Genomic DNA, 281,584 nt, shown 5'->3' on the forward strand with positions numbered 1-281,584 from the left:
GGAGGGTTCCTGCCCAAATGGCTGTGGAAACCAGTATGGGATGCAGGGGAAGAGGATTTAGGGATTGCACAGAACTTGTGGTATGACCCAGGGAACTACAGGCCAGTCAGTCTCACCTCTGTGCCTGGCAAGATCATGGAACAGATGCACTTGGAAACTATGCTAAGGCACGTGGAAATTAAGCACGTAACTGGTGACAGCCAAAATGGCTTCGTTAAGGGCAAATTGTGCCTGACAAATTTAGTGGCCTTCTACAAGGTTACAGCGTTGGTGGGTAAGGGAAGAGGAACAGATCTCATCTACCTGGACTTGTGCAAAGCATTTGACACTGTCCGACATGACATCCTTGTCTCTAAATTGGAGAGATACGGATATGACGGATGGACCACTCAGTGGATAAGGAATTGGCTGGATGGCTGCACTCAAGAGTTTTGGTCAACGGCTCGATGTCCAAGTGTAGACGAGCGACAACTGGTATTCCTCTGGAGTCAGTATTGGGGCTGGAGCTGTTTAACACCTTTGTTGGCAACATGGACAGTGGGATTGAGTGCACCCTCAGCAAGTTTGCAGATGACACCAAGCTGTGTGGTGTTGTGGACACGCTGGAGGGAAGGGATGCCATCCAGAGGGACCTTGGCAGGCTGGAAAGGTGGGCCTGTGAGAACCTCATGAAGTTCAACAAAGCCAAGTGCAAGGTCCTGCACGTGGGTTGGGGCAATCCCAAGCACAAGTACAGGCTGGGCGGAGAATGGATGGAGAGCAGCCCTGAGGAGAAGGACTTGGGAGTGCTGGTGGATGAGAAGCTCAACATGAGCCAGCACTGTGTGCTGGCAGCCCAGAAAGCCAACTGTGTCCTGGGCTCTATCAAAAGAAACGTGGCCAGCAGGTCGAGGGAAGGGATTCTCCCTCTCTATTCTTTTCAGACCCCACCTGGAATACTGTGTTCAGCTCTGGAGTCCCCAACACAAGAAGGACATGGAGCTGTTGGAATGAGTCCAGAGGAGGCCACGAAGATGATCCGAGGGCTGGAGCACCTCTGCTATGAAGACGGGCTGAGAGAGTTGGGGCTGTTCAGCCTGGAGAAGAGGAGGCTCCAGGGAGACCTTCCAGTAGCCTTCCAGTACCTGAAAGGGCTACAGAAAAGCCGGAGAGGGACTTTTACCAGGGCATGTAGTGATATAACAAGGGGCAATGGCTTTAAACTGAAAGAGGGGAGATTTAGACTAGATATAAGGAAGAAATTTTTTACAATGAGGGTGGTGAAACACTGGAACAGGTTGCCTGGAGAGGTGGTAGATGCCCCATCCCTGAAAACATTCAAGGTCAGTTTGATTAGGACTCTGAGCAACCTGGTATAGTGGAAGGTGTCCCTGCCTATGGCAGGGGGGCTGGACTAGATGACCTTTAGGGGTCTCTTCCAACCCAGACTATTCTATGATTAACAACAAATGTATTATTTTAACTTTACCAGTATGGTATAATCTCTTTGTTTCAGCTTTGCTTCTGATAACACTTCCTACTAGGATCAGTCTAGTTTGTATAAATACAGAGTTGTTGTAACCTTGGAAAGCTCTACATCAATAAAGCAGTAAGCGTATTGGAGCTGGCAGGTAACAGCTGGTTGTCAATTGCCCTTCCCTGCCAGCTATGCTTAAAAATTCCCAGAAACTGTTTTTCCATGAACCTATAGAACTTGTGCTAGCAGACCCTGCTGCCAGATTCCCACCAAGAAATCTCTCTAATGAGAGCATAGCATTGTATGGAGGGAAAGAAAACAAAGATTCCAGAGTTTAGAATGGTAAACAGTGTATACCTGTACCTGCGGTGCCTACCAGGAAAATAAGTATTAGACACAAATACTTCAGTTCTGAGCTGAATCAAGACAGATTCTTTTTATTACTTTCCCTCCTGGGAACTTTCTTTACTCAGAATTTTCCTAGGAGGCATCTGGACTGTGTCTTTGTGATGTAATTAATACGCATTTGCTGTGCATCCATATGGGTGGGCTGTAAGCATAGTCTCACATTAGAGTGGTGAAATGAAATGTCCTGCTATTAACCATCACACATTTGTTAGTAAAATGTATTTCATTAAAACCCAAACATCCAACACTAGATTGATGAAGTTTCATGCAGTAGAGATTTCCCTGGCGTCCTGACTGCAGCAGATACCTGTCTACACAAAGTGAACAGAACACGCTTTTGGAGAGCAGTAAGTATTCTAGATGCTAATACTGTCAGAGCTAATACTCTGAGCTTAAAATCTAAGCTCTCAACAGGCACATCTAAAGAATCTGGAGGAAAAGAAAGTGCTATCTGGTTCCTTCAGCTTCAGGAAGTCACAGTGGCAGATGGCCAAATGTGCAGTCAGTTGGATACCAGACCTTCAAGTCGTAAGACCAACAGCTACTGCAGGAAGACAGACATACATACAACAGAGGAAGCTGTTCCCAGATAGAAGACTTCATGCATGGTTCCATGCAAGTTTCTTTATGCTGTTCCTTTACTTTTAACTCCATTACAAGGGATTCCAAACCCTCTGTTTCTGAAGGTCTCATTCATTCGGGCTGCTGCTTCTCTGGTATTTCATCCGCGTCTCTTGCATAAAATTTCTGAAGGCTGGTTCTTCGTGACTCTCCTCAGTAACTGGGGGAAAAAAAATCCACAGTTCAGCACTTGTTCCACTTGTGTTACTGAAGAAAGCTAGAGTCAGGCCAGCCAGAGCAACACGTAAAGTCTATTTGATCTTCAACTTTATTACAACACAAAAGAAATAAGTGATCCTAAAAAACAATGGAACAGGGAAAGAATGAAGATTAAGTCTGTGAGCTATATAAGAGAAAAATCCCACACTGTGAGAACTTAGAAGATTGCTCCAATACCAGGAGTCACAGGAAAAGGGAAGAGAGCCAGGGGCAGAAACAAAGAGATGATGAAACGTAACTGTGTGTTAATCAGGTTCAGAGGCCACTACATGCTCCAAGCAAAACAAGTTGTCTGGTTTATGCATATTATATACCTATTAAAATAATTACTCCAATAGAGAATTTACAATTGAACTTCCACAAATGTTAGAGAGTGGTATCACTGGACTAAGCATTGCAGCTGGGCTTCTGCTACACATTCAGACACCTGTATTTAGGTGACTGAATGTTTGCTTGCTTTCTAGGCTCTCATTACAGTCAATCCAGTTAACGAAATATAGAGGATATTTCCTGAGTAGACAGGCAGCTTTTATACCAGATCAGATCCCTCATTCCCTTACCTTCATGGTCAATGTCATCAGTATCACTCTCCCTCTCTTCTTCTTCATCAAGAGTTCCTCGTGTTAGAATCAGCTCAGAGGGACCCATTGCAGAAGCATCATCAGCCCCTTGAAGGGAACAGAAATGACTATACACAAACCAGCACGCTAACAAGTGCCCTGACAACTTCTATTTGCACATAAACACGGCCATTAATACCTACTCTAAAGGGATTCCAAAGACATGGGACAGACTACATCAGCACCCAACTCAAACTCATACAAGGCAACAGTTCAACCAACAGCAGAGCTTTCTCATAATTTGGCTGTTTCACCTTTTCTAAAGTATTTAATTACTTCTACTACATCCACTCCTTTATATGCACAGCAGGGTTTCTTCTTCTCACGTCTGTGACTGATCCATGGAAGAGCTAAGTCTGAACCATCCCACAGGAATTAAAGCCCCTCTCCTCTTTACTAACATGAAGCTGCTTTCACGCTTTTGCTATGAAGACAGAAAAGCACTATGTGCTTATTTTTCTTATTTTTCTATGTGACTTCTCAAGGTAGACCCTTCAGACAACTTCTGCAGTAAACAATCTTCCTAGTAAGGTACCTGCAAGAGTGTTGCCCTGCACACACACGCTGCCCATGTCCTTCCACAAGTGTTCCAGCTGCTCTCTCTTTTGTTTATTTTGAGCTTTCTCCTGTAGGTACAAAGTTACACGTGGATTCTGAGCACATTTACAACATCAGCAGAAGAGTAATCTCACCCAATACTAGCAGTCTGTCCTCCAGTCAGAAAGCAGAAGTCAATAAGCAGGTCTTACATTACAACTAACGTCACACATAACTTTTGGATAAAGTCTTTGGACTTCAGGAACGTTTTCAGTAGCATCAGGAAGACGAACTCAGTTGTGCCTGCAGAGAACTGTCCTTTGGACAGCCAGAACTCAAGGTGACCAGAGGTACTAATTTTGGTACTGCAATTCAGTCTTCGTTATTAACTGTCTGAGTCAAAACAGCACGCTTCACTGGTGCAGAAAGATACAGTGATATTCTCAACAAATTGCTTTGGAAAGCTATTTTTTAAAAAGTCTCTATACTTCTGAACAGAAGATGTAACAGATGGTGAGCTTCAGGACAGGAGTTTTCCACACTGAGTATGATTAGTGAAGGAAATGTCAGACCTTCCCAACACAGAGGCAATTGCATGCATAAAAGTGACCCCAAGACACACTGGATATACGGTGTACAACACAGAGTGCACAGTACATTATGTACAGGTGTACAACAGTAAAAAATACTTACCAGTGTTTTTCTCAGGCGCTCATATTCTGGACGATATTCTCTGAAAAAATAAATAAAGTGCATTCGGTCTGAACTAATACATGATTTATATTAAGTAAAGATCATCTTGGAGGCTTGTTTTTATCCCAAAGAAGTTTCCTCTAGGCTTTCATGTTTGAGAGACATTTCAGAAAGATTAACAGTACCTTTTACCCAGATTCGGGTAAACCTTCACAGGTTAGGGACCCTGACAGGCTGGAGAGATGGGCCTGTCTGAACCTCATGAGGTTCAACAAAGCCAAGTGCAAGGTCCTGCACGTGGGTTGGGGCAATCCCAAGCACAAGTACAGGCTGGGCGGAGAATGGATGGAGAGCAGCCCTGAGGAAAAGGACTTGGGGGTGTTGGTGGATGAGAAGCTCAACATGAGCCAGCACCGTGCGCTGGCAGCCCAGAAAGCCAACCGTGTCCTGGGCTGCATCCAAAGCAGCGTGGGCAGCAGGGCGAGGGAGGGGATTCTGCCCCTCTGCTCTGCTCTCATGAGACCCCCCTGCAGTGCTGCATTCAGCTCTGGGGTCTCCAACACAAGAAGGACATGGAGCTGCTGGAGTGAGTCCAGAGGAGGCCACGAAGATGATCCGAGGGCTGGAGCACCTCTGCTATGGAGACAGGCTGAGAGAGTTGGGGCTGTTCAGCCTGGAGAAGAGAAGGCTCTGAGGAGATCTTATAGCAACCTTCTAGTACCTAAAGGGGCTACAGGAAAGCTGGAGAGGGGCTTTGGACACGGGCGTGTAGTGACAGAACATGGGGCAATGGCTTTAAACCGAAAGAGGGCAGATTTAGATTAGATACAAGGAAGAAATTTTTAATTCAGAGGGTGGTGAGGCACTGGAACAGGTTGCCCAGAGAAGCTGTGGATGCCCCATCCCTGGAAGTGTTCAAGGCCACGCTGGATGAGGCTTTGGGCAACCTGGTGTAGTGGAGGGTGTCCCTGCCCATGGCAGGGGGGTTGGAACTGGATGATCTTGAAGATCCCTTCCAACACAAACCATTCTATGATTTGGATTCTGAAACCAACTGATGCAAAATAAGTGAACAACCTTCATTAAAATAGCAAGCCTTTCTCACACTGTCTTGTTGGATAAGAAAATAAACAAGCTTGACTGAGGGAGTCATTTCAGTGCTATACCTATCAGCAGATCTAACAGTTTCCTCTAATCACAGACATGACTTTCACTGTCAGTACTTGCGCCTCCTAAGACAGTTCAATAGGATCTTATACAGGAAGACTGTTCACAGACTTCCAAATTATTGTACCACTATGGAACCTCTGAAATATTTCTTTACTGAAATAAGGATAAAGTGGATGTGGATACCCTCTTCTTAGAATCACAGAACAGTTTGGGTTGGAAGGGACCAACATAACTGATCTGTTAGCTTCCTGTGGACAATTCAAACCTTGATCATCGTATGGAATCATAGGAAACAAAATGACTTCACGGATTTGCTGGCAAAGATCACTTTTACTTTTTCACTTCACAGTCAGCACAAAAATTCACCTCTGAATAGCTCCTTTTGACTGCTGCTTTTTTCTACTGACTCTTGCACTTAAGTCTATTAGAAACTCTAGACTACCGTGGCTGTGAATGCTGAACAGTCTTTCAAATCGAAGGAGTGAGCTCACGAATCAGTAACTTCTGCAAGGATTCAACGGGCCAGGGACCAAAGGTTATCTACTTACCTCTCATATTCATCTACTGCTTTGGAAAGCTGAACAAAAAAATCATCCAGTCCTGTGCCCAGCACGGCAGAAACACCAACCACCTATAAAAGGAAACCACATACCAGAACTGAAGAGTAACTGAACCAAGTTTTTAGGTAACTAATGGATGATCAGAGCTGGAAAGACTAAGCAGTACCTTTAAAACAAACAAACAAACAAACCAAAGAAAAACTAAACTTAAAAAACCAGGAATCTAATGATACTCATTTAATCATCGCAGTGGCACAAAAGTATGCAGTACTACTTCTGCTTCCGTCATTCCTGCTTTCAACCTCTTTCTCCACCTGCTGTTGATGTTTGCTACCTCTGGTTTGATGGTTTTTGTTGTTGGTGGTGGTTGGGTTGTTTTTTTTTCTTTCTTTCTCTCTCACATTTAACTCAGGAACCTGGGTTTTCTCGTCTGTTTCACAAATTTTACCACGGGGCAGGGGGGGAAAAGCAACAGTTAAAAAAAAAAAAGAAAACCTTGTACCTCCAATCTCAATACCCCAGAAAAAGCATAGTTAAGACAAAACAATGCCTAAATATAACGAACAACGTAGGGCAATTCAAAAGAAAGATCAAATCCTTCTTCTCTTTACTTGGTTACTGTTCATACTCCAAGTTCTTATCCTGAACCTAGTATTCTAAGCAGTTAGTGTGACTGCTGCACTATCAGTGTACCACAATTAAAGTGTAAAATAGACCACAAGAACTGACCTTTTGCCTGTGAAGTTCTGCCTCATACTTTGTATTTAGCTGAAGCACATTTTAAGAAGTACCCAACCCAACCTCCAGAACAGCAAGAGATGGAGAATTTAATCAGTTACTATGGCAACGCATTCAAAATGCACATCGGTTGTCTAATTTGAACTTGTCTGTCATTACACTTCTGGCCTTTGTTCTGCTTTTATTAAATCAATTATCTAAAAATACCTTTAATTAAGACTATTACTAGCCAGTACTTGGTGACCCTTAAGAATCTTACAACCTCTAATGAAAATTCTCCCTCTTTTTCGTAAGAAAAACAGTCTTAACTGCTCACTTTCAAATGTAAGCCTTTTTCCAACACAGCCCTGCATTTTATCAACAGTACAGTAAAAATGCAGACAATCAAGCATTCCACAGGATTTTAAGCCTTAATCCTGTGCCAATACATATTAATATTTACAGTTTCACTGCACTTAAGTACAAGCTGCCTTCTACTCTATAATCCTCTGCAGATGTCCAGCTCTCCAGTCTACTATTCCAATAGAGATGACATGCATACAAACAGTGATTAGCAAATAAGGACTAGGAAGAACTTTACTCCTGTACATGGCACCACTACAATCCGGTTTGAAATACTGTATATTGTTCCACATAGGGCACTTAATTTTATTTCTTTTTGCTAAATCATGATTATCTATATAAGTGGAATCACTTATTTATTTTCATTGCTTTTCCTGTAACACCCATAAAGCCATTTGCTTGTCTTTTATTAAGTAAAAGCTACACAACTAGCTGAACCCTTTAAGCACAGACTATGGAATCATTAACATCCTCCAATGAATAGTGTTTTCAGAGAAACTGTACAGATTGGTCCTCTCAAAACCTGCTAAGCAGAAAAAAACACTTTTTCTTGTGTCAGCAAATATACAGGATTTTTTTCCGTTTTGTTTTTGAGATTCTTTCCTTTCTTCCTACATAGTAAATTGCCCAGCTGTACTTGACACTTTCAGAACAAGGAAAATTATCTCAGATGGGAGACACTGCAACACAGTACATCACCTCTTACCAGCCTATCTTAGCTTTCTTCTGATGATTAATCACAAGTCAGTATTAAATGATCCACTCAGCATGACAAGCAACTAAAGTTACTTCATGTTCAAACCAGCAAATCCTCATCCCCAACGCAAGGCTCTTCGACAGATTCCAGTTCAAAAGGGCAGTGCAAAGCCCTTTTACAGAAGGACAGGGTGGCTGAGGTTGGAAGATACCTCTGGAGATCATCTAGTTCAACCTCTCCTGCTTAAAAATCAGGATTAACTAGAACAGGTTGCTGAAGATGTTGTCTGAGCATGTTTTGAGTATCTCCAAGGGTGGAGATTCCACAGTTTCTCCGTTTCAGTGCTCGATCAGTAAAACTACAGCAATTCTTTTTTCCTCTTCTGTTTAAACATAGTTTTCTCTATTTCACTTGATGTCTATTGCCTCTTGTCCTTTCACTGGGCACCAATGGAAGAAGCCTGCCTCTGCCTTCCTTACATCATCCCATCAGGTATTCATACACAACAATAACACCCTCCTTGAGCTTTCTCTTCTCCAGGCTTTTATGAGAGGTGGCAAAAAAAGGAAGAGTCTTACCTTCAGCGAACTGTAAAATTCATCCAACACTAAACTCATAGAACGAGTCAGATTACTGACATAGGATGTTTCTTGATTCAGGGCATCCTGAAAAGTCTCAAAGTCCTGCATCCATTCTACTGCAAAACTGTGGTCAATTATGTCAGTCTGGAAGAAGAAGAGAACATTTTCAGAAGTAATAATGGTGCATTCTTAGCATTAGGTAGTTAAGTGGACAAATAAAAAAATTCCATTTTAAACTTACTTTCAAAATGCTGATCTTGTAAAAAATATTCAGCCCTGGTCTGAAGTTTTCCAAGCTCTGTTTTTATCAAATCAACTACTTGAATACAGGAAGAAAAGACAACCAACCACTATCCCAGTTTTAAAAAGGCATATTTAAGGAAACAATTGCAAGTCTAGAAGCTTCTATGGTTTACTGGAAAGGGGCATCCAAAAATTGCATACTGTGCAAGAAAGTTGCAAATATTAAATTGTATGATTGAGGCCAGACAAGAACAGTCTTCACTGAAGAAACCATCCTTTCACGATTGGCTTGGGGGTTGGGGGGGGCGGGGAACGGAGCCATTTCCATGTTGGGTAACAACAGCCTACAGGATCCTTAGAATCCAGCTGTGCTCCAACCAGAAGAATCACAGAATCATGGAATGCTTTGCGTTGGAAGGGACCTTAAAGATCACCTAATTCCAACCCCTCTGCCACGGGCAGGGACACCTTCCACTACACCAGGTTGCTCAAAGCCTAATCCAAACTGGTCTTGAACACTTCCACGGCACCCACAGCTTCTCTAGGCAACCTGTGCCAGTGCCTCACCACCCTCAGAGTGAAGAATTTCTTCCTTGTATCCAATCTAAATCTCCCCTCTTTCAGTTTCAAGCCATTGCCCCTTGTCCTATCACTACATGTCCGTGTAAGAGTCCCTCTCCAGCTTTCTAGCAGGCCTCCTTGTAGGTCCCTTTTAGGTACTGGAAGGCTGCTACAAGATCTGTCCGGAGCCTTCTCTTCTCCAGGCTGAACAACCCTAACTCTCTGAGCCCATCTTCATAGGAGAGGTGCTCCAGCCCTCAGATCATTTTTGTGGCCTCCTCTGGACACGCTCCAACAGGTACATGTCCTTCTTATGTTGAAAAGCCATTCCTCACTGGTCTACACTCAGACATTGAGCTGTTGACCAAAACTTTTTGAGCATAACTATCCAGCCAATTCTTATCCATGGAGTGGCCCATCCGTCAACTCCATGTCTCTCCAATTTAGAGACAGGGATGTCATGTCAGCCAGCGTCAAATGCTTTGCATAAGTCCAGGCAGACGACCAAAGAATCATAGAATTGTTTGGTTTAGAAGGGACCTTAAAGATCATCTAGTTCCAACCCCCCTGCCATGGGCAGGGACACCTTCTACTAGATCAGGTTGCTCAAAACCTCATCCAACCTGGCCTTGCACGCCTCCAGGGATGGGGCAGCCACAACTTCTCTGGGCAATCTGGTCCAGTGCCTCACCACCCTCATTGTATAAAATTTCTTCCTTGTATCTAATCTAAATCTGCCCTCTTTCAGTTTAAAGCCATTGTCCCTTGTCCTGTCACTACATGCCCTTGCAAAAAGTCCCTCTCCAGCTTTCTTGTACGCCCTCTTTAAGTATTGGAAGGCTGCTATAAGATCGCCCTGGAGCCTTCTCCTCTCCAGGCTGAACAACCCCAGTTCACTCAGCCATAATGTCAGTTGCTCTTCCCTTATCCACCAATGCTGTAACCCTGTTGTAGAAGGCCACCAATTTGTCAGGCACTATTTGCCCTTAGTGAAGTCATGTTGGCTGTCACCAGTCACCACCTCATTTTCCATGTGCCTCCTCATAGTTGCCAGGAGCTTCTGCTCCATGATATTGCCGGGCACAGAGGTGAGACTGACTGGCCTGTAGTTCCCTGGGTCTTCCTGATTTCCCCTTTTTAAAAATGAGGGTTATGTTTCCCCTTTTCCAGTTGGTGGGAACTTCACCAGACTGCCACAACTTCTCAAAATGATGAATAGTGGTTTAGCAACTTCATCTGCCAGTTCCCTCAGGACCCACGGATGCACCTCATCAGGTCCCATGGACTTGTCCACCTTCAGGTTCCTTAGATGGTCTTGAACCTGATCTTCTCCTGCAGTCGGTGGTTCTTCATTCTCCCACTCCCTGCCTTTGCCTTCTGTGACTTGGACAGTGAGCTGGAGCTCTTGCCAGTGAAGACTGAGGCAAAGAAGTCATTGAGAACCTCAGCCTTCTCCATATCCTGGGTGGCCAGGTCAACAGGTTTCCCATTTCCTTCTGGAAAGGGCCTATGTTTTCCCTAGTCCTCCTTTTATCACCGATGTACCTATAGCAGCTTTTCTTGTTGCCCTTGATGTCCCTGGCCAGGTTTAACTCTATCGGGGCTTTAGCTTTCCTAAACTGATCCCTGGTTGCTCGGATAATTTCTCTGTATTCTTCCCAAGCTACCTGTCCTTGCTTCCACCCTCTGCAGGCTTCCTTTTTGTGTTTTAGTTGATCCAGGAGCTCCCTGTTCATCCATGCAGTCCTCCTGGTGTTTTTGCCTGACTTCCTCTTTGTTGGGATGTACCACTCCTGAGCTTGGAGGAGGTGATCCTTGAATATTAGCCAGCTTTCTTGTGCCCCTCTTCCCTCCAGGACTTTATCCCATCATACTCTACCAAGCAGATCCCTGAGGAGGCCAAAGTCTGCTCTCCTGAGATCCAGGGCAGTGAGCCTGCTGTGCACCCTCCTCACTGCCCTAAGGATCTTGAACTCCATCAGTTATAAACTAAACTCAGTCCAAGACTATGGACACAAACAGGTGAGATGGTTCCATAATTTTACATGGACTGGTATCCAAAAATTTGATTAAAGAGTTTTATAAACATATCTTACCACATGTATATCCACTATTATCACAATATAGAGGTGTCTAAAACTCTGCTATATTTCATTTCCCAGCACGAATAGGAAGGAGGAAGAAACAATTATCTAGCATTTCTCAAGAAATTCCAGACAGAACTGAATCCATCAAGGGCCAAAGCCTGACTCTTTAGAGTTAGTTTAAATTCTATAAATAAAATTAAATTAACTCTACAAATTACTATTTTTTCCCCCTACAAATCTTAACATTCCTTAAATCTACGTGTTTGTCACTGCACATATATCAGTTCCTTGGTGTTTTCCATTACCATTATCAAGAGCCGATTTTAAAATGCTTGTCAAAAATTCTTCGAATGCTGTTGGCTTTAGTTGTTACCAAAGGCTAAACATCAGATCAAAATGAAGTGTAAAGTTATGAATCCTAAGCCTTGGGCCTTCCTTTCCTTACACACACTGATGAAGTCCCATTTCTATCAGTCTTTCAAAAAATGTATTTTCCTAAGAGAGAATGGTTTTCCTACCTCATGGCTTTTTCTACAGAAACGCTTAACAGCTTGTTCTAAAATTACTGTCTAGAGTTAGAAAGAAACAGTGTACAAAAACTTGCTAAGTGAGCAAGCAGATACCAAAAACATGCACGGTTTGGGTCACTGGGAAGATGTGTGTAGTCGGAATAGATCAGACACCAATCCTGCTCGGCTGGCGTGCGGTAAAATTTCACAGTCAAAGCATGAGTGTTCTAGAGGAGGCGTACCGGATACACATGCATGCACACACAGGGCTTGCTATGCTGGGGAGCAATTCCTTGAATGCAAAACATGTCTGTGGGAAAAAGGAAGAGTACTCCCACCAAAAATCTCATGGGATTCTTTTAGTATGTGAAATTGTCACTTTAAAGAGTTGGCTAGCTGTTAAGTTCAAAAGCATCCTTTGAGGCTACAAGCACCTTACACAACAGTGCAGGTACAGGCTAGTAAGTATCTACTTTCTGGCAAACACTGGCATGTTTTTAGTGTCACTGGTCAGGACTGAACACCTTTTGTTAATTTTTGCCTGCTACAATACATGAGAGTCCTCCCTCAAAACAGGCAGGTGTTACACAACTCCCACTCTAAGTCATCAGCCTGCTGCCAAGCAGAAATAATTAAGATAATTGTTCTGAGGAAGCAGGGGACTGTAAGAGCGGATTCAGTAATGAACTTACCCTTCTGCTACAAAGTTAAGTTTCCTTACAGCATAAGGTGCAAAACGTTTTTCAAATTATCAGTGTCATCTCTCACTTGAATGTTTGGAGGTAACTGTCCATCCCTGATTCTTCCTGTGCATTTGTGTACCAGATTAAAGACCCTTTTTAGATTCAGCTTTCAGCCTGCACCTCCCTCCCAGCCCTTCTTTTCTAGAAAATCTATTATTGCAGTCAGACAAAGGCACTACAGCAAAGCAAGCTGAACAGAGCAATGTTCCACTAGGACACAGAAATGATAGCTTTAACTTACTTTGTTCATGACAACAATGAAAGGTAGCTTTGTCTTGTACAGGATACTGGTGTGTGTGGGAACAAGAACAAACAAACAAAACCATTAAAAATTATTTAAATCTCACTAGAATGGAAAACAGGTTAAGCATAAGGCAGACAAGACTTGCACAAAACTAAATACATCTGACTTCAAAAGATAATTCTTTTCCTCCACATCAATTAGAATGTAATTTTCACCCTGCTTACCATGGCTGAACCAAATATGCTGCCCCAACACGTAAGCGCATGTCTATGAGACAGAAAACCTCCTTCTACACACCCAGATGATTTTGATTATTATTTTCTCTGACTCTTAGATCCCAATATTTAAGTCTCTTTGCATTTTCTAACTATTTTGACTCAAACCTTAGGTTCTGAGATATTATTTGTGAACTAAGCAATTAATTAAAATAACTCAAAACACCTATAAAGCAAAACTACCTTGAAACGTGAGCTTACATATTCATTTCACTGTACATATTCTAGCACCTTTTGCTCATTTTGTCAGAAAATGCAGCATGTAATAAGACATGCTTTGCATACTCCTATCACAGTGACACAGTTTTTGACCTTGGTACAAGGACTGACAGGTTTTTTCAAGATCTTTTACCAAAATTTACCATAAATTATGACAGCTTTAAATATGTTAATCTTCACATAGGTATTTAGTCCCTGGTTTAACATGAAAGAAAACAGCTAAATCCATCTACGAGGAGGAAGTCATTAAATCAAGAACAACCTGCTACGCTGAGCTCCAAATGAATCTTGAAGAATCACTGAAAATATCAATAATATTATAAAAATAGAATAAAATATTATGCATTTACTAGAAGGAGCTGAAACTAGGCTATCTTGATACATCTTAGAAAAATGATTTTATAAGCAACAGACAATGTGTTAAATCTGACGTAACTAGCTTTCATCACACTAAGGTCTCATGGATTATTTAACACTTTCAGTGGGAGTTTTGACCCAATGACCTCCAGATGTCCATTGGCACCTAAATTATTTTGCTTATCCAATGGGAAAACCACTAAGACAGAGAATAACCAAAACAGCAGATTAAATGAATTTGAGGCATTAATGCGCGCTGGCAGCCCACAAAGCCAACAGTATCCTGGGCTGCATCAGTGCACCCTCAGCAAGTTTGCAGATGACATCAAGTTGTGTGGTGTTGTGGACACGCTGGAGGGAAGGGATGCCATCCAGAGGGACCTTGGCAGGCTGGAGAAGTGAACCGTTGCAAACCTCATGAAGTTCAACAAGGCCAAGTGCAAGGTCCTGCACGTGTGTTGGGGCAATCCCAAGCACAAGTACAGGCTGGGCGGAGAATGGATGGAGAGCAGCCCTGAGGAAAAGGACTTTGGGGTGTTGGTGGGTGAGAAGCTCAACATGAGCCGGCAATGTGCGCTGGCAGCCCAGAAAGCCAACCGTGTCCTGGGCTGCATCCAAAGCAGCGTGGGCAGCAGGGCGAGGGAGGGGATTCTGCCCCTCTGCTCTGCTCTCATGAGACCCCACCTGGAATACTGTGTTCAGCTCTGGAGTCCCCAGCACAAGAAGGACATGGAGCTACTGGAGCGGGTCCAGAGGAGGGCCATGAAGATGATCTAAGGGCTGGAACATCTCTGCTATGGAGACAGGCTGACAGAGTTTGGGCTGTTCAGCCTGGAGAAGAGAAGGCTCCGGGGAGACCTTCCAGTACCTAAAGGGGCTACAGGAAAGCTGGAGAGGGACTTTTACCAGGGCATGTAGTGATATAACAAGGGGCAATGGCTTTAAACTGAAAGAGGGCAGATTTAGATTAGATACAAGGAAGAAATTTTTCATTCAGAGGGTGGTGAGGCACTGGAACAGGTTGCCCAGAGAAGTTGCGTGTGCCCTGTCCCTGGAAGTGTTCAAGGCCAGGTTGGACAGGGTTTTGAGCAACCTGATCCAGTGAAAAATGTCCCTGCCCACAGAAGGGGGAGTGGACTAGGTGATCTTGAAAGGTCCCTTCCAATCAAACCATTCTATGATTCCCCTCCAATGTAACTATCAAAGAGCAATCAAAGCAGATGGACTGCATTTTCAGCTTTTCTTACCTGCAGGCATACAGCATGTTGGACATAAACGTGATGGGGTTAATACTGCGAGAGGTGTCCATCACATAAACAACAACTGAAGGAAAAGAGGAAGCCTGGAAACATAGAGTAAAAGATATTTTAATTAGAGGTACCTGCTTTTCAACAGCCTCTTCTTTCACACAGCCCCACTGTTAAGTCACTGGGAAAACACTTACCAAGGCCTCAGTTATGATGGTTCCTGATGCTGACCAGGTGAATACCTCAATTTGCCCTGGTGTGTCAATAATAACATACCTGGTAAGAAGTCACCCCCGACAAACAATAAGGGAAAATTAGTTCAGCACAAGGTCCTATTCTTACTAGATTACCGCAAGCACATACTGCAAGTCACATGATTATTCTATTACAGATAGAATCACAGAATGGTTTGGGTTGGAAGGGACCTCAAAGATCATCCAGTTCCAACCCCCCTGCCATGGGCAGGGACACCCTCCACTACACCAGGTTGCCCAAAGCCTCATCCAACCTGGCCTTGAACACTTCCAGGGATGGGGCATCCACAACTTCTCTGGGCAACCTGTTCCACTGCCTCACCACCCTCTGAGTGAAAAATTTCTTCCTTATATCCAATCTAAATCTCTCCTCTTTCAGTTTAAAGCCATTGCCCCTTGTCCTGTCACTACATGCCCTTGTAAAAAGTCCCTCTCCAGCTTTCCTGTAGCCCCCTTTAAGTACTGGAAGGCTGCAATAAGATCAACCCGGAGCCTTCTCTTCTCCAAGCTGAAGAGCCCCAATTCTCTCAGCCTGAGATCAGAAAAGCTTCTCCCAGTGTCAAGATTTATGGGCATGCCTGAAAATTTCCTGTGTGAATTCTGCAACTAAGAAGCTCATACTCTCTTCAGATTCTATAAAAGTTGAAGGCATCAACCTGACAGACACTTAGTACTGCAAACTCTTCAGAAGAAGAATTAACTGATGCCTGTTTGAACAGTGTGTGAGAAAAAATGACAGTCTAGTGGAAGACAAGAAAAGCAGAAGTGGAATCAGCAGACAATTCTTCAACATATCTGAAGTCTAGTTTATCTGTTCTAATTCTACACCCTTTTCCACATAAAATTTATATCTAGTGTGAAAAACAACTAGAAAACACGCAGAGAACCTTTTTAGGATTTCCCATGGTTTTCCCACACAGATATCAGAGAAGTAGAAGTTGGTAGAATGTACTCACTTGGATGCGTTTTGTCTTTTTTCAATGAACTTCATCACCTGATTGAAAAAGGAGCATACTTGGTATTTAGGCTCACACCAGGAAACACTCATAATCATTTCAGAACAGAAACTACATTAACTTGCACAGCTGCATATATGTAACAAAAGAAGATTAAAGTCTTGAGCTTTTCCATGTGTGAAAATGCTCAGACGCTGCATGGGTCAAAAGCAACCTTGATTTTGTCTGTGTTCTAGTACCTGGCTAAAGAAATGGTACAACAAATACAGTCATTCCCCACCTTTTTACTAAGAGATTGCGCACTGTCTCAGTATCTCGTGTGAGTTCCCACCCAGCGCTGACCCAGCGTTATGGCTGAAGAGAGCAGTCAATTATCGAATAATCCTACGCAAACTTAACGCGTCTCCAGAAGTCGGCTTCCCTACTTCCCTACTGAAATCTCTCAAATGAAAGCTGTTGCGCTCTGTATAATACATGGCTCTGTATGGAGAATACTCGAAGACTTTAATTCTAAAGAAATAATTTTAATTCTGAAGACATATCAGCAGGGTAACCAAACACAGTGCTCTCTGAGATTCCAAACACGCAAAAAATCCCACGGTCTCCCAGCGCGGTATTCGTACCACAGTGTTGCACAGGAACAACCTCGTACCTGATCAAATCTTGTAGCAAAGAGATTGAGAGAGGTCACTATTCCACCATTTGGGCCCAGCCCATATCTGGACGCTTCATTTAGGAAAGCAGATGATTATGCAGACCTCAGAGGGCTTCTTTTTAAATTCTGGTAATAGTTGGCCATGTACAATGCAGACTGGATACCTTGCAGCAACAGGCAATACCTCTAATAAACAACTAAGTCTTCTAAGTGATGCAGCAGCATAACAAACATAAAGTGGTCTGTCTCTTGCCCAGACACACGTGATTGCCAAAAGGAAAAGGAGCTACGTCATGGCTTTCCCTTGCCATTATTCAAGCATTATCATTCTGGACAAAGAGAAAATGCATACATCAAAGCCATCTTTGTCTTTCCAAAAAGATTTACAACACAGTCAGTAATGCAGAATTCAATAATGCCCTGAATGCACTAAATTTAAAGAATTTATACTTCAAAAGATAATTAAAAGATTTCTTTCACAAATATACTTTTAGCAGAAATGACAATAGGAATGAACGTTATAAAGATACTCGAAGCGTCAACTTAAAGATGCAGATTTCAAAGTCTTTTTCCATGCATACAGATCTGTATACTAATTGTGCTCAAAGAAACAAAGAATTTTATTTTTTTTTAACTGCAGAAGAACCAGCACTGATTCATCAGTACATACTGTCTTCTAGGGCCACTACTGTTAATCTCCAAAGATGAGGCCAGGGACCCTCAAGCACTATTTAATGAGATGCTTCAACTCCAGTAGTGGCTCACAGACACAGTAAACCAAACATTGCACCTACATACCAAACTGAAGCTTATACTTCAATGTTTTGGTGGTAACTCCAAATCAAACAAGAGCCAAAATCAAGAATGCTATCCCCCCCACCATCTTTATCCTTTTCTAAAACAATATATTTAAGAGTCACACTAGCAAGCCAAATCCAAACACTGTATATTATCCCACCTGCGCAAACTATTACTTCATGCAACATTCCGCATTGCTGCAATTCCAGACACCTTCTGACCTCTTCATCATACTGTGCAGAAGTGACAAACAATTTTCATAAAACCTGAGATTTTTAATATCATGATTTAGTAAAAAAAAAGGATACTGTTTCATGACTTCTTTGTACTTCACAGTGTCCCTGATATCTAGAGGAGGAAGATGTACAAATAGCTTTAGGACATCACTTTTTAAATAGCCATCTTTATCAATTTGCTGATAGGTACCCTTCTTTTTCTAGCAAGTCTCCTTTTGTCTCAATAATAGATCTAGCACCGACAGGAAAAACCCCCAAACAGAATACATAAAACCTAACAGATTAGCTGTGCTCTCAACATACGTATGAAACCAAACATAATTCATGTGAAACACCACCGTCTGAGGTATAGAGCAGTAACTGCTTGAGCTGAATTTTGTTCTCAGCTGCTCAAAATCAGTTAACAAAGTGCAGATATCTGTGTTATTGGAGATCCAGCACCAGAACAGATACTCTGACAACTCATCTGATATCAATAAAACAGTTTTGGGATCCACACTGCCTTTCTTACCCTCTGCAGAGGCTGGCTAACAAACTCTGGAAAGTTTGACAGACAGGACCCTCACAAACCTAACGACTGGTAAGCCCTTTAGAATGGCTAAACAGAATTGTTTATTGTTAAGGTATTTTCCATTAAATTCATGTCTTCCAAAGCGTTTTGAAGAAGTTATTTGGTAGCACACATGGCTACCACTGCTTTGGATACAGGGCAGCAGATCGAATCTGCTCGTAGTACGCTCATCGCTGACGCAGAAAAAAAATCCACAAGAACCCAAACACATCAAATCGTACCAGATGATGTAAAAAAAAAAAAAAAAAGTATAAACGCGATGGAAGAACGCCTTTTGTCCCCAAAATTCACGTTAAAGATTAATAGGAGAAAAGAGTTACAATAAATTAAAAAAAAAACAAACCCACAAACAAAACAAAACACAACAAAAAAACCCCACAAGACAAACAACCCTTTGGGTTAAACATGCCGGCTTCCTTCTGGCGGACCCACGAGCACGCCGTGCCTCCGGGCCGGGCCCGCCCCTCCCGCCCCGCGGCGGCGGCGCTCACCGATGTTGGCGGGGAAGGGCAGGTCGCGCACGGCGGGGTCCAGGTTGATCACGTAGGGCGGGCAGCGCTGCCCGTGGAGGTGGGCCGCCAGTCGCTAGGGGACACAAGGGGGGGTCAGGCCCCGCTGGACGCGGGGGCAGCGCTGGGGGGAACCGGCGGCTCCCCGCAGCGCCCCGGCCGCCTCTCACCTGCACGAAGGTGGTCTTCCCGGAGCCAGCCATGCCCAGCACCAGCAAGCACACCGGAGCAGCCGGCGCCGCCGCCATCTTCCCAGCACCCACTTGTCCTTCCGGGGCGCGGCGAGGACGGCGGGGGGCGGCCCGCGGCACTCCGCCGTAACGCGCGGGACCCGGCTGTCGCCCTGCCGGCGCTGGAGGGGTACGCAGCGCGCCGGGCGGTCCGGTCGGGGCCCGGGGGCAGCTGGCAGCATTTCCCCGCCGGGGCTCGAGGCCGGCTGCCGCCGTGAGGAGGCGGCCGGAAGCAGGCGGGCGGGGCCTCGCGGCCGCGCGCGGGCGCGGACGGGGCGCGCGCTGACGTGGCGGCACCATGCGGGGCGGCGGCGGCGGCTCGGTGAGTGCGCGGGGTCCGCGCCGCCGGTGCTGCCGACGCGCTGTCCCGGGGGCGGGGGAGAGGGGCGCGCGGGGCCGGAAGCCGCCGCGAGGTGGGCTCCGCCGTCGGAATGGCGGGAGCGCGTCGGCGCCACCGGAGCAGCCGCGGTAGGACTTCTGCTGCGCGCCGAGGGTCGCGCCGGGCTCCGGGCTGGAAGGAGCAGGGGCCCAGCCCGGTAACGGCGTGCGCGGGCCGCGCGGCCTCGGCTCGCTGAGCAGCCCCGCTCTGTGCCGCCGCCCGTGGGCCGGGCCCCGTCCCCGAGCGGACGGGCGGCGAGCGGGACCCGCGCTGGGCAGCCCGGAGCGCTGCCAGCAGCGGCGGGAACGGCTGCTTCTCGTCTGGGAGCGGTGGGCCCGGCTCCCCTCGGCGGAGGGCCGGGCGGGGAACCGGAACCTTTGTCCGAGGAGCCTGCGTTGCGAGCGGCGTGAGGTGCGCGGGCAGAAGCGGAACGGCGGGGCTGAAGGGGGGAGTTCCGCGGGGCCGCTGAGCCGTCCCGCTGGCGCCCGGTCCCGGGGAAGGGAAGGGGCAGACCCGGCCCTGCGGGACGGCTGGCGGGTGCTGCCACTGGCGCGCTGGCAGTTTGCGCCTCGCTGCCCTGACCGCGGGCGTTTCTGCGCGGTGCTCAGTGCCGGTTTCGCAGGCGCCTGGTTTGGAGCAGCCCGTCTCCAGCGGCGGCACGTGCGCCGGGTCACAGGGCCGTCCCGCAGCCGCCGGGGAGGCCGAAACGGCCCCGTTGCAAGTGAAGTTTCTTTGTCCTGCCAGGCACTAGGCCGCTGTGTCTCTTTCTAACCTGTGCGAGGAAGTTGCCTTTCTGGCTTTCCATGTGTCCAGCTGTCCTGCCTGGTTTCGGCTGGGACAGTCGGTGTTTCTCTTTGGTGGCTGGAACGGCGCTGTGTGTCCGGTTTAGTACGGGCTTTGTTACGGGGGGAGCGCTGGTGTTTGTAGTTGTGGCTGGAACATCAGGGACTGTCCAGCGTCCCGTGTTTTGCCAGTGCCCGGGGGGGAGCACGGCTGGAACAAAGGACGCGCAACTCCTAGCTTGGGATCTGAGCTCAGATTCAGGATCGCGGTCCACCTTGGCCCATGGAATATCATGCAACATCATGCCCAGTTGTGTAGATGAGGGTTGACTGGGAATTTTGATTCTCAGGTTCTATATCTCTCTGGTTCTTTTTTTTGATTTGATTTTTTTTTCAGGCCTCTTATTCTTCCAGGATTGCGGTTTTGGGACTTGTCTATTTTAGAATAACTAGTCCGGATGGGACAGGTGTTGGTCAGTGGGTGGTGAGCAATTACACTGTGCATTGCTTGTTTGTATATATTATTATCATTTTATATATTATCATATATTATGTCCTGGTTTCAGCTGGGACAGAGTTAGTTTTCTTTTTAGCTGCTAGAAGAGCTCCGTGTTTGGGTTTCAGTCTGGGATTCGTTAGGAGAAGAATGTTGCCAACGCACTGATGTTTGTAGTTGGCACTGAGACAGCAAGCACCTTTCAGCTGCCATGTTCTTGCCAGTGTGCAGGAGCACAACGGGCTGGGGGGGAGCATGGCTGGGATAGAGGGCCCACAACTCTCCTTGTGATTTGAATTTAGATTTAGGATTGAGGGCCAAATTCCCCAACGGAGTATTCCACATCATGCTACATGAGGCTTGGTATATAGATGAGGTCTGATCGGGAGCTTTGGAATTCTCTTCTGAGGGCTCTCTTGGTCTCTTGGAGTTCTGTCTCTCACTCTCTTTTTGGGCCTCTCACTCATCTGGGATTGCAGTGTCAGGACTTAACTGCTTTGGGATCATTATCCCGGATGGGACAGGTGTTAGTCACCGGGTGATGGGCAATTACATGGTGCATCACTTGTTTGCATCTATTATTATCTATCTTTTTATATATATAATAATTGATTATTATTATCGTTATTACTACGACTAAATTGTTTTTATCTCAACCCATAAGTCTCCTTCCCTTTCCCTCTTTAATTCTTTTCCCCAGGGGTGGGAGAGGGTGAGTGGTGTTTAGTGGCTGGCTGGGTTAAACCATGACACCTGGTCTTGGGCATTCCAGCCTACCTTAGGTCTCTGTGTTCTGCGTGGGAAGTACACTGTATAAATAAAAAACGTTCAAAACTTACACACCAGTTTCTCTAGACGTTTTCTTCACGGTTGCTGCTATCAACTTCTCAGAAAGGAAGACTGGACAGATCATCTGTACTTTCCTTTTTTTAATTGCAGATCCTTAACTGTGACCTAAATTCTTCGTATTAATCTTCGCTTTTATGCAAAATCTTTTAGTTCTAAAAAAAAAGTAATCTTAAAACATTTGCCATGTATGTCAGTTATCTAGGTTCTTCTAATGGTAGGTTAGGCCAACTAATTGCAGCAGACTGTGCCTGCCTGTTTGTTCATTTTTATTGTTATAACTTAACAGGCCTAATTTTTTTCTAGCTGCTCCTCAGTGAGGTTTCTCTGTGTTTCTGATGCAGGAGTTTCCCCAGCACTGCTGTTTGTACTGCTAGATGCGTGTAAACATGCCAAAGTAATACGAACACAAACGTTCAATTGACTTTTCTTGCAAAGAAGACAAGATATGAGTGAAGTCATTGACCAATCAGTTGTGAATTTCTCTCCTGCTGCTTCCCTCACCTTTCTATGGGAGGCAGTTCTGGGGCTGGAGGCCCAGGGAGAGTCTGACATTCCATAGTAACAGTTTAAGGATTCATCTAGCTGATGTCAGTGCCCACTACTGAATTTCTTACCTGGTGGGTAGTGTCTTTCACCAACTGTGGTCCTGGGAATAGTGAAGTACTGCTTGTTCCTATGCATAGATTAGAAGGCAAGCATGTGAAACACAGATGAAATCTATTTTTTTTCTAGTGCATTTCATTTGCCTTTAAGCTGCCTATTCCCTAGTTTTGATACAGCACCTGAACCTCCTCAGCATCTCCTCCTGACAAGTCATCACATCTTTAACGACTTCTTCAAATTCTATCATATTACTGTTCCGTTTTCCCCAGATAATGTGTAGCGTTTATTTCTAATAAAACATTTCATAGCATGATCCAGGTGATAAAGTGCGTTACATTTTTGTGTAAAAAAGATAGGTAATTTATCCAAATCTTTCTTTTTTTCTTTTCCAGTTTCTTAGCCAGTTCCTGTACATGGCAAAATACTATCTCTGTTCCTAGGTTACAGTTTTGGTGTTTCATATACTTCTACTGGGCAATGATTTTTGTTTTCTAGTCCATGCAGCCAAGATTATTGTCCTGGGTTTCCCAATGAAAAACAACATTGAGTCATTATTAGTATTTGGAAGAAGGTGGTAAATGATTGTCTGCACGCCAGGAACAATGTACAGCATCTTAATAGGAGCATAAGAGGCAATAAGTGACAAAAAAAATCTTTGTTAAATGAGAGTAAGGATTCTGTGATATGGATAAAGTGAACATCTGGGCAGCTGAGAGAGTATGACAAAATAATTGAGATTAAAAAAAAAAAAAAAAAACGAAAAGAGGGTATAGAAGAAACTAGAGGCAACATTCTTGGCATGGTAAATGCAAGAATTATTTCATTAAGGAAAAAATAAGTACTATGTAAGAACTAGTAAAAAAAAGAAATAAAAATATTTGTCATCGTGTGATTAAAATCTAGGCAGAAGGCAGGTACCACTGATGAATTGGAGACAAGGAACGCTCCCTCATGCCCCAGTGCAAGGGGAATGATTTGCTTTCGTATGGGGAGTGTAGAGAGGCTCATCCCTGTTTCGATTCCAGTTCTAATTCAGCTGGTGTTGAAAACGTTAAACGTTTCCTTGTTGTGGAAAACAGTGGTTTCCTTTTCAAAGGGTGGTGTGCACATCCTCAAAGTGCAGGTGATTGTGTTTAACTGAAAAGTGAAACATGCAAAAAGAAGAAAAATTATGCTGCTAATGTGAATCGTTCTACTTTATTAGGACACCAGGCCTGGACATCACAGACAACAGAAGATCAAGAGGTCTCTGGGAAACAAAAAGTATGTGAATGTTTCCTTACTAGTTTGACTGAGGGCAAGAAAAGAGCTGAGAGATTCCTATTGGAAAACCATATCTGATCCTTACATAATAATCTGAATTTTAAGAGCTGCAATGGTTTTGGCTTGTGTGATGAGAGTCTCAACTGACTTTGCTTATTAGTTTGTAGGAAAAATGCTTTTCTGACACTCGAAGGGGTATTGACTTTCATTTACTGTTTTTAAAATTATTTTAACACTGGACAGATAAATATTTCATGTTCAAGACCAGATGGTGTTCCAAAATCTATGTATTTTGAGTGCGATTGCAACTGAAAGGCTTTAATTTGAGAATTCCTCTCCCCATACTTCTGCAGTACCTCCTTAAATATAGTATGTTCTGATCTGACCTGGTACCATTAGTGTCCCCCACTTATTAATTTATGAACTGATGAATTGATGTGTTAAAACCTGTGAGCTCCACAGCTCAGAGTGAGGGATGGCCAGCACGCTTGCCATTCAATTGATCTACTTATTTCAGTTTGTGAATTGTGGTAGCAGTGGGATATGTTGGAAAGCGTTTCTGTTCTTTCCTCTTAAATTAATGTTATTTTCCCAGAGATTAGATACTCTGTGTTTCTTTGACACCTAATGTACACACTGTCGTGTACAGTAGTGTAAATGTCCAGACGTGTCAGGGCTGTGAGAAATATTTGGCAATAGCGAAGCGTCCTCTGATCTCTAGGAAGAAAAATCAGCGCTGCTGGCTGCTCTAAATTAGACTAATGTAGTGAGATTTGTAGGGTATGCTGTAAGGCTGTCTTTGTTGCTGAAAGCCTTGCTGGTTAAAATTCTTACTAGCCTTGAGTCTTTCAGTTGCGTAGTGTCGGCTTTGGCTCTCGGAATAAAAAGATCTTGCCAGTCGTGGGACAGATAATATCTCTCTTGTAATGATGGGCTGCAGAAGAATTCTTACATCTCACGTTGGTTGCTTAAGGATAAATATATATTTTTAAATTGAGGTTAAGAAGCAGGCACAAGATAAGTTGACAATTCGAGGTGGGATTAATATTTTTTTCTGTTCCTCTCGAGTACCTTTCTAATGTCATTCTCCAAAAGATGTACTGAAAAGTAACATTTAGGACATTTTATCTTGCTGGCACTTTTCAGTTCACAAAACTCGGGAGATTCAATAAACTGTGAGATGAATTTTTGGGAAGTACTTGGGAAGATGAAAGGGATGTTGTCTGTCAAGTTATTGTGGTTGTGTGTATATGTGCGCATACATATACATAGGATTTCAAGTTGATGTTTTCCAGGTCTAAGCAATTTGAGGAGGTGGAAACTGCTGTCCTGGGACTGAGCAGTGACTGTGATGAGACAGTCAGCAACGTTTCTTCTGCCTCGCCAAAGAGTCGAGTGAATGGAAGTGCAGAGTCCAGAAGCAAGCGGACCATTCGCAGGCCTGCTTACTGGTTGGAAATGAGAGGAATAAAAACCAGCGTTAATAAATCTTCAGAAAAAAAAGGTACTCATCACTCTTGGCTCAATGCAAAGTTGGTTTTCTCTCTGGTTCTTTTTTGAGAGATTAGATGACTTCTGACATGATGCAGTTCAGCCACAAGTTACAAGCCTGGTAATGCTGCTCATGTATTAGGAGAAGTAAACTTCCTCCACTGCAGAAACATAGCTGAAATTTTCTGATGTTACACGGTTCCTTTTGAGTAATTTGTCTATTAAAATTAATGATTCTGTGACTGAACTCAGTTTTATCGGTAGAAGAGATAGGTGTAAGGATTCTACAAGTCATGTCAGGAATATGCTTTGAGATCTTTAAAAATAGAACAAACAACACTAAAGATAGGGAAAAGGGGATCATTCACCAGTATTCTGATTAGACGCAGCTTTTGTTGGTGGTGGATTACGGAATTTTTTAAGGATATTTTTATTTATTTTATTTTCTCGCCTCTGTCACTTATGATTTTCTGATTTGGAGTGGTTTGGGTCATAGGTGTTTGTAGGAACATTCAGATTTGCTGGCCTAGGAGCTGTTTTCCAAACTTCTTGTGTGGCGGAGAGCCAAAACTTTGCTCTTCTTTAATGCTCGTTTTCCTTATCTCTAAATAATACTGAATCCGTATTCAGTCCTGTTGTGGGGAGAGCCGATCTGGTAGCTTGATAGAAACTAGATAGCTGCAGCTCCACACCCCAGGGTCCAACCAGTAGCGAGGCTCAGCATGTGCTCCTGCAGGTATAAACACATGTATGTGACATGTATGTGACTCAACGGAAATAGACTCTGCAACTCGGAAAGTTGTAAAGTAGGTGTGTTTATTACGTGTAGGTGCACGGGGGATCGCTCCACCACAAACGTGCACACCCTATGGCAAAGCAAGAACCAGTTGATAATGCAAAGGCAGACATGACTTGTCACCGGATGGTCGTTAACAGTTCCCACTATCTTATGGTCGTTAACAGTTCCCACTATCTTATCTGCTCCTTCTAAGGTCATTACCCTCAGACAATAGGGTTCTGGTAACAGTTCCTGTTACCTTTATGGCTTTAGATGGCTACTTATCTATAGGATTCTTGCTCGTGACACAGCTTCAGTGTTTTGCTAAACTATTTACTGTGTTGCAATGCCCGACCAAGTGTTATTTTCCATCTCATACACAGCCAGCCATACCGATCAGCACGAAGAGAGGTGCTCAGCACTAACGGCCTTCATCCTGGTTGCCTCTCTGGCTGGTCAGGATGAAGATGTGTTAGCGAGAGAAGAGAAGCATACATAAAAAGTATACATCAAATAAGGACATGTATGTGTATGTGTGTGCACGCAGATGTGCAATGTGGATCTCTCCTGCAGCTGGACTTAAACACTCTACTCAGTATCTGGCCTTTGGATCTTGGTCTCCTCAGTTGCTGGCGCACAGGTGTGCGAGCCCCCACGGCCCCCGGAGCTGTGCTGGTTGCTGATGTAGACCTTACAGACAGGCTCAAGCTCACAGACACTACTCTCTGCTGCTCCCTCTGGTTTGGTGTCAGGCGTGACCAGACTTATACACTGGCCAACACCTGTTTACAAGCAAGTGGCCCTTTTTTTCCTCTTACACCTCTATTTTCCCACACCTGATCCTCCCCAAATCCACTAATTCTGTCCCTTTGTCTTCCTTTGATACTGCTCAGAAACATCCCAGTCCTGTGTAATCCTTAATTGTTCTTCACTAGCATGCCACGAGTCACACAACCCTGGGCACTAACACCACACTCTCCCTTCGCACTGCTCCCTCCCTTCCCCCTTCCAAAGGGTGCTCCAGAGAGTGGCTCCTGTTGGCTCATCCCGATGGGTCTCCTGGGACAGACTTGGGAGGAAGGTGTGTTTTTTTTTTGTGTCCTGGTTTTGACTGGGATATAATTAGTTTTAGAATCATAGAATCATAGAATGGTTAGGGTTGGAAGGGACCTTAAAGATCATCTAGTTCCAACCCCCCTGCCATGGGCAGAGAAATTCTCCACTACACCAGGTTGCCCAAAGCCTCATCCAACCTGGCCTTGAACACTTCCAGGGATGGGGCATCCACAATTTCTCTGGGCAGCCTGTTACAGTGCCTCACCACCCTCAATGTAAAAAATTTCTTCCTTATATCCAATCTAAATCCACCCTCTTTCAGTTTAAAGCCATTGCCCCTTGTCCTGTCACTACACACCCTTGTAAAAAGTCCCTTTCCAGCTTTCCTGTAGGCCCTCTTTAGGTGCTGGAAAGCTGCTATAAGATCACCCCGGAGCCTTCTCTTCTCCAGGCTGAACAGCCCCAACTCTCTCAGCCTGTCTCCATAGCAGAGGTGCTCCAGCCCTCTAATCATCTTCATGGCCCTCCTCTGGACTCGCTCCAGCAGCTCCATGTCCTTCTTGTGCTGGGGACTCCAGAGCTGAACACAGTACTCTAGGTGGGGTCATCTGCAAACTTGCTGAGGGTGCACTCGATCCCACTGTCCGTGTCACCAACAAAGATGTTAAATAGCACTTGTCCCTGTACTGACTCCTGAGGAACACCACTCGTCACTGGCCTCCACTTGGACATTGAACCGTTGACCACAACTCTTTGAGAGCCACCATCCAGCCAATTCCTTATCCACCGAGTGGTCCATCCATCAAAACCATGTCTTTCCAGTTTAGAGACAAGGATGTCGTGTGGGACAGTATCAAATGCTTTGGATAAGTCCAGGTAGACAATGTCAGTTGCTCTTCCCCTATCCATCAATGCTGTAACCTCATCATAGAAGGCCACCAAATTAGTCAGGCAGGATTTGAGAGTATACAAAGAGAGTGTATAGATCATGGGAGGAGGGGCAGACTACTTGGGAGGAATATAGGTCTGCTGTCAGAGGATGTAGGGAGGCAATTAGGAAAGCTAAGACCTCCTTGGAATTCAACCTTGCAAGAAAGGTCAAGGATAACAGAAAGGGCTTCTTCAAATACATTGCAGATAAAACTAACACTAGAGGCAATGTAGGCTCACTGGTGAATGAGGAGAGTGCCCTGGTGACAGAGGATAAGAAGGCGGCAGTTAGTGAATGCCACCTTTGCCTCAGTCTATACTGCTGGAGGCTATCCTGATGAGTCTCGGAACCTTGAGGCTCCTGAGGAAGTCTGGATAGAGGAGGAGTCTACCCTTGTTGACGACGACTTGGTTATGGACCAATTAAGCAACCTGACCATCCATAAATCCATGGGTCCTGATGGGATGCATCCGCGGGTGCTGAGGGAGCTGGCGGATGTCATTGCCAGACCACTCGCCATCATCTTTGCTAAATTGTGGGCAACGGGAGAGGTGCCTGAGGACTGGAGGAAAGCAAATGTCACTCCGGTCTTCAAAAAAGGCAAGAAGGAAGACCCAGGTAACTATAGACCGGTCAGTCTCACCTCCATCCCGGGAAAGATAATGGAACAACTTATCCTTGGTGCTATCTCTAGGCATATCAAGGATAAGAGGGTCATTAGGGGCAGTCAACATGGCTTCACTAAGGGGAAGTTGTGCTTGACAAACCTGATAGCCTTTTATGAGGATGTCACCCAGTGGGTGGATGATGGTAGAGCAGTGGATTTGGTCTACCTTGATTTCAGTAAAGCATTTGACACAGTCTCCCACGGCATCCTCACAGCTAAACTGAGGAAATGTGGTCTGGATGATCAGGTAGTGAGGTGGCTTGTGAACTGACTGAAGGATAGAAGCCAGAGAGTAGTGGTTAATGGGACAGAGTCCAGTTGGAGGCCTGTATCCAGTGGAGTCCCTCAAGGGTCAGTACTGGGACCTGTATTGTTCAACATATTCATCAGTGACTTGGATGAGGGACTAGAGTGCATGGTCAGCAAGTTTGCTGATAACACTAAACTGGGAGGAGTGGCTGACACACTTGAGGGCTGTGCTGCCATTCAGAGAGACCTGGACAGGCTGGAGAGTTGGGCGGGGAGAAATTTAATGAAATACAGCAAGGGCAAGTGTAGAGTCTGGCACCTGGGCAAGAACAACCCCATGTACCAGTACGAGTTGGGCACTGAACTGTTGGGGAGCAGCCCAGGGGAAAGGGACCTGGGGGTGCTGGTGTACAGCAGGATGCCCATGAGCCAGCCATGTGCCCTTGTGGCCAAGAAGGCCAATGGCATCCTGGAGTGTATTAGAAGGGGTGTGGTGAGTAGGTCGAGAGAGGTTCTCCTCCCCCTCTACTCTGCCCTGGTGAGGCTGCATCTGGAATATTGTGTCCAGTTCTGGGCCCCTCAGTTCAAGGACAAGGAACTGCTTGAGAGAGTCCAGGGCAGGGCCACAAAGATGATGAAGGGAGTGGAGCATCTCCCTTATGAGGAAAGGCTGAGTGAGCTGGGTCACTTTAGCTTGGAGAAGAGGAGACTGAGGGGGGGCCTCATTCATGTTTATAAATATGGAAAGGGTGACTGTCACAAGGATGGAGCCAGGCTCTTCTCAGTGGCACCCAATGATAGGACAAGGGGAAATGGATGTAAGCTAGAACATAGGAGGTTCCACTTAAACATGAGGAAGAACTTCTTTCCAGGAAGGGTACCAGAACACTGGAACAGGCTGCCCAGAGAGGTTGTGGAGTCTCCTTCTCTGGAGATGTTCGAAACCCACCTGGACGCGTTCTTGTGTGATCTGATGTAGGTGGTCCTGCTGCGGCAGGGGGATTGGACTAGATGATCCTTTGAGGTCCCTTCCAATCCCTGACGTTCTGTGATTCTGTGATTTGCCCTTAGTGAAGCCATGTTGGCTGTCACCAATCACCTCCATATTTTCTATGTGCCTTAGCATAGTCGTCAGGAGGATCTGCTCCATGATCTTGCCAGGCACAGAGGTGAGACTGACTGGCCTGTAGTTCCCTGGGTCTTCTTTTTTTCCGTTTTTAAAGATGGGGGCTGTTTCCCCTTTTCCAGTCATTGGGAACTTCACTGGATTGCCACGACTTCTGAAATACGGATAGTGGCTTAGCAACTTCATCTGCCAGTTCCCTTAGGACCCACGGACGCACCTCATCAGGTCCCATGGACTTGTCCACCTTCAGGTTCTTTAGATGGTCTCGAACCTGATCTTCTCCTACAGCGGGTGGTTCTTCATTCTCCAAGTCCCTGCCTTTGCCTTCTGTGACTTGGGCTGTGCAGCTGGAGCTTGTGCCAGTGAAGACTGAGGCAAAGAAGTCATTGAGAACCTCAGCCTTCTCCATATCCTGGGTGGCCAGGTCCCCCCGTTTCCTTCTGGAGAGGGCCTACGTTTTCCCTAGATCTCTTTTTATCACTGACATATCTATAGAAATTTTTCTTGTTGCCCTTGATGTCCCTGGCCAGATTTAACTCTATCAGGGCTTTGGCTTTCCTAACCTGATCTCTGGTTGCTCAGACAATTTCTGTGTATTCTTCCTAGGCTACCTGTCCTTGCTTCCACCCCCTATACGCTTTCTTTTTGTGCCTGAGTTGGTCCAGGAGCTCCTTATTCATCCATGCAGGCCTCCTGGTGTTCCTACCTGACTTTCTCTTTGTTGGGATGCACCGCTTCTGAGCTTGGAGGAGGTGATCCTTCAATATTAACCAGCTTTCTTGTGCCCCTCTTCCCTCCAGGGCCTCATCCCATTGTACTCCAGCAAGGAGATCCTTGAAGAGGCCAAAGTCTGCTTTCCTGAAATCCAGGGTAGTGAGCCTGCTATGCACCCTCCTTGCTTCCCTAAGTATCTTGAATTCCACCATTACATGATCGCTGCAGCCAAGGCTGTCCTTGAGCGTCACGTTCCCCACCAGCCCTTCATTGTTGGGTTGACCTTGTTGAGAACAAGGTCCAGCAAAACACCTCTCCTCGTTGGTTCCTCTACCACTTTTCTTCTTAGTAGCTACAATAGCACTGTGTTTTGGTTTCAGTATGTGATTTGATGTGAGAAGAATGCTGATAATACGCTGGTGGTTTATTTTATTTCAATTATTAAATTGTTCTTATCTCAAGTCTCCTTGCCCTTACCCCTGCCATTCTTTACCCCATCCCCTGGGGGTGGGGAAGGGTGAGCAAACAGCTGCATGGTGTTTGGTTACTGGCTGGGCTAAAACCCTGATGCTTTCAGTCCGAAATTTGTGTTCCCCTACCTGCTGTTGTGCTTCTGTATTCATGGAGTTAAGTCTTTGATAAGCCAGGAAATAGTAAGGGGAGGCAGGATATTATTTGAGTTTCCCTACCTGCCGTTGTTTCTCTGTGCTCCTTTTTGTGTGCGTGCAGATGAGGTTTTTGTGACATAACCTAGCACCTTCTGGCTCTCTTTCTGAGGAATATTATTTTCCCAGACCATGCTGCAGCACTGTTTATTCTATATCTTCTGTGTCAGAGCATTGCAGGCTGTGGAGTGCCTAAATGTTACAGTCAGTCTAGCTCACTGGTGTCCAGCTGCCTTACAAAAACTACTACTTTTTGGTTTTTTAAGTATTAAATACAGGGATGAGCTGAAGCAGCAGCACACTCAAAGCTGTTATCCAGACTGAATAACGAGACTGAAGCGTTTCTATTCTTACTCACTAGCAGGAGAAGTACTACTGAAAGGCAAGAGGAAATCTGAACAAGAGGAAGGCGAAGATGTTAAAGACTCTCCCAAGAAGAAGCAGAAGATTTCAGGTAATGCAAATAACTTGTAATTCCTAGTTACAAGTCTTCCAGGTACTTCAGACTTCCTCCCTGCCCAAATGCTATCCTCTGCTGTCTTCCAACTCTATTTCTGATTCTGGGTATGTTGTTATAGGAGACTGTTTACTAGTTTCTGTTTTATGGTGGGAGATGATTGTTCTAATTTCAGTCTCTCTTCAAAGTCCAACGAAGGGAGGGAGGAAAGGAAGTAAGAGAAATACAGACTAGTCTGCTTCATTTCAGTTTCCCAAAAGATTCTGAACTAAATAATCACACAAATTACTTGTAAACATCTGGAGATTAATGAGTAGATGATAACAGCAATATGGGTTTGTTAAGGTGCAATCTAACTCAACCACTTCAATTTTCTGAAAGTAGTAGCAGGTGACACAGGAGAAGTATACATTTGCTGTCTAATCTTGCTAGGATGAGGTTAGGAAAGCCAAGGCCAAGCTGGAGTTGAATCTAGGAAGGGATGTGAAAGACAACAAGAAAGGATTCTACAAATACATGAGCAGCAAAGGGAAGACTAGGAAAAGTGTGAGTGCACTGCTGAACAGGGCAGGGGAACTGGTGACAAATGACATGGAAAAGGCTGAGGTACTCAATGCTTCCTGTGCCTCAGTCTTTTATCAGTTAAAGGAATCCTTCAGGAATACCAGGTGCCTGAGACCAGAGGGAAAGTCTGGAGCAAGGAAGCCTTACATTCAGTGAAGGAGGATGAGCACTTAAACAAACTGGACGTACCTAATCATTTATCAGCAGTCCTGGCTAATCAGGGAGGTTCCAGTTGACTGGAGGTTAGCAAATGTGATGCCCCTCTACAAGAGGGGCTAAAAGGAGGATCCAGGGAACTACAGGCCTGTCAGTCTGACCTTGATGCTGGGGAAGGTTGTGGAACAAATGGATCATCTTGAGTACCATCACGTGACACGTACAGGACAACCAGGTGATCACGCCCAGTCAGCACGGGTTTATGAAAGGCAGATCCTGCTTGGCTAACCTGGTCTCCTATGACAAGGTGACCCGCTTAGGGAGTGAGGAAAAGGCTGTGGATGTTGTCTACCTAGACTTCAGTAAAGCCTTGGACACCGTTCCCCACAGCATTCTCCTGGAGAAAGTGGCTGCTCATGGCTGGGAGGGGTGTATGCTTTGCTGGGTGAAAAACTGACTGGTTGACTGGGGCGAAAGAGTTGTTAAATCCAGTTGGGGACTGGTCGCAAGTGGTGATCCCCAGAATCATTGAACATTTCTGAATGAGTAGCTTTGAAACAGCAGACTAAATAGCGTTCTAGAAAAAAATCTGCTTTTTCGTAACAAGGCTCGTGGAATTAAGTCTTCTGGTCTTTCTTGTTTATGTTGTAACAGGAAAAAAGCAGCAAGCAGGAACACAACAAAACTCCAAAACGAAGGGCCATTGTGTTCAGAAAGAACCAGAAACCTATGGCACAGGTAAGAGGCAGCAGCAATTGCTTGGAATTGTTTATAAAGCAGCTAAATGTGAATCCAGGATTTAAAGTGGAGCAACAGCTATATTTCTGGTGTTTCCATTTTGTTGTTCACTTTACTATTGACAAGGAAGAGCTGGCTGCTGTCCTTCTGGCACTGTGTCAGTACTGCAGAACCAGGTTGGATGGACTGCATACTGCCTAAAAGTGTAGTTCCACCTGGTTGTGCCACTGCATAATGGAACAGTGAAGGGGAGATCACTTTCTGAACTGAGCAAAAGCCTGTTAAAATAGCTTCACTATAAAACTATAAAAATATTTATATTTTTTTACTTGACAGAATATGTCAAACACAAAAGGGAAGCCTACAGAGAGTGGAAGCAAGGACAGGTACAAAGAAATTGTCCGAGCAGCCAGGGGTCAGGTTAGGAAAGCTAAAGCCCTGACAGAACTTTACAATGAAGACGGTGAAGCACTGTAACAGGCTGCCCAGAGAAGCTGTGGCTGCCCCATCCCTGGAATTGTTCAAGGCCAGGTTGGATGAGGCTTTGGGCAACCTGATCTAGTGGAAAGTGTCGCTGCCCATGGCAGGGCAGTTGGAACTGGATGATCTTGAAGGTCCCTTCCAACCCAAACCATTCTGCGATTCTGCCTTTGCTGGAAAAACTTTGTAGCAGTTGCTGCCAGATCAACTCTTCCAGTAACCTGGCAGCCAGAGACCCAAGCAGTCCATTCTAGAAAAATAACCTTAGCTTTGACTCAGCGAGTGGAATGACTTGGTACCTGTTGTTCACAGCACTCGTTAAATAACTCAATTTTCTGCCAAGTGCTGTTTGATTCACAGATTTTTCCTTCAGCCACCTGGGGTGGGACAACCCCTGCCTGTTAACTACTGGGCAAAGAGAAAAGCCTTTAGATCTTTTTATGATAAGAATTCAAGCAGATGACTACTAAGCCACTTTCTTCCCAGAACCTGTTTCAGTAATTTATAGTCCTTGTGAATTATGCCAAAATTTTGCTTGGCATTTCAGAAAGAGGCCAGGAACTGGAAACCATGCCACACAGGGCACTCTTCCCTGGCAGCTGAGTAACTTGGCCTGGTGGTGCAGCTCCATTCACTTTCTGTGCCAAAACTACTGGCTAACACAAGTGGAATTCTAAAGGCTTGGCTAGTAGAACTGAGCCATGGACTTTGTCTGAACTGTTCAGTCACATCTGTGACTACTTTTACTGTGAAAACACTGAAAAGAAGAAGTTTAGTCTGCATGCTTAAGTAATTGTATAATAAAAATGAATGAGGGACCATTCTCTACTGAACAAGTAGAAGAGCACTCCTCGCAAGGGCATGGTGGGATTAAAGAGTTTTTATAAAGGGATCTCCCGAAAGGAGCGATACGTGCCTTGTCACGTGACACGTTTGAAGCTGCAAATGAGCTAAGCCTGTTGAAGCGTGGCTGGGCACGAGTTTGGTAGCATGTCACCTGTTTCCTTCTATGATTAATTGTGCACATTGAAGGAAAAAAAGATACTATGTTTGCAGTTATATTCCAAACCTTTTGTTTTGACAGGTAGTATGGAAGAGCAATGGTCTTTGGAAATACAGGACAAAGGCCGAGTTACCTGTCCAACGTGCCGGGCTGTGGTGAGAAAGACTGTAGAAGGTCTGAAGAAACATATGGTAAATTGCAGGCAGGTAAGAACACGAGAGATGAGCAATGTTTTCTTTACTCCTCTTGAACTTACTGGTAGAAATGCTTGCACAGTTTTGTGTTGCATTTAAAACCAGTTTCATCTCATCATCATGTCTCTAAGCAAGAGTCCTTCATGCATCTGTAAGAGGTTACGCTTGGTGCTTCCTGCTTAGCCTTCTGCTGGAGGTTTGGGATAGTGAACAAAGATGCAGCTATTTCATTTTTTTCCCTAAATTTTAGGCTCCATAAAATCTCTTTTGTTCTTAATGGGCAGTTACCAGGCCCAAATAAAATGTTCTGCTCTCCTGCTCCTTTCCCTCAAAGAGTTTCCCACTGCTTTGGTTAATTTACAGTTACATGCACCACGTCCTTGTTTAATTCTAGGAAATGTTCACATGCCATCACTGTGGGAAGCAGCTGAAGTCTTTAGGAGGGATGAAATACCATGTCATGGCAGACCATAACAATCAGGTAACAACTGCTGTGCATCTAAAAATCCTACAGGCCAGAGTCTTTTGTTCCTTCCCTGGCGCTCACAGAAACAGAACGTGGTGTGCTTTTTCAAGTGTTGTAGGTGTTCAGATCTTGTCTACCTATTATTTTTCTGGTGAGATTTGACATCTGAAAGAACAGTAGAGTGTTACCAGAGGTGGTAGGCGTGCTACATCTTAGAAAGGGGATGAATTTCTGTTTAGGCTAGCTATATGTCACATTGAAAAGGCATTCTCAATCAGAAAAAAAAATGATTGCTCATTAGGCTGTAATTTCCAGTCCTTTGCTAGAAAGTAGGAGTTTTTCTACATCCAGAGCAGACTAGATTTCAGTTCTTTACAAGTTCAAAGGTAAAAAAGCAGCAGCAGCTGTTTAGTTCTTGCCTCTGTTTATTGTAAAGACACTAATGCTACAATCTGCTTTTCCTCTTTGCTGTTACTTCAAAGAAGGCAATATCTCCTGTTGTAGTTGTGAAGAATTAGAACTTTTGAAAAGGTCATTCAGAAGTTCGGTAAGGTTTAGACAATTTGTTACTGTTATTTTTTGCATCATTCCCAGTACTGTGGTTTCTGAACCTACAGCTATACTAGTAAATGAAATAGGCCAGGGATAATATTGTGGCCCTGAGGAATAGGTCTATCGCTCAGTTCTAACTTTCCATTCAGTCTAGGTGTAATATTAAAATAAGATACTATAGAAAAATAATATGCAATGACTGTCGGAGGAAGAACAAAGAAGAACTTGAGCTGTAGTTTAGCATAGATGAATAACTGTTACAGGCAGTTAGTCTGCTTATAGAATCATAGAATGGCGTAGGTTAGAAGGCACCTTAAAGATCATCCAGTTCCAACCTCTCTGCCACAGGCAGGGACACCCTTCACTAAACCAGGTTGCTCAAAGCCTCATCCAACCTGGCCTGGAACACCTCCAGGGATGAGGCAGCCACAACTTCTTTGGGCAACTTGTTCCAGTGACTCACCACCCTCTGAGTGAAAAATTTCATCCTTATATCTAATTGAAATCTCCCCTCTTTCAGTTTAAAGCCATTGCCCCTTGTCCTATCACTACAGACTCTTGTAAAAAGTCCCTCTCCAGCTTTCTTGTAGCCCCTTTAGGTACAAGAAGCATACCCTTTGGAAGGCTGCTAGAAGGTCTCCCCGGAGCCTTCTCTTCTCCAGGCTGAACAACTCCAGCGCTCTCAGCCTGTCTCCATAGCAGAGGTGTTCCAGCTGTGTGATCATTTTTGTGGCCCTCCTCTTCTGGAGCCATTTCAACACCTCCATGTCCTTCTTGTGCTGGGGACTCCAGAGCTGAGCGCAGTACTCCAGGTGGGATCTCAGGAGATCAGAGCAGAGGGGCAGGATCCCCTCCCTTGACCTGCTGCCCACGCTGCTTTGGATGCAGCCCAGGACACGGTTGGCTTTCTGGGCTGCCAGCGCACGGTGCTGGCTCGTGTTGAGCTTCTCATCCACCAACACTCCCAAGTCCTTTTCCTCAGGGCTGCTCTCAATCCATTCTCCGCCCAGCCTGTACTTGTGCTTGGGATTGCCCCAACCCATGTGCAGGACCTTGCACTTGATCCTGTTGAACTTCTTGAGGTTCAGACAGGCCCACCTCTCCAGCCTGCCAAGGTCCCTCTGGATGGCATCCCTTCCCTCTTGCATGTTGACCACACCACACAGCTTGGTGTCGTGTTAAAAGTTATATCTGCAAAGTGATTTTCAAGTAGTTTGCTCCTTTTAAAGATAATTCAATTGTTCTGGGATATAGACAGTGATGATTGTATTAGATACACTTCTGCAAAATTTTAAGTTGCAGAAATTTAATTATTTTAGAAGCTTTTCTTTAGTAGTGTGTTAAGTAATGAATTCCCTATGAGAAGAACTGTAAATACCAAGCACCCTGTGTTTTTCTTTCATCTTTCTGCTATGCTTTAGCCAGTTGTGAAGGAGGGAGGAGAACTGGATGAGCAGCTTGAGCGAGACCGCCTTCGGAAGGTTTTGAAGCGTATGGGAAAACTAAAATGTACGAGGGAGGTAAGTTGCATTGTGCTGAATATCCTGAATTAAACAGCAGCGGATGCATGAACATAAAATATTACGAGAGTTCTGCTGGGTATGCTTTGATGCTGGCCAAAGCTGAATTTGTTTCAAGATCCTAGCTATGCATTTAAGACAGAGTACCAATGAATCATAGCGTAGTTTGGGTTGGAAGGGATCTTTAAAGATCATCTAGTCCAACCCTCCTGCAATGAGCAACTTCAACTAGATCAGGTTGCTCAGAGCCCTATCCAGCCCTATCTCTTCCATGATCTTCCCAGGCACAGAGGTAGGGCTGGCAGGCCAGTAGTTCTCAGAGTCCTTCTTTCTACTCTTTTTAAAAGTGGATGCGATGTTTCCCATTTTCCAGTTGGTGGGAACTTTACCTGGCTGCCGTGATTTTTCAAGTATCATGGAGAGTAGCTTGGCAACTACATCAGCCAATTCCCTCAGGACTCTAGGATGAATCTCATCAGGTGCCATAGGCTTCTTTATATTCAGGTTCCTCAGATGGTCTCAAACCTGATCTTCTCTTACAGTGGGAGAGACTTTGCTGTCCCAGTCCTTGCCTTAAGGTCCATCCACTCAGGAGGTGTGGGAAGAGAGACTTCTAGGGAAGACTATGGCAAAGAAGTTGTTGAGTACCTCAGCCTTCTCCTTGTCTGTTGTTACCAGTTTGCCAGTCATGTTCATCAGAGGGGTACTCTTTCTTTGACCTTTCCTGGCTGACATACTGTCCTGGTTCCAGCTGGGACAGAGTCAGCTCTTCTTTTTAGCAGCCAGAAGAACTCTGTGTTTTGGCTTTAGTCTAGGACTTGCTCTGAGCAGAACGCTGACAGCCACTGATGTTTTTAGTTGGCACTGAGGCTTCAAGGACTTTTCAGCTGCCGTGTTCTTGCCAGCGTGCAGGAGCACAACGGGATAGGGGGAGCATGGCCGGGACAGAGGGTCCACGACTCTCCTTATGATTTGTACTTGGACTTAGGATTGAGGGCCAAATTGGCCAGTTAGTTTTCCATATCGTGCAGCGTCATGCCCAGTATAAAATGAGGGTCAGCCGGAAAGAAGAGCCTTTTGCTCTTCTGGGATTCTCACTTCCGGACTCTGAGGTGCTATCTCTCTCTCTGGGCCTCTCACTCGTCTGGGATTGCGGTGTCGGGACTTATCTGTTTCGGGATCGTTAGTCTGGGACAAGACAGGCCTTGGTCAAGGGGTGGTGAGCAATCACAATGTGCATTGCTTGTTTATATATGTTTATCATTGTACGTATATATATATATTTATATATTAGTAGCAGTAGTATTAAAATGCTCTTATCTCAACCCATGGGTCTCCCTGTCTCTTTTCTCCTTTAATTCCATTCCTCATCCTCGGGGGGTGGGGGAAGGTGAGTGAGTGGCTGTGTGGAGTTTAGTTGCTGGAGCAGCCTAAACCACGACACATACCAATAGTAGCCCTTCTTACTATTCTTTGTGTTGCTTGCCAAGCTCCAGCCATGCCTTGTCCTTCTTGACCCTATCTCTACACAACCAGGCAGCATCCCTATACTCTTGCCAGGATACCTGTCTGTGCTTCCACTGCCTGTGCATTTCCTTCTTCCCCTTTAGTTTGGCCAGCAGCTCTTGACTCAGCCGTGCCAGTCTCTTGCCTTCCTTTCCTGATTTTTTTATGCATGGGGATCAAGAGCTCTTGCGCTCTATGGAAATCATCCTTAAAGACCTGCCAGCTCTGTTCTGCTCCCTTGTCCCTGAGGGCAGTTTCCCAGGGGGCCTGTTGATAGTCCTTGAACAGCTGCAAGCTTGCTTTCCTAAAATTCAGAGTCCTGACTTTACTCTTCGCCTGTCCCATATCTCTCAGGACCGTGAACTCCACCAGTGCATGATCACTGCAACCCAGCTGTCTCCAATCGTGATGTATCTGATTTAACTCGCTTGCTTTGGTGACCAGCAGGTCCAGTAATGCATCCATTCTGGTAGGGCTGTCTGTTTCCTGGTTTAAGAAGTTATCCTCAATTCACTCCAGGAGTCTCCTGGATTACCTACAACTTGCCATGCTACTTCTCCAGCAGACGTCGGGGTAGTTAACGTTCCCCAGCGGGACAAGAGCCAGCGAGTGCCATGCCTCCTGTAGCTGGAGTAAGAAGGCTTCGTCAATAGGCTCCCCTTGATCCTGCAGCCTGTAGTGAACACTGACCACAAAGTTCCCTTGTTGTCTTGATCTCTAATTCTTATCGATAAGCTTTCAACCTGCTTGTGGCTATTCTTCAGACACAGCTCTTCCCAATCTATCCATTTTTTGACATAGAGGACAACCTCTCCACCCCTCCTTCCTCACTTGTCCCTTCTGAACAGCTTGTAGCTATTGATAGCAGTGCTCCAGTCATGGGATTTGTCCCACCAAGTTTCAGTAATGGCAACTAGGTCATAACTTTCTCACAGCATGGTGGCTTCCAGCTCCTCCTGTTTGTTACCCATGCTGCGTGCATTGGTGTAGAGGCATTTCAGCTGGGCTGTCAGCCATGTCATTTTTTTAGAGGAACACACCTTAATTCCTTTGAGATATTTCACTGGTGTTTCCCTGTTGGGTCCTATTACCTCAGGAGCCCCTGACAGCTCTGTAAGACTTCAAACGTGCTCCAGTGTATCCAGCACATCTCAGAGCAACGGGCAGAGGGCCCTTGCTGGCACCCTGTCCCTCAAGCCTTGGTGTGTCGTCCCATGGCTTGTCACAGGCAAGCCTGATGTTATCCCTTTCCTCCTTCAAGTCTAGTAGTCTCTTGAGGGACTTTGGTGGGATGGTGTGTTACCCAGAAAGCAGCAGGATGCCTGGAGAATATCCTCTAAAGGCTTGTGAAGCACTGAGCATGGAGAGTGAATTTCGAGATGACTGATACTTGGTTAGAACCTCGTAACTAAACAAAGTAAGAGTCTGCTGAACACTATGTAGGTCAACTAAGAAGTTTTAGGGCTTCACACGTGACTTGTTAGGTGACATTCTCTTGCTTACACTAGAAAGGAGCTCACCTTCAGTTACTGTCCGATCCCCATTCAAACTCTTTAGAGAGGATAACTAGGGTGGTTAAAATAGAGGGGTTTTTTTGATTACAGTTTTTGTAACTATAGATTCAACAGAGGTATGACTGTAAATGCATTCAGTGGAAGATGTCAGGGAGAGAGAAGTTAAAGGATAACTGTCTTACCTTGCAACAGTATTATAAACACACAATTACACAGTTGTTAAGGCTGGAAGGGAACTTCTGAGCTCATCTAGTTCCACCCCTGTGCTCAAGCAGGGTCAGGTAGACGTCTTTGAATATTTGATGTTTTGCTTTCTTCAAGGGGAATCAAGAGGACACTGGATTGTTTCTTCTATGCATCAAAAGTATTCTATTAATACGTACGTCTGCTCTTTCATTAATTGTTTGTGATAGCTGGAAAGATGTTTTTATGCATAATTAACTGTGTGAGCTTGTCTGTGATTTCGAAAATACCAAGATTGGCCACAGCTAGAGAAGAGGATGGAGAGCAAATGGATACATCTAAGAACATTAAAAACTTGCTGATGCATGTTTGAGTGGTCCATCCTTCAAATCTGCATCTCTCCAGTTTAGAGACAAGGATGTTGTATGGGACGGTGTCAGATGCTTTGCATAAGTCCAGGTAGATGACATCTGTTGCTCTTCCCTTATCCACCAATGCTGTAACGCCGTCGTAGAAGGCCACCAAATTTGTAAGGCACTATTTGCCCTTAGTGAAGCCATGTTGGCTGTCAACAGGCACCTCCTTATTTTCCATGTGCCTAAGCATGGTTTCCAGGAGGATCTGCTGTTTCCCTTTTTCCAGTTGGTGGAAACTTCACTGGACTGTCCTGACTTCTCAAATATGATGAATAGTGGTTTAGTAACTTCATCTGCCAGTTTCCTCAGGGCTCACAGATGCATCTCATCAGGTCCCGTGAACTTGTGCACCTTTAGGTTCCTCACATGGTCTCGAACCTGATCTTCTCCAGTGGGTTGTTCTTTGTTCTCCCACTCCCTGCCTTTGCTTCTGTGACTTGGGTGGTGTGGCTAGAGCACTTGCCAGTGAAGACTGAGGCAAAAAAGTAATTGAGAACCTCAGCCTTCTCCATATCCTGGCTAACCAGGTTTCCTTCTGGAGAGGGCCCACGTTTTCCCTAGTCCTCCTTTTATCACTGACATACCTATAGCAGCTTTTCTTGTTGCCCTTGATGTCCCTGGCCAGGTTTAATTCTTTTGGGGCTTTAGCTTTCCTAACCTGACCCCTAGTTGGTCGGACAATTTCTCTATATTCCTCCCAGGCCACCTGTCCTTGCTTCCACCCTCTGCAGTCTTCTTTTTTTTTTGAGTTGGTCCAGGAGCTCCATGTTCATCCATGCAGTCCTCCTGGTGTTTTTGCCTGACTGTGTCTTTGTTGGAATGCACCATTCCTGAGCTTGGAGGAGATTATCCTTGAATATTAGCCACCTTTCTTGGGCCCCTCTTCCCTCCAGATCCCTGAGGAGGCCGAAGTCTGCTCTCCTGAAACCCAGGGTAGTGAGCTTGCTGTGCGCCCTTCTCACCACCCTAATGATCTTGAACTCCACCATTTCATGGTCACTGCAGCCGAGGCTGTCCTTGAGCTTCACATATTTCACCAGCTCCTCCTTGTTGGTGAGAAAAAAGGCCAGCATGGCACCTCTCCTCCTTGGTTCCTCTGTCACTTGGAGAAGGAAGTTATCATCAGTGAATTCCAGGAACCTCCTGGATTGCTTGTGCCCTGCTGTGTTGTTCCTCCAACAGATATCGGAGTGGTTGGAATCCCTCAGGAGGACTAAGGCTCATGAACGTGAGGCTACTCCTATCTGTCTGTAGAGGGCCTCATCTACACATCTTCCTGGTCAGGCGGCCTGTAGCTGACCCCCACTACAATGTCAGCTATCCCTGCCCTTCCTTTAACCCTGACTCACAGGCTCTCATTTGGCTCCTCATCCATCCCCAGGTGCAGCTCCGTGCACTCCAGCTGCTCTTTGACATAGAGGGCAAAACCTTCTCCTCATCTCCCCTGCCTGTGCTTCCTGAAGAGCCTGTATCCTTCCATTCTGACACTCCAGTCGTACGATTCATCCCACCACATCTCCATGATGCCAATAAGATCATATCCCTGCAGGCATGTGCACACCTCGAACTGCTCTTGTTCCTTCCCCATGCTGTGTGGTTTGCATAGAGGCATTTACATTGGGCCTCACATGAATCTGACTTACTGGCTGGAGTGGCTGGAATTCCTCTCTGCTGCTCTTCAGGTGCTCTCAGCTTGTCTTGATCAAAGCTGATACTATCCCCCTCCCCCTTCAAGTTTTTGTTGTCGTCCGCTGCAGCTTGAGACATTAGCTGTATTCTAGGAGTAGCTGAAAGTTTTATTTACCATCACCCTAATGTTGCTGCATTCTAGGCAGTTTGACCTGCCGAGCAAGTATAAAACCTTCCTCTTTTTCTGCCCAAGTCCTCCATTTGTATTTGAAAATCTTTGTTTTGTGCATCCTTATTTAGCATCTTGCTTCTTCGTTCCGTATATTGAAATTTTCTGTTGGCCACTACCTACAAACAGTTTCTCTGAGTTGCAGCCAGTTTTTTGTCCCAGGTTTTGTCTATCTGAATTGACTAATATTAAAGTTCACTACCTGATTGTCTCTGGTCTGGCAGGAGAAGTGATAGTACTTTGGTCAGCAAACTGTAGATTCTCTGCACAGTGGTCTTATGATGTGGAGAGCATTTTTCTTCCATGCATTTTTCTTCTGCATTGACAGGGCTGCACAGGCAGCTTCACTAGCATAATGGGATATCTGTATCATGTTAAAAAATGTGGGAAGGCTGCTTCTGAGCTGGAGAAAATGGCTATGAAGTGCCATCACTGTGGAAAAGCATACAAATCAAAGGCAGGACTCGTCTACCATCTCCGATCTAAGCATGGGCCGGTAAGTGCAAATTGCCATCGTTATCAAGATAGTGGGGTGGTGCTTCAACCACTGGGATGTGGGACACGTAGGTTTTTGTCTCTTACTTGGGTGGGTAATTAGAAAGAGCAAAGCTTTGCATTTTTCTGTCTCTATAGAGTATTCTGGCCTTGATACTTTCCTCTAGCAGCAGCTGTTGCTGTTCTTTGACTAAGATTAAGTTTTTAGTAGTAAATCACCATGGCAGCAGTAAACTTCCCCCATCCTGACTTTTGCTTCATGGAAGAATGATGCTGTCATGTATCGTTTGAGATACTTTTCTTTGGTCTTAAAAGACCCAACATTGGAGCAGGACAGGCAGTACTGTGCTTGTTGTCCCTCAGGGTTTTACAGCGAATGATGTCATATCCTTTCAAGACCAGTGGCTGCGTGAAACTCTCTGCCTGAGCCTTACTGCTGTGACCTTAGGAAAAAATAGGAAAAAATTTTTTCCTAATATCCAACCTGAACCTACCTCCCTCTATTTTAAAACCATTACCCCTTGTCCTATCATAACTGGCCCTCCTGAACAGCCTCTACAGGAAAGATGGGGAGAGGCTGTTCAGGAGGGCCAGTTATGATAGGACAAGGGGTAATGGTTTTAAAATAGAGGGAGGTAGGTTCAGGTTGGATATTAGGAAAAATTTTTTACTATGAGAGTGGTAGAACACTGGAACAGGTTGCCCAGAGAGGTGGTGGATGCTCCATCCCTGGAGACGTTCAAGGCCAGGTTGGACAAGGCCCTGAGCAACCTGATCTAGTTGGAGATATCCCTGTTCCTTGCAGGGGGGTTGGACTAGATGACCTTCGAAGGTCCCTTCCAGCCCTAACCATTCTATGATTCTATGATTCTATGACCTCCCTGAGCAGATCTGGGCATCTGTCTAACTAGCAGGGTGCATGTCTGTCCTGTGTCTGTGACAGTGAACCACAGCTGCAGCAGCATTTTTGGGGGGGATTTGGCAGAATATTTATTCACAGTATTTAGTGTAACTGAAACAGGAATAGTGAAGGAGGCCTGCCATTTTTGGCCTTCATTGCAGGTCACTTTCCTCCATGAAGAGAGAAGAACAGAGAGCCTGAAGGAAATAAAACGGGAGCAAAACAACACAGGCAGAGTTCAGAGGAGGTCTGCAAAAGTGGCAATCTACTATCTGCATGAGCTAGCTGGAGAAGAACTGGCCAAAGAGTGGCCCAAGAGAAAAGTTCTGCAGGACTTGATTCCAGACGACCGGAAGGTACAAGACCTTAAAAATGCTATATAGAGTTTGAGTCTTGCGCTGGCATCTACCCAGCGTTGCCAGTGCTTGGTGGCCCATGGAAATCAATAATGAAGAAGTAGTATCTTGTGGGAGGGATCAGGTTGTGCTCTCTCTGGTCTTAGGTGACGGTATTGCTGCAGTAGCAATTGCTGTGGTATAAGTATTTTATCCAGAAAGGCTATAACCATTTTCAAGCCCTATAGTTGTAATTTTCAGTGGGCACAAGTAACGAAGGCAATTATAGGCAATATGTTGCTTGCAAGTTATAGGCTACAGATCACTGCTGCCATGCAGTGATGTTTCAGTCGTTGAGGCTTCAGAGTTTCCAGGAGCATCTTTTAGGCTGGAAGGGAGACCCAATGGAAAAGGATAATTTAGGATTTTAATGGGGTAAGTACGTTTAGAGGAATTGTTGTAGTCAGAGTTCTGGGAAGTTTTGGATTCTGGTATTATGGGGGTTTTCCAGATTCAGTTATGTTTGTAGAGAGTCAGTGAGATGCAAACAGATTGGTTATTGAGAGTTTGGCTCTTAGAGTAGGAGAAGAAATAGCACTTCTGTCTCACAACCTGGAAGAGAAAGAGATGTGCTTGGCACTATGTGTAACCAACATTGCTTCCAGCTTTCAATTCCATGTCTTTATCTAGCTGAAATATACTCGCCCTGGACTACCCACGTTTAGTCAAGATGTGCTGTGCAAATGGAAAACGGAGATAAAGATGTACCGAAGAGTCCACTGCCCAAATGAGGTAATCCTTAAGTGTTTCTGAAGCCTCAGAGGGGACAGATTTCAGGTCTGTATGAGCCAACAGCTTTCCACAACCTTGAAACTGCAGTTTATCTCTCTGTGGGAGACAAATTCTGCTCCATCTCAGTATGGTTGGTTAGTGTAACCAAGACCCTCTTTGGACTGTTGCCCTAGGGTGATCCCTCTGGGGATGTGTTTGTCCACTTCAGACCCAGTAACTCGGTGTCAGACTGGCACAACTTTCTCATCCAACTGGGATGCTGGTCCATTTGGAGATTTTAGCAGTGGAAAAATGACAGGCCCCTGCCTGTCTAGCAGGTGTACTAAATCTAATTATCAAAGGAGGAGTAGAGGTAAATGTAACAGTAGAGGGACTTTGTCTGGAACAGCACTTAAGATTTTGTAGATTCATAGATTTCTAGGTTGGAAAAGACCTTAGAGATCATCGAGTCCAACCGTCCCTAATGCCCATTAAACCATATCCCGAAGTAGTTCATCCACCCTATTCTTAACCACATCCAGGGATGGGGACTCAACCACCTCCCTGGGCAGCCTGTTCCAGTGGCTGACAACCCTTTCAGAGAAGAAATACTTCCTAACATCCAACCTGAATCTCCCCTGACTAAGCTTATACCCATTTCCTCTTGTCCTATCACCCGTCACTAATGTAAAGAGCCCTTCCCCCACCTCCCCACCATCCCTTCTCAAGTATTTATAGGCTGTAATCAGGTCTCCCCTCAGCCTCCTCTTCTCCAGGCTAAACAGCCCCAACTCCCTCAGCCGCTCCTCATAAGTTTTATTTTCCAGCTCCTTGACCAGTTTAGTCACCCTTCTCTGGACCCGCTCCAGGAGCTCAATATCTCTCTTAAAGCGAGGGGCCCAAAACTGGGCACAATATTCCAGGTGCGGCCTCACCAGTGCCGAGTACAGGGGCAGGATCACTTCCCTGTTCCTGCTGGTCACACTATTCTTGATACACGCCAGTATCCCATTGGCCTTTTTGGCCACCTGGGCACACTGCTGGCTCATATCAAGCCGGTAGTCAACCAACACCCCCAGGTCCTTCTCCGCCAGGCAGCTCTCCAGCCACTCTTCCCCGAGCCTGTAGCGATGCTTGGGGTTTTTATACCCCAAGTGAAGGACTCTGCACTTGGCCTTATTAAAGCTCATGCCATTGGCCTCAGCCCAACGATCCAGTCTGTTCAAATCCCTCTGAAGGGCCTCCCTACCCTCGAGCAGATCGACACAGCCTCCCAGCTTGGTGTCGTCCGCAAATTTACTGAGGGTACATTCCATCCCCTCATCCAGGTCATTGATAAAGATGTTAAACAGAACCGGACCCAGCACTGAGCCCTGGGGAACCCCACTGGTGACCGGCCTCCAGGTGGACTTAGCCCCATTTACCACCACTCTTTGGGCCCGGCCATCCAGCCAGTTTTTAACCCAAAGGAGGGTGTGCCTATCCAGGCCAGCAGTTACCAGTTTCTCCACCAGAACACTATGAGAAACTGTATCAAAGGCTTTACTGAGGTCCAGGAAAACTACATCCACAGCCCTTCCCTCGTCAACCAGGCGGGTCACCCTGTCATAGAAGGTGATCAGGTTTGATTGGCAAGACCTGCCTTTCATAAACCCATGTTGACTGGGCCTGATCACCCGGTTAACCTGTTTGTGCTCATTAATAGCACTCAAGATAACCTGTTCCATGACTTTGCCCGTCACCGAGGTCAGACTGACAGGCCTGTAGTTCCCCGGATCCTCCTTCCGCCCTTTTTTGTAAATGGGGGTAACATCTGCCAGCCCCAGTCCAGCAGAACTTCCCCAGTGAGCCAAGACTGCCCAAAGATAATGGACAGGGGTTTGGCAAAACCCCTTTTTCTTTTGAAAAGAAAAAAAAAACCTTATTTCTTTTGAAAGCTGGAAGTGGGTTACATGCATGGCACTGCTGTCCTGATCCAGGGATGCTTATGCATGTGCACTTAGTTTCTTACAATCCCACACAGCAGTCACCAGTCAGATGAGTAAGAAGAAATGACCTCATTGGTGGAAACGATGGTGGATGTGATGCACCCTGCCAGATAGCCCAGGGCCAGTGGGTTTGGTGTAGAGGCGATGCCTTCCCCCCACCCCACCGCCAGCACTCTCTCCCTGATTTTCAGGCGTGCATCATTTCCAAGTGTAAGAATTGCAGCATAAGTTTTTATATGGAGCTGTCCCTAGAAAGCGGCTGTCTTATTTCACCAACCAGGGACCCAGAAGTGTGTCTCGTGCCTGCCTCCTGTGTCAGGGTCTAGGCTGTTGGCTGAGCACAGTGTAGCATCTCAAGACTGATGCCTAAAGCTCCCATGGAGTAAGCCTGTAAAGCTGCCCTTTAACTGAGCCCGTTGATGCTGGATGCAGTGCACGAGTAGGGCAGGAGAGATTGAAGTGTCTTCTGTTTGCCCCCATGCCCTGTTTGAAATGAATCTCTGCTGCACTTCAGGAAAAATGCAAACTCTGTCGTTTTACTGAGGCTTTTGATAGAGAGTGAATAAAACTGTGACAGGAATCTCTTTATTATGTCTAAATGTGCTCAGAAACAGAAAATCTTTAACTTACTGAAACCTTAAGTCTCTTTTAATGGTCTTTTTACCAGAGGTTTTTTGGCTTCATGGGATTCGGTATCTCCCTCCCTCTACCTCTCATCCCTTTAGGAATTGTCTTCCAGTGAATAAGACTTTCTTGTGCAGGAAGAAGTGATTTCTTCCTAGAGTTTTGCTGACACGTGCTTTTTTTACTGTTTCAGGGTTGCGAGTCTGTATATGGCAGTGTCTCAGGACTCAAATCTCACCTCGGCACATGCACCTTGGTTAGTAGCCTTCCTGTACTCACTGTCTTTCATACCAAGAGCCTGACTGTCCCTGTCACTCAGGTGTCTCCTTGTTCAAGCTGTTGTCCTGCCATCTGCTAATCTGAGTTCCTCACGTTTGAGTGCTTTCCTGTATGCCGTGGCGTTGCCATTGCAAACACTGCTTGAGGCAAGGAGGAAGCATCTCAATGGCATGCATTTTGGTGAAACTGCAGTCCTACCTGTAGACTCACAGCAACAAGAGCATTTTTTTTCCAGGTACAGTGCTGGTCCCACAGAGCAGTCCTATGCTTTGTGGGCATAACATCAATAACGTGAGTGCTTCTGTAGCTAAAGCATTGTCTGGTGTGAATAAGAGTTTCTGCTTCTTACTGCTGGGTTATATGTGAGCAAGATTCAAATACAATATATAGGTGTATCAGCCTTCTGGGCAGCAATTGGTGATGGATTTTTTTGTTTTGGTGCCAGGGAGACTTTGTGGCCGGTAAATACAAGTGTCTGCTCTGTGAGAAGGAGTTCATTTCAGAGAGTGGGGTCAAGTATCACATCAACTCTGTGCATGCTGAGGTAAGGCAGGCAGAATGGAAGTCCTCAAACCTCAGGTTGTTGGAGGTGGGGAGGGTGTCTTGGGAAGGAAATGCTGGATGCTTGCCCTGTTTTGTTCTTTCCTTGCTCACTGTTGGGGACAGGGTCCTAGTCTCAAGTGGCCTTCGATTTGCTTAAACATAGCTGGTCTTATGTGTTTTCTGGGGAGCACGTGTTGTGTCATGTCACATAGCTTGTCCCAGGCTGCTGCTGCTGCTGAATTCAGCTCTTCAGCATTTCCCATGCCTTTAGCCAGGCAATTGCCATATCAATTATGAATCCTCTGAGACAGTGTGACACCTGAGGAGGAACATCAAACAACAGAGCTTTGTTAGGCAGCTGCCTTTCCAGATCTCACATTTCAGCAAACCCTTGTCCCACAAGGGTTATTATAAGCTTTATTATAAGCCCTGGTAGGCTTTATATAGTATTTCCACCATCAGTACCAATCTGTTGCCTTCTAAACCCTCCAGGACTGGTTTGATGTGAACACAACTACCACCAAAAGCTTTGAGAAGCTAATGAAAATCCGCCAAAGAGAAGAGCAGAGGAAGCAACGGAAGAAACGTCCTTTGACCCGGGGCAAAAAGAAGAGATCTGGGACCCTGGCTGCCAAGAAGCTCCCCGCTGCTGCAGTTGAAAAAATGAGGAGAAGTAAGAGAAGTCGTCCACAGCGGGTGGACAATGAGAGCGCAAGTAGTGAAGAGGGGGAGCCCCAAGTTACACAGAGAGCTGAATTTCCAAAAACCAGTCGCAAGCGAGGCCGGAAGTAAATGGATAGAAGAGAAGGAGTAATCCTGAAGCTTTTCAGTTACAAGCCCCACTTCTGTCAGACTCATAACCCACAGCACTAATATAAGCAACTGAATGTCTTTGGGACTGTGACTCCATTCTACTGAGTGACCTTGATTTTGAAACTGTTGCTTTTGGTCAGTTGTGAGAGACTTCAAACCAAAGCTGTGGTACAGAAGCTGCCTCTCCTGGTGTAGTTCCCTAGTGGCACTAGCAGTGTACCCAGTGTCATTCCTGCTCTGGTTACAGTCTCAGTTTGGGTCACATTAGTTGCTTGTTTAGTGGTTTCCAGTACAGCAGCTGTCTGTTTTGTCATCTTCCTCTGATGGTGAGATCAGGGTTCTTTTTTAGCAGTTCTTCCTATAAGGGAATAACTAGCACAGTGTTTAGGTCTCTTTAAGGGGGAAATCCGTTCTTGCACAGTTTGCACACAAACTAAGCAGCGCTGTGCAGAATACAAAGGCTTTGCGTTGCCCTGTAACTGTCCTGTCTGCTGGCAGCAAGGCTGTCACAGAAGAGCAAATACCTTCCTAGCGCGTGCTCCGGTCTGTTGCACAAGGCACTGCCTCTACTTCGTACACTGGTGTTTATGCTCAGCACCAGACAGCAGCACATGAGCTCTGGTCTGCTTGCAAGTGATGGGTCATCATTATTCCCCTTGTCAGGAACCCAATATTCCCCTAGCATCTGTCTTCTGTAGCACTGGGCATTGAATGTACAGAAAGGGTCTTCCAGTCCAGTGAGGAAGAAATACTCTCCAGCCTTTTGGAGATTCACTGGCCTTTCAGAGACACCTGTAACTAACGTAATAAGATGGTCCTCTTGGGCCCTCTGAGACCACTTGTTTCATACTCACCTGGGAAACAAACTTACTGCAAGACAGTGCGTATCTACGAAAGCAGTCTTGCTAATGCTGAAACCCAGATTCCATTGAACTGCCTTGCCAGTGCAGTGTTCGTTGTCATGCCCATGCTCCCAGTGTCCTTTTATTTCTACACTGTAGATGCCACCTTCGCTGTCTTACGTCACCTGTTCTTTTCAACTGCCACACTGCTTTCTTTGAATGAGGTATATTAGAGTGGCTTCCCTGTGTGGAAAAGGTTAGAAGAAGAGGGCTCATTATTTTATGTCACATGTTGGCACGAACTCTGGATCATAAAGAATATCCTCCTGTGCTCCATAAATGCAGCAGATACCATAGAAGCTAGTGGGAGGCAGCAGCACAGGCAGTCTGTCGTGGTTTAGTCCATTGGGGTGTTGCAGCATGGGATAGAAAGAATCCAGAGATCCAGTCGTGCAAGCCAGAAGTAAAAGCAGTAGCAGGACCAACAGAAAAGGTAAAGATGCTTGTAATACATGGTAAAAGAAGGAGGGAGATGCAGGAGCTGCTTCACTAGGTTGTGGATGGCATTCACCTCTTGTCCTTTCCCTTCTGCCATCTGCAGTTCTCCTTATGATGATCTCCTTTGCAGCAGGGCTGGATTTCGCTGCGACTCAATTACAGACTCCTGAGTCCGAGTCATCGCAGGAACTCTCCTCTGTCCAGATTTCCTTGTACTGTTTTTAAGTCATGTGAAACTTGTTCAATAAACTGTTCCAGTTTCCATCCAATTGCATGGACCTCAGCATTGCATTGCATCAGCTTCAGTGTGGTCACAATCTGATTTAGGCAGTGGGTAGCAGTGAGTTCTTGAAGTGAGTTTATATCAAGCTGCTTTTGCAGCAGCTCTTTCACCTGTTGCTCTTTTGCCAGTTGCTCCTCTGCCAGTGGCGCAGGGGGATGAGGAATGGGAGGGTTGCAGGTCAGTTCATCACACGTTGTTTCTGCTGCTCCTTTCCCAAAGGAGGAGGACTCCTGACACTCTTTTTTCTCCGGCTCTGGTGGGTCCCCTACTCTTGGGACAGTCCACAGACTTTTCCAATGTGAGTCCTTCTTGCAGGATGCAATCCTTTACCCATCAGATTGCTCCGGTGTGGGTCTTTCCACAGACCTCAATGCGTCACTGCTTCGTCATGAGTCTCATTCTTTTCAGCCTCCCTCAGGCTCAGGCATCTCTGCTCCACCGCGGGCTTCTCCCCAGGCTGCAGTGGGTCTGTGCCCCCACCGAGTCTGCCATGGCTGCAGGGGGACGCTGCCCCGCTGATTGCCCTCACCGCGGGCTGAGGGCAATCCCCGCTCCGGCACCTCCTCCCGCTCCATCCGCACTGACCCGCTGTCTGTGTGGCCATTTCTCTCAGCTTTCAGCCCTCTCCAGATGAGCTCAGCCCATCGGCACCCCAGCACAGGGCGCTTCCGAGTTCCCCAAGTGGCACCGCCATGGCCATCTCCAGCCGGTGGCACCAGCCCGGCGCGGGCAGCGGCCTGCCCAGGAGGTGGGGAGGGGGCAGCCCCCTCCTCCCCCCTTCCTCACTGCGGGTCCAAAGCACCTTTTCGTCTCCTTTGTCCCCGACTTTAATCGGGCATTTGCAGAGGTGCTGATGGCTCGGCCCGGGCTGAGGGGATGGGGGATCCGACCTGGGCAGAGACCGCTCCGACTGGTTCTGGAGCCTGGGACGTTACAGGGGGCAAATCCCCTCTCCCGCTACCGCAACCCTTTCACACAAACCCAGGCCACAGTCCTACTCTGTCTTTCAAAGAATGGGTTATCCAGAATTTCTGTTGTGCGAAAACCCACTGTAGCAGGAAGCTGCAAAATTTGACCTTTTCCTTGCAGTTTTGCAGGCAAGAAAATAGACAGCTGGCTCCGTGTTACCTCCCCGTGAATTTTCACTGTCTACCAAAGGTGCTGTGCTGAAATTCACAGGGAAGCCATTGCAATGCCTGTTGGGCAGGTGGGTTTATACGTGTGTGTGATCACCAGGATGATCACGTTGGCCCTGACAGCACTGTACGGCCAGGGTGTTCTCGAGAACTGCCTCTCCCATGTAAGCAAAGCAGACCCCAGCTGGGCATGGTCTGTCTGTGGGGATTAACACCTGTTGGTAGTCCCACAGCATGCAGTGCTCCGTTGTGATTTACGTTCAGTAGTTATGCTGCCTTTTGGAACTGGCTGTCACTGCGGTTGCAGTGCTGCACTGGAAGTGTAAGCTTGTGGACTTCTGTGCAGGGTGTATAAGGTTTGCAGTAAGAGAGAAAGAAGGCAAAGGCAGGGACTGGGAGAATGAAGAATCGCCCACTGTAGGAGAAGATCAGGTTCGAGACCATCTAAAGAACCTGAAGGTGGACAAGTCCGTGGGACCTGATGAGGCGCATCTGCAGGTCCTAAGGGAACTGGCGGATGAAGTTGCTAAGCCACTATCCATCATATTTCAGAAGTCATGGCAGTCTGATGAAGTTCTCAATGACTGGAAAAGGGAAAACATAGCCCCCATCTTTAAAAGGGGGAAAAAAGAAGACCCAGGGAACTACAGGCCAGTCAGTCTCACCTCTGTGCCTGGCAAGATCATGGAGCAGATCCTCCTGGCGACGATGCTAAGGCACATAGAAAGCAAGGAGGTGATTGCTGACAGCCAACGTTGCTTCACTGAGGGCAAATCCTGCCTGACTAATTTGGTGGCCTTCTATGATGAGGTTACAGCATTGATGAATAGGGGAAGAGCAACTGACATCGTCTACCTGGACTTATCCAAAGCATTTGATACTGTGCCACATGACATCCTTGTCTCTAAACTGGAGAGACGTGGTTTTGATGGATGGACTACTTGGTGGATAAGGAATTGGCTGGATGGTGGCTCTCAAAGAGTTGTGGTCAACGGTTCAATATCCACGTGGAGGCCTGTGACAAGTGGTGTTTCTCAGGGGTCAGTACTGGGACCAGTGCTATTTAACATCTTTGTTGGTGACATGGACAGTGGGATCGAGTGCACGCTCAGCAAGTTTGCAGATGACACCAAGTTGTGTGGTGTGGTGGACGCACTGGAGGGAAGGGATGCCATCCAGAGGGACCTTGACAGGCTGGGGAGGAGGGCCTGTGAGAACCTCATGAAGTTCAACAAGGCCAAGTGCAAGGTCCTGCATGTGGGTCGGGGCAATTCCAAACACAAGTACAGGCTGGGCGGAGAATGGATTGAGAGCAGCCCTGAGGAAAAGGACTTGGGAGTGCTGGTGGATGAGAAGCTCAACATGAGCCAGCAATGTGCGCTGGCAGCCCAGAAAGCCAACCGTGTCCTGGGCTGCATCCAAAGCAGCGTGGGCAGCAGGTCGAGGGAAGTGATTCTGCCCCTCTGCTCTGCTCTCATGAGACCCCACCTGGAATACTGTGTTCAGCTCTGGAGTCCCCAGCACAAGAAGGACATGGAGCTGCTGGAACGAGTCCAGAGGAGGGCCACGAAGATGATCAGAGGGCTGGAGCACCTCTGCTGTGGAGACAGGCTGAGAGAGTTGGGGCTGTTCAGCCTAGAGAAGAGAAGGCTCCGGGGTGATCTTATTGCAGCTTTCCAGTACCTAAAGGGGGCCTACAGGAAAGCTGGAGAGGGACTTTTTACAAGGGTGTGTAGTGACAGGACAAGGGGCAATGGATTTAAACTGAAAGAGGGGAGATTTCGATTAGATATAAGAAAGAAATTTTTTACATTGAGAGTGGTGAGGCACTGGAACAAGTTGCCCAGAGAAGTTGTGGCTGCCCCATCCCTGGAAGTGTTCAAGGCCAGGTTGGATGAGGCTTTGGGCAACCTGGTGTAGTGGAGGTTGTCCCTGCCCATGGCAGAGGGGTTGGAACTGGATGATCTTTAAGGTCCCTTCCAACCCAAACCATTCTATGATCTTTGAGATCCCTTCCAACCCAAACCATTCTATGATTCTATTCTATGAGAGGCAAGATCAGAAGATGACAAAATAAAATGTCACCAGTGCAAGAATGTGGTTTCTTGTCTGTTTGGTGTGTAGTGTTCTTGGTACCATCCCTACTTGCACAACACACCCCAGCCTGCCCACTTGGTTGTCCTGCATGCTCTGGTGCCGTTTAGTTGTCTGCACCATTTCTCCTCAGTACTCTACTCTGCACAGCTGTACTTTGACCACATATGTCTACTACCTTCCCGTCCAATAGATGGACAACATGATAAACCCATGAATTAAAGAAGGTTTTTCATGGTGGATTTCAGTCTAGAGTCCTATTTACTGTCATTTATGAGTTATTAACCAGACCTGCTTTCTAGACATGGATACTTCATGACCACCTAGATTTTGTAGGGTTATGTCAACAACATATTCCCCCACATACCCTGGCACATGTAAGAAAACACATGGACAACAGTCCATTCATGGTCTGTCAGTGTTAAAGCAGATCATTTGCTGGATTGGCTCAAGCTGGTAAGAGGTGATGGCACTGCTGCACCAGCACAGTCCACTGCTTTTGGGGAGCGTGATCTGTAGAGGAGTACCTGCATCCTGCTGCAGATGGACTAAGGCAGGCTATTCAGTATGACTGCAGCTGCGCTCTGCTGCTCTGAAGGCAGGAGAAAATTTAACCTCGAGGAAGGTACTTTATTTGAGGAACTGACAGCGTATTCAGGGATATAACATACAAAACCAGCTATTGTACTACAGCCTACGGTGCTAAGATTTACTGTGCAAGCACCCATGAGCCTGCTGTCAATCCATGAAGAGTTCACTTAGCCTAATGTTGTGCAAATCCAGGTCAAAATTCTACCCTGCAGAATCACAGAATGGTTTAGGTTGACTAATGCACCTGTAGAAGCCCTTATTATTCTTCACATCTCTTGGAAATTTAGCTCCAGCTGTGCCTTAGTTTTCCTGATCCCACCCCTAAACTTTTGGCCAGTATCCCTATATTCTTCCTAGGATGTGTGTTGCTGCATCCGTGGCCTACACATTTTCCTCTTGCGTTTCAGTTTGACCAGGAGGTCCTCACTCAGCCGTGCTCATCTGCTGCCTTCGTTTCCTAATTCCTTGCACGTGGTAATTCATAGTTCTTGTGATCTAAGAAAAATGTCTTTAAAGAGCTTCCAGCTCTCTTGTGCTCCGTTTCTCCTGCGGGCAGTTTCCCAGGCAGTCCCATCCACCAGTCCCTTAACTGGAAGTTCACTTCCCTGAGGTTTATGATCTTGGCTCTACTTTTTGCCTGGCATGTATCACTTGAGACCATGAATTCATACTGCAGCCCAGGCTACCACCAATCTTGACCTCTCCAGTAAGTTCCGCGTTGGTGAACAACTGGTCCAGTATGTAGATACACGTGTTTATGTATATATATGTGTGTGTGCGCATATACACATATTTTTAAAAAGAATATTGTTCTCTGGCACAAATTAAGGGAGGGAGACCTGCAGTGAAGCAAACGCTTGGTCATTTGATGCGTAACCCCCATATGTGCAAAAAGAGCATCCAGTGTTCGTTACCTGAGCGTGAACGGAGTCTATCCTGAAAGACGGTATTTGATGTAGCCATGGCAAGATGTTTTGAAGAGAAAAGAGCATCAATATACAGCTCACTTCAGCTGTAGGATGTTGTGAAGTGTTCCTGTACGCTTTCGGGATACTCGCTTTTAAGCACAGCAATCTTTTCAGCAGGCGAAATTCAAACCTTCTTTGAAGGAGTCCGAGGGCTGCAAAGGCAATGTACAGAGGTTACTGGGTGCCTTTCATTTTATAATACTGAATTCCATTTGCTGTTCCATCTTCCAACCACTTAGCATTCTATGATGCTTCAGCATTTATTCGTGATTACCTTTCAGTTTTTACTCTTCTGTGTAACCCTCAAACCTGGTCTTCGTCCCTGCCCACTTACTTCCTAGATCATAGAGGAAAATTTTGAACAGCTCAGTGTTAATGTAGATCTCTATAGAATTCCCTCAGTGGCCTCACTCCCCTGAAAATGCCAAATGTATCCTCCAAGTGCTTCTTCTAACCTCTGACAACCATCCTGTTTAGTGCATGGCATTCTCACTTTTTAAAGAGGTCTGAGTGAGAGAACTTATCAAAATCTTTTGGAAATTCAAATAGATGCAGCAAGAAATAGTCAAAAGCTATTCAACAACTCAACGTTCAACGACTTCAAGTACTCAACAACTTTCTGCATTCAGCTCTGAGGCCCCAACATCAGAAGGACACGGACTTGTTGAAGCAAGTCCAGAGGAGGCCACGAAGATGATCCGAGGGCTGAAGCACCTCTGCTCTGGAGACAGGCTGAGAGAGTTGGGGCTGTTCAGCCTGGAGAAGAGAAGGCTCTGGGGTGATCTTATTGCAGCCTTCCAGTACCTGAAGGGGCTACAGGAAAGCTGGAGAGGGACTTTTTACAAGGGCGTGTAGTGACAGGACACGGGGTGATGGCTTTAAACTGAAAGGGGGGAGATTTAGATCAGATCTAAGGAAGAAATTTTCTACAATGAGGGTGGTGAGGCACTGGAACAGGTTGCCCAGAGAAGCTGTGGCTGCCCCATCCCTGGAAGTGTTCAAGGCCAGGTTGGATGAGGCTTTGGGCAACCTGGTGTAGTGGAGGGTGTCTCTGCCCATGGCAGGGCGGTTGGAACTGGATGATCTTTGAGGTTCTTTCCCAGCCAAACCATTCTATGATTCTATGATATGTGGAAAAGTCTTCTTTTGAGGTTTGAGTTTTCAGAACACTTAAAAGAGATGTATAAAGTCTGTTTCCTTTTCACAGATGTACTGGTGCCTCTCTCGTATGCTACATCCTTCCTTTGCACATTAGTCGTCTTCTTTACTATCACTCTTATTGCCACACAGGCTGATCTCTGGTTTCCTTGATGGGAAGCAACTATCCATAAAAACGGCAAGACGTTTGCTGTCGGTCCTTGCCCGGGGCAGCAGGGAGCACTGACTGCCTGTGATGCCCTGGCCAGGCTGGGCTGCGGCTGCCCCGGAAAGAGTGGGACTATCCAAGGGCAGGTTCTGTGCCCGCAGCACACACAGGGACCGGCACGCGCTGCAGCATGCGGAGGTCCAAGACCCCTGCCTGGTCATGAGGAGCAGGAGCTGGTGAGAAAGCTGATAACATTGGCTGTGATTTTCCTAACCTTTTATTTGGTTCTGCCTCACCCAGAAATCACAAGGATCGTTTCTCTGTTTATGGTTAGTCTATGTTCAAATAAAGGCTTTATTTGAATAACTAACTGGCTTTTGTTAACTGTTTCTGAAGAAAGGCAAGGAGGCTTCCTTCTGAGGTGCAACGGCACTTTTTAAAAACAAATGCCTCTGACTTAAAAGACCTTTGAGCATAATTCAGATGGATTTTTGGACCTGATACAACGTGCATAAAAAGGGACACTGCAGTAATTAATGTGTCAGCAGAGCTGCCCAATATAGCCGCCCCCGCGTCTCACTGTTAATCCTGCTGTATTTTAATTATGAAATTGACCTACTTAATTTTGCAGACAGCTGGCCTTCAGTCAAGCCACATTTTGAGAAATAATGGCATGCTTGGTGTTGGTTGCATTACTAGCATCGCAGTCCCGCAGCGTGCCAGGGTGACGTCAGCCCTCCAGCTGCACACCCGCCGTGCAGGTCACCGAGCACATGCTGAGGACCACGTTGGTCACCGGGCACATGCTGAGGACCACATTGGTCACCGAGCACATGCTGAGGACTACGGTGCTCCGAAGAGCTGCCCCAGGCCCTGCCTCTGCTCCCAGACACACTGCAGCCACTCATGAAACACCCAAGTTACAGACGGTACTGCTGCAAGGAAAGGGCAGCAGTGGAAGGGCTTGCCTGGCAGAGGTGTGGCAGCCTCACCAGTGGAGATTTTAAACCCCAAGTCAGACATACTCGGTACAGCTGCGTAGCTGTGCATGATGTGTGCTGCAATGACTTCACTCCCGTGTGCCGCACGCCGCAGTCAGGCTGTTTCAGGCAGGAAGGAATGACAAATGGCTGCTGCTGTCGCTGTGTAAGGTGCGTCCCCTTTTTCACAGTTCCTGCAAACCTCCACGGAACAGCTCCATTTTTTTTTGGACATTCTGGCATCATTGAAACAGCTTAAATATCTCTAAAGCTACAACACTGGATAACTTACAGGGAAGGATGGTAAGTAATCTCCTGAAAAGTTCTCTGAATTATTATTAATGGCTTTTACAATTCTTGGAACAATGGAGAAATCCTTGGTTAAGAAAAGAAAAAAAAGGCAACCCCCAAACCAACAAGATATTGTCTCTCCTCTTCCAAGGAAAAAAAAAAAAAGAAACAAAACTCTAGTGTCATACCAGTATTTAAAAAAAGACAAGCTGCATGGTCAATGTAAGACAGCTCATCAGTCTGAAATCTCCCAGGCAAACCAACAGGCCAGTTAACATTAAGGATATCGTGAGTGAAACCAACCAACATGGTTTTATAGAGAATAGTTTTCTGTAAGTATTATTTTTTATTTAAGTACAAGTCCTGGTAGTAAAAGTAGCTGTTGACATCGTAAATTTCTGTAGGCATTGTTCTTGGCCCCACACGTTACGCAAATATTGGTAGAGCACATTAAATACTGGTTAGAAAGTAGTTGTAAATAAGAATTTGTCCTCAAGAATCCCAGAGTCTGCAGTTAATTGACATCTTCATCAAGACTGTTAATGAAATTATAAAACAAGTGCAAAGAAAATCTGCAGATTAAAAAAAGCTGATGACAAATGAAAGCAGTGAAAAGACTGATTGTACAACAAAGTTTTCTGGAAAAGTTACTCAACAAAAAATACAGTTATGAAGGTCTCTGCTACAGTAATTCTGTGAAATAGATCATAATGTTTTAGAAAGGACAGGTGAGTTCATCATGTGCTGTTTGGCCTTAAACCCTGTTAACTTGAATTTCTAGAAACAAAGGAAATGGGCCCTCAGACACATTTTCAGAAAAATTGAAAAATGTGCTTATAAAGCGTAAATCACAAACTGAATGTAAACTGAGTGTAATGAAGCAGTTGATCAGGAGGAAAAAAAGTGTCTGAGAGCAGAGCAGCATTATCATTGCCCCTCAGTTCAAGAAGGACAAGGAACTGCTGGAGAGAGTCCAGCGCAGGGCCACAAAGATGATGGTGGGAGTGGAGCATCTCCCTTCTGAGGAGCTGGGTCTCTTTAGCTTGGAGAAGAGGAGACTGAGGGGGCACCTCATTCATGTTTATAAATATGGAAAGGGTGACTGCCATGAGGATGGAGCCAGGCTCTTCTCAGTGGCACCCAATGATAGGACAAGGGGAAATGGATATAAGCTAGAACATAGGAGGTTCCACTTAAACATGAGGAAGAACTTCTTCCCAGGAAGGGGAACAGAACACTGGAACAAGCTGCCCAGAGAGGTTGTGGAGTCTCTTTCTCTGGAGATGTTCGAAACCCGCCTGGACGCGTTCTTGTGTGATCTGATGTAGGTGGTCCTGCTCCAGCAGGGGGATTGGACTAGATGATCCTTTGAGGTCCCTTCCAATCTCTAACATTCTGGGATTCTGTGACCATGTTACCTCACTAACATACATCATTGCATTCAATTGGGCATTGGTTCAAAGAACATATGTACAGTTTCAAATAATTTTAAATTGAAGTTTTATCTGTTACAGGATAAATAATTAATAGATTTCTGCAACTGGCCTAAAAATATTCTTTCTGCAGCTGTATTTGAGGCAGCATTAGACAAAATATATTACATAGAATTTAGAATTTGAAAAAATAAATATTCTAAGATACAGTGGAATCTAATGCTGTTGTAAAAGTCTCCCAAAGCATGCACCCACACTGAACTTACTAATTTTTTATACAATATTTTTCATGCAGATAATTTGTATCCTCTCCAGCTTTTGTCAGCTTCATTCTTCCAGTGATATTTATGATCTCTTGAAAAGTGAATATTTTTCTTCAAATCAGTTGCCTGAATCTGGATGTAATTTTTTTTCATTAAATCTAAGATTTGGGAGATGATGTATGTAAAGGAATTAAATCTCCAGGTTTTTTTCTGCTTTGCCATTGTGTTTTGAGATAGAGACAGATTTGCAATGAAAGATTTTGTCGCTGATTCCCTGATATAACGTAGCTTTCAATGAAGGCGTTACATCATATATTTCATCACATATATGACTGAATTGTTCTCATTTTAAGACTTAGTTATAAAAAAAATTATATTTTAAAAGGCACTTGATAAACATTAAAAGTGTTTGGTCATCAGTCTTTGTAGTCTTCAAGAATTTGTTGTAAGGTTGTCTTCTCAAACTACCCTCAAAATACACGACTCTTCATAATGACTAAAAACAATTCCTGCTTGGATGGATCTGATTCACTTCATAATCAAACACACAGATCTGCAAAACACCTCAGTCCTGACTGGTTATGTCTCCTGATTCTCCACTCATGGGTCTTCTACATTTCTCATCCAAAACAATTTTCATCACTTCTCTTACATAAAAGATATTGTGTAAAGGATACTCTGCCCGACTGATAATTCTCAAAGAGGGAGCAAAACTGGCTCTCTTGGTTTTGGAACAGTCAGTACTGACCTATCGGTTTCTCACAAACTTCAGAGAAAAGCTGATGAAGGTTAGGACTTTTTCTGTAAATTGTCTGGTAGAGCTCACCCGATACTAATCTTGAGTGGGAGGGCAGCACCACAGTGTAGCAGTACAGCATCGCTTCCTGCGAGACCCCCTGGGAGGTTTGTGTGAGACTGCAGGAATCTTTTTTTGCCTTTCTGTCGTTCAAAGTGTCCAGAGGAACGGGAGCTGAGCACTGCTGGCAAAGGGAGCAATGGTCAGACCATTACGAGATGAGAAAAACAAGTGTAACCTGAGGGAAACGATAGCTGGAAGACTGATCCGAACAGTGGAGAGGTGGAGCATAAGATGAGAAAGACCAGAGAGGCTGAAGGGTAACCAGGTGCTGCACTAGGCAGCAAGGAGAAATGAAAAGGGAATGAACAAGAGGAGTGATGCGCGGCCGTCCCAGCCGCACAGGTTACAGATCAGATCCTGCTTCTCCCTAAAGCAGAGCCGCTGCGAAGATCTGAGGGAGGAGCGAGCGTTGCCGTTCAGGAGCTGCAGAGTCAGTACTTAGTAATGCAACCAGGAGGGGGGCAAATACCAAGACAACTCCAATTCCCAGGACGTGACTGCACGGAGAGTCGTGGCTGTTCGTGGCGCTGAGCGCGGCCTCTGCCAGTTCGGCGGAGGCAGCAGAGATGGGGTGTGCTGGACACCGGGCTCCAGGGCTGCCCGGAGTTCTGTCACAGCTTCCCTTTGCTGCTCGCTTTATGTAATGTCTTTTCATTGGATTTTTGCACGACTCGCATTCCCCGGAAATCACAGGCAGAAATACAGAAACCCTATGAGAAATCCCAGCTTTACCTGCAAATAAATGTCTGAATCCTGCTTGATTATCTGAATCTCATACCTTCTGGAGGCAGACGCATCGTAGAATCATAGAATCATAGAATGGTTAGGGCTGGAAGGGACCTTCAAAGGTCATCTAGTCCAACCCCCCTGCAAGGAACAGGGATATCTCCAACTAGATCAGGTTGCTCAGGGCCTCATCCAACCTGGCCTTGAACGTCTCCAGGGATGGAGCATCCACCACCTCTCTGGAATTGATTACTAATGGTCCCAGACCCAAAGCCATGGCTTTGCTGCAGAACTGAGCAAGAAAAAAATGGTGGGGCAGAGGGGAAATAAGTTCATGTTCACAATACAAGTAATATCCCAGGAAACAACAAAAGCAATCTACAGGGGGAAAAATAATCTCTGTAGGAAAATAGAATACACTGGAATTCCTAATTAGGGAAAGAAAGGTAACTTTCTCAAAAAGTCATTCCTGGTTTCTTCTCTAAAGAGGTTATGGAAGCCAAGTCTCAGTGAATGGCAGCAGATTTTAGGAAATCAAATGTTTGAGTGACTATTGGAGGTGAGATTTCAGATCTTCAAGTCACTTCAGTGCTTCGACAACACTGTTCAATACACAAGACGTGAAGGAATGCTAGCCAGTCACTCCGTGGGCTGGCGCGGGATAACGCAGACGGGTAGCGAAACCAGGCTCAGTGAGGAATTTCTGCTGAAAACAGGCAAGAAGGGTTGGCAGTTAAAGATAAGGCTTTTTTGAGCTGCATGAAAATATTTGTAAATAGTTTTCCTGTTGTTTTAAATGTTTCACTGACTCAAAGAAACAGTTCAAAACAAAATGAAAATTGGCTTGGTTCAGTAGATAGAATTGAAGGGATTTTATTTAGCAAGTTTTGCTCCTGTGTTTATTTTGTTTCTTTTCTGCTGGGGAGAAGGGAGGTGAAGAATAAAAAGGGCACCAGTGTTCAAATAAATTTTGAAAAATGTTCATTTTGTTTTATTCAGTTCTAACAGCAAAGATTAAAATTATTTCATTGAAAAATAGGAAGTGTCAGGAGAACTGCAAACCATATAAATTGTCTTTTCATCCGTAGGATGTAGAAATTCATTAATATTTTTGAAGAGCCCAGGTGAATGCTCTTGCAGAACTCTTCGTTTCTCTCACAGTCACTCTTTCTTGCTTTCTCCTCATTTACTTCCTTTCTTTTTCATTCACACCTCAGTCTTGTTCCCATTTCCTTCCTCTTGCTTTCAACCCATTTTTTTCTCTTGCCCCACACCTTGTGATAGGTCTTTCTGTAGGCATGTCCTGGTGCCCATCAACAGCTTTGTGCTGCGCGGAGGCACGTTGCAATGCAGCAATCGCTGCTGAGTGATTCTGCTGCTGTTGCATGGCACAGCAGGAGGGATTTCATCTCAGACATGATGCCCCAGAGACCCAGCAGTTTGATGGAGGAGATTGTTTCCTAAGTACATTACTAGATAGTAGTCCTATCTAGATAGTATTTCACTTCCCCTAAGTTTACTTTACCATCAAGTCCCAATTTAAAGAGTTGTTAAGTAAAGATGGAATTAGATTGAGAGAGTTGGACCGCGTAGGTGACACCGCAGAAGATGAGAGTGAAGTAAAACCTCAGGAAACAAAATGTATTAGTTAGTAGTCTTTTCCTCCTCGGACATGATTGCTGTGGAAAGATCATGTGAGATGAGGAAGCAGAAACAGCCAACTTGCAGACAACAACAGCTAAGCCTGCTACAGCAAGGGAGTGAGTAATCTGCAACGTAATTATGGAATTTCAGGACATTAATGAAAGCAGTTTGAGATCCTCAATACCAGAAATGGGAGAGTAATGGGAATTCATGCAAGTCAAGTCATTCTAGTGACAGTCTAGGTGAAGATGACACGGTGCTTCTGCTGTGAAACATGTTCCCATGCTGTAAGCTATAACGGCACTGTCTCTAGAACGAATTTCAAAATTTCAAGGTCCCTTCCAACCCAAACCATTCTGTGATTCTATGACTCTAAGAAGTTACAAGTAAATGCAATAACTTGACAGGACAGTCTTTGGGTATGTGCCACCTGCAGTACTGTTACCCAACAATGAAGGGGTTAAAGTTTTTGTGTAAGAGTTTCATGAAGGGTTTAGCAGGCAGTAGGTGAGTTACACACACCTAAAGAAACTAATGAGATGACCATCCTTGAAGCTGTCAGGAGTGATTAAAAGGGAGACTCTTTATCCAGAACTGTCTGCCCTTGAAGGGAACATCTCAGAAACTGCATAAACTTTGTTCTTGTGTTTTTCTGAGCTGTGAACATGCAGTGACTTGGGGGCAAAGGGAATTCTGGCAGCAGGAGATTGTGACCACGGACTCACAGACCACCTACCCTAAATACAGCCCAGACCCAAAAGAAAGGGGCAAAGGAAGAGAACTGAGCATGCGAAGTAATTTACGTGTAAAGTGAGAGAAAATGAACCAATTGTTTAAGAATATGTAAATATGTTATGAACATCCATGATTGTAGTGTATAACTAATTTTCTGTCCAGAAGCCAGGGATGCGTGCTAGAAGGAGATATCCCCCGTGCACCCAGCGCCATAATAAAGAATGGTGCTTTCTAAAACTCCAAAATGAGTCTTGGAAAGTTCCATTTCAATTGCACCAACTTTTTAGGTATCAGTACATTGTCTGAAATACGTACATTTGGCCACTACCAAGACAGGATCTCTGAAGATGCCTCAGCCCCTGAGGACATCCTTGGTGGGAATTTCTTGCACTTCACTTCTAAATGATATTCAACAAGCTTCATGACATAATTCTTCCTAAGAATATGGAAGACATATGGGAAATTATCATCATTGATACACTAATATTAATACCAACGCTGATAATTTCCTGGCTAAAACAATTTTTCTTCTGTCTTCCCTTCACTGAAGTGTTTTGTGTTTGTCTCCATCCTACTCCTCCTGTCCAGACAGACCAATAAACAGTCTTAAAACTTTCAGATCTACTACAATAATCAATCTATATGTCACAGTATGTAATAATGATACACAACAGTCTGATTTCTTGTATGTCTTCAGCTTCCTGTCAAGTCTATAACACATTTGGACACTGGGGAAAACTCCAAGGACCAACGCTTCTGTTTGAATATGCCTGTAAGAGCATGTTTTTTTCCTTTTGCAGCTTTTCCTGGGGTTCATATCTCAAATGAGCTCCCCTGGAACTGAGGAGCGGTTGAGCACTGCAGTGCTGGCTGCTGAGACCTCAGCCATAACCAGTGCTCACAGACCTCCCACTTGGAGCGAGCAGAGAGCACAGGGTTCAGTACCCTGTGGGTTTGGTGAAGAAAAAAAACTTCATCCTGGTTGTAAAGAACCGTAACCTGCACGTGTGCCTGTGCTGACACAAACCTGTAACTTGCAATAATTTCAGCACAGTTTATTGGAGGTAAAGCCAGCAAGTGCTCAGTGCTGCAGGACTGTTACACACCTTGCCAAGAGCAGGTCTGAGTGTGCAGAGGGATCTCCAGACAGCTCCCACACGAGGAGGAGGACACAATCCTAATTCCATCACAGGATGGGACAGAAATGGCATTGACTCCAGGGAGTGGGACACGACAAAGAGAGCAGACATTTAGTAGACCTCAGAACCTGATTAGGCGTTTAAATGGTTAACAAGCATCCAGGATAGTAGCCTGTTGCTCACCAGCCTGGGCTGCAGCTCCAAGGATGCCATTACATCTTCACCGCCAGGAGGAAATGGCCCGCCTTTTGTAGGCAGGGTCTAAACCTTAGTTAATTTGTTAATTACATTCAATTCATGCCAGCTGGGTAATAATAATTGAATGCCATAATTCCCTGGTTTTGTTTTACAGTTTCATTTTCAAAGGTGTTTTCAAGAAGGCTTTGCAGTGAGCAGAGACCCAGTCCATTCATTCCAACTCCAGCTCACTTCCCTCCTGTGAATATCACATCAGGGCTTGCAGCTTTACCTTCTTTACCAAAGGACTCTCGCTCCGACTCCGGCTATTTTGGCTCTGGCTCCGGCAAGGGAGTCAGGGTCCTCAGAGTCTCTTGGATGTATCACGTCGGGGTCACCAGTTGTTGCTCACCAGCCTGGGCTGCAGCTCCAAGGATGTGATTGCATCTTCCACAACCAGGAGGAAATGGCCCACCTTTTGTAGGCAGGGTCTAAACCTTAGTTAATTAGTTAATTACATTCAATTCATGCCAGCTGGGTAATAATAATTGGATGCCATAGTAGCCTGATGATTACAACTAACCAGGTGAGGGAGGACTCCTCACCCAGGGCACAGCTCAGCCTCCAGTGAGAGTGGTTCAGGAGAAACCTTTGCTGAAGAAAGGAGAGGCAAGCCCAGCCAGCTCCGATGAGTTGCTGGAGAAAGGAGAGAGGCAAGCCCAGCCAGCTCCGATGAGTTGCTGGAGAAAGGAGAGAGACAAGCCCAGCCAGCTCCAGTGAGTTGCCAGAGAAAGGAGAGGCAAGCCCAGCCAGCTCCTTCATCCAGGAACTTCATCTCTGCTCCTAGATAATGGGAACAATGGCACAGTCAGCACAAGCCAACACAATGAGCAGATCCCAGCGTCAGTGATGCAGATGGCAAATTAGTGTGACCCTGTAGAAGCAACACCAGGGAGGAGGTGTCAGGAGAAAGGCAGTTAGCCAGCCCCTGGCCAGAGTGGCCTCTGGAAACAAGATCAGCATCCCCCAGTCTCACATTGAGAGGAGCAACCGGCCCTGCTTTTCATGCAGGGTGGGCCAACACAGGCTCCCATCCTACCCCAGACACAGAACAGACCATTCCCATCTCTGCAGCAGCCTCGTAAACACTTGGCAGCTGTCAGGCGTATAAAGAGGAGCTGTCAGCACATCCCTCTCAGTTTCATAGTTTCTAGGCTAAACAACCCAGGCTAATTTAGTATTTCACCATAAGCTGTTTTGCCCAAACCTCCCTCCTAAGGACTCTCAGGTGAGTTTTCTCCCTCCTTGACGCCCAAGACCCTGGCTGGACACCAAGCCCTGAAAGAGGTACCAGCACTACCAGGCAGATCAGGTATCTGAGCCAGATCAGGCTTCTTGCAGGCCATGTGCCCATTTACACACGTGCGTGACACCTCCTCTTGCACGGCGTCTGGTCACTACAGAGTGTTCAACTTGGGATGCAGCATTTGCCTGGTGCTCCTCTTTGTTTTTCTCTCTGGGGTTAGATTTCCTGCCCCAGGTCCAGTGCTTTGTACATTTCTCTGCTCATCTGCACCCTCATTTGTAGAACGAGCAGTAACAAATAAACTTGTTCCCCAGGGGTGCCACTGTGGGCTTTGATAGAAGCCAGTTTTAGTTCCAAAGCAATGAAGCTCAGTAACTTCATTCACATGTTCAATGACCATGATAATACTGGATAGTATTGCTGTCAATACACCTGTCAGATCCCTTTTTAGCTTCACTAGGCTCTTGGCTTTCATGCCTTCCTGTGGTGCAAACGACCTGGGAAAGGGTTGAGTGGTAACATTATTATCAGTGTATCAATACACAGGACGCCCACATCTCAAACACCATATGCTGTCTAGTTGTCCCATCTTGAAAGGGCAGAGAAGAAATTATCAGCTGGGAAAGATTATAAGAATCTGCAGTGTCACAAATGGTGTAGTGCATATACATAGCAAACAATTATTAACTGTTTCTTACAATAGAAACTAGGAAGAGCCAGAAGAAATAATTGGGCAGCTGGTCTAAACCCAACAGAATAAATTACTTTTCACATTGCACATAATTACATAGCAGAACTCTTGACTTCACAATACCCTGTGATAATCAAAAGTATAAATGTCTGTTCTTGGGCAGCACTGAATTCCCCCAAAAAAGATTACGCAGCAGATGGTAAAAAATCACCATCACCAAATGAAAAAAAAAAAAAGGAGGATGAGGAATTATTAATGATTAGCAGAGGGGCTTTCCACATTCCATAAAGTTCATAAAGTCTCAAAGGGTTGATATCCGCAACCTGGTGATGGATTGGAGCCCATTCCTTGGCTGAAGACAATGGGGGAATTTTCTGTAGCAGCTTTATAGAAAACACCTGTTGTTCGCTGTACCTTTGCAGTATTATTCTCACAAGGGATCAATGAGTTAATTCCACCTGCATGGGTGGAAATAAGATACAGCGGCCAGCACATGGACGTGTCTGGACTGATGAGAATGAAGCCTCACAGCATACCTTAGACATTATCTTCCAGTGAACAGGAGGGAAGACAACAGTCAGTGAGAACAGCAGCCGTGGCAACTTCAGTGAGAGCACATGGTAGGCAGTTGTGGGACCAGTTGGGAGATGAGCTCTGGGGGGTTCAAGGGTGGATCTGGCATTTGCACCCTTCCCAGCCCTCCTCTAGGCCAGCCGGCAGCTGTTTGAAGGATGATGCTTATGGCTATTGCAACTGTGGCTATTGCCCAGATTGCCCAGCTGGGTTGAACTGACTGTTTTCCTAATTCAGGTTTAGACCCTGCCTACAAAAGGCAGGCCATTTCCTCCTGGCTGTGGAAGATGCAACCACATCCTTAGAGCCACAGCCTAGGCTGGTGAGCAACAGATGCTCACCTGGAAAAGGCCACCCTGAGCCATAGCAGCAGCTGCTGTGTTGGCTGTTCCCATAGGCATAATCAGGTCACAGCTGGACATGGGAGGCTCTACAGCAGGTAGCTGGAGCAGCCAGGATTTCAACCTGAGCAGCATTGTTCTGCCACTCTCTGAAGGCAAACACAGGCAGAATGGGGCCAGCACAGACCTGCTGTGTCAGAGGGAGGATGGAGGACATGGAGACTTGCACAGACATTGATAAACTTGGTGTTTCTCGGGGAAATATTTGCATGAGTGTGGTGTCCCAGGAAGGGAACAGTCACAGAGGCCCGGGACCCAGCTATTGCACATCACGTCATGTTAATTCCTTTCATAAGTCTGTGAACACCCACCTCACGCTAGTTAAAAGCTGACTAAGGCTTGGATTAGGGACACAAAATCTGTGCATCTGTTGTGGGCTTCATTTAAGCAGTAACATATATATGCTACAAAGTATGAGCAGTTTCTGCACAGGCACATTGTAAATCCAAAACTTTCCCAGCTCCCAGGGTCCACAGATGTAGACACAGAGGACAATTCCTTACATGCTGGGAACCCTTGCTGGTGTATTCAATACTGGGCAGAGAAAGACGACAGCAGGGTGACGTGATGCAGGTCCGGGAGGCTCCTGCACCGTGGTCAGGGCATTCCCTTGCTGCCAGCACCTCTCCCAGAGCCTCACGTTTGCCTCAGTGACTGTCAAAACTAAAGATTGCTAATGAGTCTGTTTAAATGCTTCCAGAGCCAGGGAGTCTCTGGGAAATTTCTCTGGGCTGAAAGAGCCTTTTACAGCCCGTGTGTGCGTGGCAGGGTGCAGGAGACCCAGGAAGGGGCCCGCACAGAGGCAGTAGACCACTGCACCGAGCAGCAGAATCACACAGCTGATGTAGCACAGTGCAGTCGAGAAGGCGACGTGGCACGTGTGCGCCTTGCCCACACGCAGCTTCGCCCCTGGGCCAGCTCGTGCTGGTGACCAAGGGTGCAGCACCACAACGCGTGCCAAATGCAGAGGGGTGATGGGCAGAGCACCCTGGGGCATGGCCAGAGTGGGCTGGCTGACCCAGTGGGTCTCCCGGTGCCTCCTCTGGCAGGTGGGGAGAGGAAACAAAGGGAACTGAGGCAGGCTGGGGCTGCGGGGCCAGCAACCCAGGCGGCAGAGGTGAAGATGAGATCTCAAGCCTGCTGCTAGATTTCCCCTCTGAATTCCAAGTACATGGCACTGCAAGGCACATGATACAATTTAGATGTATTTGTTTCTGATTTGTGATTGCAAATTGAATTTTGCCTGGCCAAAAACCCAAACACTCAAATGATAATAAAATATACGTGGAGAGTTTGCACTCTCGGTATCTATTATTTATAGCCTGAACCCACGATATAAACACTCTCCTCTGCTCCCAAAGCACACTGTGCTCCTCCTCCCCGTGCACTGTTACAGGGTTCTTCTCCAGTGCAGTGCACAAGGGAATGGTGTGGCACTGGAGAGAGGTGGTTGCTAAGCTCCCAGGATTGCCCTGAGTGGCACGGCATGCCCTTTCCCGTGTCCAGGACAACTATCTGGTGGGTGTATGAAGCCTGGGAATGCCACTCAGCCAACAGTGGTGGCAAAGGGTGGTCAGATATAAACTTCCACTGATCACAGCTCTGCAATAGCCAGATGTGGATCAGGCCATGACTACAGTGACCAAGTGAAAATGGGTGTTGCAGAGACGAGAAACCAGATCTGTTCCTCCAAAACCCCTTGCAGTCACATTCTTGCAGTCGCCAGCTCTACCTTTGCCTTTCCTTGATGTTCCCTCCCCAGCACGCAGATAGAGAGAGAAGGAACCTTCCAGCAGGACTCTGCAGCCACAGCTCCGTGGGTCAAGGCTTTGGGCACCACCTATGCCCATGCCAAATGGCTTGATGTTGCAGTGTCCGCATCGTGGAGCAACGAAACCCCAGGAGGATGGGACAAGTTTCTCCCACATGCTTTCCAGGAGCCTTCTGCAGTACAGACCAGAGATGCACAAGAACCCTCTGCAAGACAGGAAGGTGACTGAGGGCTCCCTTGGTCTGTCACAGCTGTGTGCAGCAGCACGGGCAGGTGCTGCCCAGGATGCAGCACGCTCCCATGAAGTGTCCTGTGGGCACAGCAAGTGGACAGCCAGTACCGGCCCAGCCTGAGGTCTGCCCAGCACAGAAGCCCTCCAGGGTCCTGCAGACCGACACCATCCTTTGCACGGTGCCTGGCCACTGTCCACGCACCGAGGCCACCGCAGTAGGACAGAGCGCGCAGCTGCCCCCCGCAAGGCACTGGGAAAGTGTCGTGCTGCTGCGCGACGCGCAGACTGGGCACAAACCCGCAGGGCGGGAGCCGTGGGCTGGTCGGGCAGTGCGTGGGTGCACGGGAAGGGCCACGCCAGGGCCGTGCCCGCGGAGAGGGTGGTTGTGTAAGGGAGGGTGCACGAACGCACTGCCCGGGGAAGGGCGCACGGGGAGGGCCGGCACTGGTGGTTACGGGGGGTACAGCCTGGGGGGGGGGCTGGTGGTTACGGGGGTACGGCGCGGGTCGGGGGGCGGCACTGACAGCCCTCGGAGACAGCACCGGTGGTCTGGGTGGTACGGCTCGGGAGCGGGGGGCCCTGATGATTTTGGGGGTACGGCTCGCGGGGGACGCGCTGGTTGTTTTGGGGGTACGGCTCGGGGAAGCCGGGGGCGGCTCCGGCCGTTTCACGGTACGGCGGGGAGGCGGCGCCGGAGCCGCTGCGGTGCCGCTCGGGGGGCGGTGCCGGGCGGAGCGGTCCGGGGGCGGTCCGGGTCCGGGCGGCCGTTCCGCCCCCCCCACTCCCCGCGCTGCGGCCGGGGCTCGGCCCCGCTCCGTCCCGCGGCGCAGGGAGCCGGGCCGGTGCCAGGGCTGCTGCCCGGGCCGGGGCCGGAGTGCGGAGCGCCTCTGCGCCGGCCCGCCGCCATGGCCCGCGTCTCGGCGTTCCTCAGCCCCGTCCTGGTGCTCTTCAGCTGCGACCTCTGCCTCGTGCGAGCCAGTAAGTGCGGCCGGGACAGGACGGGACGGAGCGGGACGGGGGCGCCGGGGCCGAGCGGGGGCGCGGGACCGGCGCTCCCCGGGCGAGGGACCGGGCCGGCCGCCCTTCGCCGGGCCGCGCGCCGTACCGCGCTGTGGGGTGGCGGGACCCCTCGCCGGACCCCGCCGCCGGCCTTCCCCCGTCCCGGCACGGCCTTGGCCGCGACATCGTGGGGCCGGGCCCTGCCCCCAGCGGCCCCGGGCCACCCGCGGGGCTGCGCCCGGCGCCGGGGCGCCGTGGCCTCCGAGCCGGCTTTGCCTCCGGCCGTGTCGCGTCCCCGCCCCGTGGGGCGTGGTGCGACTGTGTGGCCGTGCCGTCCTCCGCGGCGGGCACCGGGCTCCCCCGGGGGCACCTGGAGCCGCCGCCTGCGGCTTTGGTTCCCGAAGCCTGCCGCTCTGGGGCGAGGCAGCGGGGAAGCGCGGGCTGTCCTTGTGCCCCCCCCCGGAGGGGCCGCCCCGTTTCCCCTCCTTGCCCCTCGCCGGTGAGCTGCGAGCCCTGAGAGAGTTACTGCCCCTGGGCAGCGATGCTCCAGTGCTGCGGGCTGGCCGCGAGCTGGTCCCTGGCTGACAGGTGTTCCTGGTGCCTTCCTGCCGTGCTTTCCCTGGGCTGGTGTTTGCTGAGACACCGAGGTCTGTCGGCACCCGGGGTACCCTCTGTCCTTCCCTCCTTTGACTCGTCTAAATGACCCTGTGTTAGTGGCAGCCTTCTGCTGTCTGTTTGCCCCTTGTCAGGCTACTGGTGTATTACATTGAATTGTGAGTATCAGACACGTTCTGAAATGTTCTGCCATGTTTTCAGTCTCCTTGCAAAATATGTGTTCCCGGGCCTGACGGATTCAGGAAGAAACACAGTCAGGTTTGTTAAAAAGGGGCCACTTATTTTTAGATGTGCAGTCTGATGCTTACTGCCTACTGCAGGGTAAGTTGGGCAAACATCTGGGTGCCCTTGAGCAGCAGTCCCAAGGGCATGGGCTGAGGGGCAGGTGAGGTCCCCTCTCCGGAGTCGTAACAGGATGCGGGGGGCACCAGTGGGGCTGTGCCCCATCCCTGTGCAGTGCCACATCTGCTAACATCACGCTTGAGGGGCATCTGCCCGGCCCTTTCTCAAACCTACAAGGCCAGGCTGCGTGGCAGGTCTAGTCCAGTGCTCGGCTGCCCACAGCTCAGCCCTCCGGCTGCCCGGCCTCAGGCTGCAGTGCTGCACCAGCACACAGGACCAACCCTTCCCACCCCTTCAGCAGGCCTGAAAGGAGCGCACTGCTGTGCTGGCAGGCAGGAGGGTGCACCAGGCCTTAAGGAAGTGATTGCTCTTTCTGTGGTGGTGCCCATTTCTTAATACGGCTTTAATCAAAAGTGATGCTGGATAACTTATAAATGATGCAGAATCATTAACGATTGATGCATTGGGCAGGCTTTAACTGTGGCATGCTTTTCCCAGAGAGCCCAGCAGGGTGTTGGAGCATCTTGGCTTTACAGGAACGCTCTTAACAGTTGGCTCCAGAGAGTACGTTTTTTGGAGCCCTTGCACTCACAGATCTTTATGGCAGCAGCTCTGGCATGAAACTGTTCTGACCTCAGCTGCAGAACAGGCTGGAGAATGTTAGGCTTAATGTGGGGATCATACACAAAGGTTTCTATGGCATGAGCTCTCCTTCGGAGGTCTTTTTGTGACAACTATCAGTGAGGTCTCATCTTGCATATCCTTGGGATTAAACATTGCCCTGTGTTTCTAGGGTGAACTTCTGTAGTTCTGACTTCTGAAACTTCTTGTCCAGTCTCTTACTGCTCGGCATGCAAATCTTGTGTGCTCAGAAATGTCTTTTCTGCAGTTTGCTGAGCTGCAAACTGACCAAGGGACTCTCAGTTTTCCAATGAAGAACTGCAGCCTGGACATCTTCAGGTCTCGCTGTCACACAGGTTCAGGTGTGCTTGCCTGGAGCCTGTACAAAGTGTGTTTACAATGCGTGAGATCTGAAGCACTGACTCGCCATGCTTGCTGTGGCTCCGCCGTGTCCCCCCATGTCCTCTCGCCCTCCCATCTCTCGATTTGGGACATTTGGGAATAGGCTCTGGGTGTAGTAGCAGATCATGCTGGCTTTGAGCGTACTGTCTTTGCAGTTTGATACCAGCGAGGTATCCTCCTGGGATGCCCTCCTGCTGCCAGTGAGTGAAGGTCTCTACATATGGGGGGACCTGTGCAAGCTCTGGCTAAGTACAGTTCAGGCAATTCTGTCAGCCTCGTGTGGACCCAGCAGCATGGCTTCTGGAGCAGTGCAGTGCCCTTCTCAAATCATAGAGTGACTCAGCCCCAGGGCCATGTCACATCATCCCCAGCCCAAAAGCCCAGGTTGGGCTCTCTGCAGAAGCCTAGAAAATTCTTGTGCAGAGCAGGGGCCCTTCTACAAGCTCCATCCACAGACTTTTTTATGTCGGATCTTGCCTTTAATTTCCGTAAATACACTTAAAGGTTGGGAAGTCCAGCTCCCCTCTTTGGGCATGTTCAGACCTCTTCTCATTCCGTTGGATGTAAAAAGCTGCCTAATCTATTACTGTAGATAGATCCTGCGAAGCACCAGATCCTGTTCTTGTCCTGAAGCCAGCTGGCAGGGTCTGAGTTCCAAAGAGGGGAGCACATAACTGCTACCTCCTAGGAATGGATCATGGCTCACGCTAACTCTTGAGCACAGCTCGAGTGGTTTGCACACATGCTGCCTGGTTCAGGCCAAAGCAGTTCCTGGGACCAGTCTCCATTATTGGCTTCCTGGGCTGTTCCTGGCCTCGTTACATTTGCTAGCATAGTGGTAGCCTTGGACAACTGTTCTTCTCAGGCCTGAAGGCTAGCAGAAACATTGCAGCACTCCCCATCCCCTCTTTGAAATGCTTCTGCCCGGGACAGTGCAAGGGAGCGTCCGTTTGCTCACTGACGGTGCTGTACGCAGCTCCGTGTTGGTTGTTGCACACTGGCCGTGGCTGGAGTGGGAAACCAGAGCACACCTGTGGGGAGCTCAGCTCCAGCGTGCACCGCGTACATGTGCGCCAGGCGGGTCTAGGGGCTGCAGCTTTATTCAGCCTCTTCTGCCGTTGGCTTTCGGGAGACCAGGGTGTGCAGGTAGGGACATGGCTCACAGACTCCCTCTCACAAATTAAGAGTGATGAACCGGATTCCCGCTGGCAAAACTCTAAGGACACACTCTTTGTGGGATAAAGGATGTTCGAGTGTATTTTTGAATCCTTCCCAGTTTTCCAGCCTCCTGTTCTGAAAGAGAAGGCGCAGCATCCTGTGATGTCCTTGTTGGTGTTGTCCCCGATGACTCTTACCTCCTGGTGATGTGGCAGGCTTCTGTTGGGGATGCGCTCAGCCCCAGCGCCTCTCTGAGAACGTGTTTCCTGGGCTCTGTGGGTGCCTCCTATCTTAATTGCCCATGGCAGACCACAAACCCACCTTTCTCGGACTGTGAATCACACCTTTTTCCTGGTTTGATCTGGAGCTGGATATATTCAAATGTGAATGAATGCCTTTAAATAGCTGACCTACAGAAATTGCCTTTCCTCATCCCTCTAACTGTGGTTGTTGTTGGTATTACAGTTGTCTTTTTCTTCTTGTTCTCAAGTGCCCTGTGGCACTCTTTTTCTGTCTGTATAAATCACAGCATTGAACTTGTGCTACACAAGCAGCTTGTAGAAGGACACTGTCTTGATAACAGAGAGAGAGGACGCGTGAGCAGCAGCCTCAGTGTCTTTCTTCGTAAGCTCCTGTGTCCAATTTCCAGACAAAACTTGGCCTTGTATGCAGTCTGTGTACCTGTGTAGGATGCTGCCACGCTCCTAGTGCTGTGGAAGCTCAAAATGGTGCTGGTTCAGACCATGGGTCCATCAGGCCAGCTTTCTGAAGGACAGCAACAGCTGAGGTTTGCAGCTGGTGGCATGGCACTGCTGAGAAAGTCAGCTCTGCCTTCTGCATTGGGTTTTCCTCCCCACTGTAGAGCAAGGAGTAATGCCAGGCAGATGAGATGGCCAGATTGAGTTGCATAGTGTGTTTATTCCAAGCTGCCCCATTTTTCTGTCACAGTTGATATATAAATACTGTGTCTGGGCTGCTTCCTACGCAGTTCTGAGTGGTGTGCCAGGCATTCGTGATGTGTACATCCACAGGGCAGCCCCAAAGCTTAGAGGAGCCTGATTTTACCATCACAGTCTTGGTTGGAGAATTGCATTAATATAGGATTTGTTTGGACTTTCTGGACCCTACAGAAACATGGGACTTCCCTGCCAAGAATCTACTCTGTGCACAGGCTGAGCAGGAGCGTGTCATGCCAGGCAGCCCTACTTCTGCTAGTGCTGGAGCGGGATGAAGTATGCTTTCCAACAGATGAGCATCTGAGCAGCAGCGAAGGTACCTCAGATCTGCAAGCAGCTGCCCTTGTGAAGAACTGATGTGAATGTCATTCACCTCTCTGATAGCAGGCTCTCTGCGGTGCTCTGAGACAGGCTGCAGGGACTTTTCATGTGATTTTGAGCTGCAGGGACTGGTTAAACTGCCACAACAGTGTCTTTAATTCTTTTTTCACTCAGGACAGACCTTCATGCGTTTCCCGTTTTGATGCCTGCAAGGTGGAAGGAGCCTACCGGAGGCCCTTCGTGTCTTTAGCTGGGTCTGGCAGCCTGGACCTGTGTCAGCATTGCTAATCCCTTTTACGTGGAACACGTATTATGAGCAATGGGCTACGTCTGCCACTGCAAGCAAGCCCTTTAGAGAAGTGCCAGTCAGATGCCTCGCAAGCCTGTCCTCCTTCCCTGCTGTAGGACACTGCAGAGGGTGAGGTGTGCAGTGAGCACATTTCTCACCAACAGCCAGGCAGGGAGGAGTCCTGGCCAGGAAGTGAAGACTGCCAGAGCTGGCGAGTGCCACGGAGGGGTGGCTGTGCAGGCAGGGAGCAGCTCTGTGTCCACACACCTCCCACGCACACAGCGGGCAGCTGCCCACTAGCCCAGCAAGCACCATGCCATGCACGCGTTGCTGCTGGCAGGGGCTCAGCCTTGCGCACCTGCTGTGCCACCCCTCTCCTGGGGACAGATTCCCTGGAGAAGCTGCTCCCTGTTGCCCTGGCCAATGTGCTCTCATGGGCAGATGTTGGAGAGGGACCCCGTAGAATCATAGAATCACAGAATGGTTTGGGTTGGAAGGGGCCTCAAAGATCATCCAGTTCCAACCCCTCTGCCATGGGCAGGGACACCCTCCACTACATCAGGTTGCTCAAAGCCTCATCCAACCTGGCCTTGAACACTTCCAGGGATGAGCCATCCACAGCTTCTCTGGGCAACCTGTTCCAGTGCCTCACCACCCTCAGAGTGAAAAATTTTTGCCTTAGATCTAATCTAAATCTCCCCTCTTTCAGTTTAAATCCATTGCCCCGTGTCCTGTCACTACACGCCCTTGTAAAAAGTCCCTCTCCAGCTTTCCTGTAGGCCCCCTTTAAGTACTGGAAGGCTGCTGGAAGGTCTCCCTGGAGCCTTCTCTTCTCCAGGCTGAACAGCCCCAACTCTCCCAGCCTGTCTCCATAGCAGAGGTGCTCCAGCCCTCGGATCATCTTCGTGGCCTCCTCTGGACTCGCTCCAGCAGCTCCATGTCCTTCTTGTGCTGGGGACTCCAGAGCTGAATGCATTATTCCAGGTGGGGTCTTATGAGAGCAGAGTAGAGGGGCACCATGGTGGTGTGCTGGGGCGAGTGCCTGTTCTGAGACATCTTCTTTTGCCTCTCTCCTGTGCCTTGCCTCGGTCCGTCCCTGGCTCACCCAGACAGGCCGCCATCCCCTGTCAACGTGACTGTGACGCAGCTGAAGGCAAACTCTGCCACAGTCTCCTGGGACGTTCCAGAAGGAGACGTGGTCATCGGCTATGCCATCTTACAGCAGGTATCCCGGCTCTGTCCCTAGAGGGCTGAGGACCCCTCTCGCTGATTACCAGCATGCTCCCATGCCGGCCCTTTTGCCACGGTTTCGAGCTCCTCTGGCACCTGCCTGAGGACACCTCTGCTGTTGAGCAGCCCTTGCCAGGGCACCCTGTCTGAGCCATCCATCCTGGTGGGAGGCAGCAGACCATGGGCTACGCTGGGATAGCTGTCCCTCCAGTGGCTTCCCTGCGATTTCTCTGCATAAGGATGATGCTTCAGCCATGCCATAACCCTTCTTTGCTTGCCTCACTCCGCCTCCACAGCCCCAGATGATGGTGGCTTCTCCAGGGAGGCGCCTGGCTCTCAGGCCACGCAGGGTTGCTGCATAGCAGAGTGCTGGCCAGCCTGGCCCAGCCCGGGGGTGGATGGTTGTCTGGGAAGGGAGGAGTAAGGGAAGTGTGCCCAGCACAGCCCTGCAGACAAGGGCCTGTGCCCGGTGCAGCCGGGAGCAGCCTCCCAGGGATGATGGCTCTTCACTCTGGCAGCGGCAAGATGGACAGATGCAGCGCTTCATCCGGGAGGTGAACACCACCAACCGGGCCTGTGTGCTGTGGGACTTGGCGGAGGACGCGGACTACATCATCCAGGTGCAGAGCATCGGCCTGTATGGAGAAAGCCAGGCCAGTAAGCGTGTCCACTTCCGCACCCTGAAGGAGACCGACCGCCTCCCTTCCAACAGCTCCAACCAAGGTGAGGAGCTCCTTCCAGCTCGCCCGGATGCTGCTGGCAGGGCTGCTCCTGGAGGTCTGCACAGCACGTGGGCAGGGATCCAGCAGGTAGCGAGGAAGGTGCTGCCCCGAGCAGCAGGCTGCTTGGGACGCACAGGGTTGTAACGGGTGGCAGGGTTGTAGAAGCTGCCATCATGTCCACTATGGCCACCGTAATGTCCCTAAGCCCTGGTTTACAGCCTTTCTATTCCCGGTCTTGGCACCCTATTCAGCTGAGCAAGCCGTGGCCAGGACAGCTGCTGTGGCCCGCTCAGCTGCTGCCTGCAGGGATCAAATACTGAATGGGCTCTCGGGTCACCCAGCCTGCACGCTACCAAAGGACAAGTGATGGAGCCCCACAGTCTCCTTTCCTGCTCATGTCCACGTTGTGCCTTTTTGCCTTGGGGTTGCCTACATGCTGGCATGAGAGATGATCAAAGAATCCAAGACAGATGATGCCCAGAGGGGGTCCACTGGGCAGTCTGTTGCCAGCACTAGCTGAGAGGGGGGCTTGAGAAGAGTATAATGGCAAGCAGATGGCTTACTTTCCTTAGAACTTCTGTGTTCAACTCAGGGCCTTCCTAACCTGCCCTGGTCCCTGTGTAGGAAGTAACTTCAGTGATTACTCCCACACATTGTGCAGTCTCTACTTGAACCCAAACAAGCTGTTAGAATCCCTGACTGCCGTTGGTAGCAAGGATGGTTAGTATCTGACACAGGGAAGCCACGGCCAAGATGTCATCCCGCACCCATGCTTGTTTGGGGGAGGTGGGCTTCTCTCCTCTGGAGCTCCTTCTCAGATCCTCGAGTGTTGCTGGTCCTGAAGTAGGTTCTAGTGGGAGGGCATCTGCTGCCAGCCCTGCCTGGGTTCTCTTCTCTGCAGGTGACATCACCATGGAAGGGCTGGACAAAGACAGGCAGCTGCAGACAGGCGAGATCATCATCATCGTGGCTGTGCTGCTCATGTGGGCAGGTGAGTGCCACAGGCAACGTTCCAGCAAGCTGGGGCAGAGGTGCAATCCAGGGTCCACAAAGAGGATGGGGCTCAAGAGAGTGCAGAGGCATATTGCTATGGGTCTGGCATCCTTTCCAGTAAGTCCACTGAGTCTCTGTAGGAGCTTGAGCCTGTGGGGTGAAAGGAGCAACCACAGCCACTGCTCAGCAGTGATGGCCTGGAGCACGTGGGCTGGCTGGCCGGACTGTTGTGCTGGAAGAGCAGGGGACAATGTGAGACTCAAGCAATACAGAATTATAGGGTGGAAGCATCCCAGCTGACATTAACTATCGTGTAACTTGGGCCTTAGCTAGCTTGTCTGACATCGAGAACATCGCTGCACTGGCTGGTAGTGGCCGTGCTTCAGTCTGCTAAAACTGTAAGATGGGCGATGTGCTCCTGTACAGCCCCTGGTTGAAGCCAGTGCTCTACCAAACAGCACGTTGCCCTGGGAATAAGGACACCTGGGAGATAGCAGTCAGCTCCTGACTGCTGACATGTAGCTGCTGTGAGTGGGAAGTCATTTGTCCCCTACTGCCTTCCCAGAAAGTGTGGATTGTCTAGAGGCATCTTGCAGGGATCTGTCCTTGTCCTGCCCTTGAACGCTTTTCTAGTGCACTGGAAGAGTAGCTTACACCTCGTGCAGGTGGTTGTGTCAGTGCCAGTCTGCGAGTGGCTGTGATAACGCACTGGGGTTCGAATGGGTCCAACACGTCTAGTGATTACGATTCCAAACCTTGCTCCAGGGTCCCAGGGCGTGAAACGTGTGCTGTGTGAGATGGTGCTGTAAAACCATGAGTGACCGACCCCACAGTCAGTTTGCAAGACAGGACAAAGCCAAGGGCTGGCTTTTGTGAGGGCTGCAAGCACTGGAGCAAGAACTTGAGTGCCTTGCTGGAGGCGCTCAGAAACCCGCTCATCTGCTTACTGGCCTCAAGGGCTATCCCTCTCCAAGTGCCTCCACATCTGCCTTCGGCCTCAGAGCCCTGAGCCGTAGGCACCGAGCACCTCCCATGTGCCCTGATAGCTTTAGCCACATCCGTGCCCTGTCTGCCCAAGGGGGCTGGCCAGGCCGTGTGCAGAGGTGCCTGGGGTGGTCCACGCAGACACAGGTGGAGGATGTGGGTGACCAGCACCCCAGGGTGCCCTGGGCGGGACTGTGCCCAGGGTGCCCTGGGATGCGGTGGGGAGGGGATGCAGCAGGCAGCCACTGTGAGGGAGTCCTTCATCCCTGTCTTTCGCAGCGGTCATCGCCCTCTTCTGCAGACAGTATGACATCATCAAGGACAACGACTCCAACAACAACAAGGAAAAGACAAAGCCATCCTCGGAGCACAGCACACCAGAGCGACCGAGTGGAGGGCTGCTGCGGAGCAAGGTGAGTGGGGAGGGATGGCACATGGCATCTGCTGTGGCTTGCTGCCTGGACAGGTTCTGGCTCTCCTCAGAAACAGAAACACCCTAGCTCGTACTCTCACCCTAAAAACTCAGAAGTCCAAACAAGTCCAAACACTTGTGCCTTTGTTGCTTGACAAAACCAGTGATTTGTAAGCCTGATGCATGTGCTCTAACGGGAACTTGCATTACGTTTCCCCTTATGTCTCATCCGCCTCCTCCATCAATGGTGGGAACTCTACTCAGTGTTGCCTGACTGTCCCTCTGCCTCCACGTTTTGGTTTCCAGTGGATGTCAGCTGCAGAAACTTCCTGTTTGGACTTTGAGGCCCCAGTTGTCCTCCTCCAGATTTTCCAGCTTCCTGATTACTCCTTGCCATTTTTGGATAGAGTTTTTGGAGGATCCCTCCTCTTGGATCCCTGCTCCAAGTTGACCCTTCTTATACAGGGCTGCAGAGGCAGATGCAAAGGCCTGTTCCTGCTGCTTGCGAAGTTCACCTGTACAGGGCTGATGCACCTCAGTTTGTCTTTATGCAATCACCATGCTCTTGCCGTCCTTGCAGGTGACAATGCTGCAAGTTTATTCTTGCAGTCCTTAATTACAAAGCCAGGAACAACGTATGGAAAAGAAAAAGCTCTGCATTTCCTTCCCCTCCTGGCTTCAGGGCTGAGCTGCTGTGAAGTAGCAGACAGTAGTGCAGCTCCTGCTCTGAGCCCTGTTACAGTGTGGTCATGGGGACACACTTCCTGCACCCTGCTTTAGCATGCAAGGCCTGAGCTACACAGCATGTGTGCAGCAACTGGGACGCCTTCCCTTCCCGACACCTTTCCTTCCCAACACCTCTGAATTCACGTATCTGCCATGCTCTTTGATGGGCACATCCCTTCTAGTGTAAGGTGCCTGCTCACGCTTGCAACAGTTTTTGAGAAAATCCACTTTGCCACCTGCAGCCTTTAGTTCCCTTGGCACACGCCGGAGCTGTCACAAGGGGCATGGCAGCGAGACATGCCTGGCACTCAGCAGGCCTCATCTGTCCCGCCATGCCAGTCATCCCATGCTTTGTGGATTCTCTGCCCCGTGGCAGACGTCCTCCTACCCCTCAGTTTCCTTTTCTGCTCCGACCCTGTACCTGTGTCCTGTGTGAGGGCATCAGGTGTAGCGTGGCTACCGCCAGGGACCGAATGGAAGCCACCAGACATCTGCAAGCCCTGAAGGCTGAAGAGCATGGAGCAGGGGGGGCTGGTTCACCAAGGAGAGCCAGGGCACAGCAGGGGCAGAGACCCTTCCTCGGGAGGCAAGTGTGTGGCTGGAGGGACTCACCTGGAGGGAGGCACCAGCCGGTGCAGCTGAGCTGCCTGAACCTTCCTGCCAGGAGAGCACATCGGCGCAGAGGGCCGGGGATTCAGGGTCGCTCCTGCGGTCGCCTGAGGCAGACGCTGGACCCGGGTCTGTGCCGCAGCTCACCCGCGGCTCAGCTCGGGGCAGAGGGCTCAGCTGCTGCTGGCAGCCCCTTGCAGAGGAGCTCTCCTGGTCGCAGTGCCTGCCCGGGAGGCTGGGAGCTCCGCCGTGGGGTCTGCGTCCCCGGGGCTTGGCAGAGCAGGGCCTTACAGCAGCTCTTTCTCTCGTAGAAGAAGTCTCCCTCGGTCAATATAATTGAGGTGTAAGTGCAGCACCCGCTCTGTGTCCGGGTTCCTGGTCGTCCCGCCAGAGCCGCGGCAGGCCGTGGAAGAGGAGGCAGTGCCAGACGCCCGCCCTGGAACTCTGCATGCGAAGATCCGCGTATCAGAACTTACGCTTTCCCGAGGGCGCCCGTCGGGGATGTGCATGGAGCCGGCTCCCAGCGCGTGGCGCTGCCTGTCCCGCACGCCTGGCCCTGCTCCCTGCCCTGCAGAGCACAGGGCCAAGGTGGGTGCGGGGCACGCTGCCAGCCGGGGGGCAAGCCCCGGGGGAGCAGGGAGGCTGGTGCATGTCCCTGCGTACTGGCTCGGCTGAAGGCACCGGGCACCCGCCCAGCAGGCAGCCCAGAGCAGCCCTTGCTCTTGGCTTTGGAGCTGGGGGCTGCTCCCCTTTGGCCCTGGGACTGGGGGATGGGGTGGTGCCGGCATTCGCCCCGGTGCTGCCAGGGAAGTTGTGCTTCATGGCAGGAGTGTTCATCTGTGGGGCTGGGCCCAGCAAGCACAGCTGAAGGGTGGGTCCCTGCTGGGGAACGGGGCTCCGCTGCACCCCGTCACTGCCATGCAGGGGCATCAAGGCCTCTCCCTGCTGTAGGTGACAAAGACACGAGCAAGCACCAGGAGCTGGTGTTGCCACAGTGCCTGGCTGGCCTGCGGAGCGTGCAGCTGGGGCAGGGAGTGCTGGTAGGAGCCCCACGGAGCTCTGGGAGCGGAGCCGGCATTGTCGGGGCATGGCTGTGGCTTTGCCATTTCCCTGGTAGGGCTCCGTCCTGACACGTTCAGGCTGTTTGTGTGGAGCTGTGGAGCAGCCTGTGAGCAGCAGGATGCTCGTGCTGCCTGGAGGAGATGAAGTGGTAAGGCCCAGCGACATTTGGGTGGGCTTGGCAGCATGTGCGCTGCAGAGCTCATCGCTGCTCTGAGGCCACCCCCCAGCTTCAACAGCGTCACATCCTGCTCCTGTCTGTGGGTTCCGGTCACTGCTCCTGGAGCTGGCCCCGTGGCCTGCATCAGGTTGGCTGATGTGACACAGACCTGTTGGAAAGGGCTGGGCCTGAATGGCTAGAGCTGGTGGACCGCTGGCACGTGCCCAGTTTGCCTGCTCATGCAAGGGCAGCGTGAGCCACCGATGACCCTAGGGCTGGGGAAGTGGTGACATCTGCACTGTGCGTGTTTGCTCCCCAGAGCCTGCAGGAGTCTTGCACTGGGCGCCTGCACTGCTCTGTGTCCAAGGCTGGTCCCAGGTATTGCCGTCTTGCCGGTGGCAGGAGGGAGCAGGGTGATGTGAGGAGGCTGGTGCCCAGGCTGCGGCTCTCCCTCCGTGCCCTGCTCTGCAGCCTGCTGCTGAGCTGGGGTGCTGCCTCTGCAGCCCTGGGCTCACGCATCACAGGATCCAGTGTCTTCCAGGAATAAACCTCCCAGTAAAGCACTTTCAGGACTCTTCCTTCCAGGTGCTGCTCAGCTCCTGCTACAGGACTAGGTGGGGAAGGGACAGGATCAGCGACTCCTGTGGCAGAGTCTTTTCAATAAAAGCATCCTGGCTCAAAGACAGCGTTGTCCTTGCAAACTTGTAGGGTGGGTGGGAGTGTGTGTGCACAAGCACCATGGTGGTGGGGTGCAGGTGCTCCTGTGCTGTAACTTGGGCTGCAGGGAGCACGGCCGTAGCTCCAGACAGATGAGCCACCTTGTTTCAACAGCTAACTTTTCGGAGGTACGTGTTAAAAATTAGGGGTGTCAGGCAAATAGGAGTTTTTAAAAGGCTCTGCTGCCCTGAAAAATGTTTACAGGTGCTAAGGTGGAGGGTCGGAGCACACATGTGCCTACTATCATGAGTTCTTTAACCAGACCAGAGGTGCACACCAAGAAACAAAGGACCATGACTGTGCAGCAGAGTTGAGGAGCTGGGGAGGCACCAAAAAAAATGTATGCCAAAATGCAGTGGCTGTGGCCAAATAAAAAAAAAGAGTGCATAAGTCTGTCACATTAAATGTAAAATCAGGATGTAGTGTTGGGGCAAAAAAGACCCCCCCCCCCCACACACACCCCCACACCCCAAAAAAACCCCAAACAAACCCAAGCCACCACTCCTTTCTCAGACCTTGGCAATGCAGGGAACTGCAGCGATCACTGCTGCACAGGAAGGGCAGCAGCAATGTTGGACAAAGGTATTTCCTGAGGCACATACACGCACACACCCTGCAAAGGAGTCTGGCAGCACCAGCCTGTGCCAGCGTAAACGCCTGCCGGCACCAGACCATGGAAATGCACACACATCCCCACCCGCCTGCAGCACCAGCACCACAGTGGCACAAGGACAGGACTGCATGGCTCACGCGGAGCAATTCTGGCACACCAGTTTAGGAGGTGGTGGGCAGTGTCACCACACACGTGGGTGATGGCAAACCCACTGAAACAGCATAGCCTTGGCAAAGGCTCCCACACACAAGGCTGAGATGAGCGCGGCGGGGAAGCAGTTCACTCACTGCAGCAGCAGCTGGTTAAAGCCAGGAATAACAGCAGAACTGGCACCTGTGATGTCCTGCAAGAAGCCATACAGGGCTGCAGCATTTGGCACAGTCACAGCAAAGAGCACACTGCAGCAAGGGCGAGTCCCAGGGACAGCGGCTGTTCAAATGCCTGGAGCACGTCTGTCTGGAGGTGTGAGGGCTCACGGCCCTCCCCTGCGGCAGGAGACGGTGAACAACTCCTCACCGGACAAAAGTGGAGGGCGAGTGAAGCAATCAGCGTGTGCCGCATGAGCAGCAGCACTGTCCCCCCTCAGCGCACCTGCGGGTCTCTGCTGCAGGACAGCGTGGGTGCCAGGCGTCCTGGGTGCCAGGTGTCCCGGGTGCCAGGTGTCCCGGGTCAGCGCAGGGCAGCCACATGGAGGGCTGTTACACCCACACCACCACCAGGTCAGCCATCCCTCGGTGCTGGAAGCCAAGAACCCAACAGCACCCTGCTCACCATAACAACCCAAATAATACCAACAGGTTGCTCTGTGCCCTCAGCGGTGGGAGGAAAGGCAGGAGACCACAGCTCGACATGCAAAACCACAGCCCTGCCTGCCCCGCAGGGCCCCGAGCCTCCCTGGAGCATGGGCCTTCGTGTCCCCCCCCCCGGCACACCGGTGGCCCTCGCCGGGAAAGCAGCTCTGCCGCCCCAGGCTGCACACGCCGAGCGTGCTCCGCTGGGGCTGCCGGGTCACCAGCCCTGGAAGGGGAGACGTGGTGCAATGCAGCAGAACCCAGCAGTACGGACCCCAGCCTGCCAGCAGCTCCCAATCGCTGCGTGCCAGAGGAACCAGACACCCTGCTGGCTGCAGCCTCCCCTGCGCCACGGGGGGGGGAAGGAAACCAAGCACGGGGCCTGTCTCCAGCCCGCGGCAGCCCAAAGGCACCCCTGAGCCCAGCAGGCATGCAGCGGGAAAGGCTGAGACCGGCAGGCACACGGCGGGCTTGGAAGCCCCAGATAACAAGGGCCACCCCAGGTCCTGGCAGCCCTCAGCACAGGGGGATTGGCTCTCTCTGGGTCAGCAGCTGAGGAAGAGGTGGGAGCTCCAGGGCAGCTGCAGGCTCCGAGAGCTCAGGGCACAGCCTGGGCCCCCGCCACAGGCAGTGCAGAAGAGACACAGCACCTTGCACACTTCTGCATGGCACCCCACCCGGCACTCTAACCCACATGACAACAGTAAAAAACTCAGTTTATTTCCCTATAAAGGCAGAGCTTTCCTTTAAAAATCAGTTCATTTCACTTATGAGGGGGTGTGGGGCTGAACTGCAGGGGCAAAGCCTTCCTCACTCACTCCTGGCCAAGAGCTATCACTCCCTGAGGGTCACACATGCCAAGCAAGTCCTCCACCATCTCCAGGAGGCTGCTCGGCCTCAGCTGGTCCCCAGCTGCCACCAGGAGCAAGGCGGGAGAAACAAGCGGGGCAGGTCAGACATGGCGCAGTCCGAGGCGGGTCGGACACGGCGCAGTCCGAGGCGGGTCGGACACGGCGCAGTCCGAGGCGCACTGGCTGCATCCTGCAGGCCCAGAGCACCTGGGGTGCTCTGCATGCATGGGAGCGGGCAGAGTGAGGAGCACAGGGCCACCAGCCCAAGCCAGGAGCAGCTGCAGCTTGAGGTGGTTCATGCAGGCAGAGAGCAGGAGGAGTGGGTGTCGCCGTCTGTGCGCTGCACGGCAGTGGTGCCAGCAGACCCCATGCCTGGTGGGCAGTGCCAGGGGCAGGGGCAGGCACAGGGTGAATCCTGAGAAGCTGGTCCATTGTCGCAGGGATGGGGCTTAGCCCAGGGGAGTCTTGGGGGCAGCTGTGGGGAGGCCTCCAACCACTGCCAGCCCCTTCCCGCTGTCCGGGGGTTGCCCCAAGCGGCAGCACCGTAGCTGTGCTGTAGGAGAGCTCGCTCCGGGCCCAAGAGGTGCTGACTCTGAAAAGCAAGAGGGGGAAAGACCCAGTCCATGAGACGCGCGGTTGGGAAGCCGGCACAGCCTGGGAGGGGAAGCAGACCTTGCCAGGTGAGCCATCAGGCCCCTCCTCCTGCAGAGGACATGCTGGGAGATGTGGCAAGGCAGCACTGAAGGAAGTAACTTACCTGCTGGGCTGTGGGCTCCCCTCCCCAACTCCTCCATGCTGCTTTGGAAGAGAACAGAGCACCCATCATACCCTAGGCAAGGCCTGCCAAGTGCTCACGACCCTGACAATGCAGGCACGGCGCAGCAGTACCGGGCATGTATCAGGAGTGCAGGAAGCCCTAGTCCACTTGCAACCAAACCTTTTCCTGGGCCAGCCTGTCCTGAAACTGCAAAGCCTCATCTCCTTCCCATCAGGAGCCCCCACGTACAAAGGGCTGCCACTTCACAGGACCAGATACACAGCTTGAGTCTGTGCACGTGCTGGTTCCCAGCTGGCACCAGCTTAGACCAGGCTCAGCCCTGCAGCACCGACAAACCCCAGCCAGGTGCCAGCTGCAAGAGGCACATGGAGAACAGCCACAGTGGAACAGTTCTCTCACGCCCACCACCACAGGCACTTCTACAAAGACCTACAGGTTGATCCTCCACTGCTGGCTTGGTACCATCAGCTCCTCCCGAGCACAGGACAGACAACGGCAAGCTCAGCCCCGGGCCCCAGTCCATGCAGAAGTCAGCATGACCCGGCTTCTATCCTGGCCCAAGCCCCAGGGAAATCAGTGGGAGGAGAGGGACAACTCTGAGTCCCACCTGAGAAGCGTGTCTGGGACAGGGTGGCCTCAGAAGAGTGGCAGAAACAGCACAAGTAACATATCTGGGTACACCCTGAGGGTCAGCACCTGTCCCCCACAGCTCCATAGCCAAAACTGAACTGCAAGATCTGACCCTCCACAGCTCAGCTCCCTGTTCACTCAACCTCTCAGCTGACAGAGGCAGAGAAAGCAGCAGGAAGCTCCATCTCTCTTGCTCCCAAGTGGATCTGTTCCATGCTCAAATCATGCCTGTGGCCCCAGCAGCTCCCCTTGCACGGGATGCAGAGAAGGAAACAGGACAGGGTTCATCAGAGACCCCTGAACACAAGCAGCAGCTCACCACCTACCTAGGTAAGGTTTCACCAACGTTATCATCTTCCTCCTCTGCCTCTTCCTCCTCCTGGCAAACAAAAACAAAACAACAAAACCCCACCATGACACCTTACTGCCTGGGCAAGTCTCCACCAGGAGCGAGGCTGGGCTGCCCAGAGCCTGTTCTGGAGCAGCAGGGCAGTTCCTGGCGCCTTCGCAAGACAGTCACCCACCGGGCATGGCGCAGACAAAGAGTGCCTGCAGGCAGTAGTGGGAAACACGGCACCAGCAGCGCCTGGCGGCTGAAGTCCTCAGGGCTCAGACACACAGCCACACGAGGGGACAGACAGACCACAGCTCTTCTCACGTCCCCTTCAGCCCGCAAAGCACCAGACACGGGCTGCGAGCAGGAACACGCCGAGGCAGTTGCTGCACACAGCGCACCTTCGCCCAGAGACAGGGGTGGGCTGAGCACAACTTGCAGCTGGAGGGCCAGGCACAGGACCACCCAGGAGTGGGCTGCAAGCAAGCATGACCCCAGCACTGCCAGGCTGGGCCAGCACTGAAAGCACGAGGCCAAGGACCAAGCGTGCAGAGGCTCCTGGGCAGGGACACAGCGAGACCGGCAACACTGGCAAATGCTCTGACTGGCTCTGGACATGCAGTAGGTGCAGTGCAGGTGGGCAGGGCTGAACCTTAGCCCAGACTGGCAAGATGATGACCAAAGGGTCCTCTCCTTCAGGGACAGCGTCTCAGTCCTAGCAATGGCACCGAGTCTGCAGTGCAGGTGTCAGCTCCCTGTTTGATAGTGCCAGCAGAGCAAGGCTGAGTCCTGCAGCAATGCTGGGCCTAACAGGAGAGCTCGTGGAGCAAAGAGGAACCGTGCCCACCTTGTAAGCCAGTCACAGCACAGTGCCCCTCTTCATGTCAGGCCATCATGTGTGAGGGAGGCTGTGCAGACATCAACAGGGTCCTGGAAGGCCAGGAGCAGGGAGCTGCGTAAGGGTTACTCTTTTCCTGCCTTAACGCAAGACAGCCCTGGGCACGGGCCAGACTTGCACATACTGTACCCCAAACTGGTGTCTGAAGGGAGGGCTCCCCGGGGGGGCTGGCTCACTTGGTCTGCCGGGCTCACTGCTCTCCAAGACACATGAAGGGTGAAGGGGCTGTTCCTGCCTAGAGCCTGGGACAGGGCAAAAGCAGCAGAGTTAGTGCCTCAGCCTGGAGAAGGCCCCGCAGAGGATGTACAGGCAGGACTGTGGGCAAGGGACAAATGCCTATGCTGTGCTTGGTGCAGGGTGCAAACAAGGGTATGGGATCACTGCTCAGGGCAGGTACCACAGGGCCCTGAGCTGTGCTACAGCTCAGCAATGCAGAAGAGCTCAGCATGGAGAGCAGGGACACCTCCCACCCCACCCCAGCCAGAGTTAAGGCAGGCTCCCCGCGCAGGGCAGCGGCACAGAACACCAGGGCAGGGACAGCGCTCTCCTCACTTGGTGTGTTTCACCAGCCAGGCAGCAAGCCATCCCTCCTCCACACAGCCCAAGTCAGGGTCCCACACTGGAGACCCTGATCCCAGGGCTAGGCAGAGGGACACGTTTGAGAAATTCCTCCTACCTGCATGTGCTGCTTCCCAGAGATCCAGTGCCACCTGGAAAGCCTGGGCCACGGTCAGAGTCACAGCCTGGGCCTGTGTACAAGAAAGAGGGGATGTCTGCTTCCATCTGGGCCCTCAAGCCAGGACAACCCCACTGCCATGAAATCTGGAAGTCCCCAGGCCTCCCTCGCTGCCTTTCTCTGCAGAGCACACACACGGAAGGCCAGAGCTCAGTGCGGTGTCTGTCTGCCCATGCAGGTTAGTCATCTCCCAGAGGAGATCCCAGAGGAGCTGGGACAGAAGAACCTCCTGTTGGTCTCCATCTGACCTGCCTCTGCAGAGCGTGAGCACACGTGCTGCCTGGCTCTGCTTCCAGCTGAGGTGCACAGAGGTAAGGGCTTTCTCTCTCTGAACAGGGAGAGGAAGGCCCTTGGTCCCACCCTTACCTCGTGGAGCCAAGAGCAGAAAGGAAGTGCTTACAATCTTCTTCTTAGGTGAAAGGAAGGCATGGCACTCCAGTGCCCCGCTCTCCTGACTCTGGGCAACATAAGCGAAGACTTTGTTCTGCAGCTTGTCTGTTGTGCAGTAGGAGATCCTGCAGGCATAGAGGAGCTGCTCAGGGTGATAACGGACCTCGCACAGGTCTTCTGCTGTGCTCCCAGCACACCAACAAGCAGTGCTGACAGCCTGAGGCATTCATCTGCCCCAGATGATCAAGCAGCCCAACCCCCCAGCAAGGGCTGAGGCTGCCTGGTACCTACAACTATTAAGAGATGGCTGCATCCATAGGCATTCCCTCCCGTGCTGCCCTGGTGTGCTCCTCGGTCCTCTGATGCCCAGTTCAACCCAACACATGAACTCAAGCACCGAGACAAAGGGGCACAGAAGGATGGGTGATTGCTTCCAAGGACACGACTGGAGGCCAGGCACATCACCTCTGGTGCCAAGACCCAAATTTTGCACAAAAGAGAGGTCTTGCCTCTGCTTCCCATCTAGCCACCAGCCTGCAGCCATGCTCCCCTCACACCAGCACCCACGGACACCCAACCCAGCCAAAGCACAGCTGGCAGCAGTAAAAAGCCCACACATCGGCTCTCACAGCAGTTGCCTTTAGCCAGCCTGAGGAAGCTGCAGTCTATGGCACCCTCATGCCATTGCAGCCAGAAGGGTGGTCCTGTGTCAGCAGAGAGAGGCAGACATGCAGTCCAGCCCTAACTGGGGGCCTTTCCAATCATCAGCCTCGACATTCTGCTTGAATGCCAGAGGAGACAAGCAAGGCCCAGGGAGAAGACGGAGCGCTCAAGGCCACCCAGGACTCTGCCTGAATTCAGCCTCAGGCAGTGCTGTGGGGCACAAAAGGGAGAGGGCACAGGCCTCAGGGAGCCAAAGGGAGACCTAAGCTTGAAGGTACCACTGACAGAAGGCCCAGCCCCTCCCTGGCTGCTCAAGGTCCCACCAGTCCCCTGCTGGCTGCTGGGGAGCCCCTGGCCCTCCACACACCATGCCCACCTGTAGATGGAGATGCTCTCAACCATCTCCTTTGTGTCTGCATCCTGCAGCGAGATGCCCCTCGGAGATACTGTCAGAATCACCTTCTGGAACTTGCGAGCTCCCACCCGTGCCTGGCAGTGGGGAGACACCAGATACCTCTGCAAATCTGGCAAAGGTCTTCACCCCACTATTGCTGGCAGGAGTCCCCCAGACTCTGTACAGAGTGCCACCCACTCAGACCCCTGCTGTAGGGATGGGAAAGCCAAGCCTGGAGAGCAGGCATGCCTGGCATAGAACACCCCCAGAATCCATTCACACTACTGCCATGCACATGGGAAAGGACAGACCCCACCTCCTCCAGTATTTTACCCTTCTCTCCACCCTGTGACAGACACAGCCCGCTCCTAGCCCTGTTGCCAGTGTGGCACAGCTCTGCTCCTAGCCCTGTTGCCAGTGCAGCAGCAGGCTGTGAGAGCTGTCCTGCAGAAAGACAGCTTCCCCTTGCAGCACACAGGCAGAGACCAGCCAGCCCCTTGCCCACCACCCTGCTCTTGGCAACAGCATGGTCCCTCACTGGGGTTCAGGGCTGGGACATGGACACTTCCCAGAGCCCCGAGGCTAGGCTCTGAACTGGCTTTTCTCCACCCCAGCACAGCAGGGCCCCAGGGCCAGCTCTCACCGTGGCCACGATCCTGCGGATGGCAGCAGCAGCCATGTCTTCTCCTTTGGGTTTTTCTACCAGCGTCATGCCTAGATACTTGAGTGTGAAGCACATCCCTTCAAGCAGTGGCTCCTGCATATCAGCCCAGCTCTCAGGAAGCTCTGCAAAGACAAAACACCTTACAAGACATGTGCCAGCAGCCCCATGGCTAGTCCCAGCAGAGCCATTCTACCATAGAATCATATAATCGTTTAGGTTGGAAGAGATCTTGAAGATCATGAATTCAACCATTAACCTAACACTGCCAAGTCCACCCCTAAACCATGTCCCTGAGGACTGCATCTACATGTCTTTTAAATACCTCCAGGGATGGTGAATCAACCACTCCCCTGGGCAGCCTGTTCCAGTGCTTGACCTTGTTGCAGCTTCACCGCTACCAGTGGTGGTGCTGCTACCTGCACTCAGCAGGGCACTCTCCTGGCTCTGTGACATTCTTGGAAGAGGAACAGAACAAGAGGACAGTTCACCCTCAAAGCTTTAGTCCTCTATTCCTGGAGGTACAAGCTCTGTCAGCACAGACAGCAAGCTCCTGCATATCTGCACAGGGCCTCAGATGCTGCAGTGTCTGCTGCTATCTGCAAAAACCTTGCATTCCTGTGTCCCATCTATTTCGACACAAGCAGGATGTTCTTTGTGTCGCATTCATCTCACTCACCTAAGCTGCTGGCACATGTCAGGAACAGCAGCATTTGCTGCCACACTCGGTCAGATCAAAATCCCCAAGTCGTGCCAGGGTAACCAAAGCCAAACCCTCTGGTAGCTATCTTTTTGTAGCAGAAGGCTGCCAGGGAAGAGGTAGCTCATCCAGCAGTCTCAATCCAAGCTGACGTGACTGGGAAGCAACTGCACCACAAAGATTCTGTCTTAAGGAAGAGCTTAATCCTGGTATTTCAAGGATGCAAACTAGCTTCCAGGAAAACACATTTTATGGATGAACTCCAATGCACAGAGGCAAGAGAGCTCCCATGTGCATTACTTTGCAGGTCACAGAATTAAAGGGGCACTGGCTTGTTTCCCGTGTCCTCTCTTTTCAAACCCCATTGCTGCAGTCAATAAAACAAAATAAAATAAATAATAGGCAGTGTGTTTGTTCACTCCTGAAAGATTTCCTAGGGACAGTCCTCAGCATCTCCATCTTCCTTCAGAAACCAGTCCGTTTCACCGGCGTGTTGTGCCACAAGGCAGACGTGCCGGTGGAAGGAGGAGCACAGCCCTGCAGGCAGCCCTGACACCACTGCCGATGGCAGAGAACACAAAGCAAGAACTTTCCATCCAACCTCTGCTCCAACAAGACAGAGCCATTGGCTTCAACAGAAAGTTCACTGCCATCAAAGGCAAAAACTTTAGTTATCAGACTAGTGTGCCACAAAGGAACAATTCTCTTGTGCCTAGCACTTCCTGGTGATAATTTTCAAGGAGAGACGAAGCAGATGTTAGCACACATTTACTTTTCTCAAATCCCAAAGTGCGCAAGGATGGTGAGAGAGGAGAGATGCAGAAGGGCTAAGACACAGGGAGTCATAGTCTCTGTCTTTGTGGGGATTCAGCCCACGAAGGAGGGAAGGAACGGGAACACAGAAGTAGCATGCTCTGCTACAAACACCGGGTTTGTACACTTCCCTGGGAATTGCCTCGGTATCTACTGCTCTCACTAAGCTAATACTTTTCAGGGTTATTTTTTCATCTCTTTCCTGGGATTAGCTCCCTGAACATTACTGGCACAGTTGCAGAAGGCTCTGACTCATAATTGGAATAACCTGAACCCTCAGGGAAATCAGGAGACCTTCTTTGCACAGCATACTCCTGCACAACTGACAACTACCAGGGAACCCACCTGGCACCACGAGGGCCTCGGGGACCTCCACCCAGCGTAGAAGAGCACTGTCTCACCCCGGGCTTTGAGAACAGCCCACACATGCTGGGGCTGCCCGAGTGAGCTCTGCTGCTCCAACAAAGCCTTTGGGCGGCCGGGACTGAGGAAGCCCAGGCACAGCCCTCCGGCTCCATTCCTGCCGAGTCTGCGAGGTCAGTCTGGGATCTGGCCATGCCACGGGGCGCTCGGCAGTCCGCCCGCAGCGAGCGGCTGCCAGGCGTGGTGCGCTCCCCGCACGCGTGTCCGTGCCGCCGGGGGAGCAGGCGCAGCAGCTCGGGGAGGCCAAGGCCTGCACGGGCTGGGGAGGATGCCCGTGGATGTTCCAGCACCTGGCGCCGCCGCCCGAGGCCCCGCAGCCCACCGCCGGGGGTGGCCTCAGGTCCAAAGCGGGGCGGGAGGCCGGCAGCCCGGGGAGCGCGGCGGGGAGGGCCCGGCGAGCAGCCCGCAGCCGCTGTCCCCGGGCACTGCCGCAGCGCGCCCCGGCCCCACGGCACGGCCACAGCCCGTGCCCCGCGCCGCTCCCCGCGGCAGCAGCGGCCGCGTCCCGGGCCCGGCCAGACCGAGACGCGGGCTCCCTGCCCAGAGCGACGCGACGCGACGCCCCGCCCGGCCCCGGCCCCGGCCCCGGCCCGCGGCCCCCGCCCGCCCCCGGCCCGCACTCACTGCGCCGCCGGCGGAGCCCCAGGCCGTGCCGGGCGAGGCGCGGGCTCCGCAGCACGGCGCGCCCCGCCGCCCGCAGCGCCTCCATGCCGGGGCCGGAGCCGAGCGCGAGCCCTGCCGGTATCGGGACGGTGAGCGGCTCCGGCACAAGGACCACCCGCCGCCGGGCTCGGCGCGCTGACGTCAGGAGCGGCGGAGGCGCTGGGGTTGCCGGGGCAACGGGGGGCGGGGCGAGTCGGGCCCGGCGGCGGCGGCGGCGCGGTCCCCGTCTCGGTCCCGGTCCCGGCCCCGTTCCCGGCGCTCGGCGCGATGCAGCTGCGGCACGTGCGGACCCTGCTGGCCCCGCAGGTCGGGCCGGGCCGGGCCGGGCCGGGGGGCGCGGGCCGGGCCGGGGGCGGTGGCGCTGAGGCTGTGTGTGCTCCGCAGGACGGGACGGCGCGGGTGACCTGCATGGCCTGGTCGGCCAGCAGCTCCCGGTTCGCCGTCTGCACCGCGGACCGGGTGGTGCTGCTGTACGACGAGCAGGGCGAGCGGCGCGACAAGTTCTCCACCAAGCCCTCCGACGCCAAGGTGAGGGCCGGGGCCCGGCCCGCTGCCGCCGGGGCCTGCTGCGGCGGGGCGCCGTCGCCTGCGGGCCGGCCCTCCGCAGTGGTTCACGCTGCCGTCCTCTCCACACAGTACGGCAGGAGAAGTTACGCGGTCAAAGGCATGGCCTTCTCCCCGGACTCCACCAAAATCGCCGTTGGCCAAACGGACAACATCGTGTACGTCTACCGGATCGGAGAGGACTGGTGAGTCTGGCGCGCAGCGCCCAGCGGCCGGAGCGGCGGCAGCGCTGCCCTCCCCGCTGCGCCGTGTGCGCCCTGAGCCACGGGGCTGCCCGCATCCATATCCAGCCTGGCATACGCCGCCGTGCCCATCGACTGACCCTCTGTGAGCCGCTCGGGTGTTTCTGTGCTGAGCGGCAGACGGGGCGTCCTTGAACACAGCCTTTGTGGAGCCCTGTGCGGGCCTGCACCAGCTGAGCTGCTGGGGAGGGCAGCTGCGGAGCCCGTGCTGCTGTCCATAGATGTGGAACGGTGATGCACACCTGCCTCACTTCAGCCTCATTTGCTGGTGTGTATTGTGCTAAAGATGCTCAGAAAGGCAGGTCGCTACAATTTTGGAAGCTCAGAAGTTGAGGTTTTTTTTTAACATTTTCTGCCCAAAGTTGGCTTGTGATAGACAGAGAATGTACAAAACTGAAATGACCTGTGTTTGGCAATACTAAACCAGACTGAATACATGCAGTAGGGTAACCAGAATGGGCAGTATTACTAGTGTCACTGATAGTTGTTTTTGTGTACCTTTTTCTGCAGGGGTGACAAGAAGGTGATATGCAACAAGTTCATCCAAACGGTGAGACCCAGACTCCTGTTTAACTCCATTTTCTCCAGCATATGTAGGATAAAGACAATTAGAGGTGTCTCTGCTCATACTCGCTAGTGTACTTGGCCAACCTGTCAGTGGTACTTGATCTCCAAAAGATGCAGGTAGATCCTAAGATAATATCTAAATTTTGAGACATGTATTACTTTGTCAAGCTTCAGGGGCCTCGTAATGTCTGGGTACAACACAGGAATTGTTGAGTGATCAGTGGAGTCAATTACAAAACTTTGGAGAACACTTTAGGTATCAGTGGACAGAATGTTTTAAGGGAGTTGAAAGAGAAAAGTAGGAGAGACGCTGAGCCCTACTATTTTTTACAGGTTGGCAACTCTAAGCCCCAAGATTCCTTATTAACCAAAATGTAAAGTGTGAGGAATTCAGTCAAACTGTACAGTTTCCACATGTTCAAAGTCCTCAGATTTGTAGTTTCAGTCAGGTTATCTCCCTGGCAGCCTTCGTGTTCTGCTGCTCTAGCTCTGGCTGCGTGTGTCAGAGCAGTCTCCTCGGTAGGTTTCTGGCAAGGAGTGTCCTGATGTTGATGTAAGCATCTGGAAGAGGCAAAGGTATGATAAGTTCCTTGCACAGAAGGCCATCTGTATGAGAAAATGCAGTGCACTGACTGCTGCTTTCACCTTCAGGAGCACATGTCCAGCAGCTGCCCAGGCTTTCCAGCCAGCTGCCGTCACACTGTGCCCCCACTTTCTCTGTGTCACTAGAAACGTTCTCTGCTAGGTAGGCCTCTGAAGTGGCCAGTACCAGTTCAGGGGAATCATCCTCCTGGGCCTCATCCCCAGAAGACACGGGCAGAGCTGCTGCTGCTGTGGTTGATGGAGTTTCTGTGCCAGGCTTTCTCAAGCTGCCTCTCGGTCTCTGGGCTGAACACCTACATCTCAGGGTTGGGTTGTGGCCCACCACCACGGCTGCTCTTAGGGTGGCTTAGGAGGGCCCTCCAGCCTCTCTGAATGCTTGCTCCTGGCTGCAGGAGGGGAATCCATGTGATCCTGTTGCTTGGGTGATGAGTGAAGAAAGCTGCTGGTTAGCCTTGGCTTCTCTATGGTTGAGCTGCTGCGCTGAGTGGTCAGGACACTGGAACAGAGTGTCATGAGGGAAAGAGAGCAAGAGCTTGGTGCCCACCTGTGCCTTTCCTGAACATCGTTATCCCAGCTGTGGGTGCCTGTAGCCTCACTGGAGAGGCCTTTTGTTGTTGATGGCTTGCTGCCTGCCAGTGGGACCGGCTTCCTGCCCCTCTGGCTGTCCTTTGCTGCAGCTCTGGGCTACCAGCCCCGACGGAGCCTGCTTGCCTCGCATAGGCTTAGGTGCTGTGCACAGCATGTGTGCGCTTTTTTATATTTTTAATGTAGTGGTTTGTTGTTCTTTTCTCGCATTCTCTCATTTTCCCCATGGCTTTTCTACCATTTCTATCATAATAAATCCTTAATTTTTTCTAACGCTGTATTTTTACCACTGTGTCCAGTTTTCTCCTGTAACTAAATATTGTTATTTACAATTTTTTTTGTGCGTTCAGTCAATATGGGAGATCATTTATTGAGCCCTTTCCCTCTCCTGCCATTTGCAAAACCCGTTGGGCACTCTTACGCATCTCATGAAGACAGTGACGCTGTTCAGCGTCCTGCCAGAGGGTCAGAACGAGCAGGTGTGGGTTTAACTGCTCCGCACTGGTCACTCAGCACAGTACCACTTTCTGAGGGTTGTTCCTAGGCTGCCACTGGGCTGCTTGTGGTCGCGAGACCGAAAATGAGGGTCTGGCAGAAAATGAGGGAAATATACGGATGTCTGGGAAGCAGGTGTAACAAAAATGGTTCTTGGTCATTGACTGGATGTATAAATTATGAGCAGCTTAGGTATCCAGGGGCATTTTGGTATCTGATTGTAGCTGTGTTTGCTGATGTGGATGGTAAGAGTGGAGGATAAAGGTGAGATGAATAAATGAGGGTGTATATTTGTCTAAAGCAGGCCCAGATGCTTACAGTGGAACAAACGAGCCAGTGAGGCTTGTGCTGGTGGCACAGTGCCAAACACCAGCCTTCTTATAGACTGCAATTCTGAAGTTTAAATATGAAGCGGTTTCATTAACTCTCTTGGCCCGCTCTTACAGATGGGTTTGACAGTCAGCTTTATTTGCCCTGACCCTCACCTCAGATTTTGACAGTACCTTTGGTTTGGGTTTAATGAACCTGTTTCTACCTGACCTACTTGGTAGCATCTGATAACCGTCTTGCTTGTAACTGAAAAAACAAGGACTATTTCTGATTCATCATATGAAGATCCAGTATACAAATATTATCATATCTGTTACAGAAGCTGGCAAAGTCAAATTATTTTTATGTTTTGTTGTTGAAAAAAATCTTTTAAAATAACTATGATTTTGTACATTCAGCAGTAGTGTGCGGAAAACCACACATCTGATCAATAAGTAACCCTCTCAGAAGAGCATCCGTACTAAACACATCTGGTATAACTTTCAAGCCCTCCCTGCTTCAGCCCTTCTGAGCTTGTTGCTTTACCCCAGCTCACTATTGTCTAGTTTAAGCTTCAGCACGGAGGGCCTTAATCCTACTTTAAGGTCTGTCCAGATGCTCCCGTCTCTTCTCTTTCTTGGTCTGAGTGGTTTTACTGTTCGTGAGCTGTCTTATATAGCACTGGGGCAAGAAGCTAAGTACGGTGGAGCTCTTACCTCTCTTTTTTCCTCCTCCTTGGCAGAGTGCTGTGACCTGCTTATCGTGGCCAGTGGAAAATACCATTGTCTTCGGTCTTGCTGAAGGAAAGGTAGAGAAACTTGTTATTTGCCTGATTTTCTTTTCCATGCAGAGGCTACCAGGGCCTGCAAGCACCTGGGCTGCAGGGTAGGAGCCATTACTGTGTGGCACTGAGCACGGAATAGCAACAAAGGGATTACACTACTGCCTTGAATTATCTGGTTCTAGTTCCCAGTTAGTCCTTGGAGGTTCTACTGGACCACTTGGTCCTTTTCCTGAGCCTCTCTAGAAATGTGGAAGTGTGACTCCAACTTTTCTACTTCTTCTCCAACCTACTGGAAAGCAGTGAGCTTCCTGTGATTTCTGGCACTGATTATGGACTGGGAAGCCTCTGGGGATGTGTCGTGGGTTAAGCTGACCCTCCCACACAGCCGGTCACTCCCCCTCCCCCAGCCCCAGGGATGAGGGAGAGAATTAAAGGATAAATGGGATACCCGTGGGTTGAGATAAGAACAATTTAATACAGATGATTTAATACACAGTGTAGATGCTCACCACCCCCTCGTATGCGAAGCCCGTCTCGTCCCGAAGCTGCAATCCCGGACGAACGCGAGGCCCCGAAATAGAGAGGAGCAGAGAGAGAGAGAGAGTACTCCGAGAGTGGGAGTGCTGGGAGAGAGGGGAAAAAAAGGCAATAGAGCAACAGCGCAGCAAGCGCGGAAGAGCAGAAGCGGCGAAAGAGCCAAAGCGCCAAAGCCCGTCTGTCCAGCTGCCCCTCACTGTTATACTGGGCATGGCGCTGCATGGTATGGAATACTGATTGGCCAGTTCGGCCTCAATCTTAAGTTCCACCACAAATCACAAGGGGAATCGTGGCCCCCTTGTCCCAGCCATGCTCCCCCCTTATCCCGCCGTGCTTCTGCACTCCGGCACACTGAAAAGTCCTTGGAGTCTCACGTCCAACCACAAACATCAGCTTGCTATCAGCATTCTTCTCAGAGCGAGCCTCTGAGTGAAACCAAAACACGGAGCTCTTCTGGCTGCTAAAAAGAAGAGCTAACCCGGTCCCAGCTAAAACTGGGACAGTATGTTACACTGGGGGAAATCCACTTTCTGCAGACAGAAGCAACATTGATCAGATTCTCTTTCTCAGGTTCGTTTAGCAAATACGAAGAACAACAAGTCTTCCACCATTTATGGGACAGATTCCTATGTGGTCTCGCTAACTTCCAAGTGAGTATGGTATTGCTTTAGTCTATGCTGCTTTGACTCGGTCTCCTGCCCGCTGTTGTCCCTAACGTAACTGGTGGCAGTATGGGAGGTTGCCAGAGTATCTTTCTGCTGCCAGTTCCTTGTCAAGATAATAAAATACTGTGCTTTACAGAAGGAATTCCTTCCTATAATTAATACCTGACTGTGCTACACTGACCCATGCGGTTTGGTTGTCCATCAAAGTCACTTTGGGATGCAAGTCCCCGTGAGATTACCTACATACATTGATTTATTTGAATCCGTGACTTTATAAAGATTAAATTTGTAAACTTCATCTAGCTAGTTATTAACATTAGTCAAGTTTAAAAAGTAAATATATTCTGCCAGATAAAACTGTCACAAGGCTATAATTAGAAAAATAACCATGAAATGCATTTTTAAATTATTTTAATCAAGATTTCATTTTAACTACTTCAGTATCCTTTAACTAAAAAATCTAGGATATGTCATGGTCCTAGCAGTGGGATTTTCACTAAATGGGGTCATGCTGGTTTTTGAGTGCTAAACAAATAAAAAAAAATAAAGCTAGTCTAGAACTCTGACTTCGTACTGCTGAGAAATCCCTCCAAAGTCTATCTGCCTTTGCCTCTATTCCAGAAGATTTCTATTTCTCTCTTCCTCTCTTTTCATGGCCCCTCTTCTTCCCCCACCTCTCTTCCCTGTTTGCCCTTCGCTCCCTCTCTCCCAATCCTGCCCCTAACTCTCTCACCTTCTTCTTTTATTTCTAAACACAGCTCATGCCGTTATTGCTGTGGTATCAATAACAAATCTGGGCTTGCAGACAACAGAAGACAGATCTATGATTCCTGGATCATTAGAGTGTTCATAGAATTTGTATTCTGTACTCGAACCATCTTTAAAAAGTGGGTACATTATGTTAGGCCTATTTCTTCTTCCTTGCTCTCTTCTTCCTGCTTATGTCAAGAAGTACACAAGTCATTAATGCTACAAATAATAGACTTAGACCTGCAGTGTTTGTCCAGATGCTTTTTCTCTAAATTGTGTTGCTTTTAGGGGTACATAGTGTCACAATATCCAGCCTCACTTCTGGAACAGTTCTAGTGCAAGGATTGTTTGATATACATTGCTCTAAGAAACTGTGTCCATAGTCATTATTCCACTTAAGGTTACTTAGCCTCCTGGTGTTTTGGTAGTACAGAAAGGTCGTCATTGGGATTTTACATCACGAAGATACTTAACTGGCCGCTCTCCTTTCTGCTCTCCATAGTTTTGTTGGCTTTGCTTTTGCAAACACCAATACAGGTGCTAGATATTCTTGTGTTCATCACCCAGCTTGTCTTTGATGAAGGCTCCTTTGATGAAAAACATCAGCTATGACCCTGGGACTGACTCTTCCGGACAGGGATATGAAAGTAAAGGTGCAAGTCTTACTGCAATATTGCATCATCCTGTCTGTGTTTCTTTGCAGTGTGTCGGGGAAGGGAATCCTGTCTGGCCATGCAGATGGAACCATAGTACGCTTCTTCTTTGATGATGAGGGCTCAGGTGAATCACAGGTATCAAAGATCCTTCTTCAGTGGGCAAAATTCCTGTTTGCACACCCTATGCCCCAGCTCAGGAGCTCTGGAAAGGGATGAAGCTGTGGAGGGAGTGCAAGTCTGGAGAGGAGCTGCAGCCCGTGCTTGTTAGCCTAGGTTTTGTGGAGCATTAATGAAGACAGAATGGTGACTAGATGCTTTGAGTGTGGTGGTAAGAGGGGAAGTTACATTTTTGTGTATGAGACATAAGGCTTTTCAGGTGTCTGGAAAGATCTGATGTTAAGAGTGTTGCTAAGGAGAATGGTGCTTGAATGGGTAGGGTTCCAGGGAACAGCTGTTGTCGTCTTCTTACTAAGCAAAGTATAGTTATCCCAGTTAATGCTGAATCCCAAGTTCACGCTGTCTGTGGACAGGATACTCTAGGCACCTAGCATTTCTCCTGAGCCTCCTGCTCTTTGCCAAAAGGAGCAGTCTCTGTTCTTCAAGCCGTGCTGAGGGAAATGCTGTTCTCACTCAGATCTTTTTGCTCCCGTTTCAGCATGTCTGCTCTCTGCCATCATGTCCTGAAGGCCCAGATACACTCTGCTGTGTTAAGAGTGCATCCCAGTCTAGTTAATGGTAGTGGTCTTCTTACTGGCATCGGAAATCTGTCTCCCAGTTACGTGAATGGAATAGTTGATACATCTCTCAGTTCTGGTTTCTGTCTCCCTTCCTGCAGACTGGGGCAGGCAGATAAAGCAGCGCCATGAACTGGACTGCACAGAAGGGCCTCACACTGGTCTCATTGTGGTAGCTGATTGCAGAGGCCAGTTGGGGGTAGAGCCATTCATGTTTTCAGGATGTTCTTTCTTGTCTATTGTAGGGTAAGCTGGTGACGCATCCCTGTCCTCCTTACGCCCTTGCCTGGGCTTCCAACAGCATTGTGGCTGCAGGCTGCGATAAGAAGATTGTAGCTTACGGGAAGGAGGGCAATGTGATTCAAACCTTCGATTATAGCCGGGACCCATCAGAGAAGGAGTTCACCACAGCAGCTGCCAGTCCTGGTGGCCAGTCTGTTGTCATTGGCAGCTATGATAGGTACGGTGCCTGATAGTAAAGTCTCCCCTTTGCAGTGCTTTCTTCTTCAGCCATACACAGTTCTCATGTCTCTGCTTTCTCATCTGTTCTCACAGGTTAAGGGTTTTGAACTGGAGCCCACGCCGCAGTGCCTGGGAGGAAGGCAAACCTAAAGAAATAGCTCACCTCTACACCATCACAGCTTTGGCGTGGAAGAGGGATGGTTCACGGATCTGTGCGGTTTGTATCATCAGTCAGCAACCCTGAGCCCGCGAGTTGCACACCAGGGACAGACTTACATGTGCTTCTGAGAACAAAGTGATGTGAGAGTGGTCGCACCATCACCTAGGTGTGCGATGCACGGTGCCCAGGCTGAGACCTTGTGCAAAGGACACTGCTGTGGTCAGATGTCCAGTGTGCAGAGTATGAAGCTGTAAAATATCATGGATGGTTGTGTAATGGCTCATTGGCAGCAGCAGCCCTCCTTTTTTCACAGAAGCGTAATAAGGTCAGCATAGCTTCTCTAGAGCAGTCTCATGAGCATTGCTTCCTCTGAGCACCAGTGAGAAGCAGTATGCGAATTCATCTGTTACTTATACTCTGTTTATGTGCTATGTTTTCAGTTCAGAGTTGCCTTTCTTCTATTTTCAGCCATTGAGCCTTGATTTGCCTTTCTCTATTAAGTTAAATAATTCTTTAAAGCTCTTTAAAGTAATCTTATCATAGAATCATAGAATGGTTTGGATTGGAAAGGACCTTAAAGACTGTCTAGTTCCAGTCCCCCTGCCTTGGGCAGGGACACCTTCCACTACACAGGTTGCTCAAAGGCTCATCCAACCTGGCCTTGAACACTTCCAGGGAAGAGGCAGCCACAACTTGTCTGCAACTTGTCTGGGCAACCTGTTCCAGTGCCTCACCACCCTCAGAGTGAAAAATTTCTTCTTTATATCCAATCTATATCTTCCCTCTTTCAGTTTAAAGCCATTACCCCTTGTCCTGTCACTACATGCCCGTGGAAAAAGTCCCTCTCCAGCTTTCTTGTACGCCCTCTTTAAGTATTGGAAGGCTGCTGGAAGGTCTCCCCAGAGCTTCTCTTCTCCAGGCTGAACAACTCCAACTCTCTCAGCCTGTCTCCATAGCAGAGGTGCTCCAGCCCTCGGATCATCTTTGTGGCCCTCTTCTGGACCCGCTCTAACAGCTCCATGTCTTTCTGATGTTGGGGACACCAGAGCTGAATGCAGTACTCCAGGAGAGCAGAGTAGAGGGGCAGAATCACCTCCCTCGTCCTGCTGGCCACGTTTCTTTGGATGCACCCCAGGATACGGTTGGCTTTCTGGGCTGCAGGCACACATTGTCAGCTCATGTTGAGCTTCTCATCAACCAGCACCCCCAAGTCTTCTCCTCAGGGCTGCTCTCTGCCCAGCCTTTATTTGTGTTTGGGATTCTGTGACCCGTGTGGAAGACCTTGCACTTGGCCTTGTTGAACTTCATGAGGTTCACATGGGCTCCCCTCTCCAGCCTGTCAAGGTCTGTCTGGATGGCATCCCTTCCCTTCAGAGTGTCATCAGCAAACTTGCTGAGAGTGCACTCAATCCCACTGTCCATGTTGACAACAAAGATGTTATACAGCGCTGGTCCCGATATCAACCCCTGAGGAACATCACTCATCACTGGTCTCCATTTGGACATCAAGCTGTTCACTGCAACTCTTTGAGTGCAACCGTCCAGCCAATTCTTTATCCACCGAGTGGTCCATCCGTCAAATCCATGTCTCTCCAATTTAGAGACAAGGATGTCGTGTGGGACAGCGTCATGCTTTGGACAGGTCCAGGTAGATGACGTCAGTTTCTCTTCCCTTATCCACCAATGCTCATCGTTGGTCATAGAAGGCAACCACATCTTTCTGTATTAAACTGAATAACTCTTTAAAGCACTTAGATTATTTAGGAAGTTTGCTATTTAGAACTTTTCTGTAATAATTTTTGCATCTTTTTATGTTCAACTATCAAGAATCCTTGATATATTTTCAGACAATTAATTGGACGTGTGAGCAAGTACCTGCGGGGAAGAGGAAGGGGCCAAGGGATAGGAGATCGGTGGAAGGAATGGGGATGTTATAAAGAAAGAGATAAAGGTGGAAGGATTCTGCTGGAAGGGAGGAGAGACTGGGAGGCTGAAAGAAGCAGGAAACTGATGGGGATAATGGGGAAGATGAGGATAAAGGTGATTTTTAACTCCTTCTTTTCCTTTGCCATATATATTACAGTGTCTGGTAAGCTCTGTTTCTCTGAGAACTTCTCAGTCTTTCTGTTCTCTCAAGAAAGTCAAGATAGGGCTGGTCCTCATGCCTCTGGGGGCTTGAGCCTGGTTCCTCAGAGCAGCCAGGACCTGTGGATTTCTGTCTTACCTCTGATCCTCTTCATGTAAGTAGGGTCTGGAATCTCTCTCCTTAACAGAATTCACTGACTGTGCAATGTGTTTGTCCTCCCAGGGCACTCTGTGTGGAGGAGTTGAACAATTTGACTGCTGCCTTCGCAGAAACATTTACAAAAATAAATTTGAAATTACGTATGTGGGACCAAGCCAGGTAAGAGAATATCCAGTGAGGTAATGTCTCTTGATGGAAGCTAAAACTAGATGTGTTTGGAGTTCTGCACCTATGGTTTGTTCATAGCAAATTGTTAGGAAAGGCAAAGGGAGTATCCCAGGGAGAGGGTCAAGGCTGCCTGGAAATTGGCTAGGAGCAAAGACAGTGGAGTTTGTTTCCTAGCTTGTGAATTTGTGTGGGGTACCTCCATGTCAAATGCAGGCCCCTTAAGTGATTTAATTTCAACCATTTTTCGTTCAAAATCAGGTAGTAAGGGTGAGCTGGCAGTGTAGACACCCCTCTGCAGTCAGTGGAGAGAGAGCAGGACTCTCAGAGAGTAGCTCATCCTCTGGAGCCTGAGTAGTCCTCCAGTTAGGCTAGAAACTTCTAAATGGCAGAAGTGACAATCCCACACTTCTACTACAGTTGTCATCCCATACAAAAGGAATGGTAAGGTTTCTTTAAAAAGAAGAGTGAAATGATGTGAGGGGACATCTAAATACCAAAGTACCATCTGTTGCATAATCTTCCATGGGGCAACAAGTCTGTGTTCTTCCTCTGTGCTTGGCCTCATACTGCTTTTTCCCGTTTTCTCGAGGTCATTGTGAAGAACCTCTCTACAGGATCTCGAGTTGTGTTGAAATCCCAATATGGTTATGAGATCGACGAGGTGAAGATCTTAGGGAAAGACAGATACCTGGTGGCCCATACTTCAGATACATTATTGCTGGGTGACATCAGCTCCAACAAGCTCAGTGAGGTCTGTGGAATTTCTTGAGTGTCAAATGCTTAACTTTGTAACTCAAAGGCTATGTTTTCTGCATGGGAATAATACATCTGTTTTCAAAGAACCATAGAATAATTCAGGTTGGAAAAGACCTGGGGAGGTCTCTTAGCAAACTTCCTACTCAAAGGAAGGTCAGTATTAAATTCCAAAAGAAGGGTTTCAGCTGCATGTGGTGTGGAGATTCTGCCTCCACAAATCATAGAATCATAGAATCGTTATGGTTGGAAAGGGTGTCTAAGATCAACAAGTCCAACTGTCAACCCAACACCACCATGCCCACTAAACCATGTCCTGAAGTGCTACATCTACACGTTTTTCAAACACTTCCAGGTGTGGTGACTCCACCACTTCCCTGGGCAACCTGTTCTGATGTTTGTCCACTCTTTCAGTAAAGAAATTTTTCCTAATATCCAATCTAAACCTCCCCTGGTGCAACTTGAGGCCATTTCCCCTCGTCCTATCAGTAGCTACCTGGGAGAAGAGACCAACACCGACCTGACTACAACTTCCTTTCAGGTAGTTGTAGAGAACTATAAGGTCTCTCCTGAGCCTCCTTTTCTCCAGGTTAAACAACCCCATTTCCCTCAGCCACCCCTCATCACACTTGTGCTCCAGACCCTTCGCCAGCTTCGTTGCCCTTCTCTGGATACTCTCCAGCACCTCAATGTCAGTCGTGTGGTGGGAGACCCAAAACTGAACACAGGATTCAAGGTGTGGCCTCACCAGTGCCGAGTACAGGGGCACAGTCACTTCCCTGGTCCTGCTGGCCACACTGTTGCTGATACAAGCCAGGATGCTGTTGGCTGCCTTGGCCATCTAGGCATGCTGATGGCTCGTGTTCAGCTGGCTGAACTGATGGTCTGAACTGAATGAACTGGTGAACTGCAATGGTAGCACTGATTCTGTGGAGAAGATTTATGGAGGCAAAGGGACTGTTGGGGGTGCTTTTTATAATAAAGTTAGTCTGAGGAATGGAGAGAAATGCCTGTGAAAGAATAGGCTAGAGGGGGTACACTGGTCCCATAAAGGCCTCTTGACCAGAAGGCAGTAAGATACTATGCAAAGAGAACAGGAGTGTGAAGCAGAGGTTAAAAAAAGGAGAGTGAAATGAAGCTGGGAATGACTGAACAGTGTTGACAGCTGAAGTGCTGGAACATGTTCCCTTCTGCAGTGTAATTCTTGCTGTCTCTTGTGGGAGTTGAGAGTTGGGCAGTGGACCAGGAGCTGTCAGCCTGGCGTTGGCTCACTCCGTGCCGTTGCTTTGTAGGTAGCCTGGCAAGGATCTGGGGGGAATGAGAAGTTCTTCTTCGACAATGAGAATGTAAGTTGGATGGGACAGGATGCTATCCATGAATGGTGAGTAGAGCTCTGTGTGCACCAGCAGAAAGAGTGTCAACTGCACCTCTGGAAAACCCTGTTTCTTAGCAGTTTCCTGGTCTTGGCCTCTCCATGCAGATCCAGATCTGCTTTCTCTCCGTACTTGCCTCTTCCACATGCCAGGTACAGAACAAACTCAGTATGTGTGTGGTCAAGTTGCACAAGTCATAACCCTTTAGGAGAGAGGAGCAATAAAAGAGCAGCAGCCGGAGAGTCTGTTAGAGGTGCAGAATACAGCTGTCAAGGTGACAGCTTGGCTCCTGCAGAACTGATAGGCCCAGAAATAAATCTCCAACCCTGAGGAAAAGTTGGCAGTCACAACAGGAAGCCAAGCACAATCCCATATTCGTCCCAGAGGGAGTGAATTTAGACTTGTGTGCAGCAGAGCTCTTTCCTGCACACCTCATTGGTGGGTACGTGTGCTTACCTGGCTTTTGTGTAAGAGCGTATTCCCCTCTCACCTTCAGGTCTGCATGCTCTTTAATGCTGGAGAGCTGACACTGGTGGAATATGGAAGCAATGACATCCTGGGGTCTGTCCGCACAGAGTTCATGAACCCCCATCTTGTCAGGTAAGTGTTACACCTGCCTGCGTGGCCAGCACAGGCATTTTGTGAGAGTGACCTCAGATATGTCTGACTGTGAGAGTGACCTCAGATAGGTATGTGAGAGAAAAAGGGAAAATGAGAGAGAATGTGGGACCTCTCTGGAAGGATACGGGTGACCTGGTTACTGAGGACATGGAGAAGGCTGAAATATTCAACAACTTTTTTGCCTCAGTCTTCACTGGCAACCACTCGAACCACACCACCCAAATCACAGAGGATGTTGGCTGGGTCTGGGAGAGTGAAGAACCACCCAGGGTAGGAGTAGATCAGGTCCGGGAACACCTAGAGAACCTGAAAGTGCAAAAGTCCATGGGACCTGATGAGATACATCCACGGGTCCTGAAGGAACTGGCGGCAGAAGTTGCTAGGCAACTAGCCATCATATTTGAGAGGTTCTGGCAGTCTGGTGAGGTTCCTACAGATTGGAAAAGGGCCAACATAACCCCCATCTTTAAAAAAGGGACCAAGGACAACCCAGGAAACTACAGACCAGTCAGCCTTACCTCTGTGCCAGGTAAAATCATGGAACAGATTCTCCTGTAGCTGTACTAAGGCACATAAAAAATAACCAAGTGGTCGGTGACAACCAACATGGCTTCACAAGGGGCAAGTCGTGCCTGACTAATTTAGTGGCCTTCTACGACAAAGCTACAGCTCTGGTTGACGTGGGTAAAGCAATGGATGTTGTTTTCCTGCACTTGTGCAAGGCATTTGACACTGTCCCACATGACATCCTTGTCTCTAAAATGGAGAGACATGGATTTGACAGATGGACCACTTGGTGGATAAAGAACTGGCTGGATGGTCGCACTCAAAGAGTTGTGGTCAATGGTGCGATGTCTACATGGAGACCAGTGTCACGCGGTGTCCCTCAGGGGTCTGTTCTGGGTCCAGTGCTGTTCAACATCTTTGTCAGCGACATGGATGACGGCATTGAGTGCACCCTCAGTAAGTTTGCCGATGACACCAAGCTGTGTGGTGCCATGGACTCACTTGAGGGAAGAGATGCCATCCAGAGGGACCTTGATAGGCTTGAGAAGTGGGCCAGTGCAAACTGCATGAGCTTCAACAAGTCAAAATGCAAGGTCCTTCACCTGGGTTGGGCCAATCCTAGGCAAACTGGGCACAGAGTGGGTTGAGAATAGCCCTGAAGAGAAGGATTTGGGGGTGTTTATAGATGAGAAGCTCAACATGAGCCAGCAGTGTGCTCATGCGGCCCAGAAGGCCAACCGCATCCTGGGATGTATCAAGAGAAGTGTGGTCAGCAGGTCAAGAGAGGTGATTCTCCCCCTTTACTCTGCTCTTGTGAGACCCCACCTTGAATACTGCGTCCAGTTCTGGTGTCCCCACCATAAGAGAGACATAGGTTTGTTGGAGCGTGTTCAGAGGAGGGCCACAAAGATGATCCAGAGGCTGGAGCACCTCTGCTATGAGGACAGGTTGCGGGAGCTGGGATTGTTCAGCCTTGAAAAGAGAAGACTTCGGGGGGACCTAATAGCTGCCTTCCAATACCCGAAGGGAGCCTACAGGAAGGCTGGGGAGGGACTTTTTACAAGAGTGTCCACTGATAGGACAAGGGGAAATGGGTTTAAGTTGAAGGAGAACAGATTTAGGTTAGATCTTAGGAAGAAATTTTTCAGTACAAGGGTAGTGAGACTTTGGAATAGATTGCCCAGAGAGGTTGTGGATGCCCCCTCCCTGAAGGTGTTCAAGGCCAGGTTGGACGGAGCCTTGAGTAGCCTGGTCTAGTTGAGAGGCATCCCTGCCCATGACAGGGAGGTTGGATTAGATGATCTCTAAGGTCCCTTTCAGCCTGTGCCATTCTATGATTCTATGATTCTATGATTCTATGATTCTATGATATAGAACCATAGAATGATAGAATGGTTTGATTTGGAAAGGACCTCAAAGATTGTCTAGTTCCAACCCCCCTGCCATGGGCAGGGACTCCTTTCACTACACCAGGTTGCCCAAAACCTCATCCAACCTGGCCTTGAACACTTCCAGGGATGGGGCAGCCACAGCTTCTCCGGGCAACCTGTTCCAGTGCCTCACCACCCTCAGAGTGAAAAATTTCTTCCTTATATCCAATCTAAATCTTCCCTCTTTCAGTTTAAAGCCATTGCCCCTTGTCCTGTCACTACATGCCTGTGGAAAAAGTCCCTCTCTAGCTTTCTTGTAGGCCCCCGTTAAGCATCGGAAGGCTCCTAGAAGGTCTCCCCGGAGCCTTCTCTTTTGTAGCCCCTTTAGATACTGGAAGACTGCTATAAGATCTCTCCAGAGCCTTCTCTTCTCCAGACTGAACAACCCCAACTCTCTCAGCCTGTTTTCATAGGAGAGGTACTCCAGCCCTCAGATCATCTTCATGGCCCTCCTCTGGACTTGTTCCAGCAGCTCCATGTCCTTCTTGTGTTGGGGACCCGGATGGTATATACGCTTGGAAGTATCCCAGTCTGTGGAACGCAGTCCCCAGACACTGGGACCTGAGTAATCTGCTTCTGACAGTGACTGAGGGTGGGGTTTAATTGCTCAGTTACACTTAATCGTTGTGAAGCTTTAGAAGCACAAGAGCCCATTTTCCTCTGATACGTGCTTACTGAAGCATAACTTGGCTATTGCTGAAGAGGGACCTCCTCTGCATGTACTCGGGCATCTCTGCATCCAGCTGGTCCCGGTACAGCACTGTAAGGGACTCTAGATGCCAGCAAAACCTCCTCTGTCCCCCTGAGATACTGTACTCCAGTTTCTGATTCGAGGGGAGGGAGGATCATAGACTGCTCAGAGGTGGAAGCAACGTAACTAATTTGCTACTGGGGACCCTGCTTCCAGAGGGGCAGCTTCTGGAGTGAAGCCGTGAATCAGAAAGGTTTGTTCTCCCTTGAGGCAGCCGTAGGTACTGTGCAAGAGTCACAGGTCAGAGAACTGCAAGAGGCTCCGTGCGCTTGGGGAAGCTGCAGGTAAGTCTGGGAGGGACTAGGTGATTCGGTCCTGTGAATTTAGAGAGTAGTAAAGGTAACGGTCATCATTCCCTTGCAATAATAGTGTCCGTATCAATGAGAGACGGCAGAGAGGCGTGGAAGAGAACAAGAGACTGGCTTATCTGATAGATATTAAGACTATAGCAACAGGTGAGTGTAAACCTCCCTCCTCTGTATTTTGCCAGCCTTCCTGATTCCTCTGCATTTTCTGTACCAGGCAGCATATTCTCTTTGCATTCACTCTGCCAAGCAGCAGATTCCTGGTCCCCTTTGTGTTCACTCTGCCTGGCAGCAGACCGCTAGAGACTGGGCTGTCCTGCCTGTGGCAGGTTGGCTGCCTGGTGTGGACGCAGCTGTTGGGTGGCTGTGACTGTGTTCTGGACCTGAAAGTCTGTGCAGTTCGGCACGGGGATATCGCTGCCTGCACCGCCTGTGATTTGCGCGTGGGCACAGAAGGGTGGAGGGAGTTACTGCTGTTGATAAGGCATCAAGATAAAATGTCACTGCAGTCTGCTTCTCAAGTCACAGTGTTTGCCAGGGGGTCTTGCCCTAATTAGGTCCCAGGCATTTGATCCCCGTGGGACAGCATTGAATGTTCAGCACTTTGGGGCACATCAGGTACTTACACTGTTTCCTTTCTTTCTTTCCCAAGTGGACCTTGTCAGCTACAACACTGGCACCATCAGCCATGACAGCAAGATCGACTGGCTGGAGCTGAATGAAACGGGCCACAAGCTACTCTTCAGGGACAAGAAGATGAGGGTGAGGCAGGCACATCTGGGGGAATGTGGAAGGATGGCATGCCTGGGGAGAGGTAGAGACAGATATGCCTGAATGGAGGGAGGGAGGTGAGAAACGCGTCTGAAGTAGTTGTGATTTTTTGTCCGCTCCTTTGAGAAGATGGACAATGTTAAGATTGCATGAGCTGGCAGCATTGCATGTTTGGTCTTGAGTCATAGCTGATTCTGAAGTTAGTTACTAGACATCTTGCTCCATCTCATTGCACCTGAAAATTAAAATGATAGGCTCTTCTGCTGTGAGATGGAGATGAGTGGGTTAATCTTGGGATGAGGACCTTAGTGTTACACTTCAACATGTAAATTAAAAAAGATGTTCTCTGCAACAGCTCCTCTTCTGGCTGCGAGATGAACTCTTTAATTCTCTAAAACAGCGTAGTCACAACCAAATAGCTTGTTTGATATGGCCCTTGGCTTGTGCTGATTCTCAGACCTGAATGTTGTTTGAGAGAATACTGGTAAGCCCAGGACAAAAATGTGCCCACACATTGGTTTCACATTACAGATTATGATGTGCAGGTACTCACCTCATGTCCTAGCCATGTTTAGTTTAATTGTACAGATGCAGCTGAAGAAGCTCACTGCAGCAGGCAAGAAGATGTATTTATCATTTATATTCCAGTTCCACTCAGTTCACTGTCAAGCCTTCTTCACTGTTATGAGTGTAAGGCTCATAACAGTGACTGCTTGACTTCTTTTGCTCCTCTTGTCACAAGAGTGTCCTGAGAAGAAAACATGACCTTCTCGACAATGGTCTAATTCACATCCACAATTTCTATGCAGGTGTCCCAGATGCTGTGGCAGACCCCAGTTATAGCACTGCAGCTCATCACAGGATGGTTTTAGTTGCTCCAAAGTCCAGATGCCACTGGGGACTGTCAGTCTGCAGCGGGGTATTTTCACGTTGACTGTATCCCTCTCTTTAGTCCAAGGATGGGTGAAGTGTTATGGTCATACATGCATGTGTTGAAATCCCTGAGAACTTTCTCAGCCTCATCTCAGAAGAACTCTGAGTTCACCCCTCACAGTTCTGACAGGAACCCCAGGCATCTTCACTGGGCTGCTCCTCCTTCGTCATTTCTGGCAGCTCGACCCCTAAGATTGCATCATAGAGTGTAGGGCTGCAAAGATCCCTTCTTGCCTGGGAAGCACAGATCTCCAGTTAATTACCTGTCTGTAATTGTTACCGCTCACGCACAGGCTGATTTCTTGCTGCCAAGCTGATCAGCTGGTAACTAGAGTGCTCCACTTTGTAGCCAAAGATTGCAGTGCATACATCTGCCACCTCACAAACTCTGTACCACAGACTTCTCTCTCAGGTGTGTGCTGGAGGCAGTCTTTCTTGCACAAGGACTGTAGTTCTGGTTCTGGACCATCACAGAACAAGGACTCCTACAAGTACTTTGTGATTCCAGAGAAATGGAAGGAGCAGCCCAATGTGGATTTTCAAAAACCGTAGTGCCTGCATCTGCGTTAGTGTGCCTCTCTATTCCAGACCCTCTTAACCCTCAGAAGGAGGGTTGTTCCACGTCTGCAGCTCTTTAGGATACTACTTTAACATATCCACAATAGTATCAATCAAGAAAGACCTTCACTACAAAGGAGACTGAGTCACTGCCAGTTGCAAGGGCTTCTGTTTGGGCTCTGCTGCACTGGTGCTCTTCAGAAAGGTACTAGCAGTGACTGCAGCCTGCACCAGATGAAACAGGCTCCTGTTTGTAAGTGATATGTACATTTCTGAGAAGCTGTGTGTGTCCTGTCATGTGAGAAGAGAGAACTTTCCCAGCAATATATCTTTTTATATTTATTTCTGCAGTCTTGTTCAGTTTATATTCGAGTCCTCTAATACACTGTCTCAACAAGAGACAGTGGCATCATCAAGGTTGGCTCCTTTTCAGGCCTCTGGAGAGGCTACGTAGAAACTCCTTCATTAAATACTGCCACCAGCCTAAAGCAGACAGTACCATGATTCTCCTGAGATATGTCTGTACATACTTCTTCAACCAGTTTGATACAGACTGAAACAGGGACTTTCTTGTTCTCTTTTGACTGGTGTGTCATGAGACTGGCACAATTCTCTGTTCTTTTTCTCGTCTTTGCTAGGTGAGGACAATTATGATGAGGAACAGAGACACCCTGAGACTTTTAAGTTAACAAGGCATCCTACATCTTTGTTATGCCAGTTGTCTGATTACACCTTCCAAATTGCCAGGTTTGTTTCAGGGCAGTGTATTCTACAGAGAAACACCCTCTTGCCTTATTGGCATCAGTTCTTTTCAATAGAACTCTACCTGGGATGGACAGTTCAGCCCAGAACTGCAGAGGAAGGCCCATCTTGGTTCCCCAGTTTGTTTGCATGAAGAACTTAAGAGATCATTCTCCTATTCCAGCTCTGGAACTGAGAGGGAACTGAAGTAGCACAAGACTTATGCTGGTTTATACATGTGCATGCCTAGCAATACAGAAGGCAGGATCTGAGCATTCAGCTTAAAATACTGCAAGAGTTAAAAAAGGTCTTAAGTCTTGGATAGTGACATGTGTAAATAACTGCGTGGGAGTTTGGGCTGCGTATCTCAGAAAATGTCTGAGTCCTAGTTGACAATATCTGTTTACAAGATGCTTGCTCAGATGTTCCTACCCTTTTTCTGCTCTTCCCCACTCTAGTTGCAGCTCTATGACATTGACAGCAGCACCAAGACTACCATTCTGAACTACTGCTCCTATGTGCAGTGGGTCCCAGGCAGTGATGTAGTGGTGGCTCAGAACAGAAGCAGCCTCTGCGTTTGGTATAACATTGATGCTCCAGAGCGAGTCACCATGTTTCCTCTGAAGGTAAAACTCTGGAGACTTTGATTACCTCCAGCACTTCCTGTTACTTCTTGCTCACGTGTGTGGGAATAGTCAGGGTGGTATTGCAGAAGGGAGACAGGAGGGAACTGCTGATTTCTTCAGGACAAAATATGAGCTCACCTGTCAGTTTTGTGGCAGGCATTTCTGGCAGAAGATGGAGATAGTTAATATAGCAAGGAGCTGCTCAGTGGCTTTTTCCTTCCCTCTGGTGAGATAAGGCAATGTCTTATGTCATATTCATCAATGACTTGGATGAGGGACTAGAGTGCATGGTCAGCAAGTTTGCTGATGACACTAAACTGGGAGGAGTGGCTGGCACACCTGAAGGCCGTGCTGCCATTCAGAGAGACCTGGACAGGCTGGAGAGTTGGGTGGGGAGAAATTTAATGAAATACAACAAGGGCAAGTGTAGAGTCTGGCACCTGGGCAAGAACAACCCCATGTACCAGTACGAGTTGGGCACTGAACTGTTGGGGAGCAGCCCAGGGGAAAGGGACCTGGGGGTCCTGGTGGACAGCAGGATGGCCATGAGCCAGCCATGTGCCCTTGTGGCCAAGAAGGCCAATGACATCCTGGGGTGTGTTAGAAGGGGGATGGTGAGTAGGTCGAGAGAGGTTCTCCTCCCCCTCTACTCTGCCCTGGTGAGGCCGCATCTGGAATATTGTGTCCAGTTCTGGGCCCCTCAGTTCAAGAAGGACAAGGAACTGCTTGAGAGAGTCCAGGGCAGGGCCACAAAGATGATGGAGTGGAGCATCTCCCTTCTGAGGAAAGGCTGAGGGAGCTGGGTCTCTTTAGCTTGGAGAAGAGGAGACTGAGGGGGGACCTCATTAATGTTTATAAATATGGAAAGGGTGACTGTCACGAGGATGGAGCCAGGCTCTTCTCAGTGGCATCCAATGACAGGACAAGGGGAAATGGATGTAAGCTGGAACATAGGAGGTTCCACTTAAACATGAGGAAGAACTTCTTCCCAGGAAGGGTGACAGAACACTGGAACAGGCTGCCCAGAGAGGTTGTGGAGTCTCCTTCTCTGGAGATGTTCGAAACTCGCCTGGACGCGTTCTTGTGCGATCTGATGTAGGTGGTCCTGCTGCGGCAGGGGGATTGGACTAGATGATCCTTTGAGGTCCCTTCCAATCCCTGACATTCTGTGATTCTGTGATTCTGTCTGCTCAGTGTGAGCTCATTCGGCAGAGCTTGAATCAGCAGAGCTGCTGCAGCGCTGTCCCCACGATCCTGCTACTCTGCGTACTTTAGGAGAACATGGGAGTGTTGATAGCTGGTACTCTTTCCAGGGGGATATTGTAGACTTGGAACGGAATGACGGAAAGACTGAAGTGATAGTATCTGAAGGAGTGAACACTGTGTCCTACACCCTGGACGAAGGCCTCATAGAGTTTGGAACTGCTGTTGATGATGGGGATTATCACAGGTAAGTGTAGATATACCACATAGTGATGGCAGGTGGCCCACTTCGCACAACAGACATCTGAGAGTCAGCAATCCATGAACTACAGTAGCACAGCTTTCCATATAGAGTTGAAGTTTAGGCTTGTGGAAACATTCAGGAGCTGTGCAAAGTGAAAACTGACTGGCTGAAGCAGTCATGGTAGCCACCTGGGCACTGCTGACATTGTTACAGGGCTTTAAAATTGACCAGGGAAGAATATTTCAGATGTTAATAGCACTGTTGCCACTGGAGAGATTTCTTTGCACGAGGGACTTTCTTCAGACACAACACTTTGGACTTGCCCCACGCTGCCACGTCCTTCTGCTGATCAGATGCCTCTAAGTACCATAGCCCAGATAGGGATCACTTGGATCTCTGAATTTTTCCCTGATATGTCAGGCCTGGTGTTACACAATCCTCTTCAGAACTGATCACACCCAGCTTGCTTTGTTTTCGGTGCAACTCTCGTTATGAAGCTCCTGTCTCAGCCTAGGGCTTTCCTCAGAGAGCTCTTCTATTCTGTTTCTGAAAGTCTGCTAATCTCCTGTCTCAAGGGCTGCTGCATTTTTGGAAACACTGGAGATGTCCGCAGAGACTGAAGCCATGTGGAAGACTCTAAGCAGACTGGCTTTGGAAGTTCGACAGCTGCACATTGCAGAGAGGTACAGGAAGAAGCTACAACACCTTTCTGGTTTAAACATTCTCTTTGCTGGATCCCTCACAGAAGCGAGCGTCTAACTAAAGGTGTATCTGTGTGTGTGGCCTGGAAGATTCACTGCCTTGGAGAATTAAGTGTTCTCTGTTCCAGGCCATGACTTCGCCCTTTTATCCTGGACAGTAACGCTAGAACTGGGGACAGGAGAACATCGCTCTGTAGCATAAAATTTTGCTGATGGCAGCTCAGAGCACTGTACAGCAAGGCTTCAGGGAGCTGACAGACATGGACAAGCTCGGCACGTCTCTGAAGCCTGGGGAAGTGAAGCACGAGCCTGTCCCTGGCCTCTCCCATGGAGCAGGGCTAGAGGGTGTATCTGAACATGGGTCTTGGCAAAATCCTTCTCTTGAAGCAGGGCTACCCCACCTCTCCAGCTTGCAGAGCTGGCTCTGCTGCCCAGGTTCTGTTTTTTTCTTGGGCCAAAAGTGGGCAATAAAACCCAGTTATCGACTATCTGCTTTTCTCTTTCCAGGTGCTTTGCAGCTCTGGGCAACATGGCAAAGGCTCGATTTCTGCACGAAACCAATACCATTGCTGACCAGGCAGCTCAAGAGCATGTAAGTCAAACTTTTCCTGCTGTGCAGGGCAGCTGGTTTCCTGTAGACACTTGCATATACATTATCTTCCATGTCCGTGCTCACCAGTATCTCACTGCAGATCAGTACCTGGTTGTGTAGGAACTGCTGACATAATCCTTCATCCACGCCTGCCAGGTCCCTCTTCTGGCTAGCCATTTCATATTGCTCCTGTCTTGTCACTTCTGTGATTCTCATCAGTTGTCTTTAGTTTCTGTAATGACACAGACCCCACCTGCAGTCACCTCCCTCATATCATTCCAGAGCCTGTTCTTTCACTCAGCAAACTGATTGAGCTAACTGGTGTTGTCTGTAGGGTGGGGATGGTACAGACCATTATCTGGTGCGTGCCCGCTTGGCCATGCTCGACAAGAACTACAAGCTGGCAGAGATGATCTTCCTGGAACAAGTGAGTAAGGGAACAAGGAGCAGAAAAGGTCTCATATGTTTCTGAGCAGGGAGGTTTGTGCCCTGGTGTGAAAGAGAAAAGGAGGAGGTTGCCTATTCCCTGGAGAAGAGTTTTTGCCCTGAAGTAGGAGGAGATATTTCTTGTTCCAAGGGGTGGGATTGACCTGAGGTGCATGAAGAGGTGAGGGAGGTTGTACATGCATGTAAAGGGGATGGTACACTTTTTCAAGCGTTTTCTGCACATCTAACCCTGCCCACTGTGAGAGCTCAATGGCAATGTATCTTCTAAATGGAGCCTTCTGGTTGACGCTTTGCTCTCTGACACAGAATGCCACAGAGGAGGCCATGGACATGTACCAGGAGCTGCACATGTGGGATGAATGCATTGTGGTTGCTGAGGCCAAGGTACAGAATATAGCTGCACTGGACTGTGGGCTGGGCTTGCTCGATAAGTCTTCTGGTTGAGATTCCATTCAAAGTCTGGGTTCTCTTCATCTGCCCTGTCAGGACTTTACTTCTGCTTGGAGGGGTTCCAAGCAGAGGGGAAGGTTGCACTGATATAAGTACAGACCTGGGTGAAAAGTGAGGGAGAAAAGCTACTGGAATTGGTTTAGGAGTATCTTGGGCTTTGAAAAAGAACGGATGATGCAGTGGTACACAGGGCTGGCATTGTGGTTTCTGCTGGCTGAGCAGCAAGGGGTCTGGTGCCATGAACTAGCTGTTCAGAGCCTGCAGGATGAGCAGCACAACATCTTGCCTTACACAGGTCAACCAATGCTGCATTTCTCAACAGGGACACCCGATGCTGGATAAGTTGCGTCGAAGTTACTACCAGTGGCTGTTGGATACCCAGCAGGAAGAGAAGGCTGGGGAGGTCCAAGAGGGACAGGGTGACTACCTGGCAGCCATCAGCTTATACCTGCGGGCAGGGCTGCCAGCCAAAGCAGCACGGCTGGCCATGAGCAGAGACGAGCTTCTGACCAGTGGCGATGTCATCAATAGGGTCTCCATGGCACTGATCAGAGCGGAACTGTATGAACAGGTGAGTGGCCCACCCCACTGGGCTTTCTTCTCAGTGGCTTCAAAGCTCTTGCCCTGTCCTCTGCATCTGTGAGATGCGGGGGAACTCAGCTGGAAAGCAGCAGATGTAATTCTGTGTTGATAAGTTTACAGTTAATGTTTGGGAGGAAATCCTAACTGCATCCATGGGTGAGGTCTAGAATTACTGTTATTATTCAGGGAAAAGATCACAACTCATTGGCGACATTGGGCAGCCTGGTGTAGTGGAGGGTTTCCCTGCCCATGGCCGGAGGGTTGGAACTAGATGATCTTTGAGGTCCCTTCCAACTCAAACCATTCTATGATTCTATGATTCTATGACATGTCTTGGAAACATCAGCTGAGTGTTCAGTAATAGTCAAGGAGGCCCTTGGGAAGATAGGAACCAAGAGGAAAGGAGCTGTGAATCAAACAGAAAACTTGATATCACTGTGAAAATGTACAGTACTTCCTCACCATAGAATAAAAAATGATGGTACAGCTTTCATATAAGGATAGTCTAAATGGAAAAGCTAAGGAAGAAAAACAAAGGAGGTTATGAAGACAGTCTGAACAACCATGAATATCGTAGAGAAAGGAAGTGATTATTCTCTGTGTCTAATACAACAAAAATTGGTGACTACTTATTGTTAGGTGACACTTAAAGCAAGAGGGTGTTTTTCACGCAGCACGTAACCATGATGGTGTGGGGAGATAGTGGCTCAGGAAACTGGCAGCTTGTATTTGTCATTAGGCTGGAGACCTGTTTGAGAAGGTCGGGAACCCACGGAAGGCTCTGGAGTGCTATTGCAAGGGCAATGCCTTCCTGAAAGGTACTGTGCTAAATACGTTCCTCCCCTCATCCATCCCCAGCAGGAGCCTGGGTATTCTGGCCTGGTGGCAACATGAGCGATTGCCCCGGAGCCCAGAGGTGCCTACACGCTCTGAAGCTTCCACGTATCGTCTTGTTCAATGTATGTATTTTCACATGGTTGTACCTGTACACACAGTTCCAGAACAGCATCCTGTTCTCGAGGCCTCGGTCGTGCTGGTTGCACCAGCATGGGTTTGGTCCAGCTGTCCACAGGGTGCAGATTGCTGGGTAGCCCATGGGAGCTGGAGTGGATCAGACAGTCACCATTCCCCTCCCTCTGCACCCCGTTCAAGGCCTGTGCTGGCCTCACGGATCTGCTTCCTTGCTGGATTCAGCTTGACAGCTGTCGTGTCCCCTTGCAGCGGTCGAGCTGGCTCGCCTGGCGTTTCCCGTGGAAGTAGTGAAGCTGGAGGAGGCCTGGGGAGACCACCTGGTGCAGCAGAAACAGCTGGATGCTGCTATTAACCATTACATCGAAGCCAGGTGGGAACAGGTGGTGGCTGGATAACCAGCAGCAGTGTAACCTGGCAAGCTGTGAAGTTGACATGGTTTGCTTAACTCAGCAGGGTTGTGCCCGAGTAAGCCCCTCCACCCGCTTTGCCAGTGCTGACGTGCAGCCCCTGCTGGCCCCGACCATGGGTGCCTTCCTGCATCTCTCCCAAGGTCTTCTATCCCTGATTACTCTTCCCTGCTGTCCTGGTTCTTCATGCTATCCCTTTAGCTTTGCCAGTTATTCAGTCCTTTTTGCTGCTCTAACCCGGGAAGAAGAATCAAGCAGCAGACCACTCAGGTCTTCCTGGCTTAACTCAGCTGGAGGGGAGGGCAGCTGGCTGGCTGTAAGGAGTTGTGTTTTTGATGCTAGGTGCTCGATTAAGGCCATTGAGGCAGCCTTGGGAGCCCGGCAGTGGAAGAAGGCCATCTACATTTTGGACTTGCAGGACAAACAGACAGCAGCCAAATACTACCTCAAGATTGCCCAGCACTACGCAGCTTTACAGGAGTACCAGGTGAGGCCACAGACCACAGTTGTGGCTGCTCGGTGTGTCCCTTGGGACTGCTGAGTATGGTCGTTTCCCTACAGGTTGCGGAGGAGCTGTACATCAAAGGAGACCAGACCAAGGATGCCATTGAGATGTACACACAGGCTGGGCTCTGGGAACAGGCTCACAAGGTAGAGTCAGAAGCCGAAGCTTCTGGGGCCCTCACCCCGCTTGGTGCAGTGTCTTTGATCAGGAGGTGGTGGTGCCTCATGCACTAACACCTGATCAACAAGCACTCTTCCCGAAGGATTTGCGTAGGGGCATCCAGTAGTGAGCAGGAAATCAGTCCTGGAGATGTGTCCACATCCTGTCTGTGCCCTTCTTGTCACAAATGGCACTTTCTAGGGGACTGGTCCTGTGTGCTTTGGTCACAGTGATAAGTGACTACCCATACCCATTCACTGCAGAACGTACAGCATACTCCAGTTTGTAACGGGAAGGAGATGGGTTTTCCCCTTCTCCTTCACTGCCATGTATCAAGAAATTGCTGTGCAGTGTGCTGTAGTTTCTCCTCTGTGTGTTCCTTTTGGCAGCTGGCAGTCAAGTGTATGAGTCAGGAGGATGTGTCTGTGCTGTATTTAACCCAGGCCCAAGAGATGGAGAAGCAGGGCAAGTACAAAGAGGCAGAGAGGTGAGCATCATGCTTCATACTAGTCTAAGACTGAGCCCTGAAAAAATGGTGGGAGTGAGGAGGAGCCCTTTCCTGGCATCGAAGTAGAGTTTGGGACAAGGGTTTGGAAAGATCAGAGGTACTCTCTCCACCTAGAGCTGACATTTCAGAGTTCACAGGAGGAGTGGTCACTGACTGTTAATGTATATTTGTCCACCAGGACAGAAGGGAGGTCCAGGTGGGGTGCAGCTGTCTCGTGTAGCAGAGGAAATATTGCAAAGCTTTTCCCCACTGCAGAGTGCTACATCTGATCTGTCATGGTCAGCTGAGGATAAGAGATGGGAAGAGGAGTGTTCCCCATCCGGGTTACTAACGTTGTCAGTTGTAGATTAATAGCAGCACAATAAGGTTAGTAGGTCCAGGGACAAACACAGCTGTGTATCTGATGCCATGGTACCTGGTCTCGCAGTACGTGAAAGGGGGCATTGCAGCTGGTGAGGTCACACTGGGTTTAACCTTTCTCCTGGCCTATATGACTAAGTTCAGCTGACGTTGTCATGTCACCATCCCAGCAGGACTGACAGCCTCGGGCTGGAGGTCAAGCCCAGAGCAGAGGCTCCCTGCAAGTCACAGCTCAGGTTGATAATAGAGGATGGAGGGAATAACTTTTACTGAAGCTGATGGTGGCACAACAAAGGGCTCCGTCTAAGCAGCGTTCAGCCTTGCTGCCTGCACCAGTCGTGCTGCACACCAGTCATGCCTTTTGACAGTGTGCCCAGGACCTGGCTCCAGCTGAGCAGATGGGGAGAGGCTGCCGGGCCTGGTCTTGTCCTCGGCTGAGCCACTTGAATGTGCTTGTGTTCCCAGGTTGTATATCACTGTGAATGAACCTGATTTGGCCATCACCATGTACAAGAAGTGTAAGATGTATGATGAGATGGTTTGCCTGGTGGCCAAGTACCACGAGGACTTACTCAGCGATACCCACCTGCACCTGGGCAAGGTAGTGCATCTCATGGCAGGGTATCAACTGGGCCAAGCAGGGACAAGAGTGTCACTAACTCATTGCTTCACCTTGCAGGAACTAGAGGCAGAGGGACGCTTACAGGAGGCTGAGTACCACTACCTAGAAGCTAAGGATTGGAAGGCTGCAGTAAACATGTACAGAGTGAATGACATGTGGGAAGAAGCTTACAGGGTAATAATCACTTCACCACTCATACACATGCTGCAGGGATCAGGCTTTGACTGCAGGATCCTGGTAGGAACTGCTCTGTCTCTAATCACTGCAAACTTTGAAGACTTGGCATGCCCTTCCGAGCTTCAGCACGTGGCACAGCGCTGGAGGTGCCTGTGCCTGCTGCTCTGCAGCATTGCACCACAAAAGCAGGGCTTGATCCCTGGCCCCGGCAGCTCTGCCTTCCTCCAGGCACTGCTCTGCCCCGAACCACTCACCATGTTATAGAATCATTGCCTGTGTTGGAAGGGACCTCAAAGATCATCTAGTTCCAACTGCCCTGCCATGGGCAGGGACACCCTCCACTACACCAGGTTGCTCAAAGCCTTATCCAACCTGGCCTTGAACACTGCCAGGGATGGGGCAGCCACAGCTTCTCTGGGCAACCTGTTCCAGTGCCTCACCACCCTCAGAGTGAAGAATTTCTTCCTTATATCCAATCTAAATCTCCCCTCTTTCAGTTTAAAGCCATTGCCCCTTGTCCTATCACTAGGTGTTGTACCGCAGAAGCACTGCTCTGCCCACAGCCGCTCTGCAGCAGCCTCACCCCGGCGCTGCTCCCTCCAGCGTGGACACAGACTGCCAGGGGTCACTTCTGACAGCAGCCTCTGCTGCTGCTCTGCTGTATAAGCTGTGTCTCACTCTGGCCAGTGCGGTGGTGGCTACAGAAGGGTGTCCCAGGAGAGAACAGTTGGTTTTGGTGCTCCCTCGTGACGACAGCACCATGTGAGAGGGGAGTCCTGGCTCAGCCTGCTGAACATGGAATGGGTGCATTGGGCTCTTGTGCTTTCTTTGTTTTGGATAGGTGGCCAAGGCACACGGGGGAGCAAATGCCTACAAGCACGTGGCCTACATGTGGGCAAAGAGCCTAGGTGGAGAGGCAGCTGTGAAACTCCTCAGTAAATTTGGGCTTCTGGAGATGGCCATTGACCAGGCAGCAGACAGTGGGTAAGCAGTTCCATCAGCACAGCGTTTCTCTCCCATCTGCCTGACCTGAGACAGAAAGAATTCTCCCGAGATAACTGTGTGCACATGGTAGCTGCAGGTCCAGGATATGGCATGTCTTCCCACCCTACTCATATGTTTTCATGCAGGCACTCCACTTCCTTGACAGATCCTGCTTCCTGGCCATCTGTTATGTCTCAAATGCTGAATCAGAGATGGGCAGGCAAAAGCAGTTTGCCCTTTAGCCTCAGCACGGGGCCCTTGGGAGAGCCTCTGAACGCAGCGGGGGGTGTTCCGTATGTCACCATAGGGAACTGCCTGCCAGAAGAGTTCTGGCCCTGCTCTGCACCTGGCCAGCCCTCCGACTGCACCGCCATCCATGGCTGTGTTCCCTGGGCTCTCCCACATTGCCAGGCTCTGGCGGGTCTCGTGACCTCCCTTTGGGGTTGCACCAAGGGCCTCTGGCGCTAACGACGAGTGTGAAGGAGCTGAATTTCTCTAGTGGAGGCTCTAAAAGCTCCTGTTCTCCAATCAGGAGAGAAATGGGCACTTGCCTGTTCACTTGGGACCCTCTGTATTCCCCACTCTCCTCTCTCAGTATCTGTGCTCTACTTGATGTCTTGCTCTTGATGAAGGTGTGCCCTCACAGCACAGAGTCGTCTTCTCACCTCATTTTCTTTTTTGTTGCAGAGTCTTTGAATTTGCTTTTGAACTGGCCCGCCTCTCCATGAAGCAAAAGATGCCAGAGATCCACTTAAAGTATGCCATGTTCCTAGAAGATGAGGTAATTTTACCCCCTGGAATAGGTGGGAGTTCTCTGGTCACTCAGGTCACTCAGGTCATGCAACAGTTGTCCTTAAGGGCTGCAGCAGGCACTTCTATGGCTGCAGTCACTGCTCACCCGACAGTCTCCATGATCATGGGCCCAAGCTTCCACACACATCTTTGTTTCATAAATCCTCTGCCTCTGGTCACAGAGGAGGTCACACAACGGTATCAGGACAGGAAGGCGTGCAAGCAAATTCCTTCCTCTCTCCTAGAGCAAGTTTGCGGAGGCTGAAGCAGAATTTATTAAAGCTGGGAAACCCAAGGAGGCAGTGCTGATGTACGTATCCTTCCCCGTCCTGGCCTGCTGCGTCCCCTCTCCCCGTATGACGCCAGCCGGGTGGCTTCTCCAGCACTGGTCTGTTCTGTGTCGTCTCTCTTGTTGCATCCCGTGTCGATCCCCCTAGGTTTGTGCATAACCGGGACTGGGATGCTGCGCAGCGTGTGGCTGAGGCTCATGACCCAGACAGCGTGGCTGATGTGCTGGTGGGACAGGCACGTTTTGCCTTTGAGCAGAGAGAGTTCCAGAAGGCAGAGGCCTTCCTCCTGCGAGCACAGAGACCTGAGCTGGCCTTGAAGTACTACAAGGTGAGCGTAGTCCATAGTGACACCGTTGCCTTCCTCGCTGGACAAGAGCCCAGTCTGCGTGGAGGAGCAGTGAAATCCATCTCCCAGCTCTCCCTCTCAGCTTAGTAGTGAAAGAAAAGCAGTTTGCTCAGGTGGTTCCTAGTGGGACTTAATTCTGTCCTGCTCTTAGAGGACTGAACTGGTAGCGATTTCACAGCGTGGGTGAACAGATAGACACAGGTGCTGTTTGGGGGAGGAAGGTGCTGCTGTGGTTGTTTCTTCCATCGGGTCCTCTGGCAAGGTGGCACCAGAGTCAGGATGTGTTATGTGATGCCAGGAGTGTGGGGGATCCTGGTGCAAATATCTCCTCCCCATTGTGCCTCCACATGCAGGAGGCTGGCATGTGGAACGAGGCCCTGCGCATCTGCAAGGAATACGTGCCTAGTCGGCTGGAAGAGCTACAGGAGGAGTGCGGCAAGGAGGCTGTCAAGAAGGGTTCCAGGTAAGGAATGCTGTGGTCAGGCTGCAGGGAACAGACAGGGAGCCCTTCCCCTAGGTCATTGTGCTGGTGCCTTGGAGAGGCAGCTTGATGAGATCCCTGACATCCATTTGTTTCCTTCTCGAGGACCCTGGACTTCCTGCTGCATAGGTTTCCTAACATCCTTCCTCCCTGCTCTGGGAGGCTCCAGGCTTATTCTTGCCGTCCAAGGACTCCTGGATGTCTTCTTGCCACTTAACAGATCTCCAAGGTCTCCTGCACTGCCAGTGCATCTGCCCAGGGTCCTGGATCAATTCTTTCCTCAGCACTGGCTCTGTGCATTCCTCATCACACACTCAGCCCTCTCTGAGGTCCCTGGCTTAGCTCTGCTGTGCACCTCGCTGCCCGTGCCCCACACACTGCCTGCAGGGTCTCTGTGGCACCGTCCCAGCCTTGCTCACAGCCTGCATTCCTCCCTGCAGAGGAACAGAAGGGCTGCTGGAGCAGGCGCGGGAGTGGGAGCAGGCTGGGGAGTACGCCAGGGCGGTGGACTGCTATCTGAAGGTGCGGGATCCCAGCGACAGTGTCCTGATGGAGAAGTGCTTGCTGAAGGTACCGTCAGGGGCTGTGATTCCCTTCGTCTGCTCCACTGTCTGAGAGGTCTCCCGCAATCTGCAGTGCATCCCAGAGATATCTCAGTCACTGCAGGGCACGAGGGGATCTGCAGACTCGTGACTGCAGAGTTTGAAAGCCTTTGTGGCCATTGTGTTGGGCCACGATGGGCCGTGTGCTTATCCTGCACTGCACTGACGTCCTTGCTCTGGCACCACTTCCCACAGCGTGCCGATGTCTGTGCCCATAGATCCCTGTGCTGAAGAGCTTGACTTTATGACTTAGCCCTTGGCTAGATGAGCGCCCTTTCTTCTTCTCATGTCCGTGTCCACCAACCTTTGGGTTGTGTTCTTGTTCAGACTTTTCACTCATACCTGTGCCCTTGTACCAACTTCAACAACAATTATGCCTTGTCTGATCTTCTCCCACACGTGAAAGTCTCTGGGCTTTGCTTCTCTGAATTGCTGAAGTGGGCTGTCATTTCTTCTCCCCTTCCTCTGAGCACTCCTGACTCTCATCTTTTAGCTGGGTCTGAGCTCTTCCCAGCTGCGTCCCGCTCTCAGACAGCTTTTATCACTTGTGCTGCTGACAATTTCTCTTCACAGGCTGCTGAGTTGGCCATTAAATTCTTGGGTCAGTCACAGAGCATGGAGGTGACGCGGACTGTGGCTCCTCAGCTGGTGGCCATGAAGAAGCACAGTGCGGTGAGGGCTGGCTCCTGCCCCCAGACTGCAGGGGCATGGGGAGGGAGAGCTGTATCCGCGGGAAGGAGCCCGAGTCACCTCCTGGGGTGGTGGGTGGACGGCCCTATCCAGAGTCAGGCGGTGCGGTCTTCAAGGAGGAGGGAGGAGGGGAAAGGATCAATGAGCTATTGAACTATTTTCACGCTATCCTGAAACAGTGTGAGAGAGACAGGCCTTGGGAGGAGGGAGGAACCAGAGAAGGGGAGTTACCTTTTGGGAAGAGACTTTCTGCTGTTGCTGTCTGCTGGTCACTGCCAGCAGCACCAGCTCCAGCTGGGGCTGCAGGGTGCCTCTGGGGTTCCATCTCCATGGGACTGGCTCTGGCCCTGCAGGCAGCGGAACTCTACCTCAGCTTGGACCTTATCCAAGAAGCTATTGATGCCTTCATTGAAGGGGAGGAGTGGAGCAAAGCCAAGCGCGTGGCCAAGGAGTTGGACCCCAGGTATGCCCTGAACTTCTCAAATCACACTCTTCCTGCTCCCTCTCCCACTCCTAGATGATCCCTTGTCCTGTCCTGTCCTGCTGCCCCCAGGTTCCCTGGATTCTCCCCACAGTGGCCTTCCCATGCTTGACAGGGCATGTTCTCCACAGCTGCCCTGCTCGAGCCATTCACCACCCTGACACTTTTCTCTTGCCACACACCCCACAGAAATCGTTATCCCCTTTTGTGCCATCCCTATCCCTACCTCCCCTTCCTTTGGCATAATCCTGTGCATAGATTTCCTTCTGAACGTCCTGTGATCCCATTATCTCCTTACACATGATACTGCAAAGAGCTGCCTGGACCCTTTTCTTCCCCTTCTACCTCTGCTCCCAGCAGCGGGCTGGAAAGGCACGGCACAGTTCCTTTTCCCAAAGCAAACAAAGCTGAATCCAGCCTCTGCACTGACACAAGACACTATTAGTCTTGCTGCCTATTAAGGTTCTTTCTTCCCACTAGGTCAGAGGAGTATGTGGACCAGCGCTACAAGGAATATTTAAAGAACCAAGGAAAGGTAGATTCGGTACGTATTTGGGATGTCTCACAGGCATGAAAGTGATGTCAGGATCTGTGCAGATCCTTGGGGCCTTTTGCATGGGCCTTTTGCCTGAATGTGCCCACAGGTGAGGAGTCGGTACATGCTTATGGGTTTATGGGTCGTGGTTTCTGCATACCAGATAGGTCAGACTGGATCTGCGCTTCCGTACCATAGGAGGGGAGAGATCGTGTGCATGTGCAGAAAAGACCTGGGTGGGCTGATGCCTGCCTTGGTGCTGGTAGGAAACCTTGCCTGCACAGTGAATTTATGGTTGTTTCCATTCCCAGCTGGTAGGAATAGATGTCATGGCTGCTTTGGATATGTATGCAGAGCAGGAGCAGTGGGAGAAGTGCCTGGAGGTTGCAGCTAAGCAGGTGAGTGGCTGTGTGGGGGCACAGACGTGAGGTCCTGGCTCCCTGAAGCAGGGGCAGCAGGGATGAATGGGCAAAGCAGTCCTGTGGGGAGCATGGGGATCACTGCAGCAGCTCAAAAAGCACTTCACTGTCCCCATCTTGGCCAATCAGGCTGAGCAGGGAAGCGTGAGAACCCAGAAACGTACTGGGTTTAAGTTTTGTGATTAACGGAGCATTGGAAAAAGCTAGATGAGTTGTTTGGGCTGGAAGTAATTGGTACCACGGAAACAGAGAGGCTTGTGAAACAAAGCCTTCTTTCTGCATGTTCTGTAGAGGCCTGGTGTCTGTAGAAATGAGAAATCCTTGTTGTGAAAGCAAATTTGGCGTTTTTTCATTTTTACTGACCTAAAACTAGCAAAATTACCTTAGCAGAGTAATAAAAATGGAGAAAAGCAAAACGAAACTGTCGTGTAGTGCTACTCCAAAGCAATAACGGAGAAAGCTCTAGATTACTGGGATCTACTTTGAGGGTTTGTTTGTATTCAGTGGTTATTGATTGGTTATTGGGTTTTGGTTATTGACCAGTTATTGATAAAGGAGCTAAACTAAGGGCAGGTGTTGATTCCTTGGAGTGAGGCATTGTTTCAGATGCAGTAACAGGGCAGCCCCTGGCAGTGGAGTCCACAGTTAGTGGAGACATCACAGCTAATCGCTCAGGCAAAGACTGGTAACTTGGACAAGCACTGGTGATGTCTTACACTGTGTTTTTATAACTTTGTTTCTAATGCAGTAACCAAGAACCTGAGTTTGGGCTCTACTACAGTAAACTGGATTTCTTTTCTAGTCAGGCTTCTCTGGTGATACAAATGGTCTTTGTTGTAGCTGCTATCTTGGAGACTTCTGTGCTGATTTTCTAATTATCAGGAGATACCAGTGTTGATCTTCCATAAGGAATAACTTCACGCTCAATTTAATGGTAAAGGCTTAACTAGTTTTATTGTCAGCCAGGTACAACACTACCACCTTTAGTGCAAGAAGATGTTAGTCTGTTTGTGCCTCTAAGAGAACTTCGGCACAACCTCGCTCCATGACCAGTGCAGAATTTCATTACTTTTGACTCAGCTGTTCTACAGTGATTATACAGGAAAAAAGTTACATTTATCAAAACAGGTCACACACCAGACTTAATCTTTGTCCCAAACTGGCCTGTACCTAGTGTTTCAGCAGCATCCACATCTGGGTGTTCAAGTTCTAGACATATCACTGGGGCACTGGTCTCTCTTGTGCTTAATAAACTTGTTTCCATTGCTCATTTTTTTGACAGGATTGCACATTTTATGCCATCTTCTTCATCTCGTTACTATATTTAGGCCTGTGTGAAGCAGCTCTTTCCTCAGATGAATTTCTGTAAGGCTGACTACAGTCAGTCCTGAGCAAAGAGTGTTTATGTGATCAGCACGTGTATGAGCAGCACTCCAGGAGGCCTCCAGTCCCAGAGATCTGACAGCATTTGAATAACAGACTAGAGCAACCTTGAAAATTATGAACGTCTTCAGTCCACAAAGTGTTTTGATTCATTCTTCCATTAGACAAAGGGCTGGTTTACAGCTGGTGCCTGTTACCACGTTGTGGAGATTCTGCATCCTTTAGGTGTTTGGCAGTATTCCTTTGGCAAGTGGTGAACAGCTGAGAAACAGCCTGATTCCCACGTGCGGAAGGATCGGCACACATCAGCCAGACAGCATTAGAGGCGTCCCGTGGGGCCCGGATCACACCCTGGGGCTGCATGAGCAGTCTGTCTCTGATTGCCTGATCTCACCCTTTGGGGCTCGGGTGTATGGGGGGGTGTACCTGCATCAGAAACCATCCCACGGGTGTTTAGTTCATGCATCTCATGCTACTGCTTTCTGTATGCCTTCTCCAGAATTATAAAGTCTTGCAGAAGTATGTAGCTCTGTATGCAACCCATCTTATCCGGGAAGGCAGCTGGGACAAAGCCCTGAGCCTGTATGTCCAGCACGGAGCACCTGCCAACCCCCAGGTAAGGCAGACAGCATGACATCCAGTGTGATTGCCAGAGTGTGCTACGATCTGCTGCGTGAGTCAGCTTCCACTCCAGAACTGGGATTTCCAGGTGTTCAGCATGTCCCAGCCACTTCAGCCTGCTGTGGGTTCTTCCAGAGGCTCCTCAGCTGAGAGACTGAAGGCAATGTCCGGGCATATGCTCCACGGGGAAGGAGCAGGGAGGAGCTGGGTATTTATGTTTGTTCTGAACACCTTAACCACCAAGACCAGAATAAAAGGAACCACGTTTGCCTCTCTGAGAGCACTGGCTGCAGGAAGCAGCCTTGTCCCGTGGCACCCACCGCACCCGGCAGCCCGCAGCACCGCCGCTCCAGGAGCCGGCGTGCACAGCTGCCATTCCTCAGCCTGTGCCCGGCAGCAGGAGAGTCCAGGCTTTTGCTGACTCCCCGTCTGACTCCCTGAAGATTGCTCTCCTTTTTGTTGCAGAATTTCAACATTTACAAGCGTCTCTTTGTGGAGATGGTGAACGCGTCCGGCATGAATTGTGCTGACGCCTACTCCAGCTGGGCTGACCTGCGGGACGTTCTCTTCCATCTGGTGAGTGTGGGCCATGGCCACCACTGCCTGTGAGACTCAGCAGCCCGATGGCTCCTAGCAGGGGAGAAAGAAGAACTGGTCTCTAGCCAGGTGGCACGGGCAGTATTTGTAGAACACGAGCCAATGGAAAACTTGGTTGACTACCAGCTTGATATGAGCCAGCAGTGTGCCCAGGTGGCCAAAAAGGCCAATGGGATACTGGCGTGTATCAAGAACAGTGTGACCAGCAGGAGCAGGGAAGTGATCCTGCCCCTGTACTCGGCACTGGTGAGGCCACACCTGGAATATTGTGTCCAGTTTTGGGCCCCTCGCTTTAAGAGAGATATTGAGCTCCTGGAGCGGGTCCAGAGAAGGGCGACTAAACTGGTCAAGGGGCTGGAAAATAAAACTTATGAGGAGCAGCTGAGGGAGTTGGGGCTGTTTAGCCTGGAGAAGAGGAGGCTGAGGGGAGACCCGATTACGGCCTATAAATACTTGAGAAGGGATGGTGGGGAGGTGGGGGAAGGGCTCTTTACATTAGTGATGGGTGATAGGACAAGAGGAAATGGGTATAAGCTTAGTCAGGGGAGGTTCAGGTTGGATGTTAGGAAGTATTTCTTCTCTGAAAGGGTTGTCAGCCACTGGAATAGGCTGCCCAGGGGGGTGGTTGAGTCCCCATCCCTGGATGTGTTTAAGAATAGGGTGGATGATCTACTTGGGGACATGGTTTAATGGGGATTAGGGACGGTTGGACTCGATCATCTCTAAGGTCTTTTCCAACCTAGAAATCTATGAATCTATGAAAACGGGGAAATGTCCACGATGTGGACAGTAGAACAACAGGATATTGTGAAGAGCATGTGGTTGGGCACGAGAAGTAAGGGAAGGAGATGACCCTGCACTCAACGGCAAATCATAGAAGCGAGGCTGGACACTGGCACTTGCAGAGCTCCCTGTGTCAGTGCCACATGGGAGCCTGTCACAACGTGCCTGCTTTTTGTCCTGCACCCATGTTCCGCAGCCCGGGTGGGCGAGGACCTGGGGACAGCACAGAACTACTGAGCCTAGGAGATGAGAGTCCTCCCCGTCTCCCCAGAGATGCTTAGAGCCTTCTGCTCCTTCTCCCCTCTCCAAAAATACCTCAGCCAGAGCCTCTTCTCTGTTTCTGTCCCACAAATACCCACTTCTAGCAGAAACTAAATCCACAAATCCCTCTTTGCCCATCCAAACTCACCCCTGCTTCGAGTGCTGTCTGTTGTTGCAGTGCTGCTGGCTCTCCTCTTCTTCTACAGCCTCCTCCCTTCTGCACGCTGCAAGACCCAGAGCACCCAAGGCCCAGCCCTTTCCCAGTCCCCAGAGGTGCCTGGATATTTCATGTCCTTCTCTCTCCCAGCTTTTCCCTGGACTCAAGTGGATGAAGAGTGCCCTTGTGCTCTCATGTTCTCAATTACGCTCCTTTTCTCTTCTTCAGTGTGAAAACTTAGTGAAGTCAAGTGAGGCAAACACTCCAGCACATGAAGAGTTTGAGACGATGCTGCTAATCTCTCACTACTATGCCACACGCTCCGCTGCTCAGGGCGTGAAGCAGCTGGTAAGGTTTTTTGAAGTTCCTTTGCCAGGCCACCACCTGAGTGCAGAACCCTGTGGGGATCTGCAGGTTCGAGCTATCCATAGTTCACTATTCCACTTCTTGGATCACTTACACATCATGGATGCATAAGAATGGGACTATAGTGATCTGGGAGCCCACCACTAGCAGGTGGAACTGGAGATAGTCTTCTCTGACTCCTTATAGTGGGATCTGCCCCAGCCACTTGAGGCTGAGATGTAAACCAGTGGGAAGTTGATCCATACATTCGGCGTGACTTGTGAGAGTAGAGGCACCAGTAGAAATCTATGGAACACACAAAAATCTGGTCTTTGCTTCCTCTTCAGTAGTCCTGGGCTGTGGGAGCTGCTGGGCTTCACACGTGGTCTTGAGAGCAGGTTGGCTTTGCGCCGGGCTTTGGGAGCTTGTGAGCCTGCGTGCTGGGCATCGCACGGGGCTTGGGCAGATACTGGCCCTGTGTGCTGGGCCTCCTGGGGGTTCTGGAAGCTCTGGGCATGGGTACCACGCCTCACGAGGTACCGTGAGTATTTTTGAGTCTTAAGGGCACTGGGATTTGTTCTGGGCAATGATACGTAGCAGAGTCCCTGCTGAAGGCTTGATCCATATGGGATTGTGGAATTGTGACAGAGCTCTGTATGAGTGTGGGGCTGTGGCTGTGATGACAGAGCAGGCTGTGAAAAAGAAAGGTTGCCACAGCCAGGACCTCAGTAGGAGTGAAAGGAGAGACTGGGGCTTCCCCGTGGCTGCATGTGTCGATGTCGGGGGTCCAGAGACACGTGAGACAAAAAGAGCCAAGTCTGATGTCTTGGAAACGTGTACAGACCCACACAGTTGTGGAATGTGGAGGTGTTGGGTAGTCTGTTTGGGACCACGAAGGATGGGTGGTGTTCACAGTTCTGCTGTGATGAAAAGCTGTTTGGCAAGCAGGAAAGTGAGATCTCCCTTGAATTTCTCACCCCTGACTCAAAAATTCTTATGTGATTGAATAGAAGAAAAAACTGACTGTGAGTGCGGCTGAACACTGGAACAGGTTCCTTTGAGAGGCTGGAGAGTCTCCATCCCTTGAAATTCTCAAAACATGACCAGACATGTTGCTGAACAACCTGCTGTAGCTGACTGCTTTGAACGGGGCAGGGGAGGGTGGGCACGGCAGTCACCAGAGGTCCCTTCCAACTTCAGCTATGCTGTGACTCAAACGGTGGGAGTTTGGGTGTGGCTTCCAGTAAAACCAGTAAGTTTATAAAGCAGAACTTCACCTTCAGGTGACAGTCCTCCTGCCTGTTCCCACAGTGAGGGTGCTTACTGTCAGGACTGAAGTTTTTCACCTTTGTTACACGTTGGGAGTATGTGGGTGCAGCGTCCCTGCCCTGAGTCTGGGGCAGTACGATCTCGGGAGGTCCCTTCCGACCTGGTTTTTCTGTGCTGATTGTTGTGGCTTTGCGGTCCCCTGTGTCTGCAGGACACCGTGGCTGCCCAGCTGTCCATCTCCCTGCTGCGCCACACTGAGCTCCTCCCCGCAGACAAGGCTTTCTACGAAGCTGGGACAGCTGCCAAGGTAGGAGCCCTCTGCCCCCAGAGCGGCTAAGGAGCTGCAGGACCCTCAGTCCAGGGGGTCTCAGCTTTGTCCCCTCCTGTCCTGCCCCGGCTGCCGTCGTACCCCAGCAGCCGGACACGGGCGGTGGCGGCCTTTGCTCGCCCAGCCTGCCAGCCTCCGCGTTTTGTCGCGGGGTGTCGGGAGGCAGCGGGAGGGCAGAGCTGAGCCAGCAGGCGCAGGGGGCAGAGCGGAGGCTCTGCTGGTGTGGCTGCAGGGCTCCTCGCTGCTCTGCCTGGCTCTGGGGCGGCTGTGTTGCCGCGCTCCTGAGACGACGGGCTCTGATGGCCTGCCCGGGCGCAGCGACGCGCGGCGAGCACAGCAGCGTGTTCTCGCTGGCTGGTGTGGCTGTGCGTTACCTGTCAGGGAACGCCTGACTCCATCTGTGGGACGGCCTGTGGGCAGTGGGCCGGTTGTCCCGGTGGCTGCCTGCGAAGTAGTCCTCAGGGATGGTGAGCCAGGATGTGCACTGTCCCTCTCCATGACCTGTGCTGCAAGCGGGATGTTGTGGCACAAACAGAGCCACATCCTTTCCAGGCATCGCTCAGGTGGGAGAGTTGTGGCTGTGAAGATAAGCTGCCTGGTCTCACTCGGGGTCCCTCTCTGTTCTAGGCAGTCAACTGGGAGAATATGGCATTCATCTTCCTGAACCGCTTCCTGGACCTCTCAGACGTGCGTATGGTCTGCTGGAGGGAGGGCTGTCAAACTTCAACTGGCACTGAGCTGTAGGGCCAACACAGACCCTCAGCCTGGCGAGGGCACTCCTGAGGCTCACATGTGGCAGCACATTTGCGCTGTTGTTGATGAGAACCCTGACCACTGCTCAGAGTGTGCACGTGCCCAGCACAGAGCGTGGCAGGAGCTGACAGGCAGGGACCGTGTCACTGTGCACCAGTGCCACCACACATCCCCGCTCCAGCAGAGAGCACGTTGGCCAAACAGCTTAGGCTGTAGTCTTCATGGCTGCAAGTGCCGTTACAGCCTTCGGGATGATCTCAAGGAGAATTACCTGAGGGGTGGAGGACATGGCCCAGTGCTTTAGCCACTGTGATAGAAGACTGAGGAGCCACCCGTGCAAGGCAGCTCCTGCCTTGATGAGCAGGTTGGTCACTAGAAAACACCAAACCCTGGGAAGGTGACAGGCCATACAGTACCAGTCTTCCAAGTGCTGTCAGCAGACTGGGGCAGGGCGGGGGAGGAACAAATCTCCCTATTTCATCTTTCCCTTCTTTGAGGCCACTTGACAAGTTTGAGCAGTAGAATGTTGCAGGGGCACACATCCCCTGCTGTTGCAGAGGATGGCCATAAATGCCACCTTCCAGGAGCACCCAGTCACCACAGCACCAACAGACAGAGGCACCGGTAACGCCGTCCTCACAATGCAGATCGTACTATCAGCTCCAAGAATGGTGTTGCCTACTGCTCCACTTCTCCTTCCTCAGGCCATTGATGAAGGGAACCTGGATTCTCTGGACCACTCCGATTTCCAGAGCACAGACATTCCTTTTGAAGTGCCACTTCCAGCCCAACAGCATGTGCCCGTGAGTGTCATCTGCCTCCTTCAGCTCCCACGAGCAGCGGTGCTGCTACAGGGCTCACTCCAAACAGGGACTGGGATGAGGGTGGGACAGCGGGCATTGCAGTGGGACAGCGGGCACTGCAGGTGGGACAGCGGGCATTGCAGTGGGACAGCGGGCACTGCAGGTGGGACAGCGGGCATTGCAGGTGGGACAGCAGGCACTGCAGGTGGGACAGCGGGCACTGCAGGTGGGACAGCAGGCACTGCAGTGGGACAGCAGGCACTGCAGGTGGGACAGCGGGCATTGGAGTGGGACAGCAGGCACTGCAGGTGGGACAGTGGGCATTGCAGTGGGACAGCGGGCATTGCAGTGGGACAGCGGGCACTGCAGGTGGGACAGCGGGCATTGCAGTGGGACAGCGGGCACTGCAGGTGGGACAGCGGGCATTGCAGGTGGGACAGCAGGCACTGCAGGTGGGACAGCGGGCACTGCAGGTGGGACAGCAGGCACTGCAGTGGGACAGCAGGCACTGCAGGTGGGACAGCGGGCATTGGAGTGGGACAGCAGGCACTGCAGGTGGGACAGCGGGCATTGCAGTGGGACAGCGGGCATTGCAGTGGGACAGCAGGCACTGCAGGTGGGACAGTGGGCACTGCAGTGGGACAGTGGGCACTGCAGTGGGACAGCAGGCACTGCAGGTGGGACAGTGGGCACTGCAGTGGGACAGCGGGCACTGCAGGTGGGACAGCGGGCATTACAGTGGGACAGCAGACACTGCAGGTGGGACAGCAGGCATTGCAGTGGGACAGCAGGCACCGCAGGTGGGACAGCAGGCACCGCAGGTGGGACAGCAGGCACTGCAGTGGGACAGCAGGCATTGCAGGTGGGACAGCAGGCACTGCAGTGGGACAGCGGGCATTGCAGGTGGGACAGCGGGCACTGCAGTGGGACAGCAGGCACTGCAGGTGGGACAGCGGGCACTGCAGTGGGACAGCAGGCACCGCAGGTGGGACAGCGGGCACTGCAGTGGGACAGCGGGCACTGCAGGAGATGGAAATGTACTTGGCACTGTCCTGCCCTGTGCCACACACACGCACGCACGCACACACACACTCTCTCTCGTGCTCACACTCCCCTCTCAATATACACACGTACTTGTGCACGCGTGCATGCACTCACACACCCCTCCCCCCAAATACGCACACATGTGCACATACTGCCTGCACACTGGTGTCCTGCTCTCCCCAGCGTGCTCCCTCGTGCTGCGGAGCAGCAGCTGGGCAGTGGCACAGCACGCAGTGCCAGAGGTGCCCTGGACTCTGCCCTGCAGGAGGAGAAGCGGGAGGAGGTCAGGGACTGGGTGCTCACCATGTCCATGGACCAGCGGATGGAGCAGGTGCTGCCACAGGATGAGCGTGACACGTACGAAGCCTCCCTGGTGGCAGCAAGTACCGGGGTGCGCGCGCTGCCCTGCGTGCTCACAGGTACGTGCCAGCTCACGCGTAGGCACGCAAGTACACGGTGCTGTGCAGGGAGGGGGGATGTGTTGGGGGGGGGTGGTGGGGTGTGTCTGGGAGGGAGTTCAGGATGTGCTATAAGCGTGGGAGGGAGACTGTGGCTGTGGGACCAGTTCTGCTGGAGGAGATAGAAGGACCCTTCTTTTTACTGCGGGGGTGACTGAGCACTGGAGCAGGTTGCCCAGACGCTGTGGCAGCTCCCTGTCTGGGGAGAGCTGGAGCTGGCCGGATGCGGCTGTGGCCCTGCTTGAGCCAGAGGGAGCAGCTGGACCGGACAGACCTCAGAGGTGCCGTCCAGCCCTCACCCTTCCGTGCCTCTCTGAGTCTGTGACTGCTCAGTCTTCCTCAGCACTGCCCAGGAGACGCCCAGGTGGCCAGCCCTGACACTTGCATGTGCAGTGCCTGTCTCTGTGATGCCCCTCTCTGCAATAGCTGCCTATTCTGGCGAGTATTGCCCCCCCCACACACACTTCAGACAGTGGGGGGATTGCAGTGCAGGACTTAGAGAGTGGGGCAGAGAAGAGGGGAGCAGAGGTGGGCCACCAGCAGCTCCAAAGGCTGCGAGTGGGGTGCTGTCATTTGACATACTGCGGTGTCCTTGCCAGAGGGACAGGCCTCCGTTTTCCTGTGACCCCACCACTGTGGGCACCCCCACCTCGTTCTGGTCTCTAGAAGTCAGCCACAGCATCGTTCCCCTGCGCTGCCCGTGGGAGCAGCCCTGGCCACGGCAGAGGGAAGGGGTGCCCAAGGCAGGGGTCTGCTGCGGGTCTCGGCATGTTCCTGAGCATGTTGCCATGTGACCAGGGTACCCTGTGCTGCGGAACAAGATCGAGTTCAAGCGGCCTGGCCGAGAAGCCAACAAGGACACGTGGAACAAGTTCGTGATGGCTGTCAAGGTGAGCCAGGCACCGCACGGGGCAGGGAGGCCCCTCGTGCTGACAGTAAAACATTGTCCTGCTGTGAGGAGATACACTGAACCGGGGCAGTTTCAGTGCACCCTCACCATGTGCTCTGGGCAGGGATTAACCTCACGCACGGAGCGAGGGGAGGCTGCAGCCCTGTCAGTCCTCAGGGGTGCCCATGGGTGGGTGGGGGTGATGGCACTGCCCCCTTGCCACTGCCAAGGCCACCTTCCTTCCGCAGACATCCCACAGCCCTGCGTGCCAGGATGTGCTCAAGTTCCTCAGCCAGTGGTGCGGGGGACTCCCGAGCACCAGCTTCTCTTTCCAGTGAGCCGGACTGTGGCAGCTTTCAGTCCTGTTCTTCAGCACTCCGCTTCACCCCAATAAACATGTCTCTCAACCCTGCTGTGCTCCTGTGTGTCAAGGGATGCCAAGTCCAGGAGCACACGGAGCTCCCGGGGCACAGGACTGTAGCCTGTACACACACATCTCTTGGCCTCAGCCTCGCTGTGCTGGACACACACCTTCCACCCTGCTGGGTGACTGTCACACCGGGACCACGTAGCTGTCTGCTTCCCCGTGCCTGCTGGGGGCAAGCATGGAGGCAGGCTCGCACACCAGCTGCACTGTCACTCCATCAGTGGCCCCAGCTCTTGGCAGGAACGGACAAGCAGCCAGTGTGAAAATGAAACGTTTATTTACTCAGGAAAACACCAGTGGCTCACCACAAAGGGGTTCTTCACCTTCCACTCCACTGGCACAGCACTCTGACCCTGCCCGCTCTGCAGCAGGGCCACCAGCACCCAGCCCAGCCCTGGCTGCTGCCAGGCACCTGCACCTCTGCCTGCCCCACCACCACACGTAAAGGATGGATGGAGGTGTGCCAGCACGGGCCTGGCAGCTCTAGGAGAGATGGGAAAGTGCCCGGGGCCATGGCACCTGCTGGGCTCAGGCCACATGGTGACTCTGGGCAGCTCATGTCTGGAACCTGCAGGGTTTGTCCCGGTGGGGTGGTGGGGCTGAGGGGAGAAGAGCCCACCCCTCCCCTGCAGCCCACCTCCCCACAGCCATGCCCGGGGCAGGAGCACAGGACAGGAGCAACTTCACCTCGCTGGATCGCAGCACTCCTGTAGCACCGCCTGGCAGTGAAAGAGCACGTGTGAGCGCGAGGCTGTGCCGCAGGGCCCAGTGCGCACCGACACCTCAGGACAGTGGGAGGAGATGTTTCAGGGAGTTGGTGCGGGCCCCTAGGGGCCCTCTTGACAGCACAGCCTGACCCCTCCTGTCCCCCAAGCACGGCCCATGCTCTGCACTCACCTATCCAGCTACGCACAAGGCTCCGCCAGCCCTGCCAGAAGTTGCTCTATCTCACGTGGTGGCCCTTCCTTCGCTGTAAGTGGCCCTGCCAGCTAGAGAGACAAAGAAAAGTTTAACCAGGCCAAATGCAAGGTCCTACATCTGGGTCGTGGCAATCCCAGGCATAAATACAGACTGGGTGGTGATTGGATCGAGAGCAGCCCTGAGGAGAAGGACTTGGGAGTACTGGTGGACGAGAAGCTCAATATGAGCCGGCAATGTGCTCTTGCGGCCCAGAAGGCCAACCGCGTCCTGGGCTGCATCAAGAGGAGCGTGGCCAGCAGGTCGAGGGAGGTGATTCTCCCCCTCTACTCTGCCCTTGTGAGACCTCACTTGGAGTACTGCGTCCAGTTCTGGAGCCCCCAACATAAGAAGGACATGGACCAGTTGGAGAGGGTCCAGAGGAGGGCCACGAAGATGATAAGAGGGCTGGAGCACCTTTCCTATGAGGACAGGCTGAAAGAGTTGGGGCTGTTCAGCCTGGAGAAGAGGAGGCTCCGGGGTGACCTTATAGCGGTCTTCCAGTACCTCAAGGGGGCCTACAGGAAAGATGGGGAGAGGCTGTTCAGGAGGGCCAGTTATGATAGGACAAGGGGTAATGGTTTTAAAATAGAGGGAGGTAGGTTCAGGTTGGATATTAGGAAAAAATTTTTTACTATGAGAGTGGTAGAACACTGGAACAGGTTGCCCAGAGAGGTGGTGGATGCTCCATCCCTGGAGACGTTCAAGGCCAGGTTGGACGAGGCCCTGAGCAACCTGATCTAGTTGGAGATATCCCTGTTCCTTGCAGGGGGGTTGGACTAGATGACCTTTGAAGGTCCCTTCCAGCCCTAACCATTCTATGATTCTATGAAAAGAGTGGTGGAGGGTCATGGGGATGTGTGAAGAGCTGGGCCAGGTGGGGGTGGGGGCAGCATTGACGCACGACAGCCAGGACAGAACAGGTTTGGCTATCGGAGGGATGATCTGCAACTGCCCAAGATGAAGAGATGCCAGTCTGTCACCAAGGCTGGCTAGAAGAGCTTCAAACGCGACATTCCCCTCTTCCCTTGCGTCCCCCCTCCCATGGCTGTGCAGCCTGCTTGCATGGGAACACGGGCCCAGCAGAACGCGGCACCTTCAAAGCGCAGCAAGGAGGCGGCAGTGGTGGGGCAGAGGCAGGGAGACGCGTCCGGACCGATGGGACATACCTGCTCTTTGCCACAGCCGTGTGCACAGGGCCCAACGCCTCGGCACACCAGGGCCGCCAAACAGCACCTGCCAGACAGCACAGCTGCCGTGGCTGCCAGCACCAGGGACGGGAACCAGAGCGCCAGGGCTGTGTCCTGCGGAGCGCAGGGGCGGAGGTCTCAGGGAGCAAAGTCCACTGCACGCAGCCTACCTGCACGCCGCTGAGCAGAGGCTGCGCAGGTGGCGGGCGAGGGAAGGGGGAGGGAGAAAGGAAGAAATGGAGCGGGAGGGAGAGGAGGAGGAAGAGAGGCGCAGAGAGGGTGGGGAAAAGAGAAGGAGTGAGAAGAAAAAGAAAGAGGGAGCAGAGACAAAAAGAGGAAGAGCAGGGCCGGGGAGGGATGTGGTGGCTCTCCAGACTCACATAGATTCGAGTGGTGTTGAAAGGACAGTCGTTGGTGGCTATGGCTGCGCGGGCGTCAGCGGGCAGCGCAGAGCTGTTGCAGCCCATGACCAGGTGCATGCCCCGGCCGTGAATGGTGAGGGCGATGGCCAGTGCCAGGCCCACGCTGCACGCTGTGGACAGGAGGCAGTTCAACAGGGCCACACTCAGCAGGGTCCAATGCTGCAGGCAGCAAGGAGAACACACGAGAGTCAGGCTGGCCAGATCAGGGCGAAACGCCAGTCAGGCACTGCCCCTGCACGGCGCCAGGCACACCGTGCCCCGCACACCCACTACACGACGTCACGGAGGTGCCGGGAACCCCACAGATGTTTGCACCAAGTGAGCACGTGCAATCCCTCCTTGCCCCTTCCAGCGCGGCTCAGCCCTGCACGCGGATGGAGCTTTCGAGCCTTTCGCATCCTTCGCCCCTCCCGTGAGCCCAGAGCCACCAGACGGGTCCCTCACAGCGGCTCCTGTGCCCAGGGAGCCCCAGCACAGGCCCAGCTCCGCTGAGAGCCGAGACCCCACGGGCAGCTGTGCCCCCGCAGTCCTGCCCCGCGTGAGCCCACGCAAGGACGCCCGGCGCCGGCTGCAGCTTCGCCCACCAGCTAGAGCGTTTCTGTCCCGGGACGGTGCCCCGTGCCCCCGCTGCTGCCCACCTGCCGCCCCGGTGCTGCCGGCGGAGCTGAGCCAGGGCAGGAGGCGACACCCACAACCCCACGAGCCGCCGAAGCGGAAGGAGCCACCGGGGACAAGGTCCAGAGGAGCGGTCCAGCCCGCCCGGCTGCCGCCCCCGCGGCCCCGCACTCACCAGCGCTGCCCGGGCCGGGTTGTGCGACACGAGGATGGCGACGATGCCCACGGTGATGCTCTGCGGGGAAAGATCCGCGCTCAACGCGCGCTGCGGGCGGAGCCGGCTCCCGGCTCCCCGCTCCCGGCCCGGCTCTCACCAGCAGCCCGGAGCCCACGGACACCACGTTGGCCACCGCGTACTCGGGGGTGCCGGCGCGGCTGGCGCCCGCCACGTGCCGCAGCACCGAGCCGTGCACGATGGCGCCCAGCACCAGCCCGCAGTGCCCCACCACGATCAGCCCCAGCCCGGCGCGCATCAGCCGCCGCGGCTCCGCCAGCGCCCCCGGGCCCCACCACCGCCGCCGCCGCCCGCTCCCGCCCGCCATGGCCGCCGCCGTCCCGCGGAGCGCCGCCCGCAGCCGGCCCCGCCCCGGGGCAGGCCCGCCCCGCCCCGCCCCGGCCCGGACAGAGGCAGCACTCGCGTATTTACAAAACAGTTTATTAAAAATAGGAAATGATAGAAATGGGATGCGGGAGCGGCGCCACGCGGAGCCCCGCGGCGGCGGGCGGAGCCGCGGTGAGCCCCGCCGCACACCCCGGGACGGGACGGGACGGGAGAGGGGCCGCCGAGGCGGGACCCGGCCCTGCCGCCGAGAGCCGGGGCCGCCGCAGCTGCCGCCGCCCCGGCAGCGGCCCCGGGCTGCCCGTAGCGGCGCACGGCGGGAGCGGGGCGAGCCGGGCCCCGGGAGGCTGCAGGGGACACGGCCCCGAGTCCGCAGCCGCCGCGGCCCCGCACCGACAGCGGCGCGGCGGCGCGGGGCCGAGCGGCTGTGCAAAACCAGTAAACAAGGTGCGGCCGGAGGGGAGCGGGAGCGGCGGGCAGGTGCTGCTGGAGCGCGGCCCCCCGCCCGGGAACGGGTGGTGACTGCTGCCGGAGTGGGGGGCAGGGAGGGGGCAGGGCGTGGGGCTCCCCCCCTTACCTTTAAATTAAAAAAAAAAAATAAAGAAAGAAGAAAAACATTTCTGTGCTGTGCAAAAGACACTTTGTACAATTCAAACAGAACAAACTCCATGCACATGAACGGGGGTACAGAACACCCCAAGCCAGGACCCGGCTCCCCGGCACCACCTGGCGAAATCCCAACAAAACCAGGGTTGGAAATAATACTGATGCGCAAAGTCCCCTTTGCGAGGCGGGCAGGGAGGATTGTCGCGGAGCCCAGCCACGGCACATGCGGGACGAGCTTCCAAGCACTGCAGCCAGGGTCTCGCTGATGCCCTGCGGTGGTGGACAGACATGGAAGGGGGCACAGGCAACGCTGCCGCGCTGGCCGCCTGGGAGCCGAGGGGCGCTACGAGGACACAGTCACTGCCGTCAGGGCTCCGTTCCGGGTGTAGTAGAACTTGCTGAACGCCTCTTCAAGTAAACAGGTAAGTCTGCTCTGATCAGCCTGGGAAGAACAGCCTGCAGTGAGGGGTGGGCCCAGTCTGCGTGGAGCTAAGAGCTGGGCTGAAGCCTGCAGGGACACATCTTGCATTCTCCTGCCTCCCCAGCTAGAAAAGGACTGATCTGGCATAAACCATTAAAGCCGGAGAAAGGAATGCAGACCTGTATCCCTACCCGAGCCCCAGGCCTGCTTACCTCACTGATGAATCCGAGCTGGACCAGTTCAGCTGCCAGCTCCTGGATGTTGTCATCTGCAACACAGGGACGAGCATGAGTTCCAGGTCTGACTGCACCGCTGGCCCCGGTGCACCACTGCACGGGAGGGAAGGTACTTACTGGGCTGCAGGTCACAGCTCAAGTGTCGATTCAACTTGTCTTCCAGTTTCAGCAGCAGTGTTAACTGCAGGGTAGAGAAATTCTCATGAGGGACTGTATGGTGGCCACAGCCAGCCAGAAGCATCCCCAGAAATGCCCATCAGGATAGGAACCACCCTCCTCCAGAGCCCCACAGGAGCCTAACAGAACCACCACATCCAGTTCCATTCCAAACCACAGCCAGCAGCACCATCCTGCAGAGGACGTCTGAATCTGGGTATGGGCCGACAACAAGTGCCACGTGCCAGGTCAGTCACAGGCACGGGCCTGGATCTGGCTCTGGGTCCCAGAGGTGGCAGCTGTGGCAGCAGAGGGTCACAGCGGGCACAAGCAGTGCATCAGCATGCTGCAGCCACGTGCTTGGCACAGCTGCCCTGGGACACCCCACACAGTGTGCTCAGACAGAAGATGGGAACATACGTGGTGCTTCACCCCCTCTTCTACAGACTCAATGTTGCACTGCATCAGCACCACCTGAAATGGAAGCAGACGCCTCGTGACTGACTGCTGCTGCCCAGCACAGCTGGGGAAGGGAGGAACGGAGCTCCCAGCTCTCACCTTGCGGGTCTCCACCTCAGCAGGCTCTGGTGTTGGCGTTTTCACTGATGGTGGAGCAATGGGAGACTTCACCACTACCTGCTGGGGCTGCTGGGGTCGCGGCATCCCAAAAGCTGTGAGTGGGTAAATACCATTCCTACAAGAAAGGAGCAGGGTCTGAGGTTATGCCTCTTCGAAATCTTTCCCAGTCTCACACACGGTTAAAGCTGCCCTTTAAAAAAACCCTCTCACCTTACATCCTCCAGGAACTTGTCCAACTCCAATGCTGGAGACTGTGAGAAGCTGGGGAAAAAAAATAACAACCAAGTCCTGAGGTGAGAAGTCGTCTAACAGAATCACCCACTCAGGTCTCTTCAGATGCAATTTCAAATCTTCATGCCCTAGACTACAGCTGTGTCATGGGCACGATGGGTAGGGCCAGAGGCAGCCAGCCAAAGGTGAGACAGACTGCAGTCTTCCTGTACAGGAAGCAGCTATTCATAGGAGCTAAGGATGAGGCAACATTTTCACTATGGCAGAACGGGTATCACCTCCCTGTAGAGAGCCATCCAATGCAAACAATTATTTGGAAGCTAGCTCAATTAACACCACGCTCCTAGCAAGGTTTTTCCAAGACCTCTGTTATAGCACACCACGAAGCCTGCATCCCATCTCCAGAAAAGCAAGGGCACTGCAAAGGCAAGAACCTCTGCAGCAGCTGATGGCACAGTATGACCTACCGTATCACTCCAGACCAGAAACTGGAAACTACACCCCAGGATTTAATGCCCTGCCCAAATATTTCTCATTGGAGTTCAGGATACTTTTGTTCTCTCTGCAACTTCTTTCCCAGATTGCTCAGTCAGCGTGGTGGCTTCTTACTGTAGTGTCTCAAAGCAAGTCTTCCTACCAACATGTTTTTAATTCCCCAGCCTCTAACTCCATTGAACATCTTCCTGGCTCATGGCTGAGGGAGGACAAGCACTGACAACCCCTCCCCTCTGTGTCATAACTTGTTGTATGTCTACTGCTCTTCCTCTTTCTCACCCTCAAGAACATATAGTTCCTTCCTGCGGTGACAAGGACACCAGCCCCTTGGTGAAGGCAGCTCTCTGATCCGCTCTGGGACCATTCCCAGAGGTCGCCGCTTTGTACACGTACATCGGACAGATAACTTTCGACATTTCACTCAACTACTGTAACACCTTCTCTTCCGTTATTTGGCACCCTGGTGGCACGTTTGCTCGTCTGTCCCTGCACAGCAGAGTGTTTTCAACAGGCTGGAAACAGCCTTTTCCGGTGGAGTTACATCACAGCCTTTTCAGAACAGTTCTTTTTTCTCCAAAGCAAGCTCTTGCTGTCTTTTGCACGGCACAGGGAGTCGGCAGCACCAGAACAGCCCATAGCAAGCACCATGTTTCCTTCTGGTTCTGACTAACAAGGAGATACAGGTTCTCCTACTTTACTAATTCCCCAGTAAAACGTTTAGTGTCCACTTGACCACAGCTTCTTTTAGACTGGTTGCAACAAAAAACTTTGAACAGCCAGTCTTCCCCCTACCACTGCCTTAAGACTGCTTTGAAGAATTTCAGAGATCAGCAAGAGACTGCAAGCTGCTCAAATTCGGCCACGGTCCCCTCCGTGTGCTTTGCTATTTCCCCAGAGCTTGTGCAGGCTGCACATCTGCCTGAGCTCCCCAGATCACCCTCCAGCCCTTTTCAACACACACGACATCTGTTACTTTCCCATCATCTGGAAATGATGCGCTCTGGCATTTCAAGTCACTACTATGCTTTCTTTTTCCCTTTTCCAGCACCTCTGAGGGACTGCACTACCAAAAAGTAGGTCCCAGACTGGCATATGCCAGGTTGCCAATCTTCTGCAGACTGAAGCCCAATATATGAAAAGACTCCCTCTTGCACAGCTTAGGCTATTCACTCTTTATCTTCCATTTTGAACCTTTAATTAACAAAAAAAAAACATTCCACAGGGAATTCCATACTATTGCTCACTGGCACTATGAAGATCAGAATGTCAGTTTTTACAAAGGTCTATATGGCTCAAAGAGCTTTTCAAGTGAACAGTGCTTTTTTTTTCCCTGATGACTTTTGTTCAGCAGCCCGAGCATCCCAGATTGCTGGGATACGCTGGCAGCACCCTGGCCTTCTCTGGAAACACAGCATCCACACCGTAGTCTTTTCAGTTAACCTCTCAACTAGCTGAGGGTCCACTATGCAAAACGTAACACCACCGTCTGGCACTCCACTCGCTCCGTAAATGTTACCGTCGTTTACTTCGGGAGCCACCTCTATAGTTCAAGCAGCCGCCACGTGTTACTGGTAGCTGCCCAGTACAGCCTTTCCCTTTGCAACCTGTAGAGTAAGCTGCTCCTTAAGAAGACACTGAGGACCCATTTCTCCAACACGTTGGACTCCATTTGACAAGGCTGTGACTGCTCTGAGTCACTTCCCCAAATTGTTCAGTCAGGTTTTGCTACGGAGTGTTCCAACTACAGTGTGTGAATTTCCTGCCCCTCCATGTGGGGAACGATTCGCATCTCAGCTGCACAAAATCTGTTCACAGAACACGGGTGCGAGGCCTTCTTCCACCCAGGAATTACCCTCCACAGGATTTTTAGTGCCCCGACAGGGGACCATTGATCCTTTGCCAACAGCATCACCAGCTCCCTTTTGCCTCCCAGTCGGTGGCAAAAGACCAACACTAACTCGAAGGGAAGAGCCCCGGCAGATCCCGCAGTGCCCGCAGTGCCCCGGCGTCTGTTCCACACGCACCTGAGCAGCCCCCTCCCAGCACACCGTGCAGTACTCACATCATCTTGATTCCTTCCCTGTCCACATGATTAATCTCTGCCAACACCGCGCTCATGTCAAGGTTTTTGGTCATTTCTTCTAAAGCGTTTTCAGGAATCATATCTTTTTAAAATAAAAAGGAAAAAAGAAAAACCAAAGAGTTAGACCTGAACAATGGCAATTCCGGTCCAACCTAAGATAAGCCACAAAACCCCCAGAGGCTTTAGGCTGTTGAACTCCAGTGCCGCTCAGCGCAGGCAGGGCACCACACCACCCAGGACCTGCAGCGACCGCAGCAGTTTCGCAGGGCCCTGCCTTTCAGGAGCAGCGGGAAGGTCCTGGCTTCCAGGATGCCACCTGGACTGACAACTTAGTGAAGCTTTGCAGAACACGAGACACGTCACCATGGGACTCCATACTCACGCTGATGTCCAACGATACAGTGAGCAGCCAGTAGCTTTAGTGATGGCACCTCAAACAACGCCTGATGGAAAAGGAGCTCCCGGGCAGTAGGACGCTTGCCAGGGTCCTGTTCTAGACACTTCTGAATGAACTCCTGAAAGACAAAAACTGCATGAGGCTGCGTGCAATGCCAACATGTCTGCGTGGGCGCTGCCCTGTCCTCACTCACCCTTTGCAAGGGGTCCTCCAGCAGCTGGATGGCACTGTTAATGGCCTCCTGGGGCACGTACGATGACTCGCCGTTACCCTGTATTTCCAGCACTGCCATCTGCCAACACAAAGCAGCACATCGGACTTCACCGATAACAACGGACTACACCGAACAGAGCTCAAGGAGACCACTGCCAAGCGTGAGATCGTAACAGCCGAGTTGTTTGGTGCTAGTTAAGGTCACAGGTTGTGAAGGCAGAAAGACAATGACTGCCTCATTACGACAGCTTGTTCCTAGAGCCGTAACAGATTGCCAGGGAGACCTGAAAACTATGCCAGCATCACCTTAGGCAGTGAGTATCTCCATTTTGAACCTCATGATCCATTGGCCTGTACTTCTGCTTAATAATTCCCATCCTCTAAAGAAGCAGTAACTAGACCACTGCCAGAATCTGACAGTGTCCCTCCTGACTGTACTGAGAGCTCTGGATTACAGGCAGAAAAGCAAGCACACAATGCCATCCAGAACTAGCTCCAGCCAAGACATACACAAATTCCCTGCTAGGAAAGGCTGGGATTCCAGAGAACATCTTAAGATTCAGTTAAGTTTTGCTTCCTATAAGTTGTGTGTTTCCACAGATCTCTTGCTGCTTCACTTATGGGATGTGCAGCACAGGTTCAGAATTCTTTGCGTTGGCTCTTTTTGACAACTCCTTTTTTTTTTTTTTTCCAAAAAATACTCCTACCAACAACTCCCATTTCCTAGACTTAGGCCTACTGATTCCAAGGACAGAGGAACTGCTAAGCTGCTAAGTTCAGGTACGTCAGACTCACACCTGATTGCAACCACCATCTGGATCAGGTGAGGACAGGCTGGCTCAGAAAAGTTACAGACTCCATCTGTCCTCTCCTCCAGATACCACAGGAAGAACAGGTCCTCCCCAGAAGGGGGGGGTTTGCTCTCCATGTACATTAAGTACAGTTTGTGGTAGTGACTGTTCCCACCAGCCCGTGGGTCAGACTTCAGAACTGGCCAAGACCTGCAGAGCAACGAATTACACATCAGGAATTTCAGAAAGAACCACACGTTACTGAGCTATTTACTTCTTTGGAAGGCATTTGGGGGAATCCTCAATAGAGATCCCTCCAAGGCAAACTGCACTTGGCTCAGGGAACAAAAGCACTTCGTTACCAAGCTAACCCACCCGTAACCACAGCATCTCCACAGAGCCATTTCCTTCCCTCAGATTCATTCTCTCTCTGTCCTACAGCTGAAGTGTTCCACACTCACCTCCAGCGCACACATCCCAAAGGAGTAAATGTCCACAGCAGTGGTGACGTTGGCAACTTCTGTAACACAGAAATAACACTCTGTTATCGGTTCATCCCTGCGCTCGGCAGTACCAGCAGGACCACCTCTGCATCAGGCTATGGCAATCCTGCAGTCTTCTCTCCCTCCTCTGCTAGCAGAAGACAGAGGAGTTGGAGCGTTTAGCGAGCGAATAGCTCAAAACTGTTAACATGGTGTCTCTCATGAGCCTGTAGCTAAGAACAAGATGCAGAACAGCTTGGAAGCATTAGTAAGGCCAACAAAACCAAGCTTGCAGCTGTAGCCACACCATACCTCCATATTCCGGGGCAAAGAAGTGCAGGTTCTTCTGCTCCTCACGACAGGTCTTCACGTGGTTGTTAATTGTGTCCGGTGCCACTAGAAGAAAGTCATGAACGCTTAGGACACAGAAACCATAGCCCATCCCTGATTAGACCCTAAGGAACACATGCAGCTCCAGGGCCCTCCAGTGCCCAAAGGGGCAGCACAGTGGAGTTAAGGTGGCCTCATCTCAGGTCACCTGCCCTGACATATTTCTCCATTGTCTCCTCGGCTGCAGGTTGACTAAGGCAGCTTGGCATTTCTCTCCAAGAGCAAAGCTGGAGACAACAGTTTCTGCTGAAGGGGAAGACAAGCTGGGAAGGACATCCTGTTGAAGTGCGAGTCCTGAAAGCACCTAACTTAAATCAGATCCATGGCATTCCTCACAAGCAACTCAACTTTAACAGAAGCCCTAGGAACAGCCAGAGATGCCAAGATCGCTGCAATTAGTCACCACCTCAGGGCTCTAGGAGAGGGACAGACCTACAAGGCAACTCTTCCACATATCAGCAGGGCACTGGTGCCAAAGTGCCTTAACATAAATGTCAAGCAAAGCTGCTGAAAGAGGAGAGATGACCACCCTGACAGCCGAGGCCTCCCTGCAGCTCCACAGCAACCATCAACAATCACTCAGAGCTCCGGTGAGGGAACAACTCCCAGGCACAAGAACAATGAGCAGAGCAGAAGTGTGGACCTCCATAGGAGGTACAGCCACCTCTGAAAAGACTGCAAACAACTCTCCAGAACTAAGCAGCTGGCTCTTAGGGAGAAGCACCGAAGTAGGCAGGGCGTTCAGAGTCACCATCCCATCTGAAGCTCTGCTTCCACCCCTGAACATGCCTGGTCCCACAGTCTCAGGCCCATCTCCCACTCTGTCGAACTCCTGGACAATCGCAATTGGTCCTGGTCTGTACTGCTACAATGTGGACTTACATGGGATATGCCAAACCACCTGTATTTTTCCAGGTGTTCCTGGATTAGGGCAGGACACACCAAAAAGGATTCCCTGTTGAGTGACACTGGACTAGTTCCCAGCCTCAGAGGAGAGATGTTCTTTGGGGTCTAGTCAGACAAGAAGGATCTTCCTTGGTAACTCAGCTCAACTCTGCTGAGTGGCACACACCAAATCCCATTATCTTATCTCAGCACTGGAAACGGAGCTTGTTTCAATGGCCAGTGCCTGCTCTCCCAACCAACTGTTCATGGTTAGTTTACTGCTTTTTGCTCTTATCTTGGGAGCCCAGTAACATCACTTCATTCCTAGTGCTCACCTGCTAACAGACACCACCAGGTCCTCTCAGCTTCACAGCACTAAGCAAAGCAAGCTAAATTCTTCGTCTTCCTCTTAAGACCTGCTCTGCATTTTCCCAATCACACCGACCCCTTCAGATGAGCCCTGGCCAGGGTCACGCACAGTTCTCTACCAGGGACTCTGCCCCAGTGGATCTTAGCACTGCACGCCAGGCACGTGGGTCGGATTCGTCCCTTGGACAGCTAGTAAATGCCAGATCCTCCTCGGTTCCCAAATGACGAGCTCTGGACTTTTGTGCAGCTTTGTGTTTTGCACTATTGAGTGAGTTACAACTGGACTTTGTGCAGTCCTTTTATGTCTTCCTGTGCTTCTGGAGGATATCCTGGCCTACCTCAACATCACACATTCCCCACATTTCCATTAACAGCCTCAACATTAATGAGATCAGTGTCTGAGGGACTCCAAACCCCTTTTTCAGCCTCCATCCTGTCACCAAACCTTCAGACAGTGCAGGCCCATCACCCAAGGTTTGTCCAGCACAACAGGTTCTCATACTGGGCCTTCCAGAGAGGTTCCCAGACATCTCCGATGGAGAAGTCCTGTTAGCTTGCTTTTGTCTAGGGGCAGGATCTGCCTTAAGTAGCCCACTATGTATGTCTGGTCTATAGGTGGCTACCAAGAGAGGAGGGGCTACGTCAGGTCTTCTCCAGCAGCTGGATTTCCTCATCATTACTGCTCTTTCCCATTTCCCTTCTGTAGATGTTTTGGCCAAGGAATCAAGATCAAGTTTAACAGTACTGGCCACTCCCTCCTCTCAGTAACTTATTCTTTTCCACTGAAAAGAACAATTCACCGCTGTAAAAATTAACAATTTAATACTGTCAAATGAGGTTTTGCCTTCCTAAAAAAAACCCACCTAAAACCAAACACTAAAAAAAAAAACCCAAACCCAAACAACAAACCACCCCACACACACTGCTACTCGTGACTTTCCAAACTTCTGCTGGAGACTTGCAGGAACTAAAAGTAATTTCTCCTAAACCTGTAGTACACCACTGGTGGGCACGAGGGGTGGAGATAAAGACAGATACAGCCCTGTGAAGGGGCAGAGGCTGATCACGTCCAGAAATGCAACATTGCTGAAGATCCACAGCCACCTGAATGCTGTGAGGTTTATGAACAAGAACAAATTTTTCTTGAGAGCGACCAATATCATTAAGATTTTGGCATTCCCCTGCTGTAATACAATCCTAGAATCTCGCTGATCCCAAACTCGTTTGTTCCCTGTCTACAAGAACTATTACTTTGTCTCAGCTTTTACAGAAAAGGGTATTTAAGAATTCAGAAACCCTTCTGCTCTGAAGTCAGGTTTATTTTGTTTAATGGAACACTGGATGTCTTTGTGCAGCATACAGTACATGCGAACTATCAAACAGGTATTTGTGAACCCTGCTAAACCCAGCATCTACTGCAGTCTCTGACTACCGGGAACTAACTAGACAATCTGGGGATATAAAATAAGACTTATTTTAGAAGCCTTCTATTTATTCTGCCTTTCTTGTCACTGCAATGGATTGCAAGAGCAAACAGGAACCCAGAACCCATCTTCAGCTATGGAGTTCTGTACAGTCAGAGGTCTGGCACCCACCACCAAGATCCTGCGTGTAGCTGTGCTGCTGCCAGGGCAGGGCCAGACCCCTGCAGAAGGGTAGAGGCATCAAGGCCTGCCCTGAGAAAGATGCCATGTGTCAGCAGTGACAGCATTGCAGAAATTCAGCACATGTCATCAAGCATTGGACCAACGTCCTCAGGCAGGAACTCTGGCACGGTACCACCCAGGACAACCCTATCCTGCCAAACGTGGAGCTGAGTCAGCCAAGTATAAAGTCATCTTCCAAAAAATGTTCTGATTAGCTTAGTTTTCCAATGTGCCTTTAAATACTGTTCCTACCGCATGTGGGACGGCAAGGGTCAGTTCACCACCCAGCCATGCTGTCCTTTGCTCCTGGGCCCTGATTAAGAACAGGCAGTAATCAATCACCAAAGGGCGTTATCAACAGAAACCTTAGCCAGTGATGTAACACAGGCACTCCCGTATGAGGAAAGCAAGCACAAAGGAATCCTAGCCCAACCTCTAGCTATAATGGCTGTCTGCACCTCATTAAGGACTTGATAGTAAGCTTCTCCGCATCCACGTCCTATGGATGTTCTGCAGTGGCACCAACATTTCTGGAAAGAGCTGGGCTTGCACTGTCTGTGGGAACTTCCAACTCTGACACGCAGAAAGGCAGCTTTGAATTTGCTGTTGTAGGTCACCCAGGGACCTGTCCCCTCTTGTATTCTGGTCCTCGTGCCTCTGAACTTGCAGAGTCCCACCAGAATTCCTCAACATGCTTTCCTGTCATTGCTACAGGTTTGCAAACCTGGCTCTGCAGCTGGGTTTGATCAGCCACACATGGCAAGCTTGCTCCCTGTTCTAGCAGTTCATATCACGGCTCACATGCAACTTGGCTGGACATCACACACATAACCCTGCTCTGTTCTTCCAACACTGAAGCAATGCAACAGCAGAGCAATGGCACAAGACTACCAGATTCTTCACCATATGCCTTAGAGCTAAGCAGAGGTGGCCCTGTCAGACACACATCTGTTCCTTTCATCACTGTACAAGATAAGAACACACACTTTAGCGTACCCCTGACACCGATTCACACATGGTTGCTCCATACCATCCACTACTATGTCTAGTGACAACTCTCAATTCTGTGAACGACCAGAGGCATGCAGGCTAATGACAGCTCACTAAGGCAAACAATGAAAGTCAAAAAGGAAAGCCAGAGCACCAACATTAACAACAAACGTGTCTTTCTCAGCCGCAGAGAAGACTACAGCAAGGGGCAGACTACAAGACATAGCACCACACGACTGATCAGTCTGGTAAGGAACTAGCAAAGCAAAGATGAATTTTAGAACAGGATTCAGACAAATATGGTGTCTGTGCAGGGCAGATGATAGAAAGAGACGTGAAGTACAGTAGAAGGTAGGAAAAGCAACTTGCCTTTGGCAAGCTGAACTCAATCTGACAATAAAAGCTTAAGGAGAAATAATCAGCATTACTGCAGGAACAAGCAGAGCTTGCTAGACTTCTCAAATCCTCAAGGACATGCTAGAGCAAAGGGCTGACCAGGATAAACAGACAGCTCACCGGAGCACCCGTCAGTCAGCAGGAGTGTCAGCCAAGAACGCACTTGGTAGTATTACTTCCCAACTGTCACCAGTGGGAGGTTTTAGCAGAGATGCCAGATCACAGAGTGACTTGCCCCTTTTAAACACCACATGTTGCAAAAGACATTTTCCTCTTGTCCCATGTTCAATTCACAGCCACCTTTGTTCTGCATTCAACACCTCCTCCTCGCAAGCACAGAAGACAGCCTGCCCAACAGTCCTTCCTTTCCTCCTGAGGGAGCCGTTAAACCACTCCGTCTCTTGGAAACGCCTACGCATCCTCCGAAGCAAGAGCATGTTACTCCGCTCTTCTAGGAAAGCGCTAGTACACTGTCCACCAGGTTTCAGCAGGCTCGGAAAGCAGAGGAAAACACAATGACAGCAAGAAGGATCAACAGCTCGCCTTCAAGGTTAGTCCCAGGCTTGCTATGCCAATCCAGCAACAGCTACCTGTGCTGCACTGCACCAGCATCACAGGGACCCAAAAATGATCAACTGAACACAAGACTGTCTGCTTGCAACTATGAAGGGATGGCCACAGGGCCAGGACCGGTGTAAGGCCACGTTATTATCCCCTGCACTCATGTGCCCGAGACATTTTCACTACTGCAAAAGGGTGTAAGACTGCACAAAACCAAGACATTCACAGTTCATTTGCACACAAACACGACAAATGCCTTTTTATTAGGGAGGGCAAAGCCTAGAAAATAAGCAAGTAGGAAGGTACTGGAACAAAAAGCAGCATGCAGCCATTAAACACCGAGTCAAACAGGAAAAGCAGTGGCAGATCAGGCTGATCGCAGAACACCAGCATCCTAGAGCCCTGCAGATCTATACCAGGGATTGCAAACAGTGTTTGCAAAGCTATTTGCAACACCGAGTCACCAAAAGCAAGAGGATTTTATTTATTTTTTTTAAACATTTGAATATGATACGAAAAGGCAAAGAGGCTCAGTGTATGAAAAGTTCACTACGTGCAGTTACCAGTGCCAGGTAACAGCCCTCCAGCTGCTCGCACCTCTGCTCACTCTTGCCGCATCCCTTGACATCGCTCCTGAGTAGTACAAGTAACCTCGGCTTAAAATATTGCCCGTGTTTTGCTTCAGAGAAAATACTGCTGAAGCAGAACCAGTGGTACTTGCAACGGAGAGCTGGTATCATACACAAATTCAAGTACCTTGAAAGAGGTATCTTCCTCCACAGAAATTAACATAGAATCATAAAATCAGGGGATGGTTCAGGTTGGAAGGGACCTCTGGAGGTCACCTTGTCCAATCCCCCCAGTTCAAGCAGGGACACCCAGAGCCAGTTGCCCAGGACCATGTCCAGACAGCTTCTGAATAGCTCCAAGGATGGAGACTCCACCACTGCCCTGGGCAGCCTGTGCCTATGTCACCTTCACACTGAAAAGGGTTTCCTGATGTTCAGAGGGAACCTCCTGTGGTCCAGTTTGTGTCCATTGCCTCTGGTCCTGGCACTGGGCACCGCTGGCAGAGCCTGGCTCAGGCCTCTCGGCACCCTCCCTCCAGGTATTTATAGCCACGGATTCCATCCCCCCTGAGCCTTCTCTGCTCCAGGCTGAGCAGTCCCAGCTCTCTCAGCCTTTCTTCACAGGAGATGCTCCAGTCCCTTCATCACCTTGGTGGCCCCTCACTGGACTCTCTCCAGCCTGTCCGTGTCTCTCATACTGGGGAGCCCAGCACTGGACCCAGCACTCCTGGGGTGGCCTCACCAGTGCTGAGCAGAGGGGAAGCATCACCCCTCTGGGCCTGCCAGCAACATGTAGCCTAACGCAGCCCACGATATTGTCAGCCGCCTTTGAGGCGAGGACATATTGTTGGCTCACGTAAATACGAAGGCTTATAAATGAATGATGGGAAGGAACACGATCATGCTGTGTCAGACTTCTTGTGAAGCAGTGGAGGACATTTTTATGTTTAAGTAAAAAAGCATTCCAAGTTTTAAATGGACAAGTTTGACTACGTCCATTACATGGAAGTGGAAAGTGGGAGTTAGCAGAGCAGGAAACGCATAGGCACAGCAACAGATAAAGAGGACCAATAAGATAAGTACTTGTAAATCCTGGCTGCGTGCAGGCTCTTCACCAGGGACTTAGGAGCTTATTAGCACTTTGTCTGGAAGAGCTCATGATACAAACAACTTCACTCTGAACAAAGCGTGTAGGGAGATTTGAAATCTGCACACAAAAACAAGTTCTAAGTTCTAGACCATGAAGGTCCTGAGTTCTAGACCAGAAGAATGAAGGTCCTACAGACTGGGCAAACCCCTGCTTGGGTTGCATCGCCTGACTGCAGTACAGTATTCATATCAGAAAGATGAAGGAGCAGCAGGACTGCTGTTCTTGCCCAGTTCTTTCACCACCAAAACAGCAGGGCACTAATTAACTGCAGTAGCCTCACATCACAGTGCAGGAATTACACGCAGTCAGAAAACCAAGACAAGACATTCACTGAAATGCTACGGACCAAGCTACTCCAGCGGATTCTTTTACTCACAAAAGACAGACATACACTGAAAAACAAAGTCCTCAGAAATATGACCATGAAAATTATTTTATGTTTCAAGCAGCTCTGCTTAACAGAAATTTGGATTGAACCAGTATAAATGCGTATTTGATTAAAACGCAATTAGGGTCCACAAGTTTGAGCATTTCAAGTTTAACTTCCCTGAATTCCAGACTTCACACCTCTGTGATTACCACTGTTTCACAACACGCTGAAGTGGAGCTGCACAAATGACCCTGGAAGACTTAACCAGAAAAGCTCACCCCCTGAAAGCAGAAGCCAGAGTGAAAACACTACTTGGCCCACATCACAAAATTGGAAGCCATCATTGGTTGGAAGCCACCTCTCAAGAATACAGCCCAACTCCCTGCTCAAGGCAGGGTCAGCTAGGACAGGTCACCTGGAACCGCATGCCGTTCAGTTCTGAGTATCTCCAGGGAGGAAGACTCCCCAACCTCTCTGGGCAACCTGTTCCAGGGTTTGACTACTCTCACAGTAAAAAAAGAGTACTCTTGTATTAAATGGAACTTCAGGTATTTCTGTTTGTTCCCATTGTCTTCATGTCCTGTCAGTGCAGGACTTCACGTTTCCCCTTGCTGAACCCAGAGATTCCTCTCTGCTTAATTCTCCAGCCTGCACAGGTCCCCGTGAACGGCAGCACACCCGTCTGGCGTGCCACCACTCCTCCCAGTTTTGTGTCATCTGTGAACTTGCTGACGGTGCACACTGTCCCAGATTATCCAGATCATCAAGGAAGACGTTAAAAAGTACTGGCCCCAGCATATACTCTGGGCACACCACTGGTGACGTGTCTCCAACTAGACTTTGTGCTGCTGCTCACAACTCTCTGGGCCTCAATGTTCAGTTGGTTTTCAACCCACACGCTCTGTCTGCTCATCTATGAAGTCAAGGTAAACACCACCCACTGCTGTCCCCTGGTCTACCAAGCCAGTCACCTCATTACAGAAGGCTATCAGGTTTGTCAAGAATGATTTCCCCTTCATAAACCCACACTGACTACTCCTGATTGGTCTTGTCTGTCTGGTGTTTGGAAATAGTTTCCAGGATTAGTTGCTTCATCAGATTCCCAGGGACTGAGGCGTGGCTGACCAGCCTGTGGCTCCCCAGAACTTCCTTCTTGCCCTTCTTGAAGATAGCAATGACATTTGCTCTCTTTCAGTCTTCAGGAAGATCTCCCATTCTCCATGACCATTCAAAGACAACCAGCGGTGGCCTTAGAATGGCATGAGCTGGCTCTCTTAGCACTTGGGTGTGCATCCCATCAGGTCTCACAGATTTAGGTATGTTCAATCCTTTTTTCAGTGTTTCCTAATCTGATCCTCCTTCACCAAGCTCCAGGCTTTCCCCCTGGTCTCAGGGGCCCAGGGTTCCTGAAGGCCAGCCTCAGCAGTTCAGACTGAGGCAGACAAGGCAGTGAACACCTTGGCCTTTTCTGCGTCCTTTGTCATCGAGGCCCCCACGCTAACTGAGAGGGCCAGTATGTTCCTTTGCCTTCCTGTCGCTGTTTACTTGCAGAAGCCTTGCTTGCCGCCCTTCGCATCCCCTCCCAGATCGCTTGGCTTTCCATCCTCACGTGACTGGGCAGTATCTCTATATTCCTCCTGTGTCAACTGCCTCTGCTTCTACAAAAAATTCCTCACCTAAAAGTCTGAATAAAACTCTTCAGCAATTAGGGAGAAGGCTGAGCATTTCATCTTGTAGATGTGGAAGACTTGCTAAGTTTATACTCAAGTGACCTTTCAAGAACGAGCATGAAGGAACCTTCTAAAATGCTAATGTTCCGCATGCCTTCAAAGAACCCCAAAAGGAGCAGATGCACACAACTGCCTTCCTAATGCTAAAATGGGTAAATGAAGACCTGGATGACTATAAGACATGTCCCCTGACACATCCTGGAAATCCACAGAAAGGCAGAGAAAAAACACATTCCAGCAAAGCTGGAGCAGCAGGTGCCTTCGATGCAACACAAAGAATAAATTTGACCACAGAAAAGGCAAGTTTTTATAACCTGGAGCACTGAACTGGGAAACTGAAACCTTTTTAGAAGATCCTACTTAACCAAAAATGACAGCCAGTCTAGAAGATGGTTGTTTTCTGGTGTTTTCATGAATGAGAAACGCAGAGCACACAGAAGGTATACTGAGCAAGGAAGGCAAGCACATGAAGTGAGAGCCAGCTTTTGTATCTTCTGTAAAACAAAAATGAGAGTTTATTACCATTATGGCATAGTAGGAGGTCAAACTGTTACGTATGCATTCCACTGGGTGACTTTGCAGCAATGCCAAAGACACCAATTCTTAACACTAAATCTGACTTTAAAACACCAAACACCACCCTCTCCCCAAATGCACACACTAAATCATCACACACACATGTCCAGTCAGGTGCTAGTGCAACTCCAAAAACTAGCCACAGCAATTAGAAGCCCATTGATTGTCACTCACCTATGACTGCTTCTCCTGCCTATGTAACCATAACGTGTACGCTTATATAGAAAAATCAGGGCAGGCCTCTGGCAAGCACTTTTGCCACTCTAGTAATCGTAACAGCAGCTACAGCATGAGATGCCTGTCAACTTATTGCAATTAGAAATCAACCTCATGCTATTCCACTCAGTTTCTCAACTGCTCACTCAGTTCAACAGAGTTTCTCAAGAACAATCCAAATGTGAAGAATCTTCACTTTATGACAGGCTTTCACACCACTGGGAGCCTCTAAGTCAACACCGACCAAGGCCTGTCAGAAAAATTAAAAAAAGTAACCTGCAGACCACTTCAGCCTTTCTGAAGCATTTCAGGAAATAAAAGTTCCTCTCAAAACTACTCATCTGCCCGATCTCATTCCCAGCAGCAGCTGTAGTCAGAGACAAACCTTTTCCTCTGCTCGTCAAAGTCTACCTTAGTTTTGCCAGGTTTCCAAGCAACTGAAAATGTCTGGCTTGGTAGAGGACATGCTTGACCCTACACATAAAACTCTACGACTAGAAGCTAACCTACATAAACTCATGTTAAATCTTCCTAAACAAATGCCAACATGGGTGAAAGTTTCCCATTTTTATGATAGATTTTTCTATGTCCACTGATTTCAACTACCTGTTATTTTTTCTCTAAACCACACTTGCCTTAGTTCAAAAGATCCAAGATATCCTAGTAAGATAAGCCAGATCCAAGATATCCTAGTAACCCTCATTTGATTTCTACATCACCCACTAAGCGTCTTAGGTGTCTGTTCAGGATGCGAAAAACAGTGTGACAAGTCTTTAAACATCAGGTAACAAAATCTGAGAGTGAAGTAAGGACTAAAATAAGATCACTTATGAAAGCATGTCACTCACAATCTTATTAGCTCAATGCTCAAGCGAAACAGGAGCCTTACACCCTATATTTAGTGTTTTGAAGCCCGAATGACTGTTCAAGATCTAAGGATTAAACAATTTCCAGCTCCCACATGAACAGTACATAGTGATATGACAGTACTGTTAAAACAAGTTCTCAAGAAATTGGCCAAGAAAGCTCAGTGTTTCAAGGCCATCCCATCCTGTCTCAGCACGAGTGAGATACCACAGCATCTTCTTAAGCCTCAAGACCACGGGCTGAGGCCCCTTTTCCTGCCTGGGCACAATGAGGGCCTTTTGTTCTGCTCGCAGCGGTGACGTGGTTTCTGAGACACGGCTTGCTGGTCTTAAGCCTGGTTGCCATCAGCATGACTGAACCTGTGCTGAAGCCCAGGTTCAGCCACGTTCCCACTCCGTGCCCTTGCACCGGATCAGTCTGCCTCCGGTGTGCCACCGGGGCTCTCCCACCCCACCGGGGCAGCCTGCCGCGCACAGCCGCCGCAGCCCGACTCGCCCGGCTTGCAGCACTCTGGTAAATGAGCCGTCCCCAGGGAAATCCGCCCTCCTAATGCCGTGAGCCCTGACTACATCAGCTTCTCCCTCAGCTACGTAAGAGCCCAGATTCAGCTTTCTGAGAGCACCTCTGCTCTGCTGGTGATGCCCAGCAGCACAGCACACCCTCCTCCTGCAAACACCACAGCGGCACAGAGCCCGTTTGGACGGGCCCTTCCCGTTCCATCACTTCCAGCTGACACTTGGTAGGTTCACAGCTCAGTAGAAACAAACTCTAACCATCAACAACCATGCTGATGGCAAAAAATAAAATAATTATTTTAAATGTAAATGCAGCATTCTATTTAATAGGGTTACAAATTGCGGCACCCAAATCCTTCTCTAGGCCCTGCCAGCCCAGCTCACTCCTCATGTGCACAAGTCTCCCCAAAAATAGAGCTCTGTCTGGGGAAACATAAATGGTGAACCTTACTTCACCATCAGGGACTCACTTGGGTAGGGTGTCTCTCTGGCCATCAGTAGCCAGACACATTCACCGAAACATTCATCTTAGAAAGAAAACATCTACAGAGTTAAAACTACAAGCAAGCAATTAGATAGCCAAGCACGAGGCGAAGGCTAGCCCAGGCTGGGGGCCCAGCCAAGTCTAGTGGAGCAGCAGCAGGGAAGAGCCTAATGCAGGTGGAAAGTTCAGCTGGGAAGAGCTCAGAACAATGCATCCGCTTGGCTTGACATGCGGGAGCCAGCATGCACGAGGGTCCATGGACGAGCACGCTCTAAGGAGAAGGAAAGGAAGAGAACTAACAACCAGGAGACTTCACAAAGGGCAGTGCTCCCTCTCTGTAAGGCTCTGGCTGAGGACACAAGGAAAAGTTTGCATCCCAGCACAGAACACAAGATCTCAAAGTACAATACGCCTAAGCCGAACAGTTTTACACACCAGCCTTATAGCAAGGGAACACGGTATAAATTAGAGAGTATGTATGCTGTGTGTGTTACAAATATAGATACACACACATATATAAATATATATATGTGTACACACACACAAATAATGTACATTACATATCTAGCGGTAGTCACATCACAGGAGTGGAGAAGTTTGCTCACCATTAGCAAATATCCTATGAAAGACTGTTGGTAACAGAGCAGCCCGTAAGCGGGAAGTAAAACGAGACAGAAGTCAATGAGTTGATGAAACAGCAAGCACTTAACATCGACAGAGACAGCGAGGTCAGAATCACGGCAAAACACGGACAGGACTCGGAACCTGGCCCTGCCTCTAGCCACCTTTTTGAAATCAATTTACATAAGGAACACCAGTGTTTCTAATTGAGAACCAGACTGGGCAAAGGAGACAAGACACCTCTGACCAAGTAGAAGATTACGGCTGACTGAGGCTAAGCAGCTGGAAACTGTTCTTTCTGTGAGTGCTCTACAGTCTCTTAGCATCCCCTTCAGCAGACAACTACGTTTCTCTACATCCCCACAGCTTCTCCTGGGCATGGATCTTGGCAGCAGAACCCATACTTACACACCTAGCCACATAATTTAATAGCAGAGTTAAGACTAGTAAGACTCAGTCTCCTGGCACCTTGGCCTGGAACAGAAAACAGACTCTGGGCAGACTCCAATTAATATATAATGAATCCCAGAGGTCAGGTATGTTGAATCCAGGAAAGCATATCCACTGGCTGAGCACCTGGAGGCACTAGAAAATATACTAGCACAACACTAAGCTTCCCCCTATGCTCTGGGGGCGTCTGGAAGTCTCACTGGGTAAATGCTAATATATTGCCATGTCTCAGGGGCACCAGAAGACCTTACAAGATGCTCCAGCTTGATGCCTCGGTTCTGTTGGAGCACTCCAAGAGCTGCCCAAAAGCATTTTAATTCAAACACCTCACCTCTTTCCACCTGTGACTGGTTCTTACACTCCCATGAGAACTACAAAAATTACCTCCCAACATCACTTAATGTAAGCAAGCAGCAGCATGGAACACCCTGTTCCCCTTCACACTCAGAGAACCTTCAAGCTGTCCCAGTAAAACACTTGCAACATGCTCCCTTCGCAGGTCTGCTTGTTAGGGGACACACACACGCACAAGATGCAACATGGTGTTGCACGGGGATCCTGTGGCAGAGTACATGGAAAACAACTCGGACCCCTCACAAGGAATGTTTTCATCTGACCTCAACTCCAGAAAGCAGCTGGAACATTCCAGTTTCTGGGAACACCAGTGGCAAGTTTAAGAATGGTAGGTGGCTTACCTATCCTCATCACAAGTTCTGCAAAGCTCCCCATTCGTTTGACACTTTTCCTCCTTTAATCTATCAATCCCACACTTTATGGCACAGAAAAAAAAAGTTAGTAAATTAATGGATTATGGACAGCTTTTGCATTTAAGTAGTATGAGAAATCCTTCCTCTTTCCCACTCCGTTTTTCTTCCACAGATGACCCCCAGCATATAAAGATTTCATCCCTCTTCCCAAAACTCAATGCAATAGTAACAGCAACACCCTACTACTAAATGAATTTCTTTTCTTCCAGCAGCGCACAGGTGGCTCTAGGAAAAAAAAAAGGCTGATGCAGAATCACACGTAGAAGAAGAACAGCGGTCAGTCCCGCTAGTGCATGTGCTTCGCGGTCTGAGCAGCAGCAAGGAGCGACAGGCCAAAGGGCTGCTCCCACACCTACCCACGTGTTACAGGAACCAGTACCAGCCACTGCCAGCGCGACACAGGCGCTGCTCTGCTAGTAGCTCCTCACCTAGCAGACAGAAGGATGTTCTGCAGAATACACCAGCAGCTTCCTTTCCCCAGATTTTTGGCCCACACTCAGCAAGTGTTCTCTTTTGCTTAAAGCAGAGGAAAGAGGAGTTTTCAGGCACATAGCCCAGAATGGTGCGGGGGCCAGAGATGGGATCAAAGAGCCAATTGTTGTGCACTCAATCATCGTTCCCCTTAAATCCCTGAGAATTACTGCCTCGCTTCTTTTAAGTGAACACTGTAAAGTTTTCAGATACCAGCCAGCTGTAATAAATAACTACGTGAAGCAATAAACATGGGCCTGACATTGTCAGTGACACCAAAGCAACGGTTGCTCTGGGGCCCGAGCGCAGAAATAGCCCGTCTGGCTACTGCGCAGTCAGCAGGACTGGAGAATCTCCAGCTCCAACACAGCCAGCAGTTCTGATGACGTAGTTCTGACCTTCACAGCTGGGTGGGCACTGCAGGAATAAGAATACATTCTGTAACATTGGCAACTTTAGTTCCAGCCTGCACTGCACTGGAGCCATAGCTTCCACATCCAGAGCTTTCTTCTTCTGATCCCAAGTTCACTTGCGCTCCCTTCCTTTTTTATTTAAGAAAGGACCAGAGTCTCCCTGACGAATCACTTCACTTTTGAACAAAAGGTGAGCAAGGCAGCCTACCACTGTGGAGCAGAAGTTTGCTCAGGAGCAACCGCCATTAAGCACCATTCCTGCAGCCACACTCGCAGCACGTGCCCTGTTCTTGCTGAGGACACAGCTGCTAGAGCACACAGACACCCACTACTCTTCGAAAGAGCCCATCAGCCTAACTGCCTCTGTCCCTCCCACCGTGCCTAACAGAAGCAAAGCTCTAAGGAATTGGAGGGAGCAGGCAAAGGTGTAGTTCTGTTGAGGCAACTGTTTGTGACCCATGCTCCAAGAGCCACCGTTCTCCTAGACAGCCTCTGACCAGCACCACCGGGAGTCCGAATGCTCGTGGAATGTCACGTTTGCTGATCTGCAGCATCTCCCTCTGGTAGAAAGCCATGGCTCTAGATACCAACTCCAAGTGTTTGTTTTTACAATCAGAAGGATTGCGGCTGTGTAATACTTTCAAACTAAACTTTAAAGATCTCTTATGTTCTCGAGTCTACAACAGGCTTCCCTTAAGTGGCCCGAATTGAATGCCTGGCAGCCAGTTGTGTTTGCCAGCATACAGGCATCAGGTGTACACAACTCTTGGAAATTCCTCCCACCTGGACAAAGTAAGGGATAAAGCGAACCTCATGACATCACCAGCCTGTACAAAGAGCAAGTCACCAAGTTTACAGGCAGAGAACTGAGTGTTCCTTCTGCTATGACCCAGTCTCCCTGGGTACAAGCATGTATCAGAGGTTTGCTACAGAGAACAGAGACCCCAATTCTGGAACAGAGACACAACATGAGAGTTCTTTGATGGAAAGAAAAGCCACAGAGGTCTGCAGTTTATGAAGAGAGGCTATTTTTAGATGACAGGCGAAGCAGAGCATTCTTTCCTGTACACTGTCAACATCAAACCAAGAATTCACACAGACAAAAGCCTCCAGAATGGCAAGCACACACTCCTCAGGTTTGGGAATACTTGCAGAAGTTGGACAACAGATAGAAAAGCTGGCACTTGGAAAGTTATGTCAAGGTGCAACATACATAATGCATCCTGATTGCAGAGATTTTTATAGACACAGGAATGACAAAGGTGAAAAAAACACGACTGCACACAGACGCACTGCAAGGATGTGCTGCACTGCCAGAAAAATCACTTCTTATTTATGAAATAAAACGTTTCAGCATAGGTGGCTGCCCAAACATTGCACGTCTTTGCCAAACAGGCCCCGGGCAAGCTAGCATCTTGAAGTCCGGGCCAAAGTGAGTGATGCTGGCTGAGGATGCCAAGACAAGCAGCTTGCTGCAACCAGAGTCTAAAACCTTGATTATAAATGTTGGTTCCTACAAGAAGCACTCCTGGCCCCAGTGGGCACAGTTCTCCAGACAGCTCTCAAACCTTCACAACACTGGAAAAGAACTGTGTGTATTAACATGAAAAAGACTGCAGAGCAGATGAATCCAAAGATAACATGCACACAAAAGTTGAAAGTTTCGGCACCATTTCCCAAGTTAGTCCCCTGAGATCAATAACTGAGGAATGGGCTACCAAGGGAAACAGTATCCGGTATCAGTCCTTCCTGTGCCTGAAGGCGGTCCAACCAAAAGTGAATTCTACTACTAATCTCTGGCACAACTGACATGGAGGTGGGGAACATGTAGGTACATGCCTACCATGCCAGATAACCTTGAAAGGATTAGATGCCTTTTTGTGTTTGAGCAGTGTGCCTCACAGCCAAGGGCACCTCCAACGGCCTTACCTGACCCAATTTTGATCAGTCCGTTGTGCTGAATGAAGATGGTGTCGCAGGTCAGGTTACCATGGATGATTGGGGGATCACAGGAGTGGAGGTAGCTGGAGATTCAGAACAGAGCACTGGTCAGGAGACTTCTGAGGCTGAGGCCAGGAATCCCTCCCTTTCTCCCTTCCCTTTCTCAAGGGACATCAGAAAGGAACAGGAGGGCAAAGGGCATATGCCAGAGATTTACAATAGCAGGGAGGTACAATTAAGTGACTGTACATCTCCCCTAGGCTAAGGCAGAACCATGAAAATTAAGCAATTCTCTCTAACTAACAACCTCCAGAACATGGGGAAAAAAGAAACCTTTCTCTGATTAGTCCCCAAGAAAGCCAGGGTACCAGGGGTGAAGAACCTACTTCATCCATCCCAATACTGCCAGGTGGGTGCTAGAAGGGTTCCAACTTTATACCAAAAAGATCAGAGCCTTATTCAAGCCCTACTCACAGGGTATCAGAAAGGCACTCAGTGCTGAACAAACATGACTGCTCATGTGTTCCAGTGGACACAAACAAAACTTTCCAGTGCTGAGTCCCAGGTACGTTTGAGGCTACCTGGTTTTGCACCTCACTCTGCTTGGGTTTATGTTAGCAGCCAGCATAAATACGGACTGTCAGCTCCCAAAAGCTTATTAGAACCCCAAGTATTCATCAACAGCTTTATTTAGCCAAAAGGCAACAGAATTTTCTCTATCGAGTGGGAATCTCGCTCTGACATCTGGGCTGTTGTTCTTCCAAGGCTGTTATTAGCTACACACCAACTCCAGCTCAGGTAGAGAAGAACCTTTAAAACCAGAACAAAAACCCACTACGTTCTATTCAACTAAGTTGCATTAAGATGGCTGCAGAAGATCTGCATCATCAAGAAATTTATAGATCCACATAGACTTTTTAACAGTATCACTCCACAATAATTATGAATTTACTGCATGCTATAGGACTGGAGCCTGCCAAGACTAAGAAAATTCTCTGCGCTTCTGTCACATAGAATTTGATTTCTTTGACGCTTCTCTGCAACATCCTCTTGGTCATGGTTAGATCCAGGTTATAAAGCTGAACACTCTGGAGAGCTCCCTGATGCTCAACTCCCACATACACTATTGTATCAGTCACAACTTTGGGATCTAAAACCTACATTGCACCTGTTTCTCCATTTTAGAGGCTTCAATATTGTCTAACTGAAGACTCTGGGACTGTTATAGGAAGTGCACTTGTCACTCTGTAGACCACGACTGGGATAAGAATCAGGCTGGCTGACTGAAAGTGCTCTGCAGGCTCCACTCCATGAAGCTTGCTGACGTTTGGCAGCATCTGTGTTTGCAGCTTTTGATGTTCTAGCACGAGAGAGGCTACACAGAAAAAAAACCAGATGGCTAACTCAAGATCAGTAACTCACATACCTGAGAGCAGAGAGGATCTGGGTACACCATCGCTTCCAGGCCTACAGACACAGGAGCAAAAAGGACAAAAATCATTCAAGGAAGAGGAACTAATCCATAGTTCTGTAATTCAAAGTCCATTCACATGAAGGAATACACGCTGCATTCTGTGGCATCTTAGCTTTTACCCAGTACAGGTGCGTAGGCAGTCACAACTTACAGGATCAGTACTCTCATGCTCAGTTTAGTTTCTACATCTTCGTACAGGTCAAGATGTACATCTCCCCTCCTAACTCCTCTTACACAGACACCTTCTCACTTTCCTATATGCACACATGGAAAGGGACGTGCCTGTCACACCATATATACGAAGAGGCAAAACTGCTGGAAACAAAGCAAACAGCACAGAACAGCTGTCCCAGAGAACCTGCAATTAAGCTAGTTTACAGTAATAAAAAGGAATTGCAGCCACGTTATCACCACACCACCTTCTCATCAGGATCCTCTGCTGAAAGATCTTTCCAGAGGCATTAAGTGAAAATAGGCATACATGAAAAAAGGGTTACCTTTTCATTCATAGTTTTGTGGTTTTTCTTTGTCTTCTTCAGGAACTGTTTCAAGCTCCCTGAGGACATATATTCAGTAATGAAGATCACCTGTAGGGGCAGCATGAGACATTACCCTCTGCTTCACTAATTACCTACAGGAGAAAACCCAACAGACTCTTCACTTTACTTACCCTGGCCTTATTCTCCTTCACATCAGCCCAGTATTTGTGAAACTTCACAATGTTCAGATGCTCCAGCTGAATTAAGTTGTCAAACACCGCTTTAACTTTTTCCTTAACATCAGAAAAGCAGAGAAATGTTACATCAGAGACCACATCGGCCCACATCTTACTTTCTTCTTGGGTCTTGGTCCTCTTAAACAAGATTGTACCCTTCAAGCTCCTATGCTAAGAACAAACAGCATCTGATTTCATCCCACACCGCACCTCAGCTAAGCATGTCTGATCACTAAATCAACACAAGAGCCCATGGAAATAGCACAACAGCAGCTCTCTGTCACGTTTTCTGCACAGGCCAGGCTTAAGCTGAATTTGCTACATTTGAGCAACACAGCACTCCAAATCCAGCCAATAATCCACATGAAAGGTCACCACCATCTATAATCCCACCCTGGTGCATGGTATGTTTCCTGCATCTTGCTGGGAAACATGTCAACTTACTTCCTGAAGCTTAAAGTTCTTCCGCTCAGAAAACTGAACCTCATTCCAAACAACTTCCACACCTTCCTCTGTGTCCATGGCCAGGTAGGCACTATCGATCCCTGGGACATTGCGCTGATTCACCTGTGTGGGAAGGATGGAGACAGATGTGAGTTCTCAGCCAGCATTACCACGCATCCTTCATTTGAGTATTATGAACTCTGCTCATTAACTTCTAATTAAACGAGCATTCCAGGACAAGATTGTGCACAGGTGTTTCAGGAAAGGGACATAGCCAAGGTACATTGTAGGCCACATAAACAGGAAGCCCTGGGCATATTTGAGGGAAAATATCTTTTGCACAAAGACCACTAAGAAAGCAACAAGGCAAGCGAGGGGACCCGACAAAGCAAGAGTTCAAAGCCCAGCACAGGAACGGCTAGAGCTGTGGAAGTACTTAATGCTCCAAGACCTGCATAGATACAAGATGAACACCACTCCCAGCAGCAAAGTTCACCATAATACTGTTTTTCCTCAGATATGTAGCAGCATCCAAAGATGTACACAGATTCCTTCCACCAACATCTAGAGCATCGTGCTGTTCTGTAATGCCCTTTACACGCTATTTCACAGGCGTGCAGAAGTTACAGTCACAGTCAAAGTCCTACCACGCCAGGCAATGTGCCATGCTGAAACCAGATTCCTGTCACAAAGTACTTAGAGAAGACAGAGGGCAGAATTTACCTTGTAATTGCCAATCATCAACCACTACTATTCACCATCAACTGGCCACATACCCAGAATCACTCCACCTTCAGTTGATCCAATTCTCCTCTTGAGGTAAAAGTTAATCCAGAGAACTGGCTAGCAAATCCAGACTCATCTTCCACTTACATCACCCTGAAGTCCTGGCCGTTTCATAGCTTTTCCTACTCATCCTGTCTCGCCTTCTCTCCCCTCACTAGGGACCCCATCAGCATCCTATTTCCTGGAAGTTTCTCACTATATACAAGGGTTTCCTCAAAAATCCCTTCCCCCTGAGCAGTCACTTTTACCACCATCAAATTTACTAATTTCAGCTACAGTGTTAAGCCAGTGAGAACTGAAGTAAATGTTCTGCCACCCACAAAACTTAAATGAATAAACACCACACTGTAGGAAATCACTACCGATAACAAAATATTAACTAATCAAACTAACTGAAAGAAACAACCAGTTCCCACAGTTTCCAATGGATAGTGCTTTTAACTCTGGCAGAGTGGTGTCCTGGTTTTAGCTGGGACAGAGTCAGCTCTTCTTTTCAGCAGCTAGAAGAGCTCTGTGTTTTGGTTTTACTCAGAGACTTGCTCCAAGAAGAATGCTGATAGCAAGCTGATGTTTGTGGTTGGCACTGAGGTCTCAAGGACTTTTCAGCTGCCATGTTCTTGCCAGTGTGCAGGAGCACAACAGGATAAGGGGGGAGCATGGCCGGGACAAGGGGGCCACGACTCTCCTTACGATTTGTACTTGGACTTAAGATTAAGGCCAAACTGGCCAATCAGTATTCCATATCATGCAGCGCCATGCCCAGTATAAAAGTGAGGGGCAGCCGGACAGAAGGGCTTTTGCACTGTGGCTCTTTCGCGCTTGCTGCGCTTTCACTCTATTGCCTTTTTTTCCTCTCTCTCCCAGCACTCCCACTCTCGGGGTACTCTCTCTCTCTCTCTCTCTCCCCCCCTCTCTATTTCGGGGCCTCGCGTTCGTCCGGGATTGCAGCTTCGGGACGAGATGGGCTGCAGATAAGAGAGGGTGGTGAGCATCTACACTGTGTATTAAATCATCTGTATTAAATTGTTCTTATCTCAACCCACGGGTATCCCATTTATCCTTTAATTCTCTCCCTCATCCCTGGGGCTGAGGGAGGGTGAGTGAACGACTTGGGGGGGGGGGGTGGTTTGGTTGCCGGAGCGGCCTAACCCATGAGAAGTGGGTACAGATGCAAAGGATGCAGCTGACCATACTGAAACGCAGAAAAAGTAAGGCTTGTCTTTATAAAGAAACTCTGCTATAGGAGGTGAGTACAACAAAGAACTTGTAGGTCACACCAATAACCAGCTAGACTTGAACTCCTCATACAATGCACAATGACACGGACGAACACACCAATGGCAGATGGACATGTGAGAGTTGTGAGCAGAGAAAGGAGTCCACTGAGGTCCTAACTTACTGTTGTACAATATCGACTTTAAAAGTTTGTGTTATAAACACCTGTTCATTGGATTCTAAACTGGGAGGTGCTGTTGACTCTCCTGAGGGACAAGAGGTCTTGCAGAGGGGCACAGATAGACTGGAGCACCGGGCAATCATCAATGACATGAAACTGCACAAGAACAAATGCTGGATTCTACACTTGGGCCCAAGTCTGAATGGGGAGTGGAGCGGCTGGAGAGCAGCCCTGCAGAAAGAGCCCTGGGCTGCTGGTGGGCAGCAGCTCAAGAGGAGCCCGCAGTGTGCTGGGGCGGCCGAACCGCCCCCGGGGGCGTCCCGCAGAGCGGAACCCGCCGGGCAGGAGAGAGCATTGTCCCGCTGCGCTCGGCGCTGTGCGGCCTCACCTGCAGCAGTGCCGGCGCCGTCCCCACCACCTCAGAGGGACGTGCAGGCCCTGGAACGTGTCCGGAGGAGGCAGCCAGGCTGGTGCCGGGGCTGGAAGGCAAGTCCCGTGGGAGCGGCTGAGGCCGCTGTGCCCGTCCAGTTTGGAGAGAGGGAGCTGAGGGGCGGCCTCAGGGCTCCCTGCAGCTTCCTGCGGAGAGGCTGTGCGGAGGGGGGTGCTGAGCTCCTCTCCCTGGGATCCGGGGACAGGACACCTGGGAGTGGGTCACAGCTGCACCAGGGGACGTTCAGAGCTGACGCGAGGAAGCATTTCTTGACCGAGAGGGTGGTCAGCCCCTGGCACAGGCTTCCCGGAGAGGTGCTCCATGTGTCCGTGCTGTTGGTGTTCAAGAGGCGTTTGGACAGTGCCCTTGGTAACATGCTTCAACTGTTGGTCAGCCATGACGCGGTCAGGCAGTGGGACCAGACATCGCTGTAGGTCCTTCCAACCGAACTATTCTCTTCTGTTCTACTCCATCAGTAGCTTGACAACTTTGACAGCTGATCAATATAGGTGGGATTCTTTTTTATGATCTTCCAAGGGAATCCTAACAGACTCAACGATATTCCATATTCTGAAATCGCAGATGACACACCGGAGTGACAAACACGAACAGCGTAACTGGAGCAATGGAGGTTGCTCAGTAAATTGCGCAGGAAATTACTGTGATAAAACCTGATGCAACGGAGTGACTCAGGCAGGAATAAAGAATATAGGTCATAATTCTATCCAGACAGCCTGACCTACAGAAAATAACTATGGAAAACAATCACAGGAGACAAGCCGCTTAGCATGAACAACCCCATTCCCTTCCCACCCCTCATCTCCTGCCTAACTGAGGGGTGAAAGGTCTGAGATTTTATTTAAGGAGACGATCATCCTATTTTTTTTTTCTCTATATATACACACTGACACCGACAGGCCTGTTATGTTTCACCATTAAAGAAAGCTGAAAGAATGAAGGTAATTAAAGGACAGAACATTTATTCCTTCGAATTTTAGTATTAGGAATATCTCAGGGGTGACAGTTGCATAAGAACACCTAGTACAATAAATAAAGCTGAATGCTAAAAGGCTTTAACTTAAGAAAAGTTTAAACAAGCTCCCAGTCAACAGAAAGGCAGGTATGTGCCAGTACTGCAGGGACAAGACAAAAGCCATGACCGCTGGCACGCGGTGCTCATGCATCCCTCTGTGTGCTCTTCCTTCATCACACTCACCGCCTATTTGAAGGTTTTATCACTTTACTGGATCAATTTAGTCCTCAGGTACTGACAACTATTCAAAATCTGCCCTGATAATACAGCCAATAGATGTGGATTTAGCATATCTTCTCCCATTTCTGGGCAAGTTTACCAAACATAAATAATTTCCATGACTCATGGGCAATGTTCCAGGGCACGAGAGATGACTCAGGACACCAAACCCATCTGATATCACTGATGGTAATTGTTAGTTCAAGAGGATGTTCAACAGCTTGGGCAAAAGAGTAAAAGGGGAAAAATGCAGACAACAGAAAAGGCAAAAGCAAATTCCTCCTTCGTTCTGGTTACCAGACCACTGTTCCACATCCTCCTCCATGCTCAGTAAAGTGGAATTCTAAGCCCTCGTGAAAGTGTGTTCTGGCACTTGCCCTGGGCCTTCCCGAGGGTTGTGGCCAGCTGCTGCCTCTGGGCAGTCACTGGTGACTGATGGATGGCTGCAGGCTCCACAGGTCACAATCTGGATGCAATGGGGCAGTTAACACTGCTGTAAACAGGCGCAGTTGTAGAACTATAAATTTCAACTTCTCCACAAACCTGACTGAGCAAGAGAAAACAAAAACGCCGTGTTCAAAACACTGCCTTCTGTGCCGTGCTCTGAAGGGTAAGGACAGCGACCAGCAGCACTTGGCCTGGGACACCCGTGCCCTGCAGGGAGGTCAGAAATGCTGTTCTCACCCCAAAGAGGCTCACAACGGGGCATCAACACAGGACGAAGGTGATGCAGGTTCTCTCCTTCCTTTGCCCTAACTTCCTGCAAGCTTTGTCAAGCGATTTAAGACTGTTTTTTAACTCCTTTAATTTTCAGTGGTCTTTTATGACTCAGACAGAAGACTACAAGCTGCCCATGAATGATGCTGGTGAGATGACAAAAGAAGAGGGGCTCAACTGAAACACTCTGTGTTCCTCGAGATAATGTACCCCCCTGAAGTGTTTCTTTCCCAGGAAGCCCACGTAGACTGGGCAGCTTTTAAAGTACGAAGGAAGAAGGTTTTTTTAACTGAACGCAGTTTTGCATGGATTTTTGAAGTAAGACAGAGGAAGCACAAAACATTTACAGCAGAAATACTAATGTAGCTCTTTGTCCATATAAACAAGAAGTAAAGAAACTCAGAAAGAATTTCAAGTGAATTTAAGTAGTTAAAGGGGAGTGGGGGAAAGATTTAAATGCTGTTATTTCAAGACATAGCTTAGCTCTAAGGGAAAAAAGTTTGGAAGATGTATTTCCCTTAGGCAGGTTATTCCAATTGTCCAATGCATATTTTTTCCATAGCTCTCAAACATCTGGATACCTATCCCTGAAAGGACACAGAATTTTGAAGAGATGCTCTGTAGTTCACATGATCTGTCAATTAAAAAAAGGAAAGAAGAAAAAAAAAAACCAACCTAAACCCAAAATCCCAGCCTAAGCCACAAGTGACAGTGACAATTTACAGTCAACAAAAAAAAAAAAGTATAAAAATTGGAAAAAAAACACAACACTAACAATATTGGCACAGAATGAAATTGCACATTGGAAAAAAGAGATCAGGAACAGCAGCAGATCAGGACAAACTTACAGAAAGCAGCCTATCTGCTTAAGAGTAGCACGAATATGTTAAAAAGTGACTGTGGCCCCTTGTTCAGGCCAGAGGAAAAGATCAAAGCTCTGCTCAACCAGCTTGGCAAAGCTGGAGAATGGAGATAATACGCTGTCCCAGGCCAGGCCCAGCGGCGGCCACGCACCGCGCCGCCCCGCCACGCACTGCCACTTGCTCCCGCAGTGGGATGGGGAGGAGGGAAGGTAACAAAAGGCTCATGGGTCGAGACAAGGACAGGGTGTCCTGGGCTGCATCCAAAGCAGCGTGGCGAGGGAGGGGATTCTGCCCCTCTGCTCTGCTCTCCTGAGACCCCACCTGGAATACTGTGTTCAGCTCTGGAGTCCCCAGCACAAGAAGGACATGGAGGTGTTGAAACGGCTCCAGAAGAGGAGGGCCACAAAAACGATCAGACAGCTGGAACACCTCTGCTATGGAGACAGGCTGAGAGCGCTGGAGTTGTTCAGCCTGGAGAAGAGAAGGCTCCGGAGAGACCTTCTAGCAGCCTTCCAGTACCTGAAGGGGCTACAAGAAAGCTGGAGAGGGACTTTTTACAAGGATGTGTAGTGATAGGACAAGGGACAATGGCTTTAAAATGAAAAAGGGGAGATTTCTATGAGATTTAAGGAATAAATTCTTCCCTCTGAGGGTGGTGAGGCACTGGCACAGGTTACCCAGAGAAGTTGTGGCTGCCCCATCCCTGGAAGTGTTCAAGGCCAGGCTGGATGGGGCTTTGAGCAACCTGGTGTAGTGGAGGGTGTCCCTGCCCATGGCAGCGGGGCTGGAACTGGATGACCTTTAGGGTCCCTTCCCACCCAAACCATTCTATGATACAAGACTTAGGATGTTGGAGATGGGCAATTTTGGGATCAAATGAGGATTTGGGTACAATATTCATGGGCTGTGGCCAAAATTATGAGTATCAAGATGAGTCACTAGCCAAGTCTTATGCCTGATCACCACCACGTGTACTGTCTTTTTATTACGTTGTTTTTCAAACCATTTTCTGTGCAAGCGTGCTCCGTGCTCTCTGTGTATGTGCACATGCAAGCACACCGATCTGCTAGTGAACTGCAAGCCAGACTAGCCAAAAAGTTAGGACAGGAGGTCTTGGGGCCAGATTTTGCAGAGACAGGAGGCCTGGGAGGCAGGTACTAGAGACACCTATGAAACGGTATTTTCCCCAAGCACTGATCCTTAGAAGCAGGACATGGCTACTCAGGTCACCCGTGTTAACATGCGATGCACCGTGCTCCCACTGTGCTATCCTCTGTGGCGGGCCACGCTCTCACGGCGCCTCAGGATCTGCCACACAGCTCCTCGCTGGAACCAGAGACAGCAAGCAGCCTCTCACCTCCCCTGGCCCAGCAGCAAGCTCCTTCCCAAGGGTACGCCTGGCTGCAACATCTGACCCCCACCAAAGAGCACCCACTGCGACGCTGTGATCGCTTCCCCTGGGCCTCCCCGGGCAGGTCTGAAGACACAGAGGTCTGACGAGGGGAAGGCTCTGGTGCTGCTAGTAAGCTACACAGACCACGTTATTTTTAGAAGAGCTCTGCAAAGAACGCAGGGCAAACCCTACCCCTTGGTCACAGGCAGCCGGGGTGCAAGCAGCACCTCCAGCCACCCAGGAAAGCTCGAAAAGCAGCAGACAGCTGCTCTGGCTGCACCTGCTCCCCCGCTGAGGCAGCACAAAGGCTGAGAAGCCATGCTGGCTGGGGCAGCACTCAGCAAGCTGCCAGCTGTCCGTGAGTCAATAACCAAGAACATAACGGGTCCGCAGACAAAGACAAAGGCTCAATTCCCTCTACATCCTGCAGTGTCCATCATATCTCATCCAAGCACATCTCAAGAGTTCGTTCCTTCCAGGAAGGTCCCAGATGAGCCAACAAAAATGTTACAAGGCTGCACATAATCTCTCTTTGGAATATCTTCCCAATGGTCAAGTAAAATCAAAAAAACTACAGCATGGCACTAGTTTTCTCCACCAGCTGGAAAAAAAACAGGTGCATTGCCAAAGCCTGTCAAAAAGCTGGCAGCCCTCCTAGCACTAGTCCACTTCGAGAATCTCTGCAACTCACTCTCTGTCCAGTAGCAGAATCCAAAGCTCAGAGCGTCTCAAATGCTCCCTTCCCAAGGAAAAATGCCTCACTTTCCCACACACAGAAACTCAGATGTGTGATAGGAAAAGAAAGACTGCTGCTTATCTTTTACCACCTCAGCAAGTTTCTTTCTAGTCACATCAACGACTAAGAAATCAGACTTAAGCACCACAGAATCCAAACACCCAGTCTGTTGGCATTCTCTCTCCAGGAATCCTGCACTCGTCTCCTTGAAGAAACGTAAATGCAAAGATGCAAAAGTCATCAACCAGCTCCAGATGAAGAAATGACTTGAGAAACTAACACTCTCACTAGGAGTGAAAAGACAACAAAGAGTTAAATAAAGATGCGGTACACCCAGCATTTCATTTCATGTCTTTCTGCGTTCAGCTCCTCACAAACCACAGCTCCTTCCTTACCATTTCACAGTGTTAGCATGGATCAAGAGCATATGTTAGCCCAAGCACTAAAATTCAGTGGTAATGCCCAGCCACGAAGGGCGCCGGACGGCCGGGGGCCACCTCTGCAAACGACAGCAAGGCCTTCCCTAAGAAAAGGAGAAGCAAACTCATGGCCGTGTAGACATGTGGTGCTGCCTGTATTAATTTTCTGAACTTCCAGCAATGGCATACAATGAAGAACAGCAAGACTGGACATTGAACTCAGATATATCCACAGGCAGTGCGTGCTGCCTCAAATACTGCCCCTCGAGTTCCGCACCTGACCCGATACCCAGGTCCACGTGGAACTTCATCATCCTATCCTAGTCTGCGTGCCACGGTAAAGGATGCTATGAAGGACTGCACGTTCCAGCTAGTTCACCTGACAGTGGAAAACACCAGAGAAAGGAAAATAAGAATCAACAGAGGAACCACTGTATGCACACACGCACTTGTACACAAGAGATTTGTCTCCAGGGATGAGGCAAAACTGAATCTCCTGATCTCAGCAGCCACTGGCATGGGGGCATAAAGCAGAAAGTGCTCCAGTAGCTAAGCTTGCAAAAAGTGAGCAATACATCAAGCACAGAACAACAATCAGACAACCACAAGGTCATTTCTTTCTCAAGGGAGGTTGTTGATGACTGGCAAGAACGCAAACATCACCTTTCAACCACCTCAGACACCACGTCCAAGATTTTAGAATCCATAGGAAAGAAGCACAACCCCTACGTCTGCCATCCACACAGGACGGAGCGAGTCAGCACTGGGGCAAGTTTCCAGTCAAGGGACTGAACACCAGCAGGACTGCAGGAATGGTACGAGGTTCTCCCGCTAATCTTCAGCAGCCTGACGTATCCTCAGGGAAAGGGCAAAGGTGCTTAAGCAGAGACCAGTGCCCCTTCTCCCCTTATCTCTCTTTTCTCCTGTACGTTCCAGGCTTCACATCCTTGTGAAGTCTTGTGTGTCAGGGAACGAAGCGGCGTTTGGCACGAGCTGTGCTGCAGCTGACTGCACCTCACAAGGAGCCTGCACAAGAGGGAGTCTACCATGCCCAAGTCCACTCAGACCTTTTCTCTCCCAACCACGACAGACATGCTCATAAACACACCTAAAAGGGAACCTGCTTGCTCCCATGTCCACAGAATGGTACAGACTCCATGAATAGCAACAAACAGGTTATTTACTAAGCACATTACAAAGATGCCAACAAAGTATTCATAATAAAATCTTGGCCTGTGTAATCACATGGTGCTTTACTACCCGGAAAAGGCACAGAAAGAAATTCAGTCAACAGATAGCTATTAAACACATGACAAACTACAGGCCCATCTAAGACTGTGAATGGTTAAGTCTCTCCCGCTAACATGAGCTTGCCAAGGCCAACACAGTAATACTGAGCTGAAAATGAAAAAGATTCTGCTGCAACAGAGCACAAGTTTTGCTACAATTACGTTTGGGCCACTTTTCTGTTTGATCTGTGCAGCCCTGAGGGACAGCAGGCACTGAGTTCCAGCTCTTGGTTTCAGGTTTAATACCAGCCAGTGGCAGGAGTCTAAAAATGAATTGCAAGTGTGTCGCTGCAATCCATCTCTATTAAGAAGCTTCTATTTCTAGGAGGCATAGCAGATAATTCCGAAGATACTTGTACAACTCAAGAAAAATAAATTACGTATGCATGCTGACTGAAAGAAGAAAATGGAGTGTCACACAAGGACAGCAGAAAAAGAGGTTTCTGTCAGGAAGAAAAGCCAAAAGAGACCAAGGCAAGCATAAGCCTGGAGAGCCTGTCAGCCTCTGTCTCTCCCTCCTGAGACTCCCCTAACCTCACACTGTGAGGCCTTCCTCTATGTCCCTCTGCTATGAGACAAGATTCCCCTGTTAAAATTTTATCTTCAGCTTCTCACAGAGGCTAAATCTCACCTTGTGTGTGTCATGAGAGCAGCCAGGGGTATGGTTACAACCGCGGAGAGGGATTCAGCTCAGGCAGGAGAGCGCTACGGCCTGCGGCACACCAGGAGACCCATGCCTGTGATGCGCACGCAGCGTAAGAAAGCAGATCGTCGCGGTCCCTGCAGCGCTCACGGACAGCAGCGACACGCCTGAAAATGCCCATGTTGGTCATACAGTGCAGGGCAGAGCAGAGTGATACGAAGCCTTTGCTTGTATAAGTTGTTCAACCGTCAGACAATAAGCATCCTGTGGCACAAGCCACACTCCCCCTCCTGCCTTCCCGCCACCTCACCCTGGCAGCAACGTCACCCTTCAGGTATAACACACCATGACCATATGCACTATTCATTCCACATTCCATAAAGAAGCGAACTTTGGGGAAGGTAAGAGTTCTCCATCTACTTAAAACAGGTTCTTGGTTTAAAATGTCACAGTAGCATTTAACTTTAAAATGAACTTTCACAGCAATTACACACTTTGCACTACAGCAGTTCCCCGTGTCGAGGAAAAACTACGATCAATGAACTCAACGCAACCCTTTTTTACACTTCGAGTTTAAGTATGAGTAGAATAGAGTATAAAATAGTTCATTTGGACCAGACATGGTTGTAGGTCCCTTCCAACTGCCTGATCACTTCACGGCTGACCAAAAGTTGAAGCATGTTACCAAGGGCACTGTCCAAACACCTCTTGAACACCAACAGCACGGACACATGGAGCACCTCTCCGGGAAGCCTGTGCCAGGGACTGACCACCCTCTCGGTCAAGAAATGCTTCCTCGTGTCAGCTCTGAACGTCCCCTGGTGCAGCTGTGACCCACTCCCAGGCGTCCTGTCCCCGGATCCCAGGGAGAGGAGCTCAGCACCCCCCTCCGCACAGCCTCTCCGCAGGAAGCTGCAGGGAGCCCTGAGGCCGCCCCTCAGCTCCCTCTCTCCAAACTGGACGGGCACAGCGGCCTCAGCCGCTCCCACGGGACTTGCCTTCCAGCCCCGGCACCAGCCTGGCTGCCTCCTCCGGACACGTTCCAGGGCCTGCACGTCCCTCTGAGGTGGTGGGGACGGCGCCGGCACTGCTGCAGGTGAGGCCGCACAGCGCCGAGCGCAGCGGGACAATGCTCTCTCCTGCCCGGCGGGTTCCGCTCTGCGGGCCGCCCCGGGCGCGGGGCAGGGGGGCTGCGCTCCCGTGGGAGCCGGGCAGAAGCCCCCGGCAGAGGGGCGGCGCTCCGCTCCCGCTCGGCCCCGGCAGCCGCACGCGGGCGCGAGGGCGTGGGCACTGCTGGGCGTGGTCAGGGCGGCGGGCAGCCTATGGCAGCTGGCGCTGGTGATGTAACGCTTGGCCCGCCCCCTGCCATTGGCTGCAGCAGCCGTCCTTCGGGGAGCCGCCCCGCCCGCGGCCGGTGCCCGGCCCGCGGCGCGCCCGGCGCGCAGGGAAGGGCCCGCCCGGGCCCAGAGGCGCCTCGGAGCGGGCAGCGCGGGAGCGGCGCGCCCAGCGCAGCCTCCGCAGCCGTTCTGCCGCCCCACCATCATTCCGTACCCAGCACCGGCCGCGCCGGCGCTGGCGGCAGACGGACGTGCCCGAGAACCCGCTGCGGCTCGTTCTCCCGAAATCCGCTCGTTCCTGGCGAACGGCCGGAGCATCGCCAGCGCTCCTGCCCACGGAGACAGCCTGCTCCGGCGGGCGCGCAGGGCCCCTCCACGCAGCCCCCGTGCGACATCACCTCTGGCCTCGGAAGCTGACTGCAAAGACTCTATGCTATTAAAAATATTAAAAAAAAAAAAAGTGAGGTTGCTACATTTCCAAAGGCACATCTAAGCACGCAACTCAGAGCAAGCAGTAAAGGCCGGAACACCCGGGAACACCCGGCTGTACATAACGCACACAATCCTGCTCTGCCCTGCGACCACACACTTTGTTTTCTCTCCAGATCATCACGGTAAGCGGCCTCCCAGGTGGCTGCCTAACTCAGCATCCAGAGAGGATACTGCTGAGATAAAGCATCGGGATCACATCACCAGGGAGGGGGCAGCACATCCCTTTTCCACGCAGTAACACCTCCTCACTGCCGACGGTAGCAAGTGAGAGCCTGTCTACACAGCTGCACCGGCCAGAACAACCAGTGCCAACCGTCACACCAACAGCCCTTCACAGGGACACCACCAGCGTGAGAGATGCTTTACTCTGGGACACACAGATGCTCAGAAGTAAGCTGTTATTCCAAAATAAATGTCACGCTGGAACGTCTGCAGTGGGAGCGCTTACTGCGGGGAACAGATCAGTTCAAAAGCTAAAGACAGCAGGACGAGTAGGAATGTCATACGGTCACAGCGAATAAATGCCACTCCACAAGCTCGAGTGTCACCAAGCCACAAATCTGTATGCAAAATTAAGAGACAAAACAGAATTTAACTGCATTTTCACTCGAAGGGTGTGTTTTTCATACACACACGTGAGACATGAGGCCCACCGCGGCAATGGCAGCCAGTATCAGTCAGACACGGAATCAGCACGTCCTGCAGGGAGGCAGTGAAGCCTTGATGGAAGAAGACTCGAGAACCAGGAGGCACCGAGTCTACCTCAGGTCAGTCAACAATTCATTTCGTGGCCTTCAACAGCCCTTCCTCTATCTGTAGGGCAGAACAAAGCTAATACACCTAAGAGGCAGCTGGCCTTCAAACCAACCAGCCACTCTCGTTCCGAAGCCGGAATACAGTAATTTAGCCATGCCGAAATTTTAAGGAACTTCTTGTGTTTAGGTCTTAATTTATCTGCAGGTTGGGAAACTGAAATCCAAAGAGAATAGTAGAGCCTACCAAATCTTACATTTATGTAGGAGAATACAGAAAAGCCTGGAAGGAAATTTATCTTTCTGTGTCAACATAACTGGTATTAAATAAAACATACTGAAAAGCCTACACAAACTGAACACAGCTTTGCTCCCCAACATGTGCCAATTCAGCGCAGATCACAGCAAAAAGCACTTCGGGTTATCGTGAGGAATACATTATGGATACAGATTTAAAGCTTCATACAGACCCCCTCCCCATGGCAACCCAAACTGCACAGCTTCACCAGAAAAGGCATGTTCTTACCAAACCATGCCAGGATTTAGCTTACATTAACAAAACCAAGACAGCTTTCAGGAAAGCAAAGGTAAGGAGCTGTGGGGAACCCTTGACCTTACTTTGACCTCCAAATTTACATCAGAATAAATGACTCTTTCACCACCAGTAGAGCTTGAGCTACCCTGTGTTTATAAGGAGGGATAAAGCAGATGAACCTCTATGCTCAGCCCTGACTCAGGCGAGAAAAGCTACATCAGCACTTGTGCCGCAGCATTAGAGTTAACATTTGCTGTCATTCAGCAACTCCCACAGCTACACAGCTTGCCCAGCCAGAGCCGGTTCCACTGAGCCAGCGTGAAGCAGAAACCAGTTCCCGGAGACGGCCCCCAATACGATAAACGGAGCACAGCAAAGAATGGAAAAAGGGAGAGGTCCAAGACAATAAAATCTAATCTACATGTGTCTTCACAGGGAAGAATTCCAAAATACGCAACAAGAAGTGGATGTGAATCAGACAAGTCAAGAAACGAGTCTGCATGAACTGGCTGAAGACAGCTGAAGACTTCACAGCAAATGAGAATGGGTAACTGGCTGCTTCTGCAGCAGGTATTGTTCACTTCACACTCACTAGCAAACACCACGGACTACCTACTCACTGCTCTTCATTCTTCCCAAAGGAAAAAAAAAAACCAAACAAACCTATAAAACGAGATGCACATAGCAGTGCTGGAGATGATCCCTGCCCAACACAGCAGCAGCGGCTGGCCCTGACCCCGTCCCCGTCCGCACGGGAGAGCCGAGGGCACCACGCACGTGCAGGAGTACAGCAGCCACGCTCCAGTCTCGGCGCTTCCGAGCCCGAGGGCAGACGGGCCCGCAGCTCGCCAAGAGACCTGCCCGCCACCCCCAGAGCACGGCGGGCCCTCGCCACGGGGCTCCGGGCCGCCCCGGAGGCGGGTGGAAGGAGGACAGCCGGCAGGGCAGCGCCGGGCGCCGCACGGGTCCCGCGCCCCGCCCAGCTCAGTCAGCGCTCCCGCACACACCCCGGCGGTCCAGCCCCGGGAACCGGCCCCCGGCGCTCACCTCCTCGCGCCGCTTCTGCCAGCGGCCGCACGGCGACTCCTCGAGGATCTCGGACTCGTCCTCGCTCTCCTCCTCCTCCTCCTCCTCCGGGGGCGCCGCGGAAGTCACCGGCGCAGACACCGAGGTCATTCCCGGGCCGGACGACGCGGACTCCGGCTTTGAGTCAGAGCCGCTGCTCGGCATCTGCTTGGACTCGCCCTCCGACATGCTGCAGTCGCGCACCCTGCGGGCCAGAGGCGCGGGCCGTGAGGCGAGGCGGCGGTGAGGCCGGGCCGGGCCGGGCCCCGCGGGCCGGACCGGGCCGCGCCCGCTGGGCCTGTCAGCCGGGGCCGCGCGCCGGGCCTGCTGGCGGCGCCCGAGCGAGCCGGTTCCAGCGCGAGGCGGACAGCACAGGGGCGGAGAGGGGAGGGGGGGAGCGGGGGCCGCGCACTTACCGGGCTCGCCCGGCGCCTCCCGGTCCCCAAGCGCGTCGCTACTCCGCCGACGGGCCGCCGCCGCCGCCAACTGCCGCGCTGCGTAACGCGCCGTCAGGGGCGGGGCCTCCCGCCCGACGGCCAATCAGAGCCCGGGAACGTGCCGTCAGCCTCCGCGCATTGGCCGGTGGGCGGGGCTCCGGGGTATATAATACGATAGGGGGCGCCCGCGCGCTCACTGCGCGGAGGGCCGTGGAGGGGGCGGGGAGAAGGGCGGGACTTGGCCCCGCGCGGTAGCCAATGACAGCCGCGGAGAGGGGCCGCCGGCCTTCGCTGATTGGTCGGTGGGCGGGGCCGAGTCTCTACCAGGTGACGGGGGTGCGCCTGGCCCCCCCCCGCCCCCCCGCGTGCCGGCGGGGGGCGATGTCCCCCGGCGGGCAGCGCGCGGGCGGCCGCCGTGCCGGTGTGCCGGCCCCGCCGGGCGGCTGAGCCTGGGGCCGTCCCGCGCCACAGGCCGACGGCGGCACAGCCTGTCCCGAGTCTCCCGTGCTCCGTTCCCGCCGTATGATGAGCGGCCCCCGAAGGGCTGCTGCAGCCCCTGGAGCGCGGCTGGGCCGGCTAGCGGGAACCGCCGCACGGGGAGGAGGGAGCTGCGGAGCAGCTCGCGGCCAGAGGCGGGCCGTGGCGGGCAGCCCCAGCTCGGGCCCGTGCACCGCCGCCGGGCCGAGGCGGGGGAGCGGGGCCGAGCCCGCCGCGCGGAGCGCGCGCCTGCCCTCTGCGGCGCGCTAGCCGCGCCGCTCGTCTCTATGGTAGGCGCTTCCGGCCCCCGTGCCGCGGCCGCGCGGGCTCAGCGCCGTCCCCCCGCGGCGACTCTATAGCCCGCGCTTCCGGCCGCGCGACTTCCGCTCGGCGGCTCCGCGGTGGGCGGTTCCGTCGCCCTCGCTGCCTCGCCGCCCGCGCCGGGCCGCTCGCGCCCTCCCGCGCCGCCCGCTACGGTCCGGCCCAGTCACGCGCGGCCCGGCTGCCGCCGCACGCGCCGCCGCCGCTGCCCCTCTGCGCAGGGCCGCCGCGCCGGGGGCCGGGCCCGCCGGCGGAGGCCGCCGCGGCGCCATGGGCGCCTACCTGTCGCAGCCCAACACGGTGAAGAGCTCGGGAGACGGGGCCGGGCTCGGGCCGCGCCCGCTCCACTTCGGCTTCAGCGCCATGCAGGGCTGGCGCGTCTCCATGGAGGTGAGCGGGGCACCGGGCGCGGGCTGCCGCGCTGCGCCCGGGGCGGCGGCTGCAGCTGCGGGCCTGGCGCGGAGGCGTCCTCCTGCCCCGGCGCTTTCTCGGCGTCCCGCGCCGTCGGGCGGGCGGACCCGGCCGCGGGCGCGAGGCGGTGAGGCCGCGGTGCCCGTGCCGTCGGAGCGGGAGGGGCCGCCCCTGCCGGTGCTGCCGTGGCCGCGCCGGGTTGCCCGTAGGCCGTCGCTCGACCCGGCTCCCGCGGGGACCTGCTGGAGAGTCGCTCCGCGCAGGTCTCCCGGCGGAGGCTCTCCCGGCGCGTGCAGCCCGAGAATTCCCGGCAGGGAATGGGAGACTGGGGTTAAAAAGCGGAGGGAAGGGCGGTGTGGCGCTTGGGATGGGGCACTGAATGAAAGCGGAAAGTCCTCAGGCAGAATCTCCTGCTTTTCTTTCTAGGCAGAAGTGAAGTGTCAGTCTCTAGTCTCTCTCTGCCCCTGTTGTATTTTTTTTTCCAGGCAGATTTGTCGGAAGAACTCCCAGTCTCCTGCAGCCAGTGCTGGCTTTGCTATTCTGTCAGCTGGGCTCGTTAAGGGGCAAAGGAGTGATGGCAAGATGAACATCGTGGGGCAGGAGCGGGGTGCGGGGTCTGTTGAAACCGCTTTGTAAAGCTGCTTGTGCAAGGGCAGTGTCGAGCTGCTGAGACCATCTCCCTGCCTTGCCAGCGGTTACTGGTTCTTTGAATTTAATGCCCTCGTCGAGTACCAGTGATGTGCTGGTTTATTGTCCCTTCCAGGCAGCCAGCAAACAGGCTGGATTAGATAAGGATTAATATTGGTCCCCGCAGCACTCCCTGCCAGGGTACATCTTCTCTGACCACGGTAAAGCAGCCGTCTTGTTCATAGCCCTTTGGCTAGTTCAGAGAGGGTTTCATGAGCCACGTGGTCAGGTACTTCACTGCACTGAAACGTTGCAGCAGTCTTACTGTAGTGACAAACCAGTGACCAGGTGTTTCCTCCTTTCTGTGTGCATCAGAGCTTCGTGAAACTGTGGGCTCTGGTTTCCAGGGTGGAAGAAGTAGGAGAACTGGTGCTTGTGCTCTTAAGATTCACTCAGTATGCGTGTGCTTAGCTGGCTGTGAGTGGTGGTGTCTTAGCTGGTCCATCGTGGTGACCTGTGGAGAGGTGAAGTGGTAGCACAGAGGCATCACTTGGACATCAAGGTGATGTGCAGTATAATCCCTGCAAGGCGACAAGCTGATGCGTAAGAAGCAGCATTCTGGCATCCTTGGTGCACAGAGGCTGAAAGTGTCTTAAGGAGACGGTCTTGGATAAGGGAGAGCAGAGAGTTGCCCCATTTATAGTGCTGGTGGGCTGAAGGCGCCCTCCCAGAGGTGGGACACTGGCTCATAGTTTCACTTGTTTGAGGTCTGTTCTCGCTGCTGTTGACCTTTATGGAAATTGGATGAGGCCCAGAGCTTGCAGCTGTGCTTTCTGCACCCGCCAACATCTTTGGCTTATCTCCCTGTTGGCAGAAGCGGTACTGAGGATGTTGGAGTAGACGTGGTTTAACTGTGTTATCACAAGAACGAGAAGACAGCCGGAGTGCTTGTGTTACCAATCGAACCTGCTGCAAATTGCTTCTCAGCCTGTGATGGGAGAGAAACGTGCTGTTTGACATGCAGCTGAGCAGAATTTGGCAGTTCTGTTGCATTTTCTTGCATTCCAGCGCTATGTGCTCTTCTCTGTGTCTTGTCTTGGTTTGTGTTTTGTCCTTTTCTTCATGTTTAATTGGACTTTTGCTCTTCTGTAAGGCTTGGAGAAAGTTCTGAGCAAATGTTTACGCATAAGGCTTTAGTTGTGCCTTGTGTTACTGAATCCAGTCAGAGTGTGTACAAGTGGTAGGACACAGGTGTTTTTGGGTAGCAGAGATTTACGTAAAGGAGTTGACTGTTGCCTTTAACTTACGTTTTAGGAACCCTCAAGTGACAAAGGTATACAGGGCTCTGAAGAATTACTGTAATAAACATTCATTCTTCATCCAGAGAGGTTGCTTTGTGGATAAGGAAATGTTTTGGGCAGACGAGAGACCCGAAGGATAAAGATACCAAAAAAATAGAGTTAGGTACTACGGGTAAATAAGAAAAGGGAAAAAGCTGAAGATGGCTTTATGGTACAGCGAGGAGTGCTGTGGGATACAGTGAAAGGTGCAGGAGGCACTTTGAAGGTAGGTGGATGGGGCCTTTCGAAGCTTTTTGGTGCTGTTCTGGCTGTACCTCCAAAATGAAACGCCAACAACCCCTGTGTGCAGCTTCATTTCACTCCTGGGCTCAGAAAAAAAAACACTCCTTGCTTCAAAAAATGCAATAATTTGGTTCAAAATATGGAGATGTGTCAAATTAACTCTCAGTTTTAACTTGCTTGCTAATTTCAACTGAATTTGATGTTTGGCGTTTCAAACGTGCTGTTTTTCAGTACTGCTGTAATAAGGAGAGCTAGAGTCGTGCTGCCCTGGAGTGGAAGGCTGGATGGCAGAAAGCACCCCGGCTTGGCCTGAAGAGCACGAGATCATGGTTACCTGGAGCAGAGGCGCTGCAGACGGTGCACCAGGCCCAGACGCAGGGATGGAGGCCCGTCACTGGCAGCACGAGGTGGTCTTGGGGGTCAGTCAGGTGCTCTCTGAACTGCTCCCAGTGCTGAAAACGCCCGGAGCTGGTGTGCAGCCCGGCTCGCTCGTGCTCAGAGCAGTGTGGAGCAAGCCCCGTGGCAGCGTGGGAGCCGAGCCGTCTCCTGGCAGCACATGGTGGCCTTGTTTGCCTGCCCTCCTTGGCGGCAGTGCCCCGGTCCAGGGTCAGGGCGAGCTGCGGTGAGCGCTCACCAAACGGAGTGCAGAGAGAGACCGTTTGGGCTGTCGATACTGCGTTTCCTCCCCAGCAGCATTTGCATTACTTGCTCTAATTAAACTGCTGATTAGTCAGCTGGGACTTATCCCAGTTACTTTGTTGTGGTTTTGCTGTCTCACGACCTTCTGTAAATGGTCTGAAAAGTGAGCATGAAAATGCTGGTTCTTTGCTTGTTCTTATTTTCATTCACCGTCTCCAGCGAACTCTCTGGTTAAATTTCCTACATTATAATTCAGAGGTATTTTCATTTTGAACTAAGATTGTAATTTGCCTGTTGAGACACTTGTTTTCATCAGAATGTCAGGAGTTTCACTGCACTAAGTGCTGCATTAACCCAGACCTTTCTTTTTCTGTTTTCCTTGGCACTTGCTAGAAATTGCAGGGGAATGGAGTTCTCTTCTTGTAAGATTGTAGGACTCTGGAGGGCGAGGAGCTCTTAGCCAAGGAGTCCTACAATAAAAAAGTAGAAGAGCTCAACAGTTGCTTGGCTGTGCAGCAAGTGTAGCCCTGTGTGTATGCAGAAATTTGGGGTTCTGGTTGGCAATGCGGACACCTCCAAGCACTAGAGCCAGCTGGCTTGGAGTAAGCACAGTGTTTTGGGGCAACTGTAGCACGTTTAACTTTCAGGTGGTGAACTCGAACCACAGCAAAGAGACTAGATCGCGTTGTTCAAAATATGACATGATTGTTCTTGAGCAAAAGCATGTAGGGTGCGGTCAGGCTGTGAGTTGGTAGGTTAGGGCTTGAACTTTAAGGATAATGTTAGAGGATTAGTTGGGCAGGGGGGGCATTTAAGAGAAAGATTCAGTCCATCCATCAGTTCCAGGCTTTGCGTTGGAATAGCCAAGGTAGGTTTGCTTTCCCACAGAGTGGAAGAGGCCAGGCACCTGGCTGTAAAATCTGGGTGGTGTCTTCTTCAGAGTCTGAAGTTCTCGTGAGACCTTGTGGAGGGAAAGGTTGCTCATTGGGTATAGCTGATGTGTTGTTGATCTTTGTAGTCTGGGAGCATGCACGGGGAAAGGCTGGACGCGGTTTGGTGTTTAAGCCCCAAATGCCCCTGGGACACACCCTCCCTCTGGTTAGTCCCCTGGAGATTCTCAAGAGTTTCCGGACAGTCACTAGACCCAAGACGTGTCTCACCTTAGGAAGCGATAGCTGGGTTTGTACTTTTGCTTTTGCACTGTCAGTTGATAAGCTGCTCGTCCTTTGCTTCGCTGCTTAAGACCCTTGAGAGAGGCTGGGCTCCTTGCCCTGCTTGTCAGGTAGCTGTGCCTGAGGCCAGTGGTGCCTTTCCAGAGGATCCCACATGGTGAGAAGCGCAGGAAGGAGCTTCTGCCCCAAGAGAAGGTTTTCCAGCCTGGTTGGTTGTACTCATTGGATGTGGTAATCCAACCGTAGCTTTGTCTTTGCTCGTGAATATGGTCACAGATGGCAGCAGTTGTCTATCCCAACAGCCCGATGGAGGGCAGCCTTGCAGGACACAGGATTGCCACAGGCATGAGGTCAGGAGGCTCCATGTTTGACCTTCTGCCTTCGTCAGTGCATCGGAGTGGCTTTCCAGCTTGCATGGCTCTTGTTTGGCAAGGACTGGGGAATGGCCAGACTTCACTGGTGACCCTGAGCCTGTTGTGTTTGTGCAGGGGAAGCTGCTGGTGTGTCAGTACCAGTATAACTTGTGTTTCTGTCGTTGACGCTCGGCTAGACGGCGGTTTGCACGATACAGCACGGCTTGCTGCATCGTGTTCTGCAAGGACTGAGAGCTACTACAGTGACACAGCCCTGGCAAGCGCCCTGAGCAGCGGGATTTAATTCTGGCCTGAGCTTGGCTATATATAGAGTTGTTGTACTGAGGATCTGAAGGGGTTTCCAGTACAATCTCATGGTGACAAAGCTGGGTTACTGCTTTCGCAGAGAGCACCATAAGGTTAAAGATCCATGCCTCTCTTTGAAGATCAGTGCTTGCCAGGTAAGCTTTTGAGAGTACGAGAAGAGGCTTTCTTGCTCTCCCTCCAGGTTTGAGAATCCCTGTGTCAGTGCTCGTCGTCTCCCTGCTCCTTTCTCCCACTTCTCTGTGGGGTCTAGTGCAATCCATGTCATTCCAGACTTTTTCTCTCTCTTTCAGGATGCGCACAACTGCATACCCGAGCTGGACAGTGAAACAGCCATGTTCTCAGTCTACGATGGACACGGAGGTAACTGCATCCACTCTTCTCTCCAGAGTCCTTCAGTGTGGCTCTTCTAGGCTGCGCAGTGGCTGCTGGGGCAACTGTCTTATCTGTCATTAGAAATTCTGCTCCTTGGAAAGCATTTTCTTTGGTAGCTACCATTGACTAAAGTGCTGAAAATTTCATAGGGTTTCTGGAAGGAAGGTCACAGGTTGATACAAAATTGAAATGACATCTGCATTCCATCTTATACAACTTTTAAGAATGGCAGTTTTCTCGGTGGATAATAGACAGGATAGTGACAGAAGAGTGGCGGTAAGATGAACCACATGAGACTGGACCAAAAGCCTGACTGTAGTCAGTATGTTCTGGTGGTTGCCAGTACTGGTTGTCCAAGGGAAGAGTGGAAAAACAGAACAGGCCGATCCATTCCCTGACGACCTTCCCAGCCTCCATTCCCCAGGTAAGGGCTCCCTGAGCTTGAGGTTGTAGCCATTCAGTCTTACAGACACACTGGAGTCTTCTTGATGAACTCTTCATGAATGTACCTCCTAATTGCATTTTAAACCAAGTTTAGATGTTTGGTGATTATTTGCTTAGGGTGTTTTGTACAGAACTCTGTTATTTGAAGAAAGACTTTGATCTAAATCTGCTGCCAGGTGATTTCATTGCAATATCTCCAAAACTTAGGGGAAATTAGCAAATAATCAGTCTGTTAGCGCTTTTCACTTTCATAATTTTGGACTCTAGGTCGGAGGCTTAGACTTGCCTCTGGCCATGCAGCTGAATCTGTGCTATTAAATAACAGCAGCACCCATTTTGGTGCTGAGGTCGGTTGGCACGTCTGGCCTTACTGGTGCTACTCGGCTGTCCTAGCGTTCCGCGTGCTGTGGCTGCATCCCAACTGGCTGTTGGCCCCTGGTTCCTACTAGAGGCTGAACTGTGTCCAGAAATTACAGTCTCACTGACTAACTTATGCCAAAATTGCACCATGGGTCATTCTCGTAATTTTTAGTGTAGGTGATGAAATGCCCGGGCCGTGGAACTCAGTAGGCTACTGGTGTTGGATGTGGCCACGGATTCCAAACACTATGTTGTACCACAGCTCTGATTATACTTATCTTTGTTTTTTGGGGTTTTTTTGGACATAGTCTAGCTCTGCAACACGCGTTTGGTTAGGCTGACTAGAACTGTCTGTAGCTTTCGAGTTACAGGTAAACCGTGAATTTATTGTGACATAAGTGTTTTCTGCTTTGTTCTCAGTGTCTTTCCTAACAATTCCTAACAACGTTAGCTGTTTTGGTACAAATAAACTGTAAGCTGACGGTTTTTAAGAGCTGTGTCCTCAGTTTCTTCCAGATCTTTCCTAACTGGTAGTAGATCGTTTTGCACATCCAATGTGCACATGGAGGTTGATTGTACGTACTTTTTTTTTCATGTTCTTGTCTTTGTCAGTGAGGAATTTCATCTTCCAATATAATGTAAAAGTGCAAGATCTTGCTCTTAAATTTTGCAAATTGTTTTCGTTTCGATCATCCTGAATGATACACCACTTCTTACTGCTCTCTTTTCCAGATTACTTATGTAGATGTTGAACAACATAGGTCTTCAAGGAACTCTCCCAGTGTCCATCCTCCATTCTGTAAAACTGTCTGCTTCTATCAAACCTTACTTCTTTTCCCATAGCAGCTTAGTATGTAAAACATTTGATGATTTATTTGAAAGCTTTCTGAAAATCTATATGGAGAAGATAAGTTAAACTGCCTGTTTCCTCCTGCTCATTGACCCTTCAAAAGAGCATTGACAAGTTTGTGACATTCTCTGCCGTGTATTTAACCGCTGCCCATTCGGCCATATGTATCCATGTACCTGCTAATTCTGCTTAGTACAATTTCTACTGTTTACTGTGTTCACATACCAGGTATGCTGGTATGTAGTGTTGGGAACCCAGTTTCCACCACTTTCTGAGGCTTTTTAATTTATTTTTTGGTACGGTATGTATGCCTTTCATTTCTCTGATAACGGAGCAGATTCAATTGGAAGGTTACATACCGGTCCGGTTCTGTTTAACATCTTTATCAATGACCTGGATGAGGGGATGGAATGTACCCTCAGTAAATTTGCGGACGACACCAAGCTGGGAGGCTGTGTCGATCTGCTCGAGGGTAGGGAGGCTCTTCAGAGGAATTTGAACAGACTGGATTGTTGGGCTGAGGCCAATGGCATGAGCTTTAATAAGGCCAAGTGCAGGGTCCTTCACTTGGGGTATAAAAACCCCAAGCATCGCTATAGGCTCGGGGAGGAGTGGCTGGAGAGCTGCCTGGCGGAGAAGGACCTGGGGGTGTTGGTTGACTACCGGCTTGATATGAGCCAGCAGTGTGCCCAGGTGGCCAAAAAGGCCAATGGGTTACTGGCGTGTATCAAGAATAGTGTGACCAGCAGGAGCAGGGAAGTGATCCTGCCCCTGTACTCGGCACTGGTGAGGCCGCACCTGGAATATTGTGTCCAGTTTCGGGCCCCTCGCTTTAAGAGAGATATTGAGCTCCTGGAGCGAGTCCAAAGAAGGGCGACTAAACTGATCAAGGGGCTGGAAAATAAAACTTATGAGGAGCGGCTGAGGGAGTTGGGGCTGTTTAGCCTGGAGAAGAGGAGGCTGAGGGGAGACCTGATTACGGCCTATAAATACTTGAGAAGGGATGGTGGGGAGGTGGGGGAAGGGCTCTTTACATTAGTGATGGGTGATAGAACAAGAGGAAATGGGCATAAGCTTAGTCAGGGGAGATTCAGGTTGGATGTTAGGAAGTATTTCTTCTCTGAAAGGGTTGTCAGCCACTGGAACAGGCTGCCCAGGGAGGTGGTTGAGTCCCCATCCCTGGATGTGTTTAAGAAAAGGGTGGATGAACTGCTTAGGGATATGGTTTAATGGGGGATTAGGGACGGTTGGACTCGATGATCTCTAAGGTCTTTTCCAACCTAGAAATTCTATGAAATTCTATACCGCAGCTCATAATTTCTTGCTTCCCTTTAGAACCGAGTTATCTAAGTCTGCCAATTTGTAAATAAGACTTCAAGAGCTTTTTTTGCAGTAGTCCTTATTAAAAAGGTCAGCTTGAGTAGGTAGCCGACTAGTAGCTCTCCAAAAGATATAGTCTCAGTCTGAAGCATTTAGATTGAATTCTTTGAAATTGTGTTCCTCCTGAACGTCATCTTGCAGTGTGCAGAGACCTGGGTGGAACAACTGCTGATATCCTGAAGGTTGTCTTTGAGAGTATCAGGATGATAGGTTAGTTCTGAAAGGCAGAGAAGAACAAAGGAAAAAGGATATAGGGATTTAGCAACTATTTCATAGATTTCATAGATTTCTAGGTTGGAAAAAAAAATTCAACTGAATGTTATTTCTTGCAGAAATTCAGAAACCGTTTGTAAGCATCTAGCAGATATGAAGATAAGTAACATCTGGCAAGAACTGGTCAAGAATGAATGATATCAAACTGATCTATTCTTCTTTAAGATCAGTGTGTTAGTTTCTCAGCTAACAGGAAGGTCTGTTTCAAGTACTGGGTTTTAGAAAGGCTTTGAACACTTACGACATTTCCATTAGGACATGAAGTAATGCGTTTTGTTTTCTTTAAATACAATCGGAAAGATTCAAGATAGACCTTAGGGAAAGGCATTGGACAGAATTGCAAAGCACTGGCATGCTTTTCTAGCGTGTGTTTTAGATTTCCAGTGATTGAATCTCTACAGCTCTTCCTAGACAAACCTTATCAATCAGGTTATGGATGTAGTTGAGCCTGGCTGTGGAGAACAGCTTTTGCCCATCTCTACTTTTGTATGATTTTATGGATGCATCAGTTCTTTAGTTTGCAACAATTCCTCAGGTCTGTCCCATCTAAAAGAAGGTTTTAGGGTGGGAACCTGTCTAAGCTTTATTAGCTGCTAGTGCAAAGAGTGAACATAGCTTTTCTTTTATACTGTGCTTATCTGTCAGCCTTAAACTCTCCAGTAGGCTTCCTGCTCCAGACAGGTTGGGAAAAGTTTTTGTTAGTGTTATTTGAAAAAGGGGCGGAGGGTTTGGTGAGGTTTTTTTCGTATTTAGCTTTCCATTTCATTTATCAGTTTTTCTTTTATGTTTTCCTCCTGTGGACAAGACTTTCAGTTTTTGAAAAACGCTGCTGTTTTTTTGTCTTCCTCAGTTTCCTTTTCACTTGCCCTGGCGTCCCTGCTCCCAAATCTTGGAGAACGATATAGGGGTACTCTGCACCTCCGCTACAGTGTTTCTGATCAATCTGTGTTGCTATCTACACATGCTTTATCATTTTAGCTGTTTCTTTTAGTTTCCTTTTAATAAGTGCCTTCATTTACACCTAACTCCCGTTTTCGGAGGTCAGTGTTACCATAGTGAGGTTTTCTTTTTGCTCCTCCTGGCTTGTTTAATTTGGAGACTGCAAGCCCTGTTGTAATCTTTTCCAGGTTTGTATGCATAGTGGTGGGTATCTCTTACCTTGTTCTTGCTCGTCTTGCCTTCTGATCCGCCTTAGTGTTCTGCCTCCCCGTCATTGTCTCAGGGTGGGAATTAATGCTCCGGTCTTCAAATTTTTCTTTTCCTCTTGTGGCATAGTATTCCAATCCATAGGGATTCTGTGATGTTTGTTGTTAGCTAGTTTTTGTTATTTGACTCTAAGCTTTCTTAATTTTATATTCAAATGGGGTGGGTGTGTCCAAATACAGATCAAATCTTGAAGTGGGATCTACTTCAGCCTTGTGATGATGAGACAGGATGGGTTTGTGCATGTATGTGCACTGGAAAAGATTTGATCTAGGAACCTGTATCTCTGGAGGCCTTTTTCTTGCCTAGACTGAGTTTGCTGCCTGTTCTTGTCTTCACATGTCATAGTCAAGCCTGTGCTCCTGGAGATAGAAAAATCATAACTGCAGTGATATTCCAGCTGGGTCTTAGGTACTCTGGAGCCAGCCTTGCCTGAGATCCTGAGATAAATTGACTTTGTTCCGTATTTCGTCTGAATGTGGCTTGTGTGTTTAAAAGTGAATCAAATGTGGGTTTGGCAGCAGCATCCAGCTGTGCAGAGATACGCCCTGAGACCTGAACTTCCCCATGTGCACTTTCACCTTTCTGCACGGTCCTTCAGGCATCCTGGAAACTCCATATGCTCTCTTGCAAACAAACCGGTCTCTTTTTATGATTTTCATAGATTCATAGATTCATAGATTTCTAGGTTGGAAAAGACCTTATAGATCATCGAGTCCAACCATCCCTAATCCCCATTAAACCATATCCTCAAGTAGATCATCCACCCTATTCTTAAACACATCCAGGGATGGGGACTCAACCACCTCCCTGGGCAGCCTATTCCAGTGGCTGACAAATGGTTTTGTAGGAACATAAAAGCACGCGCTCTGGAGAATCCTCCAGATATTTACTTTTTCACTGAATTCAGTGCTACATGTTATATATTTCACTTTAGCCTCCCAAAGACCTTCCTACTGCTGCGTCTGTGTTAAGCAGGAAATGCAGCTGAGGCTTTGGCATTACTTAGCTGGGTGCTGCTCCTCAGAAAACATTAATAAAAGGATTCATGGAGACTTCAAGAGTTTTACAGTGGGTTCGCACTGGAAACATGGAAGATGTGATCCTGGATTCATTGTTGTTTATGTATTACAGTTATATGTGAGTAATTTTATTCTCCAAGTGTTCAGCCCCTGAAGGCTTTTGAAGTCCCTGGCAGCTGAAGGCACTTCACACCCATGGGTACCAGGGCCTGCTTTTACACCTCTGCTTCTGCTCTGTCCCGCTTCTTGGGGAAGCATGAAGAAGTGGAAACTGCATTTGGTGAGGTTTTCTTTTCCCTGCTGTCTTAAAACTACCAGTGCCAGGACTCCTACTGCAGTTTGAAACGCACCTTGGAGTGTGTAGAGCCTTGTCTGGAAGTTACAAGCAACAGACTTCATTCCCACCCCTGGGGAGATAGTCCTGTGGTCTTGCCCACCGTGGTGATGGGAAGAGCTTGTGTGGCCGTTCTTCACGCTTAGCTTGCTGTGCTATGTTGTACTCACACATTCATCCTTCTCTTGCTTGAACAAAGCTGTTTGTTTTCTGGGAGCTTGCATCTTTGGAAAATTCACTCCGTTTTACTGCTGTGCAGGTCAGTTTTGCACTTCAGAGAGCTCTTGTCAACTTTTACCATTTCGCTGGAAATGTTGTCTCAAACGCTTAGTACAGGTGAGGGCAACCAGGACCATTTGCTGCAGGTCTGCTTAGGAAACTACACAGCCCTGAGCATGCACTTCATTGCCGACAGATGATTTTGAGGCTTCTAGTGTCTTCTGATGCCCAGGTGAGCATGAGTGGGTTTGGAGATATTTTATCCTGGCGGATTGTCTGTTGCTTCTCTATACAGCTGTAATAAGAGGGTAAATTTGTGTGTGGAACACAGTAACTGCAGAAGTCAGGGAAACTTCAATTTTGAGACAGTGCTTTGGTCGGTGAGGCACCATCAAAGAAAAGCAGCAAGTGGCTATAAACGGAGCGGGGGAGTCTTTTGCTCTGAGATCTTTGTGGTCTATCCCCAGGAGTCACTGCTACTCAGGTGCAACTGGTGTCTCTTTGGTAGCTGTTCTCCTCCCTAATTCCGTGCCATGGGCTAGGAGTATCACAGGGCTGAATCCTCTGATCCCAAGTGGAACTACCAGGGAAGGACCTTGGTGAAGAGCACCAAGCAGGACTGAGGTGTCTACATCAGCTTTCGTAATTACCTGACTCCTCAGTGCTGCTGCTGCTGCCGCCCTCATCCCCGCCTTCAGAGGGAGGATGCTTGATATTTAATGAAGACGAGACCTTGACAAAACGTGGTGGGTGGGCTGATTTTGGCACAAGTGTAACCAAATCCAGGAGTATGTTGCATAATGAGCTGAAAGGAGCCAGCAGGTGGTTACACCAGCTGAGCTGCAGAAAGGCTCCCTCGGCACAGCTGGCCCTGGTACGCAGTCAGGACCTGGGGTAAAGTAGTGGTGCTCTGCTGCGCTCTCACGCAGGCTCGGTCAGTGAGCAAAAACCCGGTGGGTTTCTTACTGTGACAGGTCTGGAAGTGCCGAGATGGAATGTTTTAGTACGTCTGTCTGCATATAGAAGATGAATTCCTTGAGCCAGTTCAGTTTCTCTGGCTGCTGTGGCAGCGATGTGCTTTGAGGCAGTTGCTGACTCAGCTTACAAAGCCCGTGAGATCTCAGCGGCTCTGCTGTGCCAGCAGCTGGACCTGAGGGCTGTGTGCTGGGCTGAGAGCTGCCTCCTGCGCTCCAAAGACGTGCGCACCTATTAAATCTGAGGATTTGTTTTGATGGATCATCTTCTGCAGCAGAGGATTGCAAAGGAGAATCTTGTTTTTCTAGATGTTTCAGTTAAAACACTAAGTAAGCACCTTTGTATCTTCTGAGCAAGGGAGATGGGGCGCTGCCGGGGCCAGCTCTGCTCGCAGAGGGTAGCCTGGTTGAGGGTGAGCTGCAGCCAGTGAAGAGGGGTCTAGAAGACTGGCAAAAGGGTCTTGTGTGAAGCCTCGTCCGTTTGCAGCAGCAATGTCTGCTGTGACCTGTGCTGGAGCTGCATGGGAAGCAGCAAAGGTTTCTTGTCTTCTGTGGCACCTACAGTTTTCTTGCAGTAACTTGTCTTTGGGTAGCCACAGTTGGGCACAGCGGCGATCCCTGGGTCAGTATTTAATCTCAGTGTCCCTGTTTCAAAGAAGTGGCTTGTTTAACTGCCGGAGCTTTTCACGTCGGGGCTGGCTTCCTGCTTCTGTGGTGACAAACACGACGCTTTCTCTGTTGCATTGCTTTGCGCAGTGCTGCCAAGCATCTTGCTGCAGGCCGTGCTGCAGCCCCGCGCCCTGCCTGCTTACGGCCAAGGCTGCAAAGCTGTCGGTGGCTTTCTTGGATCAAGCTACTTGTTGCCATGAAGAAGATCCCTCGCCCCTAGCTGTGGTGGAAAGATTGCAACGTTCAGACATCTCTTCCCTCTGATGGGTGATCGGGCGTCCCCGCTGGTATTATTAGATCTGTCAGCCGCTTCCAGTAGCACGGACTGCACAGAGCTGCTGCCTGATCTGCAGACCCCGCGGGGCAGGGACGCGGGGGCCTGTTGGTCGCTCTCTTTTCCCTTTCTGATCTCAGCAGGTAGCTGTAGCCAGTGCTCTTCTGCCAGAATGGTACCTGGTACCAGCAGCGCAGGCTTCTGCTCACCCCGTTCTGTCCAGCGTTTGCGTGAGAGCCTCGAGGAAGCCTCTGGAGAGCTGCAGGGCACAGCAGCATGGTTTGCGTGCAGATGACCTGCCTGTCTCTGTCATACGCTCTGGATGATGCAGTTTGGCGCCCCAGAGGATGTCAAAATGAGATGAGGAAGAGATGTCAGCGCCCGTGTGCTGGTCCGTATTGGGCAGGCAGGAATGACTGCGAGTTAGACGAGAAACTGGAGGAGATTGCAGCTGCAGTGACCAGCAGCCATGTCTGCAGCCCACTGGGCCTGTTCCCTGTGCTGTAGCTCCTGATTTGGGATTAGATATTCCTGCAGTTTTCCTAGTTCTCTCCTCCTAGGGCTGCTGAGGCACACTCGGTGCACCACCTTGCTCGCTTGTCAAGCCTTTGTGTGGGAGTGCATCGCTGTCATGTCTGTGTCTCGGCCGAGGTGCCAGCCGGGTTGCAGAACTCTCCTGGAGCAGCTGTGCCCGCAGCAGTGCCCAGCATCCCTGCAGCACACTGCCCTGGCCGCCTTCGGGCTCGTCTGGTCCGCTCGGTCCCTGTCCAGCCAGCGAGGACATAGCAGCTGTCGGTGTCCTCTGCAGGTGCTTCAGGGCTACTGTTTTATGGACTGCTAATTTAGGATCCGAGTAAAAGCAGCCTAAGTGAAAGACACATAGTGTGCTCCCGGCCTCTTGTTCCAGGACCATCTCATAGAGCGTTCGGATCCTCTGGGTGGGTTTCTGCCATGGTCCACGGCGGTGCACGTGTTTTCTCGGTGGGCATACCTCTCTGAGCAGCCCCTGCGCACTACTCCCGCTCCATCGAGTGATCTGGAAGTCCTGTCACTCAGTATTCACCTCTCCCTCTGTCTACAATTTCTTATAGGAATTTTGTTTTACTTTGGCTCTTTGATAAAAATGTTGCCATATCCTCTGGATCCAGTCCTTCCAAGACTGCATGTGAACACATCTTCCCGTGTGATTTGTTCAGTTTCATCTCATGACTGGTAGTGGCAGTTCCTTCACCTGTTCTGCATGTGCTGTCTTGAAAGTTTAACTTTTTAAGCAAAGTTCTGTCTTCTACAGGTTCTGTCTTCTGGTTGCCCAGAGAAGCTGTGGCTGCCCCATCCCTGGAAGTGTTCAAGGCCAGGCTGGATGAGGCTTTGAGCAACCTGGTGTAGTGGAGGGTGTCCCTGCCCATGGCAGGGGGGTTGAAACTAGATGATCTTTGAGGTCCCTTCCAACCCAAACCATTCTATGATTCTATGTACTTGTATGTATATCTAAGTTATATACGTTACCTAAATCTGTTACATCAGCATGATTAGTTTTATCAGCCAAAATCATAGTATCTCCAAGAGCAGATGTTGAGTTGAATTGGCAAGATCTGCTTCCATAAGCCCATGACAACGGACGTTAATTGTCCATCCTTTTCATTTCAGCCCCTGTAACATCTGGCCAGTCTTTTATTTTTCTGCCAGGTCTGTGGTTGTCAGGTCACCTGGCATTCCCTTTTGAGTTCTCATTAAAATGCTGGGCTTACTCCTGTTTCTCTCGTAGGTCACTTATTTTTCTCTGATCTTCCTTTTTTGTTTATCCTCCCATCTTCCTCCCGCTTTGCGTTTCTGAGAGCACAGTCGGAACAGAGCTGTCTCTTTGTTGCCTAGATCCGTAGCATTGAACTTTTTGCAGCGCTGTTTTAGCAGCAACCGTTTTGCAAGGTTTCTGTTCTTTGTCAATGGCAGCTTGATCCCTTTTCTGCAGGCACGTTTGAAAAGTCCCTCGTCTGCTGTTTCTTTCTTTCTCTCAAATCTCACCACCTCTTTGCTTCCTGCTGCTTTCCCTCTGCCTCTCCCTTTGCTAAGCTGATGGCTAGCTGCTTCCCACCCTGCTCCTGCTTTCCCCTCGATTCCCGTGCTCCCCTTTCCTTCATGGAGCTTTGCTGCTGTGTGCGTTTCTCCTTGTCATGCCCAGCTACCCGCACAGCCTCCCTTTGGCTGGAAGAATGGGAGGGGAGCTGGGATGTGCTCACAGGGAGATCAAGAGGTGAGTGGCTGTTCCAGCTCTGCTGTAAACCCATCCTCCTGCAGCCAGGAGGGACGGAGCACGCGTGGCTCTCTTGCCTTGCCCGTAGCCACAGGAGGGCAGGCAGGCTCTCCAGCACGGTGCTCACACGGGCCCCTCTGTGCCCCGCCGTAGGGAAGAGCTCATCCAGTACAGTCGTAAGGACACTCCTGGACCCTGCAGCTGGACCCCCCTGCCTGCCTGCGGTCTGCCCTGCTCCCGTCTCTGCCACCCTTTTGTGGCAGTGTCCTGGTTTCGCTGGGAGAGAATCCCAGAATCAGTTTTCTGTTCAGACAAGCTGAGTTTTTGAGAAGACTGCAGCACCCAATTTGGTGAGAACAAAGTTGATAAACACTGTGGTTTAGTTTGTAGGCAGCCGTGGTACCCAGGTATCTGTAGTGCTCAAGGATTTTTGAACTTGTTTTGCTAAAGACCCGGATGCCCAAGAACCTGGGGGGATCGTGGCCAGGGTGGATTGACATGTGAATTGGCAAACGGGTATTCCGTACCGTGTAAGGTCATGCTCGCTATACATTGGAAAGTTTCTTGGGGACGCTCTCTCTCTTCCTCTTCCTCAGTGGTTGCCGTCCCTGGAGGTTCTTGCCTGTTATCCTGCTCCCAAGGCATAATCTCTCCATAATCTCTCTTTCTTCTGGGACTGTGGTGTCAGGACTTTCCTGCTCTGGGATCGCTGACTGGGAATGGGCTGGACTTCGGTCAAGGGGTGGTGAGCAGTTGCACTGTACATCACTTGTCTGTATATTATTGTTGTTACCATTATTACTTTTTATTCTATTGTATCTTTATTTCAGTTACTAGATAGTTCTTATCTTCCCAGGTGAGCTGGCCTATGGTGTCTGAGGGCAGGGAGGGAGAGCAGATCGATGCTCCTGTGATCCAAGAGGAACGGGTCAAGGATCTGCTCCTTCGGCTAGATGCCCACAAGTCTATGGGGCCTGATGGTATCCACCCGAGAGTCCTGAGAGAGCTGGCGGATGTCATTGCCAAACCCCTGTCCATTATCTTTGGGCAGTCTTGGCTCACTGGGGAAGTTCCGCTGGACTGGGGCTGGCAGATGTTACCCCCATTTACAAAAAAGGGCGGAAGGAGGATCCGGGGAACTACAGGCCTGTCAGTCTGACCTCGGTGACGGGCAAAGTCATGGAACAGGTTATCTTGAGTGCTATTAATGAGCACATACAGGTTAGCCGGGTGATCAGGCCCAGTCAACATGGGTTTATGAAAGGCAGGTCTTGCCAATCAAACCTGATCACCTTCTATGACAGGGTGACCCGCCTGGTTGACGAGGGAAGGGCTGTGGATGTAGTTTTCCTGGACCTCAGTAAAGCCTTTGATACAGTTTCTCATAGTGTTCTGGTTGCGAAACTGGTAACTGCTGGCCTGGATAGGTACACCCTCCTTTGGGTTAAAAACTGGCTGGATGGCCGGGCCCAAAGAGTGGTGGTAAATGGGGCTAAATCCGGCTGGAGGCCGGTCACCAGTGGGGTTCCCCAGGGCTCAGTGCTGGGTCCGGTTCTGTTTAACATCTTTATCAATGACCTGGATGAGGGGATGGAATGTACCCTCAGTAAATTTGCGGACGACACCAAGCTGGGAGGCTGTGTCGATCTGCTCGAGGGTAGGGAGGCTCTTCAGAGGGATTTGAACAGACTGGATCGTTGGGCTGAGGCCAATGGCATGAGCTTTAATAAGGCCAAGTGCAGAGTCCTTCACTTGGGGTATAAAAACCCCAAGCATCGCTATAGGCTCGGGGAGGAGTGGCTGGAGAGCTGCCTGGCGGAGAAGGACCTGGGGGTGTTGGTTGACTACCGGCTTGATATGAGCCAGCAGTGTGCCCAGGTGGCCAAAAAGGCCAATGGGATACTGGCATGTATCAAGAATAGTGTGACCAGCAGGAGCAGGGAAGTGATCCTGCCCCTGTACTCGGCACTGGTGAGGCCGCACCTGGAATATTGTGCCCAGTTTTGGGCCCCTCGCTTTAAGAGAGATATTGAGCTCCTGGAGCGGGTCCAGAGAAGGGCGACTAAACTGGTCAAGGGGCTGGAAAATAAAACTTATGAGGAGCGGCTGAGGGAGTTGGGGCTGTTTAGCCTGGAGAAGAGGAGGCTGAGGGGAGACCTGATTACGGCCTATAAATACTTGAGAAGGGATGGTGGGGAGGTGGGGGAAGGGCTCTTTACATTAGTGATGGGTGATAGAACAAGAGGAAATGGGTATAAGCTTAGTCAGGGGAGATTCAGGTTGGATGTTAGGAAGTATTTCTTCTCTGAAAGGGTTGTCAGCCACTGGAACAGGCTGCCCAGGGAGGTGGTTGAGTCCCCATCCCTGGATGTGTTTAAGAATAGGGTGGATGATCTACTTGGGGACATGGTTTAATGGGGGATTAGGGACGGTTGGACTCGATGATCTCTAAGGTCTTTTCCAACCTAGGAATTCTGTGATTCTATGATTCAACCCATGGGTCTTCCTTCCTTTTCCTGATTCCCGTCCTCGAGCGGAGGGGTTGTTGGGTAATAGAACAGCTGGCTGTTGTTTAGCCCCAGATACTGGCTAGATATAGACAGGCTGTCCTTTAGTTTTTCTCAGTTTCTAGCTCTAATTTTTCTTTCTTGTGACCTGTGAGCCGGGTCATCATGTCCTACATCATTCTTTGCCTCTTATATAAAAACCTAAAATGCTGGACTGATCTCTCACAAGTTGCACTGTTCTTTCTGGTCCCCCTTGCTGAGCTGAACTACAGAAATTCACTATCTCTTACTCTGTTTAATCTTCTTCCTCTTCTAATAGCACCTTCATGATCACAAAAAATGTCTCCTGTAGTGTTGATTAGTGAGCTGCTGGACTGTTCCTGGCTTTGAAAAATCTTTCAGCTGCAGTAGGAGTGGATGCTTCGGTTGAGTTGTTGGCCATCCATCCAAGTTATCCAGTGTGCTCTTGGCAGCCTGGTGCTCTGGCCACTGTTCGCTCATGCCATGCACGTCTTCCTGTACCAAGATAACTGCTCTGCTGATCAGGACCCACGTCTTCCTGAAGGGCTTATCTCAAGGCTGTGGCATCATATTTTCGGTGATGTAGCACACACACTAGATACATAATGCTGTTTGTGCTGCTCATTATGTGTTGGTAATGCTCTGAGAGTGAGCACGTTGAGCGAAAGCTTCCCTTTTCCTCTGCTTGTTGTTTGTCCCTGTGCTTACGTGTGAAAGCAGAGCTTTCTAGGTAGGATGGGCATAAACAATTGACCTCAGTGCCAAAATGGGCCTAAGCTCCCTCTCAGGAAGCTTGTAGCATTGGCCAGACCTCATGGGTAAGAGCTCGTTGAGGTTTGCCAGGGCTCATCAGCACATCCTGCTGTTCTGGAGGTGGTCCTGCTGCTGGGAGGTGTGAGTGAGATCCCCAGCAGTCTGCTGCTCTGCGGCTTTTCTGTGTCTGGATTGGTTCTGGTTTGTGTCCCAGGATTTGCCTCAGGAATTCAGTTGCTCAAGAGTGCATTTGCTTCTGGGAGGACCAGCCTCTTTAAATGATTACTGCTCTCTTTCAGGAGAAGAAGTTGCCCTGTACTGTGCCAAGTATCTTCCTGAGATAATCAAAGACCAGAAGGCCTATAAGGAAGGCAAATTGCAAAAGGTAAGAATCCGACTCTGCCCTGAACCAAGTAAGCACCAGTGCGGAGGAAAGCCCTTGAGAGGTACCTAATACTTATGTAGAGGGCCTTGTCCCTCCCAGATCTGTCTGCCATGTCTTCCATTTTCATTTCCCTTCCTTGCTTCTAGGAGTGTCCACCAGGTGTCGATTGTATTTTCAAAGATAACCCTCCTTCTATTTTCCAGCTTGCTTTTTTTTTTCTTTTTAAAGATTTTTCAGACTCCTTCTAGTCAAAGGTGTGGGCTGGTTCTTTGAGTGGTTTTGGTGGGGGTTTTTGTGGGGGGCTGGGGCAGCTTCTGTCGGAGGTGGGACGTTAGTTCATGTCTTGCTTCCATCAAGCAGTCCCTCTGTTGTAATTCTCCCTCATGGCACTAATGCCTGAGCTGACATCCGGTATCCCGTGGGTCGGTGCTGGGATCCGTGTGGGCGAGGGGAGGGCAGTCCCTCCAGAACCCTTATAGAATCATAGAATGGTTTGGGTTGGAAGGGACCTCAAGGATCATCTAGTTCCAACGCCCCTGCCATAGGCAGGGAAACCCTCCACTACACTACTCATTTACATTTAGACTGGGGATAGCCTACAGAGCAAAGCTGAGTCAGTGGCTCATGCTCTGGACTGAAACACCTGAGCACGGAGCTTTGCCGATCCCAGACTGGCTGTGCTCTCTGGGTAGCGGAGCCTGTGCGCTGAGCTGTTCCACACGGAGGCTTCGAATGCTGCCCTGTCGCCAGGGCCCCTCTTGGCTCCAGCAAGCCTGTTGACTCAGTGTGCCATAGGACCCTCCTAGAGAAGTTGTGAAAGTGTGGGCTGGATGAGCAGACAGGGAGGTGCATGGACAACTGGCTGCACGACCAGTTGGGCCCAGAGGGTGGTGATCAGTGGCGCCAAGTCCAGCTGGAGGCCAGTAAGGACCAGCCTACCCCGGGGCTCAGCACTGGCTCCAGTCCTATTCAATGTCTTCATTAGTGATCTGGAGGATGGGGCAGAGCGTACCCTCAGCGAGTCTGCAGGTGACACCGAGCTGGGAGAGCAGCTGTGCAGCAGAGGCTTGTGCTGCTCCGTTGTGCAGAGGGCTCTGGGCAGGCTGGGAGTTGGGCTGGCAGGAGCCTCCTGAGATCCAGCAAGGCCAAGTGCAAGGTCCTGCCCCTGGGGAGGAACAGCCCCGCAGCACCAGAACACACTGGGGCCGCCTGGCTGGGAAGCAGCTCAGCAGAAAAGGCCCCAGGGGTCCTGGTGGACACCAAGTTGGCGGTGAACCAGCTACGTGCCCTTGTGCAAAGGTGGCAAATGGTGCCCTGGGCTGCGTGGGGCAAAGCGCTGCTGGTGGAGGCAGCTTCCCCTCTGCTTACCGCTGGTGAGGCTGCCCTGGGAGTGCTGGGTCCAGTCTGGGCTCCCCGGTATGAGAGAGATGTGGGCAGACTGGAGAGAGCCCAGGGCAGGACTGGAGCATCTCCCATGAGGAAGGGCTGCGGGAGCAGGGACTGCTCAGCCTGGAGCAGAGGAGGCTCAGGGGGATGGAATCCGTGGCTGTAAGTACCTGGGGGAGGTGCCAAGAGGTTGGAGCCAGGCTTTGCCAGTGGTGCCCAGTGCCAGGACTGGAGGCAACAGGTACAAACTGCCCCATGGGAGGTTCCCTCTAAACATCAGGAAACACTTTTCAGTGGGAGGGTGACCAAGCTCTGGCACAGGCTGCCCAGGGAGGTGATGGAGTCTCCGTCTTTGGAGCTATTCAGAAGCTGTCTGGACATAGTCCTGGGCAACTGGCTCTGGGTGTCCCTGCTGGAGCAGGGTGTTGGATCAGGTGGACCGCAGAGGTCCCTGCCAGCCTCAGCCATTCCGTGATTCTGTATGGTGTGTGTTCTGGAAGAGGCTCAAGTGCACAGCATGGCACACAGGCATCCCGTAAGGAAAACGAAACTGTGCACACTCTCATGTCTGTGTTCATACATAGGCCCTGGAAGATGCTTTCTTAGCCATAGATGCCAAGCTCACCACTGAAGAGGTGATTAAAGAGCTCTCCCAGATGGCTGGGCGACCCCAAGATGATGAAGATGAGAAGGAGAAAGTTGCTGATGAAGATGATGGTAAGTCAGATGCCACTGAATAGACAAGACTGCAGCTGCCGGACAGGGACTGAGAGCAGTTGGGCCAGGTGTCCTTTAGTGCAGAGGGTTTTCTATCCAAATTTCTCAGTTAAATTTCAGCTGGAGTTGAACTGCCACCCCTCAGCACTGTTCACTGCTTTGGGCTGGTGCTTGGGGAATTCTCCTTCACTTGGTAGACTAATCCTGTGAGTTACAAACCAGTCTGTCACGGTTTTCCGTAGGGCTTCCTCCATGGGGTGCGGGGTTCTAGGATGTGTCAGAAGCCTCTGAACTGGGAAGTGGGCTAAGTTGTGGAAGTGAAACAGTATGTGCAGGGCTTCGCTCTCACAGGCTGGTGGCAGACACCAGCAGCAGATGGGATTGAAGCAGATTCTCTTCTCTTCAGCAATTCTCTTTCTCACAAAGAAGCAAGTTGCTTTTCCACCAGCAAGTAGTTGCCAGACCATGAATCCAGCAAGAAGGTGAATCCCAGGGCAGAATCCTGTGCTGCTCTTGGCAGAAAGTCTTGGGACTAGCCTTGAAGCAGATCTAAAGCCATACCGTCACCTTGAGTGCTGCGTATTGGTCTGAAAATGCTGAATTTGTTGGCCTTCATTCTCCAGCTGACAGAGATGAAGTGGTTTTTCGGTTGGTTTGTTGGGCTTTTTTTTTTTGTCTTGTATTTTCAGGGGTATCTGGGATATGGGTGTTTCTTTTCCTTTTGGGATTAACTAGCAAAGAAAGTTATAATGAAGGGGATGTCAATAGGGAAGCAGTGGTCATTAGCTTAGTTAGGGAAAGTCGTCCTGTTTTCTCCCTCGTGTCCCGCTTGGGAGATACTGTGTGCGCTGCCTAAAGCTGTTCTTGTTTGTAAGGGTCCAGATTACAGCGGGCTGGGGTCCCTGCGGTGCTTAAGGCCCATGGAGCAACTGCTATAACAAAAACTTCTTGTTCCCGACTGCAGCATTAATGAACAAATCCGCACATGAAAGTGGTCTGTCTGCTTCCCCCACCGCTGCAGATGAGCCCGCACTCAGAAACGTGAGGCTCTTTATCACAAACCCTACATCTGATTTAGAGCTCTGTGCTGCCTGCAAGCCTGGCAGACAGCGCCAGAGGCAGAGGCACAGGGTACCTCGCAGATGCAGCATCGAGCCCTTCCCCTGCCGTTTGCACGTTGTTCATCCGCGGCGCTGGAAGCCGCGGGACGGCGCAGGCCTGGCTGCATCTGTGCCTGCGGGTGATCAGCCTGCTGAGCGCTGCTGAAACCCAGCTGCAAGAGCAGCTTCCAGCCAGGGCAGCTCACTGCTGAGCCCCGTGTGTGGTGATGTGTCCTGCTTTCTGACCCTCTTTGTCCTCACCCCCCTCCCCCTTTCCGTTTTTAGTGGATAATGAGGAAGCTGCTCTTCTGCATGAAGAAGCCACAATGACCATTGAGGAGCTTCTCACACGTTATGGACAAAACTGCACCAAGAACCTCAAAACCAAGTCTTTAGCTCCAGCTGGGGAGAGCACTACGGAGGGGACAGGCAAGCAGCATGATGGGGAGTCAAATATGAATGGAGAGGCTGACCCAGGGGAGCTTACCGACCACAAGGAGAGGAAGAATGGGAAGCCAGATGAAGAAATCTCGGGTATTTCCTCCACCTCAGACAAAGCCAGCGCTGGAGGCAACAGCCCTGCTCTGCAGAAGCCTGAACTAGGCAAAGGTGACGAGGCCGTCACCTCTTCTACTGGGGAGGCCGGGCCCTCCTGCTCCTCTACGGGAAAGCCCCAGCGCACAACCAAATCCAAATTTTTTGAGGACAGTGAGGATGAGTCAGATGAGGTTGAGGAAGAGGAGGAAGACAGTGAGGTAGGAAACAGCACTGGGACAGAGTGGCCTTCTGGCTGGGCAGAATGCATTGCTTACTGTGGTACTTGAGCTGCGAGCCTCTGGCTCATCCTAGGTGTGTCCTAGGAGTAGGTTTTTCAGGCTGATACTTTAAGACCATCTCATGGGAGTGTCGGGGATTGTTTAGATAACCCTGAAGGAAACATACCCTCATCTGTGCAGCGGCTGTAACAAATAGCCCTTGGTCTTGCTGCATGCACCATCCCTCCATTTGCTGTGTTAGATGAACCTCAGCTGCTCTGATTGCAGACATCAGGTGTGGGGGAAACATACCAGGTCATCTCGCTCTTCTGGGGCGAACTTGTCGTCTGTCCCCAGGACGGAGTGACCAGCTGTCTGGGGAGGGCACTGAGAGTGTCCTGTGTGACTCCTGGTGGTGTCTCTTGTTTCTTGTAGGAATGCAGTGAAGATGAGGATGGTTACAGTAGTGAAGAGGCAGAGAACGAAGATGATGAAGATGACACTGAAGAAGCAGAGGAGGATGAGGATGAAGAGGAGGAAATGTTGTTACCAGGCATGGAGGGGAAAGAGGAGGTGCAAACCCTGTTCTTGTGTTCTGCGACATAGTGTGGAGCCAAGGGCCCTTGGGGGGACTCAGCAAAGAGTTATTTCCATTCAGATGGGAATAAAACATGCCTTTTGTTCTCCCCAGGCTGAACACAGCTGCTGACAGCCCGACTTTATGCAAAAGGCTGAGGGATAAGGCATGGATCTGGGCGGCAGGTTGAGATCAGAAGAGACTGACCCTGCTGCTGGGTTTGCTGTGAGGGCTGGTGTCAGGGGAGAGTGCAGGACAATAGCAGGACTGCTCTGCTGGCACTGCTGCTCTTGGGCAGGGCATTGCTCTGCCAGGCCAAGGCTGTGGCTTGTCAGCCCAAGGCAGTGCCAGCAGATGGGCCAGGGACCCAGGATGTCAGGAAAAGAGGACTACAGCTTCCAAGGTACCAACCTCCTCTCTTTAGAGAGATGTCATAGAATCATAGAATGGTTTGGGTTGGAAGGGACCTCAAAGATCATCTAGTTCCAACCCCCCTGCCATGGGCAGGGACACCCTTCACTACACCAGGTTGCCCAAAGCCCCATCCAACCTGGCCTTGATCACTTCCAGGGATGGGGCAGCCACAGCTTCTCTGGGCAACCTGTGCCAGTGCCTCACCACCCTCTGAGTGAAAAATTTTTTCCTTATATCTAATCTAAATCTGCCCTCTTTCAGTTTAAAGCCATTGCCCCTTGTCCTGTCACTACACGCCCTTGTAAAAAGTCCCTCTCTAGCTTTCCTGTAGGCCCCCGTTAAGTACTGGAAGGCTGCAATAAGGTCACCATGGAGCCTTCTCTTCTCCAGGCTGAACAGCCCCAACTCTCTCAGCCTGTCTTCATAGCAGAGGTGCTCCAAATGCAAATGTCCTGTCTTGCAGTGAGGTTTCTGCTTGAGTTGGGCTGGAATCAACATATTAGAGCTGAGAGTATAGCAGGGCATGTTGAATGCTGGAGAATCCTGAACCACCAATGCTTTGTGAGGCTGGAAAGGAGGAGGTATTCCTTGGCCCTGCCTCTCACTGACCACGCTCCCGCTGTGTTCCACGTTTCCCTTGGGCTTTTCCCCGTTGCTCTGTATATGCTTATGGAAGAAGGGATGAGACACAGTACCTCGGGGTTTGGGACACTGCTGGGCCTGTGGCGGCCAGTGCTGGTTCCCTGATTGACCTGGTGTGGAGCAAGAGAAAGGAGTCTCAGCAAAAACATTTGTTTCTTGCAGCCTGGCTCTGACAGTGGGACAACTGCTGTCGTGGCGCTTATCCGGGGCAAGCAGCTGATCGTGGCTAATGCCGGAGACTCTCGCTGCGTGGTGTCGGAAGGTGGCAAAGCTGTCGACATGTCATACGACCACAAGCCAGAGGATGAGGTGGAGCTGGCCAGGATAAAGAATGCTGGCGGCAAGGTCACCATGGATGGGAGAGTGAATGGTGGCCTGAACCTCTCCAGGGCAATCGGTGAGCACGACGGGGGTGAACGCTGGCAAGCCTGGCCTCAGAGTGCTGTGCTCAGGGCATCCGTGCTTCCAGCACTTGCCAGCCACGAAGTTTAAGGAATAATTTGTGACTGAATGACGAGTAGAACCTATTCAGTATTTGATGTGGTGAGGTTTCAGTCTAATTAGAGAATGGCCGTGAAACTGGCAGGCGTCAGTGGAAAGCAACACCGAGCACCTACATGGCTCCAGCACAGGATGGAGTGTGTGAAGCCTCTGAAGCTGTGGTGCCAACAGGTGGCTTGTCAGAAACCGCCTCATATCAACTGTCTTAGAAACAGACCGTTGATTTTTGAACAGGACTTTTTCCTGTTAGGAGGCTGTTGCTCCCTGGGGACCTAACGTTCTATCAGGTGGAGCTTGTTTGTTCCTGAGCCAGCCTTGCCTTTGGCTTGCACAAACTCCATCTCCCTTGCTGCAGTGCTTTAGACAGCACCTGGCTGCTATTCCTACTCGTCCTTTGGTCTCTTACGAGCAATGTTGGAGTAAGTAATGGCTCAGGAGATGGGGCCTGTCTGTTAGTAGCCAAACAAGGTCTTGGCCCAGTCAATGGCTACCGTCTGAGCAGATAGGATGCTGGGAGACATTAAGGAAAGGGTAGTGAATGACACTGAGAATATACTGGGAAATACACAGAGAAGAGAAGGAAACCGGCAGCTAAGGGTGTGAGTGGAGAGTACTTGTGTAGAAAGACCAAAACCATGGACATTATTATCCTAGGGTAAAGAGATAAAAACACATTCAGGACAAAAACTAGGAGTCTGTTTATCTAGGCAGACCCTGGCATTTCCACCTACTATTCTACCATTTTGCGTGGCCCTTCCTAGGAATGTTATTCCAGATAAGCCTGCTAGTCAGAGCTGAGGATCAGTTTTCTCAAGTGAGCTTTGGCCACTGAGGGTTTGGGAAGACCTGAACCCAGCTGTGAGATGAGGGCATCGCACTGAGACATCTGGCCCTGGACAGCTTCTGGAAAATGAGCATCTAGTGTTGCCACAGCAAAGCCAAGCTAGTGCTGGGGTGAGCTGCAAATCCTGCTCCAAGACATGAGAGAGCTCATCCCGTGAGCAGTGCTGCAGGATCTCAGCCGGTGGTGTTTGATGCCGTGTGCCGTTGGCCTGGTGTTGCCTCGGAAATGGGGGAGGTGGCACTTTGGGGTGTAGAGACTGAACTATCAAAGAAGCTCTTTCCCATTGTTTAGTAACAACGCGTTGGGCTTGCCGAAGCTGGTGCCTTGGGCACGTGACAGATTTCTCTGTCTGATGTGCCTACTGCCTGATCTGCTCTGGCTGTGGGAGCACTTGTGCTGATTCTGCTGGGGTTGCCCTTTGGCAGGGCAGTGTTTCTCACTGTTTGGGGTGGGCAGCACTGCCAGGGCCCAGCCACAGCAAAAATCGATCCTCCTCTACACTACAGGCGATCACTTTTACAAGCGGAACAAGAATCTGCCTCCAGAAGAACAGATGATCTCTGCCTTGCCTGACATCAAAGTGCTGACAATAAATGATGACCACGACTTCATGGTCATTGCCTGTGATGGAATCTGGTGAGTAGTGAGGGAGCAGTTGTGCCTTTTGGGCGTCACTCCTCCGGTCTTCCTCTGGAGCTGGGCTTCAGGAAGGCCCACGGGCCCTGGGTGCTAATCAGCCCTTTTTCTCCTGTGGCCTCAGAGAGTTAAGTTGGGCCCTGGGAGCTGTTCTCAGCTGGAGGGACATCAGAGTGTGCTGAGCACTGAACCCTCCCGTTCCTCACTGCATGAAGCCTTGTTCCCATCAGCTCCCTGACACAGTGAGGCTCTCAGGACACTATGGCATGACTGCTCCCTTTACTTGCCCTTCTGACCTCTCCACTCTGCAGGAATGTGATGAGCAGCCAAGAAGTGGTGGATTTCATCCAGTCCAAGATCACCCAAAAGGATGAGAATGGAGTCCTGAGGCCACTCTCCTCCATTGTAGAAGAGGTAAGGCCCAGAGCTTCACTATCCCTCGGCACTCAGTGTTTCTGCATCCCAGCCTGGTGCCTGACTGCCCTCCCTCTCCATCAGACTGGTTTGTCCAGCACTTGCGGTGTCTGGCAGCCTGGGGGCAGCAGTGCTGGCTGGAACAGGAGCAGAAACGCCTCTGAACTGGGACGCGGCTCCTTTGGCACCCTGACCAGTGCTTCTGACCTCTAGGATGCTGTCAAGCTGAAGGAGTTTCTGTCCACTTTCAGAAAGCCGGGGCTGCTGAGGCTGTTTCTGTCCCGTGTCCTGTTGGGAAGAGCATTGGAGCCCAGCTTGCACCGTTCTGCTTGGCAGCCCCAAAACCACTGTCAGTTGCTGGAATGGGCCCAGTGTCTCAGGTTATTCGTAGTGCTGTGTCCATGCTCTCTGCTAACCTGTCCTGCCCTGTTCTGTCCCTTCTCAGCTGCTGGATCAGTGTTTGGCTCCAGACACCTCAGGGGACGGCACCGGCTGCGATAACATGACCTGCATCATTATCAGTTTCAAACCCCGTAACACACACCCACCTGCTGAAAGTGGGAAGCGGAAACTGGAGGACATGGCAGCACCGTCGGCACCAGCAGAAGAGAACGGCGGTGGGAACAACAAGAAGGCCAAGCTGGAATAGCAGCCCCGCACAGGGACTTGGCTGTGCGCTCACCAGACTCGTTTCTTAAACATGCTGAACTCAAGACTCCAAAGTCTTGTCCTTTTTTTAGCCTTAGCAGAGGCCTTGTTTGTCCGTGTCCTGGTCGGGGGGTGGGGGGCGGGTCTGGTTAGCGAGGGCATGTCGCACCGTTCATCTGTCACCATTCCAAAGAGGGAGTCGAGGGCAGAGCCGCGCGCGGGAGCAGCCGCCGGCCACAGCGCGGGAGCCGGCCACAGCCTGCGAGCACGGAGCCCTGTGGTTAGAAGGATGTCCCCCCATTGTCTCCATGTGGTGTTGCCATTTCTGTGCCTGTGAATTTCTGTTCAGAGGGAAGAACTTTTTCACTGTGGAGGTTTTTTTAATCTGCACCCGATTATTTAAGGCCCTTTCTGTTTTTATTTGTGAAACAATCCGGCTGTGGTGCTGCTGCCACACCTCGTTCTGTTGTACACTTTCAATCAATACTTTTTTCAAACTAAAAGCCCAGAAAACGTAGCTGTACTTTTGGTCCTTGGTTCTTTCCTGGAGGGTGGGGGGTGAGGAGGGTGGGATGGGGAGGAGAACGCCTGTCCCTGGTATCTCAGGGTGCTGTAGGGGTGCGTCTGCAGCTCACAAGAAGCAGCTGGCTTCTGCCCCATGGCTGCAGAGCACCGGCCCGTGCTGCAGTGTCTGTGCCCACCGCCCCTCCGTTGCCCTGAGATGGCTCCGCTGAGGACAGCCTGTGGCACACAGAGCAGCAGACAAGTCTCTGGAGAGAGTTTGTGTCTGTGGCAGGGACAGGGGTGCCAGTCACCCTCCTGAGCGAAGTTGCCCACAGCGTGCTGCACCCCATCCGGCTGCACGCTCTCGTTGAGGTGTGACAGGGCAGCTCCCACCCAGTGTGCTGCACGGCGTAAAGCTTGTGCAAAGTGTGTTGGCACTGCAGCTGCTCCCGCGGGAGTCGCTGGGCTGTAAACCACCGATGGACACTGCTGCTCCCTGATGCTGTGCCTTTGCCTTTTCCCTGGCATGGCACAGGTCACCAGCACGGCTTCCTCTGGCTGCTCTGGGGCTCCTGTGTCCGGGGGCAGTGCCTTTGGCACTGCCTTGCACTGGAAGTCTTCCCTCTTCCAAGGTGAGGTCCGCCCTCCTGGTCCTGGCCTGTTGTCTCAGCCCCTGCAGCTCAGTCAGCCCGTGCCGCCCCCGCCTGGATGGGCACACTTCGTGTCATCCTGGAGCCCTTCTGCCCCTCTGTCCGGTGGCTCTCAGGGGTGATCTGTCCCACCCTGAGCTGTTTTGGTCCCAGGATCATATGGGCTGGGCTCCTGCAGCTCAGGAACTTTCTGGATGAGCTGATGTGTTCCCCTGGAATGGTGCTGCCTGAGTAAAGCACCCAAGGAGAGGACTTTTTTCCTCTGCAAAAGTGGGTTTCTTCTCAGAGCATCTTTCATCTGCTGCCCGGTGGGTTTGTCTCGGGATGGCTCTGGCCAAGGGGCAGCTCGGTCAGTACCTGGTGCTGCCTCCCGGCTGTGAACGTGCTGGCCAGGTCGTCCTCACGTTTTGAATACACAGACTGAACCATCACAGGAATGAGCAGTTATTTTCTCCAGCCCTTAAAACCATTTGTTACTTCTGGAGTCCCTCTAGTTTGCACACGTCGGTTTTAGAGTGGGGACAGTAGCGATGCTGTGGAGCCTCGTGCAGAGGGGTGAATCCCGGCTCCGGACAGAGACCTGGAGCTGCCGTGCCCCAGGAGGCTGAGCTCAGAGGCAGCTTCACTCAGTGGAATTAGAACCACTTTGAATTGTCATGTGCCTGCTGTCGCGTTCCTGCTGCACGGCACCAGTCCCGACAGGGTTTGACTTTAAACTTTGTTCCTGCTCGTTAAAGAAAGTTTTTGATCCAGGAGTTCACACCGGTCTCCATGGAGTCCCCTGAAGTGACTCTGCTCAGTGGTGATGGTGCACTAGTAATTTGTATTGAGATGTAACCGGGTTTAGACCATTTACCATGTGCTCTACTGATGTTTTATCACGCCTGGTTTTTCATCAAAACGCTTTGTGGTACGTCGTGTGCCATGTCCAAGGCCCTTGTGTCTACAGTTGCTTTCATGAGCTGCTGCAGCGGGGCAGAGAACAGAACCGGGAGTTCTGCTGAGGCTGCCCGGCGGGTTGTGTGACGACAGCCCGTCTCCACGGATGCAAAGGAGCCAAGACGCTGCACCGGGGGGTTCCTGGTGACCCCTCCGGAGCCAGCGGGGGCCCTGGCCTGGCTGCTACGGGCCCTCCCTGTGGACGGTCAGATCCAGAGCTGCCTGAGGTCCACGGGGGTCCGTGGGAGATAACCCCTGGCAGTGACGGGGGCTGCTGCCCACAGGATGCCGGGCAGGGGGCACGTGGGGCAATCGGGCTGGTTAGGGGGGAAGGAACAAACAGGCGTAAAAGGGAACTGTTGTGTGTGGGGAAAAATGGATCACCACAAAGTGATCATCTTCTCCAGCTGTTTTCCTGGGCGTGTGGGCTTCTGCTGCTGCAGGGGGGAGCGGGTCTGAGAGCCAGCGAAGGAAGATACTGGCGTGTTGGGGAGGGACACGTACCCCAACGTGTACTCGCCAGCAAACATCACTCCATACTCGCTGGTGAGCAGCTGCAGAGGTTTGGGAGATGGATTGTGGTGTGGCCTGGGACAGCTGGTGGAGAGACCAGAGGTCTGGGAGTTGGGTACTGAGCGTATGCCCATCCAAGTCATGTGCAGCCAATTTCTTCAGGAGAATGCTGTGGGAAACAGTGTCAAGGGCTTTACTAAAGTTTAGGCAGACAACATCCACAGCCTTTCCCCCACCACTAAGCGAGTCATGATGTTGTAAATGATCTGGTTCGTTAAGCAGGACCTGCCTTTCATAAACCCATGTTGACTGGGCCTGATAACCTGGTTGTCCTGTACGTGCCACGTGATGGCACTCAAGATGATCTGCTCCATAACCTTCCCTGGCACTGAAGTCAGACTGACAGGCTTGTAGTTCCCTGGATTCTCCTTCCAGCCCTTCTTGTAGATGGACGTAATATTTGCTAACCCCCAGTCAACTGAGACCTTCCCAGTTAGCCAGGACTGCTGATAAATCATAGAATCATAGAATCACAGAATGGTTTGGGTTGGAAGGGACCTCAAAGATCATCTAGTTCCAACCCCCCTGCCATGGGCAGGGACACCCTCCACTACACCAGGTTGCCCAAAGCCTCATCCAACCTGGCATTGATCACTGAAATGATGGCAAGTGGCTTGGTGAGCACTTCTGCCAGCTCCCTCAGTACCCTTGGGTGGATGCCGTCTGGCCCCATAGACGTGTGTGTCTCAGTGGAGTAGCAGGTTGCTAAACATTTCCTCTTGGATTATGGGGGCTTCGTTCTGTTCCCGGTCCCTGTCTTCCAGCTCAGGGGGCTGGGTACCCAGAGAACAACTGGTCTTGCTATTAAAAACTGGGGCAAAGAAGGTGTTAAGTACCTCAGCCTTTTCCTCATCCTTTGTCATGATGTTTCCCCTGGCATCCAATGCAGGATGGAGATTCTCCTTAGCCCTCCTTTTGGTGCTGATGTATTTATAGAAACATTTTTTATTATCTTTTATGGCAGCAGCCAGATTAAGTTCTAGTTGGGCTTTGGCCCTTCTAATATTCTCCCTGCATAACCTCATGACATCATTGTAGTCCTCTTGAGTAGCCTGCCCCTTCTTCCCAAGGTCACAACCTCTCCTTTTGTTCCTGAGTTCCAGCCCAAGCTCTCTGTTCAGTCAGTCCAGTCTTCTTCCCTGCCAGCTTGTCTTTCAGCACACAGGGACAGCCTGCTCCCGTGCCTTTCAGATTTCCTTCTCGAAGAATGTCCAGCCTTCCTGGACTCCTTCGCCCTTCAGAACTGCCTCCCAAGGGACTCTGTCAACCAGGCTCCTAAACAGGCCTTTGTAAGCTAAAGTATGTAGGTCTCATCACCCATGTTCAAGAAAGATTAAATCAAACTGGAAGAAACTCAGGAGCAAGCTGGGGAAAGAACAGGAAAACTAGGAGGTAAGAGGATGCTAACTGATGTTGACTTAACCTAGAAGAGGGAAGCCTGGGAAAGAATTGTGCTACGGGCAAACAATTTGTTAGCTGATTCCTCCTGATATTCAGTGATTGTGCAATGACTTTTTTATCTACTTTGTCCCAGTGCAACCAGTTACAGGAACACACCAGCCCCACCACTGAGGGGCAGCGGCACCCCACCTGCCTGTGGGGCGACAGGTGCCGACGGTGAGCGTTCCCCCTCACGCCAAGGGAAGGCAGCAGTTTGGGACAAGTTACATTCACCGAGAGCTTGGCAGCAAGCGACTCCCTAAACCAGTCCCAGCCACCCGCAGGCTGCCCCGGCTCCTGCAAGGCCAAGAGGTCCAGCTCAGTTCAAGGCTTATCCCGCAGGACCGACGCAGCACGGGAGCAGTTGTGCTGTTGGCTCCCGCGCTCCCACGGGATGCGTGGCGGTGCGGTGGGGATGCTCTCGCCGTGCGTGCCGGCTCCCGGCACCACCCCGCTCTGCCAGCCCGTCCTCGCCGCTTCGGCACAGCGCCGGAGGGTTCGCTCGAGCTGCCCCTGCTGTCTTTATGGCTATGACTTCTCCTTTAAGCACACCAGCAGCATCCCCGTAGCCAAACTCAGCTGAGGAGAGGTTAAGGCTGCTCTTCATTAACACCTTGAAGTGTTGTTTGCAGTGTCCAGCTGACACCTCCTGCCACACTGCAGCCACCCCAGGGAGCATTGTTCGGCTTGAATGTAGATGAAGTGTTCTAGCAACTATGTCAAGAGTTGGCTCGTGGTCAAGATTCAGTCACGTATCTGTGTAGACACACACCAAAGTGAACATCAGTCTTTGTCTCCCCCGCGGCAAGGCAGAGCAGGGTAACTGCTTCAGCCTGCAGAGCTGGAAGATGCCAGATTCGGATGTTTCTGGTCTTTGCGCATTCAAAAATTGTGGCTTCAAAAATTATGAGACTGGCTTTAAAATCTTGAAATCTTAAAATTAAGACTCTGGAAATGTCTTTTATTTTGCTTTCTGTTTTTCTCAGCCTCTCTGAGCCTGTCAGCACCCATCACATTTAGCACCTTTTCTTTGCATCTGTGCGCGTACAAAAATAAACTAACACGAAAACTCAGATTCTCACATGAGCAGCTCTCTTTAGAAAGAGAAGCTTTACAGAAAAACATCGTGTCATTGAGCTCACGAGAAACTCTCCAGAGTTGGCAACGCTGGATTTGATAAAGCCAAAGACTGAGTTTGGCTGGAGTTTGCACAGCTGCAATGAGGATACAGTCTGAATTACAGAGTTCTTGCTGAAGGAAGATAGGTATGACGTGAAAAAAAACAGGCATAGAATACCTGGAAGGAGGGGAAGACAGTGAAGAGGTCAGAGGTGGCTCGAGTTGTTGGCTTATGCAATGCAGTACATGCATTTTCAGCCACACAGCAGGGAAGCAGCCACAAGGCTGTGAAATTCCCCCTCCAGCACAGAACACACCCACTCCCAGAAAAAGTCACTGGGTCCCAGCCTGTATTTTGGAGGACTGGCAACTAGATTATCACTTGGTACTCTAATGGGGTCTTAACTACAGAATGCAGTGTGCCACTGAGCTGTTCCTTTCTGACTGATATCACACACCCCACCATATTCAAGGCAGAGAAAAGCTTTTAAAGTTAAGCAGAATTTTAAATCATGTTATATAGGATTTTTTCTAATGATTTTTGGTTGTTTTAAAGAATAATATATACTCTTGTTTCGGTCTAGTCTAAAATTTTCTCGTATTTCAAACCGTTCCATGTGATTGTAATACTGGCAAATCCTTGTTAGTTTTAAAATATATTTCTGGATAAATCCTTTACAAGTTTAGAGATTTTGTTATCCTTTGTAATTAAATGTAATTTGAATGTAGCACATCGCAGCTTCCCTTTATCCTTATATCCCTGATCTCTTTATGGTATTAAGACTGTTAGATATATTCTAATACTTCAACTTAATGTTTGCCTGTTAATTTGTTTTAAAAAGTTAACTATAAGAATCTTTTTGTGCATAGGTACAGAAACAGTACAGCAATTCAGATATTGAACATTGCTACTCATTTTTTCAAAAAAAAACCCACCTTAGATTGAGTCATGTAAAACACCATCATAATTTTCAAATTTCCTACTGCCTCTTTAGATATTGCACCAAACTATATAACATCACATGATGTTTCAAATATTATTATTACCTTGACAGAATGTTCTCTAACATCAGGGACAGAGACTTCATAATTTCATTCAGGTATCATAATTTCATTCAAGTATATACAATCACCATCATTTCCTTACTGTAAAGGCCAAGACATTTGGCTTCAAGGAACAAGCAGATCGAGATATTTCATTGTCAGTAGTCTACTCTCTACCCATAAACTTCCACTGAAACTTAAATTCTGTAGGTTTTATGCTGCTTGCTAACATCAGGAAAAGTCTTGCACTTGCTGTTAGTCTGTTTGGTAACTTCAGTCCTAGTGACACTGGCTGTTAGCGATTCTCCCTCTGACACCCGACATGCTAATGTTACCCTGTTTTACATACAGACTCCTGTTTCTGCCTTTGAAATAAATGTGTGGGACTCATCTCACTTATCTTTACCCTTGCAAAACATTTACTCTGCAAAGCTGTTTTGTTTGTGCAGTATAGAGCGAGCGCTAAGCAGTGGGGGGGACACCCACACACCTCTCACAGCGGCTCCTGCCGCTCGCGTTGGCACTTAGGCGAGCGTGGGACAAATTCTCCTCCCGTCACTGGCTGGCTCCAGATAACTCTGGCTGGGTACGTGGCATTTATCATGGGTTTGCTTGCCTAAACAGTAACGTCTAGTGCCATTAAAGATGTCCTGATGGTTCCCGTGCTAATGAGGGAGGAAAGCTTTAGGGCATCTGAAAGGCACTAGACACCGAGGCATAGGTAACTGAGTCCCACCCTTGGGTAGCCAGCCCGGGTGAGCTGAGTGGCCCCCCGGCCCGTTCCACACAACTGGAGTGGCTGCCCTGCTCCTTCTCTGAGGCGTAAGAAGAGATTTTGTGTGCGTTGGAACTGCATCTCCGTGTGCAGCTTCAGCCACTGCCGAAAAGCAGCAGTCACTCGGGAAAAAAACGCACTGGATGTTTCAAAGACATGCAGCAGGATTATACAAGGGGTTTGGAGCACTGCAGAATTTCTGCAGAGGAATCCTTATTTCCAGCCTAGATAGTTTCAGGTCACAGTAATATCAGCCCATCCACTTTGTCTCTTTTCCCTGCGGATGGGGTGCACCTCTGATGTCATGTGCCCTGGGGCCCCTGAGACGTGTCCCTCTGTGATGGCAGGACCCACCTGGTGCCAACAGGTGACTGCCTCTTCCTTCGTTTTCTCTAGAGAGGCATCATCAGAGATGTGTTTCTGGTTTGAGAAACTCACTCAGGTGACCTCACACACAGTTTTCAGTGGTCTTGGAGCAACGAAGCCGTGTCCTACCCATGTGTTAGAGCTCAGGGCTCTTCACAGCGCGCGCAGCCCATTCCCGTGTCATAGCCAAGGTCTGCGCAACCACCAGAGACGGGACAGTCCCACGGCCGGGCGAGACGGTGTCATCCCCCTCGTCCCCCTTTCTCTGCCAGGTGATGACTGGTCGTGATGCCAGTGCACAGAAAGGGTTCATCTCTGACCAGTTCAACTTTCCTTGCCTGCAAAGCAGGCCAGCTGAGCAGATTTCATTTCTCGATTGCAAAAAGAATGATGATGATCTTTTAAGAGAGAAGGTGCCATGACACGTACCTCTTTCCATGTCAACAGGGTGTCAGTTCTTCTGCTCCTGAGCGAGCTACTTCCAGGGTTTGCTCTCGGCTGTGTTTCTGACTGAGCAGTCCGTCTGTCTTTCTCTTTCATTGTTAGCAAAAGTCTTCATCCCAGGAAAGGTCAGAAATCCTAGCCCTGACTCTGACGAAAAGACAAAGGTAATTTTGGTATCTGGATGTCTACGATTCTGGGTGAAGTCTCTTAAATCTTTATAATTTAAAATCCGTAGAGCTGTTCTCAGAGAGGTGCAGGCATCTGGTTTAGCTCAGCCTCAGGACTTCTGACTTCCTGTAACAAGCAGGTTTTTGGTGGGAGTCATTCTCTGCCTTGTCGGTCAGACAGCAAGCTATATGTCATGAGTGGCCCTGGGTCAGGCTGGCTCGCCTGTCCTTCCTTCTCCTGTTTCCTTCTTTTCTGCTGGAGAAAGCAGGAAGTATTTGTCTGTACTCTTTACGCTGCTGTCTCTCTGTAACCCCATATTTTTCAGAGGAAGGTCAGTCTCCCTCTTTTCACTGGAAATCTAATGGGGTATATCACTAAATATAAAATCAAATCGAATTCCTTGTTAATTGAAGGTGGGCTTTGTGCTGCGTTTACCGCCTGGTTTGTATTTCAGCTTCTGCTGGCCTCCAATTCTTCCAGTCTAGAACCGAAAATACAGTGTTGTACTTCACTGGAAAGGAGCTGGGAGCTCTGTCTCTGCCTCAGGAAGCAAGTTGTTTCACTTTTCTAAGTCGCTCAGATAGCATAAACAGAATATATCATAGAGTGAGAAGTACAAAAGGTCTGCCAAATAACCCAAATTAGGTAAGAAGAGTGATCTGTGCCTCCTGTGTTTGTGGAATTGGCTTCTATCTCCATAAAGATTAACGTAAATCGTAATCCTGTCTTTGAAAGGCTCTGCATGACCTGTCCTGTTGATGTTTGCAGTCCTTGTTCAGTATGTTTCCGATCAAGAACCTATGCAAGATAAATAGTAAACAGTAATTTTGCAGCTTGGAGTTTTGTGAAGCTATGCAGCTGATTTATTTCCAAAGCAGGTATTAGAGTGGTATGTCTTTGTTGCTTTCTCAGTGGAGATTTCCATTAACAAAGCTCAATTTTGAGGGGCTATGAAAGACTTCCATTAAGCCTAAATTGAACAATATTCCAGTAGAGAACATACTGCATAAAAGTAGCTATATGGGTGTAAAATCAGTTGTCAGCAAGACTGTATTCTCACTTGAAATATTTTCTCCATAATGCTTTCATTTTTGAAGTGTATACAATGCTTCATTTTAAATGATATTTACTAGTATTATCTGCTTTATTTGAACAAGACTGTATGGCAAAATATTTCAGTTGTTAGTATTCTCATGTGTGCTAGGGAGACTGGGCTAGAATAAATTATTATTCTTTAAATGCATAAATGATTTGGAAACCATACGCAGAGAGCAGGTCTCAATGACAGACCACTAAGTGCAGTTCTGCAAGTTTTTTTTCCTTGTTCGGGTACTATTCAGTACTCTCATTGACAGCTTGGATGAAAGGTTAGAAAGTGCACTTAATAAATTCATAGAGCAGAACAAGCGTGTTGGAAGCAAGGCAATTGAAAATGACCTTGATAAAGTAGCAGAGTAGCCTAGAAAATGCCAACTTTCCAGCAGTTAAATGAGAGCAAATGCAGAGCTGTGCATAGAGCTCGAGATAATTGGCTGCACATAAATACAAATGGGAAACAACTGGCCAAGCAGCAGTTCTGCAGAAAAGACCTAGTGTCGTAATGACCCGGAGCTGAACATGCACCAGTGATGTCATGCTGCTGCAGACAGGGCCAGCGCTATTGCGGGCTGCAGGAAGGGGAGTAATTAAGCATAAAACGTAATTATTTTGCTCTGCTCAGCACTGACAAGGCCTCAGCGGAAGAGCTTTACCCACTTGCAGGAACTGCGACCCAGGTAGGATCCAACGAGGGAGCAAACCGGGCTCAGACATCTAAAACACATGGTCCTTCGAGCACGGGTCGAAGGGTTGCTTAGCCCAGAGATGAGCAGAGGAAAGGAAGACGCGGCAGCAGCCTCTGCACGGCTCCGATGGGGACTCTAAAGAAGAAGGGATTTGGCGGCCGTGTGCGCTGTCGGAACAGGAAAGCAGTAATAGGCTTAGATCTCCACAGGATGACTTAGCATAAGCATCAGGAAAAAATGTAAGTGGCAAGGAAAGGTGAAGCCTGGAATAGGTTGTTTAGGGGAATTCATGGAAACTTCAGCCTTGCAGATGTCTAAACATAGGTTAGACAAAGACAGGCAGGCACGGCATAGGTCAGGGACGGGTGAAGCGATCGCTCAGATTACCTTCCAGCCCTGTTCTTTAGTGATTTCTGTCTATGTGAACATGGTAAGGATAATAATTATACATGCAAAAAGTGTTTTGGACATCTCCACAAAATTCCAGGGTATGTAATAAAAAAACTAACATTAGTTCTGGAATTTATTACATGACTTCTGCATTTACATTAGCATGAAGCAATTACACTTCTTCTAATTTTGCTCATCTTGGTATTGATAGGAAATTACTAGGGCCGGATGGCTTCGTGAACGGTCTTTGTGCAACAAACAGGTGAACATCGTCAGATACCTGTGATGAGATACAAAACACTCAGTTCTAGCCATCAAGAAGTTTGGTCTTTAGTCTGCCTATAGTCATGGATGTGACCAATATGCGTTAGAGACTGTTCTACACCAAACTTATATGCCACTTATTAATCTGTTGCATTCTTACTCGTTAATTGTTTATTAATGCTCTAAATTGTTTACTCTGTACCTTGTGCACAGTGTGTGTGAGACACAGTACAGCCCTTTCAGCCAGAAAATCTGTTATAAAAAACTCTTCTTTACAGAGATAATATTTTATTGAAGATTTTAAAGTACTAAGCTACTGGCCACTGAAAGGGAAAATTAATAATGTTTTTAAAATGATGATATGTTTAATCCTGGATAATATTTTAGGAACCATGCAGTATAAGACACCTTTCTCCCTCATAAGCATCCTGTGGCTAACAGAGAGACTGTAAACTTCATCCAAAATCTGTTATTTATGAAACATTTGCTATTGCCTGGTAAAAAAAAAAAAAAAAAGAAGTCTCATTTACAGGGCTTTTTAAAAATTGGAATTATGCTCCAGCAATCAGTGATGACTACTTATTGTTCCTTCTGTCAACAGGCAAGATGAAGCAGGTTCTGGCAGCTTCCCGTGTCCCGGGCCGTGCAGAGCTAAGTGAGGAGCGTGCCCGTGTTCCAGCGTGCATCACCTCCCATCCCGGGCCCGAAGTGCCCGCAGGAGCCAGCGCTGCAGACTGAGACGGCTCTGAGCACCCCGGGACCCCGTTTCTGACAGAACCCGGCGATGGCAAACTTACATACAGCATCACCTGTCTGGGGCAGGTTTAATTTTATAAATTCAAACCATAAACTCTGTGAGTTTCTAGACCATATTTGTGCTGTTGAGGATGATCTGCTCAGATGAACAGTTGTGCATCCATCGGAGAGACAGGTTCTTCTGCTGGACCAGAAGATGACAGTGGACTGTATATTGTAACTAACACCATTTGTAGCATCTCCTAGCGCAAATAATTGAAGAACAGATTGTAAGCAAATCCTGTAGAGAATAAGATATGCTCTGTTTTGTTCAACAAATTTAAAAAAATGTTTTGTTTTTTTTTAAAGATAACCGCTTTTACACACCACTATGTGTGCGGTCTATGTGCAGCTCCTCTCTGTGGCTGGCTGTATTCCAGAGACGATGAATACCTTGTGAGACTCCTGAACCTTTTCAGACTTGTGATGAATCCTTAAATTATGAGTGTGTCATGAAAAACTAGAAGGGAAAAGTTCCAGGGCTTTTATTTGACTTGATGTCTTCAGTTACTTCCTGTTAGTGTCTGGAAAGGAGGAGGAAAGGGCAGGAAGTAGAAATGAAACACAAAAAAATACATTGCATTTCTTTTTTGCCTTAGGCATCCATAGGAATGTGTGTTTGATCTAATAGCCAAGGGGAAAGAAACAGCAAAGTTAGCTGAGCCCTCACGTGAAAGGTCTGCATTTTCAGGCAGTATTTGCTAATTGTCTCTTGAATAGCTACGGAAAAGAAGGAACGTGTCTATGCCCCACCGTATGGGAAAAGGACATACTTGCCATTCCTTTATTTATTTTTGCTCTTTCAAAAATTAAAGTGCCAGTGATTTGGAATGCTGTAGTCTGTGGTCTCTTTACATTTGTTTAGTGAGATCCTTTCAGAAAGATCGTTCCCATTACGGTGTAACTGCATGGTGACCACAGCTTTGGGCCTGTGTAATAAAGATCTAAATTCAAAATTTTGTTTCTCATAATTTTCTCTACTTTCATGTTGTAGCTGCAAGTCTTTAACTGGAATCCAGCTTATTGCTGATCACTGTTTAGAAGAAGGTTTGGCAAAAAACATTAGAGAGGAAGGTATTTGTATGGTTGGACCTTGTTCTCCTTTGTACCATTATTTGCAACAGGTGAAAGGGCAGAGGGACCCAAAATGTTAGCAAATCAATAGTGATGCTTAAATTCCGTTTGTACACGAGGCCTCAGGGCAGGAACGAGATCAGGCTCTTCGCATCCTGAATTTAAGGCCATACTAAAGTATCTGACATCTGGTCTCTATTAATTAGCAATCCTGGAACGGTGTGGGAGGCGAAAGCTGTGAAAAAGCTGAGTCTGAGCTGGCTTTGATTTTGCTGTGCGTGTGATGTGCTGAACACATGTACGTTTTGCTGGACACATGTACATCAGAGTTTAAAAGCCTGATTAGACTCTTTCTCCTTCCTCCTCATTTTCTTCTTCAAAGATGAAATTTTAAACTACAAAAACATTCTTCATGTAGCAGTTAAGTTTGTGTGAGCAAAGACTGTGCATTGCATTTAAAAAAATGAACGTGGTCCTGACCAGGCTACCCCCGCCACGCTGCACGGCAGGCAGGGGGTGCTCGGGCCGCCGCTGTGGTCAGCTCCCAGCAGGCATCCAACAGAGCATCCCTGACCTGCCAGATCTCCTAGTCGGCATCACCGTTATCCCGCGCGGATAATCTCTGAAGAATCTTTGAAGCTATTTAACTGGGTCTCTGCTCACCTTAAAGCCTTAAAAAAAAAAAAAAACAAACCCTGGAAAAGAAAAAGGGGGAATTATGGATATGCATCCAGCTGGTACGAATTTGTAATTACATAATTAATTAAGGTTTAGGCCCTTCCTACAAAAGGTGGGCCATTTCTTCCTGGCTGTGGGAGGTGCAACAATCTGCTTTGGAGCTGCAGCCTGAAGCTGTCTTTTGGTGAGTGACAATCCTGCATCTTAGGCAGCTGCATATGGGTGGCAGGGTGCTCACCACTGTGAAGTCCATACTGGTGTATTTAGGTGTGAGTGGGGTCAGACAACAGTGTCTCAGTGCAGTTTCCAGGTCAATTTAAGCTAACCTAGGGCTGTGCTCCTGCTGACCAGGAGCAGTCCTGTCTTCTCCTCTGCCCTGCTCACACCTTCCCTCGAGGAGCTGCACACCTGTGAGGCTTTGGGCTCGGGCTGAAGATGTCCCTGTGTAAGTTTAGTGCTTGTGCTGCCTCTGGTGCCAGGGAGAGGGGTGGGAACAAGCACCTTTTTATCAGCAGTTTGGGTTTATGTTGGCTTATGCTGGTGGGGGAGCCATGCCTTCAGCTCCCTCTAACCGCCAATTAACTAATCTTATTACCTAAACTTTCCCTTCAAGCACATTGCTTTCTTAGAGCTAAGAAGTGTTCCTTGATTCAGCAACACTGCAAAGAAAATAAAGCTCTGGGAATTAATTAAATCCACAGAAAAACATAATATAAAATACCACCTTTAAAATTACCTGTGCAGTGGCAGTATTTGAGGTACAAGAAAAATCTGTTGCTGTGGAAGCAGTATGTTCTTGCCATTCAGATTGCTCTGAAGGCTTTTTCATAAAACCAGAAGTGAAAGCTGTGTGCCAGAGCAGTGCCAGGGCAGCGTAAGTTCTGACATTCACCATTGGAATGTGAATGTCAGAACTACCTGCCCCAAGAGCAGGGCCTGTTTTAGAGAAACAGCTTTTTGTCTGTGCCGTACTGGGGGCTGCTGGAAGCTTGACCGTCCTGTTGGGGAACTTTTTCTGAAGAGATGTGTGAGTGTGGCCCATCTGTTGAAGGAGTGATTAAAACCCAAAACACAACAGAACAGGCAAACCTCCTGGCACTCTGGTGAGGGCAGAGGTTGGAGCTTTTTGTTCTTTGGATGAATTCCTCTTTGAGAAACCTCCCCGTGCTTTCCCTTGGCATCTGGACAAGCCCTTCTTTGTGAAGGGACATGAATATGGAGAGACCTGCAGCGCACCCCTCTCTTCAGTCAGCTTCAAAGGAAAGTTTCCAAAGTCATTGTTTCCTGGTAACTTCCAACAGCTGAAGGAGGCAGTGCTGGCTGTCCAAGCAGCCTTAGCTGGCTTTGACTTGGAGCAGTTCGGTATTTGCACAATTAGAACAAACACTTCACGTGGACAATGTGGCTTAGCCAGCAAGCGTTGGTTTTGCCGACCAAAGGCAATATGTGACAGTGTAGTTCACATTCAAATAAGATGGTCTTGAGTCATTTCCTCAGCAGACAATAATCCATTCCAAGAATAAGAACATCTGTTCAGGGCCCAGACCTGAAATAAATAGTAGGTTTAGAGACAGGTCTTTTGTCCAGCCTTGTTTGGGTATTGGACATCTAAGAAACAGTTGACTTTTCAGGTCACAGCTGAGATTTTGGTGACAAAGAATGAGCGTGTCTCTGCTACAGCTGACCACACAAAATCTTACCTGTGACTGCAGTTCTGTTCCTACTGCCAGTCTGCATTGCTGTGACAGCACAGGCTTCTGCAAAAAATCAGCTTGCTTGCAGCTACATTCCCTTGTTTTTGAACTTTGCATGTGTACGTGCTGCTGTTGATTCATTCTATTCATACAAGGGAAGCTCCCAACAGTTGGCTATCACGTTGTCATTTATTTCTTAGTTATTACTCAAAAAAGCCCAAGTTTTTGAGAAACTATGACCACAATTTCATAAGCAATTATACATTTTATTCTAATGTGTAAGTCGATGAGCTAAGTAACTTCACTGATAATTTCACAAGAAGTTTGCTGCACTGCAATCAACACCACCTTAAAAAGTTATTAGCATGATTTCTCTGACTTCCTGTTGTGTTTGCCTTCTGTGCGAAGAGAGCTCCTCTGTCAGCGGCTTCACTTTACCTCAGCTTCTCCAAGAGCTCTATACCTGTCCTCTCTCCATCTTTCAAGAAACAGTCGCTGTGAAGGGTCATTTTCGTACTTTGTGTTGGGTCAGTTCTCGGCCAACTTCAAGGCTTTGCTGGCACCCTTACCTCCTGACGATAAATGATGCTCTTGAGGTTGAGTCTGGTTTTGAAGTTAGTTTTTGCTGCTGAAGTCAGAGGGAGGGAGCATGCTCCTGGCTATGTTATAAAGAAGGAGAGTTTCGGTGGTGTGTCACTGGGCTCTGCACAAGCCCCTCCATGGGTGGTGACGTGCAGCCGCTCCGCGTGTTGGCTATGAGGTGCAGAGTTACTGCAACACTCACCGTCAGATATGAGTTTATTTCCCAGATGTTGTCACTGTTTTCTTAAACCCCAGGGCAGAGCTGGAAGTTGAAGTGATGGGTGGAATTAATAGTGCTCGTAAAGGCCGATAACGAACGTGACTGGGGAAATCTCGGCCATGCAAAGAACTTCCCACGCGACTTAGGTTAAAAGAGGAAAGGTGGCCAGGCGCTCTCTCACAACAAACATAAATAATGAACTGGAAAAGTCAGAAAATTGCAAAGCAGCACTGAAAATGGAGAACGTGTTGTTCACACCAGTTCTCCTTTTCACCAAGGCTCCCTATTGCCAGCTCAGAGCTTTGAAAGACTTTCTACCTTTTTGTTATTACCACTAAGAATTACCTAAGAATTTCTACCTTTTTGTTATTACCACTAAGAATTTTGTTACTACCACTAAGAATAAGCAGAAAAGAGTTTGATCAACTTTCAAAGAAAAACCACTGTAAAAAAAAAAAGGTGCCACCTGCCAGCTAATAGGGAAACAGGCAAGTTCAGTAGTAACTCAACCAGCTGAACTGAATGTTCCCGAACTCCGCAGCAGGAGGCAGCAGTGGCTGTGGCCCGTGGCAGCCATGCCTTGCCTGCCCGTCCTGCAGGGAGATGCAGCCGGAGGTGCTGCAGGGCAGAAGGCACTGCCCAACCATGGCCCCACATGTTTCACGGCAGATGAGCTTCAGCAGGAGAGGGAAAACTTTTCCTAGCTTGTCATTACTCCTGGAGACAGCAAAGCCATCGTGGTGACAGCAGGCAATGAATGGGAACTGAACTGAAGCTAGATGTGTTGGCAATATGCTGGTATTTTTAAAGCCATAATTACTTATTGCACTGAATTCCCGAGGAGCGCGGTGGATTCACTGTCAGCGGGAATACTCAAGTCAAGCTTTGTAACCATTCGCAGCCTGGCGATGTCCCAGCGCAGGCAGGAGTGCTGTGGTTGACGTGGGGATGCTGCTGACATGTGCTCTGTGGAGGATCAGAGAGGCCCCAGACCTGGTGACCAGAATGACCCCGAGCTCTCATTTATCGAATCCCAGGCGCCTTTTGCAGCCACCCCCCTCGCTGTACTCCAGCATCCCCTCGGTGTGCCTGCACCCAGCGTGCACGCTCCGGCTCCGGGGGAAGCTGGAAGTGCGGAGCTCCAACCGTCAGTGGTTGTCAGAAAAAGAGCAATTTCAGTTGTACCTGTGGCAGTCAGCCAAACAACGATGTTTTCCTTAAAATCCCAAATATGTAAGTTCAAACAACAAAATAAAGCCCTTGACTCTTACTTAGGCACAAAGCTTCCTGTTAAATCCAGTTAAACTAGAAAATTAGAAACTAAATATTTGAAACTTGAGTTACCTATGGCTTTCAGTACAATTCTGGAAGCTAGTCTAAACCAGAAGAGTGTTTTCTTGTTTGTGTACAAGATGTTTTATTTTGAAAAATTGCCAAAAATATATTTGAGACCCAGATTAGAGCCTTATCTCGAACGTGCTATAAAACATTTCTGTTAGTCTTGCTTTTGCTGTGACACTGAGGTGTCCTGTGTGACACAGATTTGGATGGCTTCAGGAATTCTCCTCCCAACAGCCGCCTTTATAGCAGATTTTGTCAGGTGGATTTCTAAGCAATAACCTTCATGAGGCCCAGACTAGGATCTGCTGTTTGGTTTGTTTTGGTTTTTTAATTATTGTTTGTCAGCAAAAGAACTGCAAAATAAAAATCAGAATGTAAAAGTGAGTCCAGGTAAGCTAAGGCAGAGACTGTCACGGTTTCCAACTGGGAGATAGACCCTGTCCGATGCCACAGGTACCCCACCACCCCCTGCTCTGCAGTGGATATATTAAGCAACTGGTTAGTGCTGCTCTGAAGTTTCTCTGACGAAAGCCCTGCACAAAACTGCACCTGGTGCTGCATGGCCGATGTGAGGTGCTGAGCACCTTGGCTTTCTTTAGCTCAGGTAAGAACTTGCACTTGCAGATCTGGAGGAACAGGCTCTCTGAAGAGGTCAAGCCACAAGTTGGCAGCGATGGGACCTGTCATTTATCTTTGCTGGAAGAGCTCCTCTGCGCAGCAGGGGAAGCAGGAACAGCCTCTAGCATAAGCAAAACCATCCTCACAGAGTTCGAACAATTATGGCCATCTGTATCTGGAAGACACTCAAAGGAAGTAAAATACTGCTGCGATAAGAGGGGCATGGAATTTACTCAGCTGTTAGGGTAAGCTCAAAAGAGAAGAACATTCATTCCTATTCCAGCTCCATTTCTCAGGCAGTTTTACAATCAACTTCTGCAGGGAATCCTGGAGCAGTGGTTCATTGTTAAGGGCAGTCCATCCCATCCCATCTCCAGGCCAGAACATTAGATTTCCTAAATGCCACAGTTTATAAAGTATAGTCAGTGATGAGGCTCCATTTTTTTGTGCTGTTATTGTTCTTTTCGGTGTTTGTTTTTAAGATTTTCCAACCCAGAGACAGGGATATTTTTTTCTCTTTATTCATAGGCATAAATTCAGGAGCATAAAGCAACATGTATTAGGTGATGAATCAAAGCAGTCTTGGAAAGCCTCACGTGCCGTGGCAGAGGCAATCAATAGGAGAACCTGCACCTGTAGTTCTGTACTGAATTGCTTTCCAGGTCCTGCGTCCTTCTTGTCCGTAATCACTTCGTTACCTCTTCCCGTAACAGCACAGAGGATGTGCCTACACTGTCTCGCAGGCTGTGTTTGTGCTAAGAATTGCAGCCTGAATGCCCACAATTCAATTGCCTCTGGAAGTCCACGGCAAAACTTGCACAAACTTCTGTGGGACCAAGGCTTCATTCAGGGTGGTGAATATATATCAGTGCACAGCAGAAACACAAATTGCTATGCAGAAAGTCATGGTTCTTTGCCACATATGGAGGCTCATCTACACCATGATGACATCCCCATGTAACTGAACTTGCGGTGAGCCAGTGTAGACATAGAAATTCAAGGGAGAAAAGAGTATCCTGGGGATGATGAAGATATCCATATCATGTGAGTCTGTTCAGTAATGTAGCAGGTTATTTCCCTGATTAGTCCTAAATGTTCAAGGATAGCAACAACTGAACCCCAAAGAGACAAGAAGCAAGCACAGAAATGCAGAATGGCACAATGCATTTTTCTGGAAATAATCGTACTTCTAATATTTCAAGATCCAAAAAGGAAAATTCAAATCCTATCTTAAATAAGTTTCCAGTGGTTCCAGGGGCACATTAGGCTTCGAGACCAAACAACAGCTCTCTTGTCCCTAAGATTCCTGGTCTTTCTTTAGTCAAGAACAATGAAAGATACTAGAAACGCATAAAGACCTGTTGAAACATGAAGCCTCTTCAGCAGCGGTAGCACTTCAAATGATAAATGATGCCACCTGGGTTTGGAAAGGCAACTTCAAAGTTAGTGACGTGTTTACCTGGCTTGATCCCCCGTAGGTCCTTTCTCCCATCCTTGTTGTGTTTCTATTTGTGAGCAGGAAAGGTAAAACCATGCTCTTAGTCATGGTCATGCAACCAAGTTAGAAGTCAATGACCAGTTCTGCTTCATTAAAACCGTAATGAGCGTTGCTGGTCCTGGAAATGTTGGTGACTGCTTTGTGGCAAACCTGTGTACATCCTTTCAGGGCGATTGGCCACAGCAGAGCCAGCGTGAGTGGGTGGCTGCCTTTGATCTTTTGATCACAGTCTTAGCAAAATAGCTGCCATGTTCCAGGGTAAATCAAGGAGGAACCTCTGAGGTCAGAGCTCGAGCAGCATAGCAAAGTGTTCTGATGTAGACGGCTACCAACCTGCTGCAGCTGGGGAGTGTGGGTCATACAACTTCCAAATGTGGATGAATAGGGCCTTGTAATAAGGATTAACTTCAGTCTTAGGCTTTTCAGATTATTAAACTATATAGAAAATACAGATTCTTTGTTGTTCCTTTTGCTACTACATGCCCAGTTACATATAATTCTGGTCAGCCTAACTCTTTTCATCTGTCTTCTTAAAAAATCCAGGTTGTTAGGACCCATTTCGAATTTATTTCTGAACATATGTTTAATATCGTGCGTGCTTCAGGCATGCTTTTCAACTGCAGCTTTATATTCGTACGGGCGAGAACTGCCACTTAGGTGGGTTTAGGAGCAGTATTCTGCCACGTTGGGCACTTTGTACCCAGAAGGTCTTTCCAGGGCAGTTTGTCCAGCCCCAGACAGGAGCAGGGTGGTGGAGGGTGTATTCCTTTCCCAACTGGAGCACTTGCCACTGCTTCTGCTGCGGCCCGTGGGCCAGGGAAGCAGGCTCACCGCTCTGGGCCTGGGAGCAGGCGGCACGTCTGGATGGGCTGGCCAAGAGTTGAAGGGCTGGAGCAGAACCCGAGGTGGGTCGTTGCCACTGCAGACTCCAGACGGGAGGGATCTTTGGCAGCATTCCTGGGCCTCTGCGGGAAGGCGAGCGGAGCCGATTACTAGCTAAATGAAATTATAGATTCAGTCGAAGTTTAGACAAGACGGAGTAACTGATTGCATTCCTTGGGAGACTCGAATAAAAACACCTCTCAAAAGAGCTCTTGCTCCAAAGCGAGGGCTGTTTGCCCAAGTACATTTTCCCTCTGGCCCATGTAAATCTAGCGCCTTTTTTTTCCCCCGTGCACCGTTAAATCTTTTCATCCTTTCGGGATCAAACGACTTCAGACTTGTTTGCTTTCCCTTTACTTTTTCCTGGCTCGCTTTCCCGTGCTCGCGGAGTGGCCCAGGGTGGCCAGCGCCACTTCCCCGCGGGCCGTTGCCCCGCACCCCCCCAGCAGGGCTCCCGCTGCGCCCGGGACCGGCCGGGGACACGTCCCGGCGGCCGTTTCCCCCCGCTGCCACGGGGGGGCGCCCTTGGCCCGCCCGGGGCCGCCCCCGCCGTGTGACCGGGGTGCCCGCGGCGCGGCGGGGGGAGCGGCTGTTGTCGGTGGTTTCTGTCCGACCCGCAGAGCTGTGCTTCCCCCTCGGAACCACTGCAAATAAAAGGGGAAAATACGATCGGAGGGGCTGGGGGGGTTGAAGCGTTGTTGTGCTGCAGAGGGCTGGGGCGGACGCAGGCAGGTTTGCGGCTTTCATCCGCCAGCCCGATCGCCCCTTTCTTCTGCTGTTTGAGGAAGCCTTTCATGCAGCAACAGGGAGGGGAAAAAAAAAAAAGAAATTGAAGAAGTAAACATAAAAATGTCATTTTGAGTCCGACCCTATATTTTACAGCCCGTTCTATCATCACTTCCATGGGAAATGACATATTCTGCTGCAATGACCATTATCAGTTTTATTGCAGAAATTTTCTGCATTCCTCAGGATTCAGCGGCAGTTGAGCCCATCCGCAGGCTGCCCTGCGGAAAGCAAACACCCGCACATGGCCCTGCACGCTGGGGCTGGGGCTGGGATTAGCCGCTAACTAAGAGATGAGCTTTCGTGTCCGGGCGCTGGGGCGTTCGCGGCACCCGCTACTCGAAGCAGCCTCTGTGGCTGGCCCTACAGGTGCGGCTCAATGCAGAGGCCAAGCCAAAAAGCAGGTAAACTAGCCCCCACCTTGCCGTGGCCATACCTGGGAGCCCTGTCATCTGGCTTCAATCCCTGCCTCTGCTGCAGCAGTCGAACCCGACACGGGAGCAGAGCCCGCTGGTGTGAGCAGCGCAGCGAAGGTGCTTTCTAGCAGGCCGGCTTAGCCCAAGCAGAGCTCTGCACGAACCTGGCTGCTGCTGTTTCCTTTGCCTCGGAGCAGCACGGTCAGAACTGACTTGGCATCGTGCTGCGCAGGTGTAGCTTGATGGAACCAGATCTTCATATGGCAAGAAACTGAAATGTAGCTGGCCAGTAAAGAGTGGAAATGACCTTTGAGACGGTTTATAAAGGAAGACTGAGAAGGGATGTGAAGCCAAATCCTTCACCCATCAGCTCTCTGAGATGCCACAAAATTATGCAGTGCTTGCAGAGCACACAAATGCTTTTGAGAGACATCCTTCATCACACAAACGCATTTGAGAATGAGCAAAGATGTTCCCTGAAGCGAGGGCTATTGGTGCGTGTAGAGAACTTTTATTGTCTCCTTGCTGTCTGTGTGAAGAGTCGGAGGTGGAGAGCTGGGGGGAGGGTTACCGTACACAGCTGTTTGCACTGGAAAACGGAAAAGCAACTTGCTCAAAAGAGAAACTGCATCTCATCTTCACACAGCCTGAGGGCCTTCATGCTTGGAGAAACAGAAGTCAGTGTGAATATTCAGACTGAGCAGGCTGTAAGGGGGGCAGTGAAAGAAAGTGCTGCAGTCAGGTAGAGACTGAGGAATATAGGTGCCTGGCATAATGGTTAGCAACTGTCTGTTTTCGGGCAAGACTCAATCCAAAGATGGATTGAAATAACAGACCATCCAATTTGATTGTAGCAGGAGATGAGAGACACAGAAAAGCAGACAGGGAGATCTATTATAGCTCAGCCAGCATAGAAGAAAATACTGAGACCTCCTTCATCAGGTGGGATGTTTCTTGTCCCAGATAGAAAGCCTCTACCTCTGGCATTAGACCTGAAAGCCCCAGAAACATCATGTTGCTAAAGCCAAAGCAGCTAAGCTGAGGTTAAGAGCTAGCAGAGATGCCTAACGAGCAGAGGTGGCAGCCAGGGTAGTAATACTCATACGCTTGGACAGATTTGCCTTTTCTTCCATTTAATCAGTGGCTCTCTCTGCTTCACTTTATGTTCCTCGGCGGCTGCAGCACTCAATTTCCATGCCGGGCAGCTGAGGGGCGAGAAATACCGTGGACTCCTTCACGCCTTAGCAGGAGCAAGACCTTACCCTGTCTTGTGTTCCTTCCTCTCTGCCATCTTTAACACACTTCTTCTCTTTCCAGCTTATTGTACCGTCGTCTTCTGCCATGCTCCTCCTCCTCCATCTTTATACCCGATCCCCATATTTAAAGCATTTTGAATTTAAATCGGCCATCTGCTCTCTCTGGAAACAGCTTTTCTCAGTCCCCTCATTTGTGGGCCTGTGGGTCAACTCCAAGGAGGACTCAAGATGAGCTCTTTGGTTGCTTTCCGTGGCTCTTGTACAGCAAGGCAGCCTTCAGCATGCACGTGTATTGTGCGCAGTGTAACAAGCCATCTCCTTCATCAGAAGCCGGCTCCGTGGCTTTTATCGTGTGGCTTAGCAGAGGGATGGATGCAAGCAGATAGGCGTGAAGGCAGGGTCAATGGATTTTCAGCTGTGAAAACATACCAGCTGTCTTCCCCAGGCCCAGGAAGATTGAGCACAGCCATGGAGCGTGCTCTCTTCATGCGGGTGAAACCCCTCGAGCTCCGCAGAGCTCAGCTTGGCAATGCAGGAGCACCCCAGGGGTAGGGGGTTCCTTAGCCCAGTCCACATCTACTTTTGCAGTCCCACTGCTGGTCTGCAGCCGGTGGCCCCAGCACAGCTGTGCTTTACCAAGCCCCACGTGGACTTTGTCCAAGCGTTGCCAGAAGGTGCCCACAGCCACCTTCCAGGCAGAAGGAAAGGGTTATACACGTCATTAACAGGCTGTGTTTACACAGAAAAAATGAAACTCTTCAAAGAACGTGACGTAGGCACACAGAGGGGCCAGTTGCTTTTTTAAAAACACAGTGACACACTTGAAGGCTGCCAGATTCTGCAGCTCTGGCACAGCGCGCGGATGGGGGATTTTTTCATACTATTCGACATTCGCCTGGGTCTGATTTTAATTAAAAACAGATTGAGAAACTGGGGGGGGAAATAAAGAAAGAGTGGAGAATTAGGGATTACAAAAGCCAAACGCAAACCCTCTCATAGCTGTCACTGCTCGGCGTTACGACACACGCAGAAGGTGGCAAAACCGCTGCCAGGGAATTGCTGCGGAACGTGTCGATTGGCTTAACTCCTCGGGAGTCGTGACGTGACTCATTCCCAACCTGGAGACCAAAAGGAGGTTTTGAAGGGAAAGCGTCGGGTGCAGCAGGCTCCTTGCAAAAGAACGAGGGCAGTTTTAACTCCAGCCCTTGAGGCCTGGTCCATTAACGCTCCACAGCACCGCTGCGAGACACGGCCGCCGCCGTTCGGTAGCCAGGGGTGCTCCCTTAGCGGCACGGATCGGCCACGTGTGGGCTGGACAATGCTGAGCACGACTTTATTTCTGTCACTGACAAGGGCTTTCTAGTATTTTGATGCGTTTTTTCGTACAGTTTTGAAAGGCCCGTTTTGAAATCAGTGACGCTAATTTGCAGGCAGGGTCCTAAAGCCGTTAGGTGCTGTAAAAGATATTCCTGAAAAGATGCCATCCTCCTTTTTCGGTGGAGATTCGTCAAGCATTGCATCTCATTCACATGGGAAAAGAAATTTTGCCTGTATGAGTCACTTCAGCCTTTGGCTACTTGACAAACTGTACGGCGGGATTTGATGCACGACTAATGCGTTTGTGTGCTTAAGAGTCTGTGGATGCTGGTGAAGTCACAGAGCCGTGTCTCGGAAAGAAGGCACTTCAGAGTGTACCAGCTCATTAACTTTCATCTATACATCATCAACTGCTGGTTTATAGATCTAAAAAATTCCTTAATGCTCTGCATGTGTTAGGACTACATTTTAAAGTCTCCCACGTTAAGTCTTTGTTCAAACATCCCACTCATCTACCATTAACCGTCTCATTGTATTTTATCCCAGTTCATTTGCAAAGCCTGCGCTCTGTGTAATTAATACAAATTTTGCTGCTTGCCAGGAGCTTCCCTTCTCCAACCTGACACTCCCAAATATGTTCACGAGGAATTTCAGCCTCCTTTTGTTAGCAGCATTTGCGAAGTGACCTTTATTCTCTCTGGATACCGTCATTATTCACAGGTGGTTACCAAGTAACCCGTCAGAACGCTGCAGGCGATGCATCTCTCGTTAAGAGTCCTGCTCTCTGGCCATTCAGCGCTGGCCTTGTGGGACTGAGAGCCCAAACCCTCTGGTATTGGCCCTACCTTCCATTGGAAAAGGATGCTCGTAAACCAAACTTCTTGAAACTTTTTAATTAACAGGGATCTTCTAACGACAAATTGGGCTTGTAACAGCAAGGAAAAAATGTAGATGAAAGTCCTTATATTCTTTAACCAATAGTTTGCAAGAAATAAGTGAAATGTATTACTTGATAAAGGTTGGTTTTTATTTTTCCCCAATTAGCATATTATCTATGTTCCTACTGGTTTTTCTTTCTAGTGGATGAAAAGTAGTTACAAATTCTTTAGAAAAAGAGGTGAATTTTTTTTTAGTTTCAGATAAAACTGTAACTGAAGTTTTAAATAATTTAAACAAAATAATTAGCTGCATTTTTAATTTCTGCAACCATGAAAATTAGTATTAAATAATTTCAATCCATCTTAATTGTGGATTTCCATAGTGAGAATTCATACTAAGAATTAATATTGCTCATGTTAAACTTAGTGAAACTTTGCAAATATTTTCATTTCTCACTGGTAGCAGTCTGAAATATGTTGCTACTGAATTTTCTCATTCTTTGAATCCGTGTTCATCGCTACCATTTAAGACTTTTTTTACACACATATGTTTTTCAGCTCTCTGATGTATATCCTCTTGATGAGTTTCCTTCCCTTCCCTGCTTTTGGCTGTGTTTGGCACAGGCACTATCCCACGTTTGAACACCCGTGACGTTGCTTTGGCACTGTGCTGGAATGAGGCGTGCGGGCAGAATGGACCAGAAATGGATTCTGAGCTTGGGGTCCAAGCCCATCTCCGTTGACACAGGCGACATTATCTTTGTCTCATCCTTCTGCTGTTGGTCCTGAGCAGAGTTGTCACGGCATGAAGGAGTGAGGGGAACCAAAAATACCTTCGGATTCTCTCTCAGGTCAAATACAGCCTCACCCCAGTCCTGTGCTGAAATTAAAGCAGTTCCAGGAATGATGCCAGACAGCGACTCCAGTGCCTAATTCTGCACCTAACAGAGAAATGGTGTAATAGAAAAAGAAACTTTCGACCACTCTGCCCCAGGACAGTAGGACCAGAAAGTATTTTCAATGATCCCACCACTGGCTTTAGACCTGAAAGAAAGGAGTAAGGGCTCTCTGTCAAGAATGTCATGTAAAGTCCCTTCTCCGCCAATGATAACTCCTTTAGGTGGTCAGGATTAACCCATTAGTGGAAAGAATTGCCAGCCATTATTGTTTGAGCCACATAAAAACTTTTACCTGTAGATCTGTCTGCCTTTACACAAAAATGAAGGCCAAATGCCTGTAGCAAAGGAGACACTGAGCCCACCCTCTTCAGAACACACATGTGCCATGAACACAGACCCTGCATCAGCCCATAGCACTGTCTCAGCACTAAACTCTCCTTGGTAACATTGCAAAAAATCTGTTCCTTTCACATGTTATTCGTCAGGCTCTTACGATTGTTGCTCTGCGGAGCAGCACCAGAACATTGTCCTTCCTTTCCCAGGAACACTACAGTATGGGTATTGCACTACAGTTGGTAGTGCACTACAATTGGTGTTGCAACTTGTAGAACACTACAATTGGTATTGCAACGACATCTGTTGTAAACTGGCTGCTAGGCAGTGCTGCAAATGCCAGGTGTATTGTAGTGTGTTTTGCCTACAAGGCAGTGCAATTATCAAACACCAATTTGGGATCCTTCTTCTTCCCCGCGTGAGGCGACATCAGCGCTCGTCGGGATTTCGACATCACCTCGGCTTCTGCTGGCAGCGCCTGGTGCCGTGCCTCGCAACGCCGCCGACTCCCGCGGCGGGCACGGGAGCGCTGGCAGAGGCTGCGGGTGCCGCCGGGATCGCGCTCTGCGACAGCGATGCCAGGTTCCCTGCTGCAGCTGGCTGCAGGGAAGACGTGTTGGTTTGGGAACGGCGCAGGCAGAGTTGGGCTGTCGAGGAGCTCTGAAGCGCCGAGTCCTCGGGGAGCCGGCTGTGGAGCTGTGGGCTGGATGCAGGCCCTGGCACCCTGCAGACGTCGAATACGCGGAGGTTTACTCCGTGCTACTATCTGTTTGCCTCTGGTACAAAGTTCCAGCAGATTTTTGTTTCTTGTTTATTTTGTTGCAGATGTCTTTTGGGAAAGCAAATCTATTCATGTATCCGTGCTCTGGCTTTACGTGAGATCTCGACGGGTGGCTTTCGTTTTCCTTCAGTTGTCCCCATCTGCTGCACTGTTCGAAATAAACGGACAAATAAAGGCAGAAGCGTGTTGAGAAAAGAGGGGTGGGATAGTGGTTGGTTCAGTGAAGAGGCAAAGCCTGTCTGAGACGAAGGGAACCTCTGGGAAACTGCACTGGTTCTGCTGGAAGGGCACAACAGCATTTGCTGCAGAGAAGCTTCGTGCAAATTTGAGCTATCAGCCTACAGACTTTCTGGCAACAGGGGTTTCTTTTTTTTCCTGAAAGCAGCCTGGTGTCTGATATCTGCAGCCGGCTGCTGTGACAGCACTCTATCCTGTTTCTGATTTAAAGTGCACCACTTGCACCCCGCAGGAGGCTTTTCTCCCCATGGACCGGGGGCAGGAGCTGACAATGCCCACAGCACCCCTCCCCGTCGCACTGGCTGATCACCCCGAGATGCTTCTTTTCCCACAGACATTAATTTCTTAGCAGTGACCGGGACTGCCAGGTAGCAGGCCAGAGGGAATGCTGTTGCCATGGTGTGTTTGTGGGATTTCTCTGGTCCGTGCATCACCTTGGTTAAAAGAAGGTCAACTTCTTGTCAGAGAACACAACCCCATTTCACCCCAGACATCTGAGTAACTATAGCAGAGTGACGCACGGTGACCAGAGTTAAAGTCCAGACAGGAGATCATAGTGACGAGCTTTCTGTCGTGCAGAAGAAACCTTGTTGGGCTTTCCTTTCACCATAGGCTGGCCAGTTTTCACAACAGCTCGCTGCTTCTCAGGCAAAAGTATTTTAGAAAACCTTATGTCCTTACCGTGGGCTGGTATAGAAGCAGGAGTACTTCCCTTTCATGCAATCCTAAAGAGCGTCACTATGTGATGCGGAGCCACCCCATTACTCACTTTGTGAACCTTGCAAAATTTTGGACTTTTGGTGTATGACTCACTCACGGTACCTCTAAGCCTGTCCTAGCACAGGCAGAGGGTATGTGAGAGGAAAACCAGAGCTTTTAGTTGTCAAGGTTTAAAATGGAGAGTCGAAAAGTGCTGCCAATGGTGAAAGATTTCATTTGTGTCATCACGCCAGTATGCTGATCCATCAGTGCTGGAGCATGAGGGATACCTGTGTGACAGCTTTCACAAAGTCATACATCAAATGGCAAGCACACATGAGTGCCTTTGGGAAAACAGCTTTGAAAAACTCATTTTACCCCGGCTACACATTTAAATTCTGTGAATGGATCATTGTAGTTTATAGATAAAAACAGATGAAGAAAATGATGTGGAGTAGTATAAAATTGGAGAAAGTACTGCGCAACACATTCAGGGTGCTGGTTTATAGTGCAGCAGGTAGACAAATTCCTCTCCTGTTCACTGTTACAGTGATGTGGCACGGTAAGAAGATGTAGCAACCTGGTTATTTCTAACATTTTTTCTAGACAATACAACTGTACTTGTCAGGAAAAACAAGTCAGAGCAGAATTTTTTCCACAGCAAATGTTACTGTCTAGGGAAAAAGATAGGATTTGACTTTGCATCAGGCTCTAGAGCCTTATGGGGAGAGAAAAGGCAGTGTTCGTTTTTGCCTTCTTCCACATTCAACCCAAAAGGACGATGAGGAGCACGGACAACTGTGTGCATCCCGGGGCAGCCAACCCAAAGGGATCTCATTAGCTCTTGTACAGCAGATAGAAAGAGCCAAAGCAGAGGAATCCTGTATGAACATCACACCAGTGAAGTCCAAGAGAACAGACAATGCCAGAAGGACCTGAGGTCATTCTGGTGAACCTGATGTTTGCTTGCTTCCAGCTCCTGTTGCATATTATGTTACTGAGAACATGGACTTAACGTGTGTTCCACAACCCAGGGGGATGAGCAGTGACTAAATGGCATTTAGCAAGTGCAACGTGAGAAGTCTGATGACTAAGTAGTGAAGTTGTCTCATCACAAACCGAAGCCACTTGAGCCTTGCTAGTCAAGGGTGAGAGGTTTCCCCAGCAAGCCCAGGGGCCAGCCAGATACGATGCTTTGGCAGCACCAGTTTCTTACTTGTCATGAACTACAAAAACTGCTTTTTGACCATGAGGGCCTAGAAAGCAAGTAGGTGAGGGTGGCCATCTATTTCTTACAGTCTGTAAAATGTGTCTGCGTAAAGCTTACAGCCTCTATTTGTTCTCCTGCCCTGAGATTTCAGGAGGTTCAGAGACCCTGGTTTGCGTACGCACTTCTAATACTGTCAATCCCAACGTCAATCTGCTCCCAGTACGAATACAACGACTATAGAATTGATCATTATTCTCACGTCGAATACTGCAAGGTCAGTGTCTGTGAATGGATCTGTTTTCTTGCACATCCTATAGCAACAGCCAGAGTGTCCCAGTGATGCAGACTGATGGAGGAGCATTAATTTGCACATCTTGAGGACACAGCCCACCAATCAATAGGAATGTCAGTAACTGCAGAATTTTTATCAATCCAGTATATAACAGAAACAGATAATTGTTTCCGATAGTAGATAACTACGGGCTAAAACAGTTGTACACCTGGTCTGTCACTGCACCGTACGGACTTTTCCTCATAAGTTACATGTGTTGAGAACTTGAGTTGTCAACAACAACAAATTGTCTTCAGACTTTACATGACAGTATTTGGTAAAGACTAAGTATCAGTGAAGGGCTACTAAACTGCAGAATCATAGCAATTTCTCTCTCACACATTCTGTGAATCTTCTCTGCCATTTGCTAATCCATCACTACTCTTTACATCCTACCCCCTTCTGTTGCACGTGATCTCTGTCTAAAAATATAAGAAGAGGCAAAGATAATGTTTCCCTTCGTTTGATCATTACTCTTCTGAATGTGGTTTTTCTCCCCCGCGAGTGGTTCTGTAGCACCAAATTACGCTGGTGCAATGTGCGTGCACGTAACATCCTGAGCTCATTCATGGTGGCAGGGCCCAGAGACCCGAGCGGGATATGGGGCCTTCCATATCTAGGTCACCAGCGTGCACATAAGTAGGTCAGTAAGGAATGGAAGTAGGTTATCCAATTGTCCTGTGGGGTGAGGGGTGCCACTCCACTTCTCGGGTACGTTTCCAGAGCACGATATAATAGCATCACAACTGACATTGACATTGACCGGTGTCCCCCCTGGCCATCTCCACGGAGATGCCATGAAATAAATGGACAAGGAAACAAAACTACCCTGTCACATGGGAGAGGGCACAGCGGGGTCTCAGCGCAGGCATATTGGGAGAGCAGCACGTAGCCTTGCTGGTGAAGCTTTTGCTTTTCCATCCATTCTGTGCCTGATTAATGGACAGAAAAAGGACTTCACTTTCCAGGGCTTTATTCTGACACATTTCATCAGCACTATGACTTGAGAATACGTGTAAGACAAATAGTTTTATCCTATTATGTCAGAACAAATTGCAGCCTGCAGGCCTGATTCTCTGCTCCATTATGCCAGTTTTACACTGGTGCAATTTTACTGAGCACTGGTGAGCTCCACCAGACTAAAACCAGCATAACAGCATGAAGATGCAGGGTCTTCATCTTCCAGAGGATGGAAGACAAAGCTCCAAGGCCCTGCTGCATTAATAGCAGTGCTCCTAAGTACAGCCTCGATGAAAAGTAGAGGCAGATACTGCACTTTGAAGCCAGGTTACTTTCATGGCGAGGGACAGAAGGACGTGGTCATGGTATCTGCGCAGTAGTTGTGTTATAGCAGGTCCTGGTTTGGATCTTTCAGCTTTCTGTGGGATTGCCTTGGGTGGTGTGGGCTACAAGAAGGGCCAATGACTTGTTCCCACAGCTGTACCGGGTGGATGGCAATTTAGAGCAATATCTCCCCTCTACTCTGGAACCAGTTACCTCTCAGCCCTGGATAGAAGCGTTTCATAAAGTGTTTGGGAGAAGGTACTTCCGCAGCATCCATTCTCTGGTTTCCTTGTAAAGAAGCAGCTGCTCAGTATGGCATCCAATCATTATTAGCCAGCTGGACTGAGCTGACTAATTAACTCAAGGTACAGACCCTGCCTACAAGAGGCAGGCCATTTCCTCCTGGCTGTGGAAGATGCAACAGTGTCCTTGGTGCTGCAGCCCAGGCTGGTGAGCAACAACTGGTGACCCTGATGTGATACATCTGTGAGATCCTGAGAAGACCCCAGAGCCCGAGCCAAAAGAGCCAGAGCCGGAGCGGGAGCCTGAGTGAGAGCCCTTTGGTGAAGAAGGTAAAGCCACAAGCCCTGATGTGGTATTTGTGGGAGGGAAGTGTGCTGGAGTTGGGTGAATGGACCGGGTCTCTGCTCACCTTAAAGCCTTCTTGAAAAAACCTTTTGAAAACAAAAAATTGTAAAACAAAAAGGGGGAATTATGGCATCCAATCATTATTAGCCAGCTGGACTGAGTTGACTAATTAACTCAAGGTACAGACCCTGCCTACAAGAGGCAGGCCATTTCTTCCTGGCTGCGGAAGATGCAACAGCATCCTTGGTGCTGCAGCCCAGGCTGGTGAGCAACAGCTCAGAGTGAGCAAAGCAGTGAATGCAAAGCAGGTGCATGTGGTGCTTTGTAAGAGCAAAGGCTCTTGCAAACTGTGACCAGTTGTTTTTTCATTAGGGTCCTCGGAAGTACCTGAGGATGAGGAATGTCTGGATTTGCAAAGCTGGTCCAGAAATTTCTCCTGCTTTCCTAAATTACTCCAGGGTAGCCCCATGCAGCCTGTGAGCCTGAAGAAGGAGGAAGATTGGTCTGACCATTTCTCACCTGCCTGACCTACGTAGTTTCTTTGCTCATCCTCCAGGGTGCTATCTCCCCATCCAGGCTGATTTGGATAAAGAATGAAACTGAAATGGGAGGAAGGGAATGAAGCCATACATTAATCCAAATGAATCAGACAAATTATGTATGTTCCCTTTGCCTCCCTCTGGGAATAAATTCTGTGTTTATATCCCAGCTTTTAGCTCAATTATTTTTAAGTACAAATGCATGTGAGCTTCAAGCCTTTCAACATCTGCAATGAGCTCCAGATCACCCATAAAGTCTTCTGTGCCAGTCTGACAATAGGAGTACCCGAGCAACACGTGCAGAAGGGAGGAACGGCGGGTGCCCTGTTCAGCAAAGACAAAATATAAATGACTACAGTGATCTCAGCCGTTTAAAAAATATGCTGGAAACAAACCGGTGTTCTTTTAGGTAGTTTTTAGAAGGATTTTCTTCAGTACTCACTCCTGTAATGTTTGTTTACTTCGTTCAATATTTTTTCCTTCCTCTCTGCTTTGTCCCGGCCCTATCTCAGGGCTGCAGAGCCCTTGCCGACATCGGGAGCGCTGCTATTGTCTGCAGTTTCCTAGGCGCAGCGTAACGTGATCCAAGAACATCTTCCCTCTCCACTTTCCATCTCCCTAGATAACAGCGCTCTGCAGAATTCACTTCAGTTACTATTCAGTGCTTCCAAAACCTCTGCTTTTCCATTTGCTGGGAGCTGGAGACTGCTGGTATGTGTAACTTGGTGTGATTCCCTTTGATTTCATTAATTATCTGTTGGCTTTGTTGTGCGCAGTTCTTCTATGTTAGAAAAAAATAGAATCACCCGAACGTAAGATAAGAGAGTAACTGAGCATGGCTGCTTGGAAATGGCTTGATTTTGATCAGGCAAATAAGCATTCGTAGAAACCTTAGTTAAGCTGTTGCATGTGTTAGTCCCTTCAAGGCTTTTCCTTGGGAATGGATATTGTATTCTATAATAGATGCATATGAAATAGACTTGAGGACATACAGTTGCTTTTTCATTCCAGACAGAAAATTTCAGAGCACTCGAATAGATTATGTTCCCAAATCCACTGTAAGGTAGATAAGCAACATGAATCTCACCACCTTTTTGCTCTTCATCTGCTTCTGTGCTCGCTGACTCAGGGAGGCACCAGCTACAGCTAGACTAGTAAATTAATGCCCAGGACCACTCCCTGGACTGAAGCCAACCATATCCCTGTTCTTAAACTCTCTTACCATCCAAAACAGGACAGCTGCACCCCAAATCACCTACAGGGATGGGTACTTGGCCTTCAGAGATAGTTTGGGAGGCAAAACTGTGCTGGGCATGGCTCAGACGATTTAACGAAGTCAAGCTCAAGTCCCAGCAGTCAATCACAGTTGAGTGTCCCCTGTCAGTGTTTAAATCAGCCGTATAGATAGAGCCGAAGGAGTTTGTGCCACGACTCAGACCACAGCTCCTGAATCCCAGTTCTTTCTTTCCATGGCCTGAGACTGCAGGTCCAACAAAGATTTTAGGACACCATTGCTGTACACTGCAGATCTTGGTGTCTACTCAGAGCCAGGGAAGCAGATCTTAGGAAAAGACAGTGAGCCAAACTAGGGTGCCACATAACCTAACAAGATGTATGTATGTGGCTTTAGCTATAAATTAGATTCCTGTTGTACTTCACAGCTAAGTTCACTGCCACTAACGCATACAAAGGGCATCGTGTTGGCACATTTGCAGGGAAGGTCCAAGTGCGACTGTGAGTCACACGTCACACCTACAGCCCTTTCACAGTGCTCCTGCTCTAGGAAGAACTTCCTATGATTAGTCATCCAATTCAAACTAATTGTCATGGCAAGAGAAGTTTCCTGAGTACTTGCAGAGAAAGCAATGACTTTTCATGGGCTGTTTGCTGTCATGACATTTCAGGAGAGACAACAAAACATACGGAAAAGAGGAAGTAGGGACATACTATAAGGAAACAAAACTAGCAAAATAGTTTGATTGTGGAGGAAACTCAAAGGGTCCTTATCTGTGCACAACACTGTTTATTTTCCAGTTAATTTTTGATATTGGATAGCAAAACAATTGTGAAGAAGGCTTCCTAGCAGGTGGGACTGGTTTTATGGCCCATTAAGCTGTTGTGGAATAACCATAAAGAGTGGATTAAATTAGTACTTTCAGTAAAGCTCTGAAAGGCAGAGTTGCATCCTCATATGTGCTTATTTCGCACACTTAACACCCTGCCCTTTTGTGTTAAAGGCATTTGTGCATGCAACCTCCTTGCTCTGAAGAAATAACGTGTATTTAGCATGCACTGAACTGAGGGAAGGACAGCAATATTGCAAGTTGGCACAGGGCAACCTCAATAGCAAAGGGAGACTTTGAACTTCCAGAAGCCTCTTCAAGTCAGAATTATGGAAAAAAACCCAAAACCACAAACAAAAAAAACCCAGCAAAAACGTTGGACACTCCTTATGCAGTTTTATAAGGTGAGAGAATGAGCAAGGTATCTGATACGCGCACAATCACGCCTATACATTTCTCTACCACCATGCAATAATCTGTTGGAAATCCAGTTTTATTTTTTTTTGCTTGTTAGTACCCTCATAGGCTCTATGAGTAATAAGAAATGACCAAGAATAATGGTGTTACTGAACTAGCATGTGCATACCAGGGCAGCAGAGGAAATCTTAGCTAAGCAAAGAAAAATTTTTATTAGGTTTTCATTAAGGTCAGTTCTTCTACATTCTTCTAGTGGGCTAGACAGTATACTGCTTGGGCAAGGAAAGGAACTGCTTCCAAACCCTAAGGTCAATAATGCTAGATATCAGTTTCTTCTCACACCAATTCTGAGTTATCTCCGTCTCTAATCAATCATATAGCAGCACGATTTCTTTTATATCAGTTATAGGGGCAAATTATACATTTGGGAAGGACCTTCCCTGTTATTGATGTGGCAAAACCCTTCGTCAGAAATCTACTGTGTGATCACAACTTGCACACAAATCTTGGAGGTCTTTATTTGTAAGTAGTCCGGGGCTTAGACAACACTTTGCAACACCATCTTTCTGAGGCTTGGAAAAATCCCAGTCACTTAGTTTCAGTAACTGCATTTGTAAAGAAAGGTTGGTGGTATTCACCTAGCAGCTTCACCAGTGTCGTGACAACTAGTTATTCAATGTTTGCAAAAGGATCTGATAATGAAATATGCTCCAGGCTGCTTGTGTCCTGTACACAAAGCATTAGATTATCTTAATACAGAATGAAAAGGCTGCCTGTCTGCAGGGGCTGTTCCCCCTGGATGTAACGCACACCTGTAACACGAGCGCCCAGAAAGCACAGGGAGACTCCATGGCTCTGTAACTGCCGTGAAAGCACCTGGTCCCCCTGACAGTGAGAAAAAACAAAGGTTCTCACTAGGCAGAAACAGGCAGAGGTGTTGTAAATTTGTTTCCTACTCCTTGGCATCTCCTAAGATTTGTGGTTTATCTCCAGAAGTACTCAGAGGCCGTGGCTGGGACCTTCTGGAGGCAAAACTCACCAGCCTTTGCTGTTCTCGGGACAGAGGCTGTGCCCCTGCCGAGGCCGGCGCTGGCACTCTTGGTGTTTCTGGTGTTGCTTCAAGCTGCCCCCCGTCAAACTAAACTTTGCTCGTGTGTGGAAAATGTGTTCAAACCAGCTAGCTCCTCCTGAAACCATTCAGAGCCACATGGAGGGGGGGGGTCTTGGAAAAAACCCAACGCCCTACATATCTTAACGTTTTTATACATCCATATATTTATTAGTATTTATATATCTTAATATTTATGTATTTTTATGTATGCATGTAATTATTAACAATCCTCTTGAGAACTGAAGGAAAGCCTAACTTTTATAATGACGTGAGTAACATAAACTTATGAGACAGAGTTTATTTTCACTATGTGAGTCGGAGAGAGTAGGGGGAAAAAAAGGCAAAAATCCCAAGGGGCCTAAACTGCTCCTGGGTTTTGAATTCATGCCAATGCATAGTATTTAAGGCTAGTGCTTTTCAGGAGCCTCCAAAGCACATACAAGATGGAAGATGAAATATGCAGTCAAATCTTGACAGGTTTGTTCAACAAATGCAGTTACTAACTGCAGTGATGAGGCTGTGGGCCGTAGCAAGGAGGATTTTACTGGAATTCTGGAAGGGAATGAACCTGGAGGAACTGGAGGAGAGAAATTGCCTGTCCTAGTGGGTTATTTTCTGTGTCTGTGCTGTACCTTCCCTTATAAACTTGTGTTGCATTTTTCTACATCATTCTCTCTCCCCAAACAGTACGTGTAGCTCTTTTTGTGTTCCCATCACCTCCACATCACTGTATTACTAACAGCTCCCTCAGGCCAGTTCTCCACTATCTTCACCTCCTTCTCAGGTCTTCTCCCTTTACTTATCCTAGCAGCTGAGCAGGAACCAGTGTGTTTTGTGGCTTTTTCAGAAGCTGTGCAGAAATTGCTGTTTAGGCGGCCACCTACATTAGTGCTAATTGGCCAATTGTTTCTCCTAAATCTCTTCAGAGCAAACAAATCAAATGGTGATGACTGCCTTCTAATCACTAACAGCATTAATGTGGCCATTTCTCTGCCTCCTTAACAGATTTACACTCAGTGTGGGCACCTTTGAGATCTCTTTCACTACATTTGTTTGAAACTGATTGAAGTTCAAAAGGTATTGCAGGCAGCAGGGCTGATGATGAGCAATACTGACGGACAGGCAGATAGACAGCAGTTCACATAAGTCTTGTTTCCTTAGGAACCAGATGGAATGCAAATTAGAAATGTTAAAAAAAACCCTTCTTGCTTGTGCTTTGTGGTTAACAGATCTGGTGTTTATGCTGTTGTTGCTATGGGTTCGTTGTTATTGTGTACTTCATAATATAGTAGTACCAAAGAGGGCTAGTGCCAAGAGATAAGATGTAGGTCTGTTGTCGCATCAACTTCCATGTAGTCCAAGGGATATGATGCCATGCTCTAATTAATACTGACTTCAAACCCCTCAATCTCAAATTAACATGCTCAACTGACTTGTGGTTAAGACAAGGAATGCGTGCTGGTCAGCCCTGTCCTGTGAGAACCACCAGCAGGATCCAGTCCTGCTAAATCCAAAAATTTTTTTACTCAGCATCATCTTACCGCAGTCCATTCTTCCTCCCTGCTCCCAAAAAGGAGCAAAAAGGAGGCCAAGTGCTCCTCTCATTCACACAGTCCAAACTGATAAGTAAAAGACACCCCATGCAGACTGGTGCTTACTTTGTCTTCTGTCTCCAAAAGCAGCGTGTTCTTGGCTTCAGCCCTCCCTGTCGCTGGCCAGACATGGTACTATTGATGTCCCACTGGGTGTGCTTGGTGCTCACCAAGCCCTGGGGGGAGCCCAGCAGCAGTGACCTCCCTTCTCATCTGCAAGCCCTCCAAGTGGCCTGAAATGCTCGCTCAGCCTTGGGGTAGCTCTGCTGGAATGTCAAAGACGTAGTGGTGACGCTCATTTCTCCCGTGTCAGGAGGACAAGCAAGCTGTGCCTTCATGGCCGTGTTGATCTTGTCAGAAAGGGGAGAAATACTAACTTCTCCCAAAGGAGATTCTTCCAAATCCTTCCCTCTGAGGAGAGAGATGTTTGCTGTCTGTGAATATGTGAGAAGGAAAACACCAGAAAAAAAATTTAAACTAGAATACATCACTTAGTCAAGGAGAAATAAATATGAACTGATAATGAGTGCATGTAACCTGGTTATTCCAAGGTTTCTAATTGACAGAGGAATGAGGTAATGAATGATTGGAACAGCAAAGGACACAAAGACCGGATAAAGTAAGCTGAGTGAGAATAAGGAGAAGATAAAAGGCAGTTGCCTACCAAAGGTCTGTGTCTGAGCACTTAGCAGTACCTTCCCTCCTAAACTCTTGGGGACTGCTGGCATCCCGGCTCCTCCTCCTGACTCAGAGGCTGAAGGTGCAATTAGCCGGCAAGCACGGGCTGTGAGCCGTTCCACGCCAAACTACCCCCTTCACGCGAAGCCTGATGTGCAAAAAGGATCACAATGTCACCTAACGAAGTGGTCAGTGCCATGAAGTGTCACCTCTGCCATGTTCATAGGGCCTTCATTTGTGGTCCTAAGTGTGATCCACTGCTGCTGCTCAGGATATGCTCTAATTACAGCACTGGCTGTGGCTTCCAGCTTGCACCTAGTTTCCTATCGAACGCTCCTTTGAACTCACTGTCAGCTCTCATCTCCTGCCAGCTCCTTTCTCTAGGAAGTCCTTGTGCTGGAAAGGACTCCATCAAACTTTCCACCAGAATTATCCATGTGCCCCCCTCTTCCTCTGAAAATCGAAAAGGAAATAGGTACTCGGATTTCATGGTGACGAAAACCCCTATAAAACCCCTAAGAAGGAAGGGAAACAGCTAACCCAGCCAGTCTGTCTTTTGCCAGCCCTCAAAGGGCCTAAAATGACATCTACGGTGTGAACCTAAAAGGGAGGACAGGAAAACTGGGTCTCTGCCTTAATTCTGGATTGCCTGGTGTAAATCAGTAAAAGCCAGATTCGTGAGTCACACACAGGTAGACCCTTGTTGTCCTGCTCCACAATTGTCTTCTTGTCCTGCAAAGCAACAGCACAGAGTAGCACAACCCTTTTAAAGGCTCTGTTCCTCATCAGGATTTAATCACAAAAAAAATCTGCCTGCTGCAGAAACTTGTGGTCTGGGATACAGTGGTACAGGCTTGTTATGTAAAAGGATACCAGCCTGCCTCTCGGGCACGTCATGCTGACCCTTTTCTCTGCTCAAGCACTCTTCTGGAGCAACTGCTGGCACGCAGAAGAAATAAGTCACTGCTGGGCAGCTCCATGAGCCCAAACGCCACAGTACGTAGGAACGAGCAATAGCATGTTTTCCCTGTTCCAGGAAGAAGCTCAGTTATGTATTCTAGGTTAAGTTAGGACACGTGGCGTATCTAGAAGTCTTTTAGGATGTGCAGTCTTATATCTCCTAACCCATGTCTGTATCTGGCCAGGGTGGTGTTTTGGTTTGTTTTGGGTTTTTTTGACTTTTCTAAGTAACCATTAGCTTTCGAGATGCACACAGTCTTCTTTCCACTTTGCAAGTACAAGTGGTGAGAGTTCGCATGGCACTTTTCCTACTTCTTTGCATTTCACATGCTAGAAAGGTGCAGAGCCAGTTAGTGCGTGGGGAAGAGGCCTCCAAAGAAACTCTGTGTGTGCATCAAAACTTACGTTGGCAGTTTAGACCTGGACTCCAGACGACATCTTGGTTCAGGACAACACATAGGCACGTGCTTCAGTCTATTAAAACCTGGAACCTAATTAGAACACATCCTTTTTTTTGAACCAGCAGTGAACCAATGTCAAACCCAAGTCACAACTGCCTGGCTCTTCCATGAGTGTGAATGCTGAGACAGACAGGAAGGGAGGATGAAAACCATGTAAATGAATGATAATATTATACATTTTTACAGTGTCTCAGAGTTTATGTCAAAAATCTACGCCACCTGATATTGATTGTATGAAGAAGTGGGACGTTGTTCAGGTCAGTTTACAAAGCCATGTCTACATAAAGAAAGATATTTTTAAGAAAGCATTGATTATGCATTTTGAGCTAATACGTTAAATATACTTTGGCACTTACTGAGGACTCAAAGGAAAACTAATCTGCAACATTAGTCATATGACATTGCTTATATGCTTTCCTTACAGAAAACAAATACAGCTCTGAAATTGCAATGAAGAAAGTACATATGCAAAAGTTCCTTTAAATAGGATGCTTGTTTTATAAAGTCACTGTATATAAAAAAAATCATCTTACTGTATATTAGATCTGCCCCCTCATTTTATTTGGAGTCATGTCTATGGCTACCGAGGGAGAAAGAGGATTATCCTTTTCTTTTTCCTAGCAGGAAGTGGCTAATGAATTCACAGGAGAAACGGGATTTATATACTGCCCACTGTAACAACAGGAATCCATAGAAGGAGAAGAAGAAAAGATGAGAACGAGTGCAGAAAGTAAATGCTGACACCTAAATGAACTGGAGTGCACAGTCCCTTTCAAGAGCTGCCTTGCTGGTCGGCACGTGCTAATACAACAAGGCAAGCGCAGAGTCTGGGAACACCCTGGTGTGGAAGATGTGTGTGACTGCGGTATCTCTCGTACCAGCGATGGTACCAGTGCCAGCAGAAATGCTGGTCTTGTTTTGGTTAGGAGAGAGGGGTTGTGCCAGCGGTCCTGGCGGTTCTGCCACTTCTTGAAAAAATTATAATGTCAAAACGTGATAAAAGCTTGAGAAAGACTTTGATATGGAGTCCCACCAGCCATCTCCCCATCAGTGTTTTGAGAATGTAACTATGTGCTAAACCCCAAAGTTTTGGTATCTGGAAGTGAAACTGGCATCTGGAAAGAGCTGAGGGGCCTGCCTTTGCCTCGCACACAGGGAGCTTTTCAGAAAAGCTTTTGGAGACTGTGAAATTAGGTACGATTTTGTGTTTTCCAGGGGCTGTCATTTCCTTCTCTTCCCCCTCCGTTGGTGCCTAACAGGGCAAACGGTGCTCACCAGAGGAAGCACTCACGTAACGGCCATTTCTGCAAACGGGCTTAAGATGGATCTGGTTTAATTCCATAGAAAACTGCATCGGCTCGCGGCGTCAGACGGGCTGCGGGGGGTGACGTGACATGCCAGAAAAGGCTCGAGTCTCAGATCGACCTCGGAGTGACGGGTTGTTGAAGACTTTGGCCAGGGCGTTTTCTCTGCAAGCGATGGGAGTTTGGGGAGAGGGGGTCCTGCCAGGCTTGGCGAGCCTCTCCTGCCCCAGGGAGGGCAACGGGCCCGGGAGCATCGTGCCGGGGGCTCCCCGAGAGGCTCCACATGCGCTTCGCTGGGCGCCTCAGCTAAAGGGCAGAGAAAACATTTTTGTTCTTGTATCGTTTGCACGCGTTGAGAGCCAGGGGCACTGAGGCACAGGCACGGTGGTGGGCGGCACCGCGCACGCGGCACGGCGAGCGCAGGGGAGGGGGGTCGTGCTCGCAGCAACCGCAAGAGATTTTAGATGAAGTTCAGCAGAAATTACCCCGCTTATTGATTATTTTACAGGGCACAATGTCATGGCTTCCGTTCGCGCTGTGGATGCAGAGCAGTGGCTTTGTCTCGCAGTGCCACGCACCGGGCTGCCTGGCAGATGCGCGGGGAGAACAGCGCTCCGGCCGGGAGCGCGGCTCAGGGTCAGTCTCACACCAAGGCACCAACGACAGAGGTTTGGGGAGCTTGGATCTTTGCTGCTCATGTTCTCTTCAAGCCCATCAGCAGCTTCCTCTTTCCATTCTAGCTTTTTCTGCTGTTTTTCAAGTGATAAAGCTGCAGAACAGCTCCCTATTTTTATGTTGGTTTTTTTTTTTTAAGATGGATACCTTTAGTTCTTTACATGTACCTTATATCTTGACATCTTGAATTAAACTGTACTTCAGCTATTGAACAATACATAACTTCTCTTTTAGTAATTAATAAAAACTGCTTGGTGAGTGGGCCAGTCTCTACTTTTTTTTCTCTCAAACTGTCCCAGCTCAACTTCTTGTAGCTTAGAACATCTGCAGATGTTACTCACCGGGCCTCTCAACCCCACAGCCAGGTCAGCTCTGGTCCCTTTCCACACCTGCACTGGAACTGGTGGGTCCTCTGGGTTTTGGACATACTTTGAATGGCTTTGCCTTCCTGCTGAAAGCTTCTGGCTGGTAAAGCCCAGTCCCACTGGTGTCAGTGAGACCAGTGCAGGTCCTCCAGATGCTAAGCATGGCTTTAATGGAACTGTTATCTAAGTTTTATGTTTTCTTCTGCTTTCCTCTCTTTTCCTCTGTGTATACTTATGCTTGTATCAAATATTTAATTGTTTCTTTCTGGATTTTTTCATAATTTATTTTTGAAATTGCGTTTTTCCTTAAAAGTTTAAATGTGTGAGCTCAAAATATTGACATATGTGTATATTTGTATCTATATAGTATACAGGGAGTGACAAATAAGTATTCATAATTTGTTTTTGATGGGGGAAAATACAGAAAAGGCGAAGTTTTTACACCAACCAATTGGACATTACGAAGGAATTAATACAACATCCCATCTACACACATCTGTGTTTTGAAGATCCTCTTTTGCTTAGGAATTTTTACAGTGCTCGATCAGCTTTGGGCATCTCATATCTTAGTATTTTAAAACTATTTTTAGTCTGAATATATGTTTGGAGCAAGTAAATCTGAAATTACAATTCTGCAGGGTTGGTAAAGTTACTTATGTTTTGTAGTAGTTTTATTAGCATGGCTAAACCTGTTTATGTGCCAGCATCGTCAATAATTTCGATACACCTTTTTGAATTACCTTTGCTAATACAGCAGCATAAAGGCCAGCCAGTAGAGGGGGTACAGAAGCCAAAACGTTGATTTGGTGATGTATTGGAGATAAGTGCTTTTCCCTAAATCAGTTTGTGAGTGTGCACGCGTGTGTGTGCATGCAGAGAGCAGAAGGGAAACATTTTCATATTCTTTAATTTACCTTTACTAATTTACCCTCAGTGAAAACATGTTCTGTCTTAATTATAGACAAATACTCTTGGAGACTGTGTTTCATTAAGTATGTTGAAAGAAAGTGTATTTGCAGAGGATATAGCATTGTCCATCTGATGATTTGCATCATGTATATAATTTTCCAATAACAGAGCTAGAAATTGTCTGCACACTTCCAAACCGTACTGATGAGAAGAGCAGATAGGCTAGAAGGGATCCTAAATATTTAAGGAGCCCCAGGCTCCTGACTGGCAGAACCCCAGGGGTTTATGAGTCGAAATTTAGGGAACGGCCAGCTCCAGAGTCTCTACCCCCTGTGCTGGGGATGTGAGGATCCCAGAAATCCCCACGGGAACTGGCAGAGGTGGACCGAATGATGACCAGCCGCCGCGGCCGGATGGGACAAGGACAGCCACCGGTGAGAAGAGAACAAAAGTAAAGCAGATGCCCAGAAGCCAGACACGCAGGGAGGTCAGGAGGGGACAGATAAAGGATTTTGCTACTTAAAAGGGAGACAGAGAGATGCTTGGAGGACAAGCAGGAACACCAACCACCGAGAAAAAATCCACGCAAGCACTGACTGTCGGACACACTGCTCCACAGCACACCAAAGGGGAGAAGGATTAAAGTGGTTAAGATCGAAGAAACATCTAACACAACGGTTTTCCCTTGAGAGGGAAAACCAAGGAATACAGGGGGCAAAGGGGGAACTGAATCTTCTTACAAAACTAGTGCTTTATTGTGCCCCTTGGGAAGCCGGTGTGCATGAGCAACGGCCACAGATGGTGTTTGCTAAAGCCTACTTTAGCCAGGGCACCGCCGGGGAAAGCCCATCGGAAGTCCTTTGGTAATCTCACAGGACAATTAAGCTCTGAATAGCGAATTTTGGGTCCACATAAGGAACCAAACTGCCTTAAAAGACCAGAGTGCTTCTATCCACTTTTGATTTTGGCCCATCTCTCTCTTTTTCCCCACCAAATTCCCATTTACTTCAATAGATGTCTTGCTTGAGTGAGTCATGAGGTAAGGATTGAGACTGCAAAACATGGTAATATTTTAGTCTCCAAGGCATATACTATTTTGTGATGTTTTCAAGTATTTAAATGGTAGTCTTAAGAGTAAATTTACAGTATGTAACATTTGATGGTGATACTAGCTTTAAGTATTCACAGCAGATGAAAGTTTCTGGTGTGACTCCGTCTTGTGTCTTTTTTGATAGGCAACTGGTTCGGCACCTTGCAAACATAAAGATGTTCCTCCCTGGACTACACTACAAACTGGATTTACTACTAATATGAGTTTATTATAAACATAATCTATTACAATGGAACAAAGGTGTAGGCATTAATGCCTCCATCACCACTTTTGCAATGCGACCAACACCACAGACATTAGTATTTTTTATGATATTTAGTTTGTTTTTAAATCCTTGGTTCCAGAGGTCATTTTGAACATGAGACAATTTCAAGCTTCCGTTTCTTTTTAAAAGTACGCAGTTAGCTCTCGGGCCTGTGAAAAGTAAATTGGAAACACAACCCTGGCCTGATCCTGAATGTTCAAGAGCTAGCTCTTGAAGAACAAATAGTTTTTAAGGGCTTCCATATGACTTTTTCTATGACTTTTGCATATGCTATATTAGCAGTACTGCCACTGATTGTTTCCACCAGCTCTCCATGAGCCTCTTCCGCTCCATCTCCTGCTCGACACAGAGCAGACACCATGGACACCAGCTGAGAGCCTGTCCCTAGAGTCTTTATTGAGGGGTGTTGCATGTAGGTAAAGCGAACACTCTAATTACAGGCATATAGAGGAGAAAAGCCGTCTCCAGGGAGGAGAAGGTGATCTGGAACAGAGTGAACAATCCAATTCCAAGTTAAATGTCCTAATTATGTAACAGAGACCCCTGTCCACAGAGACGTTGGTTAAATTAGAACATGGTGCAGATGGCTCCTCTACATAAACTTCAGCAGACTCTTTCCATCCTGTGTTGGAAAGTCTACTCCTTTTTTTCTGAATGATTACCTTAAACACAATGAAAAAGCCTGATTTTTGACTGACACTTGCCTGATACTTTTTTTTTTCATGTAATGAAAAGTGCTTATGCTCTAACAGTTTTGTAATGTTCCGCTGCTTCCTTCCATCAGTAGTGATGACTTCAAGTCTACTTCTAGTTCTCTAGACAGTACATCTCGCTTAAAGGCTGTCTGCAAGATCAGCAGGAGAAACCATATCAGTGGGAGATGCCACTCACTTTAGTCTTAAAACTATTTAGAGCTTTATATTTCAAGAGTTCATAGTCACTGTACAGATTTCTTCACTGAAATGTCACAATCACATTGGCGAAGCCGGTTTGCAGGGCAGGCGTGCTGCCAGTGTCCCTCACTGACTGTCCCCCACACTTAGGCATCCTACTACACACAGGTAGCTTTTTCTGACAGAAAGCACTTGTTGGCCAGAAGAGTCTCTTCTCTCCTGACAAACTATGACGATTCCATCTCTCGCTAGATTACAGAAATTAAATGCAGGTATGAAGCCAGCAGAAAACTCCAACCAACATCGTGTATTGTCTAAGCAGCTGAGCCTACCATGAACACATGGCCTCTGCTTCTCACTTCACCCTCCCATAGAGATTCACTTCCACTCAGTTTTGCTACTCTGGTGCAATGGACCCCTCTGCAGACACGGTGTGGTCTGTCTGGGGGAGAGACAAAACTTTGAGGGCTGGCTGTGGCATGAACTAGCTGAGGAAAAAACGACCACCACAATGTTCACCACGCTGCTCTCCATTACAAAGAACATTTTTTGATCTAGTCTTTTGATGAGAAATGCATTGTTCTTTTGCACTTTTCCATTTCTCGTTACATATGCTGAGTGAGCAATCTGGAGCAGGGGCAAGAGCAGTCAAGTCTTGTTGTAGGATCAGAACTCACAGATGCCCAGTGCAGCAGATAAATAGGACTTTCAGTATGTATATTTTACACGAAAGATCAGTAAACAAAACCAAACCAAAACACACAAGAATTGTCAGGAAAAAAAATAAAGCAACTGCCTATCCCAAAATAAAGTCCTTCTCCCCAAGCTTGCAACTGCCCCGGGGAGAGAAACACGGGGCTACCAACACGGCAAATGTCAATTACGTAACACAACAGGCAACAGCAATGAACGCATCGGCAGAAGCGACCACAGGAGATAATCGCAGACGGTCTGCCCGCTCCTCCGCGCTCTCACGGCGCAGCGGCCGCGGCCGGCCCCAGCTTCCCTAAAGAGCTGCACGAATGGCAACCGCGCTGCTGGAGCCGTTCCCTTGGCAGTCCGTTCTGCCCCTCTTGGGAAAGCTCTCCCAGGTGGTTTCTCTTCCATGAAAATCCTCGGCGGGGAAAAACCCCCAGGAGGTGCGAGGTTCCTCTTCCATTTCTCCGGCTGCTGAGTTAAGCAGGCAGGCAACTCGCACCAAGCCTGGAAGCAAACGAGGACGGGAACGCAGGAGGACGGGGCGGCAGCGCACCCCCAGCCCCTCCCGGGCACCACCAGGGCGGACACCTCTGCCAGCCCGGCAGCCTCGCCGCTTCCCCGGGCCGCAGCCCCCCCCGCCCTGCCCGACGCGCGGACGCCCCGCGCTGCCCGCCCGGCCCGGCCCGGCTCGGGGCCGCCCGCGGAGCCGCGGGGCGGGGTCAGGCCGCGCTCCGGGCCGCCGCCGCCGCCCCCGACGGGAGGGAGGGACGGACGGACGGAGGAGGCGGGCGGGGGACGCGCTGCCGCCAGTGCGGGGAGCGAAGTAGAGGCGCAAACTTCGCCGCTGGGAGCCGGGCGAGCCGCGGAGACAAAGTCCTCGGGGCTGCGGGGCTCCGCACCCGCGGACAGGTAAGGCGGGCGGCGGCCGGTCGCCAGCCCCTGGCAGGGGCTGCCGTGTGTCTGTCTGTCCGTCTGGGTGAAGCCTGTCCTCTGCTGTTCGTCTGCGCGGCTGGGAGCGGGCGGCTCCGCGGCCACGGGACGGGGTCTGGCCGCCGCCCGGCTCCGCGGGCGCCTGGTGCCGCGTTCGGCGGGTCCCGCCGCCGGCGCCCCCGGGGCTGAGCCGCGTCCCGCCCGGCTCCTGGCGCCGCCGAACAAAGCGCCGCGGCCGCGCACGGCTCCGCGCCCGGCTCGGTGGGGCAGCCCGCCCCGAGCCGCCCGCGGAGGCGCGGCTGGGCGAGCGCGGCGCGGGGGCTGCTGGCCTCCGAGCGGCAGCGGCCGGGGCTGCCGGCGGCCCCGGCTCCGGGCGCTCTCCCGGCCCCCGCCGCTGGGGCCGGAGCCCATCGGCGCCACGCGGGGCAGCCGGGCTCCTCCGGAGCCCCGCAGCGCCGGGCAGCTGCCGCAGGCGTGTGCCCGTGCCCGGCGCTTTGGCGACTGCCGACGGGCACGCCGTGCTCCGGCAGAGGTGGCGTTGCAACGCGGCGCTCAGCAGTCTGAGAAAACACAGGTCAGAATTTTAGCGAAGAGGTTTGCTGTGTTAGATCTTGGTTTAAAGAAGACTGGGGGGGGGGGGGGGGAGCTTTCAAAGTAAGAGGTAAACTGGGAAATGGTGTACTAAACAATGACAATTTCAAAAGGTCAGGTTTGTGGAAGTAGTTTTGAGTCTGACGAAGATGTTTTGATGATTTTTGTACCGAGTTTTAATAACATGGAGTAAATTTTGCCTTTTTATATGTCTGCAGGGCTCTTGTTTCCCAGGAGAGCTGCGTGTATGTATCCAGGGGTGCCATGCTGGGTTCCCTGCACATCCAGAACTCCCACTGAAATTGATTTAACATTTTGTTTTAACAGCGGGGTTAACAGTCATTTTCTTTAATCAGCTCTCAGTAAAGCTATACGGGAAAATCTCACTGGAACTGTTGGGATCTTTGTATATGCAAAGAATTTGAAAGGAAACCAGTACTTTGTATGAGCTTTTTTTTTTTTTTGTCTAACTTAACTTACAATAATGTGCTTTTATGTTTTTGGCATGAGTGAAACTTACAACCCTGCAAATATTTCTCTGTGTGTTTGGGTTTCCTTCTGTGACTGGTCCCTGTGGGAGGCATTGCCTGGTCCCGGGGAGGCTCGGTCTCTGTAGCTGGGGGAAATACGGGCATCTTGGCCTGGATGCTTTGGCACTAGGATGAGCTGCTGTGGTCCTGTTGCACCCTCTTCCTTACACCAGTCTGTTTGACTCTGTGGAAAGCCAGCTCCAGGAGCCAAAGTAGCAAAAACCTAACCCATCCCCAGAGTTTTTTTGTAGGAGTTTTTTTGCAGCTTTGGTTTTTGAGAGGAGGGTCTGGGAGAGCTGCTGAGCCCCAGTGCCATGTGGAGAGGGCGGGGAGATGCAGGGAGGAAGGGGAGGACCATGCTTATTGCTCCACTGTCAGTGATGGTCAGATGAGGGTAGCAGGGCTGAACCTACAGGGTTGGGGTATGATTGCACTTTGGATGGTTTAAGATGGCGTAACGTGGGGTCACCCTGGCAGCCCCTGCCTCTGCCTCTTCTCCCTGTTTGTACCAGCATGAACACTTACACTGCCCTGTGGTGAACTTGATCTACGCACTGAGCAAAAACCAGATTTAATTTTAACCTGGATCAGTTCCATGATTTGGTTCACTGGGGGGTAAGAGAAGAGGAAAGAGGGTGTGGAGAAGGTAGGGCTGCTTTTTTAAGCTGGCAAAACTTGATATCGCTGCCAAAACTGTTTGTGGAGCTGCAGTGTGACTGTAGGTCCTCCCAGCTGCCTCTCTCCTGGGAGCCTGTCCAGGGATTCTGCATGTAGCCTCAGGAACCTTCCCTCCCTGGGTAAAAATGAGCCTTTGCAAATTAATCCATTAAGTGTAATGGAGTAGTTTGTAAGAGAAAAATTAAGCAAGTGCCCAAGTGTTTGCATAATTGTTGCTTTGGACGACAGTAAACACTGTAGATAGCACAGCACAACTTGCAGGGTTTTAGAAAAAGTGTGTGGGTTTGAAAGCTCTTACAGGTTTTTGCTGTTCTTTGCAGCGTGTCTGTCTAGTGCTTAACGCACAGGGTGAGCCAGAAGTTTTACAGGTTGTCATGACACTTGTAGTAATAAGCAGTTATCACATGGGCTTGTGACAGCAATGGGTGCTCATCCACTGGGTGAAATAAGCTGTGTGTGTTTCTCAATCCTGGAGCTCGTTGAACAGTAGAAACTGGTTCCCAGCATAAGGCAGCAAAGTCCTTGCTCCAGACAAAGATGGGGAATCCGGCCGTTCCCTTCCTGGTTTGCACCATCCCAACACTGTCGCTTGCACTGGCTCTGGTGGGTGTGAGTCACATCAGGTCACTCATGAGGCTGGAAATGGGTGCTCACAAGTGAAAAAAACCCATCAGTATACTGACTGCACTGCTCCTGTTTCAGCGCTTGTCATGGTGTGGCCTCAAGACAGGAGGAGGAACTCCGTGGCCGGAGATGGAGGGCACTGTTGAGACCCGCCCCCGTTTTAGTGGCAGAGTAGGTTTAGGTGATGTTAAGTTGATAATGCAGTTGCTCCCTCCACTCCCCTTATTGCAGTCCCTTGAAAAGCTGGCAAAAGGTGCTCATTTGGGGCTCAAGTCCTGGGGAGCACCCACTGTCTCATGTTAGATCGCTACTGTAAGCAGTCTGTCTGTCTGGAAGTGATAACTGTTGCTGCAAGTGCAAACGGCAATTAGTTCTCGTTGCTTGTTGCCTGCAGAAGGGAGGTGGGTCATACGTTTGCGTGCCGGGGTTGATGGGATTGATTTGTGGTGTTTGGATTTGTGGTGTTTGGGCACTTTTCGCCTTGCATCATGGCACAGCTCTTCGTGGGGCTGACCGTGAGTTGGTCAAAGGACTGCTTTTTGTTTTTTTTTTTTTTTATTTATTTTTACTAACAGATGTGATTCCAAAACCTGCATTTGTTAGCCGGATCTGAGCTCTTCCGCGCTCGGCTGATGGCATTGCCACCAAGCACTGCTGAAAACCTCACTGAGATGCCCACAGAGGGTGATGTTGGTGCCCTGCCCACGAACCGCGCGCTCGCGAGCTCCCTGCGCTATCTGCTCGCGTTTGCAGCGACACATTCACTCACACCTTGTGTTTGGTAGTGCATGGGCACACCAGCACGGATCCTTCATGCTGCTGCGAAACACCTTTATCGACTGGCAGGGTTGCCGTACCATTGAGAGACAAAGGCGAGAGATTCTGATGGTACCGAAGTATCTCGCTTCTGAAAATGGAATAATATGAGAAAAGATGCAACTCTTTCTGTGTTTACTCTCAAATTCTTTGTGGGATTCTTTTTCCCCTCTGTAAAGTAAATTGCAGCAACACAAAGTAACGCTCTGGAAAAGTCTGGACAAGCGCTGCCAATGAGATTATATAATACAATAGCTAAGGAATTTATTGTGAAGCCTGTTCTTGATTCAAAGACGAAAGGTTTTCCCTGGTGGACTGTGGATAGTTTACAGCTTCCTCTCCCCTCCCCAAAGCGTGTACCCGCAGAAGTTTGTGCTCGCCCCTCTCCAGCGAGTGGCTTGTGAGGCCTTGAATAGCAGTTGTGAAGCTTGTACTTTGTTGCTTGGGATAGCATAGCTGAAAATCGGGTTCACTGTTGGTGGTAATTAAAATATGAGCACTTTGCTGGGCTTTGTTTCTATTTCTTGTGGATCATGATTAAATGTTGGCGTGTCTAGATTTAGAAGTGCTCCGACCCATCTGTAGACATTGAGATAACGATTTCCTAGGTGATCTCACTGCCACGTTTTTCTCTTTAGAATTGTCTCTTTCTTTCTTTATTTTAAAATCAATTATTTGAAAAAGAGTAATAAAGTCAGAGTAATAAATAGGTCGCGTGTGTTTTTGTTTTACCACATTTGCCATGGAATCAAATGTGCTGTGATAGGCAGTGTGCAAAGCAAATAGGTGTTATCGAGAAGCCTTAAAAGTTTTGAGGGGAAGATCACAGCACAGGAAGCAAGTGTGCTTTGCTTTAGATGTAATTCTTATCACTCATCTTTAATTTTTCATTCCTTTCATGATTTGTCTAGTTTGTTTTTTTCTTTCTTCTTTAGTAGAGGGTTTCTTATTTCTAGGATGTGTGTGCTTATAGCCCAAACATCAGGGAAGTGTGTTTCTCTGCAAACAAAAATGGTATCGTTCCAAGGGGTGAAGGGTGGGAATACCACCCTCACCAGGTGCTCACCTGCTGAGTAAACAGGATCTTCTCTGTTGTGGGCTCTTGGTACCTTGCTGTTGGGACTGGGTCAGCTCGTGCCTGGGCACAGCATCATGGAATAGCGCTCTGGCTCCCCTTTGCTCACCCGTCAGCTCCTTTTCCCTGCATGATGCTGTGGTCGTGGCTGGGTCAGAGAGCCATGGGCTTACGCGGTCGCCCACTGCTCTGGGTCTGGTGGCTAACTCGGTGGTGATGAAGGAGCGCTGCTGTGGCGTGCCAGCGTGCCGATGAGCCGAAGAAGGTCTTGACTCTGAAGGTACCAGAACGCCCCTGGGCCGCCTCGTCGCCTGGTTGTGCTGTGTTGTTTGCTAATATGGTTTCCCACTTGCTGGCCTGCATCGTAGTGGGGTTCTTCAGCCACGTTAACTGATGGTGATAACTTTTGCCTGTCTAGACAGGGCCTTACTGTGTCTGATTAGATCCCAGCCTTGTGGTGTGCATCGCTGCCTGTTTCTCATAAATGTGATGAAGGGAAAAAAAATAAGTGCATGTGAATAGTGCTTAGTCTGTTTTTTTGCTTTGCAGGGTTAGTATAAAATGTTTATAGATGTTTACTTTTTGGCTGGAGGAAAATAGTTTTAGTCAATGTCTCTAGGCTGCAACTTAGATGTGAACTTCTTATCTTCCCGTTAGGAAGGAGAAGACAAATGTTCTCTTTGAGGATATTAATTAGGGCTCCACTGAAGTCAATTGCAGAAGTTTGTTGATCACTCAAGTCAACAACTTTTTCTCATATGTGTAAAGAAATTAATTTCTCTGAATCATTAATAAACAATAAAAGCAAGAAAACTGTTCTTTCTGCTTATTTTTCTTCCTTACTGATTTTCAGAAGTGAAGTAAGTTAAATTCAACTTTGTCACTCTCAAATATTTTAGCATTGCAGAGGAAAGGTTGTATAAAATAGTTTTCTACTGTAATTAAAAATATAGTTTTCTTTACTGGTACAAAGGATAGGGTTCAAGATAAATTTGGGGTGGCAATAGATTCTACCTTTTCTTTTTCTCCCATGCCTTCCCCAGAGAAAGAGAGTTTCAGATTTTGAAGTCTTTTAATTAAAAAAGAAGAACCCTCTTGGGAGAAGAAATGAACTTCTAGTTTTGATTTGAAAAGTAAATCAGCAGGTAATACAAACATGCGTGCTTTTCAGTAGCTCTTACTAGTGTTGTGAACTCTGTATCATGGCAACAACTGCTTCTGTTTTCCCTTGTACTGGTAGGAATGATTTAGACTTAGAGAAGAGAGGAAACACGTCAAAGAAATTAGCAGACCCTTCTGGTGTCTCGCAGGAAGGGGGATAAGACTACAATTTGTGATGCTGGGGAAAGCCATCGCAGCTTGGCTTGTGTGTAGGGCCCGCCCAGAGGAAATTCCTTCTTTATAGTGAGAGAATGGCCAAGGACTAGAGCATATTATTCTAATTAAATCATTGAGATTGCATCATCGTAATTCGAAAGACTCTTTGCATCTTCTCCGAGTATAAAAATGAGAGTTATAGACGTGTTCTGCAGGGACACTGTGAAGAGTTTGGATGCTTACGTGCCAAAATATCTTGTTCAGTTGATGCTGTAAAGTTTAAATCGCTGATTTGTTTTGGTATTAGTCACTTGAAAATGCTGTTAAAAATTGTATCTCCTCGGAGGTGGGAGGCATGTTTATGTGCGTTAACCATACGTGGAATTAGTTTCCGTTATGAAGCGCCACGATATTAGTAAAATAGCTTTTAAAAGGAAGCACTAAATGCAGCTCTATAAAAATAGGGCATTTGCCTCGCATTCTAGTTCAAGAAACCAGTCTACTGTGGAAAGACCGAGTCCTGGATCTGGAGCTGATGTTGGTGTGGCCCTGCTCCCGCCGCACAGCGTTCCTTGAGGCCGGCTGGTGCAAATTTTGTCCCGACTGCCCGTGGATGCGACCTGCCTATAGATACAGAGAGAGATCGCGTGGTACCGTAATTAGTGAATAATTGTGATTTCTAATAGAACTGTGTCACACTTTTAGTGGGAGATACTTGGTGGTGGTAGCTCCCTGTAATTAACTTGTGTGATCGTTGTCCATATGGCAGCAGAAACAAGAGCAACTTGAAGCATTAAGATGCCACTGTTTGGAACACAAAGCTTGTTAAGTAATTATAAGCTTTCAAGCTTTACCAACTGACTACAAAGCACCTTGTTTGAAAAAAGACACTGTTAAAATATTCTTTTTTTTTCTGTGGTTTTAAACCAACAGGACTGTTTTATTTGAACTAAAGTATTTTGCGTATATTCCCCTTTATCAGTCAGATCTCGAAGAGGAGAAAATATTTGCTTAAAGATGTTCAAGTTTTCAGATAAGTAACACATTGCTTAGTTTCAAGCATTTCAGTCTAAACTAATGAAGTTGAAATCAGTGAATGCATGCCTGTGTTGGGTTTGACTTGGTCTGAAAGTGTGAGTTTTCTAAAATCCTTCTCGTTATGTTACAGGGGGTCTTCGGTAATTTGATCCTCACGCTTCTTCCATTCAAGGTGTGTGCAGGCTGATGTTCACCTCCATCCCACTGCTCACCAGGAGCCATAATTAGATCCAGTTCAAAGGGATTCCCCTTCCCTGAGCTTTTGTTTCCTGTTACCAAGCAAATGTATCGGTGGACTCTATAGTCCCCTCTGGTTGTTTGTCGTATTCGACTGGCTGGTGGGAGAGTAGGGGACATGGGAGATGCTTGCCCCTCTTTCATTCTCCATGTTATCATCAAGTTGGCATCAGCTTTTGAGGAAAGTGCCAAAAAAGGGAAAGGAATTCCTAGCCTGCTGTATTCATGCAAGCAAGAGGGCATGTTGTGGCTGGAAGTCCAGGGAGTTTTTCTAACACTTTGATTCTCAAAAATGACAGCAGTTGGTTACTTCTGTAGGAGGAATACATTTGCTCATTTAGCTGCATCACACTTTTTACATGCAAGCTTTGAAGTTCCAGTTGTGATCTTACTGGTGCTGAAGTGAGAAACTGATGGTGGCACAGATACGGTGCTGCTTGTTTGAGATGCGTTTTCGCTGACAAAATAAATCAGTGTCACCTGGCAACCCTGATTTCAGTCTAGCTCTTTATCTACATGACCGTGGTCCCCGTTTGGCGTACTGTACCTGTAAAATTCTTCATACATGGAAAAGTGTTAACTGGTGCTAAGTGCTGTTGTGCTCTTTCATTATCACAAAGCACAAATAGCACCTGCAAAGCTAAGTTGTTATAAATAATTATGATTTTTTTTTTTTTAAATAATGTAATTACTCATACTGACTTTTTTTTGTTTAAAACTCCTCCTTTGTCTCGGTTTTCATGACCTCATGCTCATGATCTTGCTATGGATATTTCCCCCCTCCCTTGGTATTTTTTATTTGGGGAGAGTATAATTTTTGTTGCTGAAAGTAAAAAAAAAATAAAAATAAAAATCATGCATTAACTAAGTGCGTTGGGCTCATGGAGTTCTGAATTAGGGGACAATTTTTAAGTTGTATCACAGTCCAGTAGTTAACAGCAATAAAGGGAAATATCTGCACAACATTTACGATACTCTGCCCTCTGTAAGGTTTATCAGTTTATGTAATGGCAGTAATGCACTGGACATTTGATGAAAGAAGATGCTGCAAGTGGGCAGCTTAATCTAGAAGTATCCCTCAAGGGTAATATAGATTGCAATTGGTAATAGGGATTGAACAGGGTTTTAGCATGTCGTATCATGGCTGTGATTTTTATTTTTTGTAATTACTCTGTAGGCTTCTGGTTTTTCTCTGTGTCTGTGACTTACTTGTCTCAAGCCAGGTCAAGGTCAACACATTACTAAGATTATTAAGATTTGTCTTATGACTGGCAAAGTGATAAAACTATTATTTTTAAATTTGCCATTGAGTTGACATTTCAGGGACATAAAATGATGTGAACTTTGATTGTTGGCATTCACGATGTAGGCTACTGATGTGTGTTGACACTCCCTTCTCATTGGGCAGATTTGTTGCAGTTGGCATGTTATTGCTAATAGCTCTCAAATTCCTCGCAGTAGTCCTGTCCTACCTTGGCTCTTGTTATGAACGACCAGTTCCTGGGCTGGCCGCAGGCAAGGAAGTTGTAGAGTAGTCGGCAACTAAATGTTCTATCAGCGACTTGAAAGTGGGCAATTGATAACATCAAGACCCAATTAACAGCTACAATTGCACCATTGGGAAGTATCTACATGTACAGAGGAGTCTTGCAGTCTGCTCAGGGTTGCCTTGATTATTTCCCCGGGTATTGTGGATGCTTGAACCCCAGTAAAAATATTGTGTATCTGATTAACACAGTAAAAATATTGTGTATCTGATTAACTAACCATTCTATGATTTTATGATTCTATGATTACTTCTCCAGGATCAACCCCGTAACAACCATCACAAATACTTAAATGCAATGCGTCTTCCTAAGGACCAGGTCAGATGTGGTTTGACTTTAGATGATGAAGTCTGGTTGTTGGTTTTTTTTAATTTCTTTTTGTCTGATCCACACAGAAGCAGGAAAAAGGAGAGCTGTGCTACTTTTTCCATTATTGAGAGACTTCACCAGAGCATCTATTTGAAATAAAGTTAGTTCATATTGGTTGCTTTTAAACTCTGAATCGGGAACATCCTTTCAGCAGCACTAGAGATTGATTTTTTTGCCTACTCCCTATTACTATGAACAAAACTACTTTTTTTTGTTGTTGTTCCTGGTACTGGCACAAGCGTAAAATTGCAATGAAATGACGAAAGGAATATAGAACAAAATAGCAAAGTTGGGACGAGTGCTCATGTAGTGCTTTATTAGCTCAGATGTCACTTCCTGCAGAGTGTTTGTTTCTTCAGTAATCAAAGTGGGTGTTAGTGTTTTCTACCTTTCAAAGGTGATGAAATGTGCTTCATTTTGTAAAGTAGGAGAAGGCACTCAGAAGGAAGTTACCAGATGCATGTGTTGTGGTTTACTCTTTCGTTGAAGTATGCAACAATTTGATCTCCAGCACTGCCTAATGAAGGAAAAGAAAGATTTGGGTGTTGTAGTAGCATAACTGATGCTCGACGCTTAATGATAGTGTCCTTAAGGTCGTTATTTCCTAAACATTGTGCTTTTTCATAGCACTACCAAACCTGAGTCTTTGAGAAACATTTTCCTTCACCTTTTTACTCTGTTGGGAGACACCTTCGAGACATCATCTTTTTCCTCTGTGTTTCTTTTGGATCCTGACAGCTTCTGCGTTTAGTCATGGAAAAGACATTTCCCATAGCGGAGAGCTACATTAGAAAAACAAATCGCCGAACAGTTGTGGTTCTCTTGTTTGACAGTTTATGGAGCAAATGCTGGCTATGCACCATTTAGCATTCTCCAAGACAAAGTACCCACACAGTGCTGCCAATTTCATTATAGAGCTACACCAGCTACTTTTAAAATTTGGTCCTGTTTACATAGGAATTTCAGTTTTACTACCATACCCATCAAAAGGTTATTGTCTGCACACAGAGAGTCACTGTTTTTAGCAAATCTGCCTATAAATCTAAGTAACTAGTAATTAAATGAAAGTCTGAATACCAGGCAAGGAAAAAACCTGAAGGTCTCCCTGTGGATTGTGAAGTTATGCTTAGCATGGGCTGGTTTTAAGCACCAATCAGCCAAAAAATATTGTAATTCATTGTTAGGACCTACCTTTCCAAGAACTCAAAAGTTAAATTTCAACAAGAGGTGAGAGATGACTCAAGGAATGAAACGGTCACCAAGAAGTGATGATTTGTTTTTTTCCTCTCAAAGAAAGGTAGCTGGTATTGGTGCTGCTCTTCCAGTTCTCAACACGTGTAGGAGTAAAAGCTGGGTGCCTGGGGATAGTGTCGGGAAAAGTGTGTTGGAAAGCTTTGAATCGTCGTTTTCTCCGTTTGCAGCATCAGCCTGACGCTGGTCCTCCACGTCTATCTGCTTTCTGCCTTCGCTCCCATTGCCGCTGCCTGAGATCTGCAACAGGACCTCAGCAGGTTGAGAAGCAGGGTACAGAGTTCACATACTATACACGTGAATTATGTGTCCACAGTGTGTCAGGCTTTGCCAGAATCTGTCTACAGCCAAGACATAATGTATAGCAACACTTTTTTAATGAGGAACATGCATCTGTTACACGTTTAGCAGAGGATATTTCTGGAGCAGTGTTAAGAAAATATGCTTTGGTTTTACAGTCCCCTACCCCCCTGTCTGTCTGTGGAGATGTCATTTTTGACTCAAAGACCAGACACAAGGGCTTTCAAAGGCCGTAAGTCTTAAACTGGGTAGAAGCCTGGCAGCTCTACCTGCTGTAAACATGGTCTAAGTCTCATCATCTCTTCTTCTGCTCCCCCACTCAACCCACTAAATGTCCCCCAGATGTGCTCTTCGGAGGGTTGAGGAAGTATTTCCAAAGAAACACTTGAATAATGAATGTTGCTTTGTTTAAGAAGTCTCACGCAAATGTGTAAATGCCTGATTTTCAGTAGAAGAGCTATTATAAAACAGTGTAATTCAAAGCTAAAGTCAAGTGTATTGGTTTGGTTACACTCTCATTTCAACACCTTTCGTCGCCTTCAGGTGAAGAACTTTGTTTTTGTGACAAAACATTGACATTGGAGTCAAAAACTGGCCTGAAGTGCTTTTTGTTGGATTGATAATGCAGATAATGGATACGAATGGCCCAAGACTGAAGTGGAGGCTTGAAGACAAAGCCGTGAGCGTGCCGGCAGCTCCCTCGGCGTGTTGCGGTGCGGGCAGCCGGAGCGAGCCCTGCCTGTGTTTCAAGCCAGCCCGAAGCACCGCGAGCATCGCCAGCGTGGGCCGAGCCCGCGGGAATGGCACGGAGCTGGCGGTGATGTCCCTGCGGCTCGGCAGTTTTTTAGTTTGACCCAGAGCCACGCTGAGTGTTCAAGAGGCTTTTGGTTATCTCCAAGGGCGGGCAGGGATGGCTTGTGTCTGTTCAGAACAAGTTTGAACCTGTCAGCATCGTAACCTATAGACATATCCTGTGAATCTGCATCTTTGATGAAACTGGCATCGTTCAGTATTGCGCCTCTCTTTGACTGCCTGGGAGTTTGTTAATTGATTTTTTTTTGTTATTATTTTTAACCTTGCAAAGCTTGCCTCACTCTGTAGAAATATTAAAAGAGGAAGAAGCAGTTAAGAAGCTTTGGTGGCTGTCTAAGTCCAAACCACCAAAAGATCTTTTCTGGACTGTGTTTCATCTTCTTCATCGCACCTTTTTTGAGTCCTGTACTTGTAGACTCAGCAGTCTTCAGTGTAAAGCTGCTTGGAAGCTGTCTTTCCATGGGGGAAGGTTAGGAGAGGCGAAGCTTTGAACCAGGGCAGTCACTCCCTCCCCCATCTGCTACTGAGGGCTCCTTTCTCTCATCTATGACCTTGGTCTGCCTTGGAGAGAGCTTTTGGAGAAAGATGCAATGGTATGAGCATTTTTTCTGGTGTCCGTGTCTAGCCGTTTTGTACTTCAGCTGTGCTTGGATGGCATGTTACAGGTTCTTCTGGGAACGTTTGTCAGATGACCTGAAGAGGAGGAGATGCCAAGGAGACCTCCTTAGCTGTACAGTGGAAAGTTGCATTGAGGGAGTGGTGACTTAGAGCAAGTTACAGACAGAGGTGTCATCCTCATCAGGAGAACTGATCAAGGGCATTTTGTTGAAGCCAAGAATCAGATGATGCAGAATTTGCATCTGCTCAGGTTTTTGATGGCTCTGTCAGCTAAACAGCTGCAGAAAAGACTCCTAACAGAGTGATGGCTCTGAACGTTTTCCCATGAGACATTTTACTTGGATGACTTGCATGAAGCAACCATCTCCGTGGTGTCAGGAAGAAAGAGTTTTAATTGACTTAGAGTTACCTAGGTCCTTGGTTCAACAGTGTATCTCTAGTAAGGCAGCAGAAGGCATCACACTACGTGGAGAACAGGAGGGAAGATATGTTCTTCCTCTCCCTAAGAGGTGTTGATGTTCATGGTTTGTGCACAGCTTTTACAGATCACTTCTCTGCAGATTTCCCCATGGCTTCTCAGCTCCCACCTCTGGGACTACTCTTCATGGAGAAGTCAATGTGTATGCGGGTGGTGGGCAAGTGTTGCCTGCATAGTAAGTAGCAGGAAATGTTAGAATGAACCACTGCTGACTGAAACTAAGGTTTGTTTTAAAATGAGGGGAATCTCCTCACCCAAACCTCCCCAGCATGTTACGTAAATTTGTCTTCAGAAGATTAAGAAAGGAGTGGTGATTAAATGTGGTTCCCACTGTCCTCCTGTCTCCCACCCAGTGTGAGAGGAGGAGATGCGTGGAGAGCTTGTGTCAACAATGCTAGTGACTACTGTGAGATCTTGGGGGGCAGAAAGGATCTTGGGGAGGAAACTATGTCATTTACGTGGGCTGGTAGAACATTTGGGTGAGGAACGGGTCATCCTTGTGTGGTTGCATTGGGGTGGGGAGGTGCTGTAGGGGTGGAGGTGGCTGCCTGGGCTAGGAAAGCCACTCTGGCCCTGTCAACCCTGCCTGGGCAATGCTGCCTTCCCCTGGTCCTCCCCATCCACGTGTGGGATTGGGCTGCTCCCCTTGCCGGAGGTGGGCGGCTTTGTCCACCGGCAGTTGCAGTGGTGGCCTGGTTGCTTCCTAGGCTTTGGACATGATGGGTCCGGGGAGCAGCCCAGTGCTGTGCTGCGTTGGGAGTGCACTGCCAGATCTGGAACGTGCCGTTTGGGTAACCCCCTGCGCCCTTTGGTGCTGCCAGGGTGGCCACTGGCCCAGACTCTTATCTGGCCTTCAGACAGAACGGATGGTTGCCCTTCCTTGGTGCTGCGGGTTGTCTTCAAAAGCTGAGAGCTTGCCTGGCTGGCTCCTTCCTCCTGCGGCTCGCTCGCCTCCCAGCCCGAGGCGCGCTTCCACGTGGCAGTGCCCGTCGGGTCCCCACCCCTCAGCCCCGGCGGGCACGGGGCAGTCGAGCTCGAGGTGCTTTCTGTTTGACGCCTTCACTGGCAGCAGAATAGGTGGCAGCGCGTCCAGGGTGCCGCTTCGGTCTGTACTGGAACGCCTTGCAGTAGTTTGCTAAATATTTTAAGGCTTTTACGCTTTGGCCTGTGTCAGGATAAAAATAAGTACAGGACTATCAGACTTTCCCCGCAGGACAAAAATTCCATTTTCCAACCACCTCTAATTATTTCCATTCTGCTGTCTGGAAGGGATCTGGAGACAATTTAGGAAGCCAATTTACAATTGACTTGGGAAAAAATTATTTACCCTCCTGAGCCTCCTTAGATGTGCAGCCAGTGGCATGTGGTCAATAGAAAATCTGATGCTTAATGATTTCGATGCTCACGGGAGGACCTTGCGACCATGAAGCTCAGCCTAGGACCTTCTTACCCGTAGGTGCAATTTTTGTAGCTGTGGTGGAGCAAACCGCCCGCTCATGGAGGAGCTTTGCGTGGTCAGAGGAGCGCCGACGGACTGTTAAAAACGTGAAAAGCACGGCTGTGCTCTGCAAAACGCCTCGTTGTGCTGTTACCAGCTTCCTTCCCATGGGAGCTTGGGTGACCTTCCGGCTTCTGGATGCAGCAGTGGTATCTCCAGCTGGCAGTGGGGCATGCTCCCAGCTCCTGTGGTCCTGAGGGTGCTGGTGAGGAGCATCGGTAGCTCCAGCAATGAAGGGAGGTACCGGGAAGGGTGTGTGTGCACCTTGGACACCAAGCTGCTACTGCTCCCAGAGCTTTCTGTCCGATTCCTGCTCTACAGATGGATCCAGATTTTTCTTCGGCTTTTCTTACATACCAGGGCTGCATACATCATCCTGCAGGCCGCTTTAATCCTATTAGGGCTGTGTTTAACTGGGGTTAGAATTTGGGACTAATGAGTGCGTTGAGGTTAGTCATTTTCTATTACAGTTTTCTAACTCTCAATTAAAAAGGTGGTTGACTTTTTATATGGAGAATTTTTAAATTCTTTTTTTTTTTTTTTTCATTTAGACTGGCTGCAAATTGTAAAATCTGGACTCATGGGTGTACAGAATTAACATTCTTAAGAAATATTGTAAAAAGCGTTCTTCATGGTTAACATTTAAAATTTTATTTTAAGATTTTATGTGCTTTATGCTATGCTGGCAAATTGAAAAAATATTGAATCCTTGTATGGGGAACCAGCAATTTCCCACAGCCCTGCTTTTACAGGGCTGAACGCGTTTCACTTTGTGTGCGATTTTCCCCAGTTGCCAACTGACTACATCATGCAGTTTTTTTGGCTTATTCTTTCTGTCTTATGACCATCAGCAGATATTTTGAGTAGCATATTATAAAGACACAGATCCTTTTTTCTGCCTTGGATTTCGCCCGTTACCGCTAGTAATGGAAAAGATTTTATTAATTTCGTGGCCTCGGTAAGCGTTTCAGGCGAGGTTTTGAGAGAGCCTTCGTGCGTGACCCCAGTGCTCGGCGCTGGTCACCCTCCGCCTTGGCAAAGGAGGGATGTGTCTGATGGTCTCCGGTGCGTTCTTCAAAAGTAGTGTGAGATCGCTCTGGAGAGGGAGGAGGAAGAAGATTGGTACTTGTAAACTGCTCAGGATGCTCTGCAAATCCTCAGGGTCATCTACGTATGTAAGAGATGGAGCTGAATTGGAGGCATACTGCTGAAGTTGAGAGTAACTGGCAGCTCCCTGTAATTCCTCCTCTAGAAGAGAGGGGGGAGATGCGGCCAGGCACAGTGGGGAAGCTGGGGGGTGGCAGAAGTGGTTGTAGAGATGTGGAATATTTTCGTGTGGCAAATAGGTGTTTTGTGGAAACACAAAGTGGCCACTAGAAATTGAGTTACAGAAATCGGGGAGGGGATAATACTGCTGGTCCGTTGCCGTCGCCATAGGGCTGCATCTGGCATGTTGCCTTCAGGTCAGGGTGCTGCAGCAGTGGGAGGGTGCGTTGTGGCTACCAGGCAGTTCATAGCAGTCTGAAAAGTGACGGTGTTTAGGATATTGTGTGTATTTTGGAGAATTTGTAGGAAAGTATCAAATGATCAAATACTGAAAGCTGATTCAAGTGGAGTAAACGAAGATGTGAATGTGGGATGGCTTAGAGTAGTGATCACGGAGAGAGAGCTGGCGTGCCAGTTGACGTACCTAGAAGCTGTGCACAAGGGGTTATTGCTTAAGATGCTGCCAGGGATTATGAATGGCAAAAATTGGAAGTAGTAAACTTAAAGTTTAATCTGAGTAAAAGGAAGAACATCTTCACAGTCAGATTTCAGAAGTAGTAGAGCATTTCTTTGGGGAAAGGATGAGAGCCCTGTCCCTGGAGATGTTTAAGTTTAGGCTGCACAAGACATCAGAGTATGCATTGCTGGGAGGCAGCCCTTCGCTGGCAGGATGAGGATTGGCTGCAGTATTTGGCCATCAGCAATGCTGTTATGATGGAATGTTTCCTGGAATAACACACAAGGGAGTTTAGTACCATAAAACATTGGGATTTTGTTGGTATAACGCTTGGGATGAAAATATCTGAGATGAATTATCACTGCCAAATCCCTGAGCCAGCGTTTTTATTAGAGAACGTGCCCTGCAAGACCTCCGTGTGCAGAGTTACCTGCATGGGGACACCCGTGGCCAGTCCCGAGGGATCACTGGCCGTACCTCGCGCTGTGAATGGGTGTGCGCGTTCAGGGCTGGGAGCAAGTGCCAGGGGCTGAGTTCCAGTTGCACAAGACGGGAGATACTAGTTGCTGTTACGGAATTCAGACTGAGGCAGTTCTTAAACAGTGGCTGCTTCTTGCTTGTATAAAACTGGTGTAGAAATTAAGACATTCAGCCAGCCAGCTGTGAAGAGTAACAAATAGGGCTGAATCATCACAAAAAGTGTCCAGGTTATTTAAAATACTTATCTTTTACTACTACTTTTTCCCTATCACAAGATCGTAATGAAAGATTTTTCCAGTTTCTGGGCTGTGCTCGACCAATAAGCCCATTTAAACATTTTGTTTCTTTTAAAACAATTTACTTTGGTTTGGAACAGTTCTTTATTTCCTCTGATTCACTCGCTAGCATTGTTTTTATTTCTTGCAGTATTTCTTGTTTCACTAGGACTTCTGTGTTATAGGGAAGACAGTCTCCCAAATAAAACATGTTTGGTAAATGCTTCAAGCAGCTATGTGGAGCTAACTGGTTTTGGATCTCAGGATGGGAGCTTGTCACTAACTTTTTGTTCACTTATATTCTCCATATCCCCTTGAGATAGGTTCTTACTGTGCCATTCTTTTCTTCAGTCAAAGACCTTTTTCTGGGGGGCTTTTTGTGTTTTGCTGGCAGCTTTTTCCATTCCTCTCTCTGGATTTCTTTGTAGAATTTCTGTAGTTGAGGTTGCTTGTTAGTAGAAGCTGAATTCATAATTCATCATTTACCATATTGCACTTAGTATTATGGTATGAAGTGTTATTGATAATTTATTCATCATAGTTTTGAGTAAAGTTTTTTTTCCATTAATTATTGGCATTTAATTGTAAGTATATATATATTATTGTACATATTATTGTATGTATTGTTGAGATAAATGTCTAATACTTAGAGGTATGTATAATATATAAAACCTTGCAGAGAAAAGATAGGCATGATTACCTGGTGTCCTCAAAAGTTCACAGGAAGCTTGGGAGGGAGCCATGCCAGTAAAGGCTCAGCAAAAGTTCCCTCAACTGTATCTTGTCCTGTTTCCTGCAATGCTTTCTGGACTGGTTTTGGAGCCATAATCTCCAAAGCTTCAAGCGCTAAACCCTGAAAAGCTCCAAGTTCGTGGTTTAGCCATGTGAGCTCTTTGCTGTCACATGGATAATAGACATTCCCTTTTGCATTCCTTGCATAAAAAGTGAGTCAACTGGAAGCATGTTTCTGCTAAGCCACATCAGAGTTATCCTCTGAATTAAGGGTATATAATAGCTCCTTTAAGAGTAAATTTGTACAAAAAGGTCAGGAATTTTTTTTTTTTGTTAGTTCAGATATAATTTGACAACTCTAGTTTCATCCCTATTAAATTTACTGTTTCATTTTATCTGAATGAATTGGAGTGTGGTTAATTTGTGTGCATCTTCATATACCACTAAAAACTTCCATATGGAATTTAGATTAGATAAGGTTCCAGGAAATGAGAACGAGCCTTAGATGTGGATGACTGTAAACATGCTTAAAGAGTCATTTTGTAAGAATTAAATGATGTTTAGAGCTAATTCTCCTGATTTTTTTTTCTTTTATAGAGCACAGCAAACAGTGTAACTTGAGTCCTAAAATGCAGATGCATATCGCTGCGGTGCTGTGCTGCCTCGTAGTAATTCATGGGCTGTGCTTCTTCTCGTAGCGAGGCAATAGATGCTGTGCAAAAGAAGTCAGAAAACCTGAGTCTCTAACAGCCAGAAACCTCTGGAGAAGTTTCTTAGTGGGTGAGGATTTTGTGTCCCAGCCGAATAGGAACAGGGATAGGAAGCGGTGCCGCCGGCTCTAGGTCACTGCTCTGAAGGCAGGTTGCTCATTCCCTGGAGTTCTTGCTGTGCTAAAGCCCATTGCTGGATTGTCCTTCAGCAAGTGAATGTTGACAGTCCCTGCCTGCCCACATGCAATAACTACTCTTTCCGATGCATCCTGTTATATTTTTAATGATAACAGTGGCTTTAGCTGAATGAAACGATTGTTCCGGTGAGCTTGGTACTTACCCAGCATTAAGTATCAAAGTATTTCCACTGGTTTAGATGGGAGCAGACTGGGATTATGTCCATGTTCACTAGCCCCCCTGGTTTAATACTCATGTGACAGAAGAACGTCAGCTTGCTATCCATTTTAGCAGTCCTATTTGGGTTTATATTTATGTTGCAAAAAGAAACATGTTTCACCTTGAGTGTTTCCTTGTTGTTGTTGTTGATTGGTTTGAATTGTACTTTTGCAGGCAAGGAAGCATTGTAATTTGAGTAGACCCCTTCTTTGCTTTCTGGTTCTCAGAAACGTATTAAACGTATTAATGTCCTGATGCTGTTCACCTGTTCCATCAAGCTTTCCTGATGCATCCTTTCTTTTCTTCATCATGGATGTATTTTTGATATTTGTTGTTAAAGCTGCGTGTAGTTTTCCAATTCTTTGAAACTGTCTAGATAGTGGCTCTCATTGTGTTAAAGTCCATTTTACAGATGGTTGGAATGGGGTCTCATTATTTTTTCAGTTTTTTTACAGGTTTATATTATACTATATATTTGCCTTTCTCTGAAATGCAGAACCACAGAGCGGTCAAATTTCTGAATTGTGAAACGTGCTCTTAATGCTTCATAAATGGCAATAAAGACAGGTTGTGAGTGTATGGGGCATGATCACGTCAAAGAGGCTGGGCTTTTTCGGTTTGTTTCAGGGCTTTTGGTGGATTCTTTAGCACTTCCTCAAGTGGAGTTCTGCAAGTTACATCTCAGAAATTAGTCTAGTCTTGACAAGTAACAAAGTAATCCCTTCAAAAGCTTGCCAGTCAAGGTATGTTAGTTTGAGTATAGATTTAAACTGAAAGATAATAGATTTAGATTAGATATAAGGAAGAAATTCTTCACTCTGAGGGTGGTGAGGCACAGGCACAGGTTGCCCAGAGAAGTTGTGGATGCTCCATCCCTGGAAGTGTTCAAGGCCAGGCTGGATGAGGCTTTGGGCAACCTGGTGTAGTGAAGGGTGTCCCTGCCCATGGCAGGGCGTTGGAACTAGGTGATCTTTGAAGATCCCTTCCAACCCAAACCATTCTATAATTCTATTAATATTTTAATAATTAAAATTGATTAAATGTTGAAATCATCCTAGAAATGAAGAGTCAGTAATAGGATGCAAAATTTTCAAAACATTTCTGAAAAGTAAGCAGTGAAGCAGCCCAGCAGCAGTAGCTGTACCGAATGGGTCACAGGCTGTGACAGTTTGTTCAGGTTCTGCAGATCAGGCTGTGCTGTCGTTTTACAGATGTGCAAGCTGAGACACAGATGGTTAGATACAAGCCAGTCATGGCACTGTCAGCAAACCTGAAGGGTTTAATACTACCATGATTAGCCAGATGCAGGATAATTAGCTGGTAAATACATGTTGGTTATTTTCTCTAATTTTCAGTCCCCTCAGTCCTAGAGTTTGTGTGTGTCAGGGCACTGCCTTGTGGAGAGGCTGGAGACCTGCCTGGTGCATGAATCATAGAATCATAGAATGGTTAGGGCTGGAAGGGACCTTCAAAGGTCATCTAGTCCAACCCCCCTGCAAGGAACAGGGATATCTCCAACTAGATCAGGTTGCTCAGGGCCTCGTCCAACCTGGCCTTGAACATCTCCAGGGATGGAGCATCCACCACCTCTCTGGGCAACCTGTTCCAGTGTTCTACAACTCTCATGGTAAAAAATGTTTTCCTAATATCCAACCTGAATCTACCTCCCTCTATTTTAAAACCATTACCCCTTGTCCTATCACAACAGGCCCTCCTGAACAGCCTCTCCCCATCTTTCTTGTAGGCCCCCTTGAGGTACTGGAAGACCGCTATAAGGTCACCCCGGAGCCTCCTCTTCTCCAGGCTGAACAGCCCCAACTCTTTCAGCCTGTCCTCATAGGAAAGGTGCTCCAGCCCTCTTATCTTCGTGGCCCTCCTCTGGACCCTCTCCAACTGGTCCATGTCCTTCTTATGTTGGGGACTCCAGAACTGGACGCAGTACTCCAGGTGAGGTCTCACGAGGGCAGAGTAGAGGGGGAGAATCACCTCCCTTGACCTGCTGGCCACGCTCCTCTTGATGCAGCCCAGGACGCGGTTGGCCTTCTGGGCCGCAAGAGCACATTGCCGGCTCATATTGAGCTTCTCATCCACCATGAAGCTGGTCCTTCAGACAAGACAAAAAATGTTTTAAAGGCAGCGTGAAAGAGTTTTGACAAGGTATTTGTTGTTTAGTAGGTGGAGAGAAATGTCTTGAAAGAACCAGTCATCTCTGGTTGTTAAGCTTCTTAATAGTGGTGACATTGCAGCATGTTGTGCTCTGTCTTTGCAGACCAGTGACCTGAACTTCATGGGAGCTGCATTAAGCAAAGCTGTGAAAGATGAATATAACTCATCTGCTGGTTGCACTTTTCATCCCTGTTGTTGGAGACAATTAATGTGTTGTAAATACCTGTTTCTCCTTTCCTCGCCAAGTTCTCCTCTTGGCAGTTAAATATTTGATGCAACAGAAGCTTACATTTATGCTAGCAGTGAAGCGGTCTGTGCCGTCGTCTTTGCCCATCGCGTTACGGTTTCTTGCCTCAAGAGTGTTACAGGTGAGCTGGATGTGGATAAACTAGGAGGGTGCTGGCAATCTGAGCCACTTCTGATCTTTCTTTGATGTAAAGAAATTCTTGTGGCTAAAATAATCAAATCAGAATTTTCCATGTCTTTTCATCAAAGTTAAAGAAAATGAACTTTTTTTTCCCTACTGTCCCCGCTTACCTTTTTGTGTGTGTGTGCAGTGTCTGTGTAAGCTTCCCTTCTGTGCCTCTGCTCTGATACAAGTCACTGACTTCTAGAGTACAACTTCTGCGGAGTAGTTCATGGACTTCAGGATTTTGGTCTAAAAAAACCCAAAAAACCAAATTATATTGATCCTTTTGGTTTTTCTCCCTATTGCCAACTAGATTTTTAGAAGTCTTCTGTCCCCTCATAAAGCCATCAGCTTTGAGCTGTTTCCGAAAGACCTCTGGGGACTTTTTGAGAGTCTCCTCTCTTTTATGCCCTCTTACTCTCACCTCTGTCTTACAGCCTCAGGTTAGCTGATGGACTCTTCAGGAAGCAGACATTGTCCATTGTCATTTATTCCTCACTACTAAATGCAAGCAATGCTCCTGGCTGCCCCAACACTGTCATTTTTCCTGACCCTCTACAAAGGAACCCATCTTCTTGGCAGAAGTCATCGCCTACTACGTCCCACCTATTAAAAAGCCAGCCCCAAAGCCCACAACAGGCAGCTGAGGACATTGGCCATTGATATTTCATTTACTAAAAACAAAAAGTCAACCATTGGCTTACTTGCTGATTCATTAGGCAGTTTGTCGGACCATGAAGATAGCTCATAATACATTGACACCATTGTGCGAAAAACAGAGAGAACTGGGGCTTGATTTCCAAAGTGGCTTGCATTACCAGGTCTGATACATCTTTTGCAGATGCTGTATCTTGCTTTGTGGGGAAGGGATCATATAAAGTCATTTTTCTCTGCTGTTACAGCCTGGTGTAGAGCCCATTAAAATCAACAGAAGTCTTTCCATCAGCGTTAGTGAGCGATGCGGACGATCTTTTTGAAATCATAGAATCATAGAATGGTTAGGGCTGGAAGGGACCTTCAAAGGTCATCTAGTCCAACCCCCCTGCAAGGAACAGGGATATCTCCAACTAGATCAGGTTGCTCAGGGCCTCGTCCAACCTGGCCTTGAATGTCTCCAGGGATGGAGCATCCACCACCTCTCTGGGCAACCTGTTCCAGTGCTCAGACAAGTAGGTGAACACTGCTTATTCTGCTGTTGACATTCCGTAGGGATTATTGGACCATCAGAGCTAAGGTAGAAGTGCTGAGCATTAGTGGCAGCAGTCCTGTGCCAGTACTCCAGTGCTTCCACCATGGATCAACCTAGAGGACATGCAGGAGGGACCGGTGGTTGTGTTGGGCTTCCCTCAGCCCCCTCCTCGCCCTCCTCCCGGCTGCTCTCCTGGCGTGCTGGCTGCGCTGCCAGCAGCGAGTTTGTTAGCCAGGGGCTGGAATGCACGGGGTGAGGGGGGAACAGTAAAGTGCAAAGGGAATTTAGGAATTGAAGGAGGCCAAGACCTCACAGATTTACGTTAATTTGCGTGCTACTGCGGTACACGTACCAAGCGTAAATGCAGTCTGTATTTACAAGGGATTAAATGGTTAAGTTCGAAATTCCTTGTGTGCTGAGCATGATCTAGATGGTTTATAGCTGTAAGTGTGCAAAAGGTTTACTTACAAAATTGATTTATATGCTCCTTTATGTTCTTGAATATTGAGAACAGGCAAGGAATTAGCAGTGTTGCATGAGCTGCACCAGCACATTTTTCACCTTATATGGAGAATCGGCTGCCACTTATCAGGCAGGGTCAGCTTTGCTGTTATTGTCACATTCCTTAGAGTTGGAAGAAATCATGTTTCTCTGCCTGAAGAGTCAACTCGTAAGCTTAGGATTTTGTAGGCTGAATGTTCTTTTTTCATCCAGGAATTGTTGGGATGGGCTGCACTTCTTCAGAAAACTAGGGGTGTGCAAATTTTCACTGCCGTGTTGCGGAGCTCGTTCCTCCGCTCGGATGGAGAAACTTAGATGCTTGCAAAGAAAAATATGTTTCTGTTTGGAGTCGTCTGGAATTCCTCCTGGCTGGCTCTTCTGGTCTGGAAGAATGTAGCAGGAAGGAAGGTCTTGAGAAACGAGGGGAAAGACTTGCAAACCGTGTACCTGTGGTATTTAAGGGGGAGACCTCATTGCTTTCTGTTGTCTTTATTTCTGCTAGGGTGGCTGGTGTTCGAAGCAGCTTTTTCATGGACTTGTTTAGGCAGTGACTGACAGTTGTTGGCTGTGAAGTCATTGGCCTGCTGTGGACATAGCTAGGTCACAAATTCATCCTCTGAGCATGAGGTTAAGTAAGTGGAAAATATGGAAGTGGAGCCGAATTGCTTGTTTAGTCACTGATATCTCAAATTGGAGAAGCTGGACAAAGGCTGAAACAAATACTTGAAAGATTAAGAAGGTGGCTCTTGGAAAATTTCCTTCTGTGATAGTGTAAAAAGACAGCCTAGAAGTGCCAGTGAAGGCTACGTTCACTGAAATGCTTGAATTTGGGAGGGGGGAGATCAGTATCCGGTCTGACTTAACTAAGTCTTTCAAATTAAAAAAAGAAATACTTTCTGTCTGAAACCTTTCTAGGATTGTGGCATTCAGTAGGGTGGTAAGTCTGTCCTACTGCTGCTCCGTGTTTCTGGGGTATGTAGACCACTGTACGTTTTTAGAACGTGTACTTTACCGCTCGGGTGACTTGAGTTTGCAGTGTGATTGTAGAGATTTTTCTGTGGTACTACTTGGGAAATAAAGTGGTAGTGATTAGGTGCAATGATTAGAAAACTTGGCCTGAAATTGCTGTTGCTGATTTCACTTTCATGCAGATCCAGAAGAGTTAACTGGAAAATGATACTCAGGTTTTTCTTGCTCCATAAAGGCAATGTTGGCTGTATTTTTTTGAATAATAAGATGTAAGGAAGAATTCATGAGCCTAGGAACATTTGAAGCCAACAGAAACAAAAGGGTAGTTTATATGGCTAAATACTTTGAAAAACCAACATTTGAAACGTTTCACCAAGTGGTTGCATTGAAGTATCCATGCAATTTTGAGGGGGTAGGGCAAAAGATACGGATTTTTATTTTCTCTCTACTTGTTTGTGGTTTTCCCATTCTTCCCCTTTTATGGCTCACCAGAAAAGAACCAGATTTCTTATCATGTACGGATATAAAAGATCTTAAACTACGTGTATTTATTTTTAGGACTCCGCCCTTGGGCTTTGGGTTTTGTGAACAGCTATTTCAGTAAATTTACGTCTATATGGGGAAACTGGCAAATTGAATACCGTGCAAATCCACATTTTAAGGAGAGCAATTGCTATTATAGAAGGTAAATGATATCATAAGAAAGCCAAGTGAAAAAGATTGCATTTTTGTTTGCTACTAAGGGAATGATCAGTGCTTCCTGCTGGCTTTTGCACCCTGCAATTGGAGATTCTGCCATGCAAATGGTTTAAATAATGCTAGGTTTTGTGACTGGTTGGCGCTGTATAATACTGGGACTGGGGCGACTTAAATATATAGAGTGTGGGCCAATCCCAAAGTCCTTTTTCAGGCAGAACACCCACCGAAATCACATTGAAGTGTCGTCAGTGAAAGTTTTGCCAAAGAAATCACTATGGATTTGACCCCAAAGTTATTACTACTAAATTTCATATGTAAGCCTTTCATTATTGTGTTTTTTAAGAATGGAGTGCTCGAATGAATCCTGGAATTCATTATAACTTTAAGTTTTTACCAGAGTATCAGCCTCTTAAACTACATTTCCCTTGGAAAATAAGTTTATTTGTTGCTCAAAAAGAGGTAGGAAAGATATTCTGTGACTCGTTTGTTTTATCTCAGGCAAGCAATCTACTGGGGTCCTGAAATTAGGAGCTTGTTCTTCCAGCCTCCCTGTGTGCACAGTGGAGAGGATCGTATATCCAGAGGGGATTTTTCTCAATGTCTTCTGGCTGTGGCTACCCCACCCACCCACCCGTTAGCCCCAGGGATGGGTGTAGGGTGCACTGATTTAGGAACCCAGAGGGATGTGGCTGCTGTGATTTGTGATACAAGCCGTATGTAATTTGTTTCAAAACTCCCTCTTAGGACTTGGCAGATTGTTTCTTTTTTTTTTTTTTTTTTTTCTTTCTTTTCTCCATGGATGACGGGGATTGGCGACAGAGCTGTGACCTTTATTGTAGAAAGTCCCATGTTGCAGTAGGACCCTTGCGAGGTCTCCAGTCCCTCTTGCTTTGTCGTAGGCTTTCGGTCTTTGGCTTTGGTCCCTTCCCACTGCAGGTTTAGTGTTGGATCTTGCCAAGTGTTTTGTGAGTCATGATGTGGATGGATGGATTATGTGATCCACAGACCCTT

At 49.2% G+C, this 281,584-nt stretch overlaps 8 protein-coding genes across 15 annotated transcripts; 4 read left to right on the forward strand and 4 right to left on the reverse strand.

Moving 5' to 3' along the window:
* Window positions 1-2,446: 2,446 nt before the first annotated feature.
* Window positions 2,447-19,378, reverse strand: GPN1 (GPN-loop GTPase 1). The gene is made up of 14 exons (XM_086631179.1): window positions 19,277-19,378; window positions 19,089-19,182; window positions 18,099-18,138; window positions 16,990-17,056; window positions 16,338-16,375; window positions 15,325-15,403; window positions 15,128-15,222; window positions 13,027-13,072; window positions 8,640-8,786; window positions 6,273-6,355; window positions 4,555-4,594; window positions 3,860-3,950; window positions 3,265-3,372; window positions 2,447-2,645 (listed from the first exon to the last, which is right to left on the reverse strand). Exons 1-14 carry the CDS (start codon window positions 19,352-19,354, stop codon window positions 2,554-2,556), a joined length of 1,098 nt encoding a protein of 365 aa, XP_086487305.1. The 5' UTR covers window positions 19,355-19,378; the 3' UTR covers window positions 2,447-2,553.
* Window positions 19,379-19,437: 59 nt separating this feature from the next.
* ZNF512 (zinc finger protein 512) lies at window positions 19,438-51,350 on the forward strand. 4 transcript variants are annotated; one of them, XM_086631978.1, is made up of 14 exons: window positions 19,634-19,658; window positions 23,650-23,708; window positions 25,004-25,212; window positions 31,747-31,839; window positions 33,217-33,300; window positions 34,865-34,989; window positions 35,372-35,458; window positions 37,417-37,515; window positions 43,321-43,488; window positions 44,550-44,744; window positions 45,414-45,515; window positions 48,300-48,362; window positions 48,831-48,929; window positions 49,421-51,350. In XM_086631978.1, the coding sequence occupies exons 1-14, from the start codon at window positions 19,635-19,637 to the stop codon at window positions 49,718-49,720; spliced, it is 1,707 nt and encodes a 568-aa protein (XP_086488104.1). In that variant the 5' UTR covers window position 19,634; the 3' UTR covers window positions 49,721-51,350. The 4 variants fall into 4 exon arrangements, with proteins under 4 accessions (XP_086488103.1, XP_086488104.1, XP_086488106.1 ...); XM_086631980.1 differs by having other exon boundaries at window positions 31,750-31,839; XM_086631977.1 differs by lacking the exons at window positions 19,634-19,658; window positions 23,650-23,708 and adding an exon at window positions 19,438-19,466.
* Window positions 51,351-71,585: 20,235 nt separating this feature from the next.
* FNDC4 (fibronectin type III domain containing 4) lies at window positions 71,586-82,406 on the forward strand. Its single transcript, XM_086631982.1, has 6 exons — window positions 71,586-71,658; window positions 77,493-77,608; window positions 78,132-78,336; window positions 79,237-79,326; window positions 80,592-80,725; window positions 82,371-82,406. Exons 1-6 carry the CDS (start codon window positions 71,586-71,588, stop codon window positions 82,404-82,406), a joined length of 654 nt encoding a protein of 217 aa, XP_086488108.1.
* A 4,293-nt stretch (window positions 82,407-86,699) lies between these two features.
* LOC104373924 (low density lipoprotein receptor adapter protein 1) lies at window positions 86,700-94,379 on the reverse strand. The gene is made up of 9 exons (XM_086631983.1): window positions 94,295-94,379; window positions 91,717-91,859; window positions 91,056-91,168; window positions 90,027-90,141; window positions 89,567-89,639; window positions 89,020-89,132; window positions 87,985-88,031; window positions 87,008-87,090; window positions 86,700-86,842 (listed from the first exon to the last, which is right to left on the reverse strand). The coding sequence occupies exons 1-9, from the start codon at window positions 94,377-94,379 to the stop codon at window positions 86,700-86,702; spliced, it is 915 nt and encodes a 304-aa protein (XP_086488109.1).
* Window positions 94,380-94,600: 221 nt separating this feature from the next.
* Window positions 94,601-137,806, forward strand: IFT172 (intraflagellar transport 172). Of its 3 annotated transcripts, none has more exons than XM_086631985.1 (48): window positions 94,601-94,639; window positions 94,718-94,861; window positions 94,970-95,082; window positions 95,650-95,689; window positions 98,441-98,506; window positions 99,590-99,669; window positions 101,138-101,225; window positions 102,070-102,284; window positions 102,380-102,503; window positions 104,755-104,850; window positions 105,449-105,610; window positions 106,905-106,958; window positions 107,482-107,585; window positions 110,664-110,749; window positions 111,252-111,361; window positions 114,061-114,228; window positions 115,542-115,678; window positions 116,251-116,358; window positions 116,884-116,968; window positions 117,303-117,395; window positions 117,722-117,799; window positions 118,188-118,436; window positions 119,187-119,265; window positions 119,669-119,789; window positions 120,169-120,313; window positions 120,388-120,477; window positions 120,880-120,977; window positions 121,824-121,959; window positions 122,038-122,154; window positions 122,999-123,141; window positions 123,829-123,922; window positions 124,179-124,243; window positions 124,371-124,551; window positions 124,923-125,032; window positions 125,491-125,620; window positions 126,226-126,324; window positions 126,696-126,805; window positions 127,304-127,367; window positions 127,670-127,756; window positions 129,660-129,776; window positions 130,247-130,357; window positions 131,808-131,927; window positions 133,405-133,500; window positions 134,149-134,208; window positions 134,979-135,077; window positions 136,387-136,540; window positions 137,378-137,469; window positions 137,717-137,806. In XM_086631985.1, the coding sequence occupies exons 1-48, from the start codon at window positions 94,601-94,603 to the stop codon at window positions 137,804-137,806; spliced, it is 5,247 nt and encodes a 1,748-aa protein (XP_086488111.1). The 3 variants fall into 3 exon arrangements, with proteins under 3 accessions (XP_086488111.1, XP_086488112.1, XP_086488110.1); XM_086631986.1 differs by having other exon boundaries at window positions 114,127-114,228; XM_086631984.1 differs by having other exon boundaries at window positions 94,718-95,082.
* A 994-nt stretch (window positions 137,807-138,800) lies between these two features.
* On the reverse strand, window positions 138,801-141,621 carry KRTCAP3 (keratinocyte associated protein 3). Its single transcript, XM_086631987.1, has 5 exons — window positions 141,394-141,621; window positions 141,255-141,314; window positions 140,423-140,623; window positions 140,022-140,156; window positions 138,801-138,884 (listed from the first exon to the last, which is right to left on the reverse strand). Exons 1-5 carry the CDS (start codon window positions 141,619-141,621, stop codon window positions 138,801-138,803), a joined length of 708 nt encoding a protein of 235 aa, XP_086488113.1.
* Window positions 141,622-142,259: 638 nt separating this feature from the next.
* On the reverse strand, window positions 142,260-181,891 carry NRBP1 (nuclear receptor binding protein 1). Of its 3 annotated transcripts, XM_086631181.1 has the most exons (19): window positions 181,860-181,891; window positions 181,426-181,648; window positions 167,339-167,461; window positions 166,850-166,951; window positions 166,677-166,766; window positions 166,132-166,172; window positions 164,694-164,788; window positions 160,648-160,671; window positions 148,641-148,724; window positions 148,308-148,366; window positions 147,036-147,134; window positions 146,828-146,960; window positions 146,425-146,527; window positions 143,847-143,897; window positions 143,616-143,751; window positions 143,478-143,531; window positions 143,019-143,082; window positions 142,878-142,933; window positions 142,260-142,686 (listed from the first exon to the last, which is right to left on the reverse strand). In XM_086631181.1, the coding sequence occupies exons 2-19, from the start codon at window positions 181,630-181,632 to the stop codon at window positions 142,588-142,590; spliced, it is 1,620 nt and encodes a 539-aa protein (XP_086487307.1). In that variant the 5' UTR covers window positions 181,633-181,648; window positions 181,860-181,891; the 3' UTR covers window positions 142,260-142,587. The 3 variants fall into 3 exon arrangements, with proteins under 3 accessions (XP_086487307.1, XP_086487306.1, XP_086487308.1); XM_086631180.1 differs by lacking the exon at window positions 160,648-160,671; XM_086631182.1 differs by lacking the exons at window positions 143,847-143,897; window positions 160,648-160,671.
* Window positions 181,892-182,948: 1,057 nt separating this feature from the next.
* Window positions 182,949-211,218, forward strand: PPM1G (protein phosphatase, Mg2+/Mn2+ dependent 1G). Its single transcript, XM_086631988.1, has 10 exons — window positions 182,949-183,068; window positions 188,081-188,150; window positions 201,996-202,081; window positions 204,052-204,184; window positions 205,570-206,039; window positions 206,475-206,612; window positions 207,835-208,069; window positions 209,524-209,653; window positions 209,965-210,067; window positions 210,513-211,218. The coding sequence occupies exons 1-10, from the start codon at window positions 182,949-182,951 to the stop codon at window positions 210,714-210,716; spliced, it is 1,689 nt and encodes a 562-aa protein (XP_086488114.1). The 3' UTR covers window positions 210,717-211,218.
* The last annotated feature ends 70,366 nt before the right edge of the window (window positions 211,219-281,584 follow it).

This window comes from Tauraco erythrolophus, chromosome 2, assembly GCF_009769465.1.
Source record: "Tauraco erythrolophus isolate bTauEry1 chromosome 2, bTauEry1.pri, whole genome shotgun sequence".
Classification (NCBI taxonomy): domain Eukaryota; kingdom Metazoa; phylum Chordata; class Aves; order Musophagiformes; family Musophagidae; genus Tauraco; species Tauraco erythrolophus.

Excerpts from the sequence above, each read along its gene's own strand:
- GPN1 (XM_086631179.1), bottom strand. The coding sequence starts at position 19,354 with ATGGCGGCGGCGCCGGCTGCTCCGGTGTGCTTGCTGGTGCTGGGCATG. Across the intron at positions 15,223-15,324 it reads CCATCATAACTGAGGCCTTG|GCTTCCTCTTTTCCTTCAGT; the intron begins GTAAGTGTTTTC and ends CTATGTTTCCAG. Across the intron at positions 3,373-3,859 it reads GCAGGGCAACACTCTTGCAG|GGGCTGATGATGCTTCTGCA; the intron begins GTACCTTACTAG and ends GTTCCCTTCAAG.
- ZNF512 (XM_086631978.1), top strand. The coding sequence starts at position 19,635 with ATGCGGGGCGGCGGCGGCGGCTCG. Across the intron at positions 35,459-37,416 it reads TGGCAGACCATAACAATCAG|CCAGTTGTGAAGGAGGGAGG; the intron begins GTAACAACTGCT and ends GCTATGCTTTAG. Across the intron at positions 43,489-44,549 it reads TCCGATCTAAGCATGGGCCG|GTCACTTTCCTCCATGAAGA; the intron begins GTAAGTGCAAAT and ends CCTTCATTGCAG.
- FNDC4 (XM_086631982.1), top strand. The coding sequence starts at position 71,586 with ATGGCCCGCGTCTCGGCGTTCCTCAGCCCCGTCCTGGTGCTCTTCAGC. Across the intron at positions 71,659-77,492 it reads CCTCTGCCTCGTGCGAGCCA|ACAGGCCGCCATCCCCTGTC; the intron begins GTAAGTGCGGCC and ends TGGCTCACCCAG. Across the intron at positions 80,726-82,370 it reads GAGGGCTGCTGCGGAGCAAG|AAGAAGTCTCCCTCGGTCAA; the intron begins GTGAGTGGGGAG and ends TTTCTCTCGTAG.
- LOC104373924 (XM_086631983.1), bottom strand. The coding sequence starts at position 94,379 with ATGGAGGCGCTGCGGGCGGCGGGGCGCGCCGTGCTGCGGAGCCCGCGC. Across the intron at positions 91,169-91,716 it reads TCCGCAGGATCGTGGCCACG|GCACGGGTGGGAGCTCGCAA; the intron begins GTGAGAGCTGGC and ends CCCCACTGCCAG. Across the intron at positions 90,142-91,055 it reads GAGAGCATCTCCATCTACAG|GATCTCCTACTGCACAACAG; the intron begins GTGGGCATGGTG and ends CTATGCCTGCAG.
- IFT172 (XM_086631984.1), top strand. The coding sequence starts at position 94,601 with ATGCAGCTGCGGCACGTGCGGACCCTGCTGGCCCCGCAG. Across the intron at positions 127,757-129,659 it reads TGGAGGTTGCAGCTAAGCAG|AATTATAAAGTCTTGCAGAA; the intron begins GTGAGTGGCTGT and ends TGCCTTCTCCAG. Across the intron at positions 137,470-137,716 it reads AGTTCGTGATGGCTGTCAAG|ACATCCCACAGCCCTGCGTG; the intron begins GTGAGCCAGGCA and ends TTCCTTCCGCAG.
- KRTCAP3 (XM_086631987.1), bottom strand. The coding sequence starts at position 141,621 with ATGGCGGGCGGGAGCGGGCGGCGGCGGCGGTGGTGGGGCCCGGGGGCG. Across the intron at positions 141,315-141,393 it reads CCGTGGGCTCCGGGCTGCTG|AGCATCACCGTGGGCATCGT; the intron begins GTGAGAGCCGGG and ends CTTTCCCCGCAG. Across the intron at positions 138,885-140,021 it reads ACGGCTGTGGCAAAGAGCAG|CTGGCAGGGCCACTTACAGC; the intron begins GTATGTCCCATC and ends TTGTCTCTCTAG.
- NRBP1 (XM_086631181.1), bottom strand. The coding sequence starts at position 181,632 with ATGTCGGAGGGCGAGTCCAAGCAGATGCCGAGCAGCGGCTCTGACTCA. Across the intron at positions 166,952-167,338 it reads AGAACTTTAAGCTTCAGGAA|GAAAAAGTTAAAGCGGTGTT; the intron begins GTAAGTTGACAT and ends TCTGATGTTAAG. Across the intron at positions 164,789-166,131 it reads CAGATCCTCTCTGCTCTCAG|CTACCTCCACTCCTGTGATC; the intron begins GTATGTGAGTTA and ends CTGAATCTCCAG.
- PPM1G (XM_086631988.1), top strand. The coding sequence starts at position 182,949 with ATGGGCGCCTACCTGTCGCAGCCCAACACGGTGAAGAGCTCGGGAGAC. Across the intron at positions 202,082-204,051 it reads AGGAAGGCAAATTGCAAAAG|GCCCTGGAAGATGCTTTCTT; the intron begins GTAAGAATCCGA and ends GTTCATACATAG. Across the intron at positions 206,613-207,834 it reads GCATGGAGGGGAAAGAGGAG|CCTGGCTCTGACAGTGGGAC; the intron begins GTGCAAACCCTG and ends TGTTTCTTGCAG.